We start from the raw sequence: 235,859 nt of genomic DNA on the forward strand, positions 1-235,859 counted from the left end.
AAAGTCAATATTTGTATTTGTTGTGGACAATCTAATTTGTACGAAGCAGGATGTCAACCAGAGATGAATCTCCTTCTATTTGTTTAGTACAGGGGCAAAAGTAAATAAATTTAAAAAAAAAATGACTAGTCTCCGTTTCATCACAAAGATGATATTTTTCCACCTCAAATTTAAACCTATTTTGGATAAAGTAATGTGAAGGGTAAACTTCATTTTGTTCTTTTTAAATGTATTTATTCATACTTTGGAGGGATACAAAAATTTGTTCTGATAGCTGAAATTTAATTTTTTATTACACCCTTCAATACTTTGTATCTTTTTCCTTGATCCAGGATACACTGTACGCCAAACAACCCGCCATAAAAACAGTTTCTTCCCCCAGGCTGTCACTCTGATCAACACTAAACAGTCAAACAGTGTCAGACGTGTTTCTGTGAAATAACCATGGAACTAAACATAATAACCCTGGATCATTCTGTCACAGAGAATGTTTATGTACATACTATTTAATTTAAATGTTCACCTGCACTACTCATCAATGCACTACTGCACTATTATCTTTTTATTATATTATTATTATTATTATTTTATCTTGTTATTAGGTTCATACTTATAGTATATAGTAGAGAGTAAATACCGTATTTTTCGGACTATAAGGCGCACCGGATTATAAGGCGCACTCTCAATGAATGGGTCTGACTGGGTCTATTTTCATACATAAGGCGCACCAGACTATAAGGCGCACCGGTTTGTTGTTGTTATTATTATTATTATTATTAAGACGCATTAAGCGAAATAAAATAGTCAGATAAGTCAAACTTTATTCAACTCATTAACAATAACTCTCAACATTGTTCAGGTTTAACACATAAAATACAGAACAATACACTCACTTTTTCAGTTCAGCATGTCCTTCTTACAATGTAAGGTCAGCAATTGATGGGTTGGGGGGAGTTTGTTTGGGGTGTGGGGCCGTCGGTCGCACGGGTGAGTGTCTCACGGATCAAGTAAATTAGGGTAACCCGGACTATTTAATGTTCGGGATGGGGAGGTTGGGGACTAGTGGAGCTGGTCAGTGGTGTTCTGCGTTGATGAGCGGGGGAGTGTGTTTGTGTTGTAAATGTTCAAGTTTCAGACAGCAGTCATTAGTATATGGACCAAGGTTTTGTATTGTGTATTCTTGATGTATATATTGTCTATACAATTGTGATTTACGTGCTTGATATTTCCCTTAATGTGATATAATGTTCAAGTATATTACAGTAACATCGTGGAACATAAAGGGGTGTGGAGATCCAATTAAAAGGAGGAAGGTACTGTCATATTTGAAAACAAAGAACACAGATATAGCATACATCCAGGAATCTCATATTGCAGGGGATGAAGAAGCCCAAAAATTTAAAAGAGATTGGGTTGGGACTTGATTACATAGCTCATATTCCAGTAAGAGAAACGGCATCATGATTCTCAAAAATAAAAATTTAAGCTTTGTATTATTGAAGAAATATAATGATAAGGAGGGTAGAATCATCTGTGCAGAAGCACTTATCAATGGAATAAGAACTATATTGTGTAATGTATATGCTCCTAATAAAGGGGACCCACATTTTTTTCATTTACCTAATAGTGTAATAGGTAACAAAGAGGGACACGTTATTTTGGGGGGAGATTTCAATCAAGTGATGGATGGAATGATTGATAAAAGTAAACCAAGGGGCCTGTCTTCACCTAGGGATAGAGAGGCAATACATATGCTGGCAGAGGACATCAGTTTAGTGGACATATGGAGGCTGGTTAATCATGGTGAAAGGGAGTACACATTTTACTCCACTTGTCATAAAACATATTCAAGGATAGATTTCTTTTTAATTGACTCGGTAGTGGGGTGTGAAATTGGGACAATAGTTATTAGTGACCATTCAACAGTTGAATTACATATTAACTTAAATGTTGATAGGTTAAAGAGGGGGCGTTGGAGGCTTAATACTACGTTGTTACAAAATGAATCGTTTTGTCAGGAGATTTCAGATGATCTCAAAATGTTTTTTGAGATTAACATGGGCTCAACAGATAAGGTGGCGTCAGTTTGGGAAGCATCCAAAGCATATATACGGGGGAAATTAATTGCACATGCCTCAAAGGTGAAAAAAGATAACCGGGAAAAAGAAAATAAATTGGAGAAGGAAATACATAAATTAGAGAAGGACCTGGCAAAAGCATTTTCAAAGGAAAAGTATCAAACTATCTGTAAAATGAAATATCAATTACATGATATCTATAACAAGAAAGCCGAGTATGCATTATTCAGATTAAGGACTAAATTCTATGAGGGAGGGGAAAAAAATGGGAAGTTATTGGCTAGACAACTAAAACAGCAGGATAATCTTAGCAATATATCAATGATAAAAAAGGCAGACCATGTGATAACCTCATCAAAAGAAATTAATCAGGTTTTTAAGGCATTTTATCATAATTTATACACATCTTCTGGTCTTGTCAGTGATAAGGAAATGGACATGTTCTTTTCAAACCTAGAATTACCGACACTTACTGTTAGTCAAAAAGAGCAATTGGATACACCTATTACAGAAGCGGAGATAAGAGCAGCTATTTTAGCTATGAAAAATGGAAAATCGCCAGGCCTTGACGGCTTTCCAATCGAATATTATAAAAAATACATTGACATTTTGAGCCCAATATTGCTTAAAGTTTATGTAGAAGCTTACGAATCAGGATCTTTACCGGGTTCTTTTAATGAGGCACTGATATCCTTGATTCCTAAAAAGGATAGAGACTTATCTGATCCAGTAAATTATAGACCTGTTAGTCTTTTGGGGGTTGACTGTAAGATTTTAACAAAAATTTTGGCATCGCGTTTAGAAAAGGTGCTGCCTTCTGTCATTAATGGGGACCAGGTTGGCTTCATTAAGGGTAGATGTTCGGGAGACAACATGAGGAGACTTATTCATATCATGCACAAAAGTAGGGTTTATTTGGAACCGGTGGCGGCCTTCTCCCTGGATGCGGAGAAGGCTTTCGACCGGGTGGAATGGGGTTTTCTTATGACGGTCCTTAGTAGGTTTGGTTTTGGGTCAGAATTTATTAATTGGGTGAAGACTATTTATTCAAGTCCAAAAGCAGCTGTTTTAACAAACGGTCTGGTATCAGATTTTTTTCATTTATCCAGGGGAATGAGGCAAGGATGTAGTCTGTCTCCACTGCTTTTCACCATTTTTTTGGAACCCCTAGCTCAGAAAATTCAGTCCGAGACAAAAATTAAAGGTGTAAGAGCTGGTGGGAGAGAACAGAAATTGTTTCTTTATGCGGATGACATTTTGGCGGTTTTAACAGGCCCATAACATTCTCTGCCAGCTTTACTTGAATGTGTTGACTCTTATTCCAGGCTGTCGGGCTACAAGATAAATTGGAGCAAATCGGAGGCTATGTCACTTAATGCACTATGTTATTCTAAATATATCACAGCCTTCAACTTTAAATTTTTACAATCAGGTATGAAATATTTAGGAATATTATTAAACCCGAACCTAGAAGAAATAATGCAAACGAATATGAAACCCCTCCTCCTGAAAATTAAAACTAATTTGGATAAATGGGAAAAATTAAAGCTTACTCTGTGGGGGAAAATTAATGTGATTAAAATGGTGATTGCTCCGCAGTTCAATTATGTTTCCATGATGTTACCGGTGAAATTTCCAGTCGAAATATTTGTTCAATATGAAAAAATGGTCAAAGATTTTTTATGGGACCGGAAAAGACCAAGGATAAATATAAAGAAAATGTGGTCCTCAAGAGAACTTGGAGGTATGGCTCTTCCTAATGTAAAGCTCTATAACTTTGCATTTGAAATGTCTAGAGTCGTGAAACACTGGACGAAAGCAGAACCACAGCCAAGTTGGATGAAGATTGAGGAAGAGTTGGTGGACCCTTTTAAAGTGCTGGATGTCTTATCCCAAACAACTGATGCCAATGGCGTGGACATACAAGGCAATCCGGTTCTTATATACTCAAAACATGTTTGGAAAGAGGTGCACACTTTGTGTGACATATCTCACTTGAGACAACCTTATGCTTCATTGTGACATAATTCAATTTTACGGATCGGTAAGAGAACTGTTTATTGGAGGGAATGGTGTGAGAAGGGAATTCACACAATTGGTGATCTTTATGAGGATGGAGTGATTATGCCCTTTGATGCAATCATTGAAAAGTTTGGCCTGGAAAGGAAGGGAAATTTTTGGAAATATTTACAGTTGAGAAATTGTATTATGAAAGGGAAGTGTACACGGGAAACAAATCCAGTTGTGGATTTTTGTAATCTACCTGATGGAGCCCATAGGGCGGCTTTATTTTATAAATTGTTTAATAACTTAAGAAAGAATATACGTATGTGAAAACTTGAGGCTTATTTGGCAGAGAGATTTGGGCTGTGATATTGATAAAGAAATATGGGACAAAATAATTTTACATTCAGGTAAATATACTAGAGAGGCCAGAGGGAAATTCACTCAGTATAAATTAATACATAGATGGTATTTCACTCCTTCTAAACTTAAAAGAATGGGGCTTATAGCAAATGATAAATGCTGGAAATGCCAGTTGGTCACTGGGACATTTATGCATGCACTGTGGGAATGTCACAAAGTGTTTCCATTCTGGGAAAAAGTGTTGGATTGTATAGGGAGGTGGATTGGTAAGAGAATACCCAGGTCACCAAGATTATGTATATTAGGTGATCAATCAGTTATGCCAGGCATAACCAAATGTGAATACATGGTTTTAAAAGGGGGAACTTTGGCTGCAGCCAGGGTTATTCTTGGTGTCTGGAAAGACCCTGCTTACCCAGATTTTGACAGGTGGATGGATAACATTCTGAAAATTGTTTCATATGAAAAATTATTGGCAAGGTTAAATGACGATTCAGATGTTTTTGCTAAATCTTGGGGAAAGATATTTGACTAAGTGTTATTGTACACACTTTCATACACTTACAGAACCTATGCATAGATCTTATTATTTGTTTTAGTTGTGATTCCTTGGACCCAAGAAATAATGGTAAATGTCTTCTACTACTGCTGTCTGACTGTTCGATGTTAGTGCTGTTGAAAAAGTTGTAAAGCAAAATAAAAATTTTCATTACAAAAAAAAAAAAAAATACCAATCATTTTATTTTATGATTTGCTAACTTAAGTCCAGATTTTAAAAGTTTGACCTTTTAGATTTTGACAGAAACTGTGGTAAAGGGTTGTTCACTTCTGGTCCAAGATCACTGGGAGTAGCAGAGTTTTGGGCTTTGTTTTGAGCTTTTTCTCCTCGATGTTGATGGATGTCGTGTTCCTGCAGACACCGTCGTGTGGAGGCCGTGCGTCCTAGAAAGGAGAACCAGGGTTACAATAGGGACGAGATACGAGCCCGAGCCTTAATAAACCAGGAGGAGAGAAGGAAGAGGGAGAGAAAGCTCATGTCTAGCTTCAGGGAGTTGATCAACAGAAAAACCAAAGGCAGGGAGGACAAGTGAAAGCTCCCACGAGCTGTTGGACTGTAGCTGTGATGCTTATTTTAGAAGGAATATGAGTATAAATTACATTTATTAAATGTAATTTTCTCTGCATACACTCACAGAAATATTTAACCATAACTTTTAAGATTTATGTGAAATAATTACATGACAAAGTTCATTACAAAAATGACAATTTTCATTACAAAAAAAAAAACTACCAATCATTTTATTTTATGATTTGCTAACTTAAGTCCAGATTTTAAAAGTTTGACCTTTTAGATTTTGACAGAAACTGTGGTAAAGGGTTGTTCACTTCTGGTCTAAGATCACTGGGAGTAGCAGAGTTTTGGGCTTTGTTTTGAGCTTTTTCTCCTCGATGTTGATGGATGTCGTGTTCCTGCAGACACCGTCGTGTGGAGGCCATGCGTCTGAGAAAGGAGAACCAGATTTACAGTAGGAAGTGATCTGTTTTCATGGAACAACAAGGACTACCTGATAACTGTGGACTATTATTCAAACTTCTGGGAAGTCGATTTTCTACCAGATACCAAGAGCACCACAGTAATCCACAAGCTGAAAGCACATTTTGCTCGTCAGGGAATACCAGATGTGCTAGTATCAGACAATGGGCCGCAATATTCGTCTCAGGAGTTTAAGACATTCAGTCGAAAGTGGGAATTTATTCACCGAACGTCTTCACCGGGATACCCACAAAGCAACGGAAAAGCTGAGTCTGCGGTCAAAACAGCAAAGAGACTGATGAAAAAAGCAGCTGCTGCAGGACAAGACCCATACTTGGCTATACTGGATCATCGAAATACTCCCAGCCAAGGTCTTGACACTAGTCCGGCCCAGAGACTTTTGAGTAGGAGAACCCGTACCCTTCTCCCTACAAAAGAGTCTCTGATGGAACCTAAAGTGCCAAACAACAAACAAGGACTTATCGACAATAAACGACGACAGGAGAAATACTACAACCGAACAGCAAGAGACTTGGACTGTCTTGAAGCAGGGGACAGTGTGCGAGTCCAACCATTTGATCCTTGCAGAACCTGGAGGACTGCAAAAGTGCTCAGACCGGTGGAGCCAAGATCGTACGAAGTTAAACTGGAGTCTGGGGGTGTCCTGAGGAGAAATTGTCGCCATCTCAGGCACAGCCACAGCCCACCTGCTCCGTCAACACATACAGAGACTTTGACCGAGGCCCAGACGGTAGTAACTACTGAGAGAGCTGATGCTGATACTGTTACTACTAGGTCTGGTCGTCAGGTAAAAACACCAGCATATCTGAAAGATTACTGTAGGTGACGGTGATGGGTTGTTTACTGTTTGGTTATATACTGCGGTTGCATTGAAGTGTTCTTGTTTATATGCTGATACATTCAGAAGATGCATTGGAAAAAAAAAAAGAAAGGAAATGCCTTTAATATGTGACTAGAGAAAGTATTATGTGTTTGAGTTCAAGAATACTGGAATGTTGTCAGAACCAAGTACTGAGAAAATGCACTGAAAACAGAATGTTTATTTAAAAAAAAAAAAAAAAAGAGGAAGGATGTGTCAAGGGCTATGTATATAGGTGTTCCTAGGGGGACCGATTTGATGTCGTGTTGTGTTCCTGCAGACACCGTCGTGTGGAGGCCATGCATCTGAGAAAGGAGAACCAGATTTACAGTAGGGACGAGATACGAGCCCGAGCCTTAATAAACCAGGAGGAGAGAAGGAAGAGGGAGAGAAAGCTCATGTCTAGCTTCAGGGAGTTGATCAACAGAAAAACCAAAGGCAGGGAGGACAAGTGAACGCTCCCACGAGCTGTTGGACTGTAGCTGTGATGCTTGTTTTAGAAGGAATATGAGTATAAATTACATTTATTAAATGTAATTTTCTCTGCATACACTCACAGAAATATTTAACCATAACTTTTAAGATTTATGTGAAATAATTACATGACAAAGTTCATTACAAAAATGACAATTTTCATTACAAAAAAAAAAACTACCAATCATTTTATTTTATGATTTGCTAACTTAAGTCCAGATTTTAAAAGTTTGACCTTTTAGATTTTGACAGAAACTGTGGTAAAGGGTTGTTCACTTCTGGTCTAAGATCACTGGGAGTAGCAGAGTTTTGGGCTTTGTTTTGAGCTTTTTCTCCTCGATGTTGATGGATGTCGTGTTCCTGCAGACACCGTCGTGTGGAGGCCATGCGTCTGAGAAAGGAGAACCAGATTTACAGTAGGAAGTGATCTGTTTTCATGGAACAACAAGGACTACCTGATAACTGTGGACTATTATTCAAACTTCTGGGAAGTCGATTTTCTACCAGATACCAAGAGCACCACAGTAATCCACAAGCTGAAAGCACATTTTGCTCGTCAGGGAATACCAGATGTGCTAGTATCAGACAATGGGCCGCAATATTCGTCTCAGGAGTTTAAGACATTCAGTCGAAAGTGGGAATTTATTCACCGAACGTCTTCACCGGGATACCCACAAAGCAACGGAAAAGCTGAGTCTGCGGTCAAAACAGCAAAGAGACTGATGAAAAAAGCAGCTGCTGCAGGACAAGACCCATACTTGGCTATACTGGATCATCGAAATACTCCCAGCCAAGGTCTTGACACTAGTCCGGCCCAGAGACTTTTGAGTAGGAGAACCCGTACCCTTCTCCCTACAAAAGAGTCTCTGATGGAACCTAAAGTGCCAAACAACAAACAAGGACTTATCGACAATAAACGACGACAGGAGAAATACTACAACCGAACAGCAAGAGACTTGGACTGTCTTGAAGCAGGGGACAGTGTGCGAGTCCAACCATTTGATCCTTGCAGAACCTGGAGGACTGCAAAAGTGCTCAGACCGGTGGAGCCAAGATCGTACGAAGTTAAACTGGAGTCTGGGGGTGTCCTGAGGAGAAATTGTCGCCATCTCAGGCACAGCCACAGCCCACCTGCTCCGTCAACACATACAGAGACTTTGACCGAGGCCCAGACGGTAGTAACTACTGAGAGAGCTGATGCTGATACTGTTACTACTAGGTCTGGTCGTCAGGTAAAAACACCAGCATATCTGAAAGATTACTGTAGGTGACGGTGATGGGTTGTTTACTGTTTGGTTATATACTGCGGTTGCATTGAAGTGTTCTTGTTTATATGCTGATACATTCAGAAGATGCATTGGAAAAAAAAAAAGAAAGGAAATGCCTTTAATATGTGACTAGAGAAAGTATTATGTGTTTGAGTTCAAGAATACTGGAATGTTGTCAGAACCAAGTACTGAGAAAATGCACTGAAAACAGAATGTTTATTTAAAAAAAAAAAAAAAAAGAGGAAGGATGTGTCAAGGGCTATGTATATAGGTGTTCCTAGGGGGACCGATTTGATGTCGTGTCGTGTTCCTGCAGACACCGTCGTGTGGAGGCCGTGCGTCCTAGAAAGGAGAACCAGGGTTACAATAGGGACGAGATACGAGCCCGAGCCTTAATAAACCAGGAGGAGAGAAGGAAGAGGGAGAGAAAGCTCATGTCTAGCTTCAGGGAGTTGATCAACAGAAAAACCAAAGGCAGGGAGGACAAGTGAAAGCTCCCACGAGCTGTTGGACTGTAGCTGTGATGCTTATTTTAGAAGGAATATGAGTATAAATTACATTTATTAAATGTAATTTTCTCTGCATACACTCACAGAAATATTTAACCATAACTTTTAAGATTTATGTGAAATAATTACATGACAAAGTTCATTACAAAAATGACAATTTTCATTACAAAAAAAAAAAACTACCAATCATTTTATTTTATGATTTGCTAACTTAAGTCCAGATTTTAAAAGTTTGACCTTTTAGATTTTGACAGAAACTGTGGTAAAGGGTTGTTCACTTCTGGTCTAAGATCACTGGGAGTAGCAGAGTTTTGGGCTTTGTTTTGAGCTTTTTCTCCTCGATGTTGATGGATGTCGTGTTCCTGCAGACACCGTCGTGTGGAGGCCATGCGTCTGAGAAAGGAGAACCAGATTTACAGTAGGAAGTGATCTGTTTTCATGGAACAACAAGGACTACCTGATAACTGTGGACTATTATTCAAACTTCTGGGAAGTCGATTTTCTACCAGATACCAAGAGCACCACAGTAATCCACAAGCTGAAAGCACATTTTGCTCGTCAGGGAATACCAGATGTGCTAGTATCAGACAACCCTAACCCTAACCCTAACCCTAGAAAGGAGAACCAGGGTTACAATAGGGACGAGATACGAGCCCAAGCCTTAATAAACCAGGAGGAGAGAAGGAAGAGGGAGAGAAAGCTCATGTCCAGCTTCAGGGAGTTGATCAACAGAAAAACCAAAGGCAGGGAGGACTAGTGAACGCTCCCACGAGCTGTTGGACTGTAGCTGTGATGCTTGTTTTAGAAGGAATATGAGTATAAATTACATTTATTAAATGTAATTTTCTCTGCATACTCAACTGTTTTCTGTCTTGCTTTATGAGAGTTTTTCCAACACTGCCAGGGCACCCGCTTCTCCTGTACACACACACACAGTACTTATAATAAAAATATACTAAATGAGTAAAATAAAACACAAAAAAATGCACAAAGACAACTGAAAGAATAAAAAATACACATGACTCCAAAAAATATACATTACAGAAAAATACAATGCGGATGCACGAAGATGGATGTAGACACACACACACACAGAATTTATAAGAAAAAATATACTAAATGTGTAAAATAAAACATAAAAATAAATAATATTTATACTAAAAGTACACACAATTACAACAGAAATGCATAAAAATACACAAAATTAAATATTTGTACAAAAAATACAGAAAATGACAACAGAATCACACTACAATGGCAACAAAAACCATAATTATACAAAAGCACAACAGAAAGATTCACAAATACACATAATGACTCCAAAAAACATACATTACAGAAAAATACACCAAACAAAAAATATAAAAGTGAGTTAAAAAAAAAAAAAAACAAGCACATTTATCATGTTCATGTCCCATAGAATTTAACCAGGAAAATCGCACACAATGTTTTATTTTGCAGCCGCAATTAAACCCCTTTATAACACTACAGAGCACAGAGTATGTACACCCCTTTGTACAGCCAACCTTCCAACACATACTCATTTGGCCATAATTAACTCTACTTAAGCTCCCACACGAATGCGTACTTCCGACGGGCACTGTAGTTAAACTAAAAGAAGAAGAAGACGCTTAGTTGGGTGAACAGCACCACTCTCTGGCTGTGGTGGTGAACTACATCCAGTGGTCGCAAAAAGAGAGAGGAAGTTGGTCAGTTAGTAGCTAACAGCGGCTGTAAGTAGTTAAAGAAAGTAAACCAGTGTTCTGAGCGGGATTCATTTAAGCTTCTAGCTTCTGCAACATGAAGGGGAAGAAAAAACACACCAGACCCAAGGATAGACGAGTGGAGATAAAATGTGAGGATGGAGAGAGGACGGAGAAGTCTGTGAAGGAAGCCATGACCAAGGTAAACCTGGTGTGCAAGTAACCGCCCCTCCAACCAAAAAAAAAAACCCCACTTTGAGTTGTTTTAATGTCACACGTATCACATGATATGAATTTCAATAGAAATACGGTAACAGGTTAAGGCTTTTTTTTATTACGATGCACTATTGGATCTATTTCACAAATAAAAAGAAATATCTATACAAAAACCCAAAATGTATTCACTATTTTTGGAAAATGTTGGTTTTTATTATATTGTCTGAAACCACAGAACATATCGGTTTTTCAATATCGGTGAGAAAAAAAAATACTAATGTCAAACGTGATTATATTTTGTTGCTAATATCAGCCGATAATATCGGTGGGCTAATTATATTGGCCATCTATATATAGTTGACATGGATTGCTGACCATTTGGCACGTGTGGATGAAAAACAGAGAGAGAGAATAAAGTATGGAAAACAGAGGCTACATTTACACACCAGAATAAAGAAAACTGAACTAGGATCATTTTACATTTAAATTAAAGCTAAATTTGTTCAATGCAAAGTGTTCCTATGACGTCCATATGCTCCTATCTGCAGGCCTCAACATGAAAACAGCTGTATCACCATGGATACGATGCATTAATTACCTGTGACTGATGTGAGGAGCAATGATTAGAGTTATCAACAATGAGCATCGTGACTGAGGATAAGCAGGTTGGAGAAGTGAAGCTAACCCTGAATCTCTGCTGCCATCTACAGGTCAGAACACGGCAGTGCTCATTCAATATGTACATTTAGGAGACCATCAACAAGTACAATATATACATATAAATTGTTCACTACTTTAAACTACAACTTAGTCTTAGTTTCCTCCTTCTGACGACAGTAAAGTGCAAATAAATAAAGTGGATTAAAAGTATATTCTAGTCAACACATTTTTGTTGTTGTTTTAGTATACTTATCCATCCATTATTTAGTTAAGTAATTTTTACTTTTTTCACAGGTTTTTTTTTTCCCCTCAAAATAATTTACATTTACAAAATCATGGATTATGCAAGAGACTCATCGTGAAAACTTGATTTTGGATTTAAAGAAAAAAGAGAGTTTTTGTTTAGTGTCATTTAAAACATAATGCTATGATTTGTTTGTGGACTCAAATAGAGCAGATTGGCCTCGGAATCTGTTTTTTCTGTATTGGTTTTAAATCAGAAAAACAAAATAACCACACTGTTTATTTGTCATTTTGATTTGGTTTTAAAACGAAATAACCAAAGAATGAAGGGTGCACGGATTCTTCGGATAGAAAAAAGCGGTCGTAGATGGTGAACGGCTTAGGGCAACTGTATTAGATATTAGATAATAAAATGAAGCTAGTTTAGTGACTGTGTATTTTCATGACACACTATTTCACCATGTCATTTCAAACATTGAAAGTATTTAGTTAGGAAGATTCATCAGCAGCCTGGATGTGATGGGTGTGTATGTGATGCCTTTCAAAACTGCTCAGCAATAATATGTTCATGATGTCACCGTGTCGCAGTTTGTTTGGGTTAACAAAAAAAAAAAAAAAGGTCAATATTAAAAACGTTTTTGTACCGCTAAAAGTCATTTAAGTTAATATTGCATGGTTATTTAATATTATTCCCGTGATTCCAAACTTCCTTTAAATCTCGGGTCACAAACTCACTTCCTCCTTCGTCTCCACGACTGTGGACGGAGGCTGTGCTGAGAAAACATTCAGAGGAATGTAACGTTTTTGTGAGCGGAAGGGTCCACAACACGGCTCCACTGTGATTATTGTTGCTGGACGTACTATTCTGGTAAGTAAACATGCATGTTTATCCGTGAACACAGCATTATAAATGCTCATATTTTCACCACATAAGCAAAACAAAAGCACGTGAGGCTTTTACTCCGGAGCAGAGCATCTCACGCTGGAGAAGTCAAGTCATTTATAGCAGAAAAACCTCCAAAGTCCGTGTTAACATGCACATAGTTCTAATGTCGGCAGTTAAGAAAGCTAAGCTAAGCTAAAGCTTATCACATGGTGCTCGAGGTAATACACCGAGACGCTGCATCCAAAGAAGGAGAGATGAATGATGTGACTACATATTAGTCTTTCTTATTATTGTTTTATCTTATAGTTACTGGTATTCTCATTGTATTATTGCTATTACCTCATTTTCTTATATTGTTTTTTTATTTTTTTATTATTGTATTATAGTTAATGGATTCTCATTATAGTATTTTGTTATTGCTATAATTATTTTATAAGTGTACTACTACTGTATTATTGTTATTGCTAGTTTTATATTCTTAATTAATATTTTATCTTATAGTTACTATAATATTATCATTGCTATTACCTTATCTAATCTTTCTTATTGTATTATAGTTACTGGATTCTCTCTATATTTTATTGCTATTATTATTATAGCTATTACTATTATATCTCTATCTAATTGTACTACTACTTTATTATTGTTATTGCTATTCTTGTATTCTTATTTGTAATTTTTTATAACCATTACTACTTTCACTATTAATATTATAGCTCTATCTAATTGTACTACTACTGTATTGTAGTATTGTTATTCTTATATTATTCTTGTTTTTTTATCCTTTTATCTTATAGTTACTGGTATTCTCATTGTATTATTAATATTGCTATTACCTTATTATTTTATGTTTATTATTGTTTTTATTATTGTATTACAGTTACTGGATTATCTTTGTTATTTTGTTATTGCCATTATTAGTGAGGATGCAGGAGGCATCTTCACTATTGTATTCGTTAAACTTTATTATTATAGTAGTTATTCTTCCGCCATCGCAAGTAACTCCAACAGTTTTCAACCGATTTTAACAAGTTTGGTGTCAAAACGTTCAGCTAATTTTTCCCTCTTCTGCTATGTTTCAACTTTTTACGTTTCACATTCCTGAAATTAGAGTGGAGTGTAGCAGCCCTTATTTTATTCCTAAAAAAATTGCAAACAAATTGTCATATTATCATGGCTCCACACAAACTTATCCAGTGGTGGCACTGGTGTGACCAACTTTCTCTGTTCGTCGAGGGGGTGTACAGCATAGCCATGCATGCTGATGAATAGTTGACTTAACTGGCGTACTGTAGTTTCGTATGAAGTAAAGATTGACAGTGATATATTTGCAAAATGTTTTAGCGTCAATGTTAATTTTTTCTGTTACAAGCAGTGGCTGAAGTAATTATAATAATAATAATAATAGGTCCACAAACTTTATTATTATAGTAGTTATTCTTCCGCCATCGCAAGTAACTCCAACAGTTTTCAACCGATTTTAACAAGTTTGGTGTCAAAACGTTCAGCTAATTTTTCCCTCTTCTGCTATGTTTCAACTTTTTAGTAACTTTTTAAACTATTTAATTTTTTCCACTTTTCACTTTCCCATTCATTTTCCCATCCACTTTTGAGAAAATTCAACTTTCAACCCTCCAACTTTGAAGTTCCACTGTTCAGCCATTTTTTAACCGATTTAAACCATTCAACTTCTAAAATGTTCACAAATCTGTTGTCTTTTAAATTCTGTCTTCACATTTTCTCTGTCTTTAACTGTTTTTGACTTATGAAGCTTCAAGCACACCCACCAACTCTTCACATTCCTGACATTAGAGTGGATTGTAGCAGCCCTTATTTTAATCCTAAAAAATCTGCAAACAAATTGTCACAACTTCCAAAATATTGAACACAAAGACCTAATTTTCTCAAAAGTAGTAGAAATGTGTGTTGAGCCACTCACAATACCACATTTTTTGCCATAAATTCAGCAGTTTTTGATTTATTAAGCCTGAAGTGGACATAATCCTACAAATCTACAGGCTTGTTTGCATTGGAGAACCGTCAGGTCACTGCTTAAAATCCATGGTCTTTCTCTCGTCCTCCTGGCCTCATCTTTTGTCCTAAAAACATACAATTGAACTCATTTGTAGCCAAAAGCCTTGTGATTCTCACAGACTGCTCAGTTTTTCTGTAAATTATACAGTTTTCCAGTTGTGATGTGTTTTACACAGGTTCCCCCTGGCTGTAACAGGCTAGTTTCTGCCTCGTCATCCTGCACACACATTCTCCCCACAGGTGCATGTGATTAGTGCTGTTACCATGGTAACTAGGTAACTGACAGCCCTGATGATGAATCCACCTTTCTGTGTGATTTACATGTTCTCCCAGTGCCTTTTTATCAAACTTGTATCTTCCAGCCCATTATTTAACCTTTCACCTATGACTTAATCTTTTAAATCCACCTTTCTGTGTGATTTACATGTTCTCCCAGTGCTTTTCTCCCCTTATTGGAACTTTTAACCCCTTCAGCCATTTTGTAAATGATTCAAATGAACCTTTAACATGTTCAGCTACTGCCTCCAACCCATTACATCTTTTTTCAACCTTTCCAACACATTTCAACAATTTCAACTTTTTACTACTTAATACTGTATAAACTGGACTTCTAACTGGTTTGACTGGTTTTTCCTTTCCTACTGGGATTTTAACACATAATACTGTATAAACTGGACTTCTAACTGGTTTTCCTTTCATACTGGGATTTTTAAACTTCTTTCAACCTTTTTCCAACTTTTTTCTACTTTTTACACCCCTTTTTTTTTTTTTTTTTACTTTTTCAGTCCATTTTGACTTTTTGCAACCCATTTCAACTTTATTAACCCATTTCAACTTTTTTTTTTTCTACTTTTCCAACCCATTTCTATTTTTTCAAACAAATTGCTAATTCTTGGTTAGTGCAAATGTTAGAGGAATGCTAACACTAGACTAATGCAATCGCAAAGGCAGCAATTTTTTTAAATTATTATTTTCATATCCTGTTAATTTCAGACAGTGTTTAAGAAGTACAGTCAAATGTTTCCATGTTTCATGAAACGTGAAGTTAGTTCGATATGTTTAAGAGGTAAAGCCACAGATTTGTTTGCTTTACTGTTGTAATCTGTGCTTTAAAAATTACATTTTATATTTATTTAAAGTTTAAATGAATCTGAAATTGTTTATTATGAAACGGATTGATTTATTGCTTGTGTTCATTTAAAAACACATGACAAGAGGCCCTTGAACAAATAACGGCATATTAAATCGCAATCGCAATATTGAGGAAAAAATTAGATTATTTTCCAAAATCAATCATTGAGTTTGTAGTGTATAGTGCAAAGTTTGCCATTTTGAAGACAGCCCATGACCGATATGAATACAGACACCCTCCCTTCAACCTATTTCTAGGTCACATGTAGTGTTGTGGTGGTCAAGACCGGTCTTGGTCTCGAGACCAAATTTTAAAGGTCTTGGTCTTGTCTCGGACTCTCAAGCATCTTGACTCGGTCTTGTCTCGGACTCGGGCTGCCCGGACTCGGGATTTTCCGTCAAGACCGTTCGAGACCAGCACTAATTCCTGCTATTTTTAAACTTTCTTAAAATGTGATAATAACACGGAGAAGAACGGAATAAAACAATCCTTTATTCATTATTTAATCCACCCCGTATAATGACCACAACCTTCCTTAATGTGACTGAGTGACGTGTGTGACACACTCATACGTGTGTGTGGCTACGGTGTCAGTTTGGACCGCGGAGCGCAAGGAAGCCATGAACTAATCACCGGTAAAAATCCCAGTTAAAAATCACCATGAATAAATATTATCTCCCTGGTAAAGACAGTAGCTCTAACAACTGGTAAAATGATAAACTGATGATATTACAGCCTGTGAAGGCTGGATAGGGGACGCACTTACTCTGCTTCTGGGTCCTAGTGCCAGCCGAGCGGTGAAGCCTGTTCCGTTTACCGTGTGTACTGAGGTCCGTGTGTGTTTAATAAGTCCGTGTGTGTTTAATAAGTCTGTGTGTGTCTGTGTGAAAGTCTGCATGTTTATGCCTCTGTCCATCCACTCTTTTCATTATATCCATGTCTTTTAAGGCTTTATTACATAATGTCGGCTGTCGTCCGGGCCGCCGCCATCTTGGTTTATGTCGTCACCAGCGCGTCATCGCTGCAGAGTTGCACGAGCACAGAATGAGCCAAATAACTGTAAAGAGGTCTTATATTAATTTTCTTTTTAAAGTGGTGTTTTTTTTTGTATCTTTAGACTCCAATTACATTTATGTATATAATTTGTTCCCCACAATATAAACAGATTCACAATATAATTATTTTTTCTAGTTTCTGTTTCCACTGTATCCAGAATAATAATAATTCTCAACAAGAACTATTGATTAATTTGTCACATGACTGTTCCAGGGTTTGAGTTTGTTTTATTTAGTTTCACATCTACCTGTAGCTCTTTGTTTTTTAGACTGATGACAACTTGTTTGTAGTTTTATTTCAGAAAGTTTCACTTTTACAGATACAGTTAACCTTTGTTAATTTAATATCCTAGTTACATTACAGCAACCAAATTAAACTATATCAACTATATCAACTAAGTGAACTAAGTGAAAACACTTGCTGTACATTCAGCTGACATAAAAATATTGTTTTCAAATATGTAGAATAATTGTGAATTTATCAGTAGCAGTAGTAGTTTTAATATTTTAGTTAATTTTTTGCAGGCACCTTTTTTGTCCGTCAAATGTATTTAAAATAAACTAAAATTAAAGAGAGAATGTTATTTAACTGTTGAACCTTGCCATAATTTTATTTATTTGTAGATTTTTTTAAATTGGAAAAAAAAAATGTTCATGGTCTTGGTCTTGGCCTCGGTCTCGGCTCCCGAAAGTCTTGGTCTTGTCTTGGTCTCGGTGCATTCTGGTCTCGGCAAGTCTTGGTCTCGGATAGTGTGGTCTTGAACACAACACTACTCGAATTACCGACACTTACTGTTAGTCAAAAAGAGCAATTGGATACACCTATTACAGAAGCGGAGATAAGAGCGGCTATTTTAGCTATGAAAAATGGAAAATCGCCAGGCCTTGACGGCTTTCCAATCGAATATTATAAAAAATACATTGACATTTTGAGCTCAATATTGCTTAAAGTTTATGTAGAAGCTTACGAATCAGGATCTTTACCGGGTTCTTTTAATGAGGCACTGATATCCTTGATTCCTAAAAAGGATAGAGACTTATCTGATCCAGTAAATTATAGACCTGTTAGTCTTTTGGGGGTTGACTGTAAGATTTTAACAAAAATTTTGGCATCGCGTTTAGAAAAGGTGCTGCCTTCTGTCATTAATGGGGACCAGGTTGGCTTCATTAAGGGTAGATGTTCGGGAGACAACATGAGGAGACTTATTCATATCATGCACAAAAGTAGGGTTTATTTGGAACCGGTGGCGGCCTTCTCCCTGGATGCGGAGAAGGCTTTCGACCGGGTGGAATGGGGTTTTCTTATGACGGTCCTTAGTAGGTTTGGTTTTGGGTCAGAGTTTATTAATTGGGTGAAGACTATTTATTCAAGTCCAAAAGCAGCTGTTTTAACAAACAGTCTGGTAACAGATTTTTTTCATTTATCCAGGGGAATGAGGCAAGGATGTAGTCTGTCTCCACTGCTTTTCACCATTTTTTTGGAACCCCTAGCTCAGAAAATTCAGTCAGAGACAAAAATTAAAGGTGTAAGAGCTGGTGGGAGAGAACAGAAATTGTTTCTTTATGCGGATGACATTTTGGCGGTTTTAACAGACCCATCACATTCTCTGCCAGCTTTACTTGAATGTGTTGACTCTTATTCCAGGCTGTCGGGCTACAAGATAAATTGGAGCAAATCGGAGGCTATGCCACTTAAAGGGAAGTGTACACAGGAAACAAATCCAGTTGTGGATTTTTGTAATCTACCTGATGGAGCCCATAGGGCGGCTTTATTTTATAAATTGTTTAATAACTTAAGAAAGAATATACGTATGTGAAAACTTGAGGCTTATTTGGCAGAGAGATTTGGGCTGTGATATTGATAAAGAAATATGGGACAAAATAATTTTACATTCAGGTAAATATACTAGAGAGGCCAGAGGGAAATTCACTCAGTATAAATTAATACATAGATGGTATTTCACTCCTTCTAAACTTAAAAGAATGGGGCTTATAGCAAATGATAAATGCTGGAAATGCCAGTTGGTCACTGGGACATTTATGCATGCACTGTGGGAATGTCACAAAGTGTTTCCATTCTGGGAAAAAGTGTTGGATTGTATAGGGAGGTGGATTGGTAAGAGAATACCCAGGTCACCAAGATTATGTATATTAGGTGATCAATCAGTTATGCCAGGCATAACCAAATGTGAATACATGGTTTTAAAAGGGGGAACTTTGGCTGCAGCCAGGGTTATTCTTGGTGTCTGGAAAGACCCTGCTTACCCTGATTTTGACAGGTGGATGGATAACATTCTGAAAATTGTTTCATATGAAAAATTATTGGCAAGGTTAAATGACGATTCAGATGTTTTTGCTAAATCTTGGGGAAAGATATTTGACTAAGTGTTATTGTACACACTTTCATACACTTACAGAACCTATGCATAGATCTTATTATTTGTTTTAGTTGTGATTCCTTGGACCCAAGAAATAATGGTAAATGTCTTCTACTACTGCTGTCTGACTGTTCGATGTTAGTGCTGTTGAAAAAGTTGTAAAGCAAAATAAAAATTTTCATTACAAAAAAAATAAAACTACCAATCATTTTATTTTATGATTTGCTAACTTAAGTCCAGATTTTAAAAGTTTGACCTTTTAGATTTTGACAGAAACTCAAAGATTTGGGGAAAGTTGAAGTGTTTATGTCAGTTTTACTGAGTGAAGGTGTTTCAAGAGGCTACAATGAGCAATAACGTAACAAATTTTATTTTGATATTTATTATGCTGTTTACTTTTGTTTGTTATATTTTCTTTGAGCATAAACGCAGCAGAACGATTCCTCAACGCATGTTGATTGTTCCTGTTTGATGTCTTCCTCCTTCTACTTGTGTGAGTATAGTTTTGTAAACCTGATCCCATTTGTCTTCCTCCAGTTTCGGCCCTGCTCTGCCGCCGGAGAACATCAAGAGTTTAAAACGTATCCCCAGAAGAGGAGAAATCGGGCTCACCAGTAATCAGATTGCAGACTTTGAGAAGTCTGGTCACGTCATGAGCGGCAGCAGGTACGTCTAGGACAGACATAAGTAACTGGCAAAATGACATAAACAATATATACAAAACAGCAATAAAACACAAAACAACAACAAAAACCCTGCTACGTTAATGTTTACCTGGGATGGTCAAAGGAAAGCCTTCACTGACGGGAGAGAGGCGGAAAGGTTTTTGCAGCGGTCAACATAAGCTGTGGGAATAAAGAAGAGCTTGTCCTTCTTACAATGTAAGGTCAGCAATTGATGGGTTGGGGGGAGTTTGTTTGGGGTGTGGGGCCGTCGGTCGCACGGGTGAGTGTCTCACGGACCAAGTAAATTAGGGTAACCCGGACTATTTAATGTTCGGGATGGGGAGGTTGGGGACTAGTGGAGCTGGTCAGCGGTGTTCTGCGTTGATGAGCGGGGGAGTGTGTTTGTGTTGTAAATGTTCAAGTTTCAGACAGCAGTCATTAGTATATGGGCCGAGGTTTTGTATTGTGTATTCTGATGTATATATTGTCTATACAGTTGTGATTTACGTGCTTGATATTTCCCTTAATGTGATATAATGTTCAAGTATATTACAGTAACATCGTGGAACATAAAGGGGTGTGGAGATCCAATTAAAAGGAGGAAGGTACTGTCATATTTGAAAACAAAGAACACAGATATAGCATACATCCAGGAATCTCATATTGCAGGGGATGAAGAAGCCCACAAATTTAAAAGAGATTGGGTTGGGACTGTATTACATAGCTCATATTCCAGTAAGAGAAACGGCATCATGATTCTCATAAATAAAAATTTAAGCTTTGTATTATTGAAGAAATATAATGATAAGGAGGGTAGAATCATCTGTGCAGAAGCACTTATCAATGGAGTAAGAACTGTATTGTGTAATGTATATGCTCCTAATAAAGGGGACCCACATTTTTTTCATTTACTTAATAGTGTAATAGGTAACAAAGAGGGACACGTTATTTTGGGGGGAGATTTCAATCAAGTGATGGATGGAATGATTGATAAAAGTAAACCAAGGGGCCTGTCTTCACCTCGGGATAGAGAGGCAATACATATGCTGGCAGAGGACATCAGTTTAGTGGACATATGGAGGCTGGTTAATCATGGTGAAAGGGAGTACACATTTTACTCCACTTGTCATAAAACATATTCAAGGATAGATTTCTTTTTGATATCCAAAACTTTAATTGACTCGGTAGTGGGGTGTGAAATTGGGACAATAGTTATTAGTGACCATTCAACAGTTGAATTAATTACATATTAACTTAAATGTTGATAGGTTAAAGAGGGGGCGTTGGAGGCTTAATACTACGTTGTTACAAAATGAATCGTTTTGTCAGGAGATTTCAGATGATCTCAAAATGTTTTTTGAGATTAACATGGGCTCAACAGATAAGGTGGCGTCAGTTTGGGAAGCATCCAAAGCATATATACGGGGGAAATTAATTGCACATGCCTCAAAGGTGAAAAAAGATAACCGGGAAAAAGAAAATAAATTGGAGAAGGAAATACATAAATTAGAGAAGGACCTGGCAAAAGCATTTTCAAAGGAAAAGTATCAAACTATCTGTAAAATGAAATATCAATTACATGATATCTATAACAAGAAAGCCGAGTATGCATTATTCAGATTAAGGACTAAATTCTATGAGGGAGGGGAAAAAAATGGGAAGTTATTGGCGAGACAACTAAAACAGCAGGATAATCTTAGCAATATATCAATGATACAAAAGGCAGACCATGTGATAACCTCATCAAAAGAAATTAATCAGGTTTTTAAGGCATTTTATCAGGATTTATACACATCTTCTGGTCTTGTCAGTGATAAGGAAATGGACATATTCTTTTCAAACCTAGAATTACCGACACTTACTGTTAGTCAAAAAGAGCAATTGGATACACCTATTACAGAAGCGGAGATAAGAGCAGCTATTTTAGCTATGAAAAATGGAAAATCGCCAGGTCTTGACGGCTTTCCAATCGAATATTATAAAAAATACATTGACATTTTGAGCTCAATATTGCTTAAAGTTTATGTAGAAGCTTACGAATCAGGATCTTTACCAGGTTCTTTTAATGAGGCACTGATATCCTTGATTCCTAAAAAGGATAGAGACTTATCTGATCCAGTAAATTATAGACCTGTTAGTCTTTTGGGGGTTGACTGTAAGATTTTAAACAAATATTTTGGCATCGCGTTTAGAAAAGGTGCTGCCTTCTGTCATTAATGGGGACCAGGTTGGCTTCATTAAGGGTAGATGTTCGGGAGACAACATGAGGAAACTTATTCATATCATGCACAAAAGTAGGGTTTATTTGGAACCGGTGGCGGCCTTCTCCCTGGATGCGGAGAAGGCTTTCGACCGGGTGGAATGGGGTTTTCTTATGACGGTCCTTAGTAGGTTTGGTTTTGGGTCAGAGTTTATTAATTGGGTGAAGACTATTTATTCAAGTCCAAAAGCAGCTGTTTTAACAAACGGTCTGGTATCAGATTTTTTTCATTTATCCAGGGGAATGAGGCAAGGATGTAGTCTGTCTCCACTGCTTTTCACCATTTTTTTGGAACCCCTAGCTCAGAAAATTCAGTCCGAGACAAAAATTAAAGGTGTAAGAGCTGGTGGGAGAGAACAGAAATTGTTTCTTTATGCGGATGACATTTTGGCGGTTTTAATAGGCCCATAACATTCTCTGCCAGCTTTACTTGAATGTGTTGACTCTTATTCCAGGCTGTCGGGCTACAAGATAAATTGGAGCAAATCGGAGGCTATGCCACTTAATGCACTATGTTATTCTAAATATATCACAGCCTTCAACTTTAAATTTTTACAATCAGGTATGAAATATTTAGGAATATTATTAAACCCGAACCTAGAAGAAATAATGCAAACGAATATGAAACCCCTCCTCCTGAAAATTAAAACTAATTTGGATAAATGGGAAAAATTAAAGCTTACTCTGTGGGGGAAAATTAATGTGATTAAAATGGTGATTGCTCCGCAGTTCAATTATGTTTCCATGATGTTACCGGTGAAATTTCCAGTCGAAATATTTGTTCAATATGAAAAAATGGTCAAAGATTTTTATGGGACCGGAAAAGACCAAGGATAAATATAAAGAAAATGTGGTCCTCAAGAGAACTTGGAGGTATGGCTCTTCCTAATGTAAAGCTCTATAACTTTGCATTTGAAATGTCTAGAGTCGTGAAACACTGGACGAAAGCAGAACCACAGCCAAGTTGGATGAAGATTGAGGAAGAGTTGGTGGACCCTTTTAAAGTGCTGGATGTCTTATCCCAAACAACTGATGCCAATGGCGTGGACATACAAGGCAATCCGGTTCTTATATACTCAAAACATGTTTGGAAAGAGGTGCACACTTTGTGTGACATATCTCACTTGAGACAACCTTATGCTTCATTGTGACATAATTCAATTTTACGGATCGGTAAGAGAACTGTTTATTGGAGGGAATGGTGTGAGAAGGGAATTCACACAATTGGTGATCTTTATGAGGATGGAGTGATTATGCCCTTTGATGCAATCATTGAAAAGTTTGGCCTGGAAAGGAAGGGAAATTTTTGGAAATATCTACAGTTGAGAAATTGAATTATGAAAGGGAAGTGTACACGGGAAACAAATCCAGTTGTGGATTTTTGTAATCTACCTGATGGAGCCCATAGGGCGGCTTTATTTTATAAATTGTTTAATAACTTAAGAAAGAATATACGTATGTGAAAACTTGAGGCTTATTTGGCAGAGAGATTTGGGCTGTGATATTGATAAAGAAATATGGGACAAAATAATTTTAGATTCAGGTAAATATACTAGAGAGGCCAGAGGGAAATTCACTCAGTATAAATTAATACATAGATGGTATTTCACTCCTTCTAAACTTAAAAGAATGGGGCTTATAGCAAATGATAAATGCTGGAAATGCCAGTTGGTCACTGGGACATTTATGCATGCACTGTGGGAATGTCACAAAGTGTTTCCATTCTGGGAAAAAGTGTTGGATTGTATAGGGAGGTGGATTGGTAAGAGAATACCCAGGTCACCAAGATTATGTATATTAGGTGATCAATCAGTTATGCCAGGCATAACCAAATGTGAATACATGGTTTTAAAAGGGGGAACTTTGGCTGCAGCCAGGGTTATTCTGGGTGTCTGGAAAGACCCTGCTTACCCAGATTTTGACAGGTGGATGGATAACATTCTGAAAATTGTTTCATATGAAAAATTATTGGCAAGGTTAAATGACGATTCAGATGTTTTTGCTAAATCTTGGGGAAAGATATTTGACTAAGTGTTATTGTACACACTTTCATACACTTACAGAACCTATGCATAGATCTTATTATTTGTTTTAGTTGTGATTCCTTGGACCCAAGAAATAATGGTAAATGTCTTCTACTACTGCTGTCTGACTGTTCGATGTTAGTGCTGTTGAAAAAGTTGTAAAGCAAAATAAAAATTTTCATTACAAAAAAAAAACAAATACCAATCATTTTATTTTATGATTTGCTAACTTAAGTCCAGATTTTAAAAGTTTGACCTTTTAGATTTTGACAGAAACTGTGATAAAGGGTTGTTCACTTCTGGTCTAAGATCACTGGGAGTAGCAGAGTTTTGGGCTTTGTTTTGAGCTTTTTCTCCTCGATGTTGATGGATGTCGTGTTCCTGCAGACACCGTCGTGTGGAGGCCGTGCGTCCTAGAAAGGAGAACCAGGGTTACAATAGGGACGAGATACGAGCCCGAGCCTTAATAAACCAGGAGGAGAGAAGGAAGAGGGAGAGAAAGCTCATGTCTAGCTTCAGGGAGTTGATCAACAGAAAAACCAAAGGCAGGGAGGACAAGTGAAAGCTCCCACGAGCTGTTGGACTGTAGCTGTGATGCTTATTTTAGAAGGAATATGAGTATAAATTACATTTATTAAATGTAATTTTCTCTGCATACACTCACAGAAATATTTAACCATAACTTTTAAGATTTATGTGAAATAATTACATGACAAAGTTCATTACAAAAATGACAATTTTCATTACAAAAAAAAAACTACCAATCATTTTATTTTATGATTTGCTAACTTAAGTCCAGATTTTAAAAGTTTGACCTTTTAGATTTTGACAGAAACTGTGGTAAAGTGTTGTTCACTTCTGGTCTAAGATCACTGGGAGTAGCAGAGTTTTGGGCTTTGTTTTGAGCTTTTTCTCCTCGATGTTGATGGATGTCGTGTTCCTGCAGACACCGTCGTGTGGAGGCCATGCGTCTGAGAAAGGAGAACCAGATTTACAGTAGGAAGTGATCTGTTTTCATGGAACAACAAGGACTACCTGATAACTGTGGACTATTATTCAAACTTCTGGGAAGTCGATTTTCTACCAGATACCAAGAGCACCACAGTAATCCACAAGCTGAAAGCACATTTTGCTCGTCAGGGAATACCAGATGTGCTAGTATCAGACAATGGGCCGCAATATTCGTCTCAGGAGTTTAAGACATTCAGTCGAAAGTGGGAATTTATTCACCGAACGTCTTCACCGGGATACCCACAAAGCAACGGAAAAGCTGAGTCTGCGGTCAAAACAGCAAAGAGACTGATGAAAAAAGCAGCTGCTGCAGGACAAGACCCATACTTGGCTATACTGGATCATCGAAATACTCCCAGCCAAGGTCTTGACACTAGTCCGGCCCAGAGACTTTTGAGTAGGAGAACCCGTACCCTTCTCCCTACAAAAGAGTCTCTGATGGAACCTAAAGTGCCAAACAACAAACAAGGACTTATCGACAATAAACGACGACAGGAGAAATACTACAACCGAACAGCAAGAGACTTGGACTGTCTTGAAGCAGGGGACAGTGTGCGAGTCCAACCATTTGATCCTTGCAGAACCTGGAGGACTGCAAAAGTGCTCAGACCGGTGGAGCCAAGATCGTACGAAGTTAAACTGGAGTCTGGGGGTGTCCTGAGGAGAAATTGTCGCCATCTCAGGCACAGCCACAGCCCACCTGCTCCGTCAACACATACAGAGACTTTGACCGAGGCCCAGACGGTAGTAACTACTGAGAGAGCTGATGCTGATACTGTTACTACTAGGTCTGGTCGTCAGGTAAAAACACCAGCATATCTGAAAGATTACTGTAGGTGACGGTGATGGGTTGTTTACTGTTTGGTTATATACTGCGGTTGCATTGAAGTGTTCTTGTTTATATGCTGATACATTCAGAAGATGCATTGGAAAAAAAAAAAGAAAGGAAATGCCTTTAATATGTGACTAGAGAAAGTATTATGTGTTTGAGTTCAAGAATACTGGAATGTTGTCAGAACCAAGTACTGAGAAAATGCACTGAAAACAGAATGTTTATTTAAAAAAAAAAAAAAAAAGAGGAAGGATGTGTCAAGGGCTATGTATATAGGTGTTCCTAGGGGGACCGATTTGATGTCGTGTCGTGTTCCTGCAGACACCGTCGTGTGGAGGCCGTGCGTCCTAGAAAGGAGAACCAGGGTTACAATAGGGACGAGATACGAGCCCGAGCCTTAATAAACCAGGAGGAGAGAAGGAAGAGGGAGAGAAAGCTCATGTCTAGCTTCAGGGAGTTGATCAACAGAAAAACCAAAGGCAGGGAGGACAAGTGAAAGCTCCCACGAGCTGTTGGACTGTAGCTGTGATGCTTATTTTAGAAGGAATATGAGTATAAATTACATTTATTAAATGTAATTTTCTCTGCATACACTCACAGAAATATTTAACCATAACTTTTAAGATTTATGTGAAATAATTACATGACAAAGTTCATTACAAAAATGACAATTTTCATTACAAAAAAAAAAACTACCAATCATTTTATTTTATGATTTGCTAACTTAAGTCCAGATTTAAAAGTTTGACCTTTTAGATTTTGACAGAAACTGTGGTAAAGGGTTGTTCACTTCTGGTCTAAGATCACTGGGAGTAGCAGAGTTTTGGGCTTTGTTTTGAGCTTTTTCTCCTCGATGTTGATGGATGTCGTGTTCCTGCAGACACCGTCGTGTGGAGGCCATGCGTCTGAGAAAGGAGAACCAGATTTACAGTAGGAAGTGATCTGTTTTCATGGAACAACAAGGACTACCTGATAACTGTGGACTATTATTCAAACTTCTGGAAGTCGATTTTTCTACCAGATACCAAGAGCACCACAGTAATCCACAAGCTGAAAGCACATTTTGCTCGTCAGGGAATACCAGATGTGCTAGTATCAGACAACCCTAACCCTAACCCTAACCCTAGAAAGGAGAACCAGGGTTACAATAGGGACGAGATACGAGCCCAAGCCTTAATAAACCAGGAGGAGAGAAGGAAGAGGGAGAGAAAGCTCATGTCCAGCTTCAGGGAGTTGATCAACAGAAAAACCAAAGGCAGGGAGAACTAGTGAACGCTCCCACGAGCTGTTGGACTGTAGCTGTGATGCTTGTTTTAGAAGGAATATGAGTATAAATTACATTTATTAAATGTAATTTTCTCTGCATACTCAACTGTTTTCTGTCTTGCTTTATGAGAGTTTTTCCAACACTGCCAGGGCACCCGCTTCTCCTGTACACACACACACAGTACTTATAATAAAAATATACTAAATGAGTAAAATAAAACACAAAAAAATGCACAAAGACAACTGAAAGAATAAAAAATACACATGACTCCAAAAAATATACATTACAGAAAAATACAATGCGGATGCACGAAGATGGATGTAGACACACACACACACAGAATTTATAAGAAAAAAATATACTAAATGTGTAAAATAAAACATAAAAATAAATAATATTTATACTAAAAGTACACACAATTACAACAGAAATGCATAAAAATACACAAAATTAAATATTTGTACAAAAAATACAGAAAATGACAACAGAATCACACTACAATGGCAACAAAAACCATAATTATACAAAAGCACAACAGAAAGATTCACAAATACACATAATGACTCCAAAAAACATACATTACAGAAAAATACACCAAACAAAAAATATAAAAGTGAGTTAAAAAAAAAAAAAACAAGCATATTTATCATGTTCATGTCCCATAGAATTTAACCAGGAAAATCGCACACAATGTTTTATTTTGCAGCCGCAATTAAACCCCTTTATAACACTACAGAGCACAGAGTATGTACACCCCTTTGTACAGCCAACCTTCCAACACATACTCATTTGGCCATAATTAACTCTACTTAAGCTCCCACACGAATGCGTACTTCCGACGGGCACTGTAGTTAAACTAAAAGAAGAAGAAGACGCTTAGTTGGGTGAACAGCACCACTCTCTGGCTGTGGTGGTGAACTACATCCAGTGGTCGCAAAAAGAGAGAGGAAGTTGGTCAGTTAGTTGCTAACAGCGGCTGTAAGTAGTTAAAGAAAGTAAACCAGTGTTCTGAGCGGGATTCATTTAAGCTTCTAGCTTCTGCAACATGAAGGGGAAGAAAAAACACACCAGACCCAAGGATAGACGAGTGGAGATAAAATGTGAGGACGGAGAAGTCTGTGAAGGAAGCCATGACCAAGGTAAACCTGGTGTGCAAGTAACCGCCCCTCCAACCAAAAAAAAACCCCACTTTGAGTTGTTTTAATGTCACACATATCACATGATATGAATTTCAATAGAAATACGGTAACAGGTTAAGGTTTTTTTTTATTACGATGCACTACTGGATCTATTTCACAAATAAAAAGAAATATCTATACAAAAACCCAAAATGTATTCACTATTTTTGGAAAATGTTGGTTTTTATTATATTGTCTGAAACCACAGCACATATCGGTGAGAAAAAAAAATACTAATGTCAAACGTGATTATATTTTGTTGCTAATATCAGCCGATAATATCGGTGGGCTAATTATATTGGCCATCTATATATAGTTGACATGGATTGCTGACCATTTGGCACGTGTGGATGAAAAACAGAGAGAGAGAATAAAGTATGGAAAACAGAGGCTACATTTACACACCAGAATAAAGAAAACTGAACTAGGATCATTTTGCATTTAAATTAAAGCTAAATTTGTTCAATGCAAAGTGTTCCTAAGACGTCCATATGCTCCTATCTGCAGGCCTCAACATGAAAACAGCTGTATCACCATGGATACGATGCATTAATTACCTGTGACTGATGTGAGGAGCAATGATTAGAGTTATCAACAATGAGCATCGTGACTGAGGATAAGCAGGTTGGAGAAGTGAAGCTAACCCTGAATCTCTGCTGCCATCTACAGGTCAGAACACAGCAGTGCTCATTCAATATGTACATTTAGGAGACCATCAACAAGTACAATATATACATATAAATGTTCACTACTTTAAACTACAACTTAGTCTTAGTTTCCTCCTTCTGACGACAGTAAAGTGCAAATAAATAAAGTGGATTAAAAGTATATTCTAGTCAACACATTTTTGTTGTTGTTTTAGTATACTTATCCATCCATTATTTAGTTAAGTAATTTTTACTTTTTTCACAGGTTTTTTTTTTTCCCCTCAAAATAATTTACATTTACAAAATCATGGATTATGCAAGAGACTCATCGTGAAAACTTGATTTTGGATTTAAAGAAAAAGAGAGTTTTGTTTAGTGTCATTTAAAACATAACTATGCTATGATTTGTTTGTGGACTCAAATAGAGCAGATTGGCCTCGGAATCTGGTTTTTCTGTATTGGTTTTAAATCAGAAAAACAAAATAACCACACTGTTTATTTGTCATTTTGATTTGGTTTTAAAACGAAATAACCAAAGAATGAAGGGTGCACGGATTCTTCGGATAGAAAAAAGCGGTCGTAGATGGTGAACGGCTTAGGGCAACTGTATTAGATATTAGATAATAAAGTGAAGCTAGTTTAGTGACTGTGTATTTTCATGACACACTATTTCACCATGTCATTTCAAACATTGAAAGTATTTAGTTAGGAAGATTCATCAGCAGCCTGGATGTGATGGGTGTGTATGTGATGCCTTTCAAAACTGCTCAGCAATAATATGTTCATGATGTCACCGTGTCGCAGTTTGTTTGGGTTAACAAAAACAAAAAAAAAGGGTCAATATTAAAAACGTTTTTGTACCGCTAAAAGTCATTTAAGTTAATATTGCATGGTTATTTAATATTATTCCCGTGATTCCAAACTTCCTTTAAATCTCGGGTCACAAACTCACTTCCTCCTTCGTCTCCACGACTGTGGACGGAGGCTGTGCTGAGAAAACATTCAGAGGAATGTAACGTTTTTGTGAGCGGAAGGGTCCACAACACGGCTCCACTGTGATTATTGTTGCTGGACGTACTATTCTGGTAAGTAAACATGCATGTTTATCCGTGAACACAGCATTATAAATGCTCATATTTTCACCACATAAGCAAAACAAAAGCACGTGAGGCTTTTACTCCGGAGCAGAGCATCTCACGCTGGAGAAGTCAAGTCATTTATAGCAGAAAAACCTCCAAAGTCCGTGTTAACATGCACATAGTTCTAATGTCGGCAGTTAAGAAAGCTAAGCTAAGCTAAAGCTTATCACATGGTGCTCGAGGTAATACACCGAGACGCTGCATCCAAAGAAGGAGAGATGAATGATGTGACTACATAGTAGTCTTTCTTATTATTGTTTTATCTTATAGTTACTGGTATTCTCATTGTATTATTGCTATTACCTCATTTTCTTATATTGTTTTTTCATTTTTTTATTATTGTATTATAGTTAATGGATTCTCATTATAGTATTTTGTTATTGCTATAATTATTTTATAAGTGTACTACTACTGTATTATTGTTATTGCTAGTTTTATATTCTTAATTAATATTTTATCTTATAGTTACTATAATATTATCATTGCTATTACCTTATCTAATCTTTCTTATTGTATTATAGTTACTGGATTCTCTCTATATTTTATTGCTATTATTATTATAGCTATTACTATTATATCTCTATCTAATTGTACTACTACTTTATTATTGTTATTGCTATTCTTGTATTCTTATTTGTAATTTTTATAACCATTACTACTTTCACTATTAATATTATAGCTCTATCTAATTGTACTACTACTGTATTGTAGTATTGTTATTCTTATATTATTCTTGTTTTTTTATCCTTTTATCTTATAGTTACTGGTATTCTCATTGTATTATTAATATTGCTATTACCTTATTATTTTATGTTTATTATTGTTTTTATTATTGTATTACAGTTACTGGATTATCTTTGTTATTTGTTATTGCCATTATTAGTGAGGATGCAGGAGGCATCTTCACTATTGTATTCGTTAAACTTTATTATTATAGTAGTTATTCTTTCGCCATCGCAAGTAACTCCAACAGTTTTCAACCGATTTTAACAAGTTTGGTGTCAAAACGTTCAGCTAATTTTTCTCTCTTCTGCTATGTTTCAACTTTTTACGTTTCACATTCCTGAAATTAGAGTGGAGTGTAGCAGCCCTTATTTTATTCCTAAAAAAATTGCAAACAAATTGTCATATTATCATGGCTCCACACAAACTTATCCAGTGGTGGCACTGGTGTGACCAACTTTCTCTGTTCGTCGAGGGGGTGTACAGCATAGCCATGCATGCTGATGAATAGTTGACTTAACTGGCGTACTGTAGTTTTGTATGAAGTAAAGATTGACAGTGATATATTTGCAAAATGTTTTAGCATCAATGTTAATTTTTTCTGTTACAAGCAGTGGCTGAAGTAATTATAATAATAATAATAATAATAGGTCCACAAACTTTATTATTATAGTAGTTATTCTTCCGCCATCGCAAGTAACTCCAACAGTTTTCAACCGATTTTAACAAGTTTGGTGTCAAAACGTTCAGCTAATTTTTCCCTCTTCTGCTATGTTTCAACTTTTTAGTAACTTTTTAAACTATTTAATTTTTTCCACTTTTCACTTTCCCATTCATTTTCCCATCCACTTTTGAGAAAATTCAACTTTCAACCCTCCAACTTTGAAGTTCCACTGTTCAGCCATTTTTTAACCGATTTAAACCATTCAACTTCTAAAATGTTCACAAATCTGTTGTCTTTTAAATTCTGTCTTCACATTTTCTCTGTCTTTAACTGTTTTTGACTTATGAAGCTTCAAGCACACCCACCAACTCTTCACATTCCTGACATTAGAGTGGAGTGTAGCAGCCCTTATTTTAATCCTAAAAAATCTGCAAACAAATTGTCACAACTTCCAAAATATTGAACACAAAGACCTAATTTTCTCAAAAGTAGTAGAAATGTGTGTTGAGCCACTCACAATACCACATTTTTTGCCATAAATTCAGCAGTTTTTGATTTATTAAGCCTGAAGTGGACATAATCCTACAAATCTACAGGCTTGTTTGCATTGGAGAACCGTCAGGTCACTGCTTAAAATCCATGGTCTTTCTCTCGTCCTCCTGGCCTCATCTTTTGTCCTAAAAACATACAATTGAACTCATTTGTAGCCAAAAAGCCTTGTGATTCTCACAGACTGCTCAGTTTTTCTGTAAATTATACAGTTTTCCAGTTGTGATGTGTTTTACACAGGTTCCCCCTGGCTGTAACAGGCTAGTTTCTGCCTCGTCATCCTGCACACACATTCTCCCCACAGGTGCATGTGATTAGTGCTGTTACCATGGTAACTAGGTAACTGACAGCCCTGATGATGAATCCACCTTTCTGTGTGATTTACATGTTCTCCCAGTGCCTTTTTATCAAACTTGTATCTTCCAGCCCATTATTTAACCTTTTCACCTATGACTTAATCTTTTAAATCCACCTTTCTGTGTGATTTACATGTTCTCCCAGTGCTTTTCTCCCCTTATTGGAACTTTTAACCCCTTCAGCCATTTTGTAAATGATTCAAATGAACCTTTAACATGTTCAGCTACTGCCTCCAACCCATTACATCTTTTTTCAACCTTTCCAACACATTTCAACAATTTCAACTTTTACTACTTAATACTGTATAAACTGGACTTCTAACTGGTTTGACTGGTTTTTCCTTTCCTACTGGGATTTTTAACACATAATACTGTATAAACTGGACTTCTAACTGGTTTTCCTTTCATACTGGGATTTTTAAACTTCTTTCAACCTTTTTCCAACTTTTTTCTACTTTTTACACCCCTTTTTTTTTTTTTTTTTTACTTTTTCAGTCCATTTTGACTTTTTGCAACCCATTTCAACTTTATTAACCCATTTCAACTTTTTTTTTTTTTCTACTTTTCCAACCCATTTCTATTTTTTCAACCAAATTGCTAATTCTTGGTTAGTGCAAATGTTAGAGGAATGCTAACACTAGACTAATGCAATCGCAAAGGCAGCAATTTTTTTAAATTATTATTTTCATATCCTGTTAATTTCAGACAGTGTTTAAGAAGTACAGTCAAATGTTTCCATGTTTCATGAAACGTGAAGTTAGTTCGATATGTTTAAGAGGTAAAGCCACAGATTTGTTTGCTTTACTGTTGTAATCTGTGCTTTAAAAATTACATTTTATATTTATTTAAAGTTTAAATGAATCTGAAATTGTTTATTATGAAACGGATTGATTTATTGCTTGTGTTCATTAAAAAACACATGACAAGAGGCCCTTGAACAAATAACGGCATATTAAATCGCAATCGCAATATTGAGGAAAAAAATTAGATTATTTTCCAAAATCAATCATTGAGTTTGTAGTGTATAGTGCAAAGTTTGCCATTTTGAAGACAGCCCATGACCGATATGAATACAGACACCCTCCCTTCAACCTATTTCTAGGTCACATGTAGTGTTGTGGTGGTCAAGACCGGTCTTGGTCTCGAGACCAAATTTTAAAGGTCTTGGTCTTGTCTCGGACTCTCAAGCATCTTGACTCGGTCCTGTCTCGGACTCGGGCTGCCCGGACTCGGGATTTTCCGTCAAGACCGTTCGAGACCAGCACTAATTCCTGCTATTTTTAAACTTTCTTATAATGTGATAATAACACGGAGAAGAACGGAATAAAACAATCCTTTATTCATTATTTAATCCACCCCGTATAATGACCACAACCTTCCTTAATGTGACTGAGTGACGTGTGTGACACACTCATACGTGTGTGTGGCTACGGTGTCAGTTTGGACCGCGGAGCGCAAGGAAGCCATGAACTAATCACCGGTAAAAATCCCAGTTAAAAATCACCATGAATAAATATTATCTCCCTGGTAAAGACAGTAGCTCTAACAACTGGTAAAATGATAAACTGATGATAATACAGCCTGTGAAGGCTGGATAGGGGACGCACTTACTCTGCTTCTGGGTCCTAGTGCCAGCCGAGCGGTGAAGCCTGTTCCATTTACCGTGTGTACTGAGGTCCGTGTGTGTTTAATAAGTCCGTGTGTGTTTAATAAGTCTGTGTGTGTCTGTGTGAAAGTCTGCATGTTTATGCCTCTGTCCATCCACTCTTTTCATTATATCCATGTCTTTTAAGGCTTTATTACATAATGTCGGCTGTCGTCCGGGCCGCCGCCATCTTGGTTTATGTCGTCACCAGCGCGTCATCGCTGCAGAGTTGCACGAGCACAGAATGAGCCAAATAACTGTAAAGAGGTCTTATATTAGTCTATTTTCTTTTTAAAGTGGTGTTTTTTTTTGTATCTTTAGACTCCAATTACATTTATGTATATAATTTGTTCCCCACAATATAAACAGGTTCACAATATAATTATTTTTTCTAGTTTCTGTTTCCACTGTATCCAGAATAATAATAATTCTCAACAAGAACTATTGATTAATTTGTCACATGACTGTTCCAGGGTTTGAGTTTGTTTTATTTAGTTTCACATCTACCTGTAGCTCTTTGTTTTTTAGACTGATGACAACTTGTTTGTAGTTTTATTTCAGAAAGTTTCACTTTTACAGATACAGTTAACCTTTGTTAATTTAATATCCTAGTTACATTACAGCAACCAAATTAAACTATATCAACTATATCAACTAAGTGAACTAAGTGAAAACACTTGCTGTACATTCAGCTGACATAAAAATATTGTTTTCAAATATGTAGAATAATTGTGAATTTATCAGTAGCAGTAGTAGTTTTAATATTTTAGTTAATTTTTTGCAGGCACCTTTTTTGTCCGTCAAATGTATTTAAAATAAACTAAAATTAAAGAGAGAATGTTATTTAACTGTTGAACCTTGCCATAATTTTATTTATTTGTAGATTTTTTTAAATTGGAAAAAAAAAATGTTCATGGTCTTGGTCTTGGCCTCGGTCTCGGCTCCCGAAAGTCTTGGTCTTGTCTTGGTCTCGGTGCATTCTGGTCTCGGCAAGTCTTGGTCTCGGATAGTGTGGTCTTGAACACAACACTACTCGAATTACCGACACTTACTGTTAGTCAAAAAGAGCAATTGGATACACCTATTACAGAAGCGGAGATAAGAGCGGCTATTTTAGCTATGAAAAATGGAAAATCGCCAGGCCTTGACGGCTTTCCAATCGAATATTATAAAAAACACATTGACATTTTGAGCTCAATATTGCTTAAAGTTTATGTAGAAGCTTACGAATCAGGATCTTTACCGGGTTCTTTTAAAGAGGCACTGATATCCTTGATTCCTAAAAAGGATAGAGACTTATCTGATCCAGTAAATTATAGACCTGTTAGTCTTTTGGGGGTTGACTGTAAGATTTTAACAAAAATTTTGGCATCGCGTTTAGAAAAGGTGCTGCCTTCTGTCATTAATGGGGACCAGATTGGCTTCATTAAGGGTAGATGTTCGGGAGACAACATGAGGAGACTTATTCATATCATGCACAAAAGTAGGGTTTATTTGGAACCGGTGGCGGCCTTCTCCCTGGATACGGAGAAGGCTTTCGACCGGGTGGAATGGGGTTTTCTTATGACGGTCCTTAGTAGGTTTGGTTTTGGGTCAGAGTTTATTAATTGGGTGAAGACTATTTATTCAAGTCCAAAAGCAGCTGTTTTAACAAACGGTCTGGTAACAGATTTTTTTCATTTATCCAGGGGAATGAGGCAAGGATGTAGTCTGTCTCCACTGCTTTTCACCATTTTTTTGGAACCCCTAGCTCAGAAAATTCAGTCAGAGACAAAAATTAAAGGTGTAAGAGCTGGTGGGAGAGAACAGAAATTGTTTCTTTATGCGGATGACATTTTGGCGGTTTTAACAGACCCATCACATTCTCTGCCAGCTTTACTTGAATGTGTTGACTCTTATTCCAGGCTGTCGGGCTACAAGATAAATTGGAGCAAATCGAGGCTATGCCACTTAAAGGGAAGTGTACACAGGAAACAAATCCAGTTGTGGATTTTTGTAATCTACCTGATGGAGCCCATAGGGCGGCTTTATTTTATAAATTGTTTAATAACTTAAGAAAGAATATACGTATGTGAAAACTTGAGGCTTATTTGGCAGAGAGATTTGGGCTGTGATATTGATAAAGAAATATGGGACAAAATAATTTTACATTCAGGTAAATATACTAGAGAGGCCAGAGGGAAATTCACTCAGTATAAATTAATACATAGATGGTATTTCACTCCTTCTAAACTTAAAAGAATGGGGCTTATAGCAAATGATAAATGCTGGAAATGCCAGTTGGTCACTGGGACATTTATGCATGCACTGTGGGAATGTCACAAAGTGTTTCCATTCTGGGAAAAAGTGTTGGATTGTATAGGGAGGTGGATTGGTAAGAGAATACCCAGGTCACCAAGATTATGTATATTAGGTGATCAATCAGTTATGCCAGGCATAACCAAATGTGAATACATGGTTTTAAAAGGGGGAACTTTGGCTGCAGCCAGGGTTATTCTTGGTGTCTGGAAAGACCCTGCTTACCCTGATTTTGACAGGTGGATGGATAACATTCTGAAAATTGTTTCATTTGAAAAATTATTGGCAAGGTTAAATGACGATTCAGATGTTTTTGCTAAATCTTGGGGAAAGATATTTGACTAAGTGTTATTGTACACACTTTCATACACTTACAGAACCTATGCATAGATCTTATTATTTGTTTTAGTTGTGATTCCTTGGACCCAAGAAATAATGGTAAATGTCTTCTACTACTGCTGTCTGACTGTTCGATGTTAGTGCTGTTGAAAAAGTTGTAAAGCAAAATAAAAATTTTCATTACAAAAAAAATAAAACTACCAATCATTTTATTTTATGATTTGCTAACTTAAGTCCAGATTTTAAAAGTTTGACCTTTTAGATTTTGACAGAAACTCAAAGATTTGGGGAAAGTTGAAGTGTTTATGTCAGTTTTACTGAGTGAAGGTGTTTCAAGAGGCTACAATGAGCAATAACGTAACAAATTTTATTTTGATATTTATTATGCTGTTTACTTTTGTTTGTTATATTTTCTTTGAGCATAAACGCAGCAGAACGATTCCTCAACGCATGTTGATTGTTCCTGTTTGATGTCTTCCTCCTTCTACTTGTGTGAGTATAGTTTTGTAAACCTGATCCCATTTGTCTTCCTCCAGTTTCGGCCCTGCTCTGCCGCCGGAGAACATCAAGAGTTTAAAACGTATCCCCAGAAGAGGAGAAATCGGGCTCACCAGTAATCAGATTGCAGACTTTGAGAAGTCTGGTCACGTCATGAGCGGCAGCAGGTACGTCTAGGACAGACATAAGTAACTGGCAAAATGACATAAACAATATATACAAAACAGCAATAAAACACAAAACAACAACAAAAACCCTGCTACGTTAATGTTTACCTGGGATGGTCAAAGGAAAGCCTTCACTGACGGGAGAGAGGCGGAAAGGTTTTTGCAGCGGTCAACATAAGCTGTGGGAATAAAGAAGAGCATGTCCTTCTTACAATGTAAGGTCAGCAATTGATGGGTTGGGGGGAGTTTGTTTGGGGTGTGGGGCCGTCGGTCGCACGGGTGAGTGTCTCACGGACCAAGTAAATTAGGGTAACCCGGACTATTTAATGTTCGGGATGGGGAGGTTGGGGACTAGTGGAGCTGGTCAGCGGTGTTCTGCGTTGATGAGCGGGGGAGTGTGTTTGTGTTGTAAATGTTCAAGTTTCAGACAGCAGTCATTAGTATATGGGCCGAGGTTTTGTATTGTGTATTCTGATGTATATATTGTCTATACAGTTGTGATTTACGTGCTTGATATTTCCCTTAATGTGATATAATGTTCAAGTATATTACAGTAACATCGTGGAACATAAAGGGGTGTGGAGATCCAATTAAAAGGAGGAAGGTACTGTCATATTTGAAAACAAAGAACACAGATATAGCATATATCCAGGAATCTCATATTGCAGGGGATGAAGAAGCCCACAAATTTAAAAGAGATTGGGTTGGGACTGTATTACATAGCTCATATTCCAGTAAGAGAAACGGCATCATGATTCTCATAAATAAAAATTTAAGCTTTGTATTATTGAAGAAATATAATGATAAGGAGGGTAGAATCATCTGTGCAGAAGCACTTATCAATGGAGTAAGAACTGTATTGTGTAATGTATATGCTCCTAATAAAGGGGACCCACATTTTTTTCATTTACTTAATAGTGTAATAGGTAACAAAGAGGGACACGTTATTTTGGGGGGAGATTTCAATCAAGTGATGGATGGAATGATTGATAAAAGTAAACCAAGGGGCCTGTCTTCACCTCGGGATAGAGAGGCAATACATATGCTGGCAGAGGACATCAGTTTAGTGGACATATGGAGGCTGGTTAATCATGGTGAAAGGGAGTACACATTTTACTCCACTTGTCATAAAACATATTCAAGGATAGATTTCTTTTTGATATCCAAAACTTTAATTGACTCGGTAGTGGGGTGTGAAATTGGGACAATAGTTATTAGTGACCATTCAACAGTTGAATTAATTACATATTAACTTAAATGTTGATAGGTTAAAGAGGGGGCGTTGGAGGCTTAATACTACGTTGTTACAAAATGAATCGTTTTGTCAGGAGATTTCAGATGATCTCAAAATGTTTTTTGAGATTAACATGGGCTCAACAGATAAGGTGGCGTCAGTTTGGGAAGCATCCAAAGCATATATACGGGGGAAATTAATTGCACATGCCTCAAAGGTGAAAAAAGATAACCGGGAAAAAGAAAATAAATTGGAGAAGGAAATACATAAATTAGAGAAGGACCTGGCAAAAGCATTTTCAAAGGAAAAGTATCAAACTATCTGTAAAATGAAATATCAATTACATGATATCTATAACAAGAAAGCCGAGTATGCATTATTCAGATTAAGGACTAAATTCTATGAGGGAGGGGAAAAAAATGGGAAGTTATTGGCGAGACAACTAAAACAGCAGGATAATCTTAGCAATATATCAATGATACAAAAGGCAGACCATGTGATAACCTCATCAAAAGAAATTAATCAGGTTTTTAAGGCATTTTATCAGGATTTATACACATCTTCTGGTCTTGTCAGTGATAAGGAAATGGACATGTTCTTTTCAAACCTAGAATTACCGACACTTACTGTTAGTCAAAAAGAGCAATTGGATACACCTATTACAGAAGCGGAGATAAGAGCAGCTATTTTAGCTATGAAAAATGAAAAATCGCCAGGCCTTGACGGCTTTCCAATCGAATATTATAAAAAATACATTGACATTTTGAGCCCAATATTGCTTAAAGTTTATGTAGAAGCTTACGAATCAGGATCTTTACCAGGTTCTTTTAATGAGGCACTGATATCCTTGATTCCTAAAAAGGATAGAGACTTATCTGATCCAGTAAATTATAGACCTGTTAGTCTTTTGGGGGTTGACTGTAAGATTTTAACAAATATTTTGGCATCGCGTTTAGAAAAGGTGCTGCCTTCTGTCATTAATGGGGACCAGGTTGGCTTCATTAAGGGTAGATGTTCGGGAGACAACATGAGGAAACTTATTCATATCATGCACAAAAGTAGGGTTTATTTGGAACCGGTGGCGGCCTTCTCCCTGGATGCGGAGAAGGCTTTCGACCGGGTGGAATGGGGTTTTCTTATGACGGTCCTTAGTAGGTTTGGTTTTGGGTCAGAGTTTATTAATTGGGTGAAGACTATTTATTCAAGTCCAAAAGCAGCTGTTTTAACAAACAGTCTGGTATCAGATTTTTTTCATTTATCCAGGGGAATGAGGCAAGGATGTAGTCTGTCTCCACTGCTTTTCACCATTTTTTTTGGAAGCCCTAGCTCAGAAAATTCAGTCAGAGACAAAAATTAAAGGTGTAAGAGCTGGTGGGAGAGAACAGAAATTGTTTCTTTATGCGGATGACATTTTGGCGGTTTTAACAGACCCATCACATTCTCTGCCAGCTTTACTTGAATGTGTTGACTCTTATTCCAGGCTGTCGGGCTACAAGATAAATTGTGGAAAATCGGAGGCTATGCCACTTAATGCACTATGTTATTCTAAATATATCACAGCCTTCAACTTTAAATTTTTACAATCAGGTATGAAATATTTAGGAATATTATTAAACCCGAACCTAGAAGAAATAATGCAAACGAATATGAAACCCCTCCTCCTGAAAATTAAAACTAATTTGGATAAATGGGAAAAATTAAAGCTTACCCTGTGGGGGAAAATTAATGTGATTAAAATGGTGATTGCTCCGCAGTTCAATTATGTTTCCATGATGTTACCGGTGAAATTTCCAGTCGATATATTTGTTCAATATGAAAAAATGGTCAAAGATTTTTTATGGGACCGGAAAAGACCAAGGATAAATATAAAGAAAATGTGGTCCTCAAGAGAACTTGGAGGTATGGCTCTTCCTAATGTAAAGCTCTATAACTTTGCATTTGAAATGTCTAGAGTCGTGAAACACTGGACGAAAGCAGAACCACAGCCAAGTTGGATGAAGATTGAGGAAGAGTTGGTGGACCCTTTTAAAGTGCTGGATGTCTTATCCCAAACAACTGATGCCAATGGCGTGGACATACAAGGCAATCCGGTTCTTATATACTCAAAACATGTTTGGAAAGAGGTGCACACTTTGTGTGACATATCTCACTTGAGACAACCTTATGCTTCATTGTGACATAATTCAATTTTACGGATCGGTAAGAGAACTGTTTATTGGAGGGAATGGTGTGAGAAGGGAATTCACACAATTGGTGATCTTTATGAGGATGGAGTGATTATGCCCTTTGATGCAATCATTGAAAAGTTTGGCCTGGAAAGGAAGGGAATTTTTTGGAAATATCTACAGTTGAGAAATTGTATTATGAAAGGGAAGTGTACACAGGAAACAAATCCAGTTGTGGATTTTTGTAATCTACCTGATGGAGCCCATAGGGCGGCTTTATTTTATAAATTGTTTAATAACTTAAGAAAGAATATACGTATGTGAAAACTTGAGGCTTATTTGGCAGAGAGATTTAGGCTGTGATATTGATAAAGAAATATGGGACAAAATAATTTTACATTCAGGTAAATATACTAGAGAGGCCAGAGGGAAATTCACTCAGTATAAATTAATACATAGATGGTATTTCACTCCTTCTAAACTTAAAAGAATGGGGCTTATAGCAAATGATAAATGCTGGAAATGCCAGTTGGTCACTGGGACATTTATGCATGCACTGTGGGAATGTCACAAAGTGTTTCCATTCTGGGAAAAAGTGTTGGATTGTATAGGGAGGTGGATTGGTAAGAGAATACCCAGGTCACCAAGATTATGTATATTAGGTGATCAATCAGTTATGCCAGGCATAACCAAATGTGAATACATGGTTTTAAAAGGGGGAACTTTGGCTGCAGCCAGGGTTATTCTTGGTGTCTGGAAAGACCCTGCTTACCCTGATTTTGACAGGTGGATGGATAACATTCTGAAAATTGTTTCATATGAAAAATTATTGGCAAGGTTAAATGACGATTCAGATGTTTTTGCTAAATCTTGGGGAAAGATATTTGACTAAGTGTTATTGTACACACTTTCATACACTTACAGAACCTATGTATAGATCTTATTATTTGTTTTAGTTGTGATTCCTTGGACCCAAGAAATAATGGTAAATGTCTTCTACTACTGCTGTCTGACTGTTCGATGTTAGTGCTGTTGAAAAAGTTGTAAAGCAAAATAAAAATTTTCATTACAAAAAAAAAAAAATGCCAATCATTTTATTTTATGATTTGCTAACTTAAGTCCAGATTTTAAAAGTTTGACCTTTTAGATTTTGACAGAAACTCAAAGATTTGGGGAAAGTTGAAGTGTTTATGTCAGTTTTACTGAGTGAAGGTGTTTCAAGAGGCTACAATGAGCAATAACGTAACAAATTTTATTTTGATATTTATTATGCTGTTTACTTTTGTTTGTTATATTTTCTTTGAGCATAAACGCAGCAGAACGATTCCTCAACGCATGTTGATTGTTCCTGTTTGATGTCTTCCTCCTTCTACTTGTGTGAGTATAGTTTTGTAAACCTGATCCCATTTGTCTTCCTCCAGTTTCGGCCCTGCTCTGCCGCCGGAGAACATCAAGAGTTTAAAACGTATCCCCAGAAGAGGTGCACACTTTGTGTGACATATCTCACTTGAGACAACCTTATGCTTCATTGTGGCATAATTCAATTTTACGGATCGGTAAGAGAACTGTTTATTGGAGGGAATGGTGTGAGAAGGGAATTCACACAATTGGTGATCTTTATGAGGATGGAGTGATTATGCCCTTTGATGCAATCATTGAAAAGTTTGGCCTGGAAAGGAAGGGAAATTTTTGGAAATATCTACAGTTGAGAAATTGTATTATGAAAGGGAAGTGTACACAAGAAACAAATCCAGTTGTGGATTTTTGTAATCTACCTGATGGAGCCCATAGGGCGGCTTTATTTTATAAATTGTTTGATAACTTAAGAAAGAATATACGTATGTGAAAACTTGAGGCTTATTTGGCAGAGAAATTTGGGCTGTGATATTGATAAAGAAATATGGGACAAAATAATTTTAGATCATGTCCAGCTTCAGGGAGTTGATCAACAGAAAAACCAAAGGGAGGGAGGACTAGTGAACGATCCCACGAGCTGTTGGACTGTAGCTGTGATGCTTATTTTTGAAGGAATATGAGTATAGTGGATGTTCAGTGTGGGATATGTTTCAGTATAAACTGTAATTGGAGGTCGTCATGAGGTGTCGAATCTTCCTTCTTTTGAGCTTTTTTTAAATTTATTCTCAAGCTCAGAGGCTGAACGTCAATAACATTTATTAAATGTCATTTTTTCTGCACACTCAATTGTTTTCTGTCTTGCTTTATGAGAGTTTTTCCAACAAATGTAAAAAGTCAAATAACTTTATTTAAAACTTTACGCAACCAATGATTATTAACATCAGCATGTTTACTTGATTTAATTTTTTTGGCTGCAGCCAGGGTTATTCTTGGTGTCTGGAAAGACCCTGCTTACCCAGATTTTGACAGGTGAATGGATAACATTCTGAAAATTGTTTCATATGAAAAATTATTGGCAAGGTTAAATGACGATTCAGATGTTTTTGCTAAATCTTGGGGAAAGATATTTGACTAAGTGTTATTGTACACACTTTCATACACTTACAGAACCTATGCATAGATCTTATTATTGTTTTAGTTGTGATTCCTTGGACCCAAGAAATAATGGTAAATGTCTTCTACTACTGCTGTCTGACTGTTCGATGTTAGTGCTGTTGAAAAAGTTGTAAAGCAAAATAAAAATTTTCATTACAAAAAAAAAAACTACCAATCATTTTATTTTATGATTTGCTAACTTAAGTCCAGATTTTAAAAGTTTGACCTTTTAGATTTTGACAGAAACTGTGGTAAAGGGTTGTTCACTTCTGGTCTAAGATCACTGGGAGTAGCAGAGTTTTGGGCTTTGTTTTGAGCTTTTTCTCCTCGATGTTGATGGATGTCGTGTTCCTGCAGACACCGTCGTGTGGAGGACGTGCGTCCTAGAAAGGAGAACCAGGGTTACAATAGGGACGAGAGGAGAGTAGGAAGAGGGAGAGAAAGCTCATGTCTAATCTTCCTTCTTTTGAGCTTTTTTTAAATTTATTCTCAAGCTCAGAGGCTGAACGTCAATAACATTTATTAAATGTAATTTTTTCTGCACACTCAATTGTTTTCTGTCTTGCTTTATGAGAGTTTTTCCAACAAATGTAAAAAGTCAAATAACTTCATTTAAAACTTTACGCAACCAATGATTATTAACATCAGCATGTTTACTTGATTTAATGTCATTGATTTTGATTTAAAATTTAAATTTGGTTGCAGTGTTGTAAAATAAGGTGTTTTGTTTTTTCAAATACATCAACATTATTGCACATATACCTCTTTACACACAGTAAATTACAGTGGGTATGGGAGGTATTCAGACCCCTTACTCTGTTTCATTGCAGCCATTTGCTAAAATCAAAAAAATTAATTTTATTTCTCAGTAATGTACACTCAACACCCCATCTTGACAGAAAAAAACAGAAATGTTTGAAAATTGATTAAAAAATAAAAACTGAAATATCACATGGTCATAACTATTCAGACCCTTTGCTCAGTATTGAGTAGAAACAACATACTCAACTTTAGGTAAAATGTATATTGCATTAAATGAATATCATATTGGCGCAGACAATACACCTCATTCCCCCCTTTTTGAGGCAACAAGTCTCGAAAAAACAAAGATAACAAAGCATGTTATAAACTGTCTTAAAAGTTATGGCAACCCCTTATCATGTTCAATCTTATTCATACTGTAAAATTTCCAAATGTGAAAAGGATCCTTTCAAATATCATCCTCTGCCCATTTTAATAAATCTCTAACCAATCAAAATGAGAAAACTAGTATTATTTAATTAATTCCTTGTTTTATCTGTTAAATATCAGTCTTTAACTCCAAGTCTATAGGCTTACTTAACTCTGGTTTATTTGATTTGTTATTACTTGAAAACAAAAAAACATAAATGTCTACGTGCATCTATATAAAGTACACACTAGTGTTGTGTTCAAGACCACACTATCCGAGACCAAGACTTGCCCGAGACCAGAATGCACCAAGACAAGACCAAGACTTTCGGGAGCCGAGACCAAGTCAAGACCAAGACCATGAACATTTTTTTTTTCCAATTTAAAAAAATCTACAAATAAATAAAATTATGGCAAGGTTCAACAGTTAAATAACATTCTCATTTAGTTTATTTTAAATACATTTGACGGACAAAAAAGGTGCCTGCAAAAAATTAACTAAAATATTAAAACTACTACTGCTACTGATAAATTCACAATTATTCTACATATTTGAAAACAATATTTTTATGTCAGCTGAATGTACAGCAAGTGTTTTAAAGTATTTCTGCCAAGAAATAATGATTCTTGATTCTGATTCTTTGAGCTGTGCAGGTCAACAGGTCACAGATTTCACAAGATATTTTTTTAGTTTGAAAAAGCCTTTACACAGGCCATTTTTATTAATTCACTTAGTTGATATAGTTTAATTTGGTTGCTGTAATGTAACTAGGATATTAAATTAAAGGTTAACTGTAACTGTAAAAGTGAAACTTTCTGAAATAAAACTACAAACAAGTTGTCATCAGTCTAAAAAACAAAGAGCTACAGGTAGATGTGAAACTAAATAAAACAAACTCAAACCCTGGAACAGTCATGTGACAAATTAATCAATAGTTCTTGTTGAGAATTATTATTATTCTGGATACAGTGGAAACAGAAACTAGAAAAAATAATTATATTGTGAACCTGTTTATATTGTGGGGAACATATTATATACATAAATGTAATTGGAGTCTAAAGACACAAAAAAAACACCACTTTAAAAAGAAAATAGACTAATATAAGACCTCTTTACAGTTATTTGGCTCATTCTGTGCTCGTGCAACTCTGCGGCGATGACGCGCTGGTGACAACATAAACCAAGATGGCGGCGGCCTGGACGACAGCCGACATTATGTAATAAAGCCTTAAAGGACATGGATATAATGAAAAGAGTGGATGGACAGAGGCATAAACATGCAGACTTTCACACAGACACACACAGACTTATTAAACACACACGGACCTCAGTAAACACGGTAAACGGAACAGGCTTCACCGCTCGGCTGGCACTAGGACCCAGAAGCAGAGTAAGTGCGTCCCCTATCCAGCCTTCACAGGCTGTATTATCATCAGTTTATCATTTTACCAGTTGTTAGAGCTACTGTCTTTACCAGGGAGATAATATTTATTCATGGTGATTTTTAACTGGGATTTTTACCGGTGATTAGTTCATGGCTTCCTTGCGCTCCGCGGTCCAAACTGACACCGTAGCCACACACACGTATGAGTGTGTCACACACGTCACTCAGTCACATTAAGGAAGGTTGTGGTCATTAAATAATGAATAAAGGATTGTTTTATTCCGTTCTTCTCCGTGTTATTATCACATTATAGGAAGAACGGTCTTGACGGAAAATCCCGAGTCCGGGCAGCCCGAGTCCGAGACAGGACCGAGTCAAGATGCTTGAGAGTCCGAGACAAGACCAAGACCTTTAAAATTTGGTCTCGAGACCAAGACCGGTCTTGACCACCACAACACTACATGTGACCTAGAAATAGGTTGAAGGGAGGGTGTCTGTATTCATATCGGTCATGGGCTGTCTTCAAAATGGCAAACTTTGCACTATACACTACAAACTCAATGATTGATTTTGGAAAATAATCTAATTTTTTTCCTCAATATTGCGATTGCGATTTAATATGCCGTTATTTGTTCAAGGGCCTCTTGTCATGTGTTTTTTAATGAACACAAGCAATAAATCAATCCGTTTCATAATAAACAATTTCAGATTCATTTAAACTTTAAATAAATATAAAATGTAATTTTTAAAGCACAGATTACAACAGTAAAGCAAACAAATCTGTGGCTTTACCTCTTAAACATATCGAACTAACTTCACGTTTCATGAAACATGGAAACATTTGACTGTACTTCTTAAACACTGTCTGAAATTAACAGGATATGAAAATAATAATTTAAAAAAATTGCTGCCTTTGCGATTGCATTAGTCTAGTGTTAGCATTCTTCTAACATTTGCACTAACCAAGAATTAGCAATTTGTTTGAAAAAATAGAAATGGGTTGGAAAAGTAGAAAAAAAAAAAAGTTGAAATGGGTTAATAAAGTTGAAATGGGTTGCAAAAAGTCAAAATGGACTGAAAAAGTTAAAAAAAGGGGTTGAAAAAGTAGAAAAAAGTTGGAAAAAGGTTGAAAGAAGTTTAAAAATCCCAGTATGAAAGGAAAACCAGTTAGAAGTCCAGTTTATACAGTATTATGTGTTAAAATCCCAGTAGGAAAGGAAAAACCAGTCAAACCAGTTAGAAGTCCAGTTTATACAGTATTAAGTAGTAAAAAGTTGAAAAAGTTGAAAAAAGTTGAAATTGTTGAAATGTGTTGGAAAGGTTGAAAAAAGTTGTATCGGGTTGGAGGCAGTAGCTGAACATGTTAAAGGTTCATTTGAATCAGTTACAAAATGGCTGAAGGGGTTAAAAGTTCCAATAAGGGGAGAAAAGCACTGGGAGAACATGTAAATCACACAGAAAGGTGGATTTAAAAGATTAAGTCATAGGTGAAAGGTTAAATAATGGGCTGGAAGATACAAGTTTGATAAAAAGGCACTGGGAGAACATGTAAATCACACAGAAAGGTGGATTCATCATCAGGGCTGTCAGTTACCTAGTTACCATGGTAACAGCACTAATCACATGCACCTGTGGGGAGAATGTGTGTGCAGGATGACGAGGCAGAAACTAGCCTGTTACAGCCAGGGGGAACCTGTGTAAAACACATCACAACTGGAAAACTGTATAATTTACAGAAAAACTGAGCAGTCTGTGAGAATCACAAGGCTTTTGGCTACAAATGAGTTCAATTGTATGTTTTTAGGACAAAAGATGAGGCCAGGAGGACGAGAGAAAGACCATGGATTTTAAGCAGTGACCTGACGGTTCTCCAATGCAAACAAGCCTGTAGATTTGTAGGATTATGTCCACTTCAGGCTTAATAAATCAAAAACTGCTGAATTTATGGCAAAAAATGTGGTATTGTGAGTGGCTCAACACACATTTCTACTACTTTTGAGAAAATTGGGTCTTTGTGTTCAATATTTTGGAAGTTGTGACAATTTGTTTGCAGATTTTTTAGGATTAAAATAAGGGCTGCTACACTCCACTCTGTCAGGAATGTGAAGAGTTGGTGGGTGTGCTTGAAGCTTCATAAGTCAAAAACAGTTAAAGACAGAGAAAATGTGAAGACAGAATTTAAAAGACAACAGATTTGTGAACATTTTAGAAGTTGAATGGTTTAAATCGGTTAAAAAATGGCTGAACAGTGGAACTTCAAAGTTGGAGGGTTGAAAGTTGAATTTTCTCAAAAGTGGATGGGAAAATGAATGGGAAAGTGAAAAGTGGAAAAAGTTAAATAGTTTAAAAAGTTACTAAAAAGTTGAAACATAGCAGAAGAGGGAAAAATTAGCTGAACGTTTTGACACCAAACTTGGTAAAATCGGTTGAAAACTGTTGGAGTTACTTGCGATGGCGGAAGAATAACTACTATAATAATAAAGTTTGTGGACCTATTATTATTATTATTATAATTACTTCAGCCACTGCTTGTAACAGAAAAAATTAACATTGATGCTAAAACATTTTGCAAATATATCACTGTCAATCTTTACTTCATACAAAACTACAGTACGCCAGTTAAGTCAACTATTCATCAGCATGCATGGCTATGCTGTACACCCCCTCGACGAACAGAGAAAGTTGGTCACACCAGTGCCACCACTGGATAAGTTTGTGTGGAGCCATGATAATATGACAATTTGTTTGCAATTTTTTTAGGAATAAAATAAGGGCTGCTACACTCCACTCTAATTTCAGGAATGTGAAACGTAAAAAGTTGAAACATAGCAGAAGAGAGAAAAATTAGCTGAACGTTTTGACACCAAACTTGTTAAAATCGGTTGAAAACTGTTGGAGTTACTTGCGATGGCGGAAGAATAACTACTATAATAATAAAGTTTAACGAATACAATAGTGAAGATGCCTCCTGCATCCTCACTAATAATGGCAATAACAAAATAACAAAGATAATCCAGTAACTGTAATACAATAATAAAAACAATAATAAACATAAAATAATAAGGTAATAGCAATATTAATAATACAATGAGAATACCAGTAACTATAAGATAAAAGGATATAAAAATAGAATAATATAAGAATAACAATACTACAATACAGTAGTAGTACAATTAGATAGAGCTATAATATTAATAGTGAAAGTAGTAATGGTTATAAAAAATTATAAATAAGAATACAAGAATAGCAATAACAATAATAAAGTAGTAGTACAATTAGATAGAGATATAATAGTAATAGTTATAATAATAATAGCAATAAAATATAGAGAGAATCCAGTAACTATAATACAATAAGAAAGATTAGATAAGGTAATAGCAATGATAATATTATAGTAACTATAAGATAAAATATTAATTAAGAATATAAAACTAGCAATAACAATAATACAGTAGTAGTACAATTATAAAATAATTATAGCAATAACAAAATACTATAATGAGAATCCAGTAACTATAATACAATAATAAAAAAAAACAATATAAGAAAATGAGGTAATAGCAATAATACAATGAGAATACCAGTAACTATAAGATAAAACAATAATAAGAAAGACTACTATGTAGTCACATCATTCATCTCTCCTTCTTTGGATGCAGCGTCTAGGTGTATTACCTCGAGCACCATGTGATAAGCTTTAGCTTAGCTTAGCTTTCTTAACTGCCGACATTAGAACTATGTGCATGTTAACACGGACTTTGGAGGTTTTTCTGCTATAAATGACTTGACTTCTCCAGCGTGAGATGCTCTGCTCCGGAGTAAAAGCCTCACGTGCTTTTGTTTTGCTTATGTGGTGAAAATATGAGCATTTATAATGCTGTGTTCACGGATAAACATGCATGTTTACTTACCAGAATAGTACGTCCAGCAACAATAATCATAGTGGAGCCGTGTTGTGGACCCTTCCGCTCACAAAAACGTTACATTCCTCTGAATGTTTTCTCAGCACAGCCTCCGTCCACAGTCGTGGAGACGAAGGAGGAAGTGAGTTTGTGACCCGAGATTTAAAGGAAGTTTGGAATCACTGCATAAACATGCAGACTTTCACACGGACTTATTAAACACACACGGACCTCAGTACACACGGTAAACGGAACAGGCTTCCCCGCTCGGCTGGCACTAGGACCCAGAAGCAGAGTAAATGCGTCCCCTATCCAGCCTTCACAGGCTGTAATATCATCAGTTTATCATTTTACCAGTTTTTAGAGCTACTGTCTTTACCAGGGAGATAATATTTAGTCATGGTGATTGTTTTCTGGAGTTTTACTGGGATTTTTACCGGTGATTAGTTCATATCTCCCTTGCGCTCCGCGGTCCAAACTGACACCGTAGCCACACACACATATGAGTGTCACACACATCACTCAGTCACATTAAGGAAGGTTGTGGTCATTATACAGTGTGGATTAAATAATGAATAAAGGATTGTTTTATCCTGTTCTTCTCCGTGTTATTATCACATTATAAAAGTTGAAAAATAGCAGGAATTAGAGCTGGTCTCGAACGGTCTTGACGGAAAATCCCGAGTCCGGGCAGCCCGAGTCCGAGACAAGACCGAGTCAAAATGCTTCAGAGTCCGAGACAAGACCTTTAAAATTTGGTCTCGAGACCAAGACCGGTCTTGACCACCACAACACTATTGAGAACCTCAGAAACAAACTGGTTGCCCACTGTGAGGTCTGGTCGTCCCATCGCACCTCACCGTGAATCTTTCCTTGCCTAAGCCCCATTGGCCCTGCAAATAAAACCTGGGAAAAAAATCATAATACCTGAGGTCTCAACATAAGCACTTTAAACTATCTAGCAAACTCTAAAATGTGTATTTGTTAAAATATCTAGTATAAAGTAAAAATCATTAATGAGGTATAATACATTGTAATAAGCATATTCCAATATAATAAACACCACAGACATGTAGGACACATATGAAACATTGGACAATTGTTGTTGTTGATTTTCCTTCGGCAGCATCAACTTATCGTTCAGTATCACAGTTCATGACGGCTTCGTTGGGGATTGCCATCCATGTTTTGTCCTTCAGTCCTTCATGACTGGAATGTCCATGTTTGATGTGTCAGTTCGTTTAGGCAGGTAGAATCATATAGCCCCATCACTCCAACACTTGTTCTGGAAGGTAAAAAAACATCTGACCAGTATCCTGCACAAACATTAAACACCACATAATAGCTAAATTCTAATTTTTTCTGTTGTATGTTTTCCTTTTTTTTTTTTTTTTTCAGTGTTTTAACACACAACACCTAATTAATGCATTGTTGATACATGATTCCATTTTTATTTCCGTTCCCCCTTTAACCAAGACACCTCTTGGTTAAATAGAATTCAGGAAATGGTGTAACCAATCAAAATGGATAAGTCTCTGCTATCTCATCAACCACTACTGCATCCTCCTCATCCGTACAATAGCTTTTGCAAAGGTCAGTACCAATGTACAACAGCATAGCATCACACAAAGTGATAGAATAGCAGCACCCAGAACCTGCAAGATCTTCATAGTATTCAAGAATATTCAAACACTGTCGTTCCACTAGCGAAGAACAACTATACTGATGTGAATTTTTGCATGTGAACAGGCGATCAGCTATTTCCGCCAAATTATCAGTATTGCGTTTGCTTTGGAAAGACCTGCAGCCATGCCACCAATTGTGATTGGCAATAGGCCAGCAAAGGTTCAAGTATTGATCATGAAATTGAATTCCACATGCTTGGAGTTGGAATTTTCACTAAAACGGACCCTTTTATCCCAGTAATTTCTCTATCTCCCTACTGCATTTCTGGAGCTCAGCCACAGTGATCTTTGGGTTCTTCTTTACCTTTCTCTCCAAGGCTCTTCTCCCACGATTGCTCAGTTTGGCTGGACGGCCAGGTCGAGGTAGAGTTCTGGTCATCCCAAACTACTTTCATATAAGGATTATGGAGGCAAATGTGCTCTTAGGAACCTTGAGTGCTGCAGAAATTCTTTTGTAACCTTGGCCAGATCTGTGCCTTGACACAATTGTCTCTGAGCTCCTTGGGCAGTTCCTTCGACTCATTTGCTCTGACATGCACTGTGAGCTGTAAGGTCTTCTATAGACAGGTGTGTGTCTTTCCTAATCAAGTCCAATCAGTTTAATTAAACACAGCTGGACTCCAATGAAGGAGCAGAACCATCTCAAGGAGGATAGAAGAAATGGACAGCATGTGAGTTAACTATGAGTGTCACAGCCAGAGCCCTGACCTAAACCCAATTGAGCATTACGGACTAACTAACCCTAACCGTAATTCTAAACTACGTTACGGACAAACTAACCCTAACCACACGGAATGGTCACGTGACTTCCGGTAACGTCATCTTTCGTACAGATAGAATGCCGGAATATGTATACGTATTATGTACAAGGAGACACTTCCTTCCCTTTTTCGGCCTTGGTTTTCACATTGTCAGTTTCGGCCAAGAATTTTCATTGGATTTGTGTCTCACCTTGGAGTCAAAGTAGTGTCCTGTTCCTGACACCCTCCGGTCCCTTTCCATCAGATACCACTGCCAGGGATACCGGGCCACCCGCTTCTCCTGTACACACACGCACGCACGCACGCACGCACGCACGCACACACACACACACACACACACACACACACACACACACACACACAGGTTCTGGTTTACGCTACAGCTGGGCATTACGGACCAAAATTCATGTCAATATTTTTTCTCAAAATGGCAATATACGATATAAATCTTGATGTGTTTAACTCAAAATCTGACCATAAAGACAATTCTGGGTTTAATTTGCTGATGCAAAATTCCACACAGACACATTTATCAACACAAACAGCTGCTAAATATTTGTTGTTTTTGGCTTTTTCTTGGAACAGTACATGTGAGTATTGTGGCTTGTTTAGGACACACTGAGAAGCAGGGAAAACAACTACTAATACAGGATTTTTACTCGATATTTCCTCGTCCTGAAGAAAACGGGCGACTTATGCCCAGTTCTGGACCTTCGAGGTCTGAACGCGTTTTTAAAAGTTCTCCAGTTCAGAATGCTGCGTGTCCCGCAGGTCCTCCAGGCAATATCACCAGGGGACTGGTTCACGACGATCGATTTGAAGGACGCTTATTTTCATGTTCCAATTGTACCTCAACATTGTCGGTTCCTTCGGTTTGCTTTTCAAGGGAGGCATTATCAGTTCCGGGTCTTTCCCTTCGGACTCTCCCTGTCTCCTCGAGTGTTCTCCAGATGCATTGCTGCAGCTCTGTCCCCCCTGCTAGTTCGGGGGCTCAAAATGTTGCCCTATCTGGACGATTGGCTGATATGCGCCCCATCTCGCTAGTAAGCCATTCGGGACACACAAGTTGTGCTCGACCATGCAGCCTCTCTGGGCTTACATATCAACATGGAGAAGAGCAACTTGGTCCCTACACAGGTGACCATCTTTCTTGGGATGGTTTTGGATTCCCAAACCATGAACGCATACCCCTCGCTTCAGCAAGTTCAGGATATCCTGGACATGCTCCTGCAGTTCCAGCATGGGGGAGCCCCTCCCTATGTCAATTGTCACTGATTTGTGCTCATTCCAATCAGGCACCGTACCAAAATCCCTGAAAGTAGCTGCTGTGAAACCTCTGTTAAAAAAGAGAACACTGGATGCCTCTATACTGGCTAACTATAGACCAATCAGCAACCTTCCATTCATGGCCAAGATCATTGAGAAGATGGTCTTCAACCAACTGAGTCAATTCTTAACATTCAACAAAATATTTGATAAATTTCAGTCAGGTTTTCGTTCTCATCACAGCACTGAAACTGCTCTTATCAAAGTGATCAATGACATAAGGTTGAACACTGATTCAGGAAAAGTATCTGTTCTCATTCTGTTGTATCTAAGTGCTGCATTTGACACTGTAGATCATACAATTTTGTTGCACAGATTGCAAACATGGGTTGGACTAAATGGAAAAGTAATGCAATGGTTTAAGTCATACTTGGAGGAGCGAAGCTATTTTGTAAGCATTGGAAACTTTGAATCTGACAGATTACCAATGTCCTGTGGGGTTCCTCAGGGATCTGTTCTTGGACCTCTTCTGTTTAGCCTTTATATGCTTCCTTTAGGACAAATTTTACAGAACTGTAAGGTTGATTATCAGAGCTACGCAGATGACACACAACTATATGTATCACTGAACCCAGATGACTATGGTCCCATTGAGGTGTTGTGTGACTGTTTAGAAAAAGTAAACTGCTGGATGAGTGAAAACTTCCTTCAACTAAACCATGACAAGATGGAGGTGATTGTCTTTGGTAACAAGGAAAAGAGGACTGCTGTCAGCAATTATCTTGAGTCTCGATTTTTGAAAGCTAAAGACCAAGTCAAAAACCTTGGTGTTCTGATTGACTCAGATCTTACATTCAGCAGTCAGATCAAATCTATCACAAAAACAGCCTTCTACCACCTCAAGAACATCTCCAGAGTGAAAGGTTTAATGGCTCAGAAAGATCAGGAGAAACTGGTCCATGCTTTTATCTCCAGCAGACTGGACTATTGTAATGGTCTTCTGACAGGAATCCCCCAAAAGAGCATCAAACAGCTACAGCTAGTTCAGAATGCTGCAGCTCGGGTCTTAACCAGAACAAAGAGGTCAGAGCACATTACTCCAGTTTTAAAGTCTTTACACTGGCTCCCAGTCAGCCTCAGAATAGACTTTAAAGTTCTGCTGCTGGTGTATAAATCTGTGAATGGGTTTGGTCCAGAATACATCAGTGACATGTTAATCAGGTATGAACCCAGCAGGTCTCTCAGATCTATGGACACAGGTCAGATAGTGGAGCCCAGAGCTCACAGTAAACATGGTGATGCTGCTTTTAGTTGTTATGCTGCAAAGAAGTGGAACAAACTGCCAGCAGAGCTGAAGTCAGCATCCAATGTGAACATTTTTAAATCAAAGTTAAAGGCCCTTTTTTCTCTACTGCATATGATTGAGAGAGAGATTTTTTGTCATGTTGTTGATGTCATGATGATTTTACTGATGATTGTAATTGATTTTACTGATGATTTTAAATGTTCTTATTGATTTTAAACAATTGAATGTTTTATCATGTAAAGCACATTGAGTTGCCTTGAGTATGAAATGCGCTATACAAATAAATTTGCCTTGCCTTGCCTTGCCTTGCCTATACCTACACCTTTTAGGGAAATTGGTGGCGGCGTCAACAGTAGTTCCTCTGGGCCTTCTGTCTATTCTTCCATTACAGATGTGGCTGAACAGCCTGCACCTGAATCCCGAGCGACACGATCACAGGCGCCTGCGTGTGTCTTCTCAATGCCTGGTGTTTCTCTCTCAGTGGCGGAAGAATCGCTACATTACACAGGGAGTTCCACTGGGTTCCCTTCCAGCTCGACGGGAGGTCGTCCATACGGACGCGTCTCTCCGGGGCTGGGGAGCAACATGGCAGGGGCGGATGGTACAGGGGACGTGTCGCCATGACAACAAAGGCAACACATCAATGCTCTAGAGATGATGGCTGTGGGATTAGCGCTGCGGCATTTTCTCCCACATTCCGAGAAAGACATGTGCTGGTCAGGTCAGACAACACAAGTGTGGTTTTTTATATCAACCACCAAGGGGGCACTCGGTCTTGGGGTTTGGTAAAGTTAGCCACTCAGATTCTGATGTGGGCGGCGCCACGTCTTGCCAGCCTGACGGCAACATGTCTGCAGATTTCCTGTCCCGGCAGTCACTACTGCCGGGAGACTGGAGACTTCACCCGGAGGTGGTGGAACGGGTTTGGCAGACCTTCGGCAAGGCAAAAGTAGACCTGTTTGCATCCCAAGAGTCCACGCATTGCCCCCAATGGTTCAGTCTTGCGAACAACACGTCTCCCCTGAGCCTGGATGCACTGGCACACGACTGGCCCAGAACTCTACTGTACGTGTTTCACCGTTTCCCCTGATCTTTCCTACGCTACTCAGTGTCTCTCACGAGGGGCATCAATTGATCCTGATAGCCCCATTTTGGCCAGCCAGGACCTGGTTTCCGCTGCTGCGCAGGCTCTGCTGCAGCCTGCCGAGGCGCCTTCCATCCCAGAGGGACCTCCTGTCCCAGTACGGGGGGAAGATCATCTCCCGATCATCTCCGGTTATGGGTGTGGCCAGGGTTCTCATTCTCCGAGTACAGTGGCGATATAGGCCGTACTATTGCCAGTGCCTGGGCACCATCCACAAGTCTGCTGTATACCAGCAGATGGAGGTTCTTTGATAGGTGGTGTCGGAGCAGGGGTCTTGACTCTGTCCAATGCCCGCTGCTGTCCGTATTGGAGTTTTTACAGGACCTCTTCAACCAGGGTCAGCTCACCCTAAGGGTCGCTCACCGTCGACCCTTAGGGTGTATGTTGCCGCAATTTCTTGCTGGCATCATGGTTTTCACTGCCGTTCGGTTGGCAGAGACACTACGGTGTCGGCTTTTTTAAAGGGTACCCGTCGCCTACGTCCTTCCACTCGACCGGTGGCTCCATCATGGGACCTGTCCTTAGTTCTGAAGTCCCTGCGGGACCCTCCATTCGAGCCCTTGGACCAGGCTGATTTGATTTGACTATTGGCTATGGCCTCAGGTAAGCGCGTTGGGGAGCTGCAGGCCATGTCAATTCATGATACATGCTGTAGGTGGAACGCTGACGGCTCCGGGGTGACACTCTGGCCTAATGCCTCTTTTCTCCCCAAGGTACTTACTACTACTACCACTGTGCGCCCACTCCAGCTGGCGCGCTTTGAGTCTACAGCTTCGCCCGAGCCTCTGTGTCCTGTTCGTGCTCTTCAATTATATATACGAGCCACAGCGGGAGTACGCAAAACCGACAACTTGTTTGTCTGCTATGCCGGTCCTTGCTTGGGTCGGACCCTGTCGAAACAACGCCTTGTCCATTGGGTTGTAGACGTAATTGAACGGGCCTATCTCTCACGGGGTCATTCTCTACCGGATGGTGTGAGGTGCCACTCGACTCGTGGTTTGACCACCTCATGGGCGGCATTGACCGGTGTTCCCCTGGACGTCATTTGTGAAGCAGCTTCATGGACGTCTGCATCAACTGTCTCAAGGTTCTACAGAATGAACGTGGCGGTGTCTCACCCACTGGAGGGAGTCCTTCGGCAGCATTCATCTACGTCATAAGGTAGGCTGGTTCTATTGTCAGCTTTTTCTCAAAATCCTCGGGACTTTGTTGATATGTGTCATCCAGTGCTTTATGCACCGCCTCTGGCGGTCAGAAGGGATGAAATAGAACAAAAAGTTATGTAGGTAACTACGATTCTATGAATCCCGGATGACCGCCAGAGCGTCCAGTCCCTCGGAATCGCCTGCTTGCGAGAAGTTTTGAGGGACTGAGCTTCCGGTGTCACGTGACTCTGACGGTCATCCGGGATTCATAGAACCGTAGTTACCTACTTACCTTTTCGGTCGTGTGCGTAAATGAAAGCGTGAGTACCCACCTCTTGTATAGTTGTCATATTGTTGGTGTTTACTTATGTTCATGTGAGTTTGCTTGGTTAATATGAGTGAAAGCACGAGCCTGCGTGCTCGCGGTGTATTCATGGTGGCGCACCTGGCTCGGTGCGTCCGTTCTGCATGTATTATGTCTGATTGAGAGCATGTTTATTTGTACTCTTATAACGTAGTGTAAGTATGGGTTATGTTTGAGCAGTAGTTCCAAGTTGTTAGTGTGGATTAAGTGTGTTTAATCAGGCTGCTGGTCAGTTAAGTGAATTCAGTGACAGGATGTTGTAGCATGCTGGGTATTTCACAATAAAAGCAGCCTCTGGCTTACCGCAGTTAAAGAGGTTTATATAACCGGAAATGTTACATAAAGATGGTTAGCAGTAACTTAACATAAGACTGGTATGTTTAAGTAATTGTGAATTCTGTGTTTTATATGTTAGTTCATAATGGTGTGAATGAGGAGAAATGTGATATTAACAATTGAATTACTTTATCTGTGAGTATATATATTTTATATTAAGTTGATAGTGTTACTTTACATAGGTGAAGTCCATTTATGTTTGTTATTCTTTAATTTTGTAATTGTATTTTGTTATTCTGTCTTTATAGAAACCACACACACACACGTAAACCAAGTAAAGAAGAAGTTGAGTCTGAAACTTCTTTCTGCTCTTTTTTCTATCATACTTCGGAACGGTGACCCTAAGTGGTGTTCTGGCCGACACCCTGGTGTGAACCTTGTGCATAACATAGAACCAGTGCCTAGCCTGAGCTATCATCATTATCTCCACTACAACACAGTTTCTAGACACTTTAATATACCTTAACACTCTTCTTTAGTAACATCACACACCACAGACGTGCTCACATCATTACTATTGTTGTGTTGCTTTACTTTTTTTTTTTTTGTGCAAACGGTAGTTTTCTAAAGCCCTGGGGTGGACACCTGGGTCCTTTCTGTATGGAGTTTGCATGTTCTCCCCATGTTGCGTGGGTTTCCTCCGGGTACTCCAGCTTCCTCCCACAATCCAAAAACATCCCCCGTCCCTGTCTCTTTTCTAGCACGGTAGAACGGATGTGATCACCAGCTCAACTCGGTTCCCAGAGACAAACACGTCACCACGTTAATTTATGACACACGTATGGCGTTACGTCACCATTAAGCTACTCTGGGTTTGTTGTTGACATTACATTCTGTTAATTTCATATCTTCTGTTGCGTAGTGTAACTATACGTCAAGGTTTACCCAGACACGTGCTCTTTTCATGGCTGGATTATAGGAACGGACTGGATTTCCCAGGGCCCCTGAACGCAACACGTTAATCTAAATGACCGTAACTCTGCTCATATTTGTTCTACCGAAGAAATTCCACCAGTTTATGAAAAATAAGAATTTGATCTTTACAGCCAGTGTCGGTACATTGTGGTAATTTTACTCACACGTAACGGAAACATTAAAGATGCCGCTTTGTTTTGACGAAATCGACACGAGGAACAGAGAGAACCAAGTGAGTGAGAAAGAAAGAAAGAGATTAAAACAGACCAAATAACGGTGGATTTATTGAAAATGAAAGACTCTCTGATGATAAAAACCACCATGGATGGAGGTTCAAATGGATTTAAAAACAAAAGAGGAAACTGAGCCTATAAAGATAAGATCAGTTTAATTTAATCAATAAATGTTCTGCTTTTGTGGAGCTAGTCTTTGTGTACATTAATATAAGTGTAAATAGATGCTTTTAATGTGTGAGACAATTTAGGACAGAGTATTTGTGTGTTTGTTTAAACTTTGTGTGTGTATGTGTAGGTGTGTGTTAGTCAATCTGAGAATATTTATCTCCATCACTTTCAGTTTTTCTTTTGTAGAACATGACATTATCTAACTTTTCTTTTATTTCTTCTTCTTTAAGCCCATGCAGAGTGGACACGCCCCTCCCTGAACATTAAAACCATGAGCTGATCTAGTTTCCATCATCTGGTCTAGACCCATCACTTCAACAGACAACAGACAGAATAAAGCTCAGGGTCAACATGGGAACATGGGATGCACTTATTTATTGAAATGTATATTAAATGATTATTTAATTTTCTGTAATTTTATTTTTTAGGAGATGTTTTTTGTTTCAATAATTTAGAGACTTAAGGAACAGATTGTTATAATGCATAATAAAGGTGATTGACTTGAGTCATCAATTGTTTTTAAGTCTTTGTATAACAATACTTTAACAGGACAACAATGATGTGCAGGGCTGCAGTAATGTTGGCTTCATACAATCATAATAATAACAACCACCACTGCACATGCCACCAGAGAAGCTTCCAGTGAATATTTTACAAATAAAAAAAAAGTTCACTGATGGTGACATTGAGATCTCAATGTCACCATCAGTGAACTTTTTTTATTTTATTTGTAAATTATTAACCAGAAGCTTAGATATTGTGTTACAAAGATATCAAAGTTTGTTGTTTTGAGAAGAGTCATATTTATGATTAAAAGTTATGATTGTATTCTATTCTAAAGTTTAGAATTATCTGGCTCGTCTTCCTCTCTTTCTGTTCACAGCATAACCTTATATTTAGTTCTAAAAAATGTGTTTACAGCTCATTTTAGTGATTATTGTTACACATCATCCTGCATATGCATTATATACAGTACAAATGTGTAGATTTAACTGTTAGAGAAACTATTTTATTAAATACAAAGCAAACGACACGCAAACAGAAAAACAAAGGTAGAAATAGTTTATTTAAATTGTGAAATTAGTGAGTTGTTAAAGTGCTGAGGTGCAGCGGAGGGTCTTCTTCTGCAGAGACGTGATGATGAGGGGTTCGAGTAAAACCCAGAATTCCAAGGTACTTTTGTGGGTATAAACATGCATATAAACACATTACTGGTATATTAACCCATATAAACCAAAAAATATAGAAATGGGACATTTTACTGCTGCAAATGTGTAACATATTACTGGTATTTTGAGAACAAAACACATGTAGATTTCTTAGTTGTGCAACACGAACAGGAACTCCACATACTGAAAATTGATAATGCCATATGCACTAACACGACACGACCTAAGAAGAGAACTAAAATAAGATTTTTTAAAAAATAAATAGTTGCAACATTTTGCAGTCTTGTTCCAGGTTCTGCTGTCATAATATTCCCATCCTTGCACTCCCAATGTTTAAATGTTTTGTTTTAAAGGTTCATGTTGAAATTTTCAAAAGGTTTCACTTTATTTCTGGCTTATTGATTTTTGTTTGGCAAATTATTACCCTTTCTTTCAGACATTTCATTTATTTGGGCTTGTATTTGCGATGTTCTGTTTTTGGTTTCATTTGGATAAATACATTAATACACTACACTTTGCTCCCCAAGACACTGTTTGTTTTCATTCTACAGAGTTTGAGTATGTGTCCCAGAACACTGAAACACCATATAGATATACCTACTGTGTATATATTGTAGGAACCCTGGTCGATGGTCAAAAGGCGGTAAAAACACTGTCGCACGTTTGGAATTTTATTACACTTTTATGACTCAAAAACAGACAATGGAAAAATGGACCAAGGAGCATTTCTTCAAATCCCAGCCCTTCTTCCTGCAGACTTTTTGCTGACACCCATCCTCCCCAAAGAACAGACATCCCACAGAGATAACAGGGATGTAACCTGACACCCTACACCAGACACATCCTATTCAACATGAAGATTAAAAAGGAAGAAATAAAAATAAAACCTATACACCATCTGATGCTTTAAAGGCAGAACTGTGATTTAAACGAATTTCAGACATGGGACCTCAATTTTAACCATTTGTCTACAGGAAAGAGACTCATCGTGTGCCTCCATCTAATATATTTAAGCACTAATGCAATCACATTTCAAGGGAAATGTTTATAACTTCATATTCCATGATCATTGATCAAAAGTGTATTTGTCCTCCTTTGTTATGCTTAAAGCTAGAAATAATTCAAATCAGTCATTTAAGGGATAATCAATTGAAAGTCATTTTTCAAGGGTTCATGCAAGTAGCACACACCCATGCTCCATTTTAGACCTAACATGGTAACACCCTATCTAGTTTTATGACTCTTTGTTTAAGAAGCACATGTGGGATAGCCCCAAACACAGGAAAAGCTTTTTCCCCACACACTGCTGGTTACGCAGAAGGAGCTGTCATCATCACGCCTGTTCGAAGGAGGGTAAAACTGCACGCACACACAATTCTGGCAAAAAGGTGGTTTAGAACTTAACAAATTCTCTCAATCGAAAATTCTAGATTCATAGTCCATATTTTTCATTTTGGTAAAGTTTTATTAATTTAATTACTTTAACTTTCCATTTTCCTTCTTCCTCTTCCTCAGAGCGTTAGGAAATCCCTACAAATCCCAAATTCACGCAAACATCTAAAACACTCAGAATGTGTAGATACCATACAGCTGTGTTAAAATGTACATTTTGTGTGATATCAATGAGTCAAAATAACTGTGAATAATTGTGAAACTGCCTAATTTATCATCGTGGTAATAACCTGTAAAATAAACATGTACATATTGTAAACGCTGTGTTTTTATTGACATTTAAACCTTTATTAAACCTCTATTCTGACGTCAAGAACCCACTACAAAAACAAGGAACTGTAACAGTTAATTAAAATAAAGTGATCTAGGACACTTAAAACTCAATTCTAGATGGCACCCCTGGCAACGAACATATTAAAAATTAATAATTAATATTTTTGAATATTAATCATCCTTTGTTCCCCTACAATATATATATATATATATATATATATATATATATATATATATATATATATATATATAGACGTTATTTATACATTAGCAGCAGTACAATGTCCAGTTTCCATTTTTTTCTGGGTTATATAGTAGCCAACCACATGTGTCCTGTCCACAAAATACCAGTAATATGTTACACATTTGCAGCAGTTTATATGGGTTAATATATCAGTAATATGTGTTTATATGTATATTTATACCCTCGGAAATACCCGGACCTGATGATGAGCTGCTACACTCCGTTACTGTCCCGCTGTTGGCTGATCAAAGAGAAGTCCTGACGGTCATGTTGTCCTCTTTCTCTATGTCACCCTGTGATGGACTGGCGCCCTGTCCAGGGTGTACCCCCGCCCAGTGCCCAATGAGAGCTGGAAATTGGCAACAGCAGACCCCCGTGACCCTGGTAAACAGGAATTAGCGGGTTTGAAGATGGATGGATGGATGGTAGTTTTCTTTCTAACATTGTGGATTCAGAGCATTAAGTGAAAAACACTGAGGTTGATCTGCATTAAAACATCTTCTGACGTCTGTCGTAAAGTTCTCTGGATACAAACCTGAGGATAATGTAAAGGAGGAGATGACAATTTAAATGAATCCACTTTTAAGGCTCGATTGTCGTTTTATATTGTTATATAGTTAAATCTTTAGATCACATGTTTATAAAGGTATGATAGCACAGTGAACTGTGATGCTGCTGTTGGAAGCGATGGTTCACGGGTTCGCATCCCGCTTCAGGAATTTTTTATGACATTTTTTAGGACATCAAGACGACTCTGGCATCAATATTACATTAAAAATCAATATAAATGATGTGATATCAAGCGGCAGTCACTGTCTTTACATCCAGTGTAACGGGAGGGCTCTATGCAGCCATCCTATGCTGCTGCCATTTCTCCTCAAACACATTTTATTCATATTATTCCCCACTGAAGCAATAAAGTGATGAAGCGACCAAAAAGTGTAACTAATTATGGGTGATTTAAGCCACTATAGTCACTGAAGACTGAACGCACCTTTAGAACAGGCTCATATTCCTCAAACACCGGCTTATTTCACCCATCAGGGTGAATAAATCACTCTCTTCCGTTTGGTTGTCATGGCAGCTCGAGTAATCTCTGATCCATTGATGATGACTTTTTATCGCATGCGTGCACGTAAGTAACCCAAGGTTTACATACTCAGGGTTGATTAACCCACTTCATACCAGCTGTAATGGAATCCGGTACCCAGAGTTTCCCATCGCTGGGTATGTTGACCCAGAGTTTATGGATAAACTCAGAATTTGTTAACCCTCCTTTATGGAATACCCCTCAGTTATCAGTCAAAGCACGACCAGAAAACAAAACAAAAAAAGCCAGGAACGTCTTGTTTATTTGGCCCACAATCAGCCAAGATGTCGACCTCTGGCTAGGACACAGGAAGAGAAAGCCGCGACTTATTGCTACATTTCAAAATAAAAGCACTACTATTATTACTTGATTTCTGCCAAACATTTCTAAATGTTTACAGCCATGTGTACAGCGACATGCCCTGCTTCAGGATTAAATTACAGCCCTAAATATTATTCTAGAACTTTTTAATTTTCTCATATTCTGTTTTATTTTTTAAATTTACAAGAGTATCAAATTAATCAGAATATTCAGAGGTGTAAAGAGTACTGATATATTCAACTCAAGTAGAAGTACTGTTGTTTAATTGAAATTGTACTCAAGTAGAAGTACAAGTAAGTCATACATGAAATACTAAAGTAACTGTTTAGCCTTTACATGCTTCCTTTGGGACAAATTTTACAGAACTGTAAGGTTGATTATCAGAGCTATGCAGATGACACACAACTATATCTATCACTGAACCCAGATGACTATGGTCCCATTGAGGTGTTGTGTGACTGTTTAGAAAAAAAAAATAAACTGCTGGATGAGTGAAAACTTCCTTCAACTAAACCATGACAAGACGGAGGTGATTGTCTTTGGTAACAAGGAAAAGAGGACTGCTGTCAGCAAGTATCTTGAGTCTCGATCTTTAAAAGCTAAAGACCAAGTCAAAAACCTTGGTGTTCTGATTGACTCAGATCTTACATTCAGCAGTCAGATCAAATCTATCACAAAAACAGCCTTCTACCACCTAAAGAACTTCTCCAGAGTGAAAGGTTTAATGGCTCAGAAAGATCAGGAGAAACTGGTCCATGCTTTTATCTCCAGCAGACTGGACTATTGTAATGGTCTTCTGACAGGAATCCCCCCAAAGAGCATCAAACAGCTACAGCTGGTTCAGAACGCTGCAGCTCAGGTCTTAACCAGAACAAAGAGGTCAGAGCACATTACTCCAGTTTTAAAGTCTTTACACTGGCTCCCAGTCAGCCTCAGAATAGACTTTAAAGTTCTGCTGCTGGTGTATAAATCTGTGAATGGGTTTGGTCCAGAATACATCAGTGACATGTTAGTCAGGTATGAACCTAGCAGGTCTCACAGATCTATGGACACAGGTCAGATAGTGGAGCCCAGAGTTCACAGTAAACATGGTGATGCTGCTTTTAGTTGTTATGCTGCAAAGAAGTGGAACAAACTGCCAGCGGAGCTGAAGTCAGCATCCAATGTGAACATTTTTAAATCAAAGTTAAAGGCACTTTTTTTCTCTACTGCATATGATTGAGAGAGACTTTTTGTCATGTTGTTGATGTAATGATGATTCTACTGATGATTTTAATTGATTTTACTGATTTTACTGATGATTTTAATTGATTTTTACTGATTTTACTGATGATTTTAAATGTTCTTATTGATTTTAAACAATTGAATGTTTTATCATGTAAAGCACATTGAGTTGCCTTGAGTATGAAATGCGCTATATAAATAAATTTGCCTTGCCTTGCCTTGCCTTGCCTTACAAGTAAAAAGTAGCTCAATTAAATATTACTCAAAATAAAAGTTACGAGTTACTTTCACTCCCCAAGTTTATTGTTGGTAATAACTAAATCTTGCCACGGTTCTCTTGCATACAGTAAACATTTCATGTCTAAACTTAATAAGGAAGAGAGAAGATCTACCACAATTGGAACTTAATTTATTTTCAACAAAAGATCTGTATGTAATAAAAGGTTTGTTTAAATGAATTAAATAAAAAATCATCATGCTCTAAGTATTGACACAGTTATGAACTCTAAAACATGCCAAATGTGCCACATGAGTAACAACATAATAGGTAACCACCGTCTGAACATAGAAAGTGGCTTTGATCAGAAATAACACGACTAAGACCATATGGATTATTCAATGTGCTGTAAACGTATGAAATGTAATCCTTCTTTTAAAACGTACTAAAGCACAAGTAAAATTACTGATTTAGAAGTACCCATTAAAGCAACTAAATTACAGTAACATCAGTTACTTTCACCTCTGGTTATACTACAGTTGTTCTCCATTGGTTTGACTCATTTCTTGAAACAAATAATAACCTCCGAACTCAGTTCTACACTTTTTATATATTCGGTTTCCAATTGCTTCCCCGCAGTTCCACTAAAATTTGTGTCATGCACTACGAAAACATGTCGTGCCAAGCATCATAAAAAAAAAAAGTCATTTGCTGCAGTATGAAAAATCAGAGGAAATTTCTCTGTTGGCATGCACGAAAAATTACAGGAAGTCATTGTCTTGGCAGTTTTACAAACTGTGATGGGTCGCGGGTTTGCGTTCTGCTCCAATCTTTTCTTATGACATATTTTTTGGACATTGAGATGACTCTGGTGACAATCTACCTATAAAAGCGTGTGTGTGTGTGTGTGTGTGTGTGTGTGTGTGTGTGTGTGTGTGTGTGTGTGTGTGTGTGTGTGTGTGTGGCAAATATCTCCTCGGCGCCTTGCGAGTTCGAACTGAAACTCTGTCGACAGGTTCCAAATACCCAGAGTGTGTGTATCTGTTATTTTGGAGTAATTTGGTCATTTCAAAATGTTTATTTTAATTTTATTTCACTTCTGGACGACCCCAAAATGAAACCTATTCAGCTTTTGACCTCAGGGTGTGAGGGGGCGCTAGCGCACCATCTATATCTATTTCACTGCACAGCTCTCTTCCGGTGCGTACACTAGTTCCGTGGACTTCTCTTTTCTCTTTTGAGGAAAAATACTTTTTCACTGTTTTTTATTTGGTGATGAAATTTCGAAACGTTTATTTTCATGTTAGTTTGACCGTTCGCCATTTTGACCAGACAGACCTCACCCGGAAGTAATTGACGGCAATGGCTGCTGTGTTGAAAGCTACACATTTCTCAGCAGCGCGCGTGTGTGAGAGAGAACCAACGAAGGAGATGAGAGTCCAAGGTAGAGAGTCTCTCACACACGCGCGCACACACACACACACCGATCAGGTGCGCTTCACAATCGATCACCGTCTGCGTGTGTAACGGACCACGATTTAGTCCGGTTACAGTTTGTGTCACGACACCTGTCTATAGCGTGGTAGTGACGGTACTGCTGAGTCAGATCTAAGTGTTTACATGTTACGTAAACGGTGCTACATAGTGAAGCCCGCCTGATGATTACTGCAGCTTCACTCACGACACACCTAACTACTGAAAATAGATGAGTTTAGTGAAAGTTAGGCAGGCGCACACACACACTAAATGACAACAAAAAATATGAAAATGACTCAAAATACACAAAACTAAATATTTATACAAAAATTACACAAGACAATAGAAATGCAAAAAACTACACTAAAAAATTATACAAAATGACTCCAGAATTACACTACTTAAAGCAACAAAAAATAATTATACAAAAAATGCACAAATGACATAAAACAAAAAACGAAACAATATTTATACAGGAAGTACACAAAACGAACACAGAAATGCAGAAAAATATACACAAGGGCTCCAAAAACACTCAAAATGACTCCAAAAAACATATATTACAGAAAAAGACACCAAACAACAACAAAAACATGAAAATGACTCAAAATACACTAAACTAAATAATTATACAAAAAATACACTAACATGACAACAGAAATGAGCAAAACTATACCACAAAAAATACACAAAATGACTCCAGAATAACACTACAATGGCAACAAAAACAATTATACAAAAAATGCACAAAAAGACAACTGAAAGATAAAAAATACACATAATGATGACTTCAAAAACATGCATTACAGAAAAATACAACAAAAATATGAAAATGGCTCAAAATACACAAAACTAAATATTTATACGAAAAATACACAAAACTAAATATTTACACAAAAAATACACAAAATGACTTCTGAATCACACTACAATGGAAACAAAAAACAATAATTATACAAAAAATGTACAACAACACAACAGAAAGATACAAAAATACGCATGACTCCAAAAGACATACATTACCAAAAAAATTAAAAAAAAAAAAAAAAAAAAAAAAAAAAAACAGCAAACATTTATGCACAAAAAAACAGAAAGATACACAAATACACATACTCCAAAAAACATACGTTACAGGAAAATACACCAAACAAAAAAATACAAAAGTGATGAAGTCATGCACGTGTCCCATAGAATTAGACCAGGAAAATTGCACCCGCAAATATGCCCCCACATGAATCCATACTTCCGACGGGCACTGTACTCGTAACTAAAAAGCAGTGCGTGTGTGTGTGGCAAATATCTCCCCGACGCCTTGCGAGTTCGAACTGAAACTCTGTCGACGGGTTCCAAATACCCAGAGTGCGTGTATCTGTTATTTTGGAGTAATTTGGTCATTTCAAAATGTTTATTTTAATTTTATTTCACTTCTGGACGGCCCCGAAATGAAAGCTATTCAACTTTTGACCTCAGGGTGTGAGGGGGCGCTAGCGCACCATCTATATCTATTTCACTGCACGGCTCACTTCCGGTGTGTGCCAGAGCTTCTGTGGACTTCTCTTTAGGAAACATACTTTTTCTTTTTTTACCATTCCTTAATTGGTGAAGACGTTTCGAAACGTTTATTTTCATGTTAGTTTGACCTAACGCTATTTAGACCGGACGGACCTCACCCGGAAGTTGTATAACGGACCACCATTTAGTCTGGTTACAGTCTGTGTCACGACACACGTCCGTAGCGTGGTAGTGCGCTCCCGTGGACTTCTCTTTTGAGGAAACATACTTTTTACTGTTCCTTATTGGTGATAATGTTTCAAAACGTTTATTTTCATGTTAGTTTGATCGTACGCGATTTAGACCGGACTGACCTCTCCCGGAAGTTATTGACGGTAATGGCTGCTGTTTTGAAAGCTGCACATTTCTTTGTGGCATATGTGTGAGAACCAACGGAGGAGATTAGAGTCCAGGTAGAGAGTCTCTCACACACACATCGATCAGGTGCGCTTCACTATCGATCACCGTCTACGTGACATGCGTGCAGGTATGCGAGTGTATAACGGACCACCATTTAGTCTGGTTACAGTCTGTGTCACGACACCCGTCCATAGGGTAGTAGTGACTGCAGTGTTACGCTCTGAGTCAGATCTAAGTGTTTACATGTTGCTACATAGTGAAGATCACCTGAGGGGTATTCCATAAAGGCGGGTTAACAATCCCTGGGTCTATCCATAAACTCTGGGTCAACATACCCAGCGATGAGAACTTGGCAGCAGCTAAAAATGAAATATAAAAACATCCTTCAGAACGGTAATGCATATTGACCTCATCATTTCACCACACTTAAGTTATTTGACTTTTAGAATTGTCATGTCTTTTTGAGGGTATAAATGTGATAAAAAGCCAACCGACATTTGAATGACGTCATCCTCTGTAGCTAAATATATTTCCTCTTTATAGCATAAACTCTGACAATTAAAAATACATCTGAATGTATAATGCAGTCTTGCTCAAATGGCGATATGTGTACATGTACCCGTCGTGCCACATGATGGCACTACGGGGGGTAGTTGAAAGACAGAGAGGAAAATTAACAAATGAAAGCATTAAAAGATAGGGCTTTTTATAATTTATATTTTTAGTTTAAAATGATAATCATAATAATGATGATGGAAATGATATTGATTAAATTATAAACCGAAAATACAAGGCAGGAGATGACCAGAAATGATAAAAACTATCATTTAAAAAAGTCTATTCATGGCCATTAAACACCATTTATTGTATTCATTTAACAAAAAATGACATACATAAAAAGATTCATTAAAACGTGTGTCAACACTCATTCATTCCATCATTATGCTCTCTAGATGTTTTTTCATAGTATTCTAGAAAAAATGTTGGAGTCAAATAAAGGGGGTACTTGGATTCAAAAAGAAGAGAAAACTTTGTTGAGCCAACAAAGTTAGAGAACCACTGGATAATGTAACCATATGTAGATGACTGCATCAAATAATATTTTTTAAGTAAGTAACATTTGAGGTCTATTCAGCCAACAGAAAGAAGTCAGAGTCAAAGAACTGGTGGAGGACCACCCCCTCCACCGATGACAGAGGCTGAAGAGCTGGCCTTCAGCCAATATGTGGGCCGCCCAGTGGCTGAAGGCATCCCAGGAGGAATGACTTCTGAGCCCATCACCCCTCAGGACACAAATGACCTCATTACATGTACGTATAACCCTGCAACACTGTTTTTGTGCATGTACATGATGTTTGTGTGTGTATATATATTCTTTTTTTTTTTTTTTTTTTAATATTCCCCCCAAACATTTGTAGGTGGTGTCCTGTGCCTTGTTCATCCTTCTGGGACCATTGAACCCACTGCAGCTGTAGGTATCACTGAGCTCTTTCTTCAAAGAGGACAATTCTGAAGGTGACTATAGGGTTCTCTTGCATCACAGGAGGAGGATGAGGAGGGTAAATGGTAAATGGACTTGATTTTATATAGCGCTTTATCACCACACTGAAGCAGTCTCAAAGCGCTTTACATATCAGCTCATTCACCCAATCACTCTCACATTCACACACCAGTGGGACAGGACTGCCATGCAAGGTGCTTGTCGACCACTGGGAACAACTTACGGTTCAGTGTCTTGCCCAAGGACACTTCGACACATAGTCAGGTACTGGGATCGAACCCCCAACCTCTCGATCAGAAGACGACCCACTACCACCTGAGCAACGGTCGAGGGTGATGGTGATGAGGAGACGCTGTCTGCAGCCACAGCAAGAGTTTGTATACGTTTTGGAATACAATAGCTATGCAGACATTAGCATTGCTTATACAATTTCTATGGATATTGAACATAATTATATGTCAAATGATTATAATATAATTAACTGCACAGTGCTGTCTCTCGACAGGACATGGGAACGCCTCACGAAGGGCCTGCGTCTACCTCCACAGCCCACCTTCACACAGTGAGATTTTACGGCCATATCAGGTTGAAATAATATATCTGCTTAACCAACAGCAATAATTAAATGTTGGCCATTGTTTCCCAGTTACCAGCCAAAGAACTTTACAGGTTGAACCTCATTGAGCAAATAAACAAACATAAACTGGAACAGATTTACCATCAAAAGAAGATAGACAAGACGGATCTTGAAATCCTGTTACTTCAACGACAGTTAAGGTGGGTGCATAAGCATATTGTGAAGGATGGTACTATCTATAGGGATTTTAATAGTTGCTTTTGTACTTTTAGGGAATAAAGAACACCACAACAAAAATTATTTGTTTCTGTATTTCTGTATTTTCTTTTTCACAAACAGTTCTGGGGCCTTTTTTCCAAAGCAATGTTGCTTTATATAATGTTGTGATTGGGGAGGTTAAGGAAAGAGTTTAACATAAATTCCTTCAGACGATGTCCCTTATGGCCCTTCCATCCTGGGCATCAGCAGTAGGATGGAAGGGATGGTCATCCTCAGGAATCGGTTGTACGGCAGGGTGTGGCTCAGCTCTAATAATTGCAATATTATGGAGAATAACACATGCCACAATAATGTCACATGCCCTTGCTGGAGTGACCCTGAGCTTTTTCAGGCACTGGAACCGAGCTTTGAGAATACCTATGGTATTCTCAACCCGGGCTCTAGTCCTGCTGTGGGCCACATTAAAATGTAGTTGGGGCCCAGGGTCAGGATATGGAGTCATTAACGTTGGCAGGCATGGGTAGCCTCGATCTCCCAATAGGTATCCATCAAAGTGGCCTGTAATAAGAGGATATACAGAGCTTCAATTAAACTGGAGATCAAGAACAGTGCAAAAAACTTTCTTCCTTACCACTTGCAAATCTGTTGCTCAGACTACACTCCCGATAAATTCTGGAGTCGTGCACAGAGCCAGGCCACTTTGCTTCCACATTGGTGATGAGGTAGGAGGCATCACATGATCTTCACAGTTCAGAGGATGACATGTTCAATGAATTACAAATACATTTCCATGTACATGAGTGAGATAACTGTTGTACCTGGACATTGATGCTGTGAAATGATTTCCTATTCACATAGTCCGCCTCATTTTATGATGGAGCAATTATGGGATTTTGTGTCCCATCCACACAGCCCAAAACATTTGGAATCCCTGCCGAATGAGAGCTCATTAAACTGCTCACCCACCTGTGTGGTTGCAGCACAATGCATGTCATTTTACTAACAGTGCAGTGCCCGTCGGAAGTATGTATACATGTGGGAGCATAAGGGGTATATTTGCGCGTGCAAAATGTGGGTGCAATTTTCCTGGTTTATTCTATGGGACATGTGCATGACTTAATCACTTTGATATTTTTTTTGTATGGTGTATTTTTCTGTAATGTATGTTATTTGGAGCCATGTGTATTTGTGTATCTTTCTGTTGTCTTTTTGTGCATAAATGTTTTCTGTTTTTTTATTTACATTTTTTTGTAATGTATGTTTTTTTGGAGTCGTGTATTTTTCTATAATTATTGTTTTTGTTTCTATAGTAGTGTTATTCAGGAGTAATTTTGTGTAATACATTTTGTGCATGTCCCATAGAATTAAACCAGGAAAATTGCACCCGCAAATATACTCCTTATGCTCCCACATGAATGCCTACTTCCGACAGGGCACTGTACTAGTTACATTAAAAATCAATATAATTGAAAAAACATCTCCAGAGACTTTTTTCTTTCTCTCTAGAATTAGCTTTTGATGATTTTGATATTGTGTGATGGGGCACAAGTAGGGGATTTTATTGTGGTGTGGGTTTTGATTGCATGTTGTGTGCTTTTATTGTGGCTTTTTTGGTTGCATATTTTGGACACCGCCCCTTTTAGCCTGTTGCCCCTAGCAACCCCAGCAACTGTCACTTTTGGCTAATCAATGGCCCCCTGCAATCAAACACACCTGCGACGCATCAGACCGGGCCATAAAGAGGAGGGCACGGAAGACAACGAGGCGGGCGAAACGCGGACGACAGACGAGCCTTGCCGAGGGAGAGAGCGGACGCCCTGGGGGCGTGTCGGCTGTGGGTTCGTTGAGACGCGGACGACAGACGAGCCTTGCCGAGGGAGAGAGCGGACGCACACCTGATTGGAAGCCCTGGAGCACACAGCAGACCCCCGCGAGCTACCGACGCGAATCTACAGTAGAGGCAGGGGAGACCCTGCCTTGCCTGTAAGTATACAGACGCCCTAGGGGCGTGTCGGCTGTGGGTTCGGGGGGACGTGGCGCTGTGTGCTGGCTGTGTCATTTTGTGACAGGGAGGATCGAGACCCAGGGGCTGCGGTAGTCCACCAGAGCGGCCCGGATGTGCAAGCGGAGCGAGACGGAGACCGTACCCCGACGCGAAACTACAGTAGAGGCAGGGGTTTCCCCTGCCTTGCCTGAGAGGTCCCTCAAAGTGGATGAGCTGCGGTATTTACGCACGGCGCCCGGACTGGTCTATACCGCCCTCTCTGGACAATATTTCAGATTGGTATTCTATGTTTGTTTTAATAGTGTTGTGCGACTCTTTTAGGTTTGCAAATATTAAATGGTTAGCGTGCATCCACTGTCTTCTTTTTATTGGGCCAGTTGCTCTCACTACATTGGGTTTTAATATTTTATTGGGTTGACCGATTTAATCAATTTAGTATTTCTAAAACCCTCTCGGTACCATTACATTTCGCCTGTGAAAAGTTTGGGAACCACTGTTCTAGTGTAAATAATTGAACCATTAATGAAAGCGGAACTTGTGAGGTTGTTATGGCAACACCGGAGTTATTTTGGAGAATTACAAACAGTTTTACTCGTTACACTGCGCCATTTCGAACACAGCGAGGAGACCGAAAGTGTAAACAATCGAACCATTGATGAAAGCGGAGCGTTGTGAGGTTGTTAAGGCAACAAAAGTTATTTTGGAGAAGTACAAACAGTTCTGCTCTTTCAACTGCGCCATTTCGAACACAGCGAGGAGATCGGAAGGTGTTTGGTGTTTTTAAAGTCTCCATTTGTTGACTTTTCTACTCATTTTCTTTGCCTCACATTGAGTCTAGTACCGTTAGAGGACATGCCTCTGTCAGAGCGGTTCAACCCCAACGGAAGTCCCAGGTCTCGCAGTCCACGGGCCCGCAGACCCCGTTCCCGGAGCAGGGACAGGGGTCGAGACCGTAGCCACAGCCGGGACCGAAGCCTCTCCCCGTACTGCTTCGGACCCAAACTCCTCAAACCCAGAAACTTAGAAAAGGAGCGGGAGCACCGTTTGAGAGAGGCGAGAAGCATCCGACGGATCCGTATAGGCAGCCGGTCTAGGTCCCGGTCCAGAGAGAGACACTACAACCACAGTTCGGACCCGCGGGAAGGCCCCGGTAAATACGGGGATTACTATGACCAGCAGCGGGACGACGCCCAGAGACAGAGACAAGAGGCCTTCATCGCCAGGTACAGTTACTGTCTGTAGTGGGACCAGGACCTGGACTAGGATCTAGATCTTGATAAGTGAGACACTGTTCAACTATAGCTGCTACTAAAGTAAAAACTTCTTTTTTTTTTTTTTTTTTTTTTTAAACTCTATAATTTCGATCCTTTTTCAATTTTATTTTCATTAAATTTCAAGGCCATGTGATAGTGAATCACGTGCTACTTAAATTGAACCTGTTGAAAAATGAACTTTCTTAGTAAACATGGAGCTCTTTAATACACACAAGATTATTAAACATTATTCAATCACATCATATAAATATGTGCAGTGGTCAGCTTTAATACCACTCCTGTTTACTTTGTACGTTATAATCTGAATAAATAACATCAACTCTTATACAGCCCATAACCCTCTGTCAGCATAATACAACAATCTATAAATATATATATATATATATTTTTTTTTTTTGCTCTAAAGGCCATAACTTGCTGTTAGTCTCTGATCTCAGGATTACACAATAAACTTATCAAGAATAAGGTGTTCTTAGGATTTCATTTAATGAATCTTTCTTTTAGCTTGTGACGAGGCAACCAAAACTTAATAAAATAAGAACAAAACAAAAACAAAACATCTACAGATCACACAGACTGGGTAAAATAATCACTTTCTCAAAAACTACAGAACTGTACAAAATGCCCAAAATACCAATACAACATCCAATAGTCACCCTTAGCAAAAACACATTCTGCTAAGTAGTTAATATTATGTAGGGATGTCCCAATACAACTTTTTCACTTCCGATAGATACCGATATTTCAGCCTTGAGTATTGGTTGATATCGATCCGATACGATATCAGCTCGAATCATACATACTTTTATTACTTATTTTGTAGTGTGGAATGTTAGAAAAGGCTTGATCAAGTGATATTACTCAAACAGAGAACAATAGTCAACAACAGTAGGTTTAAAAAAAAAAAAAAAAAACGGACCCATTTATTATTAACCAATTAGTTACATTTTAATCTTCAACATAATATCTACAGTATTATATTAAATAAATATGATATATATCAGAGATTTTAGATGCAGCTCGATACAATCCGATATTCGTTTTCAGGCTGATATCAGACCAATATCAATATTGGATCGGGACACCCATAATATTATTGACTTAGAGATGAAGACGACATTAAATTATGTTTTTTTTTTTCCTGTTTGTTTATATACAGGAAAATATTAGTTGTTAGAAAATTGAAAACAGATAAAGGCTCTGTTTCTTGGAAAATGTGTGAGATAATGTGTTTATTAAGTTATTGTCTGTGATACATTTCTGCATTTACCCAAAATAATACTAATAATATTAACAACCAAAACAGGAAAGAAAATGTCACAAATCTAATTACAACTACCATTAATCATTAATCATAAGCAGATAAGGGAACATTTAAAAAAAAAAAAAAAAAACATTAAATAAAAATTAAGAACCCTAAAAATTATTTATAAAAAATCATAAAAATGATGACACCAATTTGTTGAAAAAAATTGTGAGTTAAAAGAGCCCACAACTAGTGTTTAAACCATAACAGATAAAACACCAAGGTTTAAAAAAAAAAAAACTTTGTGAATGATGAGAGGTGAACTCACTTAAAAAAAACAAGTATGAGGAAAACTGAGGGAGATGGTGTCTGCAGGAGGTCAAACGTCAACTAGAGTTGGTTTTGCAAATTTTTAAAAATATACTGGGAACTTCCTTTGAAGGGAAAAGCTCTCTTCTTACAGTGAAAAACTCTTTTGTTGAAACAAATGATGTGTGTTGTGTTGCAGGCGTCTGAAAGAGAGGGAGAGAATCAGGGAGATGGGCTGTCCTGAGGTGTGGGGTTCTTCTCCCAGAGTGAAAGAGCCAGAGTAAGTGGAGGACACGCTGATGTCTACACATCAAAGAAAATATTTTTTAAGTTTTTTTTAAAAAACCTCTCTGTTCTTTCTATTAGCTCGGATGAATTCACACCAGTCGAAGAGGATGAAAAGAACAGCAGCTCAGGAGGTAGTTTACACACACATACACACACACACACATGCAGTTTGTGCTTAAAGTGAACCATCATTGTGCTCAACAGAGGAAAAGAAGAAAAAGAAGAGAAATAAATCAAAGAAAAGAAAGAACAAGAAACACTCAGAGGACAGTGAGTCCAACTCAGACGGTAAGACAACACAAACAAAATGTGAATAAAAACAAGAATATAACTCATTCAAATGTTACCAGATTTACCATAAAGGTCAAATTATGGTAGCTTGGAGTGAAGTTCTTCTTGCCAACAGTTTGATCACATGGGCTTTTTTTTGTTTTTTTTTTTTTTTATTTTTCAGAGGAGGAAATGAAAAAGAAGAAAAAGAAGAAGAAAAGCAAAAAGTAAGATCTAAAATTCTTTATTCTCACACAAAGTGTTGCTTCAATGAAGTCCATGGCTGTATTAGGAATGGCATACTAACATACTACATACTTAAAGAGTATTTACTGTCTACTATATACAATAAGTATGGTTAGGATAACGAGCGTTCCCACCGGAGTTTCCCAAGATGCATTTTGAACTGAAAACGACAAAAACTTAAAGCACACTGAGGCTAAATATCTTTGTTAATTTTCCACCTTTGAAAGTTCTGGAAACATTTTAAGTGAGAAAGTGACTAAGTAGAATATCAACATCTGGTCATTTGATCCATAAAACTCAGGGAAACACATTTCATGGTGACATTTTGGAGATTTTCAGAGACCCTCCATTGTGCTACTGACAAAACTTCCGGTTAACTTCAAAAGAAGAGCCTTATTTACAAAAGCGTTAAAAACTAATGGAAGACAAGAAGAGATGTTTTTCTTTTAGCTTGAAGCCAGTCCCAGGACGATTTTACATTCCACTCACAATGCATCATGGGGTAGTTGAGTATGACGAGTGTGCCCACTGTGCATACTTCAAAAAGGTCCCGATATACTTGTAGTATATATCCGGGTTAGGGCTGCACGATTTTGACTAAAAACCTAATTGAAGATATTTGGGCCAATATTGAGACATTTAAATGCATAAACTGCTAAAATGTTGAGTGAAGGAAGTCATGTTACTTATAGACTGTCAAACAACATATTCTTACTCAAATTTTCCCACATTAGTAGAACAATACACATTAATCTACTTTCAAAAATATTTGGTTTTATGTGGACAGCGCCCTCTTCTGGAGGAATCACAGAGTGTCTGTCTAAACACTTTAGGATCTGCTTTATGGAAACTCAGACCTTTTATCTGTTCCAGCTGATTCTGACATCTCAAGGCTCCACCTTTCTGATTGGTGAATATCACTCAAAAAAACCTCAGCATCTTGAGGTTACGTTATTGCAGTAGTCAAAACATTGATTGCCCGATTTGATATCGATAAACCTTGCAGCCTTAATCTGGGTATTTCTCTTTGCATACTATCTAATGTGAACGCACTACATACTCATTTTGATGTCAGACTTAGTATGAGTAGTATGTTAGTATACAATTTCAAACACAGTCCATGTCTCACATCCTCTCAGGTCCAAAAAGTCAAAAAAGAAGAAGATGAAGAAGAGCCGCAGAGAGTCGTCTGACTCAGTTGAGTGGGTGGAGAAACCCTGTGTGGTGAAGCCCTTCAATGGACCTCAACCTCCCCCCTTCATTGGACCTCAACCTCCCCCCTTCATTGGACCTCAACCTCGCCCCTTCATTGGACCTCAACCTCGCCCCTTCATTGGACCTCAACCTCGCCCCTTCATTGGACCTCAACTTCCCCCCAGTCACATGTCTCAGGAAGACAAGTCCCTGGTGTGAGTCTCATCACCGTCTCCTGTTTGAAAATGTCAAATTAAAAGCTTAAAATGTGCTCAAGAGATTTAGTTTTTATAAAACTATCAATCATTTTATTTTATGATTTGCTAACTTAAGTCCAGATTTTAAAAGTTTGACCTTTTAGATTTTGACAGAAACTCAAAGATTTGGGGAAAGTTGAAGTGTTTATGTCAGTTTTACTTAGTGAAGGTGTTTCAAGAGGCTACAATGAGCAAAAACGTAACAAATTTTATTTTGATATTTATTATGCTGTTTACTTTTGTTTGTTATATTTTCTTTGAGCATAAACGCAGCAGAACAATTCCTTAACGCATCTTGATTGTTCCTGTTTGATGTCTTCCTCCTTCTATTTGTGTGAGTATAGTTTTGTAAACCTGATCCCATTTGTCTTCCTCCAGGTTCGGCCCTGCTCTGCCGCCGGAGAACGTCAAAACTGGAAAACGTATCCCCAGAAGAGGAGAAATTGGGCTCACCAGTAATCAGATTGCAGACTTTGAGAAGTCTGGTCACGTCATGAGCGGCAGCAGGTACGTCTAGGACAGACATAAGTAACTGGCAAAATGACATAAACAATATATACAAAACAGCAATAAAACACAAAACAGCAACAAAAACACAGGAAACGAATAAACAAAAAATGTCTCCAAAAATGACAACAAAATTACACAAATTGACTTATAACACACAAAACGAGATGAGACAAAAATACACAAAATTAGTTCCAAAACACACAAAGCAAAAGTAAAAACACAAGACAACAACAGAAAGTGTAAAATGAGAGAAAAATTACACAAAACAACCACAAAAAACTAAACAAAACAATAAACACACTGTCAGTGTTGTTCCCTGTATTAATGCTCAGAACGGTCATTATTCTAAATGCTGACATGAAAGTTTTAAATAAAGTAATTTGACTTTTTACATTTGGTGAGTTTGAGCATAAACGCAGCGGAACAATTCCTCAACGCATGTTGATTGTTCCTGTTTGATGTCTTTCTCCTTCTACTTGTGTGAGTATAGTTTTGTAAACCTGATCCCATTTGTCTTCCTCCAGTTTCGGCCCTGCTCTGCTGCCAGGTGAAGGTGCTGCCATGGCAGAGTTTGTCAAAGCTGGAAAACGTATCCCCAGAAGAGGAGAAATCGGGCTCACCGGTAATCAGATCGCAGACTTTGAGAAGTTAGGTTACGTCATGAGCGGCAGCAGGTACGTCTAGGACAGACATAAGTAACTGGCAAAATGACATAAAAAAAATATATATATATACAAAACAACAATTAAACAACAACAAAAACAGGAAACGAATACACAAAAAAATATCTGCAAAATGACAACAAAATTACACAAATTGACTTATAACACACAAAACGAGATGAGACGAAAATACAGAAAATGAGCTCAAAAACACACAAAGCAAAAGTAAAAACACAAGACAACAGAAAGTGCAAAATGAGAAAAATTACACAAAACAACCACAAAAAACTAAACAAAACAAACACACAGTCATTGTTGTTCCATGTATTAATGCTCAGAACGGTCATTATTCTAAATGCTGACATGAATGTTGATAATGTAGCCCTCGGATCAGAAAATCACATTTTAGTGGCCCCTCTGTGGTAAAGGGTTGTTCACTTCTGGTCTAAGATCACTGGGAGTAGCTGAGTTTTGGGCTTTATTTTGAGCTTTTTCTCCTCGATGTTGATGGATGTCGTGTTCCTGCAGACACCGTCGTATGGAGGCCGTGCGTCTGAGAAAGGAGAACCAGATTTACAGTAGGGACGAGAAGCGAGCCCTAGCCTTATTCAACCTGGAGGAGAGGAGGAAGAGGGAGAGCAAGATCATGTCCAGCTTCAGGGAGTTGATCAACAGAAAAACCAAAGGCAGGCAGGACTAGTGAACGCTCCCACGAGCTGTTGGACTGTAGCAGTGATGCTTATTTTAGAAGGAATATGAGTATAAATTACATTTATTAAATGTAATTTTCTCTGCATACTCAACTGTTTTCTGTCTTGCTTTATGAGAGTTTTTCCAACACTGCCAGGGATACCGGGCCACCCGCTTCTCCTGTACACACACACACACACAGGTTCTGGTTTACTCTACAGCTGGGCGATATGGACCAAAATTCATATGTCAAAATTTTTTCTCAAAATGGCGATATACAATATAAATCTTGATACGTTTAACTCAAAATCTGATCATAAAGACAATTTTGGGTTTAATTTGTGTGGCATTCTGCTGATGCAAAATCCCACACAGACACATTTATCAACACAAACAGCTGCTAAATATGTGCTATTTCAAGTAATGTGAAGGGTAAACTTCATTTTGTTCTTTTTAAATGTATTTCCTTATACTTTGGAGGGATAAAAAAATTTGTTCTGATAGCTGAAATGTAATTTTTTATTACACCCTTCAATACTTTGTATCTTTTTCCTTGATTCAGGATACACTGTGGAAACAAAGTAATATCTAAGGAAATAATTGCTACACCCTTTATGTAGAAGAAATCTACACCGTTAACATTTAATATCACACATTTTTGGCGTCTCTCGAGACTTTTTTCTTTCTTTCTAGAATTAGCTTTTGATCATTTTGATAGTTTTTATTTTTATTTTTTAATTATAAATTACTAGACATTTCACGGGACCTCATTTGAATTCCAGGACCAAAGGGTGAAAAAGGACCTGCCTCTGTCGGAGCAGTTCTGCCCCAATGCAAGTCTTAGGTCTCGGAGTTCACGGATTCACAGCCGGGGCAGGGACAGGGACCGAAGACATGAGGCCTTCATCGCCAGGTACAGTTGCAGTCGTAGTGGTACCAGGACCTGGACTAGGATCCAGTTCTTGATAAGTGAGACACACAGCTCAACTATAGCTGCTTTTTAATTTAAAACTACTTTTTTACATACTCCAATTTTGATCCTTTTTCAATTTTAGTTTCATTAAATTTCAAGGCCATGTGATATAGTCAATCACGTGCTACTTAAATTGAACCTGTTGAAAGATGAACATTCTTAGTAAACATGGAGCTCTCTAATGCACACACAAGATTAATAAACATTATTCACTTCATATAAATATGTGCAGTGGTCAGGTTTATTCCACTCCTGTTTACTTTGTACGTAATAATCTGAATTAAACATCTACTCTTATGCAGCCCGAAATACTCTGTCCAGGGTCAGGAGACGGGCAGGTAGCATCACTGCAGACCCCTCATACCCTGCACACAATCTGTTTAAACTCCGCCCCTTCGGCAGACGCTACAGATCACTGTACGCCATAACAACCCGCCATAAAAACAGTTTCTTCCCCCAGGCTGTCACTCTGATCAACACTAAACAGTCAAAGAGTGTCAGACCTGTTTCTGTGAAATAACCATGGAACTAAACATAACTCTGGATCAATATGTCACTGAGAATGTTCATGTACATACTATTTAATTTAAATGTTCACCTGCACTATTATCTTATATTTTTATTTTATTATTATTGTTATTGTCTTATCTCGCTATTATGTTATTTGTTTTAGTTTTGCACATAATAGTCTAACTACTGTTTATTTGTTTATATTTTTTATTTTTTTTTCGAGTTGATTGTTATTATTTAATGTTTACACTATTAGAGAGAGCACAGTTCAAGTCAAATTCCTCGTGTGTATAACATACATTACTTGGTCAATAAAGTTGATTCTGATTCTGTCAGCATAATACAACAATATATAAATATCTTTCTTTTTTTTTATTGCTCTAAAGGCCGTAACTTGCTGTTAGTCTCTGCTTCTCAGGATTACACAAGAAACTTATCAAGAATAAGGTGTTCTTAGGATTTCATTTAATGGATCTTTCTTTTAGCTTGTGACGAGGCAACCACAACTTAATAAAATAAGAACAAAAAAAAACAAAACATCTACAGATCACACAGACTGGATAAAATAATCACTTGTTCAAAACTACAGAACTGTACAAAATGCCCAAAATATGAATACAACATCCAATAGTCACCCTTAGCAAAAACACATTCTGCTAAGTAGTTAATATTATGTAGGGATGTCCCAATACAACTTTTTCACTTCCGATAGATACCGATATTTCAGCCTTGAGTATTGGTTGATACCGATATTGATCCGATACGATATCAGCTCGAATCATACATACTTTTATTACTTATTTTGTAGTGTGGAATGTTAGAAAAGGCTTGATCAAGTGATATTACTCAAACAGAGAACAATAGTCAACAACAGTAGGTTTAAAAAAAAAAAAAAAAACGGACCCATTTATTATTAACCAATTAGTTACATTTTAATCTTCAACATAATATCTACAGTATTATATTAAATAAATATGATATATATCAGAGATTTTAGATGCAGCTCGATACAATCCGATATTCGTTTTCAGGCTGATATCAGACCAATATCAATATTGGATCGGGACACCCATAATATTATTGATTTAGGGATGAAGACGACATTAAATTATGTTTTTTTTTTTTCCTGTTTGCTTATATACAGGAAAATATTGGTTGATGTTAGAAAATAGAAAACAGATAAAGGCTCTGTTTCTTGGAAAATGTGAGATAATGTGTTTATTAAGTTATTGTCTGTGATACATGTCTGCATTTACCCAAAATAATACTAATAATATTAACAACCAAAACAGAAAAGAAAATGTCACAAATCTAACTTCAACAGCCATTAATCTTTAATCATAAGCAGAGAAGGGAACATTTAAAAAAAAACAATAAATAAAAATTAAGAACCCAAAAATTATTTATAAAAAATCATAAAAATGATGACACCAATTTGTTGAAAAAAAAAATTAGTTAAAAGATCCCACAACTGGTGTTTAAACCATAACCGATAAAACACCAAGGTTTAAAAAAAAATCTTTGTGAATGATGAGAGGTGAACTCACTTAAAAAAAACAAGTATGAGGAAAACTGAGAGAGATGGTGTCTGCAGGAGGTCAAACGTCAACTAGAGTTGGTTTCGCAAATTTTTTAAAATATACTGGGAACTTCCTTTGAAGGGAAAAGCTCTCTTCTTACAGTGAAAAACTCTTTTGTTGAAACAAATGATGTGTGTTGTGTCGCAGGAGGGAGAGGGAGAGAATCGGGGAGATGGGCTGTCATGAGGTGTGGGGTTCTTCTCCCAGAGTGAAAGAGCCAGAGTAAGTGGAGGACACACTGATGTCTACACATCAAAGACAATATTTTTTTAAGTGTTTGTAGTAGATAGGCAGGGATGTACTGTATGAACTAAGCTCTCTGTTCTTTCTATCAGCTCGGATGAATTCACACCAGAGAGCAGCAGCTCAGAGTCCATCTCAGGAAGTTAGTTTACACATGCACACGTACACACGCACATGCAGTTTGTGCTTAAAGTGAACCATCATTGTGCTCAGTCCAACTCAGATGGTAAGACAAAACAAAAATAAATGTGAATAAAAACAAGAGTACAGTAGTTCCTCGTTTATCGCGGGGGTTACGTTCTAAAAATAACCCGCAATAGGTGAAATCTGTGTAGTAGTACAATTATTATACATGTTTTAATACTGTAAAACCCCTCACCACACACTTTATACACTTTTTCAAACATACAGCACATCAGAGTCACTGCTAGCTATCAGACATTGATGCCAAATGCTTTCAGAGTTTTTGTTGACGATGACGTCACGTCAACACGGACACCAGTCTGTTCACCCATTCAACCATGGAGTAGAAGCTGTGTGTGACCACCTGGAGCTGTATGACATGGCCTTTATAACCGGGACCGGACTAGGAAGGATTAGGCGTGGAGGAGAATCAGCGAGTAGGTGGTAATAGCAGGTAAAAGTTCTCTTTGTAGCACTGCGCTCGGATAGCATTAGCTGCTAATCACACTTCACTGGTGGTTTGTGAGAGGAGAAAAAGGAGTGCAGCTCTTCACTTCAGCAGGCAGTGAAACTCACCCAGTTGGATGTGTCACTGGTGGGTGAACGCAGCATTAGCCAATCAGGACGAAGAACACAATGCGCGGTAAAAAAAAAAGCGAAACACCGAGGCCGCAAAAGGTGAACTGCGATAGAGCGAGGAACTACTGTATAACTCGTTCAAAGGTTACCAGATATACCATAAAGGTCAAATTATGGTAGGTTGGAGTGAAGTTCTTCTTGCCAAAGTTTTCATCACATGGGCTTTTGTGTGTGTTTTTTTTTGTTTTTTTAATCTTTCAGAGGAGGAAATCAAAAAGAAGAAAAGCAAAAAGTAGGATCTAATATTCTTCATTCTCACACAAAGTGTTACTTCAATGAAGTCCATGGCTGTATTAGGAATGGCATACTGAAATACTACATACTTAGAGTATTTACTCTCTACTATATATAATGCTAAAACTGCTAAAATGATGAGTGAAGGAAGTCATGTTACTTATAGACTGTCAAACAACATATTCTTGCTCAAATTTCCCCACATTACTAGAACAAAACACATTAATCTACTTGCAAAAATATTTGGTTTTATGTGGACAGCGCCCTCTTCTGGAGAAATCAGAGTGTCTGTCTAAACACTTTAGGATCTGCTTTATGGAAACTCAGACCTTTTATCTGTTCCAGCTGATTCTGACATCTCAAGGCTCCACCATTCTGATTGGTGAATATCACTCAAAAAAAACCTCAGCATCTTGAGGTTACGTTATTGCAGTAGTCAAAACATTGATTGCGATTTGATATCGATAACCCTCTTTACACACAGTAAATTACAGTGGGTATGGAAAGTATTCAGACCCCTTTAAATTGTTCACTCTGTTTCATTGCAGCCATTTGCTGAAATAAAAAAAGTTCTTTTTATTTCTCATTAATGTACACTCAACACCCCATCTTGACAAAAAAAAAACAGAAATCTTTGCAAATTGATTAAAAAATAAAAACTGAAATATCACATGGTCATAAGTATTCAGACCTTTTGCTCAGTATTGAATAGAAACACCCCTTTGAGCTCGTACAGCCATGAGTCTTCCTGGGAATGATGCAACAAGTTTGTCACGCCTGGATTTGGGAATCCTCTGCTATTCTGTTTTGCAGATCCTCTCCAGTTCTGTCAGGTTGGATGGTGAACGTTGGTGGACAGCCATTTTCAGGTCTCTCAAGAAGATGCTCAATTGGGTTTAGGTCAGGGCTCTGGCTGGGCCAGTCAAGGATAGTCACAGAGTTGTTCCGACGTCACTCCTTTGTTATTTTAGCTGTGTGCTTAGGGTCATTGTCTTATTGGAAGGTGAACCTTCGGCCCAGTCTGAGGTCCTGAGCACTGTAGAAGAGGTTTTGTTCCAGGATATTTCTACTTGGCCGCATTCATCTTTCCTTCAATTGCAACCAGTTGTCCTGTCCCTGCAGCTGAAACCCCCCCCCATAGCATGATGCTGCCACCACCATGTTTCACTGTTGGGATTGTATTGTAACCACTGCCTGGTTTTTGCCACACATACTGCTTAGAATTAATGCCAGAAAGTTCAATCTTGGTCTCATCAGACTAGAGAATCTTATTTCTCATCGTCTGGGAGTCCGTCATGTGTTTTTTGGCAAACTCTATGCAGGCTTTCATGTCTGCACTGAGGAGAGGCTTCAGTCGGACCACTCTGCCATAAAGCCCCTATACTGGTGGAGGGTTGCAGTGATAGTTGACTTTGTGGAACTTTCTCCCATTTCCCTACTGCATCTCTGGAGCTCAGCCACAGTGATCTTTGGGTTCTTCTTTACCTTTCTCACCAAGGCTCTTCTCCCACGATTGCTCAGTTTGGCTGGACGGCTAGGTCGAGGTAGAGTTCTGGTCATCCCAAACTTCTTTCATATAAGGATTATGGAGGCAAATGTGCTCTTAGGAACCTTGAGTGCTGCAGAAATTCTTTTGTAACCTTGGCCAGATCTGTGCCTTGACACAATTGTCTCTGAGCTCCTTGGGCAGTTCCTTCGACTCATTTGCTCTGACATGCACTGTGAGCTGTAAGGTCCTGTATAGACAGGTGTGTGTCTTTCCTAATCAAGTCCAATCAGTTTAATTAAACACAGTTGGACTCCAATGAAGGAGCAGAACCATCTCAAGGAGGATAAGAAGAAATGGACAGCATGTGAGTTAATTATGAGTGTCACAGCCAGAGCCCTCACCTAAACCCATCTCACACTAACTGCTAAACCAGGGCCCCTGGCTAGGCCACAGCCTGTCGTGGTATGCTTTCACCACTTTGAAATCCGGGAGCTGGTTGTGCGGGCGTCACGAAAACTACGGGGCAAGCTAAAATACAAGGACACTGTCATCCACATCTTTGAGGATTACATTCCCGAGGTTTTGGAGCAACGCACCCGATACAGAGATGTCATGAAGAAGCTTTACGAGTTGGGATTCAAGCCTGATCTGAGGTACCCTGCTAAGCTGTTTGTTGTGCTTGAGGACGGCTCGAGGAAACATCTCTCTTCCGTGAAAGAAGCAACTGCCTTTGTCTCTCATCGTCGACAGGATGCACGATCAGAGGCTGAAAAGCTCATTTAACACGTACATGTTTGGCTGTAATGCTACGTTTTCCAGATTGGCCCTCTTTGTGCCGTGGTTTTTGGTGCTACACACACTAATTGCATGCCAAGCTTTTCATAAATGTGTATCATAATATATTATTCTATGATGTGAACACTTGACACAAATTTTGTGTTAGTCCTTTTACACGTGATACATATGTTTAACGAAGCTATTGTTTGGATTTGTTATATAGTTTATTTTGTTGATATGGTTACACATAAGAAAATTGAAATTTATATTTTGACATTTTTTACTAAAAGCTTTTTACATTTAAACATTTACGCTTGTTTTATTTTAAATTCTAACTAAAGAGAGCTGTTATATATGTGTATATATAGTATATATATGTGTGTATATATATATATATTTTTTTTTTGCTCTAAACAACTTTTACTACTACTTTATTCATTTAAAAAATTTCATTTAACTGTATTTTTTCAGTTTTAAGTGGGTATTGCCAGATGGTTACTCCGGGCCAATTGCTAGTTTACCTGATGCATATTCAGGTGGTCCTGGTAGAATTTATTTTTGGTCTATATTTTTGTTTTTTGTTTTTCTTCACCAAAAAGTGTGTTTTTCTTCATTGACCATTATTGTGTGCCTTCGCTTTTGGGGAATTGGTGCATTTAGGAGAAACGGAAGTTCTTTTTTGGTTAGTTATTATAGGAGTGTTAGGTCTGGTTTTTTCAGGTCTTCTCCTGATTTTATGTTTGTATTATTGTATTGTTAATTTTTCTTTGTTCTTATGTACGTTTGTTGCTCAGGTCCAGGGCATATGTTTTCTACTATGGTGTAATCTGTACAAAATGTTATTTTACTGTGTAGATGACTAGTACCACTCAGTTTAGAATTTTGTCCCTTAATGTAGGCGGATTGAATAGCCCAATAAAGAGGTCTGCCATTTTAAATTATCTCCAGAGTCAAAAGATCCAAATCGCACTGCTACAAGAAACTCATCTAGTGAAATGTGATATAAACCGTTTTGCCAATAAGTTTTTTAAGGTTGTTGCTTTCTCCTCTGCACCCAATAAATCCAAGGGTGTTGCAATTCTTGCCCGCCGTAATTTGCAATTTGATGGTCCGATGATAAAGGCAGGATTGTGGTTTTTAAATTGAACATAGAGAGGACAAATTTGGCTTTGATGTCTTTGTATGCCCCTAATATTTTAGAGAAATAGTTTTATGATCAAATTACAAAAACAATACTTGAACTCTTCAGTTTTAAACTAATTGTGGGTGCGGATTTTAATGCCGTGATGAATCCTGCACTTGACAGATCCAATTCCTCTCAAAATTATAATCAAACGTGCTACAGAGGCACTCAACCGCTGGGCTACTGAGACCAGAGTAATTGATTTATGGCGTATGATGAATCCTGGTAGTCGAGATTATACACACAGATCGGCCAGACATGAATCATTTTCTAGAATTGATTATTTGTTTGTTGCCGGGGGTTGCTTTCAGGACATTTCTAAAGTTTTCCATAATATTGTTAGCCTTTCTGACCACAAAGCGGTGATTGTGGATGCCTCATTGACATTTTTCCCTTCACGTGCTGCTCGCTGGCGCTTCAATACCACTTTACTAGATAATGACAATTTTAAATCTCAATTCATTTCAGAGCTGAATGAATTTGTGATCATTAATAAGGGCTCTGTCGATGATGCCAGAATATTGTGGGAGGCAACTAAATGTTTTATTCGCAGCAATACTATTCGATATGCTTCACATGTTAAAAAATCCAGGACGTCTAGACTGCATATACTGCAAAGCAAACTGAAAGTGTTTGATAATTTACTGCAACTATGTTTCGATGAAAAACTCTCGATTCGTATGATTTGGTGAAGAAGGAAATTAACAATGTTCTTAAGCGTCGTGCAGAATTTTTAATACATAAAACAAGACAATGCTATTATTTTAATGGGGCTAGACCAAGCCATTTACTTGCTCTTAAGCGTAAGGCTGATGAGCAATTCTCTGTTATCTCCTCTGTTAAAGATACCAATGGACAAGTTTTGGTTGAACCAACAAAGGTTAACTCTGTTTTTTCTTATTTTTATTCCAAATTATATAGTTCAGAGTTGGCACACACCGAACATGACTGCCAAAATTTTTTAGATGCTGCTCATTTACCCAAACTATCGGAAGACGATTTGATTAAACTTAATTGTCCCATTACGCGGATTGAACTTAAAGAAGCAGTTCAGGGAATGCGTAGAGGTAAAGCTCCTGGTGCTGACGGGATCCCACCTGAATTTTATGCTGATTTTTGGGATCATCTTGGCTCTCTGTTGTTTGACATGATTCAGGCATCCCTAGAGACTGGATCCTTTTTGAGAGATGTTAATGTCGCAATAATTTCATTATTACTCAAAAAAGATAAGGACCCACAGGAATGCTCCAGTTATAGGCCCCTCTCTTTGTTGAACGCTGATCTGAAAATCTTTGCTAAATTATTAGCCCGTAAACTCCAGCCTTTTATGACAAAATTAGTAAATTGCGACCAAACAGGTTTTATAAAGTCAAGGTCTGCTGCTGACAATATGAGGTTACTGCATATAATTGACGGCACCTCAACAACTAAATTACCGGGAGGGGTTTTTTCACTCGATGCCATGAAGGCTTTTGATAGGCTGGAGTGGCAGCACCTGTGGTCTTTATTAAAATATTTTGGCATGGGTACAAATTTAATAAAAATGATCCAGGTCCTTTATAATAATCCATCAGCAATGGTACTCACCGGCAAGAAATGTTCCTCACCCTTTGCTATTGCCAGAGGCTCTAGACAGGGATGTCCTCTTAGCCCTCTTTTGTTTGCGCTCTCTCTGGAGCCCCTGGCCCAAGTTATTCGTCTGTCTGATAAAGTCACTCCAATTGAAATGAACGGCACGAAACATTACATTTCATTAAACGCAGACGATGTTCTTTTGTATGTGGGGGATGTTCAGTCAATCCCTAATTTGTTATCAATATTTAATAACTTCAGTGACTTATCTGGTTACAAGATTAATTGGGATAAGTCTGCTTTCTTACCACTGAATGAGACTATGAGGAACTCTACTCTCCCTGCTGGAATTCCAATTGTGAAACAGTAAGTATCTGGGAATTGAAATCTCATCTTTGCAATCTATCATTAAAACTAATTACGACGGTGCTTTCTTTAAAATTGTGGCTGACCTTGAGAGGTGGTTTTTGCTACAAAATTATCTTCATTTTCGTGTTTCAATAGTTAAGATGAACTTGCTACCCCGCATACATTTTCTCAGTTTTATGATTCCACTTCCACCTCCAGCACGCGATTGGGACAAGCTTCACAGTGCCGTCACTAAATTTATCTGGAAGGGCAAACGCCCACGCCTTAAACTGTCCACAGTGCAACGTAACAGAGCTGCAGGCGGATTGTCACTTCCAAATTTTAAATTATATCACTGGACTTTTGTACTGTGTCCTCTGTTTGCATGGTTTGACAGTTCAGTTGATGTGGCCTGGCGATCGTTAGATGAAGCAATAGCGCATCCATTGGGTTTGACTGAGGTATTATTTGCGAACACTTCACGTAATAAATGCCGTGTCCATTTTGGTTCGATTCTATCACATTGCTTTGCAGTCTGACGTTCCGCTGAAAAAACATGTGGTCACGTAGTTAAATGGAATCCTTACTCCCCTATTTTTAATGACTTTGACATTCTTATTAACAAATGTCCTGTTAGGCAATATCAATGGAAACATTGGTCTGAAAAAGGAATACGTTCCCTTGGAGATATGTTTAGTGGCAGGGGCCTTTATTCATTTGAGGACCTCTGCATCCAGTTTAATTTACAGCAATCATCTTTTTTCTTTTATTTACAATTAAGAACCGCCATGAAAATGTACGTGGCAGTCCCCTTTACAGCCACATCCCTTTTTAAAGTTTGTAGATGGTACATGTGGATTAAAAAGTGTCATTTCTGAGATGTACTCACTTTTTGAGCCGAGATAGAGGTCAGATATTTCAAACTTTCCTGTGGACTTTGACTGGCACACTGTACTCTGTTCCTCGAAAAATCCAGATCACCAACAGATACATCTGAACTTTTTACATAGGACGTACTTGACACCACGTAGACTATTTTCCATGAAGTGTAAGCCGGATCCGACTTGCACTTTGTGCCATGATGGCGTGGTGGGGACCTACTTCCACATGGTTTGGGAGTGCCCAGGGGTTGCTCGGTTTTGAGAGATGGTGGCTGGTAATCTGTCTCTCCTCTTATCGTGCCTGGTTCCCTGTTCTCCCCTGGTCCCTCTTCTAAATGACTTTTCTCGGCTTGGACTGAACAGGGCAAAATAAAGAGTCCTTTTGGCGGGACTTACGGCTGCCAAAATGATGGTCACCACAAGGTGGAAGCCCCCTCACTTGCTGTCTCGTCGACAGTGGGTCATGACATTTCTTACCTGGAGCTCTCCATGGCGCTGATGCATGGTGCTAGGGTGGGCACCATTAATATGTGGGACAGTGCAATTAAAGAACTTAAGTCATCCCTTCTTTAAGTTTAGTTTTTGTTTGAGTGCAGATTGTGTGTTTCATCATGTAGTGTTCTCGTTGCCCTGGACTTGTGTATGTTTATGTTGGTGTGTATTTTTGTTGTTGTTTGAAAATTAATTTAAAAAAATTGATATAAAAAAAAAAAGAATGACAAACTACCAAAATAGGATTAAAAACGTAAATGGACGAGAAAGTTAGGCTTCTTTATTATTTTTTTAAACATTTTTGCTATATTTTCTTCATTGTTAGAAACTCTGTCATATTTGTAACGGTTATGTCGTTGTGAAATCAATTGTGTGGGAGTTTATTGTCCGTTTATGCAGCTCCTAAATTGTTTTAATATTAAAATATCATTTAAACCATCAGTGAAGTTAAAGAGTGTCAGTCAAAGGGGCTGCTACACTAAGGTTGGGAGGTTTTACACACCAAGCCAGCGTGATTTCCCACAATGACTGGAGGATATTGTTAATTATTAATGAATAAAAATAAATAGAAAACTATCGCTTTAAAAGCACTATGAAGTCGATTGAAACCAGTGTAAAATTAATTTGATTGAATAACTTTGTTCTGTGTTAGGATTGATTTACTTGAACAAGTAAAATAAAAGCAGACTGAACATTAAATATAATGTTTTAATGTACAACAAAGAACATTCTATTCATTCCTGCATGTTCATTTGATGTTCTCCAGTCCCTGGGGAAAAAAAAACAAGAAAAAAAAAAATTACATTTCAGCCATTTCCTCTAATATCCGAGCAGTGCCATCACTCAAACATTTTATCCCCAGATGTTTTCAATTCCACTCATTCTTTACACATCTATGATGTAGAGTAAATTTTAACCATAACTCTACTGTGACCAATGAACCAGAACCAGCAGATAGTTTTAATAATAATAATGGCTTTGATTTGTTTGGCTCATTTAGATAATTTTCTTTCTCCCATGTTTATATTACTGTGTTCAACGTGCGTTAGTAATTGTCTTGCTATGGTTGTACATTTATAATGTTGCTGATTTAAGGTCCAAAAGTGGCTAATATTGGACACTTTGTTGAAACTGTCTTTAACAGGTCGCATCAGGGTTGGAGTCAATTACGTCTTCAATTATCCATGTTCAATTACAACTCAATTATGGTTACGATGACCTTCATTTTTTCCAATTACAATTATTTTTCCCTTGAAAGTCAATAATAATTACATCCTGAATTACTGAAGTTGAATTAAAATTTTCTTATGAATAAATTGATTGATTGAATCACGATTACTGAACCTTTAATAAATAAGCCCATAAAACGTAACCTTGCACGCCACAATATAGCAGAGAAGCTGATCTTCACCAAGAACTTTAATGCCCTTTGTGTTTTCATGAGACAACAGTTTTAATTGGACTATCTTACAGCAGCTCAGTCAGTTATAGGCCTGAACAATATTATTTAATATATGAGTGGGGTCAACTTAGACATTATTATTTTATATTGTTGGTAATGTCAGTGCTAAATAAATATTTTCACATTTTTAATTGAATTACTCTTTGAAGCATTAATATTCATGTTTACAATTGCAATGTTTTCATTTGAATGAAGTTAGCACACATTCAGAACCATAAATTAAATGGGGCGAATAATTTGCAAAATAATTTATTTCGGTGTTTCCCTTTTGGCAGTGGCTATCAATACGTAACATGCATCCAAATACCGGCATTCTACCTGTACCCAATGCCCCTCATTGGCCAGTTTAGGTCACGTGACCTAAACTGGCCAATGAGATCCTACGTACTTCGGTTTGTATTAATACATCAACTACGTTGCGGACTAACTAACCCTAACCTAGCTTAAGTTACGGACAAACTAACAATTAACCCACATTACGCACTAACTAACCCTAACCTAAATCTATGTTACGGACTAACTAACCCTAACCTAACTTATGTTACAGACTAACTAACCATAACCCTAAACTACGTTACGGACAAACGAACCCTAACCAACGTTACGAACTAAATACCCTAACCCAAATCTATGTTATGGAATAACGAACCCTAACTTATGTTACTGACTAACTAACCCTAAACTACATTACGAACTAACTAACCCTAACCTACGTTACGGACTAACTAACCCTAACCTACGTTACGGACTAACTAACCCTAACCTACGTTACGGACTAACTAACCCTAACCTACGTTACGGACTAACTAACCCTAACCTACGTTACGGACTAACTAACCCTAACCTACGTTACGGACTAACTAACCCTAACCTACGTTACGGACAAACAAACCCTAACCTACGTTCCGGACTAACTACCCATAACCGTAACCCTAAACTATGTTACAGACTAACCATAACCCTAATCTACGTTACGAACTAACTAACCGTAACCCTATCCTACATTACGGACTAACAAACCCTAACCTACGTTACGGACTAACTAACCCTAACCGTAACTCTAAAATACGTTACGGACAAACTAACCCTAACCACACGGAATGGTCACGTGACTTCCGGTAACGTCATCTTTCGTACGGATAGAATGCCGGAATATGTATACGTATTATGTACAAGGAGACACTTCCTTCACATTTCCTGTCTTGGTTTTCACATTGTCAGTTTCAGCCAAGAATTTTCATTGGATTTGTGTCTCACCCTGGAGTCAAAGTAGCGTCCTGTTCCTGACACCCTCCGGTCCCTTTCCATCAGATTCCACTGCCAGGGATACCGGGCCACCCGCTTCTCCTGTGTACACACACACACACACGCACACACACAGAGTTCTGGTTTACGCTACAGCTGGGCGATATGGACCAAAATTCATGTCAACATTTTTTCTCAAAATGGCGATATACAATATAAATCTTGATATGTTTAACTCAAAATTTGACCATGAAGACAATTCTGGGTTTAATTTGCTGATGCAAAATGCCACACAGATACATTTATCAACACAAACAGCTGCTAAATATGTGCTATTTTTGGCTTTTTCTAGGGACAGTACATGTGAGTAGTGTGGCTTGTTTAGGACGCACTGAGAAGCAGGGAAAACAACTACTAATACAGGATTTTTTAATCCAACATAAGCAATAAAATAAAAATATACCAATATAGGTGATATTGTCATTTTCTGTATCGCCAAAATAGAAATCACGATATATCTTGAATCTTGATATAATGCCCAGGCCAAGTTTACACGCACACACACACAGAGAGAAAGAGACCTTACCTTGCCACCGTTGGTGAACTTGTGTATCTGCATAGTAGCAATTCCAGGAATAATGAGACACACCGTCATGAGGCCAAAACTGGGAAGGATCTCATACCACATGGTGAGACCAGTTATCAGTCAAAGCACAACCATAAAACAAACAAAAAAGCCAAGAACGTCTTGTTTATTTGGCCCACACTCAGCCAAGATGTCGACCTCCGGCTAGGACACAGGAAGAGGAAGCCGCGACTTAGTGCGACACTTCAAAATAAAAGCACTACTATTATTACCTGATTTCTGACCAACATTTCCAAATGTTTACAGCCGTGCGTACAGCAACATGCCCTGCTTCACGATTAAATTACAGCCCTAAATTCTTTTCTAGAACTTTTTAATTTTCTCATATTCTGTTTTATTTTTTAAATTCATAAGACTATGATTAATCAGACTATTCAGAGGTGTAAAGAGTACTGATATATTCAACTCAAGCAGAAGTACTGTTGTTTAATTGAAATTGTACTCAAGTAGAAGTACAAGTAAGTCATACATAAAATTCTAAAGTGCAAGTAAAAAGTAGCTCAATTAAATATTACTCAAAATAAAAGTTACTCGTTACTTTCACCCCCCCACGTTTATTGTTGGTAATAACTAAATCTTGTCACGGTTCTTTTCCATACAGTAAACATTTCATGTCTAAACCTAAAAAGGAAGAGAGAAGATCGACCACAATTGGAACTTAATTTATTTTCAACAAAAGATCTATGACATAAAAAGGTTTGTTTAAATGAATTAAATTCAAAATAAAAAATGATCATGCACTAAGTATAGACATTCGTGAACTCTAAAACATGCCAAATGTGCCATATGGGTAACAACATAAGAGGTATAAACCATGTATATATATATATATATATATATATAATTTATTTTTTTTCACGCAAAATCTTTAGAACCCTATTTGTGATAGAATACTTGAAAGATATAGAAATATATCATAGGATTTATTTTATCTATATATTTTTTATTTTCATGTTTAATAGTGACATTAGTTCAAGCTACATACTCCGGTACAGTAGGTGGCGGTATGCACCTTTTTAAGTTATGTTTGTAACCCCCCCATTAAACTAAAAGAAGAAGACACTCTGGCTGTGGTGGTGAACTACATCCAACTCTCAAACCGTGAGAGGAAGTTGGTCAGTGAGTTGCTAACAGCGGCTGTAAATGGTTAATGAAAGTAAACCAGTGTTCTGAGCGGGATTCATTTAAGCTTCCAACTTCTGCAACATGAAGGGAGACAAAGAAAACACCAGACCCAAGGACAGACGAGTGGAGTTAAAATGTGAGGATGGAGAGAAGACGGAGAAGTCTGTGAAGGAAGCCATGACCAAGGTAAAGCTGGTTAGCTTCGGCTGCTAATGGCGCTGCTAACTGCTTTGTCAGATACAAGCTAAAGTTTATTACACCTGCGCTATGGGAAGTAATGAGTGGACACGATCAGTTGTTTGGATAGCAATGTTGTAGTTTACCTATAATTTACTCTATTTATCCTATATTTTATACTCTATTTTTAAGCTAAATATACTGAGAGAAAAGACAGTTTCTATAAGATTTATCTATTTTTTAAAGTGTGCAAGTAAGCTTTTACTAAGACGACAGAGACTTTGTTTATTCCAAAAGATTAAAATAATAATAAAATGGTAACAAGTAAATTAAAATCAGGGTTATAAAGTAGTTTATTTTGTAGGGCCATTGTTTACACAGTCTGACTACAATGGATTGAGCAACTATTCTTCTCTCATTAATTAATGGGTTTTGATGTCTTCATGTTTGGATTACAATAATATATGCTCAAAGATGATTTTGGATTTTTGACCAAATGATGTAAAAAAAAAAAAAAAAAGAATAGAAAAGAAAAGAACATACTACAGCTTTAAGGCTGCGCTATTTGAGCTCAAAACAAAATCCTGATTTTTTTTTCTTTTTTTTTTTTTAACTTTGAAAACTTTTTTTATTTTTTAAATTCGATTTAATTATTGCAAGTAGTTATTTATTATTATTTTTTAAATTTCCATCTTGGGAATAAAGTGCAACTGCAAAGCTTTAACAAATAATGTTAAATCCCCTGTTGGTTTGATTAAAAAAAAAAAAATAACAACCTTGCAATTACAAAAAAAGCTCACACAGAATTCACATTTAAAAAGATGTCGTAGCAGGGGTTTATCACGTCAAACATGTTTGAAACTTGTTTTTCTACAGTTTGTAGAGGGAGAGGGACTCTTGCCATAATTGCACATGATTAAACGGGCACATTGATTTTCCAATTTTGACGTTTTACAATACCCCTCAATAAATAAAATAATTTAGATTTTATATCATTTCATCGTGCAGCCTTACTTATTATGACCGCTCATTTACTCCTTTTATTGTCCTTAGGGTAAAACATGACCCACCACCATGTTTTGTTTACTAGTACACCTGAGGAGCAGTGGGCAGCCAAAGTGTAGCGCCTGGGGGGCAGTTAGCGTTAAGGGACTTGCTAAACATCCCCCAGTGATGGCCTGGGTGAGATTCGAACCAGTGACCCTCCGATTACAAGCCCACAAATAATTGTAATTGAAAAAATGCTGGTCACTGTAATGGTAATTGAAAACGTAATTGTTATTGAAAAATGAAATTGACCACAACCTTGGTTAAAAGTCCGAGATGTTAATTTTCAGTTGCTTCCCAAATATAACTTGTACACTAACAGATACCAAAGATAATGTATTTTAATTCACCTGTCAGTGGTCATGATGTCATAGAGGATTTCTTCTTTTTTCTTAAACTATTCAGTTTCAGTCAATCCACTGAAGTCACTTGGAACAGTTTTATAGTTCAATGATTTTCATTGTTGATCCATCTTCTGTTTCCAGATTGTGATCAGACGTTTACCACCCAGTCTGACTAAAGAGGACTTAGAGGAGCAGCTGCAGCCTCTGCCAGAGGTGGACTACTTGGAGTTTTTTGCCAATGACACCAGGTAACCCCCACTGCTACAGACAAACCTGTGTGTCTGTGTGACATGATGACCTCTAAGGGCTTAAGCCTGATATATGGTTCTGCGTAAAATCGCAGACATAGAAGCACGTAGCGCTCTACGTAGGTATAAACCCCCTCCTCGTAACCTGACGTGGGCCTCCCAAAAATCCTGACTACATGTTGAGACGCCGTGGAACATAAGCGCTGTGATTGGTTGACTCTAAACCTCAGCCCCAGTCACTGCTTTTTCCAGTCAACACCACCATGTTTCAACTTTTTGTGTAGCGATACAAGAATTGTTTCTACAGTGAATTTAGTCACGAGAGAACCGAGATGGACTAAAAGTGCCAGAGTTTTATTTCTTTTCATGCAGCACATGAAGCACTGCTAAACGAAGTCAATCACAGACAAAAGGTGTGTGTTTACTGTTATTATAGCTATTACTGCCTCGTCTACAGTGTGTGTGTGTGTGTGTGTGTGTTTTATTAACAATGACCGACATGCTGTGGAGGAGATAGAGGAGCAGGCATGACAGTATGATAAAAGTGATCTTTACAGCGCTGTCCCGCTCCAACTACCCGCTTCCCGGGGCCGTGGACCAGGTTACCTCGCTGCTCCCTCTCCGCCGTCGACAGTCCGCTCGATATACTTTGTTTACATGTTGCCTATGTTTATATTGAAAAATAAAGCGCACGTTTTGAAACCAATGTTTTAATGTTTGTGTCCAACAAAACACAAATGGTTAGGTGCAGTAGGTAAGTAATAATCCAGAAAAAAAATTACATTTTAAGATGCTTAAAAAATATAAAACATTGTTTTTTGTGACCGTAAGATAAACAAGGGATTTTTAATGCTCATTTGTAACAACACAATGGCGGTCAATCACATAGCGATTCGTTCCATTGACGCAGAACTACAGTTGGCCAACCTCTACATCACGTTGACGGCATAGGTCCTGGCGCAGCAGCATAAACCGGGCTTTAGTCTAACACCACTGTGTTTCCTTTCCCTGTCAGCTTGTACCCACACCTGTTTGCACGGGCCTACATCAACTTCAAAAACCAGGAGGACATCATGCTCTTCAGAGACAGATTTGATGGATATGTTTTCATTGATGGCAGAGGTAAAGACCGTCACCTTTAAGATCTTGTTGCGTTCTTGTTTTTTCCCCCTGATTCTTATGTATATAATGCACAAAACATCTGATGTTCAATATGTCCAATAAATAGTTTTAGTTTGTCCTTTTTTCCAAATGATCAACTAATGTTGTGAGGTATATATCCTAGTGCAATATAAAAATATCTACTACACGTAGCAACGCTGCTACTTTATGTACAGCAAAATAGCTGCAAGCTTGTCTCACAAATGGATGTGTAGAAACCTCTATCATACAGTATAATCTTTGATGGAGCTTGCGAGTAAAATTTACTACAGGTACTGTTTAAAATAATAGCAGTGGCCATTGTTGTTGGTTTTGTTGCCCCCTGGTGTTATTTCTACATACAGATTTACAAATCAGAACACATGTCAACAGTATATGTAGAAAAAGTCATGAACATTCCTTCATTGAAAAGATTGTTAAAGGAGAAGTACCATGTATTTTGGGATTTTTTGTTTTAAAAACTCACATAAACACTAATATTCTGTGTAATATTTTCTGCACTAGACTTTTACACTGTGGTGGAAGTGATCCATATCGTGATAAATTGTTGTAAATGCAAAGTTATAGAATATAAAGCCTTATGTATGTATTAAAAAACAATAAAAAAAAAATAGCCTTAGTCACAACTTTTGAAACAATATTTGGAAAAGGCTGCTGCAAAATCAGGCGTTTTAGGCTGTAATAAGAGTAAGAAATAATGATACTGAGAAATAGGAACATTTATAGAAACCATTTTTATATATATAATAAAATAACATACCACACAGCAATATGATCAACACTTCAATGATAAAGATGACAAGATAAATCTCCAGCAGAATCAAACCAAGATTAAAAATGTAATATAAAAAGTTTATATCTGGATTTAGCATTCATAGCTGATGTTATCGGTTAATATTTGTGAACAGGTCAGGAGTATCCTGCCATTGTGGAATTTGCCCCTTTTCAAAAGACTGCCAAGAGGAGGAGTAAGAAAAAGGATGCTAAAAGTGGAACCATCGATGACGGTAAGAATATCAGCCTCTCAGAAGAGTTTCTGCAGAAAAATAATAAATACAAATATATTAGATAATACAAAATTTGCTGAAAAAAGTGTGTGTTTATCACTGCTGTGAGTCAGTTTGGTTTGTTGTTTTCTTTTTCTTTTAGACCCAGATTACAAAAAGTTTCTTGAATATTATAACGGCGATGAAGAGAAGTTGACCTCAACTCCAGAGACTCTGCTTGAGGAGCTCGAGGCCAAGTCAAAAGAGCTCATTGGTGTGTTTTCCTTCAAACAAACACCATGCAGTTTTTGCAGGACTTTGTGGTGTGATTTAAAGTTATGGAGTGAGCTGATTTATGCTTCCTTTTATTCCTTCAAGCTAAAAGAACCACCCCTTTGCTGGACTTCTTGAAGAATAAGCAGGTAGATGTTTATTTATGTTTTAAGCATGTACACCGACCTCTGGAATCACAGTTCCTGTCTGATGATTTACAGAGAATCAGGGAAGAAAAGAAAGAGGAGAGACGACGCAGAGAGCTCGAGCGCAAGCGCCTGCGAGATGAGGAGCGTCGCAAATGGAGAGAGGATGAGAGGAGGAAACGGAAAGAAGCTGAGAAGACGAAAAAGCTAGAGAAAGACCAAGTGAAGGACGAGCCAAAAATCAAAGTGGGTGCCGCAGTATTAAACTGGGTCAATTAGATTTTTCAATTACAATTACGTCTTCAATTATTCATGTTCAATTACAACTCAATTATGATTATGATGACTGGCATTTTTTTTAACAGTTAAAATTATGATTATTATTTTCCACTGAAAGTCAATTACAATTAATCAATAACCCTATAAAATTGAACCTTCCTCTCGTGTTTTGACCAATGTCTTAAATCGGCTGTAAAATACACTGAAAAAACACTATCATCTAATTTGTTTTTCGTCTCTTGGTTACCTTCCTAATCAATGAAAATGTTTGTAGTCATATTCTTGGTTTGGGCGTCTGAGCCTTTTTTCTGTCAGCTCACCCCTAGATTTTGATTTATTTTTAAACGGTAAAATGATCCTAAAGAGAACTAACAGGTAAACTTGATATGACCATATTTTTATAATTGTTAGCGGTGCATGTGTAATACATAGAACTGTAACATTGTTCCACCGGTTTGCGTTTAATTAAATTATTAATGACAGATTATATAGAATTTCCATCCCAATTACAATTACGTAGTCAATTGTCTGAACAGTAACATATTTTTTCAAGTATGGTTATAATTACGTCATAATTGTAATTAAAGAGTAACTACACCCCAAACCCACTTTTTTCTACTGAATACAAATGTATTTGGGTATTAAGTAGTGCTGTATTTTAATTTTGCGTTTTTAGTTGTTAGAGTTACTGGCCACTAAGGGTTGAACGCCGGCTGATTCTTTAGATTCCCCTGCGTCATCAACTTTCACTGAATGGCCCCTCCCCTCCTATAAAAGAGAGGAGGGTTTCCTCCAATCACAGACCTCAGTGAGCATTGATTGGCAGTTGTAATGAAGAACTACTCTTTCCAGCGGTGAAGTTTTTGACCCTGTGCTTCTATAAAGAGCAGATTCTGCTCTCGTCAGAGGGTTTATCAAGCTATCTGTGTATTAACAGACACATCATGTGTGTATTCCTGCCTGTTTCTGCGTGTCCGTTTTTCTTTGTGTTTATAAGCGGCATTCCAGCCCCTGCTGGGTGCGTGTGCGTGCAGTATTTTGATCATTTCATTATTGTGTGCTGTGAGCGGGCGTGTCGGAGGTAACGTTCATAATTAAGGCAGTTTTTGAATTTCCGTCCTTGTAGTAGGTCAGCAAAAAGCAGGGGTTTAGTTACTCTTTAATTACCAATTACACAATTACAATTATAATTGACCCCATCCCTGGTATTAAGTCTCGTGTTTCATCTGTTTTTATCACCTTGCAGCTCTTGAAGAAGCCTGAAAGAGGAGATGAGGCTGATTCTGAGAAGCCCACAGAGAAACCTAAAAGACCAGAAAGGCCCAGCAAAGAGGAACGGCCCAGTTCTGAACACAAGAGACGAACACACATGGAAAACAAAGAGGAGCGAGGAAGAAGGTGAGACACTTCAGCCTCCGCCCTGTTTACCAGGGTTGGGGTCAATTACGTTTTTCATTTACAATTTTGTCTCCAATTATCGATGTTCAATTACAGCTCAATTACGATTACGATTATGTATCTTCTGAAAGTCAATTACAATTAGGCTACGTCCTTAATTAAAGCTGCACTATGTAGAATCTTGAGGCGCTCCACACCCCCCCCATCCCTCCTGAAAAATTCACCGGTCTTCTTGGGAATGCTTACGTACAACTTTTTGTGACTGTTTTCTTCATTGAGACTAGTAACAAATGTAGGGACTTTATCTTGTGTTATTAAAGAGTTTTCTGATGTTTTCAAGACATGAAAGCACTTATCACTCGCTGCTGTGAGGACAGTAATGGCACATTCACACCAAACGCGTCAAAAGAGTCAGGTGTACATTGACAATATATGGTGGACGCGCTTCTAGGAGCGTTGAGAGGTCTCGCTGTGCGTCCCGCGCCTCCTGTGTGGCGTGTTTTGAAGCTTTACGCGCGGTGGACGCTGCGCATTTTGAGATTTCAAGCTTTTTGATGTGTGTCCGGCGCCTCCAACGCGGCTGACGCTAGAGTTGGGATTGTTGAGCTTTTGGGGCATATCGCGGCACGTCGGCCAATCAGGAGCTTTCCCCAACCGTGACGAATTCAGAATAAAGAAAAAAAAAAACACTAACCGGAGACAAATGGACAGGCTTACGCCAAGCCACTCTCTCCATAATGTAGAGCCGATGAATGGGAGTTGGAGGCGGCGTCTGCGATGCGCGTCCAGAGCGTCTATGACGCTCAGTGACAAGCTATTTATTCCATCTGTTAACCCTCTCTCTCTGACTCGGGGCAGACAGCGCATGGACTGAAAGCGGATCACGCGCAGTCCGTGCTTTGGTAGAAAGAGCTCTGATTGGCTGAAGTCCAGCATCACGCTCTTGTATTTCTAAAGATCATTGACAGAGCCAGGAGAAGGACTAAATATTCCCTGTCCATTCAGAACACTTTGGATTACAATATGCATGGATTTTTGACCAAATAAAACCAAAAAAACCTTATATATTGTAGCTTTAATAAAGTTAAATTACAGCTAATTACATCTACACTTATAATTCCATAACACTTAAATCAGCTTTAAAATACAGGGAACATTTTTTTTTCTGTATTCCATTTAGTTTTTTGTTTTTTTTGTTTTTTTACATTGTTAGGCTTCCTTCTTTTTGGTGTGGGTCTCTGAGCCTTTTTTCTGTCAATATACCTCACGATTAATTTTTTAATGATAAAATGATTATTAAGAGAACTCACAGGTAAACTAGATATGGAACATATTTTATTGAATGTTAACTTTGTATGTGTTTAATTAATTTGTAAGTGACAGTTCTTTTTATAGAATTTTCATTTCCAACTACCGGCACAGTTATCTGAACTCAAATATGATTACAACAGCAACAAATTATTTCAATTACAATGATGTCGTAAATGTAATTAATTATTAATTATGTGACTACAATCGCAATTGACCCTGCCAGAAACCATAACTGAGACTCTCTTCTCCTCCCAGGGGAGATGAAGAGGGGTGGAAGGAGTTTAGGGTGCGCGACGCTGACAGAGAGAAGGAGCTACGACAGAGAGAGGAGCGTCTCAGACGTCGGGACGAGAACCGACGGAGGAAAAAAGAGCGCCAGGATAGAGAGAAGACCTTCAGGAAGCGTGAGCAGGAGGTGAAGAAGGAGAAATTCCCAGAGAAGAAGAAGAGTGAATCCACAGTGGACTTGTCTTGCTCAGAGCGACCAGAGAAACCGGCCAAAGACGACAAAAAGGAGGAGAGCGGGAAAAGGGAGCGGCTGCGAAACAAGGTACCATCAACCAGAGTCCTATGAATACTAGGCAATATAATATAATGAACCATTCAGTACGGCAGCCACGGTTCAATACTGACATGTAAACAGTGGCTGTTATGGTTTTGTGCATTGTATGTCTCTCTAAATTGGCTTTGATTGTGTGCCTGAGAGTTAGCGCTCAGGGATGAGGAAAACCCATCAAGTGAGTTAATAAGCCAATCACAACCAGTGGCCGTGGAACTGTTTCTGTTCCCACTCTTAAAGCCAAAATACGGTGCTTAAGGGCGCTTCCATCTTGCAAATTTGACATCATTTGGAGCCAGAGTCTGCGCAGTAGGGTCCGGTGGGAGGAGCCCTGGTATCACGCCCCGTCAATTTAGTGTACTGCCCTGATGAGTTACGCAGCCCAGCTACGCCAAGAATATAAGTAACTTTCCCGCTGGAAATTTTACCAATGGCTTGTTCAGATCATAGAGGTTAGTACAAAACCACAATGTATTTCAACTGAAATATCTAGTTATATGGCGTCTCGGCTTTACTTCACAACGTAACTGCTATTCATGAAGAGAGCTACGCAAGATCCGCAGCTGTCAATCATCGTCATATATGATGTAAAATCCCATTTTTAACCTCAAATAACTTATTTAAAACAAACTTCACAGAAAAATGAGCACTTGAACACAATTTAGGGCGATAATAACTAATGATCACAGCAGAGTTTAGGTTTGGAAAAAAATGATGTGACAAGTATTTTAACTTTACAGTTTGACCCACATCCTATCTGTTATCATTGAGGAGGAGGAGTTTTTGACCTATACAGCAGAAGTCAGCAGGGGGAGCTCCATTCGGATCCTTTCAATGCATGCGTGGAGACTACGTCATTTCCTTCACTCTCAATCTTTACGACAGAGCTCTTGGGACGTGATATTTAAATGTAAATCGACCATACGATGTTTGTTAAATATTTCAATTGTACACATGTAAATATGTGACTATTTTTGTGGTGAAGATACTGTATATATAAAAACTGATTAAAACACAATACACAACAATGAAAATCAAAAAACCAAGCACAAAATAAAATAAAAAGCAAAATAAATCTGAATTCACTCAAAACAATTAATAATTATAATTCTTTTTAAATAGCAGAGTTTCAACCTTTTAAATGGTACATAAACTGCCATTAAATAGGCCGACCGGATCTACATTTCAAGCATGCATTGAAAGGATCTGAAAAGACCAGGCCCGTGAAAGGATTGTGCACTGACAACGCTGACGACAATGTCTTTAGCTTTTAGCATGTTTAGCAGTCAGGAGCAGCTACGGCTTGAGGAAGCAGAGCGTCTTTAAAATCAACAGTGTGGGAACATTTTGACAAGGAAGAGAAAACGGTGAACAAAAAATATTATATTTAAATGAAAACACTTCCAACATGACTGAACATCTGCGGAGCCATTGCCCAGCGAAATAATTGTCAGAAGGGTGACCAACAGGTAACGCCATCAACCAAAAAGCAACAGTCCCTCCCAGTGCCTTCGTTCAGACATGCCCCACTTGTTTAGGGTGACACAAAAAAATAACAAAGGCAGTAGGTGTTCATCGCCAAGGATTTGCAGCCATTAATTTAAATGTTTAATTGAAATGGTCAATTTAATTACAGGTTTATTTCTTGAAAGTAGTGAATTTTTTGTTTATTTATTTTCTTATATGTTTTTATTCCAATTTTAACATTTTTATACATTCATCAATTAGGCCTGAAGCTACACCAGTCTTTGATAAGTATATTGGGTAACAGCCTCAATTACACACATCATATTACAGTGAAAAGCGAGTCGCAGACACAAACAGATTAGGTCGACTTTGGGAATCCTTGCAGAAGAGTTGAAGGTTATTTCCCTAGTTTGTATATGGACTGCCAGGGTTAATCACCTGTTTTTTGCAAGTGTTTTTTTTTTTTTATATGTATTTTATAAAGTTTGGTTTATTTTGTATCATATTATTACACCATACACAGGAATGTGTATGAATTTGGTTTTGCGTCAAAGTAAAATAAAAAAGTTTAAAATGAAAAAAAATGGCTATTTCTTAATTCCTTGCTGTTCTTTAACATTTACTTAAAACACTTTAACGCTCAGGGCTAAGGATTGACCGATATGGATTTTTTTAGAGCCGATACCGATTTTTTTTTTTCACATCAGCCTGAGCTGATGACTGATACGGACTGCCGATTTTCTTGAGCCCATATTTGGAGCCGATACTACTTTTGCTCCCTCAATTTACATCATAAAAATTACACAATGATGAAAACAAATGGTACAAGTCTCAATTTAAAAAAAAAAGGAACATTTATTGAAATTAACAAAGGTGAGGTAGAACGACACCAAGTAAAAAATATTCAACAAATAATAAAAACAGGTGATGAAGAACAAGAACAAGTTAAAAAAGAATGGAGTGAGATTAAATCGACCGGCCGATGACTTGGTCGATCACTACTCCGAACCATCAGAACCGAACCATAATTGAACCGTGACCAAAAAACTGATGTACGTATTGAACCGTGGGCTGACTATTGTTGTATCCCTAGTGAATAAATTAAGTTTGACTCCGTCTAGCACTTCTTAGCATAAACCTTTAATTGCATTAATGCTTTCAATGAGGGTATTAAAAAAATGAATGACTTGTATTGTTTTGTACCAGGACCGACCAGCAATCCAGCTGTACCAGCCTGGAGCCAGGAGCCGCAACCGAGCCGGAGGAGGTGGAGGAGAAGAAGAACCAATGGACAGAAAGCAGGACACAGAGGCAGTGAAAGGAGGCGACTGAGCAGCTTTCTGAGCAGGGCGTTTGTTATCGAAAGCGGAAACTGAAGCTGTGAGGCTCAGTGCAGAGAGGTGGTGTTTCAGGCCTGTGGGGAAGAGGAGCCATCGGAGTCACGTGGAAGGTGACCATCTTTAGTTTCATTCATAGGACCAATAACACCGACAACCTGACAGAGTTTGGCCTTGACCGTATAGATCAACGTTTCATTAAACTTTCTTAGACTTAAGATAACGAAGGTCTTTGGTGAAGAATGTGAGTGTGTTTCATTTCTCATTTCATGTTTGTTTTTCCAAAACAATGTTTATATTATTAACAAAAGGTGAGATGCACATCGCAATATTGAAAAATAAAATGTTGAGTAGGGTTGGGCACAAAGAACCGTTCCAAATAGGAATTGGTTCCTAACGTCTGGTTCCGGAAACTTTGCAAAGATGTTTGAATTTATTTGTTTTTTCGATTCCTAATTGCCCGCTCCAGTTTGTTTCCATGGCTTGCTCTGTTTGTTTACGCGGGGTTTGTATAAGGTGCGTTCAGAACACGACTGTCGCGACTGCAGTCCGTGTGTGTGTCTGCGGAGCCCCTGACCATATGCTGACAGGGGAGAGAGAAAGCGCTGATCACTTCTCCGGCTGTATCATAAACAGCGCCGCTTCTACGCTTTAAATGATCAACTTAGGGAGTTACTAAAGGATGAGTTCACCCAGAATGTAGGCTTATTATTATTCTGATTCTGATTATTCAAGAAGTTAACAGCTTTAATTTTGCCCCGCTAAATGAGGAAGTGTAGGACAGTCCTCTGCTACTGCCTTCTTTTTGTAGCGGGGGAGGGGCTGCTGCCTCGGAATTACAGAGTGACAGTCGGGGGAATTGTTGCTTATTTTTTTATTTCTTAACACCATACAACTATAACAATATTCACAATTCACACATTTACCCATTTATATAAAACATGAATGATTTGCAGTCATACAATTTACATATGTACATAGAGAAAAAATTACTTGGGCTACTTTTACTGTAATCAACAGATTTAAGGATTTAAAGTTCTTTTGTCTTATACTCCATATAAAGAGGCCTTTTATTAGTCTATTTTCTTTTTAAAGTGGTGCGATTTTTGTGGCTTTAGACTCCAATTACATTGATGTATGATATCTTCTTTACAATATAGACAAGTTCAAAATATAACTATTTTTTTTATAGTTTCTGTTTCGATTTGATCTGTCACATGGCTGATGCAGGGTATGTTTGTTTCACATCCACCTGGGCTGCAGCCCTTTGTTTTTTAGACTGCTGCCAACTTGTTTGTAGTGTTAATTCACCAAGTTTCACTTTTATAGTTACAGTTGAGACCTTTGTAATTGAATACCTTAGTTAGAGTACAGCAACCAAATTAAACTGTATCAACTAAGTGAAATAATAAAAATGGCCTGTATAAAGGATTTTTCAAATGAAAAAAATTCTCCTGTGAAATCTGTGACCTGTTGACCTACACGTGAATTTTGCCTGATATTATTTATAGTGTATTATGATATAATAATGTTTATTTTATATTTATAATAATTTATGGTGTATTATGCACTAAGCAGCTAAATAACAGGCCTCCCTGCTTCTTCACCTCAAAACAAAGACCTGGAAAAGAATTGGAGAAGCTTGGCATGGCCTGCATGTTTATGGAAGGCTTATTGAACCCTAACACACCCAAACAGAATCCTAATGAATTGAAATAATTGATGGTAAATCTTGAGCTTCACATCACCAAAGTTTATAATACAGTAAAGGACAATATTTGTAACTACTCTATCAAGTTCTTTCCTTTTCAGCTGCAAACATCTGCACTGAAAATAGCAATTGCCACATACATGACATCGTAAAGCCATTAATGCCAGAATTTGTGTTTTGAGATTTTTTTTCCGACCTAAATGATGAATCCCAATGTAATGTAAATCAGAATATTGTCCAGGGCTAACGCATTTTCCATCCGACAGTCGATTTACGTATTTTACCTGTATTCAGACAAAAATTTCTGCTGAGATATGCGTTTGTTTTTTTTTATTATCTTCAAATCTATTAAGCAGTTACCAAATGTTTCGTTTCGTAAAGCTGCAAGTAAGCAAGACAACATCTTAGTAATGTTCAAACTAGTTTATTTATTTTTATTCATTAGGGTCATCAGACGCCTGTAATGCCCGAACAGAGTCTCTGCAAGACAAAGTGGACTTAAAATGACATAATAGATATCTTGTACTGGAATTACGCCTAGTCAGAATGCACTTGTAGAAATCTCTAAATGGAGTTATGGATAGTCATAATTTAGTTTCAGATATCTATTATCAAGTTAGCGATATCTTTACATTAATTGTGGTTAGAGATTTCTCAAATTCGAGATATATTTAACTTTTCAGATATCTTGAATAAGAATTTGTAGAAGGCGAAGTGATATTGCAGATGTGTAATTGTTATGACAGGTAGGGGGAGGGCCTAACGGTGTGCAGGAGGCCAGAGCTAGCCTTTATTATATATCATCGGTTGACAATGGAGTGACCGGTGTCGCCAAAGAGAAGAGTCTGTCTGCTGCGGACGTTATACTGAAGTACCACTGACTGCGGTCCGCAGTTCGGGGCGGAGCTCAACGCTGCTCAACATCGGCATGTTATTGGCTTTCAGTCCACAGTTCGGGGCGGAGCTCAATGCGACATGTTGTGCTGTGATTCTCATACAGTTAAAAATAATCAACCTCAAAATAAGTAAATTGTGCCATATAAATAATTTTATGTTACATAATTCTATAGGCATATAAAATATATAGAGTTAGGGTTAGAGTAAGTCTGAACGCGATTGGTTTATTGAACGTTGGGCGCCGCCCCGGACTGCAGGCTGCCGTCAGGGGCCTCTCGTTATACTTGCTCCAGATCAGTGCATTATCGCCATATTGTGTTAGTGAAAATTAGCCGGGAGTCACACGCATGCAAAGTATTAAATAAAATATAATAAATATATAACATAGGTGTTTTTGCAAAAATGTACAATTTTATGGTAATGTGGATATTGTTTTGTTCACAAGCCTCACAACAGTTTTGTCTTATTTACAAGAAAAAAATAAAGAAAAATATGAAGAACATGGAACAGCCAAAGAGTTACTGTTTCAGAAATTCCTTATAATCTGTCTTGTTTGCATTTTGGAAGTTTTCATTAACGTCACAAGCTGCAGGTGTTTGTTTCTACGCCACAATGGTCTCATTAGAGCTTCAGAACTTTTCTACAAGTCTGAAAGGTAACAATTGTAACATTAATGTGTTTATTTTTTTTCAACAGATCATCAGTTATAATTTATTTATGCATTCGTTGGAGTGACGCTGACGTTTTATCCATTTGAAAAATAATATAAAATATAAAAAGAAATGTGCGCTTGGTGTCCCTGTCTGTGGAGAGCGTCACGTGTTTCCTGAACGATGATTGGTCAAAAGCCTCTACGTCACATCCTCCTTTCTCTTCGACCGCCGCCATAGCTGGGAAAGGACTGTGGTGAAAATGGTAAAGCATTTCATCTTTAAACATCCAAGTCTCGACTCTATTTAAATCCATTATATAGCATGAATTCGTTTTAAATACAGATGAATGATATATATGAGACAAATATGAGTAGAGATGAGTAATTGTTACACGTTTATTCGGTCTATGTTTGCGTATGTAAGGAAGTCTATCAGAGACCCGTGTATTGGAGAGTATATTTTAACGTCTACGCACCAAGTTTCACATATAAATGATGTTAATGTCCCTTAAGAGTTGACATTGTGTTAATAGCATCTTCTTTTTTTGTCTAGTCGTCTCATAAGACCTTCAGGATCAAGCGCTTTCTCGCTAAGAAGCAGAAACAGAACAGGCCGATTCCTCAGTGGATCAGAATGAAGACTGGCAACAAGATCAGGTACTGTTCTGTATAACTTTCATGCTTTCTGCTGAACTCTTAATATATTTTAATATAAACATTAGTGGTGAATCATATGCAGGTCCAATGCTAACATTTAGCAGTGTTGCTTGTGAAAGCTGAATAATAGTTTAGTGTGCGTGTTTATGTAGTCAATGCATTTTGTGCAAATATAGTTGAATTCAGAAATCTTGCGTTTGTTAGTCTTATCAATTGAACTGATTGCATCGAGTAATGCAATTTCAGACACAGGGCCACGTGTCCCTCAAATAAAAATCATAAGATGACTCAGTAACTCAGAAAATGACAGAAAAATACATAAAACTAGGCTCAAAAGCAAAAAATAACTTAAAATGGACTCATAAACAGGAAGAATACACAGAATAACAACTATAATACTCAAAATGACTCTTAACCCCCCCCCAAAAAAGTCCAAAACACTAAAAATGACTCCAGTAACACTCAAAGGTTTACCAAATGATCAAATCCTTTACTACTAAGTTGTATTAATTATAGCATCGGAGTCTGGCTACTTGACTAAATCCATCATGTCTGGGGGTGTTGAACACTTGACTGTGGGTAGCTGAAATGCCATGTTTTGTTTTTTGGGCTGTTGCTATTGACCCGGACCTCAGACAATCCTGACTATAGTTCCGGCACTTCCTGTGTGCATGTGTTCGCATACGCAGGTAGTTTCATCACTGCCGGACTCGTGTCCTTCTAGCTATAGTTCCGTCAGTTTTATTTTAGCCCCATCTCTAACCCTAACCAAGGAAATACCCTATAATGTTTCCTTTTTGTCATATATATATATATATATATATATATATATATATATATATATATATATATATACTTTTAAAGGTGGAATTTGTTGTGTTAAATATGCAAAAATGAAAGAAAAAAAAAAAAAGGCAAAAGTGGGATTCGAACCCACACCAGCGGAAAGAAAAATCTTTGAGTCTAGCGTCTTAGACCATCCTGACACAATGGTAACAGAGGCACATTACGCTTTTGTAGAAAATGTCCGGCAGTGACGGACCTGCGCATGCGTAAAGGAAGTCCCGGAACTATAGTCAGGTTTGTCTGGGGTCCGGAACTCTAGACACTTCAGTGTTTTTTTTTTTTTATTAACATTTAGTTATCCTCCAAATTAAATTATAGTATTTATTCAGCTTGTCAAGCATTCTGTGAGACTGATTTATACATTACATTCTTGGAAATTAATTGAATACTAAGTGCTGTAGTTTGATTTTTGAGTCGATTCTGTTGTAGGACCTTTTATGGAAGATGACAAATTTATTACAACAAACTACATGTTGCATCTTGGTGTGTTTTGAGTAAAAACGTGCAAACTAGCAGCTTTTTAGGGCTGGCGCTAAACATCACTGGTGAAAATATATAACATACTTCGGTTCAAATAAAGCCAAAGTTAGTCATTTTCCATAGATAAAAACCGTTACTGTTATTTTTGATTTCTTTGTAATGCTCAACACGACCACAATTATTAAGCGACTAAAACAGACTTGAGGTGCTGCGTACAGCTGATTGTTAGTTAAGTTGGGAGTTCCATTGTATGATGTCAAAAGCAGGTCTGCAATTGCAGCACTCCTGTGCAGTTGAGTGTTGTCATTAATCCTGCTGAGAGAGCTTCTGCTACAGAGCTACGTCTTCTCACCATGACGTTGGTCAGATGCTGCTTTGTAGCCGTACACAGTTTCTACACATAGCTGCGTTTATACGAGTAGTTTGTTCTCGATGAAATTCTGACCAAATTAATATAATTGGATTCCACAGGAGGAATAAAGATAATCAGTTTTTTGACTACTACTAGTTTATACCATAACTTTTTTTTATAGGCTGTGACCACATGGAGACTGACCTGAAATAGATATTTATTTGTTCTTGGCTGTCTTCAAACATACAATAATAAGAATAAACAATTTTAACAACCAAAAATGGAATGGGCTGAAGCAGTAACTGCTTATCACAGTCCGTCCCCAAACAGCATTATATACAAAACACAATAGAAATAACTCGGTAACAGTGCTATTCATCAGCTTATCAACTCATGTTTCAATTGGAGCAAAATATTTAGTTTTTGAACATACAGTGAACTTGTTTACCTAAACTGCTCTTCAAGACCATTTAACACCTTAAACAGAAATGCATTTTTTTTTAACATTTTTTTAAATTTATTTTTTTTCAAAATTATAAACCCCTCTTAAATTTAATTTTCCTTCTCAGTTTAATAAGTGATAATACTCAAAGGTACAGTAGGCTTTTATTTCTTACTCGGAATAAAGCACTTTTAGCCTTGCTATATCATTAGTATTATTCATTTAGATTTTTTAAACAGTTTGTTAGTAGTTGCCCAGTATTCCACTTCATGTATTCTTACTGCACTCTTTTGTAATTTGATTAATGGATTTACATATGTTTTACATGCACTAGCCCAACTATTCTGAGCAATAGACCAAGTCAATATAAGGGATGGATAAAGCAACTTCAGACTCTATTAAATAGACTTTTTGTTCTATGAGTAGAATACCAATAGTTTTATATATATTTTTTTCTAATATGTTCTATGTGCGGCTTAAAGGAAAGCTCAGTTTGTTCCATTCAGACCCAATTTAAAGTACAATCTGTCCTACACGATCCAGAACACATACATTTTGTTTTCTTTTCATTTAAGGAAAGTTAGTTTTTAAACCATTTTTCTAAATTTAATCTGCTTATAATTTGATGTTTAAGTGACGCTAAATCCACGATTGTTGCTGGTTAAGTTATGTCGAGAAGCACAAGAACACTTCTCACAAATTATCCTTTTAGTTGGTGCTCTCAGATCTTCTAAAAAAAAATAAACCAATTTGATGCTCATGTCACACTGAGAGAATGTTTGGTTATAAACCACCTGTTTGTTTTAATGAAAGGGCTTCACTTTCCTTTGGGTTACAGCGTTTAATCATTTAGCAAGTTACAATGTTCAGGGTTAGTGTTTAGTAAAGGTGATGTATCGCATATTTCACCGCGCAGTAATCATATGATCAAAAAAATCATGTTTTTAACAAAAAACTATTTAATTGCACTAACATATGCATGGCACGTTAAACATCCGGTCACGAGGTGTCAGTGAAAAACATCAGACCGTGTTAAACTACTTCACTCATAAATGCATTTTAGCTGGAAGTTGATTGCATTTTTTTTTTTTCATAAAACATACTGGGCACTTTTATAGATGTATGTGGTTACTTTAAAAATAATTTAAGAACTTAACAAAATCTGAATTTTGAGTAGAAGCAAAACTTTTTTGAAAAATGTGATTTGACAGTTGGATATACATACCACTTGTTTTTGATATTGGTTCATTAATTACATGAATTACAGTTAGTTACTGTTTACTTGTTCTTGCAAGTTTAAAAACCTTTTTATCATTTTTTACTTGAAAAGGTGACAATTTTAATTGATATTGCGATGTATATTGTATTGTTTAGTGTCGGGATATATCCTATCATCGGATTCATGGCGATGCACCCCCTAGTGTTTAGTAATATATGTTTACATTTTCTGTTTTTATGACCCTTGTTTTTTTTTTTTTAAAGGTACAACTCCAAGAGGAGACACTGGAGGAGGACCAAGCTGGGCCTGTAAACATCTGTGGATCCAGCTTCTCTTCACCTTCCAAACATCTGCCAGGCCCTCCAGCTGCTGGGTCTGTGTGCAGGAGAGGAGCAGCAGTTGTTTTTTATGTATAGATACTCTGGCTCTACTCATGTTTGACAATAAAGGATCTGTGTTCAAACTTAAACACATGCAGCACTATTTATTTTTTTATTTAAGTCTGTGAACCAGTTCGTCTGCACTGGGCTGTTTGTTTTATTCACACCAAACTTAAGCTAAGGAATGCTGACTCGGCAATTCCGCACACACTGAAGGGGTTTTATCTTTAACCACTCTGCAAACACTCCTGAAACCATGGTTCATGCATGACTGCATCTACTGCCTGTTGGTCATGAGCTTGAGGGAAGTGTAAATGTGATCACTGAGGAACTCGCCTGTGTTTACTGAAAGTTAGGGAAGCTACAGCGTGCACAGCTGCTTCTGCTCATGTGTTCAACAATGAAACAGGCCAGGAAAGGAAATACCAGACTTACTGTATGTTGCACAGTGACTTTGAACAGTTTAAAAAAATTTAGGAATGTGGTTCCCTTCAGGAAAATGTAAAGCTACAAAGATGTAATTGTTCTGGCACAATGAGAATTTGGTTTAAGATTTTAAAAAAGAAATTGTCAAAGTCAGACTCTTAAAAATTAAGACATTGTGATTTTACTGGTGCACGTGTATAAAGGATTACTCATTTCTGCAGTTGGTTTTTATTGCTCCAATCACCATAGCCTATAACCTCATCTATCTGTGTTACAACTATATCTCAGTTGCTGGTACAGGTGTTGAGTCTGGAATTGTTCTCGACTACGCTAGACCAGCTATTCTCAATTGGTGGATTGGGACCCAACGGTGGGTTGCAGATCTGTACTGGGTGGGTCATGGACAGCTGGTCAAAAAAAAATACTTAATGTCTCTTCTTTTGACAAGCATGCTGGGAAATGCATGTTGCACAGGACAATATATAGATTTTTTGAAAAACTACATTTGGTTGGTTGAATTCTAAGAAAGAAAAAAAAGTGGGTCGCAATTTAATGACCGTGGCAAAATGTGGGTCTCGGGGTGAGACCAGTTGAGAATCACTGCTCTAGACCACCTTTCAGACTGAGGAAAAGCTTGTCGACTAAACATCGAAGTTTATTTATTCCTTGGTATAAATTTAGTCTTAAGAGGACAAAAATAGTCAGAATCAGTGTGAGGCTTTACTAAAATACAATGAAGTGATGTTGCTTTGATTAAATTGCTTGATCCCAGGTTATGGCGTTTGTAGGGTTTTTATGCATTTGCTTGGTGGGTTTGGGGTTCCTCCCACAGTGGGGGGAAAAACAATCCTAACTGATTAGTTTGTGGTTTTTAAATTGACAATACAAATCAAAATCAGTCTTTTAGTTTGGTAGTTTCCTTTCAGGCTTCAAGTTTCTATACAAACGATACACTGGTACTGGGAAAATCATCTTTCAACATTGAAGATACATTTATACAATCTGATCTTATACTAGGTAATCGATTCCAATTGATGATCTTTCTATCTTTGCTTTTCCCACTAACCATCAATAAGAACACGTTTTAGCCACTTTCAGGTTTATGTCTATGGTTTAAAAAGACATATTTGTTAAATTTGGCACTCACTCCAGTTTATTACATTTTTGGTGATGATACCTCTGGTTGACTGATATCTAATAGAAAAATGAGCTAAGTAACTGTCAGGACAAGTTTTTAATTTTACACGTTATTTTAAAAAAAAAAATACAAATGTTTAATCTGAAAGAACCAGATATCAGATTTGTGTACTAATTGTTCTTTTTCTGACTAGTAATCTGATCTCAAGTTACTTTGCTCTTTATGGGAGATCTAAATATATAGGAACCTTGATATTTTAACCCTCAGAGCATCTTTGTGACCAAAAGTGACATTTTGTGTTTTTATTTGTTTGCCTCTCAAAATTTCGTTCATTTTTAAGACGAGTTGTATGTAATTTTGCCACTATTGTTTTTTCCTGTTTATTTGCTTCATTCCAGAGTCATGTGTATTGGAAGTGTATAGAAAAGGAGATACGCATCATTCTGACACTTAGTGACGTTGTGACCAAATTTGCCCCATTGACTCCCATTGTAAGCACATATTTTCCATACACTGTAATCATGACATATAATGCTTTTTCAATTAATACCTAATAAATCAAAGCCTCTACCTTCAAAATAAAAGGAAAATGTGTTTTAGGTGTAATAATCTTCTACCAACCAGAGACCATTGCATAACGTTTTAGGGAAAGACCTGGATTTTTTATCTTGCAAAATATACAAGGTGTACAAGTGTAATTTTTTTCTTTAAAACTGTCCTTGTGCCAAAAATAATAATGCATTGAAATCTATTCTGCAGTCAATTAATGATGTGATCAAGGCTGTATTATTTTCATCAAAAAGATTTCACTTTGGCCCTCATTTTTTTGAAATACTGCATTATTATTGTTTTTCCTGCTGAAATCTATCTATGGATAGGTCTGAAGTAGTTTAAAAGATCTGATGTGGTGGAAGTAAAAATATAATTCATGGAGTACATTTTCATGGCACTTTTATAACCGTTTGTGTACACAAGGAGTCCGTAAATTTAAAGGCGTGCACATGGTTTGATGGTTTGCTGGGAAGTGCACATAAGACACAAAGTAGTGCTTAAGGTCTGACTTGATTAAAAAAAACCTGTTGTGTTGGATAAACATCAACCCTCATAGACAAACACTGAGCTAAGCATGGCTAATTCTTTGGGGGTAAATCGGCTTGAGACTTGAACTTAACTATTTGTTGAGGGGTGCTGTAGTATCTGCTGCATACATCACCACTTTAGAGTGGAATAAGGAAGCTTTGGCCACTGATGTACACACGGCTCCAATCAACGTTGGCTTCTTAATTTATGAACAGTTGATTGTTGCTGGATTAGACTTTAAAAAGATAGCTTTTACTCCCTGCTGGTTATGATGGTCTTACTAACCCACGTAGAAGGGGAACAACCCACAAGATCAGTAGTTTTGAAAGTGCTCTGTTGTCTGCAGGCCATCTTAAATCTCTATTAAATATACATAAGTCAGGTGTTACAAGGCAAGTGATAAAAATAATAATAATGTAGTTATACCAGCAATTCAATCTAATTGAGGAAATCTTGCAATCCTTATATCACACCCTGTAGCCTAAACAATCATGCATATTACTTACTACTGCTTTTTTCCAATCATGAAACATGATTAAAATATCTTGTATGAAAATATCTGTTATATAAAATAAATAATGTGCACTTTAATGTAAGGAACAAATATGAAATGAAAAAAAACAAAAAAAAAAACTTAAATGCAAATGGTGTGAAATGGTTTCACCCCACCATATATATATATATATATATATATATATATATATATATATATATATATATTTAAATTTAAACAACTTGGTGTAGAATTTTATAAACAAAGTATATGTTTGGAGCTCATTTTCTATATAAAACTAGACTTTCAGGCTCAAACAAAGTCTGTTCAAAGACGTAAACTGCACAGTAAAATCTAGTTGAAAATATCACTTTAAGGCAGTGGTTCTTTTTTTCTTTTGCGATCTTTGAAGAATTAACAATTTTCAGAGGCAACAAAATAATGTAAAATTTATTGGGAAAAAAAGATTTAAAAATTTCAGATAAGTCTTCCTCATGAAAACAAAAAATGTAATCATATATTCTAGAACAGTAAATATAAAGTTATTTCCTGCAGATACATTTTTTTCCCCTTCCATTTCTTGCACCCCATGTCTTGACATCAGTGGGGTGCACCCCTCAGTTTGGGAACCACTAGGACAGTGGTTTCCAACCTTTTTTTAACCATGACCTCATCACTAATTTTTGTCAACCCATAAAGACTTTTTTCTTTTCCTATAAGTACTTTTTGATTATGTTTATGTGAAACAAATACAGAGTAGCCAGGATTCTTTTTATAGTCTATGGGATTACTGCATTTATTTCTCTTCCTTTTTCTCTTTAAACTGTGTTTGATTTGAACTAGATTCATATTTGAGAAAGTGAAAGTATAGAATACATAATAGAATAATATTTTTTAATTTTAAAATGTATTTGTATTCAGTATTTTTATTTTAACTACACACTTCAGGCGACCCCAAGGTTGAAAAACATTGCACTCGGAATAAGTGACTGATTTTTCTCATTCTCGCCCAATTGTTTACAGTTTTAATGAAGCCATGTGTGTCTTGTCAGGGTTGATGACACCCCCACTCTACAGTAGAGGTGGGCGATATGGACCAAAACTCATATCTCAATTTTTTTTCTCTCTCAAAATGGCAACATACGATATAAATCTAGATCATTTTATTTCAAATGAAGTCTGACTAGAAAAACAATTCAGGGTTATATTTTTCTGACACCAAATTCCAAACAGGCACATTTATTAACAAACAGTTGCTCAATATGTGCCACTTTATGCAGCACGTGTGAGTGAGTTCTGTAGTGTTGCTTGTTTATGGATAAGGTCGCACTCAGAAATCCATCAAACTGTAGCGAAAGCATCAACTCCTAAGACAAATCAAACGCTAATATATTGATATAGGCGATAGTGTAATTTTCTTTATCACCAAAATAGAAAACTCGATATATCTTGAATCTCAATATATCGTTTAGCCCTACTTTGCAGCAGACCGACTTTGACTCAATGTAGAGTAAAGAGCAAATATTTAAATGCTTATGTCATCATTTTTGAAGTTTTCCATAAAAAGAGGAGGGCAGCAGTTTCCTCAAAGACCCGAACCTCCAGCTGCCGACCCTCCTGGTCCGGTCAAAGTAGTCCACTACCTCCTCCTTCGTGCTGCTGACCCCCTCCTCACACGGACCCGTGGCTCCCACACACGCACAGTTGTTGTTGGCGTTCCCGTGCAGGTCCCAGGCCCCCAGCAGCTCCTTCATCTCCGGCGGGGCGTCTGTCCTCAGGTACTGCCAGGCTCTCCTCCCTCCGTGGTCCATGGCGTCCACGTCCGCCCCATAAGCCCCTACCAGCAGCTTGATGACCATGACGTGTCCGTGCATGGTGGCGACGTGCAGCGGCGTGAGCCCCCCGCTGCCACGCACGTTCACGTTCACCGGGATCCCCGCGGTGCGCGCGTAACGCAGGACCTTGACCAGGGTCTCGTGCTGACCTCTCTTAGCCAACCAGTGCAGCACCGAGTACCCGCTGACCAGGTCCCTCCTGCTCAGCAGCTGCGGGTCCTCGGAGATGAACTCCAGGATGGTTTCAAAGCTGCCCTCCACGGCAGACAGCATCCACGCGTGCTCCATCGGGTACAGAGCCCAGTCCACGTCCTGGTCCGCGGACGCACAGGCGGTGGGTGAGGACAGGACCCTGCTGAGCCCGCTGTGAGCCGGATCGTTCAGCAGGAGCTCCTTCAGGTATTTTTTACGCATAGCGGGAGTGATGGAGGATCGTTCCGGGGCGCTGACGCCCCCTGAATGCCTCCACCTCCGCTGGAAGGAGCCGGGCAGGACCGGGACCCCATACCGGGACAGGCGATCCACGACACTGCCCGGATCCAGTCCAGGATCTGTGGACGGATCCGTTTCCATTTCCCTTTATCAGGAGGAAGCCTCCCCGCAGAATGCACAACTGATACTGAACGTTTCCTCTAAAATATCCACGGCCTGTTTCAGGAAAACCAGTTAGAATATTTGAACAGTTTTTCTGATATAGTCTTAATCATGAATCTAATATTGACTGATAGTTTACAGCCAACCTGCCACCACCACCACACTCACCTGATGTGTACACACTGTCAGAAACTTGGAGTCATGTTTCAAAGATTTGCTTTTTCACTCTTGAAGAGGAACTGAGAGCAAAGTCCAGCTCTAATCTCAGAACCAGTGACTAACACCCATGTGACCACCAGTTCACAACTTAATACATGCGTGTCAAACTCAAGGCCCAGGGGCCAAATCCGGCCCCTCAGAGCATCCAATTCAGCCCTCAAGAGAAAGTAAAACAGACAGAAGAAACATCAGAGGTGTAAAAAAAAGTACTGATACATCCTACTCAAGCAGACGTACTGTTAGGGGATTGAAATTGTACTCAAGTATAAGTAAAAAGTATCTCAATTAAATAATACTTAAAGTAAAAGTCACTAGTTACTTTCACACCCCCCCCTAATAATTATTTTTGGTAATAAATCTTGCCACAGTTGCCTTACATACAGTAAACATCTCATGTAAAAACTTAAAAAGGAAGAGACCAAATCTTGAACAAGTTTTGTCAATGTAGAATTAAAAAATAAAATGACGGCAATGAATTCAATTCAAAATGTAATAAATGATCAGACCATATTTAGCTAAGTTTATTAACTCAAACTGAGAAAACCAGCATTCAATGCCGTTTTGGCACCTTGCATTACGTTTAATCTGATTGGTCGGTTATGATGTGATGCATTTAATTGTTTTCTGGTCATTTCAAATTTTGTAGTTTCACAATGTTTGTTGATCATCTAATAATTTACTCAGTAACGGTTGTGTGTAGAAATGCAACAGAATTACTTTTAAAATGTACAAGTAAATTGAATGATTTAGAAATATACAAGTACCCATAAAAGCAACTTTATTACAGTAACATGAGCACTTGTAATCAGTTACTTTCACCTCAGGAAAATATGAATCATTGTATAAAATACCAAATAATTCAGTTGTACAATGTTGAAAGAACTCTTATTCCACAAAATATCCCAAATTTAAATACAAATTTATAAATTTAGGTATCTGTCACTTATTGCCTTATGTACTTTGTCTAATTTATAACTGAAGTGTAAACTTGGGCACATTGATGTTGAAATTGTTAGTTTTCCCCACAGAAAACACTCGTGGTCGAACTGGTTTGTATTTGGCCCTTGAACTAAAATGAGTTCAACACCCCTGAATTAATACAGGTGTACATACTCCATATGGAAATTCCCCTCTTGCATTAAAGACTAATCCAGCAGATAAGACGGATAAAACTTTATTAGAAACACTTTAAAAACACATTTAACAATCTGTGGCAGGTTCCAAAGGAAGCTCAATCAGCTCATCCAGTGTGTGAAGGAAAGCATCCAGCTCTGCACAACCACCTTAAATAGACAGAACAAATCAAGTTAACGCTGAAGTTCAATGACTAAGGTCCCTTTTGGTTATGTCACCGTCTTAAAATCTCTGCACCCCCCCCCCCTTCTGAAAATGGATAGATGGATATTTGTGTGCGTGCTGCTTGATGGAGCACTGGGTTACGAGTGTATGTGCGAGCCTGTTGCCGTGACAACAGTGTGTGTGATTGCTGTGTTGCTGAGCTGTCACTGCATGGAGTTGCTGCGTTTCTCAGACAAAAGTCTTCGCTGCCTTTTTTTGCTGGCTCCGCCATGATATAAGTTTGAGAAAAGTTAATTTGTAGACAACCGTCTGGTCATTATCTAGCATTAGTTTGTATTGGGATGCCGTACAGCAGTACGTCTTGCCACCAGGTCATGGGCAGGGAAAGTTGCAAGTCCTGTTCTCTGGCCAGAGACAGCAGGGAGAGATGAAAGACCCCCAATTACCCCATAAACACTTGTATTACCCTCACAGGGACTGTGAGATTTATTAAGGTGAAAAAGTTACTTAGTTTAACTTTAACAGGGTTTTACAGATGATAATGCACTTGTGATGCATTGTTCCTATATAGAAATTAAACACCACGGTAGTTAAGGACAAACTATTATACTATATATATAGATAACTGATTTTAAGTATATGGGTGGAGGGGGAAGTGCCATTTTTGTCTTCCTCAAAAGGGTACAGTAATATTTTCACGTGTTAATTTTGTCCGTCAGCAGGATTACGTCAAAAGTACATCATGGATTTTGACAATTTTAACAAAAGATAAACTTTACATCATTGGAGATTACATTACATTTTGGAAAGGATCAATATACTGATTCTGAATCAGTTTTAAAAAATTGAAAAATCCCCATTTTCCATTATTAGTGACATTTTTTAAATTCATATCTTGAATAGCATTGCAATTGATCGATCTGTATGAAATTTGACTCAGTTATGTCAGGTTTGTTTTTCAATTACCAAACTCACTTTTATCTGGATGAATTTATCTGATTGCGCATTTCATTATGATTTTTCTATACAAATAAATGGGGCATGTTGTGGGTTGCAATTGTTTATAATGCTGCTGCTCTATTGTAGTATTATATTTCTATTATTTTATACTATTCTGTACGCCATCTATAATTTAAGGCATTAACGAGGAACGTTATGTACATGTTAATGCACATTAACAATTAAAAACCCTTGAATCCATATATTTGGATCTACTGTATCATTATTGTGGATGAAATAGATAACTGAATATCTGGCTAAACGGATATTTGCGCTCTCTGGGAGCTCTTGTTTTAAATTATAAAGTGTGTGAGACATGCTTTGTCAATCATATTTTTTTTGCCTACAAATACATAACGGCAGTATTAGGATGCAACAGCATAAAACTTTCTCAGAGCTGTATTTCTCTTCACTGTGCGCACTATGTAGTAGACCGTAAACATGACACCAACCTAAAACACAACTTTACCTGAGTGACCAAGCATCTTAACAGGCGATGGCATTGGAAGAGGATCAAACTTTTCCAGTTGGTCTTCACACAGATGTGTTGTTTGTGGAAAGCAGGCCAGCCCGGGTAAAGCAAAAACACTCAGTGGTACGAGATCTTCAGGTACGCTGTACTTCTGAAACTCTGAACATTTATACAACAGATGATATGGAATGAACGCCATTTGACAACAGTTTACAAAGAATATGAAATGGAGACTAAAGATGCTCTTACCCAATGGATCATATGGAATAAACTTCTCCATTTCAGGATAATCCTCCTCTTTTGAAGTAGACAAAGTTTTCACTTTGGCTTCCTGTGTGCATGTACCAATACTTTAGAAAATATACAAGTTGAGAGAATAGTAAATTCAGCCATCATACTACGTCAAACCTGAGGTTTCAGCAGCTTCTTTTCTTCTGCATTCACACAAGGGGTTGAGATTTTCTTGTTGTTCACGGCACCAAAAGCTTTACGGCCAGACGGTAAAGGAGTATGTAGCTTTTTGGTGATCATTGGAGACTTCAGGAGTATTTCTGGTGTGGTAAAAAAAAAAAAAAAAAAAAAAAAAAAGTGGTGTTTGGTTGATTGTCTGCAACATAAACAATCGGGGCAATTATCTTCTCACCTGGAGCAGACTGAAGCCGCTGTCGCATCTTCAGTGTAGGTCCAAGACTCGCATTCTCACGGTCGGCAAAAAGGATGTTCGACATCTTGTCAGTCACACAAAGGGAGGCTGCAAGGAGAAAATGACAATTACTGAGGCAGAGCCATCAGCAGGCAGACATTGGATGAAAAGATATACTGAGTTACTATAGACTATATGTGTAGGAGTCTTAAGTATGTACTTCTTCCTATTTGACCTTTGTACTCTTGAGCCCGACCGATTAATCAATGCGGCTGAGTTTAGTTATCACCAGTTATCGACATCGGTCAATAGCCTGGCCGATTAATCAGTCTGACTGATTTATTCATGTTTATTGATTGGGATTTGAACAACTTTATTTTGTTATTTTATTCCAGAACTATCCCTTTCCTATTTATCAGTGGCTTGTTTACAGTGTTACTAATTAAAGTTCATTATAATTTAGTAGTGCCTTGTTTCTTTCTCTTGAATCATATTATAAAAATGTGTGTTCATCTACAGTACATATCCTGTGTCCATTAATTTCCTTGGGTCATATATCGGATTATAGACTTTAAAAAACAAACCCAACCAATATCGGTATGATCTCCCCAAAAAACCCAGATCGGTTGGGCTCTATTGTATCTTTTTATTTAAAAAAAAAACAAAAAAAAAAACTACTTACCTTATGTAAGTACTTGATGCTGTTTTTATCCTGCTATATGAGCCAATGCAACAAAATGTCATTTTTATCTGTACTGTAAAGTTCAAGTTTTAATGACAATAAGGAAGTCTAAGTCTATCCATCCTTATTTTTTGTGACTTGAACTATTTCCATTTATTTTAACCAAAGTAATTGATAGAATATTAATTCATTTATTTATTTAATCCTAAATCCTCTAGAGAGAAAACAGCTGAAGCCAGGAGTTGGATCACTGGAGTCCAAATACATGGTCCAGTTTGGACTACGTCATTTAACGTGTGTTTTTATTTCTAAACAGTAAAACTAGTTACTCAATTTAAACAAACGTCTTAGTATCCATTCTATCCATTTCTAACCTATCTTAGTAGATAGTCATCAAATTCAATATTAAGTTATCCCGTTTACCACCAAAATAACATACAAAAGTACCACTTTATCCAAACGCTAAATAAATTCACGTTATTTAAGCCATTAATCTGTAAACATTAACCTGCAATGCACGTCGGTAGCTGTGGAATGTAGCGTCTCGTAATCCAGTTGCTGTGATGCTAAGTGAGGTTAGCACAGACCGCGGCTTGTTTTTAAATTGACTGCCTCACTACCATTGGTCAGTGGAGCACACGTGACCGGAATGGGCGTTAAGCCTCGTTAAAATAGCCATAAAACAGCCATTGAAAAAATTGCAAGACATTTTTATTTAATGATTTTCAAACTATGTATGTGTATTAGTGTAAGTTAAGGCACTTTAACCTTATGATATTGTATATTTATTGACGTGTTGCTTTTGTTTTACTTTTCAAAAGCCTGCAACGATGTATAACAATATTTCACACTGTTATATATAATACAGTTTCTTTAAATTTGCAATTAACAAGCAAACACTACACCACAAAAACACATTATTCGAATAAGGCTTATATATCTGTACGGGTTATGTTAAACCGTTCAAAAATAGAAAAAGTCCTTGCAGCTATCGTGCTGTTGGTATTTTTAAAAAATTGTATTTAATACTGTGGATGCCAAATTTTCCCAGTATAATTATTTTTTGAGTAAGGAGTTTTATTTTATTTTATTTTATTACTTTGTCCATTGAAATAACAAGATATCTATAGATCATTTTTTTCATAGTGAAGGAGCTGTCACAGAATAAATGGGTTATGGATTGTATCGATTCTATTTCCTTTCCACAGAATGTACAACTAGTAAACTAAATTATGGAAGAGGATTAGGGCCACTAAAAAGACAACAAAAAATCAAAGCCACTGAAAAAAAAAAAAAAAAAAAAAAAAGTCAGTAGTGGAAAAATAATTGTAGAATTGGTATGATTATTATTATTATTATTATGGGGGTGATTATTGTGATTGCTATTATTATTGTTATTATTATTATTATTATTATTATTGTCATTATTATTATTTTTAATAATTTTTTTTAAATTTATGTTACTATTTCCTACTTGTATGCCATACAATTGAAGTTTTTTGTTTTTTTTGACGGATACTTACTCTATTTGGCATTTTTTTAATTATTATTTTGAAATGTATATCTTTAACTTTATTCCTCAACAAAAATGCTCAGCAATTATACAGGCTTTTCATACAGATAGTTACAATTTCCTTGGATGTTTTGTTTTCTATCATTATTTTTTGGCCTGTAAATGCAAAGTCTCCCCCTCTTCCTCTTCCGCTGTCAACGCTCATTGACTGCGGTTCACTACTATTCCACTGGACTGAACCATGTAGCCATACCGCGGGGGGAGCTCGGAATACTGCTCCTATTTAATCCTGGTTATTTTAATATTTTGTCATATGCATGCACTATATCATATATTAATGTATTTATTATAAACATTTGGAAAGTATTGCGTGTTTGCAGTTGCTCTGGATTGACGAATGAAAATATTTAACTTTTGGTATCTTCCTACGAGGCCATCTCGTGGCGTACGGTTCGCGGTGCAGCTTCCTTTGCCTTCAGAGCAGAAGAGGGTCCGTGCTCCGGCTAACGGCTTCCATCCACCATGGCGTCCACTGAGATAGCGAGACAAGCGGTAAGTAGCCTGCATGTCCCCGGGATTCCCTCACCACCGCAATTTCACGGCTTTCGTGCGCTTTTGTTGGGTATTAAAACGATATGTGCATAATTTAAAATGTGAGTGGGCGTAGAAGTATGGACCAGAATTCAGCTAGTAGTCACCACCCGTTTTTTTTTTCTTTTATCACCGTGATACAACCAAACAGTATATTAGATTATTTAAATCCAATCATTATTGTAATTGTCATAAATCTGTGAAAGCAATCCCAGGCCGAGAAACCCCGTGCTCACTACTATTAACATATCTTTGCAACCCTGCGTTTTATTTGCAATATATTTATATATATTTTTGTCTTTGGTTTAGCTATCGTAATTCAAACATCTCTTTGTGTGGATTTAAATGTGTTTAATCGACCACAGGAGAGCCCCTAAAAAGGCTGGTGTAGTATAAATGAGCAGTAGGCAGGTAGGCCATTCGTTCTCTACGGCCCCATTTCAGCTCTGCTTTGATGCTCATTTCCGTTATGTTGTGTGACATCAAAGTCCCGTTAACTTTCCGACAGGCGTTGTTTAAGCCCACTACAGGCTGCTTGGTTCCAGCTATTTGGACATTCCGCATATCAATTGGTAAAACACTAATACCAACGTTCTATGGATTGTAATTTGGGAGTGCCAAAATTAAACCATAGCTCTGTTTTATTTATTTTATCTTGCTTGTGTAGTGAATTTACTTGTTTGTTATTAAGTATGTAATTTATTTATGAAGCGCTTTTTGCAGGTAAAATGCCATAATGCTGTGGAGAAATGAATACAACAGGCGCAACATCATAATAGAATAATAAAACATGGGTGCATTTGCGGTACATCATGGGAGCAACATCATAAAAGGATAATAAAAGAATAAAATCCAGCTAACTTTAAGCTTTTCTGAAAAGCGAAGTATTCAACTGTTTCTTAAAACACTTGGTTAAACAAAGCATATTCTGAGTGAAATATTGGTAATTTATAAAAATGCTTTGCCAATTTTTCCCACCTTCATCCTCTTCATTCAGAGACTGAACTACAGGAATGTTTGGATGATTTTAAGGAGTTGAATAATAATAATAAGTAGAAATTTTATTTGTATAGCACTTTACGTTTGAAATCTCAAAGTGCCACAGAGTTTAAAAGAATAAAGGAATTGTTAAAACCTAAAAAAAAAAAATTATAGAAAGATTTTCTTAACTTAAGGCTGATGTGACATTTCCAAACTGCATAACCTGCTTACAACTACATTGTTCATATGTTTAATATAAGGGTGTAAGAAAAAAAAATGGATTCAGTGATATATCGTGATATTTCACCATGCAATTATCGGATAGATCCCAGAAATGTCCTTATAGATTTTTGTCAATCGTGTTTTTTAACGAAAAAAGAAAGGAAAAAAAAAAAAAAAAACATTTAATTGCGCCAACATATGCACGTAAAAGTCCAGTCACTAGGTGTTAGTGATAAACATCAGACCTTGTTGAACTACCTCACACTCCTCTATGCATTTCAGCTTGGAAGTTGATTGCACTTTATTCTTATAAAACATACTGGGCACTTTTATAGATGCATGTTAGTTTGAAATCAGAATCTGTTGTAGAAGCAACATATCACTTGTTTTTGATATTGGTACTTGAATTACAGTTAGTTACCATTTACTTCTCGCAAGTTTATTGACAGCGTGATATCAATAATTACAGATTTCACCATCAATAATTTTATGTATATCGTATTGTTTAGTATCGGAATATATTGTATCGGGAATCATATCGTATCATCAGATGCAGGCAATGCACCCTAATGTTTAAACAGATGATTTAAGACCTATTCTTATATATATACTTTTATTTATTTATTTATTTTTTTTAAACAAAAACAGCTTTCAACCTTCGTCTTCTTCTTCCTATTCGCCTACAAAGTGAATACTTGGCCTGATATCTACCAGGACCTATTCCAAGTCATTAAAGATTAAATTTTTTTACCGCAACTCAGTGGATATTAAAGTGCTGACACACACAACCTCAAGATGGCTTATAAATGTGTTAGTGTCTGTTTGCAATAAACATGCATTTGTTTTGTTAATAAAAAATGCTTCCAAATAATGTTTCACTTTCCAAAAGTGGAAAGAGGGCCAATTACAAAGAAATACTCTATTTAGACAAAGATATGAAGCGCATTTGTAAATCACAAAGGGAATTTCCTTCATTACAGCTTTCTTGGTTAAAAGAAAAAAAAAATCACTTATTGAATAAAATCTGATATTTTGCTGCTGAAACATCTTGGAAATAGTTGCTGCAGTAAAACAATAAATGCTCCGTACGTACCGTAGTCATCAAAACATCAGGTACCTGCAAATCCTATCATAATTGGCAAATTTCCTGTCAAACTGCCCCAGGGCTGCTGTAGCTACAGATGATGGTTACCTCCAATATTACGACCCTGTTTCTTTTGTCTGATTTGGAAAAAAAACTGCAACTAATGCACTCGTAGTTATCGTCATGTTTGTGATTGTTGTTGTGTTGGTATGATTATTAGAAGTTTCTATTCAAACAGGGAACCATGAATACAATACATACAGTCTATATTTATAAGAGACCACAGACTTTATGGCCTGATATCTTTATGCCAGGTACAGGTAATCTGTCCCGGGTGGTCTCTGCTTTACACCCTGATTAAATTGGGATTGGCACCAGCACTGAACCTTTAATCCATATATGTGAATGAGGACAGATAAATGGATTAATCTAATCCATGCCACGTAATTTAACAGTAATCAGTTGAATTTCTAGTTATGTAGGTGACTTAAAAAGTTTATTGTGGCTTTAGGTTGATGCTGCCACTGTGTCCTAAAGTAAACGCATCAATACGTAATACTGTATTATGTAGTGCCTTTCTAACAAATTACTCTTAGAGTCTGCATTACAGTATATTGTGACACCTTCAATCCGTCCCATTCCTTACAACTGCAGGGTTTGCTTTTCAACCTGTTGATGATGATGTAGACCAAGGGTGTCAAACTCCTTTTAGTTCAGGAGACAAATATGGAGCAGTGTTTCAGGTGTCGGGGGGAAAATAAGAATAACTTTAACATCATTGTGCCCTAGATTTCAATATCATCAAAGTCAATTCACTTCAAAAATTCTTGATTTTGTGTAATTTAGAGGAATTTTGTGGGATTGTTTGTGAGAAATTGCAAGATTTGTGTAAAAATGGAGAGTTTGTTTCAGTTTGCAATTAAAAATGACTGCATTCATGTGATGTAAAGTAAATAATCCATCCATGCATCGATTGTTTGGACCCTGATTGATTGATCTAGCACAGAAACTGTATGTCCGACCAGGCTGCAGCTGCCTGAAAGCATACAGCTTTGTAAAGCGAGGGTTAACTTGAAGTGGATTTAGTTTTTGGAGGAAGAGAGAGGAAAAGAAGGAAGCCACTGAACCAAGAGGGGGGGTGTGGGGTGTCGGTTTGATCTCCTTTTGTGGCCGAGTAGATGAGAACCTGCTGTGAGTGTCAAGAAAAGCAGGAATAATTCCAGGAATGTTGCAGCTGAGGGGGTGATCGCTGCGTGTCCTGTCACAGAATATTTTCTAAGTTTTTAATCCACAACTGTTCAGCAGCACCATCAGCTCACTGAGTTATTTTAAATAACCCTCAAATAGAAGGAATACTTTCCTCCCATTGGCAGAGTCACATTGGACACGGAAACTGTGTAAAGCCACATAATAAATGCTTGTCTGAGGTTCAGCTGGTTGGGAGAATAAAGCTTTTTGCCATATAATCTAAATTCTTTGCTGTCCTGCACCTCCTGTTGTTGATGTGGGTATAGATGATGGTGCTCTGTGTTAACAACACGTAGCAAGGCTGCTTTTATACACTTGTGTTCATTTCCACTGAGCACTAAACAGTAAACAAAGGTTGAATGAAAGTCCACGGAGTCGAAAGAAATTATTATTTTTAAAAGTTCAAGCTACACTAAGAGCTGGAAAAACAGTGATGGCTTTGTTTCCCCTCGACTATTACATTTTTTAACTTTTCCCCTGTTTCACTTGTCTTTACTTTTTCTACTTGTATATTCTTATATATTTGTATTATTTTTGTATGCTTATTTGCACACAGATATAATCCTGATTGTTCTTAATTATTTATTGTTTCTGATCATTTTTCTTGTATGTGTTTTGGTTAATTTTGTGTATTTTTGTTGTCATTTTGTCAATTTCTGTTATTTTTATTTATTGTGTGTGTTGTGGTTAATTTTGTTTATTTTATTGTTGTGTTTTTGTAAAATTCTCTGTAATTTTTGTTGATTTTTAGTTGTCTTGTGTGTTTTTTGGTTAATTGTGTGTAATTTTGTCGACTTTTTGTCATTTTCTCTGTTATTTATGTTTATTTTGAATTGTCTTGTGTGTTTTGGCACAAAGGACAGTTAAACATTACATTCTGTATTTAATGATTCTGATTCTATTCCTTATTCTTCTGTTAATACAATCATTGTCATGGGTTGTGTTTGAAACGGCATAGTCCATACTACACTCTCAATGAGTATATACTGTCTACTATAAACTATAAATATGATTAGGATGATGGACGTTCCCACTGAGGTATTCTTCCAAGTTTCCCAAGATGCATTTGAAACCAACAATGACAAAAACCTGCTGCACACTGAGGCTAAATATCTCCATTGATTTGCCACCTTCTGAAAGCATTTTACAGTAAGTGAGAAAGTGACCAAGTAGAATATCAACATCTGGTCATTTGATCCATAAAATTCATGGAAACACATTTCATGTCGACATTTGTGAGATTTTCGGAGACCCGCCATTGTTCTACTGTTAAAACTTTCCTATTTACAAAAGCATGAAAAACTAATGGAGGACAACAACAGATACTTTTGTTTTGAAAAGGGGATTTTTGACTTTCAGCTTTAAGACGGTCCAAGGACGATTTTATTTTAAATTCCACTTGAAATGCATCATGGGCAGTTGAGTATGACTAATATACTCACCATGCATACTTAAAAAAATGCCCTGCTATAGTATACATTCTCCCGCACTTAATTTTTCCATACTATCTAATGTGAATTCACTACATAATGATTTTGACGTCAGACTTAGTATGAGTAGTACGTTAGTATGTGATCTCAAACACAGCCTTGGTTTATATGTTTACTTTTGAAATTGTATTTAAATTTCTAATCATGTATGTATCCTTTGTTAGTGTCTTTTTCACCTTTGGTAAAATTGCTCCTCAGCGCAATTAACTGTAACAAAAGTAGTTTCCCCTTGGCATTATTAATGTATTTCTGATTTTAAAGCTAGTTTTGATCTTCATAAAGAACTTCATTGATCACTACAGTGTTTATATAATAATCTATAGGCCTTTTTTCATGATTGTAATTAGCCATGGGCTTTTTCTTGTGATTATCAAGATTGTGTGAATAATATCATAAATTTAGTGTCACACAGCAGCAGAGAGATGCTGAACACTAGTTTAATCATTTGGTCTTTGCTACACGTGTTTGGAGGATGTATGTTTGAATTAAAGCAATGGCTAAGGTCATTTCTTTATTACTTCAGAGATCATGTTACACAGTGTAAAATTATACCATATATTTTGTCACCTAGGGTCATTTAATAAGGTAACATCATCATTAGTCTATCCTGTGTATAAAAACCCATCAGCATTGTTCCCTAGTACCAGTACAGCCAGTGATTGACTGGTTACCTGTTGCTTTACCATTCTCTGTTCTGTCTTTAGGGTGAAGGGGCTCGTGCCGTCCCTCTGGCGGGCCATGTTGGTTTTGACAGCATGCCTGACCAGCTGGTCAACAAGTCTGTCAACCACGGCTTTTGCTTCAACATCCTCTGCGTTGGTGAGTTTGTTCTTCTTCATGGGAATGCTCTGCTCTGCTCTATTGCTCTCTCCCTGGCCCGGGGCGGAAAGATAATGTTTTTGCTTCAGTGGAGCCTTTCTACACGATGAAAATGGGTTCAATGGTGGAGTTGCTCACACTGATGTCATGTTGAGTGAAATGCCCTCTGTCCTAAATAGATATGAACCATTCTGGATTGTGCTTTGTTTGTGTAGAAAGGCTTGCACACGGTTCCAAAATCTGAGTAATTCCACAGCGATGACATTGGCTCCTGATAGCAGAAAGCTTGGGCTGGGTATCGCCAGGTACTTCACGATACGATATATCACAATATTTTTTTGTGAACGATAACAATATTATCACAATACAGCAATTCTGCGATCATCAATATATTGCGGGACATTTCATCCACGATACATTATGATGTCTGTGTCACTGAAGTAATTCAGAATGTATTGACTGATCAATTTTAAATGAATGACAGCCAAGTAAAACAAAGTATATACTGCACAGTGGCTCTTCTTAACACACAATGACAACAACTAGTTTAATGTCCTTGTTTTATGTTTAAATCTTTAAGAGAAGACTGATACAAAATTATGCTTCACCAAAATATTGTTCATGATGTTGGTGCAAATGAACTTAAAATCATTAAAAACAAAATGAATGCAGAAAATACTCATTTCAGTGCTCGTATTATCAACTTCTCTGTAAACATGGACCCATACTAGTGCTGCTTAACAAGCAGAATTAACTTGTTTAATGAAAACTAGAAAATGTCGTTGCATATGAAAAATAAACATTACAGTTTGTGCATTATAATGTAAACAACTGTGTGGTCTATGAAAACCTGGGCACACATTTGAACTTATACTTACAACCATGTTTTACACTTAAACCTGCACTGCAGACTGCACATATATTTCAGTGTTAATACTAATATTCATTTGTTCTTTGTAAACTTGAGAACATTTAACTTGTGTTTAGTACTTAACTAGTGTAAAAAGGAAAAAAAAATCTCGCAATATATCATTGTATCGATATTTTAGCCCATAGCAGAATGGCTGTAATTCCTTACGAACATGGTCTACAATCCTTAAATGTTTGTTGATCACAGACTAACCAAGTGGTTTCCAACCATTTTTGGATCGTGACTTCATTTTGATATCAAGAAGTTCCTTGTGACCCCAAAACCAGAAATACTCTTTGATCACGTTTGTTATACTGTATAAAAAACATACAGAGTAGCCAGGATTAGTGACAAGTTGTACCAGGTCACATATTTTTTTAACGGCATTTTTTTAAAATTATTAACTAGATTTATATTTGACAAAGTGAAAGTATAGAACAGGGGCTCTCAATTGGTCTCACCCTGGGATCCACATTTTGCCATGGTCATTAAATCACGACCCCCTTTTTTTTTTTTTTAGAATGCAACCAAACCAAATTTAGTTTTTCAAAAATAGAACACACACACACGCACACGCACACACACACACACACACACGTATGTCATTTACTTTAAAACATGAATCTATATATTTTCCTATGCAACATGCATTTCACAGCATGCCTGTCAAAATAAAAGTTGTTTTCAAAATAAAAGGCAAGTCCAACATGAGAGACATTAAGTATTTATTTATTTTTGACGAGCTGTCCGCGACCCACCCAGTACAGGTCCGCAACCCACTTTTGGCTCCCGACCTACCAGTTGAGAATCACCACTATAGAATACAGTTGTTTAAGATTGTATGTTTTAATTTGAAAAAGTATACGATAAAATGAAAACATTCATTTCTAATCAGTAATTAAATCAAATACTAGACATTCCAGGTAGCCCCATTTAAATTCCAGATGACCCTCACATGGGGTCCCGACCCCAAGGTTGAAAAACACTGAGCTAATCTTTACTTTTTTTTTTTTTTTTGCTGAGCCTCACACTTTTAGGGCTAGTCCAGTGACGCTGAAGTTAATGTAATAACGTGACTTACATCAGACATTTCACGGCAGCCATACCATGACCTGAGGGGAAGTCATGTGATGTTTTTTTTGTTGTTGTTTTTACCTTTAAGTAAAAAAAAAAAAAAAGTGAAATTAGTCCAACTAAAATGGACCACAAGCAACATTTGATTCCAGTGTCTGTCAGACATCTGTCTGCCCTAATTAGTTTACATTAGGGTACTTAATACCTTCTTGCAAAATGAACACCACTAAAAACAAGCGTTGGGGCATTTTCATTGCTTATTTGGCAGCATTAGAAATCCAACAAAATCAGGCTAATATGTTAGTGTGTTGACTAACCACAGTGTATAAAAATAGATCTTTATCTGAGTCATTTAAACATGAAATGATGTTGTACGTGACCAAGCTGCTACGTCTCCTGTTCTTGAAGCTGTTGAATATTAGAAAATAACTGTGTTGTGTGAAGTGGTTTCATTAAAAGTGTTTGGTAGAAAGACGTCGTAGCAGCTGATTTGGAAAAAAGATCAACATGTGTACAAGTATGTGTAATTGATAGGTCTGGACAATATATATAGAGTCTAGATATATTGACATTTTTTTATTTTTGCGACATTGAAAATTACAATATTGCCTATATTGATATATTTTTATTTTATAGTTTATTTTGTATTAAAAATACTAGTTTAAGGAGTCGCTGTTTTCTCTTCTTCCCAAAACAGCATGAAAAGCACAGTTAGATGGATTTCTGAATGCGTCCGAGCTCAAACCTTCCCCTAAACAAGCCGCACTACAGAACTCACTCACACGTGCTGTCCCTTAGAGGAGAAAAAGCCAAAAGTGACACATATTGTAAAGCTGTTTGTTAATAAATGTGCCTGTGTAACGTTTTGCATCAGCACATTTAACCTAGAATAACTTTTTTGGTAAGACTTTATTGAGTTAAAACTATCTGGATTTATGTCATATTTTGGCATTTTGAGAAAAAACATCAAGATATGAACTTGGTCCATATCGCTCAGCCCTAGTAATTGATTTTCTTGTGTCTGTCGTGCAGGTGAAACAGGCCTGGGGAAGTCCACTCTGATGGACACACTGTTTAACACCAAGTTTGAGGGTGAGCCCACTCAGCACAACCAGCCCGGGGTCACACTGAAGTCCAACACCTACGAGCTGCAGGAGAGCAACGTGCGCCTCAAACTCACCGTCGTCAACACCGTGGGCTTTGGCGATCAGATCAACAAAGAAGACAGGTGTGTTTGGGTTCAATGTTTCAGAAGTCCAGACTCCATTCAGCACATTCCTGACCAATAATGAAGTGTGGTAATAGTTCCACATGCTATTTTTAAGATCAAGTTCTGTTATATCCCACTGTCCTCTGGCTTTTCTGGCCTTTCTTGTTTGTCTCACAGGGTGAACTTAAAAAATAGGGTGACCATATTTTGATTTCCAAAAAAGAGGACCCTTGGGCCGACCTCTACATACTCAAATTACTCAACATTTTTTTTAATCTACTTTGTGACGGCATAATACAATATAGTAGATAAATAAGTTATTATTGTCCATAAGGTTTAAAAAATTATTTCTCTCTTTTTAACAAAGACTTAACTTTCTATATTCTAAGTTTATCCCAGTGGCTCCTTCGTTTTCAAATCCCTTTCTGAACCTCCATGCAGGTTTTATCATCCAGGAGGATCCTCCTGCTGATTTTTTTTTTTATTAAATCTACCAGTGTTTATTCTCTTTCAATCTATCTTGGACTTTAGTCCATCTTCTCTTTTTCTCGTGTGCGATGATTTCGTCCAAACAAAGCGGTGTCTTTAATGATTCCGTCACGTGTGAGTAAAATGACTGTAATCACATGATACTGGCTGTAAAGAGCAACTCATTAGCTTTTAGAAACTGCTGGAATTTCACTGATAGAGCAAACATTAGCAGAGTTACAATCATTTAAATTAACCTGTTCCCCTAGATGCGTTCAGGGTCCCTGGAATACTTTGACAAGTTTGTAAAATCCGGGCGCGCAGTCCAGCCAAGATGTAAAAAGAAATCCGGATAAATCCAGACGTACGGTCACCCTTCAAAAGCACATTTACACATAGATTCTTTGTGACTTGGCATCAAGCAGGTGATCACATATCATTGAGATTTCACATGCATTGCACAATACAGCTATGAGATGTTGTTATTATTTTTTTTTTATCCAATCAGAGACGGAGAGTGTTTGAGCTCTGTGTCACTGTCATGGGAACGCTATGGGCGTTTAGAGGCTGTACAGTTGTACAAAACACTCTCAGACAGTAACTTCAGGATCACTGCCTTTTTCCACCATCACACACACACACACACACACACACACACACACACACACACACACACACACACACACACACACACACACACACACACACACACACACACACACACACACACACACACACACACACACACACACACACACACACACACACACGCGCTTGTGCGCAGCCGGTCATGTGTGCTGCTACAGGCAGTGTGTCCTGGACTGAAGTGATTCTCATACTTTGACTACTGACCCTGATGTTAGACAAGAATCTCTTGTGTGATTCCAATTTCCTCCCCAAAAGCTACAGAAGGAAGTTACTTTTTTGACAATTTATTTAGAAGAATGAAACTAGTCACGTGATCAAAAAGCCTTTTACCAAACTGAACTCGATATCCAACAAATAGTAAACTTTATTCTCATTTTTTGTGTTTAACAGCTACAAGTCTATTGTGGAGTTCATCGATGCTCAGTTTGAAGCGTATCTGCAGGAAGAGCTGAAAATCAAGCGCACGCTACACAGTTACCATGACACCCGCATCCACGCCTGCCTGTACTTCATCGCTCCAACGGGACACTCGCTCAAATCCTTGGACTTGGTGACAATGAAGAAACTAGATAGCAAGGTGAGGCTCACTTTAGATAATCATGCCATAATCCTGCTTTCAGTGTCTCCCAGTCTTCAGTAGATGTAATTTTTTACTGGTAGAAAAATGAAACCAAATGATGCTGCTTTGCAGTTGGGCATGGCTAGAATACAGTTGTGTGTAAATGCTTGGGCACTTCACCACTATTTTCTGCAACATCACACGCCTGCTCCACTAGTCACGGGTCATAAAGCTTTTCTCAGGTCATCTGCTCCAATGCTAATTGACTATGGTTTTGTTGCTAGCTGCATAATGCAGCCTGTTCCCTGATGGCTGCCTCTGGTTGTTGTGTGAGTCTCCCCCTGCAGCTGATCTGCATGGACCTCCTGGATTTTTGTACAAAGAGAGCGTTTAGTGTGTGTCAGAGCAGCTGTGGCCCCTGGCAAACCATCACTGCACAATGATCCTGAGCAGAGCTTCCCCCATCCACACTCTCACCATCAACCGCTCTCTGCTGAAGTGCCCTAGAGCAAGATGCTATTGATTATAGTCATTATGGTGACATCGTGATGTCTTTTTTTTGTTTACTCAACACTACTTGCTGTTAGTTGAAAGACGTCCAGCTGTTTATAACAAATTATTTTGGATCGTGGGGGTGACAGAGTTGTAATTACAAGTTAATTTTGTCTTCTTTTATGAAATGTTACAGTTTGATCTATTCAGACACAGTTTTCAGGAAAATTACTTTGCAATTTACTTTTTATCTTCTGACGTGTTTCGAAGGCCACTGTCAGTGTTCCTCAGAGGCATCTACTGATAGCTTTGAAGTATTTTTACCTGTCATTTTCTACTGTTCAAAGGACACATCAAAGTAATCAGTAGATGCCTCTGTTGGCAGTCGAAACATGTCAGGAAATCCAAAGTACATTTTCTAAAAAAAAGTTTTGTCACAATATGTTAAGGTTTAATTTATTCAGAGTGTTGTGAGAGAAGACTATTTTAGATTAAGACTAAGATTTTTATTGACTTAGAGTTGGACTGAATCACAGAATAACTGCTTTTTTTTTTAAGGGTAAACTGTAATTTAAATAAAAAAGTGGCAGTTGTGAGCCTTAACTTAATTTTGCGGAAGCACTTATTTTTTTCCTTCCACTAAAAAATGGGTGCAAGGCCTTTCAAAGACAGCTTGAAGCTGCTCTATATTTATATTTAGCTGCTACACTTTGCTGCCTCATGTTGTTGTTGTGTATGTGCACGTGTGTCATCATTACATCTCACCTTGTTTCTCAACCATAGGTCAACATCATCCCTATCGTTGCCAAGTCAGATGCAATCTCCAAAAGCGAGCTGGCCAAGTTCAAAATCAAAATCACCAGTGAGCTCGTCAGCAATGGGGTGCAGATCTACCAGTTTCCCACTGACGACGAGTCCGTGGCAGAGATCAACTCCACCATGAACGTAAGCATCATCCCGTCATTTATTCAAAGTGAACGCAGATGGGGCCAGTTAGGTTTAGCACTTCAGTCATTATTAGTCATTAGCACAGGCATTAATAGATGGCTCAGGCTGCCAAAGAGTCCATATTTAAGGGAGGTGCAACATAATTAGTGTTCAAAGCAGTGCTTCTAATTGCCAGGCATGTGTCACCTCTCCACCTCGATCTTTCTACACCAGTGAGCCATTATGCAACGATTTGACCTACTTTAATTTTTTTTTTTTGCCAGCACACAAACTCGGCAGTAGCACAATAAATGAACCAATGATGGCTACGTTTACATGAGAGCTTTACTTCCCCTTTACTTCAGAATAAAAATTAAATCTTCTTTCAGAAGATCACCTTGTAAACACCTGATTCCGAATAAAAATGCCCATTCCCAATTAAACTTAAATCCGAAGTAAATGGCTGTTATTCTGATCCTTATTCCCCAATCTTGTATATATTTAATTCTGGTTTAAAGAAAAGAAAAGGTTTTTGTGGGTTTTTTTTTCCATTCGACTTGAATACATCACATTCACTCCCTGTCCAATCAGAACCCTTTCCAACCTGAAACCTAAGGCGGAATTCAATAAAGGCGATTAAACGTGTTTTCCATGTAAACCTCAGTTCGTAATTGCTATTTCCTATTACTACTATTAATTCCAAGTTAAAAAAACATCATGTACTGTAGCTGTGGCCAGTCAGCCAATTAAGCTGAGTAAGATAGGAAGTTACACCATCTTGGTAATGGAGAGCCTACATCCTGCATGTTTTAGACGCTACCCTGATTGTAAAGGGTAGCTCGTTATGTGGCTTTCTGCAGAGCTGTATTCAGGTACGTGGGACAATGGAAACATCTCCAACATGCTGGAACGAGGCTCTCCAGGACCAGACTTTTGGGCAGTCCTGCAACACGCCATCAGTGCTATTACGCATAATAATTTAGCTTTGAACTGCTTTTTGTCTCTTTTGAGATTGGTGTCACTCTTTTCATCCTTCTCCAATGGATAGTGGAGTTTGCGTGAGAATGCTGCTGTTTTATTTGCACACTAAACTGACCCTGAGTATGCTATTTCTGAAATAGGTCGCACGTCCAAACTGTGGTTTATCACCAAAAATATGAACCCTCCTCCTCTGACCACTTCAGCAACATGAAAAAAAAGGTGTGCATTAAGTTCTACACTTGATGAAAAGGCAACATTTGTACTTGTAGCCTACAGAGGAAAAGGAAGGGTGGTGAGAATGTGGGAAAGCTTCCCATAGGAAAATCAGGTGAACATCAGTTTCACTTTAAAATGTTCTCAATACACTGAAAAACAACTGATTACAGGTCATACACAGCTTTGTTTTACTTTTCTTTTTTCTTAAGAAGTGAATACATTTTAAAAACCTTTGCATTCCAACAGTTTCTCTTTGTGTCTTGTGGTCACATAAACCATGTTGACTCTGTATTTTCTAACCTACCCAGCTGTGGTTTAATTATTTTCCAATATAGAACAAGAAGGTTTGTAAATGAAATAAAAATAATAAAGCTATAAATTTCCTGACAACTACCTCTTATATTGCACTATAGTTTGATTTCATAATCTTGGAGCAAAAAAGCAAAAGTAGCTGCAGTGCACACAGCTTCTAAGAAACAAAGGAAGCAGAGACGTTTGAGTCAATCAGGAGCACTGTGAGCACCAACACTTCTTGTTTCTCTCCTCAGAGTCATTTGCCCTTCGCTGTGGTGGGCAGTACGGAGGAAGTGAAGATCGGGAACAAGATGGTGAAGGCCCGGCAGTACCCCTGGGGGACGGTGCAGGGTAAGCCCTACTAACCGGTACATCCTGCTCAGGAAATGAGAGCTTACCCACCCTCCCCCCTCCTCTCCTATGTACTCGTGTAACTATTGCCGTCTCCTTTATGCTCCTGCTCAGCTCCAAACTACAGCCGATAACTGGTTATATAACCTTATTAAGCTGCAGCACCTCTCTGTATTCATCTTGGCTCAGTAAAGTGGGCAAAACAGGGTGAACACAGGACACGGACAGTTTATTTGTATCACATTGTTCATTTTGCATAGTTTTTGCACTTGTGCAGTGTGACTGAGGACTGGTGCAAAGCTAGAAAGTCTGTAAAGGCACCAAAGAGGGCGCTTGCAGAGGAACATAGGATAATAATCAATAGAGCACCACAGGACATGAACACGGTTTTGTTTAGCAAGGCCACTTTAGAATTCTCTATTTTTAGTTCATTATTGGTTTTCCCATTAGGCTCAACCCATGTAATGCAATGATTATGTTGCTTGTTTTTTTCAGTGGAGAATGAGAATCACTGTGATTTTGTGAAATTGCGAGAAATGCTGATCAGAGTAAACATGGAGGACCTGCGAGAGCAGACGCACACTCGCCATTACGAGCTGTACCGCCGCTGCAAACTGGAGGAAATGGGCTTTAAGGACACAGACCCCGACAGCAAACCTTTCAGGTAGGAGACGCCAGTCCTCACTGCTCCCCTAATGCAGGTGGATTAGAGCATGTGTCAAACTCAAGGCCCGGGGGCCCAATCCGGCCCACAGGGTAAAGTAAAAATGACTGAGAAAACATGATTCATTGTGTAAATTTACCTAATAATTTAGTTGTGGATATATAATTAGGGTTAACCAGAAATTGGGATTCATTTTACATCACTGTATCATATCAAGCATAAATATTGGCATCCATCCAAAATAATACACTTTATTTGGAAGTACAACTTTACAATAATTCAAGCGGAGTTTCATTGAATTTGTCACAAATTGAATGAAACTTAACAATATTTGCAGTGGTTTCCAGTTTTCCCATGCTTGTATAACATAATGGAAGTCATTTTTACTCTTGAATTATTGGAACAAACCTAGTTTTTACAAAATCCGGCTCAATCCTCAAATTATTTGACATAATTTCCACAAATTGAAATAATATTGTCACTACCTTTCACTTATTGCCCGGTTATCGTCAGTGCCTTATATACGATACTATTATTACATACATACTTTTATATCATTTACACATGTAAATGCAGAGTAGCACTTATGTTAAAATTGTTTGATTCCCCACTTCTGTGGCCCACTTGAGATCAAACTGGTCAATTTTTGGCCCCTGAACTAAAATAAGTTTGACACCCCTGGATTAGAGTTTCTCCTGGCATTGTGGGTAGCTTGCTTATCATCACTGACCTTCCTCACATTCATTTTTGAAATCTCAAGTGTTGTCTCTGATCTCTCCTGCTCCTTCTCTACTAGTCTGCAGGAGACATATGAAGCAAAGAGAAACGAGTTCATGGGTGAACTGCAGAAGAAGGAAGAGGAGATGAGGCAAATGTTTGTGCAAAGAGTCAAAGAAAAGGAGGCTGAGCTGAAAGAAGCAGAGAAAGAGGTAAACTCCGGTCACATCCATGGTGTCTTGTTGTTTAAAGATTTTATTGTGCTGCTGATTAACACGGCTTTCATTGCACCAGCTGCATGAGAAGTTTGACCGTTTGAAGAAGCTCCACCAGGACGAGAAAAAGAAACTGGAGGAGAAGAAAAAATCCCTGGACGACGAGCTCAACACGTTCAAACAGAAAAAGATGGCCGCAGAGCTGCTTCTGACCCAGGCCCAGCAGGCAGGGGGCTCCACCACGCTCAAGAGAGACAAAGAGAGGAAGAAGTAAGTATCGTCTCTCCTCCCTCATTTGTTAAAGGCACCAGGAGGCACTGATGAATGAGTCGTTTCAAAGGTCCACATTCACCTCAGTGCATGAATAATATCCTTTCTGTCCTACTAATGAAATCCCCAAACACTCAGAAGTTAATCTGTCAGCATTCTTTAATAACTCGCCTGAGATTTGTATAATTAGAAAAGAACAGCTGATGAATGATCAGTTTGACTTCCAACGCCCAAACAAATGCTCCATTTAACCCTGAGTATAAGAGCAGATTTAAGATTGAATCCATAGAACTGATAACTTCTCACCAATCAGGACCTAAAGGAGAAGTGGAAAGGCAGAGAATGCACCACAGATCACAAGTTGTCCTCGTCCGCATACTGTACAACCCTCAGTGCATGATGACAGAAACCCAACAAGAATTCATCGCTCTGCCATTAAACACTGCTGCTGACATCCAATCCTCTCTTTGGCTTTGTTGAAAGTCTGTTAATAATTACCACAGCATTCACATCAAACCAGCAGCTGGTTTAGTCTTTTTTTTAACTTATTTTTACAGCCATAGATATCACTGGTTTTTCCCTAAGTCTTTCATTTTCACATTTGTTTATACCAGTTGTTGTTGTGTGAGTGTGTTTCCATAAGCCAGATGTGTTGCAGTGTGTGAGACACATGTGGACACTTTGTTGAATGCGAGTACACTCTTGTACTTGGAAGGTTCTGGTTTGCTTCATGTTGTTTACTATTATTTCATTTCCTTCACAGTGATGCTTTTATGAGTACTGCCTTGATCATTTTTTTTCCCATGAGGCAGCTGTGCAGTTTCAGCCTCTGCTTATGGATCACTGAATAACACTTTTTCACCACCAGGAACATGTTGGCTTTCTCTTCCAGTTTGTTTCGTGTCATGTGTTTGCATGTGTCCCCCACGTAGTGTATTGAACATAACCCCCCCACAAACAGTGCATGCTGCATGAGGCATGTTCTCTGCTTAGACAAATCCCTTTGAGATTCACCAACAGAAACAAAAGCAGATGTACTAGGTTTCTAAAAGCTTTGCCTCAGTTAATACAGACTACTGTATTTTCCGTATCATAATCACATCAGATGATTTGTTTATTTAATAATTTATTTGGCTCCGCTAAAACACACATGTCCACAACTGGAAGGGAGACAAGGCTGTTGCCAGGCAACACATAAACATTCCCCAACTGAAACGATTATTAGAACGCCTGTACTGCATCTACAGCCCCTTCCGCATCATCTTCAACTCGTTCTTCCTTTTGACATTGTCTATCAGCTCACAAAATTTCAATTAAATCCAATCAGAATTTTTTTTAAACGGACAGACAAACGCCAGTGAAAACATTACCTCCTTGGCTTATTCACTAAGGTCTCTATTCTCCTATGTGCGTAAGTCCAAAAAGCCGTACAGCGGCGCTGTTTTTAGCTGTGTGCTATTTTCCCCCTGTACTTAAATCAGTCGCTGCACGCCTTCATCCCAGTTACACACTGTGGGTGGAGCAGCCCTGAAATGTGGGTGTTCCCATTCAAATCTGGCTTTACGCGTGTTCGCCGGTGTGTGTAAGTCCTTTTCCTCTTACGTGCTTCTAACCCTGGAATAAGTGCAGCTTGATTTTAACTGTGACTCGGACAGAATGCGGCCGATCATCAGTCACACTGCAATAATCTGATCAATAATCTGATCAAATCAACCTGTTATGTTATTTTTCAATGAAGGTGTTTCAAATTAAAAGTGAACTTTATCATCTTCATGGATTTCAATGACATTTACAAGCGTTGGGAAAACTCCATGTTCTGTGATTTCTAGACAGCAAAAAAAATGACATCACTTCCTCCTTTCCTTCAGCCCGCCGTCATTCACAGACTACGCGGTTTTGCTTTACTTACACGCGGTGGGCGTGTCAGCAGCCTGGACCGGCGAATATGCGTAGGAGAGAAGTGCATAACTGCAGGCGCGCAAAAAAGCGCTTAAGTCCAGATGGGAGAATAGACCCCTGAAACATTAGCTTAAAGACAACCAAGACTGAAAACAAACAAAATGGCCCCACAAAGAAAATCCAATTTTGCAGATTACAAAATGCAGGTGTTAAAATGTGCTGACTTTCTAGAATAAATGTCTGTTTTTGGTCTTTATTAATTAATTAATTTGACTTATAGTCCAGTCAGTGCAACTTAAATATATATATTTTTCCTCTTCATGAAGCTTTTTTTTTTGACTGATGCAACTTTTTCTCCGGTGCGTCTTATAGTCTGGAAAATACGGTAATGATGATCAAAAATGTGTCAAATACCAAAAGGTATTTGGTGATATGCATCATAATGTATACATCTATAAAACATTCTTAAACCTACATGTATCAATTAGGATTTAGAAAAAGCCTAAATGATGGAAAATAATTGCCAATGTGCTGCACACTTTGTTGTTGTTGTGCTGAAACAGCAGTTTTTAGTAGCAGGCCTGCTTCTCAATCAGCCACTTTATCAGAGCCTCTCTCACCACTTTAAATCAATGCTCCATCTGTCTCCGTGAGTCCTCGCCATCCCACAATGACCTATTCAAAGCCTAAATGAAGAGGAGTAGGGACTCCCGGGTCACAGCAGAGCAGTTTGTATACGTGACATATTGTGTTGATTAAGCAGTTGAATGATGACCTTCCTCCTCCTCCAGTGGATACAGAAGCCATATTATCAGAGGGAGACACTGGTGGGATTTAACAGCTGGGGAAGGTTGAAGTGGGTTAAAACATCTGTGTTGCAATCTGCTCAAGCTTCTGCAAACTTAAAATATTATATTAAATCACACACAATTTTTATTTCTTCCACAATTATTTTGTTATGGGCTTTTTTTAAAGTGATGCAATTTTCAATTATACTCCTACTTACAAAGCTGTTAAATATGACGTTTTATACAAACAGAAAATAAATATAGAAAAAAAAAAGCAATAACAAAATTAAATTGACCCGAAAATAACACATAAAACAAACACAAAAAAAAACAGGGCCTTTCAAGAACATAGCTTCTCTTAGAATTTGACTTATTGATGTATGTTATCGTTTTTCAAAGGTAAGCTAGACAGCATTTGTTTTAACCACTGGGAGGCTCTAGGTCCATTCATATTTTACCAGTTTAAAGCAATACATCTATTTTCTGTCAGTGAGCTGAAATCAACAAAAGTACTTCCTGCTTTACTAAATTTATTTTTATCTGGATATAAAGCGAATATGAATAATTTGTAATCCAACGTAATATGTTTTAGAACAGACATAGGCGACATGTGGCCCTCAGTCTAACTTTGTGCAGCCCCCAAAACAACTCTCCCAAAATTGTATTTGAAGAATTTGAAAGGAATATGAAGCAAAACACACAAAAAATAGGCAAAATGATGCATAAAACACCAAATTTTAGGACAGGATTAAAGCACATCTTCTAACCCTCAACAATACACATCAGCTTTCTGAGGTGCATGCACATGTTTTAATGCCCCAGGGTCACTAACAGATGTTGTAATGTCTCCAGTTCTCAAACTTGTGTCCTGATGTTATGATAAACTGGAGGAAAAAGCAATAACAAGCCCTTCTCTCTCGTTTCCAGCTAAGGATCCCTGTAGAAAAAGTGCTCCCTTGTGGCCACGCTGCTGTGAATGAGTTTCCGCCTTCCCCATCATCCTTTACAGAACCCTCTTCCTCATCCTCACCCCCCCACCCACCCAACCCCTCCTTAACTGCACCCCTGCTCTGTGGAGGACGCTGGGCGTTGCTATGAGTTCTGACACCACTTTCATTTCGTTTAATGATGCTTTGTTGATTTTTTTTTTTTTTTTTTTTGTCGCGGAAGCGATTTTTCTATGAAGGATACATTCCATGACGGTTTTATACTCGATGACTCTGCATGCTGTGAGCTTTTTTTTAATAATAACTTACATGACTACTGTGTGATCTGCAATAATGTATCAACGCTGAAGAAACGCACGCATCAGTCAGTGAGGAGGAAAGAATTGAGAAACTTCCAGAAGGGTTGAACTATTGATGATTAGAAATGAAGGAGTTCACAGAGAACAATACAAACTGTAAGACTTGCTGCTCACTAAGCAGTTAATTTTGCTGGTAAATTTTAAGCTAACAAAAAAACACGGCAACACCAAAAAAAAGCTTCTTTCATTTACTTTAAAAACTAGTTCAGTTGTTGGTATTAGAAGATTTCTTTTACATTTAAAACTATAAGAAGCTTACATAATTTCCTCCAAGGAAGCATTGACTTGCTTTGATGGTTAAAGGGATCCTCCACTGTTTTTATAAATGTGGCCTAAAACCTTTGTTTTACCTTTTATTAGAGGATCTATGCCCAAAATAACAACTTGTGCTGCTTTTGGTTGCTCTAACAATAGTAAAACAAAACAAAAAAAGTTGATTCTGTAAGATTCTGCGTCTGCGAAAAAGCAGAGTGGGAACTGTCGCCCCCTGTGGCCAAATATTTTTTTGGGTCAGGGTTTTAATTTATCGTAAACAAACAAGGATTACATAGACTTTTTAAAAGTTTTCTTGATTGCTAGAGCAACCCAAAGCAGCACACGTTGTAATTTTGACTGAAAAAGCTACTAAATGATCCTGAATGCTTCACCTCCTATAGAACTCAAACAAAAACCATAAAAAACACAAAAAAACATAAAAATGTCTATGAAATAAATAAAATAAAAATATTAGAATTGTAAAAATCCCCTTAATGAGTTTCTAAAAACTGATGCTCCTCTGCTGATGCTGCGTGTCTTCAGTCTGATACATGAGTAGTTGTGAGTTGAATCTCTTTGCCTCTTCCTCCATACCTCATTCATTGTCATCTGTTTATTTGCCTATACTTGTATTAGCTTTCACATTTGCACTTTGTTTTCTATCCAAATGTGATATGTTTGTTTTTTGTTTTTTTTACTTATATATTGATGCTGTTCGTTCAATTGTAACACTTTTTTATTTTAACAATATTGTATTTGTTCCGCGCAACCCTGAGAAAAAAGAGCAAGCAGGTCAGAAAATGAATGAATGGATGGATATTGTACTTATTATGACATGAAGGCCCATTTATACGTTGATGGTGGCGCTCCACTGCCCTGCAGGGGGCCAATGTTTGTAACAGTGTTAAAAGATAAACACACAATAAGAAAATAAAGGCCAACATTTTTCACCAAACGTTACATTTGTAGCTGTAATCATTGTGTTTGACTGAAGTAGGTGACATGTTGCTGCTGATAAACTCATTATTTATCATTGTTTACTAGTTAAAAACAATGAAAGATTAGCCTTTTTTAGTAAAGGAGGATAAACTTTTGGACTGATGGCATGTGGGTGAAAATGCATTGATGATGGAGCCGTTCCCGTGTGGTTCCTCTAACTTTAGCTCATTGGTCTGTGTGGTCTCACTCTCCTTTTGCAGTAATCCATGGCTCTGCACTGAGTAGCTCCTCAGCCCCACTGGCTTTGCTGAGGGATCCCCAGGCCTGGTGGACTTCCATCTTTCGGGTTTCTAAATCAGTAAATTCTTTTAAAGGGGTGAATTAATTTGGCTTCCATCGCTGCTTTAATTCACCACAAGCATCTGAATGCTGGATTTTCTCACTTTGCTTCTGCTTTTGCTAACGTGTGTTCCTTTGGCTGTGACTAATGCTACTTCCGCTTCACTTTTTGGATGGAGAGGACATGTGCTCGTATATCACAGTGGTTCTCAAACTGCGGGGCACTTTTCAAACCCTACAAAAAGTGCACAGAGGAAATGCAAAGAATGACAGCTGCTTATGACTAGTATTTAATTCTACCTTTGTCTTAAGTCACGTGTGTCAAACTCATGGCCCAAGGGCCAAATCCGGCCCTTTGTAGCATCCAATTCGGCCCGCAGAAGGAAGTTAAGATGAAAGAGAAAACATGAATTATTAAGTAAATGAAACTCAATAATATTTGCAGGGCCTCAAAGTTTTACCGATGCTGATATCACATGATTGCAGTCATTTTTAATGTTAAACAGTGGAAAAAGAAACTCAAAAATCTTAAATTTTAATTGAATTATGACACAAAATTTCCCTTAATTAAATAGATATTAGTCACAAAATCTAGGAAATTTAAAGTGAAGATCCTGTTGCGAATGATTTCTGTCACTTATTGCTTGGTTGTTGTCGGTTTCTTACATATTTTGTAATTGTATATGTGTAAACGTAGAAGTGTTAAGTAGGGCACAATAATGTTAAAATTACTCGATTTCTTGTATAAAATCTGTGGCCGACTTGAGATCAAACCGCTATTTGGCCCCTGAACTAAAATTAGTTTGACACCTTTTTCTTAAGCAATGTTTACAAGCTGTGTGGGTGTTTTTTTTCTCTGGATAATCTAATTTCTTTCAACAACAAAAATATAAATCTGATCAGAATAAGTTGGTGTTAATAGTAAGAAATAATTGCATATATGTGTAAATTGTAGGGCTGGGCGATATATCAAATTTTCTATTTTGGCCACAGAATATTACAATATCGCCTCTATCGATATATATATATATATATATATATATATATATATATATATATATATATATATATATATATATTGTTTTAAAATACTTGTTTTAGGAGTCACTGCTTTTGCAAAGTTAGATTTATGTCTGAGTGCATCCTATCCCAGACCTTCCCCTAAACATCCACACTAAAGACCTCACTCACACGTGCTGTCTTTTATGGGAGAAAAAGCCCAAAGTGATGATTGAGATTTATATTGTATAGCGCCATTTTAAGAAAACAATATTGAGATATGAGTTTTCAGCTCTAGTAAATAGGTTATGAAAGGCTGAAAAGTATAATCTTGCACAACATGGACAGAAGGGGATAATGGTTCTGAATGATGGGACCAAACCTTTGAAAGTTTGAGAACCACTGGTTTTTATTTCACAATCGTTTATGTTCCACTGATTTGATGTTTTTAACATGAAATCCACCCTGAAGCACAAAGGTACGCTTTTCTTTCTGATGTTTAAATGATCAGGAGGACTTCATCACCCTAACTTGACGTATCCTAGCATCAAATCTCAAGTTGCTTTCCAGCTGATGTCAGATCCCCCCCCCCTGCACTGCTCTCTAACTTTTGGCTATTTCTCTCTTTGTCTCTTCAGCTTCTTTTAATCTGTCTTGAAGCACCTGAAGAAAGGATTGCACCTTCAGGAAACAACTAAACGCCCTTTACCTCTCCCTTGTTTCTCTTGCTGTTACCTTTATAAAGGAGCCCCACACGTGCTGACTTGTAGGTCGTAATATGACAATTGTTTTCTTTTTTTTGTTTGTTTCCTTTTCTATCGTGTTAACATTTAACTGTTCCCATTGTTTAAAAGGAAAATAAAAACAATTTGAGTGCATATTTTTACAGACAAGCTGCACATCGTTTGACATATGCAAAGCTTTTTAGGAGATTTTATACCTAATAGTTGTCACTTGGGAGAGGAGTCGTTACCACCATACGAGAGGTGAGATGCTTTTGGAATGCCTTTTTTTTTTTTTTGAGAACATATTAGGTGATGTAAATCTTCACAGCTTTCCTTCTCATAAGATACCAAGAAAGAATTTGAAGCATTTAGTTCGATTGTGACAACCCGTGTGTAATAGTCTCACTGTGGTGTCTATAAAGCACCGTAAGGGTTTTTTATACATGAAGAACCAACGCAAAGACATAAAAACACACATTGTTTCACTGTTGGTGATTCTACAGCCCAGTCTCTGAGTTCATGAAACTGTCACGATTATGATTTCATGTAATTATTTGTGAGTGGTTACACAATTTCCTCAGATTTTTTATGCTGCAGAAAGTGACTTGTTTTTTTCATGATGCTTGACACAAAATGTTTTCGTGCTGTGTGACACAAATTTTCTTTGTGCTGTATGACACAAATTTGTTAGGAGCTGCAGGGAACAAATTATAAACCAATGAATCTATGGGATCAAATTAGGGTCATAAAGATTTTGTTGTGTGTTAAAAAAAATATCAGTCATTGGTCAGTTTAGGTTGTGTTACTAAGACTAAACCTAACCCTAAAACTTATCCTAACCCTAACCCTAAGACACTATGTACTTGTACTTCGGTAACCATACCAATTTGGGGTGGGAACCTCTGGGTACCTCACGATGCGATACACGATACAAAGCTCACGATAACAATTATCTCACAATATGACAATACTGCGAATCTACGATACTCTATAACATAAAGAAAAGGTTTTGAAAAAAAAAACCGCGAGCATATCAATTGTGCGAAAAAATATCGCGATATATTATTGTATCGAGATATCGTCACACTCCTAGTACCAATAGCACCGGGGTTTGTCCGTACGGCAACCGTCCAAATCGACACTTTCCTGAAGAAATTACCGGCATTTGTATTAATAAAATAGCTTTTGTGTGTACATCCTGCTTCTGCTCAGCCATCTTTAACCGCGCACTGAAAGAGGAAGGGGGCGTTTCTAGCAGGAAGACTTCCGATGGTGTTTTGTAAGGCCAGTGGCTATCCGTATACCAACATTCTAGCAGTACGCAGCGCTCCTCATTGGCTAGTTTAGGTCATGTGACTAAACCTAACCTTCAACCTAACCCTAAAAATTATTGCGATATAGGGGTTATAACCTAACCCTAAAACACTCCATATGTGTAATTCGGTAAACGTACCGGGGTTTGTCTGTACGGCAACCGTGCGAATAGACTCTTTCGTAAGCTGAATGCTGATTGGCTGGTCCAAATGCAGTCAAAACAGTTTCACAGTTTGTCTGTTTATAAGTTCTCACACAGACAAACACACATACACACAAGCACATTTACAGACAAAATGTCTATTACAAATACAAGTTTTTTTTTTTTATGCACAAAAAATCTTTATGACCCTAATTTGATCCCATATTAATCCTGCTAACCATAACCCCAACCCTAAGTGAAATGTTCCAATAAGATGTAATAGCACAAAGTAATCTTGAAACACATGAGTTTGAAAGACGTGTCTGGCAGCACAAAAATAATGTAGAAATCCTGTCAGCGCGCATGAAAATAGAAACATTGATTTTTTGTGTCAGCGTTACATTTCCCTGTGAGATTGTGTAGCATGCTAACATCGTGCTCAGGTTCAAATGGAAAAGGTAAAACAGCTGATGTTTGCATTGTGTTGTAGACAAAAAAAAAAACAAGAAATAAAAAATGAAGACGTGGGAGTAAAAGTTCTATTATAAAGTTATGTTAAACAAAATGTTTTCTGTGACTTTATTTTAACTGACTAAAACATTTTGTCTCCAAAGGCCCACAAGTCTTCATAGTTGGGGTTCCCTTTCAATTCTCCCAAAGTGTCTGTTTATTTTTCTTACGTTTAGTTTCCATGAGCTTATGGTGACTTACATGGTATTCCTGACTGCCTGATGAAGCCTCAAAGCCTGTGATCAGTCCAGTTAAAACCTGCTGTTACGTCTTAATGTACAGAGAAACTGCTGTGGTTCGTCGTCAGGCGTTAAACTGAATCAGCATTGGAATAAAAACCAGAAAAGTTGCGATAGACACATTCTAGGACAGAAGTACCTAAATGTTAGATGAAGGCTATAAAAAAAAACCATTAAAGTCCAAATACTCGTATAAGAAGCCACTGCTGAATACCATGCAGGTCGCATCATGGCCTTTTATACACATCGTGCTTTAATATTCACCAGCCTACTATATTATATTTTGCATGCATCTTTTTTTTTTTTTTTCTTGTTTCTCTTCTGTGATCTCTGACCTGCTTGATTTGATATTCTGAATAACTCTTTTTAAACAATGGTTTCCTCTATTGTTGTTTTCTTTAAAATGGTGCATATTATTATTATTACTGTACATTTGCTCCGTCCTTTGTTCTTAGCTCTCATGTTGCCAAATATTACTCTATAAAGGAGCTGAAGTGAATAACTGAGAGGAACATTACAAAAAAAAGAAGGAAAAAAAAAAAAAAAAAAGAAAATCTCCTGCATTTATATAATTTATAAGAATATATTTTGTGTATTGAAGTGGAGACATGTTGTTTATTACCTTTTTGATCTTTGGATGTGAGTGTGAAGTGGCATTTTTGCTGTCGGGAACCGCCCTACATTTTTCTAGCATCAGTCATTATTACCTCCTGTAGTCAACGCCTCTCCCATAATAAAAAGTATTCAGTATCTTATGTTTGTTTGATTTCAATGATGTACATTTGAAATAAAAAATAAAAAAAAACCCTTGATCCAACTGCACAAACTGTCTTTACTGTTGTTTGACTAAACAAAGCCTGTATATGTCTTTATTTATATGTTATACATTATCTGTTATCAGGGAATATGTAATATGTATCATCATCATTTGACAAATAAGGCTTGGTCCCCCTCAACACTCTCTGATTTACATTGTCTGAAAAGTTTTGTGCATTGCATTCTGGGTCACATAGATGGATGCATAGAAGTGTTTTAATTCATTTTTACTGTGATTTAAATTCTACCAATAAACCAATTGTTTACAGTAGCGGTCAAAATAAACTTTTGAACCACAATTTCAACCCTTGCATGTTTTTTTGGGAGAAATTAGTTGTTTTTTTTTAATCATGTTTGTTATACCGTGTTACAAATACAAAATGATAATATGTGCCAGCTCATATATTTTCATCCTGCTTTTTATTTTTTGAACTAGATTCATATTTGAGAAAGTGAAAGTATAGAAAACAGTTGTTAGAAAATGTATGTGGTGTTTTAATTTGAAAAAGAATCATATATATATATATTAAAATTCTATATTACTGGTGTTTTCATATTTTGGTTTTTCAATTTTTATTATTTTATACTATTATTATTTTACTCTATTTATTTTTTAAGGGCCTAACAGGGAACTTGGGGACGTTATTTTGTTATGTACATGTTCATGTACATAATGACAAAATAATATAATCCTTGAATTATGTGTTTTGTTTTATCTGATATAAATATATATATCAAATACACTTAAAAACAATTGAAATTTTAAAATGAAATTTTAATTACTATTTTATTTTATCTTATTATTACTGGATATTTCAGGCTACACCAAGGTTGAAAAACACAGCTCTAACTCAAACACGGTACCTTTCTATAAGATTAATCTATGATAAAAAACAAACAAACAAACAAAAAAAAAACCTCCTGCTCACCTACATCTTTGACAAGATACAAGATATAAGCGCCTTGAGATGACTTTGTTTTAATTTGCGCTATATAAATAAAGTTGAATTGAATTGAATATAGAAAGGATTTTCTCCTGATTTTAGAGTTATGGTCATGATTTAGTAAAGTTATGTGTGTAAATAAAGGGCCTGATTACTTATAGTAATAGGAGCCGTGGGAGCGGGGCTTAAGAGCTGGATGTGGCTCAGGAGCCTGTGTGTACAAACCCCTACTGCAGTGCCCGTTTCTGTGAATAAAAGTAACAAACCCGCACCTACAGTCATATAATGTTCAGAAACAAGCCCTGGCCTCTTTTTTCAGGTACTCAGTGACCCTATAACGTAGATAAGAAGGAAATCTGCCCGTTCATACGTATTTGAATCTCTGGCTCTGCCGCTGACAGCCGCTAAGCATCATGGGTAGGTGCGCTGACAGCCGCCATGATTTTCTTTCGGAGGATCAGAAAATGGACGCGTCCTGCGTCTTCTATTAGCCTCCGTGGTTCTCAGCACTACTGACACGATGTTACCAGACCTGTAGCGTGTTTCTGTCAGGCAGCACCGATCTGTGTCTGTTCGCTCTGTTTTTTAAACTTTTGTAAACTTTGAGCGGGGTGCGTGCTGCTGAAAGTGCTTTAGCTCTGCTAGCTAAAAGGCTAACACAATCAAAGCCACTGCGGCTGGGAACCAACGGATCTGAACTGAAGGCCACACCGAGAGGTAAGTGTGTAACACTTTTAAATGTTTCTTCTTCTTCTTTTTTTTTTTTTTTTTTTTGAACTGCGATGTTTGTTTGGAGTTTGGTGGAGCCCATCGGCCTACTGCGTCACCGACTCATAGCCTGCTTATCTCTGCGGATCCAGCTGTTTGTGTGCTCCACAGCTGTGCAGTGTATAATAAAACACCAGCATCTTATTCTAATCTCCTCTGATCACAAATATTTAGCCGCTCTGCTCCCAAGGGGAGGAGTTTCAGAGTCCAAATCCCTGATTTGCTCAGGCTAAAAAAAGGTTAAGCTGTAAAGGCTAAGCTAACCTGGTCCCCCACTGACCCCCATCTCCATAAGAAAATATATAACTGTATATATATATGTTCCTATCAATCCTTTATTACTATAATCATAGTGTTTCTGGTTTGTGTTTGGTTTTTTTTGGACCATCCAAATCACATTCCTTGAATTGTTTTAAAATTTGCTTGCCAATAAGCCCTGTGACTGCGCATGCGCGACCTGGTGGGGTCATTGGTCGAGAGGGATAACAACGTAAACAAGCTCGTTCACTCTGTTGATATTTCCAACCGATCAGCGTTTGCAATGTTATTCCAGAGATTGTTAGTGTTTGAATAGTTTGTTCATATTATTAATAGAAACATAATCACTGTGCCTAGTTTCGTCACCACGAATGTGATTTCGCTAACGTGGGTTTGATTCCCACATTTGACATTTTTTTTTTCTTTTCATTTTAACATATTTAACATGGCAAATTCCACCTTTAAAAATACATATCTGATAAAAAATAATAATTTTAGGGTTAGGGCTAAATTAAAAGAGTTAGCGGGGTAGCTAAAAATAAACATGAGCTACACGGAACTTTAAGTCACGTGACCTAAACGTAGAGTGGCCGTGTACGGATAGGTTTAACGTACTCGTAGCCACGGCCTTATTAATATTACACATATTTGGACTGGAGGGGGGACCAGGGCTCTTCGCTGATCCCACGTTCGGCCGATTCGAGGAGCAGTAGCGAAGCGAGGGCAGTCTCCTCACTTCCACACAGGTGATCCCTGGTGCACGGAAACACAGACTACCTGGGTCTCCAGCGGGTGGAATTCAGACTCTACCCAGGAATGATGCACATGTCCGAGCACTTTTGTAAAACCGAACGGGGAAGCAGTATCAAAGCGACAGACCTCCTCTGTTTCCACATTCCTTCTCCCAAGCTTGTGATTATGTATTCTTTCTTCCTGTATTTACTTTCATTATTGTTAGTTTCTTCTTTTGACTTGTATAGTTGTTTTAACAACTGTAAAGTGTCTTTGAGTTCACTAACCGTGTCCATGATTATTTTTATTAAGTTATTATTTTAATTCAATTTACAAATTTGAATGAAGTGCATAAGATGGACACTGAACAGGCCGATAAGTGAAACCGCACAGATCAGCTGATTGGTCACTGTTAAAAAAAGTCAAGAAAAACCAGAATTTTCAGCATTAGCTTTAGCAGCTAACTCAGCATTTCTGCCTTGGCGACCGATACTATGTTTCCGCAAATTTTCAAGGAATCAACTCTCCAACGTGAAAAATAATCTAAATCTCTGGTTGACTCGTTTTTTCTTTTCTCACTTTGTGGCTATTTTATACTTTTAAAAAAGGTGTATGTATCGGTATTCATTAATTAAAGTATTCATTCATTAAAGTTACTATTATCTTTATATCAAATCACCAAATCCAACAGTAATCATATTACAAAATAAACAAATACATCTAAAAATAACTAAAATATTAGCTTGTTCAGCTAATTCAGTCTGATCTAACACAAACGCTTATTCAGTGAAAATAAAGACTTCCAAACAAAACTTAAATGAGCAGCATAAATCACAGAAGATGCTAAACATTTTGCTGTGCACAATCAAAGCAGATTTAAAAACATATCAAACCTACAATATCAGCTCTCATAACACTTGTGGATAAATACAAGAACACAATGAATTTTTAATGCCAGGGACTGTAAGTGCTGAGACAAATGTGCAACTGTAAGAAAAGGAGCTGGTGGTAACCATGTCCACAGCCCCGGTAAGCTGCGAGTTAGCTGCGGGGCGGTGCCTTTCCTGCCGAGCCCTTCCAGGTCACGGTATGTTTGAGCCTCTGTGCACAGCGGAGTCTGGACTGTCCGCACTCCTCAGCGTTTGAATGCGTAGACAGTTATTACATAAGCAGAGGATGCATTGCACACAGGCAGCAGCAAGGGCAGCTAAAGGGCTGCAGGGGTCCTTGGGTAAAGACAGGAGCATCCGAGCCAAACGCCTGTATTAATTAGATATGGCTGATGTAATGTGTGTTTCTGGGTTATTCAGATCAAAAAGAGAGTTAAAATATTCTGTGCTCACCTGTGTTCCTTTTGTGTCCATGTGTGCAACAATTATTACGACGGTATCGATTAAAAAAGGAAAAAACAACAGAAAATCCCCCCCACGTTGCTGAAAACTGATTGTAGGTTGCGTCATTGCTCCATAGGGGAGCAAAATTACAACGTCGGGGGGCCCTACGCTCAAACAGCGCTGGTGAGAAACCTGCTTATGACAATAAACCAATATAATCTCAAATTAAATATACACCTTAGGCCTGGGAAATATATAAAGATTCAGGATATATTGATTTTTCTATTTTGGTGATAAAGAAAATTACAATATCACCTATATCGATATATTTTTATTTTTGTATTAGGACAAGCCAAAAGTGTTATTATTTAACCCAGAATTGTCTTTAGTCCATATTGTCCAGCTCTAATACACCTTTTATTATATTAACCTCATTGCTATTCCATGTAAAGATTTTGACATCTTTGAGATATGTATAAAGTTATGCTGTTCAAAACATAACAAATGTACTCATTATGCAGGAATAGATCATGGGTAGCCTACTTTTTTTTGGTACCCCAAAGACTAAAAAACTATCCAGGCAGCAGAGTTTGTCCAGTTAGTTCAACACATCTTTGGGACACTTTAATTTTTCTATATTTGTCATATGCTCTTTTTTTAAATCCTGTGCATCTTCCTGGTAAATTGCAGGTATGGCCTGGGTATAAGTTGGACAGTGCTGGTGATGGCAGGAAGGCCCTACACTGGCGAGATGCCCTCCTTTGAAACAAGTTCTAGCTCTGATGCAAAAAAAAGACCTTTTCTATGCGATGGAAGTAAGTGGTGCATATTTCTCAAAATTGTTTATGTAGGTTTATGTAATGTTTATGTCACTAAAGGTCCGATGCCCAGCTAGCATCTGAGCCAAAATGAGGCAATTGGTTCGTAGCCCCCTCAGAATTGCATTCTGGGTTTCTATTCAGGTCTAAGCTAAAGTTCAGGGCTCTGGGTCTTTAGGGAACACCAAATTAAATTGTCCATAATATACCTTTGTGTGTCTGTTATTTAGATAATCAGGAGCCACTGCAAAGCTGACTAATACTTTTTTCGGGATCAATTGAGGCTAACATTGATTTCTTCTTAAACGATTGTTAGACCTACATTTTTTATGTCCTTGGGTTGGACATTTTTTTTATTGGGTTATCAAGATGAGATACATTTTCAAACAATAAGGATACAATTCATAAATTTCCAACCCTCTTTTAGAAGACAAACAACCGCCCCCTCCCAACTGCAGAGTTACATTCACATAATACAAGCAAATACAACTCTCTCCCCCAAACACTGGATGGGTGTACAGTACCCAAAACAACAGAAAACATAAAAAAGGGACCTTTAATTGTATACTGTATGTGGTGCCTCACCTCTTTAGTTACTTGAATGTTTCTGGACTGGATTTAAAAAAAAGTTACATGGATTTATCTTCAATAGATCCATCTAACTTAATCATCTAAGGAAGTAATGGAATTGATTAAGCTAATAATGGGATTCCAAGTTTGGGTTGGATATTTTTAACTCTTAAATGTGCATTCGCTTTTACAGTTTGCCTTTTGCCATTCAAAGGAATTGAAAAGCTGTTTTTTTGTGGTTTCTTGTGTCTTTTAAAAGGAGATGAACCAATGAGAAAAATGTCAGCACCAAAATTTGGTTCGAACCCTCGATTTGAGCCTGTGCACTTTGTCAGTGGTGGGAGCAGCGCAGGAACAGGCAACGATGAAAAGGAGAACAACGAAGAGCGAAGAAGGAGCGAGCCCAACGGTTCCAGACAGCAGAACTTTGAACATTCGTCTTCATATAGCGGCAGCACCAACAGAGGGCTGGGCTCCCCCTCCTCTCTGAGACCTGCTTATGATAGAGAACTGTCTCGCACATATGACTCATGGGATTCCCACAGGGACAGCAATAGAGACAGGGAAGTCTCATCAGGAAGTACAAGTGGACTGGGCTTTGGGTCCCAGGGCTCAGCTTCAAACTTTTTGTCAAAAATCCAGCAGGACTACACGGTCAAATATGAAGCCCAGAGCTCCTCTAGAGATTTAAACTCTTATTCTAAGCCCCACAGGTACAACAGGCATGGCACAGGCGATAGATATGGAGGCTGGGATTCAGGACGTCAGGGTTTTGGATACGGCCATCAGGACCGGCCTTCATCAAGCAAGACATTTCCCACAAGAGTTTGCAACAGTCCAGGCAGAAGCAGCCCTAATAATTCCCACTCAGAGTTTCAACCACAGCCTCACCCTTTTCCCCAGTTTATGTTGGATGAAAAGCAACTGTTGGTAACCAATTTAGGTTCTGTACTTGCTGTTGCTATAAGGGATCCTATGTTTATGATGGGAAGCGACACTCCAAACTACAACTTCATGCTAAGCCGCAGCATCCAGGCCTGTAAGACCAACCCAGAATATATATACGTCAACCTGAAAGATATTCCACAGGCAGATTTGCCCAAGAACAGAAAAGTGCCAACAGAGGGTTATGCATGTGAGCTGAGATGTCAGGGAGTTTATCTCGCCACTGGATATTCGGGCAGTAAAAATGGAGCACGGGACCGCGCTTCTGAGCAGGCGGTGAAACTATTCTTGAAGCCCGTTGAAGTCCGCGTGGTGCAGCGTAGATACAGACACTCCATTGTGCATGACATAGTTGTCTGTCAAATTCAGTGCGCGACACCAGCGTTCCTGCCTGCTCTACGCAACCCAGAGGACAAACCTACACCGAGCTCTAAGGGCCAGTATGAGCCTGACAAGCGCAAGCACTGGACAGAGTTTGTGGTGATGGACAATGCTCACGATGCTATTTGCATCCTCAACAACTCCTCCGCTTTCAATCGTATGAAGATAGACTATAAGTTTGATTTGCTCCCCAATGGAATGTGGCTGTGCAGCGTTTTTTTACAGGACGAGCTGGTGGCACAGGCTAAAGGCACCAAAAAGAGCTCCAAACACGCGGCCGCTCAAGAGGCTGTGATGAAGCTTCGTCTGAACCAGGAACAACGAGAGCAGCGGGTAGTGGAGAAGCAGCAGCAAGAATACTCAAGAGGGACCTACCATTATGACCCAGGTGCTCGATTCGGACAGCAAAAGAAGCAGTTAAGTGAACTGGTGATACTGGAGAACTCGGACAACGCAATCTGCATCATCAACGACACGGCTCAGTTTAACAAAGTCACAGCTGATTACAAATTCACAATTCTGCCTGATCGTCGTTGGAGGTGTGAGGTTTACTTAGAGGGTCAGTACGTGGCTACTGGAATTGGCCAAAAGAAGATGGTTAAGCACCTTGCAGCTGTTGAAGCTTTGGCCACTTTGAAGCAAACCCAGGCTGTGGTCAAATCCAACCTGAGAAAGGAAGGCTACAGCGATGCCATATCCCGCTCTCAGATCCTGGCTCATTCCAGTGACGAGTCCACAAGGCAGGAAATCAAGGAGGACAACATCGGAAATCAGCTGCTGCGCAAAATGGGCTGGAAAGGAGGCGGTCTGGGTCGAGACGGTGAAGGCATCGCAGAACCGATAAGAGTCAAGGAGCAATTCTCTAGGGAGGGTTTAGGCATGGGCGCGGGCATGGAAAAAGCTGGAAATAAAGTCAACAAGCGCGACATCGAGGACATAATTTGTAAATACGCTAGTTCAGACCGCCAGGACGACCTCCGCTTCTCCACTGATCTCACCAATGATGAACGCAAGCAGATCCACCAGATCTCCCAGAAATACGGCCTACGAAGCAAATCGTACGGACAGGGACGTCAACGGTTCCTCGTGGTCAGTCGGAAAGTGCACAAAGACCAGCTAATAGATCAACTTTTACAGGAAGGACAGGTGGGACGATACGAGCTGGTGAAACCTCAGGCTTCTAACTAAACTGCATGAAGAGAAAATAATTTAAAAAGTCATTGGAAATCAAAACAAATCCCAATTAATTGACATCTGTGTCTTGCTCATCCCACACAGGCGACAGTATCCAACTATCAGTTGTGTGTTCTGCATTCCTTTGCCATGAGGGCGACTTCAGCTTTAGCAACAGCTGCTAGATACTTAAATTGTTTTTTGTGTGGTGCTAATTCCACACGTGATTTTTCACTTTCAGCCAAGAATCAATCTTTAGTTATCTTGTCGTAATTAGTTATTACAGGTTTAAAAAAAAAAGCTGTTTGCATCCCGTGAGGGGAAATACATTTTTTATGTAAAACATATTCAACTATTTTATTTTGTCTTCTTTTTTGAAATTTGTTGAGGTGAAAAAAAGTTGTCAGAATAAATGAAAACATATTAATCTTAATTTGGCTGTTTTTAGTAACAATCCTTTTGACATTGTTTATTATTGAAGTTTTTCTTCCCCTCTCAGTGATAGAAGCTGGCCTCCATGAACCTTTATTTATTTGAATATTTCATCCAACTGGGCAGCACATGCAGCTTTCCCACTACTCATCTGTAAGCAATACAGACTTGACGCAAGACAAGGATTAGCGTGGCATTAACATTAAATTGTAGCTCACTGGCTCACACCAGTTCCACTTTAGTGCTTTATCTTCTAACTGCAATTTCCCATTCCAACACCTCGGTTAATGTAAACCTGTAGACACATCTGTGACAACACAAACTGTGAGCTTTGGTTTTTTGTTACACGTGTCCCGGTTTATGTGAGTACGATTATGGTGTCTGCTTGTTTTCACTGTTGTAATGAAATAAATTCAATCTGATGGCCATTGCAAGGCTGTACACAACTTTTGCAGGTATTTCTTGTACAAACACTCAAGATGTATATTTTATTTACAACAAAATGTACATTTTTGTTACATGGATCACCAGTGCAACAATAAAGATTTTAATGATAGTTTTGAAAGACTAAAGTAGAATTACCCTTACGCTTAAGTTTAATGTCAAGAATATTTAAAAATATTGAGTGTTGGGAGGATGCAAATGTGATTAGTTTTAAAAGAAAGTATTGCCATTGTAAGAAAACTGACCCTGTAAAAAAAAAAAAAAAGTTATCAGTAAAGAAGGATGGATCATGTCAAGAACATTTTTATATTTAAATGAAAGGCCACAAAACTTTTCTTTCTGTAAGTATGAACTGCCATCATCTACACAGCAAAAACATCCAGGTAACTAAACTGCATCATCCAACCGGTTTTACTTCTCGTCGGCATAAACAAGCAGAAGTGATGACTGAGAAAAAACAAAGGTTGTTTATAGACCAGAAAATTAAAAATGGGCATTTATTAGAACAAGATACACTTAAACATACGCTACAATAGCATACGGCAAAAGGGTGAATGCCACAACACAACAGCATACAAACTTAGCTATAGTTAGGGACAAATAACAAATGCAAAATGACTTCTTTTATATATATTTTTGTGTTTACTTAAAATAAGTGTCATTTTAATTTCTGTGTGATTAGTTTTGTTTCTTCGTCGGTGGTGGTTTCTTGTTTCCGGCTGAATGATGTTAGCACTCAAACAGTAACGAGGGTCAACAGTCGCGCCAACTCTGTTCAACAATAGCAGAAACCCTCTTCTCATACTCCCGTTTGTTTTCCTGGTAGAGCTGGGCCGCTTGGCTGTTGGCTGGACTGTTTGGGTTTGGCTCATCCAGTAAAGACTAGAAACACATCAAAGAGTCGGAGGGATTAGTTTTCTCATAAAAAGCAGTGAAATCAACAAGTGGATTTAAAATTGGAATATTTCGGAGGACAATCTAAACCCACTCTGTCTTAAAGAGTACCTGTATTGAAGTTAAAATTGACGAGACGTCGTAGGTTGGACTCCAACGATTCTGAAGTATATCTAAGCATATGCTGCCATCTGCGTACACTGGTAACAGCAAAAGCACAACACTGTTTTTTTCAGTGCTATCAGATGGTGAGATGTTTAAAATGGCTGGTACTCACCATTGGGATGAAACATTTTGGAGACAAATCGCACTGTTGGAGGTTTATTTGGATATTCCTCTGTGAATTCAATGGTAAGTTTGAAAGTTCCTAACAAAAAGTGAAAAAAAAGTCGTTCAAACCTTTGAAGCTTCTATTTCAGTTTGTATTTCATATTAAACAAGACATTTCAGACATTGCCCGCTATCTTCTCATAACCTTACTAATAAATATGTTCTCAGACAGATAACTCAGACCTGAGAGACTTAAAAAAAAAAAGAATGTTGAGGGCCTTGAATAAACTCACCATCTTCAAAAGGCGTTCCCTCTGGTCTAAAAAAAAAAAAGGGACACAAAGCAAGTACATTTGTCACACAATCAGCAGCCATGTTAAAGAAAAAGTGTGTTTCAAAATGTTTCATACAGTTGTAAACAAAGTGACGTACCCAAATATGACAGCATTCCATACCATGATGTTATTTTCTGAAGGGGCTCCACTAACTCCAGCGGGAGGATCTTCTTGCAAACTTAAAATACAAACAGGACAAAAGAAGATACTGTGATACAAAACTCAACCGTACATGGTCTGGAAATGGGATTAAATTAGATCAAATACAGAATTGTACAGCACACGTGTCAAACTTGAGGCCCGGGGGCCAAATCCGGCCCTTTGCCTTTAGAGCAACAATTTCGACCCGCACAAGAAAGTAAAAAAAATCAGAGAAACCATGAATTATTTTGTAAATTACCAACTAATTCAGCTATAGATACAGTATCTCCAAAATAAAATTAAAGTCCACAACATTAGAAGAGCTCACATTTTCCCAATACTTATATCACACGGTGGCAGTCATTTTTAATCTGAAATTGTTAAAAAACTCAATTCTTCCAAAATCCTGCAATTTTCTTCAAATTATTCTTCATAATTCCCCCCAAATTACATCACAATTGGCCACAAAATCTAATTTTTTTTAAAATGTCAAAATTCTGAAGTGTCACCTATTGCTTTGATATGATCAGTGCTGTACATATTTTATAATTTATTTAATTTGTGGAAGTGCAAACTAGAGCACAATAAAGTTCTAATAAAATCTGTGGCCCACTCATGGTAAATTGAGTAAACAGATTATTAACATGACACCCCTGTACTACAGTATATCAGCATATTAAAATAGATAAGTGCATTCAACTAATGTTGTGGCGTGTTAGTACGGTTTCCGAAGTACAAGTACGTAGCGTCTTAGGTTTAGGGTTAGGTTATAACCCAATATCGCAACAATTTTTAAGGTTAGGGTGAGGTTTATTCTTAGTCACGTGACCTAAACTAGCCAAATAGAGGTGCTGCGTACAAATAGAATGTTGGTATATTGATACGGCAATCGTACGGACACCTCTATAAAGAAGAATCACAAACCATGTGATTATTGTGTGTGCTGTGCATTGAGGGCAGGTTTCAGTGGTGGCCCAGCAGAGCAGATGGCTGCTTCTGCTTAGCACCACCTCAGGCTTAAGTAGAGATCGAAGCAGCTTGATCAAAAGCTTATTTAGACAGCAAACATTTTACTGAACATCTCATTGAGCTGTGAGGAGCCATCTGCCCTCAGACATCAACAAAAAAACAACAACTTTACATCATTAATAGTTACTGCTATCACAATAATTAGTTTTATATGATAAAATTGGACTCCAGCATGGTAATAGCATATGCATTATTGGCTAAATTAACTATTATTAATATCCTTTCCCTTCGTTACATGTAAGGTAAGAGCTTTTGCTGGCACCAGTGTGTCCAAGACTGGGCCAGTATGACTGTTGTAAGTAAGTAATGGTATTTGTAAAGCAGTGCTTAATGCAGTAATATAGCATATATTACACTGTCCAACATGTGATGGCAATGTAACACTGCCTAAAAATCATTAACAAAATAAAACCTGGCGAATTACATTTCTACATCAAAGGCACATTTTTTTTAATAATAATTTTTTACTTTTTACATTGTGATGGATTAAATCCAAAGTCAAGCCCCCTGAGTCAGTATATTATAGGCTATTCGAGTCTCAAATGTTGTTTATGTGTTTACTTAAAGAAATCTGGCATTTTGTTACAATCACCATTGCACAAAAAGTTTCACTAAAAAAAGCAAATCCATAAAGATAAAATAACCTGATGTCAAAACTAATAAAATTAACTTTTGGGGTCAGGGATTGGTTTTTAAAGCAGACAACCAGAATGCCGGTTGCTAGCATTGTCGTTTTTGCCCTTCCAGCACCGTTCCCGGTGTTCAATCATTACTCCTACTAATTAACAATTACTTTTACAAATTCCGTGTGTTGGACGCCATTGATAAACTATTGGTCGAGCGTTCAACGTGTATCGTAGAAAGCGACGCTGTGAAATAAGGTTTTACGGCCGCTTTGGTTGACGCTAGCCTACATGCTAACATTAGCTGCCTTTTAGCCACTTCTCGATTGTTTTCCTGTCGCTTACCGTTTAAAATCTCTCATTAAACGCCGTCTTGCTGGAGTTGACATCCCTTAACAAAATTAAATGTTCACAAATAACACTAGATTACCGCAAATGTTATGAAACACGTTAACAATGTGTTTTTTTAAACTATGCTAGTTAGCCGTAGCCTGTTGGTTTGTCAAATATTTGGCTGACTGTATCTGACTCAACGGGCGCGACCAAGTACACACGAAACGGGGGTAAACATTATTTGTTATCAAACAGGCTCGTAATAACTTACACTAGTTTTGTGAATAAATTCACTGGTACTCTTAAAATGTGTTACATTTGTGAATTTGTTTTTATCCTACCGTAAATATGGTTAATTTATTTTCTGAACAAGTACAGTAAACTCCGTCTCGCGAATTGGGCTCGTCCAAGGAAAATGACGTCAAATGTACACCCATCTTTAGTTTGTCCGATTTAGGTATCAACTTTAAAGTTGTTGTTATTTGTTATCCGCTCATTGCGAGTGACTTTGCTTTGAGCCTGTTACAATGCTTAATATATCTAGTATTTTTCCTGTACAGTAAAATGAGTAACTTTCACTAAGTTAATGTGGTACCGGTTTTGGCATACAATACTCCTGAGAGTTCACAAGAGGGGGCTAGTCTCCCAATTATTGTAAATTACTCCACTCAACAAGAAATAAAAAAACAAAACCAACTAAATTAAGGACAACAGGAAAAAAAAGAAACACGGATCAATTTTGTAGTTTCGTCATACCATTTCGCCAATCACTTCAACAAACTTTGTAACTAAAAATTGACACGTTGATTTTACATTGTCCCATATGGTCTAGCGGTTAGGATTCCTGGTTTTCACCCAGGTGGCCCGGGTTCGACTCCCGGTATGGGAACAATATTTTTTTGTCCATTGTTATTTTTTTTAAATTGACCTTTTAGACTTCTCATCAAGTGGATACAGTTCTTTTTATTGATTAATTTGATTGATTCTGTGTAATATTTACATTCAATGCTGAAAGCTGGAATACATTTTTCCAACCCGGATGATCATGAGATGACGTCACATCTAATGCACATTTGCTGAGTAAATAATAAGTAATAATTTTAGTGTCTGTGATTTATTTTATTTATTTTAAATCAGAAAATGGTGATTAAACAACTTTAGTTCACCGCCTTCTTTTGCAGTTCATTTCCTTAATTCGTGCCATGACACTCCCGCTGGTTTCGGTTCCTAGCTACAAACCACCACCAGGCTACAGCCAAACTCTGGTCCCGGGCCAATTACTTCCAAGGAAAATGTGACTGCTAGGAATTCCCCACGCGTCAGCCGGACTGCCAGCCTGCACGAGACACGGGTACACAGAGCGGTGAATGCACCCGTGGAAGAAAGATGAAGCTCCGGCCCCGTGCGCATCGCGCTGTCACCGGGTTTATCTTTCTATCCCTTACCGATGTCTCAGCGCTTCCTGGAACATTCTAAACAGGGAATACACAACACAGCACTGATGACAACGCCTGTCACGGTAAGAGCTGCTTGTGTTCTACACTGAAGAAGACATGTTTATGGTTCATATCTGACCCCCTTTCATTTCAGGGATTTGATCGTGAAAGGGAAACTTCACAGAAAAAGTTGAGACTTGACAAAATGAGTAGGCTACTACTATTACTACGACAACACACACACACACACACACACACACACACACACACACACACACACACACACACACACACACACACACACACACACAATTACCTTCTTTCATTTTTTAGTTTTACTGTCAACAATTTAGAGATTTAAAATGGTACATGACTTTCACATGTCATATACCATGTTTTACTCGAGTATCGTGATACTATGTGACGAATCCAACATGATGTCTGGTTCTCACATCCCGAGGGATGGAGGGATGTGCTTCCCATACCAGAGTTGTGTGTGTGTGTGTGTGTGTGTGTGTGAGACTCCCCTTTGTGTCTGTCAGCTGGCATGTGACCACATTGATGGTGTGTGTGTGTGTGTGTGTGTGTGTGCGCTCAGTCATAACATTTAGATGAAGACAAAAGGAGGGGTGTTTTGTTGTTTCATACTGGACATTTAGTCATTTCTTCATTGAGTCATATTGGAGCTACAGCTTGACCAATACTGGATGATTTTTAGGCCCAATGCTTGTATATATATGCAATTCTATTCAATTGAACTTTATTAATATGGTGCAAATTACAACAAAGTAATCTGAAAGCGCTATCAAAATATAAAATTCATAATAAGAAGGAAAAAAGCCCAACAAGATTCACATGATGAATAAGCATTTAGCGACAGTGGGAATAAACATCTCCCTTTTAACAGGAAGAAATCTCCATCAGAACCAGGTTCAGAGGTAGCAGCCATCTGCTTTGACTGGTTGGGGTTAGTGGACAGAAGGAGGACCAACAGAACAGGATAGAGAGATAGAACATCAGTGTCCTAGACTAGTTGAGCCGTGAACCACAGTTCAGGAACTGCCATCATCAGCTTCGAAACACCTGAAACAGAGCAGAGAGAGAAGGGCGAGGAGAAGGCACTGGCTGCAGAAAAACATGATACAGGAATACAGTGGAATGATGATGAATAGGGGGTGTAAATGGTGTGAACAATGTGATGGGTATAAATTCACAACTTAGTGTAAACAGGTTCCTTACAAACACAAATACATCTGAATACATCAATACTAGACATATTAAAAAAGGCTACAATAGCTGCTGACTCAAAGAGCTCATGAGCTGATATTTTATGGAATATATTTGTGCATGTGGATCACTCTATTAGTGTTATTGTATGTAATTTATTTCTTTCTTCACCTGAAATGAAATTATTGTCAAAAAAAAAAAAAAAAAAAGCACATGAAAAGCACAAATAACTTTAATAGTGTTTTTACTGCTGATGAATCTTGTTTATTTCATATTTGATAATGAATTACATAAAATTATGGTTAATAAATAACTCTCTGATTTCCTATAATTAAACCAGATCAAGCTTGATGATTTAATCATTCAGTATATTTAGGTGTAATTCTCTCAATAGTTACATTAGACTAATGGGACCAACTTTGTCTTGTGAACACGTGAAAAATAATTAAAAAAAAAAAAAAAAATTGCATTTCACAAGTTGAGACGGGTAAATAGTGACGTTATTATTTATGCTAACATTTCACACAACATGTGACATGTTTAGCTTTTATCCTTCCATACAAGTGTTAAATCTGACCATAAACAAATCAGTGGCTCTCTGTGGCTTTATGACAGACATTTTCTCTTTACTTGGTCTATTCCTTATATGGAGTGGTTAGCATTAACTCTTAGCCCAGTCTGTGTGTCAGTGGGTTAGCTTAGCATAGTTAGCTTTAGTTGAGTTTCCAGTTCATAATCGTTGCTACAGGTTCATCCCCGTCCCTGTGTTTGTGGAACTTTGGGTGGATCTGATGGAGGAACTGGAATTGGTTCACTTTGTTGGGTGGTTGTCTGGTCTTAGTGGTCCATGATGTACCGCAGCTTCAGGTAGTCGAGACAAGCACACACTCTGCGGTGTGTGAAGAGGCATGTGCACATTCTCTAGAGAATAATAAGTCGTTGACAACAAACGGGCAATTTTGGCTAAATTGAGGGACAAAATGGGCCGGGGCCCTCGAAATTTCCAACATGGGAATTTATCATTTATATCGTGGGATAAGAATGTTTTTGACGATAAATCATAAACGATAAAATATCACACATTCCTACTAGAGATGTATTAATCCAGTTCACCATATTAGTGCTAATTAGTGGAAAAACATCTTCAAATAGTGGAGTTGGGATTGAATCTAAAAGACAGGTTGTTGGTTTAGTAGCACTAACTAATGAGGTCAGTTCAGATAGACCAGTTGGAGTGAAACTGTAAATAAAAGCGGCATGTTGGGGATATTTCAGGTACTGCTTTGTTTAATAAATTATTGAGCACTCCTGCAGGGGGGACATTAGCTTTGTTTCTAATTGTGAGAATTTTATCAGTAAAGAAGTTGATGAAGTCATCACTGCTCAGGTTGACAGGAATAAAGGGTTCATCAGAGCTGTGGCTTTTGAAATGGCAACATCAATAACAGTAATATGGAGGTGATTAACAACAGCGCCTTCAGACATAGACTGATGGCACCAACGTGCAAGTCTGAGTGCTTCAGGACCTTTGTCCCAGCTGCTATTAGACTTTTCAATGCACACATAAAAATATCCATCTATGCACGTTTTTATGCACTTTTTATTTATTCTTGTATGTATGTGAATGATAGATCTATCTATGGATTTGATGTTTCCCTGTTATGTGTGAGCAGCTGTAACAGCATCGATTCTTGTAAAGGAAATGATGCTATCTATCTATCTATCTATCTATCTATCTATCTATCTATCTATCTATCTATCTATCTATCTGTTAACATTTCATTTATTCACACAACTTTTTTTTCAGGAAATTTACTTCGATCTTCTGACATGTTTCGACTGCAAACCTCCAGTCTTCCTCAGAGGCATCTACTGATTACTTTGATGTATCCTTACGAGTTCCTTTCTAATAATGTGTCCTTAATTATTCTCATAAGGAAACCTGAAAGCGATCAATAGATACTTCGATGCTTTCCTTGGAAAATAACTCATAAGGATACATCCAAGCAATGAGTAGATGCCTCTGAGGAAGACTGACAGTTGGCAGTCAAAACATGTTAGTAGATCAAAGTAAATATACTGAAATAAGTTGTCTGAATAAATGCAACCTTAGCATATTATTAAAAAAAAGAAGACACAATAAACTCGCTGGAATTATTAACATCGATTCATGAATACAAAATCTTATATTACCCAAAATATGATACAAGACAAAGAAGTAAAATGCTACAAACTTAAAAGAATGAACTTTAAATAGTACCACGGTCAATGTATGGAACTGTAAATCCACTGATGAGTGAGAAAAGGCCAACTTGTACAAACTGTATTTCTGGGGTTCAATGTAAAATAAAAATATTTAGAAATAAAGTTGCTCAAATCACAAACTGTAAACATGGATGAATCCAAAAGGCGAAATGTAACTGTAAACAATGATCGATAGTGCACTTCTCCCAGGGTTGTGGTTTTGCAATCATTACTGCTGATTCAAAAGTGTTATTATCATTATTATTGTTAATATGTGAGTTCATTGAATTTGTGGCATAAAAATGACTATTATAGACTATTACTTTGTCTATTTTTCTTCAGGGCTCACTTTTTATAATTAAGGAGTCCATCATTATGCGAACAAGAACACACTTTCACAGATAACGATGCTTTAAATAATGAAACATAACCATCAGCTCCACAGAGCAACAATTTTTGTGTGTTCAATTAAATAACATGAGTTTAAAAAAAGGTACAATTAGAAAATTGCTTTGTATACACACAATTCTAGAAATAATGTCTTTAGTATTTCTATTTATGATAAAAAAAAAACAAAAAACAAAACATATATTTCCTTTAATATAATAATCACTTAATTTTTTTTAAGGTTTGGTTGCACAATTTATTCTTTATCATACTTTATATTTTGAGAGAATTTTAGTCTCACTTATACACTTATTTGCAGCCATATTTGGCCCTAAAAGGTTCAAACTGATGACGCACAGTGTACCACCCATTCCGCTAAAGTAAAGGAAAAATGTTGACAGAAATAGGAGTGAGCTGCTGTGGGAGGCAGCTCAAACCATTATAGAGCTCTCTTAGAAGACAAATACAAACATTTCCTTTTCTTCTTTGACCTATATCTACGAATACAGCTTCATGATGTTCGGCAGTCCTGTTGAAAAATAAATCTTTCATCCATGGGGAGTTGAAATGTTTGCCAGAAGTTTACATTTTTTAACTCGGATGCTAGTATCAAGGGATGGACAAACACAAACTCTTTGGCGTGTAGCCATTGCTCCATTCTGAGCGAAGAGTTCATCTCCATCAGAGATGGGACCAGCTGGACCCACCAACCCTTTACCCTTCTCCCCCCTAAATCTTTGATGGTGGGAACACTGGCCGAGACTTACAGACGAAATAAAAAATGTCAATCTTCTGAAAGCAATTAATCCGGAACTAGTATGTTAAGTTGAGGTTTGGTTTATTCAGGCAAGGTTTTTGGTTTTTCCGTAAATGTTTATCTCCTGACATGTTTCGACTGTCAACTGCCAGTCTTCGTCAGAAGAGTTCTGCTGATCGCCTTTGATGATTTCTTTGAAGTTTCACTTGACTTCCATGTAAAGTCATCAAAGGCGATCAGCAGAACTCCTCTGACGAAGACTGGCAGTTGACAGTCAAAACATGTCAAGAGATAAAAAAAAATCCTGGATAACCTTGTCTGAAAAAACAAAACCTCAACTTAACATACTATTCAAAATGAATCTCGCTGGAACTATTAACCCGGAACAAGACTTTCCAACTATACTCCTTTATATAGTTGGCTTATATTTCTTTCAACTTGTTCTAGAAACATCCTGCCACACCGCTGCCCACACATCAGCCTCTACTCCTTTCTTTGAGAACACTTTGGTGCACAGAGACTGACACAGGTCAGATGTGTGTGTTTGTGTTTGTGCTGCTGCAGATAAAGACTGTGTGGTTGCAGCGAACTGGTAGTTTCCTTATCCTGTGATGGTGATGTCACTGTGTCAGCTGAGGAGTGTGATGTTGATCGAAGACAACAATGGAGAGCTCTTGTGCTCGCTGTGGTCATGAAGGGCTTGTCAGACATCAGATACTTCTTTTGCCCAAGATGTTCCCGCCCGCCTTAATGGCCTTCTCAATATTGATTTGCCAACACAAAAAGAAGAAGTGGGCTTTTATCCTGTTTAGAAAGCACACTCTAGTTTCACAAAAGCTTTCAGAATGGCCTTGCAAGAGACCGAGAAAGGAGGCAGTGGCATTTTTATTCTGTTTGCACATGGAAAGCTTAAAACTCAAAGATACCTGAATCGAAACAACATTGGCGTCATGCTTAATGTGCATACAGAAAAATGATGAAAAGTAAGAAGATGGAAAAATAGGCTAAAAGCACATGTGTTTTGGGCTACAAATTGTTTTTAAGATTTTGTTTTCTAGGCGTGAATTGAAATTGTAGCCTATATTGCCAGAGAACAAACCACAAGATGGCAATGTTTATATGCTTTCTCTAAACAAACATTCACGACATGGCTGAAACCTTAAATGACTTGCAGAAATGCAGGAACTGACTTGTGAAAGAAGAAACACAACAGTTGAACTTCCCTTTTTTTTCTCCTACATGGGGAAAAAACCAAACAAAGAAAATCTCCTGTAGGTGTTGATAGTTTTCTAAAGTGCTTCAGGGGAACTGCAGTTTCTACGGTTCCCTATTTCAGTCACCACAGACTCGTACCACCTGAGTATCACCTCGTCACACACGTTTGAATTGCCAGGCTGCTGCAATGACTGTGTGACGTCAGGGAGAAAGGGGAGATGAGGGAAATTCCACCTGTAGCCTTGTTCTGCTCCCATGCTGCCTGCCTTAGAAGCATGTGACCATGACCAGTCATGGTTCCTTGGTTTCTCCAGTAATCTGTTTCTTCTGATGACGTAATGCATGTTTTATTCAGCTTTCTATTCTTAGCTTGTAAAATGGACACGTTGGCTTAGTATTGGCACTGTTTTATCATTAACATTAACATTAGCTTTGTGGAACTAACAAAGAGCTTGTTATTCTGCCTGGTTATTACCACCAGTAGAATAGAATTAGTTTATTTAGTCGACATAAAGCATGTGACCAATGTATTGAAATAGTGATTTGAGTAAAACATGTAAACAAGTACATTTCATGAAAGATTATTTAACATACTATGTTTATTATTTTTATGAAGGGTGGAAAAGAAAATTGTTAAGCAGTGAGTCACTGCTTGGTGTATTTTTTGGATGAAGATTAAAAACTGAGAAAAACACTGTCAAAGTATTGAAACTGAACAAAAAGAAATGGAGGATGTTATATTTTATTCCTAGCCCCCATATTGTGTTGCACACGGCATGGCTAGCTGTGCTTTCCTATTTCGGGTTGCTGAACGTGTGTAGTACGACTATGGCAAATTAGCATTTTTTAAAATTTTGTCGCAGAATTACAGTATGAATCCTGTCATTCATGTTTTTTACTTTCCATAGTTATGAGGACAATCTGAAGAAGTTTTAATTGTAGCTTACACATTGTTTTGAATTACATTTTACTTTTGACATACATTTTTGTTTATTTATGGATTCCTTTTTTTTTTAGACTATTATTATTTACATTGTTCCCTCACAAGAGTTGAAAACCAATCTAAACAAATAATGTGTAAAACCATTCAATTCAATCAAATGGGTTTTACAGGGCCCTAATAACTGGCTGACGATATCGTGCATCACTAGTGCTATAGGTTGATATTGACTTGAAAGTTGACATATATAGCCACGTCCATCATGTTGAGTGCCACATTACATTGGTATGTTGCAAAATTCAGTATAACTTTGTACTTTTTTCTTTTTGTTTGATCTTATGTGTTATGATTAAGTTTTTGCGACATGGATTAATAAAGCAAGCTTTGCGAAATATCAAATGTTTGTGCTCATTCATCTTTTAACAAAAGACAAACCAAGACAAGTACATCCAAAGGGAGATTTTAAATGATTTTAGCAGCTCGTACAGCTCGTGCAGCTCCCAAGAGCCAGTTCATTATGTACCAAATAAATGAATTTTGGAGTTTGTTTTTCAGTAAGTAAAGAGTGACCAGCACTTCTCACGCTTGTTGAATTATTTAGTTCTAAATACGCACAGAGCATTATCAAAGGCTGGCGTAAACACCACAACATGCTGGAGGGGTTTTGTGGTATTTTATCAATTATGAAAGTAAGACAAACTCTGTGGTGTGAAAAAGGACAGTAATTCACTGCCAACGTTTATTGTTTATCACATTAATCTTCATTAAAAATGCTGCAGTAGACAAAAAAACATCTTCTGTGTTTTTTGTTTTTGCTGTAAAAACCCTTTTTGTTGGTTGATGGAACAGTTCACTGTATTTCAGTCACAATAATAAAGGCAAGTGTAACACGTAAAAACGGGCAAAGTGAAAGTAGTACATCTGCTTTTTTATTTCCCCATATATGCTTCTGTCAAATACAAATGATTAAATAGCAAACAGTTGTACCTATTTAATCATCATTAAAATTGAATTTGTTTTTCTTCTTCTAATTTCCCCATCACTCTTGAACGCAACATGACAGAAACACTGCGTCACGCTGATAAAGTGAATTAAAGTGAACACGTTTGAGCAACAACCTTTTTCCCCCACACATTGTTAAATTCAAGCTTTTTTTTTTTTTTTAATTGTATTTTGTGACATTCTTTGTGAAGGTATTTGTGTAACCTGCAGGCAGTTTAATTACAGTATGACTATAATTGTTTTGGTCTTGAGGAATCTTCTGGTCCTTGTCCGGCATTAACAGCATTCAAATGTGTTCACTTAAACACTCCCACAGTGCAAACATGGAGTCGAAGAGTGCAGCTCGTGTGTGTGCAAATATCAGTTTGTTTTAGATTGAAACCTGAGTGGTCTGATTGTTTCTATAGCAAAAGCTTCCACAATCCAGCGCTACACAACAGTTGCTCATAAGATGCAGTTTAAAGCTTTTTCTTTCGGAAACATGGATGGGTCAGTAAGTCGGATGTCGTGATGAATTCTTTTGTAGTATCTATTCTTTATAAGGCTCTTGTTTGGCAAAGCTGATGTCACTCATGTCAATTTAAATCATCACTCCTCCTAATGACACAAAACGCGCCAACCACATACACGTCCTTAGGTTTGTTAGCACATTTCCCAGGTTTCAGTCGCCAATGGAGATTTTACAAATATTTACAAACGCGAAGGGAGGCATTCACCAGCAGGTGCGTTGTTATTACGGTCCCATTTAATTAAAATCTGGCTTGTAGAAAATATACACTCATGGTGGCTGTTTTTAGGGCGCGTGTTGCACAAGAATTCAATGCTTTATGGCGAGATTTATACATTCTACTTTTTTTCTAAAAACATCTGATGTGATGTTAAAGGATCTTCCACTTGTTTTTACAAATGTGGCCTAAAAATATATGAAATATCCTTATTAGAAGATCTATGCCTAACAAAAGACATTATTTTACACCATTATTGTTTTATTAACTTTTAAAAAATGGGACTACATTACCGTTTTCAAATCTGTATTCCACGATCTTGAAATCACATGATTGAAGATGTTATATACACCCCCATTTGCCTGTAAACATCCCATTGTTTTCTCTTGTAGTGAAGCATTCAGCCTGCTTTTTAGGTGATTTAGCAGCTTTTTCAGTCAAAATAACAATTTGTGCTGCTTTTGGTTGCTCTAAATCATCAGGAAACGTCAACGTTGTCAATGGAAACCTATTTGGTTTACCGAAAGAGGATAAAAATGAAAAGATAATCTATGATTGACCACAGGGTGCGACACTTCCAACTCTGCAGGTTTAATAGTAGACAATGAAGAAGAGCTCAGTGTGCTGACGTATCACGTGATTTCAAGATGGCGGAATACAGCTTATAAAATGGTAAAGTAGTCCCATTTTTAAAAGTTAATAAAACAAATATGGTATATAATGATGCCTTTTGTTAGGCATAGATCTTCTAATAAGGACATTTCAATGATTTTAGGCCACATTTGTAAAAACGATGGAGGATTCCTTTAAGGAATTATTAACAATGAGAATGCTCATGATTAAAATTCCCTGTGGATTTAAAGACATTAGTCCACAGTGATTCATTCACAGTGTGTGCATAAAACATATTACATTAATATGTGATTAAAGCCACATCCTTTTTCCTAAATCTGTCATTTCAGCATCCTTCTGTTCCGAGAGGTGCTGATGAGTTTCCCACATGCACACTGCATATGTCGTTTGCACAACTATATACACACACACATACACGTCTACACATCTGCCGTCTTGCTCGGTCAGCACAGTGAATCATCTGAGATCCTGGCCTGGCTCGGAATAGTTATAGTCCAAGAATGATAATGTTTTCATTGCGCTATGAGTTGTCAGCCCGTTGTACAAACAGGACCTTTACAGAAACATGGACTGACCTCAGCCAGATGCTCTGCTTTTAGACTTTCATAGATATAGTGATGACCTCTCAGATTGTCGCCATAACTCACCCCTGGCAGATGATTTTTTAGTGTTTTTTTCTTTGTCCAGTGGGTGAGTTTTGGTCTGTTAAGGAGCAGCTATCTGGAAAAAAACTCTGTAGTTTCTCCTGATGTCTTCATCTCTTGTTTTTTTGATGCAGAGATTTCCCCTGTGTTGATTTAGGAGTCATCAAATAAATCTACAAGCAACATGAATAACTGCTTTATCTTTCACCAAATGACTTGATGACCTCAGTTCTCACTGACAGGTCAGAGCCATTAATCTGGTATGAAATGGTGACAGTGGCCACGTTTACATGGGAGCCTTAATTCCTCTTTAAAGCAGAATAAAATTAATTACTCTTTAAACTGACCTTGTAAACGCTTAGTTCCTAATGCAAATTTAATTCCAAATTAAATTTAAATCTGAATTAGGTGGCAGGTTTATTCCGATTTTAATTCCGAATTAAATAATTCCTCTTTCTTATAAACACTTAATTCCACTTTAAGTTAATTCCGGTCGTTCTGCGCATGCGCGACTTGCCGCGATGATGCACTGGTGGCGACATAGTCCAGGATGGCCGCCCGAACTGGAGCTGAGACTATTTATTTAAAAGACATGGATATCATGAAGAGTGGATGGACGGAAGGATAAACATGCAGACTATCACACGGACACACGGACTTATTACACACACACACGGACCTCGGTAAACGGAACGGCTTCATCGGGGCATGAAGCACCAGAGCTTCACTAATGATGCGCAGATCATTATAAAGTAATTTTTTCACTCAACGTCCTGTATAGTGGCGGTAGAGCAGCTGTTGCATTAACCGCTGGCTTTGATTGACCAAAGTACGGTGTTCTATCTCCTTTCTCCACTGCTCTATCTCTCTTCTGCTCCGCAAAGCAAAGCGAAACCATGTGGTTTTTGTCGAGCTGCTGCTTCAAAACTACAATGAAAATAAAAGTGAAAACAGTTCTCATGTGGTCTTCTGTTGTATCTGAGATTTGTTGTGTGTTTTTTTCCCGATAGACGTGAATATGTCACATTCGCCTCCTGTCCAATCAGAACCCTTCCCAAGCCGAATAAACTGGTTTTCCATGTAAACCTCTATTCGGAATTACTATTTCCATGTAAACACGAGGCAGAACACTTTAATTCCGAATAATTTAATTCAGAATAACTAATTCTGAATGAAAAAACATCATGTAACCGTGGCCAGTGACACGTGCTTATAAACAGGTTCCCCATTAAACATGTAGGACTCAGCCTGAGGATTTTATTAATTAATCATCCATGAAGTAAAGTAGCACTCACTCAGCTTATTGCTTATGATAGAAATACTTTACTTGAAGTTTAAGTTTATTAGTTTTCTATTGGCTCTATAGTGCACTGGAACTTTGGATATGCAAACAGGAAGATGAATTAGTAAAGATGAGTTCAATTGCTTGTCTAATATTCTCTTTAATAGGAGGTTCTTTGACACTGAGCTTTCCCTTTAATGGCACATGCCAGACATGTTTAGGGTCTTTAGAGGTTAACGCCTGTTGTGGTTGGCCTCTGCTCTGCACATTAGAGCAACCGGTAACACTTTCTTCATTCTTCCGCTGCAAAGGAAAGGTGGGTCCTTTCAGATTGTGTGCATGGTCACATGACACGGCACTGATCGCACATCAAGGCATTCTTCCTTCCCTCTGCTCTAGTTAATACAAAACCAATGTAGGGCAAAAACAAGTAGCACAATGGATAAAGAGAGACGGGGGTTTTTGGTTTTACACCTTGGGCTGAATTTAATTTATTCTCGTTTTATTTAAGTGAAAGCAATTTAATCAGCTTTTTTTAAATGCTCCTCTGCAGTGTTGATAAGCTGCTTTTTTCCCCCTGGATAATATTGCAATTTGTTGGTTACCCAAAAAAAGAAAATGAAGGTGTGATGTATTTTGATTAGATAATTTCAAATGACTAAAAGAAACAAGAGATAATGGAGAAAAAAAAAACACTCTGAAAAAGTGTGGAAATAAACCTACAGTATAATCTATGTGCTGCTTTATCCTGTACTAGGGTTCAGGTAAGGGGAGAACGTATAAAGACATACAAACCCACACACATATTTCCATTAACTCCAATGGACGATTAGGACACATCAGTTAAAGAGTAACTAAAACCAGAGGCTGATGTTTCTTGGCTGGAAAATCCAAAAATTCCTTGATTATGGGCGGGGTTTCTGGAGCAGTTAAGACACACATTGTCTACACTACAAGATCTCCAAAGATCTATGCTATGCTAACTAGCTACTCAATACTTACTATACTTTTCCATTCACAATTCTCTCAATCCAACCTCCTCATTACAGATTGCAGAGTCCACAGGTGATCGTTTTTTTAGAAGGGGCGGGGCCAACAGTGGTGGTTAGTGACGTAAGAAGCCACCAAAACATCACAAACCACCATTCTCAGCTAATAGCAAAATTATATTGCAATAGCTAGGTTTCAACCCATAGAGGGCAGACATTTTTACATGTTGACAACAAAATACACCAAATTGAATTACTTTGATTAAAATGTCAAGAGTTGGACAAGAATCAGTCAACACTACTTTACTTTTTTGTTGATGTTTGTGTGTTTGGGTGGACTTTAACCCTAAAGGTATGATATTACTAGAAATGAACAGCTTCCTCAGATGCTTGGTAAATGTAGACCGTATGATGCATGACAATGATGGTGGTGTAACTTTCTCTGAATACTTGTTTGCTGCAATCCAAACTGCTGGTTTGGGCGTTGAACTGTACTGAACAGAGAGGCAAGGCAGAAATGTGGTTAAGAGTGCACTTGATAATAGCTGAGAGGGTGAGGCGGTGAGGGCATCTGGTTATCATTCTGCATTTTTTGGAGTAATTTCTGTGTATTTCTGTTGTCGTTTTGTTTGTTTGTTAGTACTGTGGTTTGCAGTCATTTTTTTTATGTTTTTCTTGTCTTTTTGTGTTTTTTTTTGTTGCCATTTTCTTTGTTTTGGAGTCATTTTGTGAACCGTATTTTTCGGACTATAAGGCGCACCGGATTATAAGGCACACTATCAATGAATGGGTCTGACCAGGTCTATTTTCATGCATAAGGCGCACCGGACTATAAAGCGCACCAGTTTGTTATTATTATTAATATTATTAAGGCTCATTAAGCGAAACAAAATGGTCAGATAAGTCAAACTTTTTTTCAACTCATTAACAATCATTCTCAACATTGTTCAGGTTTAACAATAAAATATAGAACATTACACTCACTTTTTCAGTTCAGTATGTTGAAGCACAGTACTGGTACGTATCATTCCATGAGGTGTCTGACTATGGTAGCCCTGATGCACCAAAAATCCATCAAGTGGTGCAGCTTCATAGTTTACCAAAGTTGTACTAAAACATTTTGACATATTAATTTCATACATAAGGCGCACCTGATTATAAGGCACACTGTCGATTTTTGAGAAAATTAAAGGATTTTAAGTGCGCCTTATAGTCCGAAAAATACGGTATTTTTGTTGTCGTTTTGTGTTATTTGGAGTCATTTTGTGTATTACTGTTGTTGTTTTGTTATTTTTTGTAGTTTCGTGCATTTCTGGAGTATTTTCTGTGTTTTTTCTTGTCTTTTACTGTATTTTCCTGCAATGTTGTAATTCTTCTTTTCTTTCTGTCGTTTTGTACGTTTACTTTTGGGGACGCATAAAATTAGACCTAGGGCAGCACGTGGTCCCCAGGCCGCCAGTTGCCCATGTCTGGGTTAGCCAGGTTTCACAAAGAAACAAAGCTTTCAGTGATAGTGTTTTTAGTCAAGAGATGGTGATTCATGGAGATCCAGCTCCAGTCATGGAGGGCAGCCATCCTGCATGTTGCTGTACTTCCTACTGGGTCAACTATGGATGTTGTCCATTCTGGAGTTAAAACTAAATTTTTAAATTGTTGAAACTGTAATGCACTTTAATTCCTCCTCTGTCAACAAGAACCATTGTTTCAGTGACCAGCGTCCACTGCTAGGACTTAAAGGGATAAAAAAAAGGGTGAGTGTGCGATGTTTGAGATGATGCCATCAATACTTGACGTTGCTTTTTAGTGACAATAAAGTTTGGATGTGTTTTTTATCTTCCGATTCGGTTTACTCTTAATGATTGGGTTGCCTTAGAAGTAATTATTAGTTCATATTTTCATACTATTATAGATGCAAAAGTGATGAATATGGTTTAATTTAAACAGCTTGGTTGAATCAACTAACTGGGCTTTTCAGTGAGGAACATGTCATTTCTTGCTGTGTGAAGACATCTTAAACTCTTAGCCCAGAATATACCACCACCATTTCCTGTTTTCGTGTGTGTCACTTTCAGATAAAGATTCTGTTCACATCTACGCTATATTAATAGACGAGATATGTCAGTGAGAGTGATGTATATGTACTAATCTGATCTGTGGCAACACATATATACTGTGTATTATCAGTTTAAACCTGCCTATTATTAAGGTTTTCAATAAGAGCTTAGCAGCAAACCAAGATCACTGACCCTTAAAGAATAGAAGAAGAAGAAGAAGAAGAAGAAGAAGAAGAAGAAGAAGAGAGGGTTTTTGAGACTTTTCTCATGAAGCACTCGTTACCACCTATGGATTAATTGAATGAACATGTAAAATGATAAAAGAACACCAGTTTAGAAAACAAAAAAACAAAAAAAATGGTGAGTTACAACAGCAGAAATGGACCATTGATATGATCAATTCATTCCTGTACCTTGTGAAAATCATTTCTTTATACACTTGTTTATAAACTGAATTCTGTTTGAACATTGTTTTAGCTCCACACTCTTTCTGTTCCATAATTTTACTCCACAAATTGATATGCAGAAACTTTTCAAAGTTGTTCAGACACTTAAAACATTTTAAATTTAACATTCCCCTTATAATTTTATACCCCCCCCCTTAAGTTTTTTTCTTTGCATGAATGATTAGTTTATTGATCTCTTATACAAGCTAACCTTTCAACCGTTTCCCTGACTAGACTTATTGTCAATGAATTAATGGGACACAACGAGAAGTGAACTTTACTTCTGTCATACAGATTTTAATCGCTCTGCCTGGCCCATATTGTATGGTCAAAGTCTAAAGTGAGTGCATACCGGTCTAACTGTTTACTTTTACTAGCAGCACACCTCTGCCTGCGCAGGAGAAACCCGTCTGTCGTCTTTCATGCTGTAAGGTGTGGCCCTCTGGTTGGCTCCTCAATGCTCTCCCCTCCCCCGCTGCAGCCCCGTCCAATCCCTGCCACATGCACAACTCACCTGAAAGGTTTTGCATTTTGTGCTGATACTGGCTGCTGATTGGCCAGGTGCAGGCCCTTTGCCTCAGGGCTCCCTCTACCAATGGCGACTGTGCCGTGTGACTCCTAGAGAGAGGACAAGTTGCTTCGCTACACTTCTCCTTTTCTGTTTTAAACGGCTGCCAGTGCGTTGTCTTTTTTCCCCCCTCCTCGTCTTTGGTTTTGTTTTGCCACTGTAAGAAAGCTGTTCTTGGGGGTTTAACAATCCCATCATCTTGGATTATTCCCAGTTTCACCTTTTGTTACCTGTTTTTTTCCTGTTTTTTCCAATGGTTCTCGATACCGACCCTTGTTCAATCGCTATAATGGATCTGGTCACCCGAGCTCTGTGTATCTGAGGTCAGTGAAGAATCGTATTGTCTTTGCTCGCCTTTATCAAACATTTATTTTTATTAACATACTGTTTATAATTAATGAAACTACTTTCAGTGCTTTGAATTTGATGGTTAGGTTATGCCTAATAGGTAGTTCATTTAGGATAATGTGGATGTTTAGGTATATTTTCTAATTCTGACATATATTGGTTTAACATGGGTAGCTTTAACAAGTCATTCTAGTTCAACTGGTATTTGGATACATGTTCCCCTCCATCTAACTTCTTCTGGCGCTGCTTGTGTATCAAATGTCACTGAGGGAAAAAGCAACACAGTATTCATTAAAGTATGAACTCCAAGGCTGAGGCTGCTTTTCATGGTTTTTTGTCCCAAACTATCCTGAGACCCTTTCGAGTGAACACCTATCAATTGACACACAATACACAACATTTCAACATCTCAGTCTTGCATTTAAGATCCTACTTGACCCTTTATAAGAAACTAATAATCATCTTTAACTTGTGTATCTGTCATTGCATCGCTTTTATGAACTGTTGCCTTATATGGTGTGTTGAAACAAGGGCGGGAGTGTAGTGTTTTGCAAGCCCCTTGACCAAGCCCACATGTACTTTTCATGATGTAGTAATCAGTAATTACAGCCCATGCCGATTTTGATCCGTTGTCGTTGAGCTGTCGCTGAGTTATTATTAGAAAAGGTGAATAGCTACGTTAGTGGTCCAGAAACACACTTGGTTTTTGCTCTGTCAACTGTGCAAGTGCTTCATGCACAAAACCCTCTGTTCCCAAGAACGGAATGTGGCTCATCATGTTATTGTGATGCCTAGAAGGCTGTCATTGGTGCTCACAATTAAGTTTGCGCCAGACTCATTGCGAAATAAAGCCTCGATTAATCACATTTTTTTCTACAATGTTTTTCATAAATACGGTTTGCACAAGTTTACCTTTTCTTATTTTGAAGTGGCTTTACAGTCCCAATGTTGGCAGTGTCACTAATCTGAGACTTACCCTACTGATGATAGTAATCCTTACTTTATTTGTGTAGTGTTCTGCTTTTTTGTCGTGAATCATATTTTGGCTATTATAAGAATTTGTGTTTATGCATATATATCCAGTGTACATCAATGTTCTTATTTCATGTCAACCGATAGATTGACAGTTACATCGGATAATATTTTTTTTTTTTTTTTAAACCCAATATCAGTATCTGCATTTTCCCTAAAAACATGTTGCATGTATGTAGGTTTCTAAAAGTTGCTCACGAAAGCAGAGACATTTGCTGGCTTCCTGTTTCTCTAGAAACCAGCGCTGCACTTTGTGGACCACATAGGAAACTGTTCAAACTACGTCACTGAATAAACTTTGCTGCACTTCTGATTTCACACGTTTTCTCTGTGAAATTATCTTTAAATGCTATGATAATGCACAGGGCTCAGCTGTCGCCAAAACACTTTTGGTATTTGGCTTTTTCACTCGTAAGGCATAAAAAAAGCATTCAGACTTGTTGCTGTTTCATCAGTTTGGGTATTCAGGATGAATTTTGTTGATGTCAGTCTGACATAACAGCTGGGGTCTAAGGAAGGCAACAGAGAACATTGCAGAGGACACCAGGTAAACATCAGCATAAATACTTTAGCTCCTGAACATTGTTCTTGTCAGCCTCTGAAGCGAGGGAATGGCTGTTCTGTCGAGCAGGTTGAACCTGACCCCAGCTTTCCTATCATTTTCTGTGTTCACCCTGATTTGGGATTGTAAATTGTGGCCCTGGTGCCTCTGAGAATGAGCTCATGCTGTTTAGTGAGACTGCGTCTGAGTCGCAGAACAGGAGCTGATAAAGAACAGGAGGGAGCTGGACCGTATTGTCAGGTTGAGCTTCTCTTTCAATACAAAGTCAACAGGTCCAAGCCTGTAATTAGATCATTAGGCCTGGGCAAGAGTAGGAGGAGGAGGAGGCGGGGCTTAGTTTATTGCCGTAGCCTTCAAATGAAAAGTTGCAAAATATTACTGAATTCAATCAGAAATGTAAAACTGAGCACGATCACAGACATATAATATATATATATTTTTTTTTTGTTACCATTTTAACATTTCAGCTGCAATAAACTCCATATTTTACAGAATGAGGGGTTGCTGGAATGTATCAGCCTTGACAGGTTATTTTTAAATGTGATATCAGCTTTTATGTAATTGATTTATAGATTTTTCAAAAGTCGAAGCATCAGCTGGTGAATTTGCTCCTATTTTAGATAAACAACTGTCTTTTTCAGTTTATTGAGGCAGCAGTTGACGCCCAGCAGACTCATTGTGAAAGTGGAACATGGGATGGAAAATGTTAAAACTAGAAAAAGCACATTGAATAGTTTGTCGTTTTCTCATTGTTTGTAGATGGATTTGCATCATATTTCCATGTCAGTTCCTCCTTTTCTTCTTTTGCTGTTATTATTTCCATTCAGCCCTTGAGGTCTTTCTCCTGGAGGCCTGGGGCCTACGTTTATAAAAGATGTGCCGAGGTAAGCAGCACTTCAGCTGGCTACGATAAAAACCAGGAAGTGCGTACAAAATTTTTTTTACGATTTATAAACGAGGGCGCATGTACGTCCCACTCCTGTTTCCATTTTATAAATCACAATCAACTCCAAAATTGTCGCAGGTGAGGAAACACCTTGCTCTGCCTATAAAAGGTCCGATGAAGGCACTGAAGGAATATTCACAAATACGAATTTCACGTGTACCGAGGGGGGAAAACGAGCAAATAAAACACATTTGAGTGGAGGACAGATGCAGGAGAGCGTAATTGGTGACAATTGACACAGTGCGCATTATGAATGATAGAAAGGCAGGTCACGTTGGTCAGACAAGCGTATGAGAAAATGTGGATTACTCTCCACAGGAAGAATGGCCTGTTCAACAGGTGGAGGAAAGAGTGCACGGGGAGCTTATCTCACAGACAGAAGCTCGATGATCATTGGGGAACCCCTCTGTGTTATAACGAGGCTGAGGGGACACAGATGCTCTATATGTGCCAGCAGCATGGGTTATAAATTGTATTTCCTTGTATTTGATCGGCTCTACACTTCAAATAATAAAATGAACAGGTAGTACAAACCAACTGTGTGGAACGTTACATCGTTCACAATATTTCTAGTAAAACCATATTTTTCATCAGTCCCACAGTGTTTTACTGGTAGGGTAGTGTTGTGGAGAGTGAGGCCGGGATCACAGCAGCACCACGTCCTCCCTTCCACTTGCAGCATCGCATCCCTCACGGAGCGTCCTGTCTATAGGTTTTGCTGGTCTCTGTAGATCCTCTCCCTACGCATTCTCCCATGTGCCACAGAAAATGAACTTTTCTGTGCTTTAAACATCAACAAAGTGCGATTCCCTCAATCGTTAGTTAGAGGGTGATTTGCTCCTTTCTTACTGCAAGGTGAGCCCAAACACCTCGCTCCAATTTGATGACGCGTTCCCACTTTGATGACAAATTTTGACGCAGCACTGAGCTGGAGCTGAGAAGCCGCGCCTCCAGGAAGCTCTCTGCCGTGATTGAGATGCGAACAGAGACGCCCACTAAGGTGAGCATTTTCAGCATCCTTTGTGCAGTGCTATGTATGTATTTTCAACAGTCTATGTATGTTACTGGCGAACGCCCACGCCCCCACACTCTGTCTTGTGCTTATAAGCAGCATGAGCTTGGCTACGGAGTGGGTGGGAGGAGGGCGGGCCGTCCTCTGGCTCTACATCACCGTGCGGGGAGGAGGAAGTCAGTGTGTCCCGTCTATAGACACGCCCACTCATGAATATGCATAACTAGGCCGCAAATCAGCCCGTTTGGGTAGGTTGCTCAGAAAGAGACTTTTCAGAGCCTAAAACTCTGGAAAACAGGCGAGTTTGGGAAAATAAACCTCAAATACTATGTTTTTGGGGTTCTTAGAACAAATGGAGATGGGTGAAAAATAGCATGACATGGGACCTTTAATATAAAACTGTATTTATAGGCACGCGCACGTCACTCACTCCCTGGGGCGTTGGTATAATTTTTCCTCCTCTGTTTTTGCGAATGTATCCTTCATATATGATATGTATTGTGCATTTATAAATGAGGCCCCAGAACATTGGAGATGCAAACTTGAACTTTAATGACTTGCTTGGGGAAGGTTAATGTGTAACTTTGCTGCTTCAACAGCTCCTGTGCTGCGGAGCAAGGCACTGCTCTTTCTTCCGTCTGAGGTGGGCATGTCCTGCAAAGCCTCCTTTGATAAATAACGTTAAATCGATTGAGCAACTGTCTCCCCCGTGTTGCAGCTGTCTCAAACGCTGAACGTGCTTGGACTGGCAGCTTGTTGCCCGCATCCAAGCCAAGCTGTAATCATAACATAGGATTTCTGAACTTAAAAAGAACAAAAATGGTATATTTCAGTCAAGTTAAAGGCTGGTGTCGTCATTTTTGTCAGACAAATGTGTGTTTTCTTGTCTGTCTTTTTTTAGCTCCTACCTTTGACATAAAAAGGATGTGATGTTGGCTTGTAGGATGCTTTTTGGGTAGTTTAAAAAAAAAAATCAAACCCTAATCCTAAACCATTTGATGGATGGCTCTATCAGGTTTAACTTATATTTACACTTCAGTGTCTGATTAGAGGTAAAGTAAATTGTCTTAAGATACAAATGTCTAATGAAAAAACACTCTGAATCAATATGTGCTCCCAGCCTGTAGGAAATACATAAACCTGATAAGATAGGAGCAGTAACAAGTGAGGGAAGATGAGGCAAGCAAGGGAGAGGAACGTGTGATATGAGATCTTTCCCGTGGTTAAGTCACCTTGTTATATAATGTAGCATGATGGTCAGGGCACAGCTCCATGGCTGCACAGTTTTACCTGCACACAATGATGGGATTGAGAAGTACCTCAGATAAACTTTGTGATAGGAATGTGCAAGAAAAATAAAGTAAAGTAAGAGAGAAAACCATGCATGCTCGAGTAGAAAGAGCCCAGAATTGACCCCAAATTTTGATGTGTATGATTAGACGATGAAATAAGTCTAGAACTCTCAAATTAAACTGACATTTGCCTACATATGGAAGAAATATAGAGAAATCTATATTTTTTACTTTAAACCAAAGACTTGAAAGAAATTAAAACAAGAGCACTCAGAGAGCGCAAAACCTCACCAAGAGCCAAATATCCTATTTGCCAGATATTGCCAGTTATCTGGATCAGTAATCCATCATGGCACATTATCATTCACACTTTAAATGCATGGAAGAAATGTCTACCTATTGAGAAACCAACGCGACATAACTGAGTCAAATTTCATAAAGATCGGACAAATATGAATCAAGATGTGAGTTTTAAAAATGTTTCGGCGATGATGAGAGAGAGGGATTTTTTGTAAACTGATTTAGATTAAATACGGTATTTTATGGAATCTTACAGGGCCTAAGGTTGATCTCTGGTTAAAATTTGTCAAAATCGGTGTAGTATTTTGACATAATCCTGCTAACAAACAAACAAACAAACAAACAAACCTCTACCTCCTTGGTCGAGGTGCTTGTATTTTGCTTGTTACCTTTTTATAGGTTACTTACCTGATCTTCAGTGGTTGCAGGCAGGTTCGAGGTGCGACTTTATTTATTACCATCAGATAAAAGCAGCATGCTCAACATCATCAAAGTTTCCATTACAACCACCTGATGTGACAGTGGCTATACCTTCTTTTAAGCTCTGCAAAGTCAAATGTTCATTGTTTTTTCATTTCTTCTACAGCTGACAGTGCTAAACTATTCTGCAGTGTAGTGTTTTCTTTCGAAGTATTTGGGTTCACCCTACATGATGTAACATCATTTAAAATAAAATCCCTGCTATAGAGAACACCACATTGGCTTTCTCTGTGTTTTTGACTTTCTCGCTAATTGAAACAGCATGCTAGCTTTAGTGCTGTGTCAGTTGGTACAAAGGTCCGTTCTGACTGAGATGCAGTGAGAGATTGATTTCCCACATGGTTTTTGGGAGGCTTTGGTACCAGACTCCAGCTGCAGGTTGTGTGTGTTTCTAGAAGCGTCTGCGGACAGTCCTTGAGTGGAAAACTAGCCATGCCTACAAAGTCTGCAGCACACACAGTCACTGATAAACTGCTCTGAAAGGATCAAATGACAAAGGCAAAGAGGAAATCTAAGGTTGCGTTCACACACGAACGTGACTCAGCGACTAGATTCAAATTGAAATTCTGTGTCGTCAAGCAACCTCCTGATTCCAGCGGACTCAATCGCGCGATCCTGAGTTGCTGTAAGTCGCTCAAAGTTGAACATTTTGAACTTCTCAAGAGTCTTGGAGTGACGTTGTGGTCGCAACGTCCAATTGACAATGAGTTTTCTCCCGACGTCACTCCCCCAGTCATCATGTCTTTGGGGTAGATGAAGCGAGCAAAGGCACGACTCTGTTTAAGTGACCATCACAGGTGATTTAAACAACTAGATAGATAGCTATTATTGTCGTTGTATAAAGTCATACAACAAAATCCGTAGCAGCTTGGAATGGTGTTACGACACATAGAAATAGAATAACAATAAAAAACTATAGTCGCTGAACGCACCTTAAAGGTTTATGTTTTGTTTTGCCGACTTTTCATGTCAAAATATTACTCCTGTTATATTCGAATGTTGCTTGCTTTCTTTTTGCGCATGAGGAATCAAAATCAATATGAAACAGCACTGACACGCTGTCAGACAATGATTGCAGCTCTTAAACCTTAAAGTGTCAAATTTAAAATCTCCTTTTTATTTTATTCTTTGTGAAATACCTCGTTTAACCAACATAACATGAAAGTAAAATGACTTCATTTAAACTAAACAAGTGGAAAAGGTACATTTAAAAATGATATATCAATGCATTGCAAGAGAAATATAAAAATCATCATTATACTACTTCAAGTGATGACGTTGCTGTACTCATTGGCTGTACCTGCAAATCCTGTTAGGTGTCATAGGGTGGTGAAGCCTGTCCTAGCTTACCCAGAGAGGAAGGCATGGTATGCTTTGGTTAAGTCATTAGACCATTGTAGGGCCAATACATAAAGTCAGCTACTTTAGGAGCTACAGTTACTAATCACAGGGAGCCATACGGGTTATGAAAGAACAGATAATGGCAATAATTTTTTTATTGAAGTATTGGAACCTTTTGGTCTCACTTGAGCCCAAAGTGTGAAAGTCACAGCCCTTATGACCTGGATCTGCTTACTCGCCAATTAAAAATGCAGCAGGGCCCCAAACGTATCATAGCCATGAGGGTACAATACTAAACAAGCTCAGAGATGTAGTTGTAGCTGATGTGATGCTAGCAAGCAATGACAGAGAGACCAGGGACAAACCTCTCATTGCAGTGCTATCAATGCACCACCCACTAGAGCCACTGTGATAATTAAGGAAAGATTTACCCTGTGATAAGTTTTCTGTAATCATTGGATTTAACCTAATTGTTGTAAACAATCTTCTACCTGGAGGTTTGATGCCACTTTGCTTAAAGATTAGCTTAGACAAATTGAAGAGCAGGACTTTGCCAACTCGCAATGAAGTGCTTTCTCATGTTTTTAGCATTTTCAGTTGATAATGTTGAAATAATCTCCCTTAGAAAGATAGATATGCTCAAACTCACCCCTTTCTGGTCTTTGTAGTTCCTCCACAATCCCAGTTTGATTTGAAGACCCCTGAAACCAAGCACAGTTTTTCCAAATGTGTCACTTTTTACTAATTTGTAGGGAATTTTCCCGTTTTTAATGAAACTTGTAAATTCAGATGTGTCATAGTATTATTTAGAGACAGTTTGGTGGTAATATCTCTCATGAGTCACACAAAAAAAACTGAAGAATGTATGCAATTCTTTTCATTACGAGACATTTACGACACAGGTGGAAGCCATCTGAGAATCCATTCAGTCATCTGTTTGCATTTCAGATGCTGGGTTCTCTCGTGTTGTGTCCTCACACACACACACACACACACATCGATCCTTTGTGGAGCTGAACAAGGCCCACCTGCTCTGCTTTTCCTTGCACCACAGAGCGTAATTTACAAGCCCTCTCTCCCTCTGCATGTTCCCAAGCAACAGCCACTCCTTGTTTACCTTCTCATTTTTGCATTGTGATTCTCATCAACGTAACCCTGGCCTCTGGAGAGAAAGATTGTCAGGCTTCTTTAAACAAAATAGTGTTGAAGTAAAGGTTGTTGTTTACGTATAGGAAGCCTCACATCTTTATCCATGTAAATATATGAATATAAAAACTCTGTAACATTCAGGCCAGTTCTTTTTCAATAGATAAATATATCCTCTCTATACCAGCATGCACCTATTACAGAACCTTAATATGGTTGAACAATAGTGCAGTGTAAACATTTAGTTATACAATGGTAATGATATCACCTCTCTCTCTTACATGGGGGATGTTTATTGTACTGATCTCTTGCACCCGTGCTGCACCTTCCTCATCATCTGACTCCCATAAACAAATGTATTTCACCAAACTCTTTTAAATATTGACAGATTATGCCCCTGCTTTCTGTTGAGATCTTTACCAGTTTTTAAAAAGATGAACAAAACCCATTTATGATTGAAATAAAATGTAAATACCTACCTTTCTATTTTGTATTCTATATAGCAAAGGTGATTTTCCAACATTGGATAAGAACAAGTGTTACACGTTGTTATGGAAACATAAGACAGGGTTGAGTGACTTGAAGTGCAAGGTGTGTGGTGTAGTACCTTACAATGCCAACATTGGACATGACTTCATGATTTAACAAATGTTGTTCCCTCGTTCAATTTGCACCTGAAGTGTGATGACTGCGCACTTATGTCTCCAGATTTAAGAATGAGGAACACGTACACTGGCTTCAAGATTAGATAGAAGCACTGACCATGGATATCTAACACCTCACTGACCCACTATCCAATTTGTGTGAAATTAGATAAGCTCTGTTGTAGGGGCTGAGCAGTGTCGATGTGAGTGGTCCTCTCTGGAGGCTTTATGTGGAGATCAGATATGAAGAACTGATTTAGCTCCCGTTAGCTGTTAAATCCAGCCCTTGTTCAAGCTTTTAATGTGCATGTTGTACAGAAAGTTAGTGAGCAAATGTAGCAATGCTGTAGCTGCACACATGATACATACATTGAATTAAAATATAGCTGTAAGGCTTTTTAGGCAGCAGCTGTGTGTCAGGTAGAAGAGTTGAATTATTTTCCAATCAAGAGGTTGGTAGTTTGACTTCTGACCAGGTCTTGGCATTTGTTGTAGTGCCGTGGGGTGAGACATTTAAGCCCAAATATCTAGACCATTAAATCTGTTTACAGACTACTGAGGTACAACACGGGGAATACATTTTCCATTCTGGCTTCATTTTGGTCTTTAAAAAGCTTTGGCTCTGGAAGAAGCACAACACTAAGTCCAATAAGATCACTTAGAGAGCGCAAACCTCCGCTAAACGCCAAATATCCTGGATCAGTGATTCTGATCACGGTACCGTGATTATTCACACTTTAAAGGTTTGGAAGATATATCTCTATTAATGACTATACAGTAGGTCGGACCATGGCTCAGGGGGTACAGGTGTTGTTTTTTCATCTCAGGCTATACCTTTCTATGTGTCAAAGTGTCCTTGGGCAAGACACTGAACCCTAAGTGGCTCCTAATGGTTGACTAGCACCATGCATGACAGCTCTGTCCCATTGGTGAGTGGATGTGAGTTTGAATGGGGGAATGAGCTCATATTGTGATATTGTAAAGCACTTTGAGACTACCTCAGTGGTTATAAACTGTTTTATATATCAATTCCATTTACCATTAGCATTTACCTAATGTATGGGCACCCTAATTTAAAAACTAAAATCTGGATCTGATCTGGGTGAAACTGTGGGGTAAGTGACGAACCAACCCAACATAACTGAGTCAAGTTTTATAAATATCGGTATGTTACGAACCGAGATATGAATTTTCAATTATATTGATTTTTATATGTTTTTGATCTGGATCCCCTTCGAAATTAAATATAATCCTCCATGACGTGAGGTCTGTCTTTGGTTAAATGTAAAATTTACCCGTACTTTTAACGTAATCCTGATAATGAACAAAAGAGAAGAAATAAAAAAAAATCGCTGGTAAAAGTATTACCTCCTTGGCAGGGGAAATAATTGGAAGGTTGTCAGTTTGAATCCAATTTGATTCCAAATCATGACTGTGGTGTCCTTGGGCAAGACCCTATGCAAATGTGAATGTATAAATGTATTTGGTTGTTGCATGCGGATTGAATGCTAAGTGAACTGCTGAGTCATCTGTTGCTACAGATGTAGCTTACCTCCACCTATATGACTGCTGTGTGAATGACGAATGGTTTCCGTAAAGCTCCTTGATTGCTGTACAAATTCAATCGTCATCACTTCTATTATTATTATTGCTGTATGTTGTTGTTGTTGCAAGCTCAGCCAATCGCTCTGTAGTTTTGTCTTTGGTCAATTGGAGATCTGTTGCTTACAGGTAGGTCAATTGGACCCATTTTATTTAATGATTACTCATTACCATAAAAATCTAACTGTCAATTCCACAATTCAGAAGCCAGGTGCTTTCTTTTGTTTTGTAACAAAATGACAGGTTGACAGATAAACTCTTCTCCTTCATCTGTGCTAGAATAATAAGAACTGTGTCAAAAGCTATTTAGCTTAATGTAGCTTAGCCCAAATGCTAACCACATATGAGAGGTAGCACCTAGTCCGGTTTGGTCACAAATCAAACAACTTTTCTCTCTAGATCACAATGATAACAAGTAAACAAGTAAAGTATGAGATACAGTGTAAGTGATGAACATATTGACAGTTATTTCTCATTAAAAATTGAATGTTTGCGCCTGACGATGAGTGTGTAATTTAGCAATAGAGCACAGTTTTATCTGTGTGTTTCTGTTCCATCTCTAGGTGTGTTTCTTGGTGCGTATTACTGCATGCCTTACGATGGGTGGACACATCAGCTGCTTGTGTCCAGACCTGTTTGGTATGCAGTCTTCTCTGCAGCACCATGTCCCCTGTTCAGCCTTGACTGTGCATTGTAGACCTGAGATCTTTGAGCTTCATCTGAAATTATTGTTCAATATGAGGCTCTTGTTACTGTATACAGTTAAAAAGCTGTATTTTTCTTTTCTTTTTTGAGATACTGCAGTTTGTCCTTTTGTGAAGTTGTCTAATGACAAGGCTTCTACCAGACTGACCTATTGCATCAATAAAAAAAGATAATCAGGAATGTCATCCTTCAACTTGTTTTATTTAAGCTTGTTTGGGAGTATGCTGCTGGTATTTTTGGGGTTTGGTATCTGCACTGGCTGTTGCCAGTATTCCTGTGCTGTGACATGTTGGTAATGGTATGAATGTAAACAAGCCAGAGATGGGCGTGTGAAAAGGCAGGTAGTCTACTGTAGTTTTCTCTACAGCCTTTTCATGCTTTTAGAAGAGTTCACTTGAAGTTTTAGAATTCTGTGCAGTTTTATCTAGTTTTCGTCTTTGTTTATCTGTGAGAGGGTTTGTCTACATTAAGCAGCAAAAAGACCTTTTCCAGGCTTTTCTTCACGCATCGAATCTTTCACAAAGCAACCAAAACAACTGTAGAGTCGAGGAGTCGTGGAGGAATTGTTTTGTAAATGTCAGTGAGAAAACAAGTCAGCCAGACTGAGCGACACCACTGACCTACAGATGAAGCCTGCATTTTTATTCTTCTCTTTTAAATCAAGATTTGACTTCTCTTTTCCCTTTTACAACCAACAGGGCCTAAATGTTACATATACAATAACAGCACGGTATTGTTTTTTTTTTAATTGCGTTCATAGGTTATTTAGCAATCAATGTTAATACTTTAATGGAGAAGTGATTGGTCAAGTAGTTATGGTTGTTTTCTTGGTTTCTATTTATTGAAAATGTATTGGCAATGATGCACAGACAGTAACCTAAAGAGGTACTTGTCTTTTCAAATGTGACCAGATATAAAGTTAATTTCTGATGGAAGAAAAGATGGTTTTGTGTTCAACACAATGTTACCGCTCATGAACTGTTTCCCCACAGCAAATGCGTTCACAGTCTCACTTTCCACATCTGCAGCTTTTTAGAAAAATGGTAAAAACAGCCTCGTGAAGCTTTGAGCAGCAGAAACAGGCTGTGGTGTTTCAGGGTGCAGTCGACTTTCTGAAACCTCACTTTAACTTCCTGTTCTGTTTTCACAACTTCGGTCTTTCCTCCTCTCTCAACATGCAGTGTCTTGCCTTATTATCGAAATGGGTTGATCCTGATAACTTTGAATTCATCTAACATCTCATGATTTTACTTTAAATCTGAATTTTACAAAAGGACATTTGGGCTGTTTGGGGGCATTATTGTAGTTTTAACTAGAATGTTTGGTATTTGTACATGTTTGTGATGAACAGTTTGAGCTTTTGTATCAATAAAAATGTAAAGGTGGAAGATCTGCAAATGACAGGTGTGACCAATGTGGTTAAACCAGTGGTTCTCAAACTTTTTTGATTATTTCCCACTTTGAACAAAGGCGAACTTTCAAGCCCCACCTGTGCCCATTGCCCCTCAAATAATCCTGAAAAATAACACATTTTCAAATTTATAGAACAGGAAACAAGTAACATCATATTTCATGATATATCAAAAAGCAAATTAAACGAATTACCTGCATGAAAACAAATCAGCTACAGTTAGCAATCTGTGCCAAAAAGTTTAAGAAAACAGAAAAGGAAATTATTTTTGTAAGTCAGATATTAAAAGTTTTTTTTATTGTGTATTATTAGATCACTATTTTTACACTTTAGTTCCACGTTATATTTTGTTACCGGTCTCATATCTAATGCAGTCTAATAATTCAATGCTTTCTTTCAATTTCTGCTACATTTTTAGGTTTTTTGTTATTACTTTCTTTCTGTCTAGGTGTTTGGTTTAGTGTTAATTATGGTTATTGTCAATGAAGAAAGGCATTTAAAGTCCTATAGTGGAAAAAAGTTAATTTAATAGAAAATAGAGAACCCAATGATGATTTTGATGTATGACATGTATAGTCAAATGATTATAGTATAATATGAATAATAAAGCCAACTCCTCAAAATATATACAAATAAATAATCACTATCCTGAGCACAAAGTTTTATCTACTGGAAATATCAAAAATAATGAAAGTTGACTCCCTTCTGGCACATGTACATGTAAGTGTTATAAAACTAAGGATTTATCAGCAAACAAAGCACTTTTCACACGTATTATCCATGATATCAATATTACCTGTGTGATGCATCACCTATCAGAGTGAGTACTAGCATGTTGTTGGGGAAGGAAGGAGGGGGGGTGTGTAACAGTAAACTTTTTTGCTGTTACACACAGACAGAAATGTTCTTGTGACTGTGGTTTAACAGACAGGAAGCAGCAGAAAGCCACGCTGCTCCTCTGAGCGCACAAAGTGCTAACGGGTCAGTTTGTGGCTTGTTTTACCAAAATGTCATTGGTGTTTTTGGCCAGGAGTTCTCTAAGTGCACTGTCTACACATGAGATAGAAAAAAACCTTCTCAAAAGTAAAATGTATATACCCTGCAGATATCTATCTATAAAAGCAAGGAATTTCTTTCTGTGTGTGTGTGTGTGTGTGTGTGTGTGTGTGTGTGTGTGCGTGTGCGTGTGCGTGCGTGTGTGTTCCTCATATATCTCTGTGAATCAGGCTCAGATTGACCTGAATAATAGACATATTCAAAACTGCAAAGCCTTCTGTTGCCTTCTTATTTCAAATTCACCAAATCCTTCTGAGCTGTGACTGTTAACACCTCATTCATTTTCAATGCAGCATTCGGGGCATGTTTTGGCCTGGACAGTCTGTGTGTGTCAGAAAGTAGGAATTTTTACACTGAATGAACAGTAGGTAGGGGCACTGTTTGGCAAATAGAAATGTAACGATTAATCGTAAGGCAGTTAAAAATCGATTCATAGGTATCACGGTTCATATCGATACTCTGAAAATGGAATCGCAGTACTTTTTTTAAACAGCAGAGGGCGCTATCTATTTATCCTTCTCTTGTCAAGAAGCGTAGGTGGCGGCGGAATCTCCTACTACTCTCTTTCAGGCCGCCTTCTACTCTTAAACATGTTCATAAATGATTCCTTACCCCATTAGCACCGAAAGAATATCTGTAATATTACGTGAATATCTGTAAAAGTCACGTTTTTCTATTAGCGCTGTCTGCTAGTGCATAGCATCTCTTCTTCATTGCAAGAATAGCTGCATGCCAACCGACCACTGGGTCACCAGCGCCCTATGCTGGTCCAAACAAATATCTGACGTAAATACAGCGCAATGACTGTTTTTTTTTTTTAAGTCCAATTGTTAAGGCACAAAATACATTTTCAGTTGCACTTTTAAAAAGAAAAAGAACTATCATGCAGTTTTGCATTGTTTACTATAGAATCAATTTAAATTAATAGGCTTCTTCTTCATTTGTATTATTCCTATATTTATTTCATTCAAGATTTATTTTAGTTAAATTGCATTGTTTTGAATAGTTTATCAAGGGATTCTTTTGACAGTGAAAAATGAAAGGAAAATAGTACAGTATTTTCTAGTTTTCCCAAAAAAAATAAAGGGATATTTTTCAGTCATCATTTGTCATTTGTCTACAGTCCCATTTTGTAAAATAAATCATGAGAGAATCATATCGTAAACCCAGTATCGAATTGTATCGGGGGTTGAGTGAATCTTTACATCCCTATCGGCAAATGTTGCAATTTCCTGTCCTGCCTTTGCGAAACCAAGGGGGTTTATTGCCTGTTCTAAATAAGCCCCATCTCTGTGGCAAACTGAGTAGACATGAACATGTCAATCACGCCTAAAGTAATACCCAATCAGATTGTCTCAGATCAGATGTGCTCACTTTACATTTTGTCATGTACCTTGAATGTGTTCAAAACTAGGTAAAGACAAGGAATTAGTTTGTGTTTTGGCTATCTTTAAAAATACTCTAAGGAATGTTGCCTTAGTCTATAGCCAAGTTCTATAATTACCAGTTTACATAGTTACTGATGATAATAGTGGTGAAGTTAGACATTAATGACTGCAGAAAAATTCATCAATTCTCAACAAAACACAGAGCCTCTGCCAGGCCCGCTGTACACGCGCCCGCACTCACTACACACACGCACGCACGCAAGCGCGCACACGCACACACACACACACAAACACCTCTCTCTCTCTCCCTCAACAAGCTACAGATGTATGCTCGCCTATATTACAGTGCTAAATATTAAACATCCCACTTTTCTATAGCAATTCATACTTCCTACGGGCACTGCACTAGTAATTATAACCTTAGGAGAAATCAAAGGAAAGAGATTACTACCTCTTATCTCCAGATCAAGCTCTAATGCTGACGCTAACGTGTAATTGTTGATGATATATTCAACATTGATCCTAGTACTGTCTCATTCAGTGTAATTGTTAGAGGAGGGCATGACTACTTCTTCTTCTTCTTCTTCTTCTTCTTCTTCTTCTTCTTCTTCTTCTTCTTCTTCTTCGTCTTCTTCGCCGTCTTCGTCATCTTCTTCGTCTTCATCTTCTTCGTCTTCATCTTTTTCATCTTCGTCTTCTTAGTCTTCGTCTTCTTCCTCCTCAGCTCAGAACCAGAGTGGAAAAGTACAAGGCTTGCAGGAGATGAGATTAAATTCCATTCTCATTCTGAAAGCTTGCGCTGAGGGTGACGTTTTCTTTTCAGTGTTCATTTGGCCCCGACACGACACAGCCAGAATGCCTCCTACTGTAAGACAGACTCAGAGAGTGGCTGAGACGTGATGCACTTTGTCTTTCCCATGCTTTATGCTCTGCAGCTGCATGCTTTTAGCTGTTGACTTCACCTTCTTGTTAGGCCCATTAGATAGAATGCTATCACTTTCCAATCAGGCTACGATGACCTCTGCTTTAGTGTTGTTCAATGTTGAATATTTGTAGGTACATACTAGGCCTGGGCACTATATCGAGATTCAACATATATTGACGATATAGAAAACTACAATATTGTCTATATCGATATGTTTTTTTTTTTTTATATATATAGCTTATTTTGTTTTAAAATATTCATTTTAGGAGTTGTTGCTTTTGCTACTTCTTATAACATCATGACAAACACAGTTAGATGAACTCACTCACAAGTGCTGTCCCTTAGATCAGGGTTTCTCAACCTCATGGTCACGAGACACTGGGTGTGGGTCAGATGCCTTCAAGAAACTAAATTTTCTGAACAGTTTGAGCCGTATTTTAACCTATTTCATCACATTTTCTTGCCATATTTTTTCTCCTTTTAATGCATTTTTGCGAAATTACTCCCATTCCTTCCACTTCATCAAATTTCAATGCATTTTCTGCACATTTTTCTACTTTCAAGACATTTTTGGCACTTAAAACCCAATTTCACCACCTTTCCCACCAATTTTGGTCACTTTTAACCCATTTTTATTTATGATTAAAAACACTTTGAACCCTTTTTGACCACTTTTTCTGTCTGTTTTTGGCCACTGCATTTTGCAACTTTTAACTAATATCTATGGGGATTTTTTCAATCCCATTTCACCACCTTTTTGGTCAGTTTTAACCTGTTTTATTTCTGATTAAAACAAGTATTTGCATCTTTAAGATTACTATATACTATGGTGAAAATAATAATACACTTACTGGATAATAGTAGATATTATTCAGGTGAATAAATAAATGTGATTATCACAGATTCATAGAACAATGGACCATCATTTTGCTGACAATATTTATTCCCCCTTATAGATGGCCCTGTCTCCACATGACTGTTCTTCAATGTTCATGTCTGTGTTCAACCACCTTCAGCTACAGTGGGGGTCCCCAGTCTCTGACACCTTTATTTTGGGGGTCGCGGGCTGTAAAGTTTGAAAACCACTGCCTTAGATGAAAAAATGTGTTTGTGTTAATAAATGTGCTTGTGTGGCATTTTTCATCAGCAAATTTAACCCAGAATTGTCTTTATGGTCAGACTTTCAGTTAAAAATATCGAGATTTATATTGTATATCTCCATTTTGAGAAAAAATATGAAGATATGAATTTTGGTCTATATCTCCCAGCTAGAGTAGATTAATGTTTTTTTCTTTTATTTTCTATAGTTGCAGCATTTCTCCGGGGTGTTCAAATTGTGCTTTTGCTACATTACATTGGCAAGTACTTTAATGAAAACTGGGCAGAACCAAAGGGAAAGGCTGTTCACAAAAGATGATCAGAATCCCCTGGTGCACATGTGGGTTATCACAGCGCCCCAGGAATGAGTTTCATGCTCATATCACTGAGTCATTTCCTTCACAGGAACCCAGAGGATCCTGCAAAAACAGCTCACTGACGACCATTCAATATGGTGGCAGTAATCCTGTTTGTTTTCTCCCAACTACACATGTATGAATTTAACTTCAAAGAGCAGCTAGGTTAGCATTAGCATGCATGGCAATAGCTGGGCAGCTGAAAAAGGGAAGTCAAACCAATCTCTGAGTAAGGAAAGTAAAATTACCCCACGGTATTTGTCAAAAAAAAAAAAATGCTTCTTTCAGTTTTTAAACATTTTTTTTGTGTTAAATCTATAATCTACTATCAGCTTGCACTTGCTGTACCTGTGTGGGAATGTTTTCAAATACCTGGAATACCTCTCGCTCACTGACAGCAGAATCTTTATGTCCCGCGCCTCTCATCTCATAAATACTCCAGCAAAGTGCTGAACAATCATGTCAGCCAGGAAATCAGTGCATACTTGTAACCCGAGCTAAAAAATAAACTGATAAGTAGAGCTTGCTTGGCCCTTTCTATGCATTTAGCAATGTTTGCAGTCGCCACATGTAGTGTGAGTCATTGCATAGTTGTTTTAATTTGCTTAAATTAGCTCCTTTCATGGTCAACAATGAGCTGAGCTGGGGAGACGAGAGCGGGGGAAGTAGGACCTTCTGGGATTGCTTCATTTGTTCATGAGTCCCGGCTGTAATTGGTTGTTATTGCGACTGGCAGTCACCATGCTGTCGGGGTGGAGTCAGTCCGTGTTTGCTGCTACATAATGTGGAACAGACAGCCCTGCTCTTTAGAGGATAGTCCACTAACTCAGAAAACAATCCTGTCATTTGGATTTCTAACCAGGAGTGGTAATATTCACAATAATGCATTTAAAATGGGTCAACACTGATATTATTAAGTAAATATCAATCAAATGTTGTGATTCTTGTGATATTTTATGTTAAATAATATGATATCCCCAGAAAGAATGTTTAATGATAGATTCCTGTAACCTTAACATATGTTCATCATAGGGCTGGGCGATATATCGAGATTTAAGATATATCGAGTTTTCTTTTTCATCGATATAGAAAATTACACTTATATCACTTATTCTAAATGTTTGAATTCCTGATTTTGTGGGTTTTATGAGCTGGAAGACCAAATTATGTAAAAATAAACAAATAAATGCTTGAAATCATTTAAATTGTGGGCCCTGAATCTATAATTTTTGAATGGAATTATGGAAATTAAACTTTTCCATGATATTCTAATTTTTTGGAAAGGGTCTGTATATACATCACATTGTTTTAAAATACTGGTTTTAGGAGTTGCTGCTTTCACTAGTTTTCAGAACAGCATGAAAAGCAGAGTTTATTGGAGGGAAAAACCAAAAGTGACACATTTTGTGCAACTCTTTGTTAATAAATCTCCCCGTGTGGCATTTTGCATCAGCAAATTTAACTCTGAATTGTCTTTCTGGTCAGATTGTTTTAGAATTAAAATGATCTGGATTTCTGTCACATTGTTATTTTGAGAATTGAATTTTAGTCCAGGAGGCCCAGCCCTAGTTTATCATCATCTAAAGTTGACTTTAGAGCTGTAATCTTTAAAGTACATTTTTTTTCTGCGTGTGAGTCAAATATTGAATAGGTTTGAGCAGCAGCAGGTTTATTTAGCTAGTAAAGGTAGAACATGTTGAGTTGTTTTTAAATCATTGACACATGGTGGTAAGAATTTTTTTTTTTTAAGGCTGGTTAGTTGCCATGGTAATGGCCACTGTTTGATAATGGGATCATGGGGGTTGTAGTTTTTTCTCTGCACACAGGCTACTAATCATAGTCACACACAAGAATCAACATTATTATGATGATTTGATTATTTTATGCTGAATGATCAACATGTAATTTCTTCTTCCCAGTTCCTTAAACTGAATATTTTTTTATTTAATAATTTAAAATGATTTTAAATGAATAATTGTTATTGTTCTTTATTTTAACCCACGCTAAGTCTTCTTCCTTTGGTGGAGTGTTTAAAGTTTTTCTGTTCTTTGTTTACATGAATTGAGTTTCTGCTCTGGTAAAAAACAACAACAAATAAATATGTTTACACGTTTAGAGATACTAAAAGTTGGACCTAAAAGCCGAATAGATAAGCAAAACAAGCTGCACTTGCATAATGAAAGAAGTGCAAACTTTGCTCATTGTCTCCAGGCTGTCAGCGTTGTTGTTGTTACACCCTGCAGTTGATTGTTATATATGTGTTATGGTTTGACTGCACTCTCTCACCGGCTGCAGATGAACCACAACAGACAGAAAACACAGCTCCACCTTTCAGCAGCTCAACACATAGTGACAAACGACTGAGACAAGTGTCAAAACTAAATAATAAATCTTTTAGACGTATGTATACAGTGAATCTAACTATACCATTCACAATTTGCATGTCACAATATGATATATCCCAATACTACACAATGCTATATACATTGCGATACAAAATAGTATTAAATACAATTTTTTTTTTTAAACTATAGTTCAAGCTCCAATATCAAAAACAAGTGGTATGTTTATCAAACTTTGAAATTATATTTTTCAAAAAAGTTAAAGTTTTGCTTCTACAACAGATTCTGATTCTGTGAAGTTCTTAGATTAAAAAAAAAATCTATAAAGGGGCCCGGTATGTTTTATAAAAATAATGTGCAACCCTAACACAAGCTAAAATGCATTGAGGAGTGTGAGGTAGTTTAACAAGGTCTGATGTTGTTCACTGACACCTAGTGACAGGGCGTTTACATGCTATGCATATGTTACCACAATTAAATGTTTTTTTTTTTTAGTTAAAAAACATGATTAAAGAAATCGATCTGGGAACTTTTTTTGGATTTATACGATAATCACGCTGTGAAATATTGCGATATTTGTTTTTAAATGATTGAATGGCCTCACACCTAAATACCTGGCAGACCTTCATCACCCCTATGTCCCTGCTCGGGCACTTAGATCAGCTAACCAGCGACTGCTAAGTGTGCCAGGCAGCAGAAAAAAGCTCAGAGGCAACCGAGCTTCTGCAGTCGCGGGTCCGAACCTGTGGAATGCACTGCCTCTTTATATCAGACAGGCTTCATCTCTGCCTGTTTTTAAATCTGTTTAGTTTGGCGTATGGTTTTTCAATTGCATTGATTTTATGTGCACTGTTATTTTATGTTTTGTATTTTTTTATTGTTTTGTCTATAGTGTATGCACCTTTATCACTTTTGTACAGCACTTTGTCCCCCTCATCCTGGGTTTTTAAAGTGCTGTACAAATAAAGTTGGATTGGATTGGATATATCGCCAAATCGATTTTTTTCTTACACCGTTAGTGTGCAGCCATGTTACTCTGCGTTGATAATAATAATGATAATAATTGGAGGTGTATGGGTTGTTTGAGAGTTTTATGTTCAATGCAAATGACGGACAAATCAAGGTTTTTCTGGTTTATTTGTATGATTTTCTGTCTTTATTGTAGTCATTGGATGTTAAAGGTTTTATTGACTTATCTAAGAGGGATATGGGACGTCTTACAGTCTCTGTGTTTGCCTGGCTTAGTATAAGACACTCGGTGCAGACCTGGTCATAAAGCCCCACCTGGAAACCAAACCAGAACACTTTAGCCTGTGAAGCAGAGGCCCCACCCAGTGCGAGTCACAGGCTGTCTATTTGTTCTGTGGCTTTACTACGTATTGACTAACATCCCAGTAAAACCCCTCCCCTTTGCTCTGCTCCTCCTCCTTCTCCTCCTCCTCTTCATCATCATCATGTCGTATTAAATGCAGTCATTGCTTCGTCCCTGTGCTGAGACAATGCAGCTGTTGTCATGTGATGTTCGGGTTGAGTCTTTCCTAGATGACTTTCACCGTCTGTTGTGAACGTGCCTGATATCAACTAGACATCAGTGATCAATGAAGCACTGATAGGATGGATTGAGCAAGCTTTCAGTCTGATGCAGTACAGGGCTATTGAAGAAGAAGCAACACAACACATGGTAAAAAAAAAAAAAAAAAAAATTAAACTAACCCTATAAAACCAGCGTGTGATCACCTGGAACCAAAAACAAGGTCAAAGTTAGAATAGATGAAATTAGGAGTTGATTTTAATGAAGAATTATAGCGAAGATGAATTGCAGGCCAAGTAAACAAAATGCAGGTGAGACAAATACATTCATTTACTAGACCAACCTGTGGGTCACGGACAGCTGTTCAAAATTAATTAAATAACTAAATACTTAAATTCTTTAATGTTGGACTTGTCTTTTATTTTGAAAGAAACTTTTTTTTTGACAGGTATGCTGTGAAATGCATGTTGCACAGGAAAATATATAGATTTATTTGATTTTTTTAAAAAAAACAAAAGAAAAGATTACATGTGTGTTTCCAACAGCTATTTTTGAAAAACTAAATTTAGTTGGTTGAATTCTGAAAAATAGTGGGTCACAATTTAAAGACCGTGGCAAAATGTGGGTCCCAGGGTGAGACCAGTTGAGAACCCCTGTACTAGACTACCCTCTTACTGAACACAATGACAATTTTGAAAGTGCATTAATTTACAAGCCCTGGATAAACCTGTACCTGAAACCCTGATGATTTAGAAGTATGAAAGAATGATCATTCATACTTTACAGGAGTTTTAAGAAACTTTAGATCTCCATTAATATTTGTAGACACTAGGTCCAAATGTATGGGAACCCCCATTTTAGAAAAATTGCGATATATTGCAATATGGATGAAACTCGGTGGGGTAATTGAGGAACACACTACACATAAATGAGTTAATATTCATAAAGGTCAGTCAATTACATTACCAAGATGTGATTTTTTACAATTCCACCAAAGTTGAGAGAAAAGAATTTTTAGATTTTTCAAACTGATCCAGAATCAGTATATTTAGCTGCACCCCTTAAAGATGTAATGGATTCTTCCATGCTGGAATTATTTCCATACACATTTCACAAATAAATAAACAAACACCTGGGAAAATATGACCTCTCTAAAGCTAATAAGTCACAACTAATAGATAGATAGAAGGAAATTAAAAGTATTCAGCAGCAGCTATACAGACACCAAAAGGCAGGTTAGTAAAAACAATAAACAATAAAATAATAAAAACAGGTTAGTAACACATATAATAATAAAATACTGAAATAGTGCAATGCATTATAGTAGTGCAGTATCAGTGTAATAAGAAAGTGTACACAGTGCTTATGTGCAAAAAATAAATAAATAATAATCATGCATAATAAATGCAATGGTCAAATTTAACATGTGCATGTAAGTCAAACTTTACTGCACAACACTATAGACAATCTACTTGCTATATAATGAAAAGCAAATATTATTGTGTCACTGATGTTTTGAGAAAATTGGATTAATCTCTGAGCTCGACCTCAGGAGCCTTTTTGGACAATTCTTCACATTTCTTTACCTCTAAACCAAATAATTGTTATGTTATCTTAGCTCTTCTTATTTCCATTAGTTTTTTTCACATAGCTTTAGAATTATATTTTGGTTTCTTGATGTTCAGACTTTACTAGGTAATGTAATCCATAAATAGTGAAATGAAATGAACTAAAGCAGGACACAGAGGTCCAGACAGACTGCAGCACTGTAGCAGCAGCTCAGGCAGAGGCGGAGCCATGATGGTGCCCAGCAGCTTCAGACAGTGGGATGGACAGAAGAGAAACACTAGCCTTCAGTTGCTCTGTCTCTCTTCTGTCTGTTCTATTCAATTCTCATATCCCTGTCTCTTAGTGATTTGCAGACAGATAATCAAATTATTCTCTCTCCCTCTGTTGCTCCGTCTTCTAAATGCAACCGTCTCTGATGGTTTATTCAGTCATGCAGGGATTTCAAAGCAATGAAGCCCCAGTTTGAAGGAGAAAACAGGGATTGTATACACCAGGGGTTTCACGCTCCTTTTAGTACAGTGGCCAAATACTGAGCAGTTTAATCTCAAGTGAGCCACAGATTTTATGTGCGAAAACGACTAATTTCAACATTATTCTGCCCTTGTTTATGCTTCTACATATACTGTACATACAATACAAAATTTGTAAAAAAGCAAAAAGTGACAGATATCAGTCCCAACAGGATCTTCACTTTAAATTTCCTAGTTTTTGAGACCAATTTCTATTTAATTTAGGGAAATATGTAGTAATTTGAGGAAAATTTTTGTTTTTGTTAATCAGTTTAACATTAAAAATGACTGTAATCATGTGATATACAGTAAGCACCGGGGAAATTGTGAGGAGCTCCTTTAAATATTGTTGAGTTTCATTTACACAATGATTCATGTTTTCTCTGTCAGTTTTACTTTCTCTTGCGGGCCAAATTGAATGGTTCCAAAGGGCCAGATTTGGCCCTCGGCCTTTAGTTTGACACATGTGGTATATATATTGGGATGGGGGGGATACCAAACATTACGACTGCTAACAAGAAATGGGTGGAGGCGTGTAAGTAACCCTGGCCATTTCTCATGTGTGTATTATTCAACTCGACCTCAACCCCTCCCATCTTATATCCCTGAACTCAGCCTGTGGGTCAGCACAGAGGGGCTTCTACGGCATCAACAGTGATCTCTCATCTGTGTGTGTGTGTGTTTGTGAAAGGTGGGTGGGTTTACTCAGACCGTCTCCACCTCAGCAGCTGCTCATGTGATCAAAGTGTCAGCCCCCTGAGGCTTTTATGCAGGGTGGTGCGCAGAGGGAAGTCCACACGCAGCAACAGAGACGGAACAACAACTGATTATTTATCATTAAACACTAACATTCTAATGTAACGTTGGAAATAACAAGAGTTATCCATCCATCCATCCATCCATCCATACAGATACACTGGTCCTTTCTGACGATATGTTATAAATATTGTAATAAGCTGTGTTCGACTAACATACTACTCATACTAAGTCTGACATTAAATAGTATGGAAAAATTCAGTACACAAAAAATAAGATATCAAGACATTTTTTGAAGTATGCATAGTGGGCACACTAGTCATACTCAACTCGCATTGCGAACAGAACGTAAAATCATCCTGGGACCGGTGTCATGTACTGAGTTTACCTCCGTACTGAGATTATAACCCTAAATCTAACATAATCCACTAAACAAATAAAACACGTGTCCGTTCACTTTGAAAACAAAAACAAAGAAAAATTATAATTTTTTCAACATCTTTTCAAAATAAAAGCATCTCTTCTTTTCTTCCATTAGTTTTTAACGCTTTTGTAAATAGGGCTCTTGTTTTGAAGTTAATCAGAAGTTTTGTCAGTAGCACAATGGTGGGTTTCTGAAAATCGCCGAAATATCGCCATGAAATATGTTTCCGTGACTTTTACTGATCAAATGATCACATGTTGATATTCTACTTTCTCGCTTAAAATGTTTTCAGAACTTTCAAAGGTGGCAAATTAACGGAGATGTTTAACCTTAGTGTGCTTTTCTTTTGTCGTAGCTTCAAAATGCATTTTGGGAAATTTGGAAGTATACTTTAGTGGGAACACTCATCATCCTAATCCTCCTAACCATACTTATACTTTATAGTAGACAGTACTTTAGTATGCTATTTCGAACACAGCCATAGTTTATTAACATTCATGAATGAAATATGCCATTTTTAAAAGATTCTGAGTAACTCATTCACCATGTCATTTCCTTCACACGCATCCAATCTGATGGTCTCTCACAGTATGAAATACAGCACTAATAAATACCTGTCTGAATGTAGCAGATGTCTGCCCATACCTAAATATATCCATCAGTAAAAACGCTTGTGTTTGTCTGGAAGAAATCACCACCCTTTCAGAATAAAGGCTTCATATTGTGTGGAAATAGTCCTAAACAGAGTTTAAGGTACAGTTTAGGGACATGTAATTCATTTCATTTGAGTAATCAGATCTGCAATCACCAGTTTTGATAGTCAGGAGTTCTCTTGCATTTTATTTTTTTATTTAAAATATGTATTGAACAATTTATTGAAACTGAATTGTACATTTTTTAGGAAGGTGAGTTATAAAACGGTTTTTATGTTGTTATAGAATGTGACATTTTTTATGGTTCTAATATTGACAGATTTTGTTTTCAGGGTGACTTTTAATAGCTGTCCAGGGATAGCAGATGAAAAATAGCCATTAGGCTAACTCTGGTACATTTACTGTAATCTTGATGAATTTGTCCCTGTCAAATAAACAAAATAATAATAGTAATCTGGAATTTATCTTTTCCACTCTCCTCTTTATGTGTGAGACCTAAAAACTTGCTTTCAGAATTGACTAAAAGTTTTGTTTGGCCAGCTGAATGAAATTAATAAATGTTCCTATTTTGCTCAATAACCTGTCACTCACTGTTTAATGAGGTACAGACATCTCTTCCACGAGTTGTCTGTTTGCTTAACGTTGCTCGTCACATGATTTGTTCAAAGTTCAGAACTCGATGTGACCCACATAACTTTGTCCTGCTTCAGACCTCTGCATCATTTGGGGCTTTCCACTGACTGTGCTTCATCCTCCACCTTCTTCTTCTGTGGTGGTGGTGACTTTGAACACGTTCATCATGCCTGCTGACTGGAGCCTGTCTCTCTGTGTCTCTCTGTCAGGTTTAGATGCTCCAGGCACAGCAGGGCCCAGCCTCCGTGTCAGCGAGGGACGAGGCTGCACCCACCTGGGCCACAGCACTCCTCTGAAGCTCAACTGTCATCTCTCACTCATCCAAGATCAGACAACAAGGACCACTGGGAAGCCATCTTTGAAGAGTCTGGGTAGTAGCAGAGCTTGGGCTGAGATCTCTGCCCTCCGTACATCACCGCCATGACGACCGCGGTGCAGCCCAGTGAACTGGTGTTTGAGTTTGCCAGCAATGGGATGGATGAAATTAATCAGGTACTCTTGAGATTTTCAGTATTTGTCGCGAGTCTGTTTTTTTGGCGAAATGGAAATTTACAATATTGCCTACAATGATATATTTTTATTTGTAGCTTTTTTTTTTTTATTAAAGTACTGGTTTTAGGAGTTGCTGCATTCACTACTTCTCAGAACAGCAAGAAAAAGAAAAGTTAGATGCATTACTGAGTGCATTCTAACCTAGACTTTACCCCTAGACAAGCTACACTGCAGAACTCACTCACACGTGCTGTCCCTTATAGGAGAAACAACCAAAAGTGGCACATGTTTAGCAGCTGCTTGTTAAAAAATGTACCTGTGTGGCATTTTGTGCAACTTTCACTCAGAATTGTCTTTCTGGTAAGACTTTATGGAGTTAAAAATATTGATATTTTTATCATATATCAGAGATGGGCAATTTTGATCATAGTGGGGGTCACAAAATTGTGATTGTTTGATTGGAGGGCCACATTATGAGAATTCATGCCAGTATTAAGAAGCTAACAAATGTGAACATAGCTATTGTCATTTCAGCATATTTTTTTTGAAGGGGGGTTGTGTCTTTGTGCAGAAATATTGTTTGTTTTTCTCTCATTTTGTGTGTTTTGATGTCATTTTGTATATTATACTCCTCTTTTGTGTGTTTCTGGTGTCATTTGTGTCATTTTGTTGTTGTTTGTGTCCTCTTTATATTATTTTCACTGATATTTTGTGTGTTTTTCTCTCATTTCACATGTTTATAGTGCCATTTTGTGTATTCTTCTCTTATTTTGTGTGTTTTTGTTGTTTGGTTCCTCTTCATTTTTGTACTGGGTATATTTCGTGTCTTTTTACAGACATTTTTCTCTCATTTTGTGTGTTTTTGTTCTTATTTTCTCTCCTCTTGGTATTTGTTTTTATTTTTTTACATTTTGTGTGCATTTTTGAGTCATTTTGTGTGCTTTTACATTGGGGGCCGCACAAAATTAGACTGAGGCCCTCGGGCTGCCAGTTGCCTGTTGTCTGTCATATATGATCATTTTGCGGAAAGATATTGAGATATTAATTTTTGTCCATATTGCCCAGCCCTACTTCTAGTGTCTACATTTGAGTCTGATGATCTGTTTGATGAATGTTGCTCTTTTTGACCAAATATACAGTATGTCATGTCAACAAACTGAGGCAGGATTTAGCCAGTTGGTGTTTTTTATATTCTTTTTTAATGTGACAACATGTTGGGGAACCAGACTCCCCCGGGAAGAGGAAGTGGACCAGGCAGGATGAGTGTGGGCTGCAGGGAGGGCTGAGATGGAAAGACTGACTGCTGCAAGTTTAGGGTGCGTGGGAAGGAACGGGTGGGGCTCGGGATGAATGCCTTCATAGCACAAAGGTGGCAGTGACCGTGTGTGTGTGTGTGTGTGTGTGTGTGTGTGTGTGTGTGCATTCAGGGTGAACCCGTGCCTGAGTATCTCCTGACTGCTTGGTCAGGTGTGCAGTTATCTCCTTCCCGCACCCACATCTGAATCTCGTGGAGCAGGCTTGATTGTATGTCTGTATGCGCTGGTATCTGTGTGTGTGCATCTGAGGTAACAAGTTGTCACTGGATCCCTGAATAGCACCGATTCAGGCCTAACCTGACGAACCAGTTGCAAAAGCTGTTTGGAAGGGACAGGATAATTCAGCTAAAAGGTCTCGCATTGTTCCAGTGCTGCAGTTTTGTTCCTTGCTGCACCCACTCAGCCTGCTATGAAAGCCGTTTGTCAAAGAAACACCCGCTACACAATAAATCGAGGCACCTCAGTTTTACTTTTCCTACAATTTTTTTTTTTTGCCACATAAATTACAGAAAAAAAATACAGTTTTTACAGTAGGGCTGTGGTGGCCTAGTGGTTAAGGAAGCAGGCTTGTATCGGAGGGTCACTGCTTCGAATCCCACCCAGCCCATCACTGAGGGATGTTGAGCAAGTCCCTTAACTCCAATCCAACTGCTCCCCGGGCGCCTGCAATTGGCAGCCCACTGCTACCCCTCTGGGAAAATGGGTACAATGCCGAGAACAATTTCACTACGGTAATGAATAAAGGTTCCATTATTATTATTACTTTAACGCGTTAATTGCGATTAAATTAATTACAGGTGGAACCTTATTATTTCAAGAGTTCCAGGTACACCCATAATACTGATGCACAGACTACTGCCGAGCTGCTCAGCTTTGTTTGTGTTAAATTTAGCTTTTAAAAACACCGGATGGAAAACTATAGCCTAGTTGTTTGCAAATTGTGCAAGTAAGCTAGTGTTTGCCTTATCACCACAGCTTTGCAGCCTTCACTACCACCTCAATGTAGCGGCTAGCACGGACAGCTAGCATGGACTCTCGGACAGTGCTAACTGCTACATGCTGCAAGCACGCCATGTCTGACAAATGAACAAACTCACTGGATATATATGATCATCTGAAGGAGAGAAATTGCAACAAGTTCAGTGTTAGAAAAGTGTTCTTACTGTTTATGATGTGCTAACTTATAGCACCACATGTGACGTTTTATTTCACTTGTATTTTCTATTTATTGGAGATTGACAAAAGTACACATCAGTATGACAGGTAGTGCTTGGGGCTAGTTTGAAATACAGAGAAATGTTTATATACAGTATATATATATATCAATGTTTTGATCTGCCACAGTAATGTAGTCTAAATGAAAATACCTCAAGTTGATTGCATTTCTCAGCAATTTTTAGGTGCGATTAAAAAAGAAATAATTAGATTAATTAATTACAGAGCATGATTAATTAATCGCACAATTTTTTTTAATGTCTTGACAGCACTAATTTACAAATCTCATACATTATAATACATTAAGTAAGTGTGTGCGTGTGCATATGTTAGTTAATAATAGACAAACACATCAGGGAAAGGAACTATATATACATATTATAATATGTATATATAGGTGAAGAAATACTAGTTTCCACTATACAAGAGGTTCTGACACCTTGCATATCTTTGTATATTGAGATTTATATATCAATATTAATTTTTTTTTTTGTAATTTTCAGTTCAAGTTTAACCCGCCTATTATCCTTAAATATTACTAACACATTTTTACCCTTGGGGTCAATCTGACCCCAGTGATATTTATCAGCAGAAAATGATATTCTAAAAATCGTTGACCAAGTTTTTGTCTCAGGCACTTTGTTTATTTACTGAATACATAAACATAAATAACCCCTTGATAATGAAACCTTGACCTGTTCTCTAGCGCCACCATCAGGCCATACTTTTAAATTAGAATTAATTGATCTTGAAAATCTTTCATCCAAATGTTTTCTAATTTGGGGTGTACATTCATGACTCGCAGAATAAACCATATTGATCGATGTTGGAGACCCCCCCCCCCCCCCCCCCCTTCCTCTTATTTACTTATTTTTATCTCCTTTTTGTAACATATTTAGAGTTATTCATTAAAACGTTAGCTGTCTCAGACACATTCTCCTCTACGTCACTTTCACTGAGCTGACAGACAGGTTTTACACAGTGAGAACAGCTTGGGGTCAAATTGACCCCAGAGGAATATCAATGCATGCATAATGTGTTAAAAAATGTGAAATGTGTGAAAAAAAAATAGTGTTGATAATTTTATGCTTAATCAATTGTACCCATCAAATTAGGAAAAGTCATGAAGCAACTGCAGTTTGGCAGGCAAGTTTAAAATCAAATTTTATCATTCACTGAGCTGCGGTATTAAAAGTTACAAAAATAACAATGTTTTTTATGTTTGAGGTGCTGTTGTCCTGCAAAGAATACAGTGACAAATACAAAGCTCCCGGCTGTTGTGGGGCTGGCGCTTTAAATGTTTCAGGGGGAAAAGCCTGCACAAATGATGTGCTTTGAAAGGCAGAAAGAGGAACTATCGTGTATTAAATTGCTTCTGTTTACCTTCAGAGACACAATTAAAGTCAACAAAGAGGAGGAAGCAGTCAAAACGCTTGAAAAGTTACAGGTTAAAAGTTAGTTCCACCTTTTCTGCTCACAGTACAGAAATGTTTTACTGCTGCATGGTCATCAAACATGTCTCTGCTTTGGCGTTGTCTTGGCTCGCATGACAATAACATTGTGGTGGTAATTGTTTCAGTGAAACTTCAAAACAACAAGCAGAGACGGCCGCTCAGTAGGCCAGTAGTCACACACACACACATCTCATCCAAGGACAGAATATTTTGTTTAGTTTTAACTAAAGCATTGTGGTGACCTTCCTGTTTATCTGTTTGATAAGACCAAAGACTCTGATTGATGTAAAAAATGTAGCTGGTGTGAGAGAAAATGAGTTTTAGTCATAGTTTTTTGGCTAAAATACGACTTTGTTTTATTCCAAATATAGTCATCAGGACTATTTCAGACAGTTATAGTCTAGTTTAAGTCAACTAAATGACATTAAGATGTAAGGCTGAATGATTGATTGCATTTGCGATATTATAGCAATATCATAAAATGCAATTTTCTCATCGCAAAGGATGCAGTTTTTTTTTTTTTTTGTGAAGTTAGTTAGATATGTTGAAGAGGTAAAGCCACAGATTTGTTTGATTTATTGTTGTAATCTGTGCTTTAAAATTGACATTTGACATTTATTTAAAGTTTAAGTAAATCTGAAATTGTTTAATTATTATGAAACAGATTGATTTATTGCTTGTGTTCATTGAAAAATACATGACAAGAGACCCTTGGAAAAATTATCGCATATTAAATCACAATCGCAATATTGAGGAAAAAAAATCGCAATTAGATTATTTTTTTAAATCGTTCAGCTCGATTAAGATTAAATCTGTTACAGATATAGTTGACTAAAATCAATAAGATAAGAGTTTATGTTTTTTTTTTTTTTTGAAAGTTTCAATTATCATTGATCAACATGATATTGGATAGTATAGTAATTTTTTATTTTTTTTTTTTCAGATTGAATTAGGACCCTAAGTGGTTACAGTTGATGTGAAATTTTGGAAGTATATGATACTGAGTGACAATAAATCATGTTTTAAATACAGAAATATGTTGTCCGCCTAAAAAAAGACAGATTTCCATTAGATATTAAACCAATTCTCAATAGGGAAGGCTACAAAGGCAGGAATTATTGACTGATGTATTGAAATCAACTGCAGCAAGTTTGGTGATAATAATTAACAATCGTTTTTTGTTAAAAAAGCGGAAGCTTAGTTTGCCAAAACTGTACCAAATTTGCCACAAGTTTGGGAATTGTAACACATCAGTCAAATTGATTCCAATTATTTTTTTTGTCTTATTTTTGACCAATAGATGGTGCATTTTGGCTTGAAATAAACACATCCATTTTCATCCAAGGTTCTGCTGTGCCATGCGTAATACTACTTTTCCCTCCACGCTTTGATGTGGTTACACATGGGTCTCATTCAGCAACGCTTTGACCAATCACAATGTTTGTAAATACACACAGGCATATTTGAATTGATCAATGCCCAAGACCACATGGTCACACAAGTTCTGATTGGATTTTGTCCCGTGAGACAAAATCATAGTTTCATATTTTTTCTTAGTTGGTGAAAATTATCAATACATGTTGAAAGAGGTTTTTTTTTTAATGTTTAATGTCTCGTCATTGTCACTTAAAAAATTGTAGTCAATGAAAACTATGACAAACATTTTTAGTCTATATCCGCAGTATCTTGCACACTGCATCAACAGTTAAAAGGGGTTATTACAGTTGCTGCACCTTCTGACTCACCCCATTCACACACCGTGTCCTAATAATGAGTCGGGCTGTTAGTTTCCTGGTTAAAGAGTAGCACACTCCACTCTGTCGCTTTGCACCCCCCACCCTCACAGCTCAAGGCCTGAACACCTGGTATGCCCCAGAGGTCCAAACCTACAATGGACACTTGTGCAAAGAGACAGATAAGGCTTTATTCATGCTCCTGTCTGCCAAAGTCCTCCTTTTATCAGCTCATCACTTTAGGAGCAAGGTTTTAATTGATTGTTCAAAACTGACATGAAGCAAAGTAAAGCTGAGACTTTGTGATATCTAATTTACATGTTTAGTCTATATAGCAGCAGGTTGTTTGAATGTTTAAATGTGACCTTTATGTTAAATTCTTTAGTAAACTAAACAAAAAGTTTGATATTTACTGTCACTCTGTCTGCTCTGCAGCAAAGTCAATTTTTCATCATTTAAATGCAGTTCATGGCCTGTTTGTGCTCTTTAATGTGTACTCTGCTGCCATCTGCTGGTAAAAAAAGTGAGCTTTTTAACCTCCAACGATCTGAAATGAAGTGTTTATTTCAGGACACTTTATGACAGTGGTTTCAACCGTTTTTGGACTGTGACCCCATTTTTAAATCAAGAATTTCTGGAGAATCCAAAGACATTTTTTTCTTCTTCTAGCATTAGTTTTTGATCGTATTTGTTAAACTGTACTGGGTCAATAATGTGACACCTAAATATTCTGTCCAACTGCATTTATTTTAGTTAAAAAAGGTTTAAATGCATAAAATATACCAGATATGTAGTAACTTAGTAAATATGCCCTCATTTAGATTTTTTTTTTTTAAATGTTACTTGGGAAATTACTTCTGTAATTTATTCTGTTATTCAAAGTGTCCAAATATCATGTGGTGTGACTGTGGCCATTACTGCTGTTTTGAAAAAAACTTTTTTAAAATGACTCTAAATCTATTCAAATGTATTTTCTGCCCTATTTTAGTTGCATTATAGTCCTGTATTTTTATTTTTTATTTCCAGCATAATATTCATGCAAACCCCTTTTTATAAAACATCATGCTGTGAAATCCTTTATCATTGACCAAATACAGAGTAGCCAGGAAAATTCATTTCAAATCAGTAATTGTTTTTTTTTTTAAAATCAATTACTAGGCAAGGCAAGGCAAGGCAAGGCAAATTTATTTATATAGCGCATTTCATACTCAAGGCAACTCAATGTGCTTTACATGATAAAACATTCAATTGTTTAAAATCAATAAGAACATTTAAATCAATAAGAACATTTAAATCAATAAGAACATTTAAAATCATCAGTAAAATCAACTAGACATTTCAGGCGACCCCATTTAAACTACTCCAGGCGACCCCGCATGGGGTCCCGACCCCAAGGTTGAAAAACCCTGCTTTAGGATGTTAGGATAATTCACTCATTTAAAGGACTGAACGTCCCTCACAGCAGAGAAGCTTGACCTGGGTTTTCTTTGGCTACTCACATAGTGCTTCACAGTTTGACCCAAACCTTGTTTCTTCTCCTCCGGTTGGAATTCCCAAGACTTGTTGAGGATTGGATGAAGTGGAATGTTTGTCTGCAAATCATGACCGATCCATTAACATTCATCGGGGTTGATATAATGTGTGAACAAATGATTAAGTTCTCAGGAGAAGCAGCTGGTTCTGTGTCCTCCAGCCGGTCCCTGTGGACTGCTTCAACACTGCAGAAAATGAGCTCTTCTTCTCTGTGCTTCATGCCTCTGAATTAGACTTGAATGGAGTTGAATGGGAATTCATAATGTTTTGGTTTGCTTTGACTGTGTATACCAGTATTTTCCAGCTTTGGGGTCGGGCCCCTCTGTGGGGTCACCTGCCGTTTAGATGGGGTCACCTGAAATGTCTAGTAATCTATCTATCTATAAAGCAAAGAATCTCTCTCTCTGTGTGTGTGTGTGTGTGTGTGTGTGTGTGTGTGTGTGTGTGTGTGTGTGTGTGTGTGTGTGTGTGTGTGTGTGTGTGTGTGTGTGTGTGTCTCAAATATCTCTGCGAATCAGGCTCAGATTAACCTGAGACTTTAAACATGGCTGCTGCATGGTTCAAAGGTGTGCAACGATTTGTTTGGACTGCAATGATACCGTTAATGAGTCATTTCATAAAATTGTCTTAAATGCAGCTTTGCAGAACAGCTCAATGTTGACAGGTAGTCATGATAACTCAGGAAAAGCTAAAATCTGCCAATCTACAGGAGTGACTGCCAAAGGGCTTTTAAAAAACGACTAAAGTAGGTCTAATATCATAAAGAAAACACCCCATAAATATTGACCAGCAGGTGTCCTCAGTAAGCAATGTTTGTAATTAAGGTGAGTAATAACAATAATAAAAATTCGTAAAATTAAAATAGGCTTTCACTATATATATGTAGGCTATATAGCTGAGCCGGTACAACTTGTTATTAATACTGGCAACTCTGTATTTGTAATACAGTATAATTAGCATGATCAAAAACTAATCCTAGAAAAAAATATATATATTTTTTTAGGGTCGCCAGAAATTCTTGATTTTAAAGATGGGGTCACGATCCAAAAAAGGTTGGGAGCCACTGGTTTATACGATTTATTGTTGGGATTGTAAATAGGGATTGTTAATAGGGATGCATCGAATATTCGGCCACCAAATATATACGGCCGAATATTGCAAAACAAGCAATACTCGGCCTTCGGTTTAGTGAGTTAAAAGCAAGACCGAATAGTAGCCTGTGACGCAGTGACGCAATCAAACAACGTGTGTGCGCGTTTCTGGAGGAGCAGAGCAGCAGGAGGAGCAGCAGCAGCAGCCCCTCCTTTCTGCACACAAACACAGCCAGACTCTCTCCTTTCCGCTCTCCGTCATCCAGCACTGCGTAAAAGTTGGAAGCTGTCCAATTAGCGCTGTCAGCCACAAATCCGTAAATATCTCCATTGTTTCCTCCTCAGTTCACAAGCGATGTCGGGTCTCGCTGCATAAACTGGTGTAGCATTAGCACAGAGTGCTAACAGCTGATGTGTGTAAACAATGGGTCCGTGGCTCCAAGCGGTGACTCCCAACACGATCGGCAGCAGAAAAAGTAGTGCAGTTTGGGCGTCCAGTAGTGCAGTTTGCATTTACATATATGGCAATAAAGTATAAAATATATTCTATATTAAACCGCAGTGTTTGTTTTAGCTGTTAGATAGTTGGAGAGGGAGGAGCTCACATTCTAGGAGGCGTGTTAGGTGACGTCACCTACCAACGTGGGCAAAATCCAACTCGCCTGTTTGGAGCTGACTTTTAACGAAATGTAGTATAACAAGGGAGGGAGGAAACTTTGTCCCGCTGAATGAGTCTAAAGGGATGTTTATCACTGTAGCAAAACTATTAGAAAGGGATTTTTTCATCATACCCTTTAATGCACTTTAGTTTTTTTTGAAGGGCTAATATAAATGAAAAACTTTGTTGTGCTTTTTTGAACAGCGAAATCTTCTGGAATATTCTGGAAATGTCAGAATATTCAATAAACATTTACTTTCTTTAAAAAGCATGTCTAAAAATGTATTGTAGGATGCACTATTACAAAAAATAGTGGAAAAACTTAACAACCGCATTCAATATTCGGTATTAGGCCAATGGTTTATATTTTCTTCAGCTTCGGCCACAAATTTTCATTTTGGTGCATCCCTAAGAAAAAAATATGGTTTTATTGCATTTTCACAGAGGTCTATCACTTCTCTGCCTCCCAGTGTTGTCTCTCACCGTGCAATGCATTTTATGTTTATCTATTTATTTATTTTACTAACTATGTTTATATGTGTGTGTGTGTGTTTTCTCTGCACTCAGCTGGATGACCCGTCTGTGTTCCCTGCGGTGATTGTGGAGCAGGTGCCGGCAGCCGACCTGTTGCAGGTCTACTCTGGCCTGGAGTCTGACGAGGTGACCAACGGCATCATGGTGGACACTACGCTGCACGTGGTGGAGGAGCCCTCCATCCTGGTTGGAGGGGTGGATCTATCAGGTAAAGACAGACAACCCAGCTTAGGATTGTTTAATGCAGCTCCAGGCAAAGATGTTTGCAAATCCACAAAGCGGAAAAAATAGATTTGTGTTTTTGTACAATTTTGAAGAAATATCAGCATTTTGAATAGTCTAATCCGCAGAGTATGTTCTCAGTTCACCTTTATTCATTCAGGTATTTGATTTTCACAATGTAGCAACATTTTAATAAAGTAAAGTGCCTTATTGTGTATTTGAACTTCGAAAAAAAACTAAAAGCAGAACAAACAACACTCAATTGTCTAAGTAATCAGCTGAAAGGGTGTAGGTTGAAGCAAAAGCTTATAAATAGAGATAGATAGATAGATAGATAGATAGATAGATAGATAGATCCCACAGTGGGGAAATTTATTGACATATATCATATCACAAAAAAACAAAACAAGCCTCTCTAGATAATATCACAAAAAAATATTAGGAAACTAATTTGACTATTTTTACATATTTAGATAAACAGTTTATATATGCACATCAAACATATACACATACATACACACATATACACACATACATACATAAACATGCATGTACATAATATAAAATGTACTATTTAATATTTACCACACAGATTTCATCAAGTACATTTTAAATACAATGTGGCAGTATTTCAATTATATCCCAATATATACCTTTTATTATGTTTATTGAGTAAGTATTGACATATTTTATACCATTATATACATATTATATATTATTGCTGCCCGAGGTAAAATTGTTGCTCTTCTTTCTTGTACTTACTAACAACATATGATTTAAAAAAGCTCTTTAAACTGGTTTATGTTGCTGCTTTGTTTTCGTTTCATCCTTGAGGCAGTTCCATAATTTAACTACTTGAAATGTAGTTTTCCTCTTAAATTATAATCACCTTCTCTCTCTAAAAACCTTTTATTTTCTGCAAGTGCACCTTTGCTTGCCTTATTTATCATTTGGACTTGCTTGCAATGTCTTTGAACGGCTATTTAAATGGCACCCACACAATTTCTAATTTTATGAGCTCACTAATCCTTCTGCTGTGGGAAACGACGCTGACATTTACCGATGTGTCCAAACATGGGTAATTTACCAACAAAGGGTGGTCTTTTTTTTTTTCCCCTCTCAAATCCCAGTTTTAACAGCCTCACACACGTGTTACTATAAATATATTTAATAAATGTTTGGGGATTGACTTTTTTGGGGGGTCTTGATTACCTTGTTCGATAAATAATCTTGTCCTCTCATGGACAGAGACGACCGTGTCCGGCGGCGAGGACAGCATGGAAACAAATGAAGCTGCAGCCGCTCTTCTCAGCATGGAGTCCCCAAACAACATTTTGGATGAAAAGCGAATGAGTGAGTCAGTTTGCATGTTTCTTATATTTTTTAGCATTAAAAATGGAGACAAACAGTCCATTGTTCTGATTATATTTGGAGTATTTGAGATAAAAACATGTTGGTGTGGCTTTTGTTCTTTACATCTTGAGTGGTTGTTTTATTTGGTGCCTCTTTTATTATTTTGCCTTTTTTTGTTATTATATAGAGTAGTATTTCCCAAACAGGGGTACATGTACCCCCTAGGGGTACAGGAGCACAATGCGGGGGTAGCCGTAAAGATTTAACAATTAATTTAAAAGTAATTGGGACATTTTATTAGTTCTATTTTTTTGGACAAATTCACCACAAACTAACGGTACTATTAATATGTTATGATTTCATTTAATCTATAACTTTTTTCAAGATGTTAAAAGTTACCAGTATTATAAACAGTACTACTGCTCAATAAAATACTATATTTTCTTGTAATAATAATAATAATAATAATATTAATAATACAATTATTTAAAAGCACTTTTCAGGAAACTCTGACACTCTACAGGTTAAAACAACAATAGCAAATACATGGACGAAAACAAAGAAATATATATCAGACAAATAAAGAACAAGGCAGGATTTTATTTAATTTATTGAAACCATTTGGCCATTTTATCACACTTATGACAATAGGAGGCAATAAATACCTAGATTTTACAAAGGAGACTGTATTTACTCACTAATGAAGTTATCACATTAAAGTTACATGGTATTTTCAAATTACACTCATTGTTTTGAAGTTGTAGTTTAAGCATTTAGAGAAACAATGTTTGAGACGCTGTTCCACAGATGAAAAAGCATATGAAATTATGGTGTAGGGGTACTCAAGGTATGAAGAGGGGGTACACGTGATTTGACAAAAATGCCAAAGGGGGTACACGGGACAAAAAAAGATTGGCAACCACTTGTTTAAAGTTTCTCAATAACTTTTACTCAAAGTATTTTAACATGATTTTCTTTGACTTCTCCTTTTGTTTTCACTTCTCACATGTGACATTTCTCCTTTTTCTAGTTCACACCTACGGCACTCTACTGGAGTCTGACCTGGCGTACGTCCCTCTGAGGCCCGACCAGATGGACAATGTTGCCCTTGACTTGTCTCTTGACGAGGACACTTCATCAATGGACGAGATTCCTCGCAGGTTTCCTTTGAAACCTCAAAAGAAAACCAAAGGTAGCGCTACTTTCTTTCTCCTATTCCTTCTTGGCAGACGAACCCATGTTCAGATGTGAAGTACTCACGTTGCTGTAATTGAGTTGCTTTTATGGGTACTTGCACTTTTATGAGTATATTTCTAAATCAGTAAATTCACTTGTACTTAAGTACGCTTTAAAATAAGTCATTTGTTACATTTCTACACCCAAAAGTTACTGAGTAAATTATTATTTTTTGTTTTAAAGTGATCAACGGACATTGTCAAAGTCAAAGTGTCTTTATTAGTCTCCCTAGATAGTAATGTGTGTTGGACAGAGAGACCTGCTGCACAGACAGGTCATTTATCACAATTAAAACATTAAATAATTCACATAGTAAAACAATAAAAACAATAAAAGGAATTCATGTGCTTAAAATTACATTGCCAAGAAACAGATAAAGTGCGTACAAGTACTCAGTGCAATACATTATGGGCTTCACTGAAAGTGGGATAAAAGAATGTTGTGAAACGACAAAAAATGAAATGAACAGACAACTATCATATGCATCACATCATAGCCGACCAATCAGATTAAACGTAATACACCACGCAAAACAGCTTTGACTGCCGGTTATTTTCTCAGTTTTAGAGTTTTATAAATGTAGCTATACTTAGGTGTTATTTTATTTTTTAAAAGAATTGTACATTATTGACAAAGCTTTTATTTTATACAGATGATTTTGTGGAAGATTTGGTTTCCTCTTACTTTTTAAGTTTATGCATGACATGTTTAAAGTCTGCAAGGGAACCGTGGCAAGATTTATTACCAAAAATAAACATGAAGGAGTGAAGGTAACTAGTAACTTTTATTTTGAGTACTATTTAATTAAGCTCATTTTTATTTGTACTTGAGTATTTTATGTATGACTTGATTTAAATCAAGTAACAGTACTTCTATTTGAGTATACGTAGGATATATCAGTGCTGTTTACACCTCTGCTAAAGATATTGTTATGTAGGTATTTTGATGATTTCTCTGTGGCCTTCCACCTCATAACATCCTACCCCTCAATTTAAATCCCAGTACGAAAGCCGCGGGTGGTGCGTCCCTGCTCTCCGATCTCCACCCCTAACCTGCCGCTCAGGAAGAAGAGCAAAGAGGGCAAAGGTAAGCTGGAGCAGCCAGTCCACTTTTCTGTAATGAGCCAATACAAATCAAGGCCTCTCCTCCTCCAGTGAACACTTGTGTAATAGATGAGGGGGATCTCAGAGTGGCGAGTTTCCCAGGGAAACAGAAGTGATTGCAGGCTGGAGGGCACAATGATGCTCTACTGATAGTAGCAAACTAGTTGTGCTTTGACGTGAACCCTGGCTGCAGCGTACACAGCGACACAAAGAGGAGGACCTGGGAAGGCGGGTTCATCTGCACACATACATCACTCTGTCACCGACTGGAGTGACTGCTGGGAGTGTTGGGTTGTTTTTAGCCACCTCTGACACTAAACTGTCTCACGAATTAGAGCAGGGGTGTCAAAATCATGGCCCAGGGGCCAAATGTGGACCAGTTTGATCTGGAGTGGGCCGCAGATTATACAGTAGGTGGGAAAACAAGAAATTTCAACAGTAATATGCCCTACTTTGCACTTCCAAATTTAACTGATTTGAAAAGTGTGTAAGGCACCAACAATATCCAAGCAGTAAATTATGCATAACCTAAATTTACTTGATTTTGTGATTAATTTAGATTTATTTTGGAAAAACTTTGTGGAAAAATTGGAGAAAAAATATGTGTTCTTTCAACAATTTGCTTTTTAAAATAACTGGCATTCGCAAATATTGCAAAGTTTTATTGAATTTGTAAATTTTAAGGTACTGCCTTATCTACAATCGAATTAATTGATCATTTACATTTTACACATTGATTTTTAAAGCCTTTTTCTGTAATTTTTAAAAAAAAATTTCACTTTCTCCTGCGGGCCAAATTGGAAGCTCTAAAGGGCCGGAATTGGCGCCCAGGCCTTGAGTTTGACACACCTGAAGTGGGATTTAATCTATTTTCTTTCACGACACGCATGCCAGGGTTGGGGTCAATTACAATTTTTAATTACAATTATGTCTTCAAATATCCATGTTTAATTACAACTCTATATAAGTATTTTTTCTAATTAAAATTATTATTTTCCCCTGAAAGTCAATTACCATTATATCCTCATTTACTGAAGTTCAATTACAATTAATCACAATTACTGAGCATTTAATAAAAAACCCCATAAAACATAACCTTCCTCTTGTGTTAGCTTTCTATTAGCATCTCTTATGTTTTTGGGTCAGTTTTGACCCATGTCTTAAATCAGCTGTAAAATTAGAATTCAAATATGATTATGGCAGCAATTTCAATTACAATTATAATTATGTAATAATTGGAATTAATGATTAATTACACAATTAGAATTAGAATTAACTAAACCCTGACACACGCACACAAATACAAGAAGGGATGCAGGGAAAGAATAGGCGAGATAAATAGAATTATAGATGTTTGAAGTGAAGATCTAATGTTCTGCGTTTATTGTGTGATACGTTTCAAATGTGAAAAAAAAAAAATGAAGAAATACCACCACTTTTCCCCACAAACCACAGGCAACACCATCTACCTGTGGGAGTTCCTCCTGGCTCTACTGCAGGACAAAAACACCTGTCCCAAATACATCAAGTGGACCCAGCGTGAGAAAGGCATCTTTAAGCTGGTGGATTCCAAGGCTGTTTCCAAGCTGTGGGGCAAACACAAAAACAAGCCCGACATGAACTATGAGACGATGGGTCGAGCTCTCAGGTAAGGGGAACATACTAATAGCCAAGTGTCACTGTTGTGTACATTTTGCTTTGATTAAGCGCCGACCCCTGAAGACAGGGTCACACATAACCATGCGCACTCACACACTGAAGGGACACTTTAAATGTTTCATGAGGCTGGTTTCATGTGAAGGGGAGACCATGTCTACTGCATAGTAAACAGCTCCTGATGTGTTTCTCTACTTCAGGTACTACTACCAAAGAGGCATCCTGGCTAAAGTGGAGGGCCAGAGGCTCGTCTATCAGTTTAAAGAGATGCCATCAGACCTGGTGGTGATCGAAGACGAAGACGCAGCGTCTGAGGCCAACTCTGGCTATGGAAACCAGAGGTCGAGCAACGGGCGGTCTGTGGCCCGTGGAAGCTCCAAAGGCCAAGGGTCCAGGGGCCATGTTTCAGTGAAACAAATGAAAAAAGAGCCCAGGGATGAGTACTTGTACCACGAGACCAACGGTGCGCACGCTGAGCAGCTTCTTCACTCCATGTTGCAAGGAGGTCATGGGTTGGGAGTTCATGACTCAGCACAACCAATCAGGTTAGAAACTGATACGTGTTTGTAACCCTCAAGTTATGTTCGTGTTTTTTTTTGTTTGTTAAACCTTGTTTTCCCAAAAATGATCGGTTTATTAAAACGTATGTTTTAACTGTTGTAACACATTTATAATCACTACGTAGAGTAAAGTAGAGTACAGTAGAGTACAGTGACTTTATTGATCCCACAATGGGGAAATTTACATCATTACAGCTCAAATAAAGAAGAAGAACAGAAGGCAACATAAAGAATACACAAAAGACACGTGAAAAATAGTGTAATGAAGGAGATAAAATAAACAATACAATAATAGAGGCTATATATAAATATGTAAAGAAATAGAAATAGAAAAAATAACATAAAAAGTATAAAGAATATAGATATATACTAGGGATGTAAAGATTAATCATGAGGCAGTTAAAAATCGATTCAAAGGTGTCACGGTTCACATCGATTCTCTTGAATTGAATCGCAGTACTTAAAAAACATGAATAAATTATATAAAAAAAAATGTTTCAGTTTATTTTTTATTCATTTATTTGTTTTAATTTACAGCAAAGGGCGTTCTCTATTTAGAATATAAATTCAGGACGCACCACCGTGTTTTAAATCAAAAGTGTGGAAGCATTTTGGCTTCCCCAATACAAAATGAAAGAAGTGAGATATGGGATTTGTTTTAAAGTCCAATTGTTAAGGCACAACATACATTTTCAGTTGCACTTTTAAAAAGAAAATGAACTATTATGCAGTTTTCTATAGTTTACTCTAGAGCCAGAATTTAAATGAATAAGCTTCTTCATTTGTACTATTTCTTTATTTATTTCATTCAGGATTTATTTTTAATTAAATTGCTTTATTTTGCATAGTTTATCAATGGATTATTTTGACAATGAAAGATAAAAAAAAATAGTACAGTATTTTAATTTTTTTCGAAGAATTTTTTTTTTTATAATTTTCAGTCATCATTTGTCTACAGTCTAATTTTGTAAAATAAATTGTGAGAGAATCGTATCGTGAATCAAATTGTATCGGGAGTTGATTGAATCTTACATCCCTATTATATACATATTTACAGACGGTGCAGGGAGAGATGTCTTAGACTATTTAGTTGTGCAGTCAGACAGTGGTAGGGATGAACTTCTACTGTTAGTTTGTAATATTAACTCTATTATTATCCTTGACCCCATTCAATGTTTATCATTCAAAAAGTAATAGTTCACTTTTATTTGCTCCCTGATTTTCCCTAATTTAATGGGTACACTTGATTAAGCATAAATGATCATGATGATATTTTTTAGCCGTGTAAAACTTGTTTGTCTTTGTTTGACCTGATGGTGGCGCTGCAGGAAATGTCATATCATCACCACAACCAATAGGGTTCATATTCTTCTGGTCGTTTATGTTGTCAGTAAATTTGAGAAGATTTGGACAAAAACTGTTCAAGATAATTGAATTCTAATTTAAATGTTTGGTCTGATGGTGGCGCTAGAGAACAGGTCAAGATTTCATTATCAAGCGGTTATTTATGTATTTAACATATAAAAAAAGACTTAATCAACAATTTTCTGAATTTTTTTTATTGGAGGCAAATATCCCTCAAATTCACCCCAAAGGTAAAATTTGTTAGTAATATTTGAGGATAATAGTAGCATTATTATATTATTGGAAAGTGTTACGTTCATTATTAGGGCATTACTTAGATTATTTAGAATGGATCTAAACTTTGATTTTTACACAAATTGATGTTTCCCCCATTAATTTCTAATAACTGATCATATTTCACAGGGAACATGAAGAGTGTACAAAAGTTGAATGAAATCCATAAAAGTTTATTCACATTAAATAGAGTTTATTTTGGTTTTTGAGATACCTTTTGTAATCAAAGTCACGAAATCTTTGGTCAGTCTACTTTGAAATTGGACAAATTTGACCAGATTATTACCTTTATATATATTTCTATACATATATATATGGACTCTTGTTGTTTACGGGTCTCAAAATCAAAGGTGGTTTCTTGTTAATAATTAGACAGAATAAATACACTGTGTTAATACATGACTTTTAAAGAGGAACCGCTCAGTTTTTACGGGAAAATGTTCCTTTTAAGGAAGCAGATAATGGTTAAGAGCGTGACACGTATAGAAGTAAAAGCAAACTGCATGACTGACATCAAGTTTTACAAAGATTAGGAAAACTGTGTTATATAATGAGGCAGATGGGACTATGAAGCAACCAGAAGATCATAAACCACACATAGGCAAAGAGAAACAACAGGATGTGACCATGAACAGTAACACGCTGCACTGTGAAACATGAAGGAAGGCAAACTGAACAAAAACAACAGGACACATAATGGAAATCTAATTATATTATACAATGTATTTAAAAGTTTAAAACTGAAGCAAGATCATCAGAGACTGTTGGCAGCGCTGGCCAACTGGTAACAGACTGGGTTTTGAACTCATGTACAAAGGGTTCAAACACACGCATGAAAAATAATTGCATTGCATTTTTCCAAAAGTGTATCAAAAGTGAAATATGAGATTAAAATGTGCGTAATAGGAAAGTTTCTAAGGCTGTTGATGCTTTTGGTGACACTTAGTGGTGATGTTGGGAAACTGCACATGCAGGACACATGAAATCAGAGTTTTTCAACCTGGGGGTCGTGGAATGTCTAGTGATAATAAAATTAAAAAAATTATCATTTTAATCTTCAATTATTCTTTATTATTATTATTATTATTATTATTATTATTATTATTATTATTATTATTATTATTATTATTGTTTTGCCCAGTTAAAAAATACAATACATAATTCAATGATTGTTTTTGTAATTATGTCCATGAACGTGTACATAATGAAATAACATCCCCTTGTTCCCATTAAGCCCTAAAAAATAAATGAAGTAAAAGAAAAGTATTACAAAATAATAAAAATAGAAAAATACCAGTACTGTAGGTGGAATATATACAAAATAATACAAATATTCAAAACAATAGTAACAATGATATCACAAAAATACATATAGAATGCAGGAATAGTCAGAAAGCTCAAAGAGCTTAAATACCTATTGTTCTTTTTCCAAAAAAAAAAAAAAACCCACATACATTCTCTAACAACTGTATTCTATACCAGGGATTCTCAACTGGTGGGTCACGGACCTATACTGGGTGGGTTGGAAACAGCTGGTCAAGAATAAATAAATAATTAATGTCTCTCATAATCGACTTGTCTTTTATTTTGAAAGACACTTTTCTTTTGACACTCACATGTTGCACAGAAAAATATCTGGATTTATGTTTAAAAAAAAAAAAAAAAAATTATATATTAGCTATTTTTTAAATACTAACTTTGGATGGTCGAATTCTAAATTCTGAGCTGGCGCATATTGTCACTTTGTATTTGTAACACAGTATAACAAACATGATCAAAAAACTTATTTTAGGGAAATACCTTTGTGATATTAAAATGGAGTCACAACAAGAAAAAGGTTGTAAACCGCTGCATTAAATATTCACTCTTACTTACTTTTATTCTGTTACATTTCTCTTCTTTCCCGTGTTACTGATGGTAAAGGTTGTAGTTTTCTGAGGGGAAATATGGCTTTTATGGCATTTTTATTTTATTGAAGCGTTCGTCCTTTTTCCTTTGGACACAGATCTTTCTGAGCAGTTTGCAGGTTTTCCTACTGATCATTCTGTGTTCTCCAGGATTCTTGTTTAAAAAGCATGTTGATTATACAGGCTATGCCATTTCACTTCTCTAAGCAAACCATGGGAGACAGAATAACAGGTCGTTATTGTTGTCAGTGTTGTTCCGTGTACAGCTGTATTATTAAAAGTATTGGAACATAAACTTTACTTTCATCAATGAAATAGCTTACATTTGTGATTAATATGTCAGTTTACACACTGACTACTATCTCTGACCATCTATCCTCATAAGTAAACCTCTGCACATGTACGACCAAAGTTTTTTTTATAATTTGATAGAAAACCAATAAAAAAAGGTGAAATAAAACACTGGGGAATGTTTAAAAACTTTCAGTTCTGTACTTTTTTAATAGTGTGTGACTTTGTCCAAAAAAAGAGCGAAAGCCCCCACACGTCTTTTAAAGAACAAAATCTTTTTTTAGATCCAAATGTTCACAGCAGCAAACAGTTTCCCTGTGAGGACAAAAAGATAAAGCAGGAAAATGCATTTGTGTTTAACAGTAATTGTTTGTCAGTGCGTTCACATCATTTGAGATTCAGCCCCATCTTATGACATTTTGAAACAAGCCGCTTCTGAAAGTAAAAATTGAAATTCAAGGCAAATAAAGCCACGGCTTTAGCACTAACTGCCTCCTTTAGTAAAGTTTAAATGGTTTTCATTCTCTACATGTCAGAAATGAGATGTCAGATGCCACAACCTTGTTTTTCTTAGAGTGCTGTTTTTGTTGTCGCACAGCTTCACTTTTCAATTCATTCCGCCTTTGTCGAGGCTACGGCTTGTTTTACAAACGTATTATCGCTCATCTAACATTCTCTGAGCTATTAAGGGTTCTTTGCACTTTAGTGGGAAGAGGAATGATAATTTGCTGCGTTCAGCTGTCATTACGGTGACCGTAAACGTCTGGCATTATGCTGGACAGTCCACTTTCTTTAAGGCATTTCTGTTGGACACTCATTCGTCTGGCACAAATAGGTCCCATTCTATCTATTTTATATAATTGTACATCATGAATAAATAAATGGGCCCTGTTATAGCCCAATATGACCCGAAATGTTATTAAAAAAAAAATAAAATAATAATGTAACAAGATGCTGAGCCCAAAAAGCAAAACTATTTGCCTTTTTTATATATATACAAACTTAAAAATATGTGTATATATATATATATACTGTAGATATGAAGGTTAGAAGAAATGTCAAGGTTCTCCAAAAGGCTTTAATTATATATATATACTGTATATATACACACACACATTGAAGCAGTAATCTCTTTAATCCATAAATCATTGACTCGCTCTATAAACTCTGCCTCATAATGTAAAAATGATGGCATTTTACAACAATTTGGGTCTTGTTACATATCTCTGTGTACAATTACAAACTGATTTGTTAATTATTATTCACTACCTACTATCAATTTTATTTTCAAATATTGCCATGTATTGATCTTCCATTTAACTGCTGAATTATTTCACTTCTCTTTTAAGAAGCACCTCACGATACCTTTAATACTGTACAGTGTCATTGAAAAATCCAAATTAGGAGGAAATGCCTGTTTTGTTACAATTTGACAATTTTGACACTTTACTTGAAGTTTAAGGCCGACATTACGTTGTCATTATTGTGACATGACACCTGTCATTAGTATGAATAAGGTGTCATGAAGGCGATCATTAAGTGTCGTTTGTTACCCTAACCCTACCTAACCCCACTAAATCTCTCCACCTAACCCAAAAAATGCCAACATAGCTCCAAATGTGTCATAATTTAGCAAAAGACACTAAATGATCTTTAGAAATTTAACAATCGTTTATTCATATTCGTCAATAATGAAATCCTTATTAATCGACTATGGATTATTATAACTGTTTCCCCCACCCCTAATATTGAGATAATGTTTTTATTCCAGGACCATCGGGGCTCAGCCGTCCGTTCCAATGGTTCTGACGTCTCCCGGCTCGCTGCAGTCCGTTCCCCTCTCCTCTGTTCTGGGCAACGGAGACTCCTCCACACACTCCTCCCCTCCCCGGGTCATCCTGCACACCATCCCCTCCACCACAGCGGGCGGGAAAGACGTGCTCACCATTCAGACGGCGTCTCTAACAGGCGGAGCCAACAGCCTCCAGGACGGCCTCCCTCAGCAGCTCCTGGTCACCAGTATGGGTTCCTGTCCCATTTCCTCTTCTTCCTCCTCCTCCTCCTGCACTACTTCCCCCGCAGGAGTCATCAGTTCTTCCACCTCCACCCTCAATGGCCTCCCCCGCCTCGTAACCATCAACACCACCTGTGGGCAGACCATGGTAGCGCAGCAGCCCGGCACCGTCATCGCCACCGTGCTTAAGTCCACCGACTTCTCTGGGCTGCAGGTGAAAGAAGAAATCCTGCACCCGGGCTACTTCCAGTCCATGTTCAACGGGGATCCATCGCTGGCGGCTCACCCATTTGACAAGGAGGAGATGGAGGCAGGAGAGGCGGAGCTCCAGTACAGGACTGTGATTATTGATACCAGTCAAAGCCTGGCCCAGCAGGCGGCCAGTGAAACTATCATAAATGGACATTCCCACTCCCACAGCAGCAGCCCCAGTGAGGGTCTGACCCCCGTGGAGGAGCTGGAGGTGCGAGGTGAGATGTCTCTGCTGCCCGAGCAGGGATTCAAAGGCCTGCAGGAGCTGCCGCTGTCTGTCCAACTGCCTGCAAACTTTATCCAGATAAAGACAGAGCCAACAGAGGCTTAAAAGGCTGCAGGACTTCTCCTCCACACAATCCCAACCAAAAAACAAGTGAATTCTCCATCTATTTTTTTCTTTTCTGCAACCACAGAGGCAGCATGTCGTTCTTTAAGGTTGGTCAGTTCAGCCTCAAGATTCATTGTTTACTCACATATTGTGTGACCATGTGCCTAAAACTGAAAATTACATTGATTTTTTTTTGTAAGTGACTTTACTGATTTGGGATCATCGCCCAAAAAAATGAACCCCGTTGGACACAACAATCATAAATATACACATAAATGCAACATAATGCCTTCTCGTCAGGAGCGCAGCCATTAGATAAAAGCAGGGATCCCCTGTTTTGCCAAACGTGCCAGTTATAAATACTCTTTAGTAGACTGATGAAAATGCAGTAAAAACCCAAAGTGTGGACCGGATGCCAAACAGTGCAACTGGGTCACGTGTACGACATGTGTTCTTCGCTTTCTTTAAAAAAAAAAAAAAAAAGGAAAGAAAGGACTTCTGGGATTGAGTTTTTGGTGTTCAGTGCTGTTCTGCAGAACGAAAGAGTGCCTTACAGAAAGTTCAAACAGACTCTTTGTTAGAGCTGTCTGCTGAAAAGATTAAAAAAAAAAAAAAAAAAAAAATGGACTTCTCGGACTCTTGCAAAACGACGATTCATTTATTTTCATAGAAACAAAGAAGATATGCGTGCAAGTCCTCCTACCTTTGGTGTCAATGCACTGTTACTTTGGAAATGGGTATTTTTCTGTCCAACATGCACAGTGTGTGTACATCTGCAGTGTGGACGACGCACAGTAAGACAGAAAAGGCACAAAAGAAGAAAGAAAACCAACACACAGGAGGAAGATTTAAAAAGCCTTTACTTTATTAGAGGCTCTGAGGTTTAAATAGAATGAAATGTATATGGAAATATATATCTATACATATAATATACAACCCAGATTTGATTTTTAAGGCCACAGCAAATTTATTTATTCTGTTAATTTCTAAATTCTGTATAAAAAGGCACATTTTTTTTCTATTTGCATGTGTAAACCTAAGGGAAATTACACATGAGAAGATAAGCGTTAATAACTTTTCTTTTCATTGGTATGGTATAGCATTCCATATCATGAGTTTTTGACATTTTCAGGAGTTTTTGGACCAAAGCACTCGCATTATTCCACAGTTTGGTGCTCTTACTGTGGAAAACTTCTGTCTATTGTCAGATTTTTAACATTGTACCAAAAAATGCTTCTCTCTCAGTGGACGAACCGCTTTTGTTTTATTCGACTTTTGAATAAAAAGTTCATGCTGTGCATTCAGAGATGAGCGGAATCAGATCAGTTCTAAAAAATCAAATCAAGTTTCTACAGTTTGGTCAAATCTGGCTAAGTTATTATTTTTTTTCTCCTACCTTTGTTTGTAATTCTCCTCGCTTTTCTTCTTCTTCTCCCTCTGAGACAGTCAAGTCGGTGTCTTCTTTATTTGTTTGACCCACTTTGTTAAGGATGTCTCAGGCCAGTGATCCGATTGGCCCCCTCGGCCCAGTTGGAGATGAAGCCATATTGATCCTGAGGGCTATCGTGTCTAAATTGGTTGTATTTTCCAGGCGGGACTGCAGCCGCTGAGGGATTCCACCTCCTCATGCACCAGCACCAAAGGACAGTAGTTAAACGCTAATTTGTGGCTAAAAACATCCTCCACTGCTCTTTTTTTTTTTCTCTGCGAAAAACCCTCTGAATGTATCTTTGAGTACAAACCTCTGACAATCAATAATCACACTGGGTTTCATTTGCCTCCAGTTTTGTAGCAGTTCAGGGGGATTTTGCTGCTTTTTGTTGCTCTGTATACTGTATATAGATCTGTATTCACCTGGCCCTTCTCTCTCTGTTGCTGTTGAGGTATGTCCCCCCCCAGCCCCCCCCCATGCTTGTATTTTGTTTCTTCTCAGTTATCCGTGTCCGTGTCCTCCTCCATGCTGAACATAGACTAGATTTTTAAGAAAACGTCAATATGTTAATTAAAAACAAAATCTTTGCTGAACGTTTTCTTTGTTGTTGTTGTTGTTGTTGTTGTTGTTGTTTCGTGGCGCAGATTAGATTAGATGTCACACTGCAGCATTAAAATAAATAAATAAATAAAATAATCACACAGAAAACCAAATCAAACTGAAACTAAAAGCTTGTTAGGGGTGAGTAAATCTATTAATACCTGCTGTTGAGATAATGGAATTATTTCTGTACTGAAAATAACTCAAGCTTTTGGGCTTTTGCCGCTTTGCTTTGGGGGGACGTTTGACCGCGTGGCATCAGAGGAGGAAGAAAAATCTAGTGGAAGAAAGATAGATTGGAGCCATTAGCAGGCCAGAGACTGATTGGACTGTACTTAAGAGCTCCACTCCCCCAGATGCTGTGGGCGGATGAATACATGCCCGGGGCTGAAACAAAACAAAAAAAAAAGAAACAAAAGACCCTGTCTTTTCCTACTGTGTGTGTGTGTGTTTAGGCTTTAAATAGCAAGAAACAAGGTCATGCTAAGGTGGGGTTCATTATGTTATCACATGTGAATGACATGTACCTCTACCTGAGCGTGCGTGTTTAGTGTCGAGGGGGGGGGGAGGACGACTATGGAAGCCATAGTCGTGGCTTGCCTATGCCCTGCACTGCCTACACCACATGCATACGCAAAGTTTACATGTTAAAGTTTTGCATAATTCATTCGAAAAAAATCCATTTTTAAATGAAATAGTTTTCTGCTGCTTTGATTCCAACATATTACTGTTAGTTTCATGTCACGGATGTTAGTTCTACTTCATGTGTGTAGAATAAGTTTTCAGTGAAATGGTCCCAAACTTTTGAGACTTTAGGTTGGTTCTTCTTCCTTTGCTTAATTCTTCTTCACAATGTAAACGGTGAAGTGACACTGCACCCAGCAGTTCATGTATGGTACTGCAACAAAAATTTAGCAGAAAGCAGCCCTCGGGTGATTTTATCGTGAATTTAAAACGTTAAACAACGCATCACATTGTTAACATCAACATTATCAATTTTGTTATTAATAATTTTTTGTATTTTTGTGTATATGTTACACACATTGTGGTTGGCGCGAATCTCAAGACGGTCTATATATTTAATTCAACTAACTTATTACGTAGATATTGTCGATGCCTTCCATATTTTGTATAATATATGACTGGAAGTGCAAATTTAGGCACATTAACTAAAATTTAGCTTGACACCCCACCAACACAGTTAGCTCTACTGCTAGCTTTACTGGACTTTTTACCAGTGATTAGTTCCTATCTCCCTTCTGCAACGCGGTCCAAACTGAAACCATAGCTCTCTCTCTCTCTCTCTCTCTCTCTCTCTCTCGATTGCAGTCGCTCCAGTCGCGTTTTGAACGCACCTTATACAAACAAACAGAGCAATCTGCGGAAACAAACTAGAGTGGGCATTTAGGATTCGAAATGCAAACATCTTCGTAACGGTTCCAGAACCGGACCGTAGGAACCGGTTCCTATTTAAAAACGGTTCTCGGTGCCCAACCCTAGGGGCACGGTAGGTCAGCAGTGGGGGCACAACCCGCGAATGCCGCCCCATGATGCCGACACTGTCAAGGGGTTAGCCTAAGGAGGCACTCAGCAATCCGTCTAACTGAGCTTTTCATGCTGTTCTGAGAAGTAGCTAAAGCAGGACTCCTAAGACAAGTATTTTAATTTAAAAAAAAAAAAACCTATAAAATCAAGATTTTCTACATCGCAAAAATAGAAATCTCTATATATCTTGACTCTTGATATATTGCCCAGACCTAAAACAGACACACAGGCACATAAACAGCTCCAGCCTACATCTCTTCTAGCTACCGTCTTTTCAAGCCATTATCAGATGAGGATGTAGTTAGAAATAAAAAGGCAGTTTTCTCTCCAGCTTCAACCCTCCTTTACATCTAAACAGACTCCTCTTGCTTTGCTTCTCGGGCGAGAGTTCCATCCATCGATCGTCTGCCATATGGTTAGCGAAGGTTGGCATGGATTACTTTAGTAATGAAATGGCTTGCAGCGTGTTACTATTTGTGCTGCTGCTGCTGTGGTTGGTGACTCAGGGACCTGAAGATGGAGCAGGGTCTTAGAGGAGGACTATTTCTGTGGCACCTGCAGCCACTGACAGTGCAAGTGTTTACTGCTGCCTCTCACTGTGGGAGCAGTTGAGGGATGACGGCTGACATTATTGTGCCTGCAGCCTGTATAGCAGGAGCAGTGCAGTGAGTGCACAGAGAGCTTATTTAACCATCAGGTCACCTGCACACTGCAGCATTACAAGGAGACAGAGCTGGGCTTGATGACTGCAGTCTGTAGCTCAGCATTGGATTTTAATCGATTCCTTCAGTTTTTTTTTTTTTTTTTTGACTCAATCTATTTAAAGACAGCAGGTGAGACAAAAATAAATAAATATCCAAAATGACAATATGACAAGACCTTTGATTTGATGGTAGTACAGCTTCATGCACACTAGGTGGCACTAGTAATTCATGTATTCTAAGCAGATCCCTAGGCTAGGCTTAGGAAAAACTATTTCTCCAGGTCACTCCTTACACATTGGTTTCAACCCTCCTCCGTTCTAGAATAGCAGCTCATGGATATTAAAGAAAGGGCATTATCTGAAATAAATGAATATTTGGCCTCTCCTCCCTGGGAAAAAAAAAATAGCTCAACAACTTTAGGGGTTTGCGTACTATTTGAAATGCATGAGAGAAAAACATAGGGTGTCATTTCAAATGATATGTTCAGTAATTCTAATCTGAGAGGGAGGCGATCGCAGTCACAAACTTAGGCACATATCAAAGGAAGACAGTGCAGAAATACTTTACACAGTGGGAATTCAAAAAAATATGGAGTTTTACAAAGGTCCATAATCAACCAGAAGGTCGTTTGAAGAGCACAGACATTCAGCCAAGGCTAACAGTAACAGTCAGTTTCAGAGCTGCCTTTACAGCCTGTGTGTGTGTGTGTGTGTGTGTGTGTCTGGATATATTTCCTAATCAGTAAAAACAGCTTCAGATCACACTCGAGCCTGAAGGATGCCTGCTGTTGATTTATGAAGGAAATATATTCTTTATCCAGCTTCTGTAGCCAGGGATTGGTACCCAATCCACATAGCACCGACCCCATATGGTCCCTCCTGCGGGTGGTGAGCCTACGGCAAGGTGGGCCCCATGTCATCTTTTCGAGCTGTGCCGGGCCGGGGCCGTGGGCAGAGACCCGGCCACCAGGGCGCTCATCTTTGAGCCCCAACATAAGGCCTGGGTCCAGGGTGGGGCCCCAGTAGCACCAATCCGGACTACGTGCACTTCCTTTGCCGGTTTCTCATCAAATGTGGCTTTCAAACCGCCCTTGGTTCGACCCGTCACCTGGGACCTGTTTGCCTTGGGAGATCATTAAGCCCCCGGTAGGATCATTCAGATACACAAACCCCTCCACCACGTTAAGGTGGCGGTTCATGAGAAGAGCCAGATGAGGTGGTTTGGGTATGTGATTAGGATGCCCACTCGAACGCCTCCCGGTTGAGGCGTTTAGGGCACGTTCCTCCGAAAGGATCCTCCGGGAAAAGCTGGACAAAGTGGCTGGGGAGAGGGAAGTCTGGGCTTCCCTGCTCAGGATGCCTCCTTGGGTTCCCTCACGGGCCACCTGTCTGGTCTCGTGTGTCCATGGCAGTGCGCTGGCCTCCAATAGCCACTTGTACACGCATACCTGTTGTGGACGCACAGGCATGACAGCTTTCATCATGACAGAAATGTTTACATTACAACTAACAAATAGCTCTGTCACACATGAAGGTGCACCTCTACTCCCGCGGTTCACTCTTATCTTTTATAGTTAGATAAGAGGGAACAGAGGGAAAATGGGAAAATACCCCCTCTTTTTACAACTTCCCCCGCTCTACTAAAATCTAGCTTCTTTCCTGTGAGAGGGTTGGTGATGGTCACAATAATGCAATATATTAAATTGATTAATGTATTTATTGCAACAAGAAACATACACAGTTGTCACAAAAAGATAGCACTACATTTATTTAGTACCGTGAATAAAGACAAAAATCAAAGAAAGAAGTAATCTAATGCTAAACACTAGCCCTGGATCAACAGAATAACACCACATCCAGCAAAGTTGTTTGTTCCTATTGATTTAATTTTAAGAGATGAAAATGGTCAAATA

General features: G+C 37.7%; 11 protein-coding genes, 4 long non-coding RNA genes and 1 other non-coding gene across 18 annotated transcripts; 11 read left to right on the forward strand and 5 right to left on the reverse strand.

Moving 5' to 3' along the window:
• The first annotated feature begins 12,676 nt into the window (after positions 1 to 12,676).
• Positions 12,677 to 24,349, forward strand: LOC114471590 (uncharacterized). The gene is made up of 3 exons (XR_003674990.1): positions 12,677 to 12,800; positions 19,955 to 20,083; positions 23,268 to 24,349. It is a non-coding gene; the product is annotated as an uncharacterized LOC114471590 (long non-coding RNA).
• A 5,913-nt stretch (positions 24,350 to 30,262) lies between these two features.
• On the forward strand, positions 30,263 to 41,960 carry LOC114471591 (uncharacterized). Its single transcript, XR_003674991.1, has 3 exons — positions 30,263 to 30,386; positions 37,551 to 37,679; positions 40,865 to 41,960. It is a non-coding gene; the product is annotated as an uncharacterized LOC114471591 (long non-coding RNA).
• Positions 41,961 to 70,319: 28,359 nt separating this feature from the next.
• On the forward strand, positions 70,320 to 71,018 carry LOC114471630 (uncharacterized). Its single transcript, XR_003674999.1, has 3 exons — positions 70,320 to 70,623; positions 70,756 to 70,812; positions 70,897 to 71,018. It is a non-coding gene; the product is annotated as an uncharacterized LOC114471630 (long non-coding RNA).
• Positions 71,019 to 71,122: 104 nt separating this feature from the next.
• Positions 71,123 to 73,792, reverse strand: LOC114470792 (putative nuclease HARBI1). The gene is made up of 6 exons (XM_028459123.1): positions 73,644 to 73,792; positions 72,760 to 72,954; positions 72,009 to 72,012; positions 71,857 to 71,909; positions 71,678 to 71,787; positions 71,123 to 71,604 (listed from the first exon to the last, which is right to left on the reverse strand). Exons 1-6 carry the CDS (start codon positions 73,790 to 73,792, stop codon positions 71,252 to 71,254), a joined length of 864 nt encoding a protein of 287 aa, XP_028314924.1. The 3' UTR covers positions 71,123 to 71,251.
• LOC114471628 (NF-kappa-B-activating protein-like) lies at positions 73,704 to 80,007 on the forward strand. The gene is made up of 9 exons (XM_028460481.1): positions 73,704 to 74,274; positions 76,080 to 76,160; positions 76,247 to 76,299; positions 76,373 to 76,456; positions 76,623 to 76,665; positions 77,824 to 78,093; positions 78,514 to 78,642; positions 79,170 to 79,319; positions 79,836 to 80,007. The coding sequence occupies exons 1-9, from the start codon at positions 73,904 to 73,906 to the stop codon at positions 80,005 to 80,007; spliced, it is 1,353 nt and encodes a 450-aa protein (XP_028316282.1). The 5' UTR covers positions 73,704 to 73,903.
• An 827-nt stretch (positions 80,008 to 80,834) lies between these two features.
• On the forward strand, positions 80,835 to 83,572 carry LOC114471631 (uncharacterized). The gene is made up of 3 exons (XR_003675000.1): positions 80,835 to 80,910; positions 83,208 to 83,282; positions 83,396 to 83,572. It is a non-coding gene; the product is annotated as an uncharacterized LOC114471631 (long non-coding RNA).
• An 8,217-nt stretch (positions 83,573 to 91,789) lies between these two features.
• On the reverse strand, positions 91,790 to 94,625 carry ndufa1 (NADH:ubiquinone oxidoreductase subunit A1). The gene is made up of 3 exons (XM_028460482.1): positions 94,395 to 94,625; positions 93,821 to 93,910; positions 91,790 to 91,870 (listed from the first exon to the last, which is right to left on the reverse strand). The coding sequence occupies exons 1-3, from the start codon at positions 94,494 to 94,496 to the stop codon at positions 91,850 to 91,852; spliced, it is 213 nt and encodes a 70-aa protein (XP_028316283.1). The 5' UTR covers positions 94,497 to 94,625; the 3' UTR covers positions 91,790 to 91,849.
• Positions 94,626 to 95,517: 892 nt separating this feature from the next.
• Positions 95,518 to 107,634, forward strand: upf3b (UPF3B regulator of nonsense mediated mRNA decay). Its single transcript, XM_028459587.1, has 10 exons — positions 95,518 to 95,765; positions 97,289 to 97,395; positions 98,411 to 98,517; positions 99,465 to 99,563; positions 99,706 to 99,816; positions 99,921 to 99,964; positions 100,037 to 100,207; positions 101,487 to 101,638; positions 103,205 to 103,499; positions 106,182 to 107,634. The coding sequence occupies exons 1-10, from the start codon at positions 95,661 to 95,663 to the stop codon at positions 106,305 to 106,307; spliced, it is 1,317 nt and encodes a 438-aa protein (XP_028315388.1). The 5' UTR covers positions 95,518 to 95,660; the 3' UTR covers positions 106,308 to 107,634.
• A 2,115-nt stretch (positions 107,635 to 109,749) lies between these two features.
• On the forward strand, positions 109,750 to 114,037 carry rpl39 (ribosomal protein L39). The gene is made up of 3 exons (XM_028459841.1): positions 109,750 to 109,835; positions 110,126 to 110,229; positions 113,832 to 114,037. The coding sequence occupies exons 1-3, from the start codon at positions 109,833 to 109,835 to the stop codon at positions 113,878 to 113,880; spliced, it is 156 nt and encodes a 51-aa protein (XP_028315642.1). The 5' UTR covers positions 109,750 to 109,832; the 3' UTR covers positions 113,881 to 114,037.
• A 4,196-nt stretch (positions 114,038 to 118,233) lies between these two features.
• sowahd (sosondowah ankyrin repeat domain family d) lies at positions 118,234 to 119,748 on the reverse strand. Its single transcript, XM_028460107.1, has 2 exons — positions 119,683 to 119,748; positions 118,234 to 119,568 (listed from the first exon to the last, which is right to left on the reverse strand). The coding sequence occupies exon 2, from the start codon at positions 119,491 to 119,493 to the stop codon at positions 118,627 to 118,629; it is 867 nt and encodes a 288-aa protein (XP_028315908.1). The 5' UTR covers positions 119,494 to 119,568; positions 119,683 to 119,748; the 3' UTR covers positions 118,234 to 118,626.
• A 1,143-nt stretch (positions 119,749 to 120,891) lies between these two features.
• Positions 120,892 to 124,457, reverse strand: pttg1 (PTTG1 regulator of sister chromatid separation, securin). Its single transcript, XM_028460223.1, has 6 exons — positions 124,343 to 124,457; positions 123,147 to 123,259; positions 122,912 to 123,054; positions 122,753 to 122,834; positions 122,501 to 122,662; positions 120,892 to 121,016 (listed from the first exon to the last, which is right to left on the reverse strand). The coding sequence occupies exons 2-6, from the start codon at positions 123,229 to 123,231 to the stop codon at positions 120,934 to 120,936; spliced, it is 555 nt and encodes a 184-aa protein (XP_028316024.1). The 5' UTR covers positions 123,232 to 123,259; positions 124,343 to 124,457; the 3' UTR covers positions 120,892 to 120,933.
• Positions 124,458 to 125,778: 1,321 nt separating this feature from the next.
• Positions 125,779 to 152,049, forward strand: septin6 (septin 6). 2 transcript variants are annotated; one of them, XM_028459348.1, is made up of 10 exons: positions 125,779 to 125,893; positions 131,662 to 131,776; positions 134,793 to 134,988; positions 136,477 to 136,663; positions 137,921 to 138,082; positions 139,810 to 139,906; positions 140,402 to 140,570; positions 141,367 to 141,499; positions 141,582 to 141,772; positions 148,936 to 152,049. In XM_028459348.1, exons 1-10 carry the CDS (start codon positions 125,864 to 125,866, stop codon positions 148,943 to 148,945), a joined length of 1,290 nt encoding a protein of 429 aa, XP_028315149.1. In that variant the 5' UTR covers positions 125,779 to 125,863; the 3' UTR covers positions 148,946 to 152,049. The 2 variants fall into 2 exon arrangements, with proteins under 2 accessions (XP_028315149.1, XP_028315150.1); XM_028459349.1 differs by lacking the exon at positions 148,936 to 152,049 and adding an exon at positions 145,387 to 147,847 and having other exon boundaries at positions 125,864 to 125,893.
• Positions 152,050 to 153,419: 1,370 nt separating this feature from the next.
• nkrf (NFKB repressing factor) lies at positions 153,420 to 160,844 on the forward strand. The gene is made up of 3 exons (XM_028460233.1): positions 153,420 to 153,704; positions 156,770 to 156,894; positions 157,727 to 160,844. The coding sequence occupies exons 2-3, from the start codon at positions 156,804 to 156,806 to the stop codon at positions 159,979 to 159,981; spliced, it is 2,346 nt and encodes a 781-aa protein (XP_028316034.1). The 5' UTR covers positions 153,420 to 153,704; positions 156,770 to 156,803; the 3' UTR covers positions 159,982 to 160,844.
• Positions 160,845 to 161,322: 478 nt separating this feature from the next.
• ube2a (ubiquitin-conjugating enzyme E2A (RAD6 homolog)) lies at positions 161,323 to 164,662 on the reverse strand. The gene is made up of 6 exons (XM_028459683.1): positions 164,480 to 164,662; positions 162,439 to 162,519; positions 162,300 to 162,325; positions 162,014 to 162,103; positions 161,848 to 161,936; positions 161,323 to 161,724 (listed from the first exon to the last, which is right to left on the reverse strand). The coding sequence occupies exons 1-6, from the start codon at positions 164,521 to 164,523 to the stop codon at positions 161,596 to 161,598; spliced, it is 459 nt and encodes a 152-aa protein (XP_028315484.1). The 5' UTR covers positions 164,524 to 164,662; the 3' UTR covers positions 161,323 to 161,595.
• Positions 164,663 to 165,284: 622 nt separating this feature from the next.
• On the forward strand, positions 165,285 to 165,356 carry trnae-uuc (transfer RNA glutamic acid (anticodon UUC)). Its single transcript has one exon. It is a non-coding gene; the product is annotated as a tRNA-Glu (tRNA).
• A 338-nt stretch (positions 165,357 to 165,694) lies between these two features.
• Positions 165,695 to 231,691, forward strand: elf1 (E74-like ETS transcription factor 1). 2 transcript variants are annotated; one of them, XM_028459762.1, is made up of 9 exons: positions 165,695 to 165,986; positions 207,287 to 207,569; positions 217,137 to 217,311; positions 218,574 to 218,678; positions 219,709 to 219,870; positions 220,917 to 221,000; positions 222,473 to 222,665; positions 222,874 to 223,218; positions 228,841 to 231,691. In XM_028459762.1, exons 2-9 carry the CDS (start codon positions 207,498 to 207,500, stop codon positions 229,664 to 229,666), a joined length of 1,962 nt encoding a protein of 653 aa, XP_028315563.1. In that variant the 5' UTR covers positions 165,695 to 165,986; positions 207,287 to 207,497; the 3' UTR covers positions 229,667 to 231,691. The 2 variants fall into 2 exon arrangements, with proteins under 2 accessions (XP_028315563.1, XP_028315562.1); XM_028459761.1 differs by lacking the exon at positions 165,695 to 165,986 and adding an exon at positions 181,001 to 181,339.
• Positions 231,692 to 235,859: the final 4,168 nt, after the last annotated feature.

Source organism: Gouania willdenowi, chromosome 10 (genome assembly GCF_900634775.1).
Source record: "Gouania willdenowi chromosome 10, fGouWil2.1, whole genome shotgun sequence".
NCBI lineage: Eukaryota > Metazoa > Chordata > Actinopteri > Blenniiformes > Gobiesocidae > Gouania > Gouania willdenowi.

Bases quoted from the DNA above. Each gene is read 5' to 3' on its own strand.
- rpl39 (XM_028459841.1), top strand. The intron at 110,230-113,831 runs GTACTGTTCTGT...TTTTTTTTAAAG, and splicing joins AAGACTGGCAACAAGATCAG to GTACAACTCCAAGAGGAGAC.
- nkrf (XM_028460233.1), top strand. From the start codon at position 156,804: ATGGCAGGAAGGCCCTACACTGGCGAGATGCCCTCCTTTGAAACAAGT. The intron at 156,895-157,726 runs GTAAGTGGTGCA...GTCTTTTAAAAG, and splicing joins ACCTTTTCTATGCGATGGAA to GAGATGAACCAATGAGAAAA.
- septin6 (XM_028459348.1), top strand. From the start codon at position 125,864: ATGGCGTCCACTGAGATAGCGAGACAAGCG. The intron at 136,664-137,920 runs GTGAGGCTCACT...TCTCAACCATAG, and splicing joins TGAAGAAACTAGATAGCAAG to GTCAACATCATCCCTATCGT. The intron at 141,500-141,581 runs GTAAACTCCGGT...TCATTGCACCAG, and splicing joins TGAAAGAAGCAGAGAAAGAG to CTGCATGAGAAGTTTGACCG.
- LOC114471628 (XM_028460481.1), top strand. From the start codon at position 73,904: ATGCCTCTGTCAGAGCGGTTCAACCCCAACGGAAGTCCCAGGTCTCGC. The intron at 76,300-76,372 runs GTAGTTTACACA...TGTGCTCAACAG, and splicing joins AAAGAACAGCAGCTCAGGAG to AGGAAAAGAAGAAAAAGAAG. The intron at 78,643-79,169 runs GTACGTCTAGGA...GTCTTCCTCCAG, and splicing joins CACGTCATGAGCGGCAGCAG to TTTCGGCCCTGCTCTGCTGC.
- ndufa1 (XM_028460482.1), bottom strand. From the start codon at position 94,496: ATGTGGTATGAGATCCTTCCCAGTTTTGGCCTCATGACGGTGTGTCTC. The intron at 93,911-94,394 runs GTAAGGTCTCTT...GTGTGTACACAG, and splicing joins AGTTCACCAACGGTGGCAAG to GAGAAGCGGGTGGCCCGGTA. The intron at 91,871-93,820 runs GTGAGACACAAA...TTTTTTCCCCAG, and splicing joins GACGCTACTTTGACTCCAGG to GGACTGGAGAACATCAAATG.
- ube2a (XM_028459683.1), bottom strand. From the start codon at position 164,523: ATGTCAACTCCAGCAAGACGGCGTTTAATGAGAGATTTTAAACG. The intron at 162,326-162,438 runs GTACGTCACTTT...TTTTTTTTTTAG, and splicing joins TGGAATGCTGTCATATTTGG to ACCAGAGGGAACGCCTTTTG. The intron at 161,725-161,847 runs GTACTCTTTAAG...ATGTGTTTCTAG, and splicing joins CAATTTTAACTTCAATACAG to TCTTTACTGGATGAGCCAAA.
- LOC114470792 (XM_028459123.1), bottom strand. From the start codon at position 73,792: ATGGCGCAGTTGAAAGAGCAGAACTGTTTGTACTTCTCCAAAATAACT. The intron at 72,955-73,643 runs GTAAAACTGTTT...TGTGTGCTCCAG, and splicing joins GAAATGGCGCAGTGTAACGA to GGCTTCCAATCAGGTGTGCG. The intron at 71,605-71,677 runs GTAAGGAAGAAA...CTCTTATTACAG, and splicing joins GAGCAACAGATTTGCAAGTG to GCCACTTTGATGGATACCTA.
- elf1 (XM_028459762.1), top strand. From the start codon at position 207,498: ATGACGACCGCGGTGCAGCCCAGTGAACTGGTGTTTGAGTTTGCCAGC. The intron at 217,312-218,573 runs GTAAAGACAGAC...TCTCATGGACAG, and splicing joins TGGAGGGGTGGATCTATCAG to AGACGACCGTGTCCGGCGGC. The intron at 218,679-219,708 runs GTGAGTCAGTTT...TCCTTTTTCTAG, and splicing joins TTTGGATGAAAAGCGAATGA to TTCACACCTACGGCACTCTA.
- upf3b (XM_028459587.1), top strand. From the start codon at position 95,661: ATGAAGGGAGACAAAGAAAACACCAGACCCAAGGACAGACGAGTGGAG. The intron at 99,965-100,036 runs GTAGATGTTTAT...GATGATTTACAG, and splicing joins ACTTCTTGAAGAATAAGCAG to AGAATCAGGGAAGAAAAGAA. The intron at 103,500-106,181 runs GTACCATCAACC...GTTTTGTACCAG, and splicing joins GGGAGCGGCTGCGAAACAAG to GACCGACCAGCAATCCAGCT.
- sowahd (XM_028460107.1), bottom strand. From the start codon at position 119,493: ATGGAAACGGATCCGTCCACAGATCCTGGACTGGATCCGGGCAGTGTC.
- pttg1 (XM_028460223.1), bottom strand. From the start codon at position 123,231: ATGTCGAACATCCTTTTTGCCGACCGTGAGAATGCGAGTCTTGGACCT. The intron at 123,055-123,146 runs GTGAGAAGATAA...TTACCACACCAG, and splicing joins GCGGCTTCAGTCTGCTCCAG to AAATACTCCTGAAGTCTCCA. The intron at 122,663-122,752 runs GTAAGAGCATCT...ATAAATGTTCAG, and splicing joins TATTCCATATGATCCATTGG to AGTTTCAGAAGTACAGCGTA.